The sequence below is a fragment of the Cygnus atratus genome, chromosome 3 (assembly GCF_013377495.2).
Source record: "Cygnus atratus isolate AKBS03 ecotype Queensland, Australia chromosome 3, CAtr_DNAZoo_HiC_assembly, whole genome shotgun sequence".
NCBI classification, from domain to species: Eukaryota; Metazoa; Chordata; class Aves; order Anseriformes; family Anatidae; genus Cygnus; species Cygnus atratus.
Window position 1 is genome coordinate 51,906,997 of NC_066364.1, and position 262,524 is coordinate 52,169,520.

Sequence of the window (262,524 nt, forward strand, 5' to 3'; positions counted from 1 at the left end):
GGGACGTCCCATTGCATTGTACTGCTGCCCCCTTACGGACAAAAAAAAAAAAAAGAAATGTCGGAGTCTGCTCACAGGCCTAAAATTGTGTGAGGTGAGCTTTAATTTTAGGAATTTTGGCATGGTTCTCATGCCTTTATGTATGCCACTGGAGTCGGCCTGGTTCGTTTCACGCTCTGGAGCATGTTATTCCCCTGCCCTCTGAAACTACAAAATGGTGGGAGCCCCGTCTGCGCTGAAAGCAGGAAGAGGCACGATGAAAGCCAAAATGCCCTCTGCACGTTCAAAAGAACCAGGCACATCAGGTTACATCTCACACATGTCCCTGCCCGTCACCGCTGGTGAGGGCCAACCAGCCCCAGCCTGGGCTGCACTCAGCTGCAGGCCAACCAGCTACGTCTCCTTGGGTGGGACAGGATGGGATGTTCCACTGTTTGGCTTGGATCTGTGTCTTTTCCCAATGGATCATTACCACATATTTAGAATATAAAAGTAATTACTGTAATAAAATAAATTAACCATGGAGAAACCTAAAGTATGGGTTAGGACCTGGTAGCCCCAAAGCTCAGCCTTGCTTATATGGACATCCCATGGTACCATCAAACTTCAGAGATGAAAAAGTAACCTGAAAAGATACTGTTAACAGATAAAGATAGTTCAATTATTTGGGGGGATTTCAATTAAAGGCAACTACATTCTGGTTCTGAGAAAGGTGCTGGTGTGCTCTGTCAAGACATTTAATAGACTCATCTGAAAGGAAGAAATTGTGAGACAAAGCAAAGCTTTTCAGGAAACAGAAAAAGAAATAAACCTTGGGGGTTGTGAGCTAAAAGTAAACTGTGCTGGGAGATTCCTGTTATCAGGTTGGTGCTGTGAATGCTGAAGACGAAAGTGATATTTTTTCATTTGTCCTTTTCTTTTCCCAGAAATGAAAACCAATTCTCTTCACCAACATCTTCTATATTTTCTGTTGTCATCATTCTAATTTAATCTTCAGCTTCAAGTATCTGAAATTTAACATGCCGAATTGTTCCATTTGTGAGTTCTGTTCCTCACAGTAAGACACTTAAGACTAAATTTGATTAGTGCTTTTGTGTTGTAAATTACCATATACTTTCTCATTACTAATATAATTGTGCAGTACTCACAAAATCTGGATGTTTGTGATTGCTTTTAGTTGATAATGAGTACAGCGATCAATGAATATATGATTTTCATTACCTATCCAATTGTTTCAATACTACTGTGTGTTAAGAGTGTTTGGAGGTGAATTTTCGTATAAAACATTTTATAGGCTTGGCAAGCTACATTATAAATTTAGAAAGCTATGATCTAAACAAAATTTTGTAAGCTGCATGAGGCTTTTTTTTTTTTTTAATCCTTCTGGAATAGGAGAATTCCCATAGTGGATTGTATTGTTATAATTTTCAAGTCAGGCAAACTTTGAGTTAATGTGAGGGTAGTGTGACACGCTTGTGGATGAACACTTGAACATACTGAAGTCAATAGAAATTTATCACCATTGACTTCAGTGGAGCAGGAATTTGCTCTGTATTTCCTAAAGTGAGCAGCTTTTTGAAGAAAAATTACCTTGTACTCAGAGTTCTCAAGGTGCTGCTTCATCTTGATGGCTGTGATCACTGTTGTGTGCAAAATACTGGATGAACCTCTCTTTCCATATGCTCAGGTTTCACACCTTCATACCTGTTAATTTAGGGAATTAATACATACATGTAAATGCATATGCATGTATGTATTAGAGTATATATGTATATATATTTAACATAAATAAAATATGTATGTATCATTATGTATATATACTGAATTATATATATATAATATATGGAGTATTTGTAATATATGAAGTACATATATACACATACACGTCAGCATTAGAAAGTATATTAATGTTTATGAAAGACTCCGAGTTCCTTTGAAAGAGGCTGTTATACTGAGGTCTGAGGTAAAATTATGCAATCTTTGTCTTTCTTCTCTGACACTCAAAATGTTCATCTTGCCCTACTATTATCATTAGTGAATTTTATTTCTAATTTCCATTTTCCTGTCTAGTCTATTTCCTACCTGAGCATAGGAAACTGAATTTTGATATATAGATACATTGTATCTCACTCAACTATTTGAATGTATTTTCAAAAGCATTTTGCTTTGGAATAATAATAATAATAATAATAATAATAATAATAATAATAATAATAATATCATTGAGCTGTCCTGCCAAATATATACATGTATCATAATTTGATATAATCAAAACATAATATTGGACTTCTATTTTCAAATCTCTGCACTCTTGCTATGGTTATGCACCCCAGCCTACCCAACCTGCAAAGGAAATATTTCATTAAAATTTCTCTCACTTCAAATAGGTCTTAAATTCTATTTGTAGCCATACAGAAAATAAAAAATAAAAAAATAAAAATTGAGATTTTCTTGCAGTAGACTGAACTAGAATTTTTCCTCTTTTGTGACTCAAAACAGCATTTTGATGACATTGTTGGTCTAAACAGTGAAAAGAATTATAGACAGGAATGAGGATCTGTGAACAAAATTCAAGCCCAGCTATTTAAGCATCCGGAGCCTTGGCCTCATGTAGGCGGTATATCCAAGTTCAGCCACAGAGAACAGAATTAAGTTTATGCCACTTTCATCTGTTTATTTTCTCCAAACGTGGGATTTCCTTACAGAGAGAACCTTCTATACAAAATTGCAATAGTCATATTTGTTGGGAAGGTCATAACACCTTTTGACTATGTTACCTGGACTACATTGTTATAGTGTTTTTGTTTGTTTCTTTTTGACTGCCAAAGTTGCCAAGAAATACGATGGTCACAATTCACAAGTGTTTTTTTGTTGTTGTTGTTGTTGTTTTTCTCCTCAGAGCTGAGTGTTTACTGGCTAGTGTTGCTTATACCCTGCCGGGATGCCGGTGAAGAAGCAGTTTGCCCGTTTGCCTTCTAGCAGTGCCCTTAGGGCACGGCGCTGCCTGGCCGCAGACCAATGTGCCCTAACTCCTGCTGTAGCACCCTGCTGCTCATCAGCTCTCAGCCGAGCCCCCTCTAACAGACTTGTGCTGGCAGTCCTGACCAGCTGTAGCTACCACCGGCCCCAGCAAGAGCTCCTATGTTTATTTCCAACCCTCGGAGGATCGGCGGGAAACGCATTTTTAAAACCCGGCCGCCCAAACACGCCTCCGGCACAAGGGCCCCGCCTCCGCCTTTCCGCACCCGTCCCTGCTGCCGGGGGCTGCCAGGGGGGCGCGACCGCCCCGAGGCCAAGCCCCATCCAGGTGAAGGTGGCCGGGCCGAGCCGCACCGAGCCGGGCTGGGCTGAACCGAGCCGGGTTGGGGATGGGGCGGGGAAGGGGCGGGGTGCTGCGGCCGCACCGCCCCGCGCCGCAGGAAGCACCGCCCGTGCCCCTTCTTCTTCCTCCTCTTCCTCCTCCTCCTCCTCCTCCTGCTCCTCCACCCCCCCCCCCGCGGTGGTGGCGGCGGCTTGGCGATGCAGCAGCACTTCTCCCTGGCCGACTGCGAGGTGGTGGGCTTCGACCTGGACCACACGCTCTGCCGCTACCACCTCCCGCAGAGCGAGCGGGTGAGTGCGGCTCGGCTCGGTGCGGCTCGGCCCCGTCTGGGAGCCCGAGCAAAAGGGCGAGCGGCGGGGTGCGGGGCCGGGGCAGCCCCGCTGTGGGCAGGGGGAGCCCCGCAGTGCTGGTGGAGGTGTTCCCGGGGAGAGCTGGAGGGAGAACAGACAGGGAAGCGCCGGGCTGGCTGGCTGGCCGCCTCCTCCGCAGGCCTGTGCCCGAGCGAGGACACAGCCATGTCTTGTGCCATGGAAGCGGTGCCTCTTGAGAGCCTTCCTACCCGCCGCGGTGCTGACTTGAGGCTAGAGCCCCCCGGCTGAGTCCAGAGATGCTGCAGACAGAGTCAGCGGCGCTCGGCACTTCGGGCAGGCGACCTTGGCAAACTTTCTCCTACTTACAACAAAAGGGCGAGCCTGGGAACGCTCAGCATCCCTGCCTGAGCGCCGTTAACCCGCACAGAGCGGGCCCCATCTGGTCGTGGAGGGTTCCTCCACTGAGGCCTCCTCCTCCGTTGACGTCTTTGTTGACTTTGCCACCCAGCTGTCCCGGTTCATGGGTACTCGTGGGTGTCCTTCTGCTCAAGCCCCTTTCATTTGCCTCCCTTCACCTGCTGTACGGTTTGCCCCGCACAGGACTAAACTTGCACATTAGTGGCAAGATCCATCAGAGCATGATAGAGAAGCAAATGCTGATGAGGTGTCGCATTTTCTAAATAGCTGAGGTTTGGTGCATCTTGATTTGAAAAACCGCTTCGCTTCCTAAGGCGGTTTGACCTCCCATGGAGAGGCATCTTTCCTGACAAAAAGCACCCATTCATTTTAGTTCACTCTTCATCTTCTCACAACACAGAGACGCTGCCTGACGCATGCACGCTGCATGCTTCCTTATCGAAGAGAAACAAAAACTTAAAAATTCTGGCAGGCACAGCTGAAGATGCAGTTAGTTCTTAGTCTTTCTGTGCCAGTCTTTGTATCGGTCTTTCTCTGGCATTATTCATACTCATTCCAAGAGCAGCTTTTGTAATTGAGTTGTATTAAATGGCTGAATGTTGTGTTAGGCTTTAACAGTGTTCTTTCCAAACTTATGAATAATTTACTTTGTATTTACAGTTTCCTTCAAGATATGTTCCATCAGGCATGTTTAAAATGCCCACTCTCTGTAGTTGTTTATAGGTTCAGAAGCCACTTGTTGAGTCATGAATGGTGACATTTAAAAAATAAAAAAGGTTGGGGAGGGGGAAGTAGTGACTAGCCTTAGGTGCTTACTCTCTTGATTTCCCAACAGTCTTGAAGCACTGGGGAAGTAAGGTAGGAATACCTCACGCTTGGCTATGCTAAAAAAAAAAAAAAAATTGCACCAAAACTACTGCATGAGCATCTTGAGTTGTTTGCCTGCCAGCCAGAAATAACCTTGGGCACTGCTATGGCAGTGGGGCAGGGCCCCTAAGGCCCTGATTTGCCTTTGCTTAGGAGGCACTGAAACTCAGGTCTTTCTGCTTTCTAGGGAACAGTATCTTTGGTCTCAATAAAAATAATTAATGCCTTTTTTTTCATCTTTAGCTAATATATGATAGTTTTGCCCAGTATCTGGTAACGGAGAAGGGTTACGATAAAGGCTTGCTCACTCTAACTCCAGAAAGCTTAGACTTCTGGTAAGTATGTTGAACATAACAGAATCTGTGTTCGTAACTTCCTTTATGCTATAACTTTTACAAAGCTTGGAAACAGCTTCTCTTATTAGACAGTTGTTATAATTATCAAGCCCAATAGGTAATTCCAAAATTACAGTTTTAAATGCTTGTTGGAGCAACTGTTTCCCATGAGATACTTCTAACGTAGTTTGAAGAGACAACTGAGTATCTAAGCTTGCTTTGTTCTTCTAGCTGTCTCCACGCAAGCTTTGTGGTCAGACTGACTGATTTTGTATACCCCCTTTGTTTTCTACCTGCAATTCAACGGGTAAATCCAGTAACCATCAGAATTTATTCATATCTTCTTTTTCTCTTGATGGATGCTGTTTTTGTTTGTGTAAGGCAGAATAGTCCCAACAGTCTTTGAGAAAATGAGGGAAAGTGACATGCTGGGAAGAAACACTGTAGGAGTGGCACTGTAGGCCCGAAGCTGTAATGTTAAAGATTAAAATGGTTAATTATTATTATATTTTTAATTGTTATATAATATTATAATGGTTAATAATTAAAATTTCCTGGTCTGACTTCAGTGACCTCTGAGTAGGAACACTTGTCTCCAGTATTTCACCTCTTACAGGTTGTTATCCACAGCAAGGGTGTGGGGATTTGAAGGCCAGGTTATCTCGTGTTTTTTTGTTTGTTTATTTTTCCCCTTAGGAGAAGCACAGGTGTTTTTTAATTGTTCTTACATTTCAGTATGTTATTGGACAGTTTCCAAACAGGTCTGATTTCAACTTTCAAGTGATAAGGAGGGTATCTGTATTTCTCATATTTTGAGGGCTCTGAAGCATGAAGATATAGGTATCTCAGCCTTAATCCCTTATTGGAGCTGGGGATTTGTTAGTGTGGACCTGCAAGCCCATGGTGTTGGTAGCAGCATGTTGGTGCTACTCACACAGGTGTAATCTGTGAAAGGCTGCAGACTGCTTGCTCTGTTCATGGCATCTCTTTTGTGTGCCTTGTAACACAGAATGAAGACAGAATTACTTTTCCATTCTTTTTTCTCTTTTTTTTTTTATTCATTATTACACTAGGTAATGAACTCTGATCTCATCTTCCAAACAATCTAAGCTAACATAAATTCATTTTTTTCTGTAAGGTACTAGGAGAGTTAGGAATTCTTGTGGTACAGCTCTCCTACAGTGTGTACCCTTTACCCTGTAGTGAGTGCTGGCTAGCATGGCAATGCCTCTGCTTCACATGCTCCTTAGATATTCAGTTGCCTCATTGAGAATGATCTACCCCTCTCTCCCTTAATATTAGTGTTACCCACCTGGTAATAGTAAGCAGAGGAACTGCAACCAAAAAGAATGTGTGTGTATTATATATATGTATACACACACAGAGATATAGACATATATCTTCAATAGGAGAAGTGACTTAAATGTCACATTTCTTAGTTGTATATGTTTGGACTTTAACCATCCAGCTGTATCTATATGAATAGTCACGCTAAAGTCATGGAACAATGGAACTGGATTTTAGTAGGAATTTGCTATGTAAGTGAAATCCATCCCTCACTGTAATGATATGGGTTAGCATATATAGATCATTGTTTAAACATGTAAGTATTTGAAGGGTTGTGATTTTTGCTGCTTTTAAGTACCATTATTGTATAGCTTCTGTAATTGCATTTCACTATTCTGATATAGAGAGACATTCCTCTGAAAACATTAATTGCTTGTTTCTTCCTTAAAATACAATTATTTGTAGTTGTAAAGGCTTGGTTTTGGACCTTGAAGATGGAAACTTCCTGAAACTTGCAGAAGATGGAACGGTTTTGAGGTAGTACTGACTATACATTCTTACTGATAAACAAACACTAACATTTTATCCTCTTCTTGAAAGCCATCTCTCAGTTTTGTTAAACATTTAAAATACTGATTTCAGCATACATTCACTTGTGTAAAAATTTAAATACTCTCGGGTAATTTGATGCTCAGTTTCTCTTAATGTTATATACTTAGCATTTTCCTAATATATCCATGTTAGCTGCTAGGAATAATATGTCACTTTTAATAAACATCTAAGACTGAGTGCATTCTGATTTTTGAAACTAAATTCGCTTTTTCAGTGGCTACCAATATACTCTGTCCAATTCTGCTAAGATCCAGGGTAAGGTGTTTCTTGAATTCTGAGTAACCTGACTCAGTTGGTGGAAATGACTAATGTTAATGACAGCACTATTATCTTTGTACCATACACATTCAAAATTCTTGCAAGTTTGTAACATATGACTTAAATAGCCTTAGGTAAATTAAACACAAACTGACACATTCGCTTTCAAAATTGTCTTTTTTTTCCTCTAAAAGCTAATTTCTCCCTTCAGTCATCACTTCAGTACATCCTTAGTTCTTCTCTCCTTTTTTTTTTTTCTTTTTGAACATAAGACTGCTATTTTAAATCATAAATTTGAAAAGTAAATATATCTGGAGTATGTCAAACCCAGTCTTCTTTCTCCCTTATTTTTTTTCCAGACTATACTAGACTAGACTATACTTTTTTTGGTAGCATTTAGTAGAAGAAGCTTGAAGATGCTAGGGAAAACCAGACTTCACTGAAGTGGTTGAAGGTGTCCTTGCCCATAGCAGGGGGTGGGAATTAGGTGATCTTTAAAGGTCCTTTCTGACCCAAACCATTGTATGGTTCTATGAAATAGGAGAAAAAATAACCTTGAGTCTGTGCTTTGTATTCAAAAATTCATGTAGTAGAACCATGAATTTCAAGGGACTACATGTAGAATTCAAGAGCAGAGGATATATGGTAGTAAAGGGTGAAGTGGTACAAGATTACTTATCCTATCATTGTGAGCATTTCCTTTGAAACTGGGATCTGTACATTCTTTTGGGCCACAGTTTCATGATCAAGCTTGTTGATCTTTAATTCCTGAAAAGGCTCATGCGTACATCTGTATAACATAGCTGCTTTCAGGGCTCAAACTAGCATTTTTCATAGTCCTGCCCTGCATTCTGTGAATGTTACCAGGCTTCAGAATAGTGTATAGGCTTTCTGCTCTGTGTTTTATTGTGCAGTGTATATTGATAGTTCAAGAATAATGTCCTCACACAATTGAGAACATTCGAGCAACACAGAGTGATTGTGTTAGGAGGTGAGGCACAGCAGCCATGCCCTCAGCCAGCCAGACCTTTGTGAAGTAGGGCTTTTATTGAGGATTGTAATGTATATGATAAAAGCTTAGGTCCTAGGAAACTTCTAATTGGTAAATCAAGTTGTTTCTAAGTGAAGATCAAGTCACATGCACCTCAGTATTCAACTGTGATTCATTTCTATGCTCTAGAAGTACTCTGAATGTTTTTAACCTTTTCTTTTTTCTTTTTTTTCCACACTAATGCATCAAATAGGGCAAGCCATGGCACTAGGAGCATGACATCTGAGGAGATCCTGGAGATTTATGGAAGAAGGGAATGGAAGCATTTTAGTGCAGTCAGTGGAATGCTTTCCCGCTCAGGTAGCTAGCTATACCTTAGAATGTCCTGGTCTTTGAAATTGCTCTGGCCCTTTCAATGTTTCGTAGTGTTAGTTTGTACTACAAGTATTTAAAAATACTTGAGCTGAGAATTCCTGGAATAGGTGAGTGTTTTGCACAAGGGTTGTTTTTATATTTTTAACTTCTAATACTTAAATGTAGTTGAACTTAGATTTAGGTTGCCAGCGATAAGACAAATAACAAATGAGTTGACAATACGGGCATGTTTTGATTGCAGAGTTGGGCACATTGTTTCTTGATGAAGTAGTTAGGTTGGTAGTCTCAACCTTATTTAGGATATATTTGGTAAATCTTAAGTTTTTCTTGATTGTTGACTCATATCCAGTAATATGATGGCAATTACTGGAGGCCTAGGTGAAAGTGCAATGAACAGAGCAGATATGGAAGCACAACCACTCCTCCTGTGGTGAAGGTTTCTTGGTTTTAAGGTGGAGCCACATTGTGAAGGCATTGTGATTAGGCTTTCATTTTTGCTAGCCACGCTGTGCTTCCTCTCCAACTTACTTTGATCTTAGCAATTGCAAATAATGCACCTAAAGACAAAATGTTCAATTGATTTGCATTATCCTGTTTAATGGAGGCGCTTTGCTGTCATAAATTTGTTTGTCTTCCTTATTCTAAACTACAAGTAATCTTTTTGCAATGAGGTAGAAGAGAGGTACATCTGTTTTATGACCAAAGGAAGCCTTTCTTCTTCATTGAGAAGTGCATTTCATCTCTCTTGTGACTGTCAATCCGTGTTCTTGTGTATGTAAGAGACAGCCCAGACAAGGTCATGAATACAAAAATAAATAAATAAATACTGCCTGTTAAGTTATTTTACTCCAGGAAAGGAGTTGCTGAACATGACCTCAGTCTGGAAGGAACATTCGCACACACCTGACTTTTAGTTCTGTTTTGGGCTGTCACAGAATAATGTGGGCATGCTTCCCATTGGGTTAAGGTGCTGTCTTTAGCATGTGTGCACGAAGGACAAGACTGTAAGACCTGTCCAAATGATTCTGAAACAACATCTTAAATTTTGTGTTTCTAATGCTGGGGAAATTGGTATTTTGGAAGAGTTGAGTGTTACTGCCTTGACTTTTAAGACTCGTGGTTCTTCCCCATCTCTTCCACAATAACTTTTAGGACCTTAAAATTTATTTTAAAAAATCTCACTGCCTTGGTGTAAGTTAATACCTGTCAGCAGCCAATTGTGAGAATCAGAAGTAGAAATATGGTTCTTACTTCTGATCCTGTGAATAAAAGCTAACGTGTGCCCTTAAGTTGGGACATAGGTGATGCTTATTACTAGCGAAAGCCAAGTAAATGTTATTTAAATGTGTTTTTATTTGCAATTAAACTATACAATATGGATTTAAAAAGTACAGATGATTTTGTGTTTTTGTTTGTTTTTCAGGTAAATACTATTTGTATGATAATTACTTTGACCTACCAGGAGCCCTCCTGTGTGCAAGGGTTGTGGACAGTTTAGATCAGGTAAGAACTGGACTGTTTGAAATTAAGTATTCCATTATGTCTCTTTCTCTGCCTAACTTGTTGTGTGCATTCAATAATGCATGCAAGTAATATACTCAACAAATTTAAGGTCTTTAGCTTTTTCCTTATATGGAATTTTTCATGCCAGACTTGCACTGTATTAAAGTTGTTTCCCATTGTTTCCCAAGTTACTTGTGACCTCCTTGGTGTGGTCCTAATAAATGTACTTCCACCAGAGGGCACAAACAACTAGGATAAGAATAAATGAGTACTTTTCTCTTAAGTTTATTGTGATAATCAGAATATTGTTCTTAACATCTCATTTAGTTGTACTTGATGATACTTGAATGAAATCTAATGTATAATGTGGTTTGCTAACTTGCAAGAAATGCCAAAGTTGAAAGTTTAATTCTATCCTTCTTAAACTTGTTTTTGTATCCTAAATATATCGACCTGTGTACATAGATGTAAATAAACCTATGGAATACTATGTTGGTTTTTTTTAGTTTTTTAAATCATCCTCTAAGTGATAAGTTAAATTTGCAAGGTAGAAAGTGCAATTGCTTTGACCTTTTTCAGTGCTTTTCAGATATGCAGTACATCCTAAATCCTGTCTTTGATGTTTGATGTCAGTTAATTCAGATGTGTTAAAGAAAGATTGAAATTTTAACTTGGGGACAGCTGAGTGTAGGAGAAGGCTCTTCTTGTAGAGTAAATATCTTAGCATTGATGAAGTACTGACAAAATTTTCTGTCTGAACATACCAAAGTGTTGCAGCACTAAAAGTTGCAGACACTGAAAATTGTCTGCAGACTGGAAATCAGAGCTGCGAGATGGGTATTTGCAATCCCTTTAGGTATCACCTGACTTGATGTTTTAGGCTGCACTCCAAAATTACATGCTGAGCAGGTTGCTGCTTAAGTCCAAGTGCTGCATGAAGAGTTACTGAAAACTAACTTATTGGCAAACACCGAGGACAAGTGTGTCATAAGACTTTTAATTTTGTGCTTGATTGATCTCCTTCCCTTACTGTTCAGTTTTAGAATCCTCTCTCAGATGTGACATCTTGCATTATATTCCTTTACATTACAGTTAGTTTAGACTTGGCACAAGCTGTTTATTGAGAGAGGGAGGGTGGTGCTAAAGCATATCACAGCACGTGTAACTGGACATGCAAGCATCACTAGTTTAGAAGCTGGGACATTGACCCTGGATCACTGGCATCTTCAGCCCCAGAGAATTAAACCCATGCCCTGTTTCTTCACAGAGCTGCCAAAATTAAGTTAAGCATCCTCTTTTTCAGTTTCTTGAGTATTTCACTTTTTGGTTTCAATTCACCCAACTCACGTCTAAACCCATTTTGGTGTGCTGCGCTACGCTGTTCTGGTTGAATCTGCTTTTGATTGGTCCACAGCCAGAACTACTGTGCATTTTCAGGCAAACGAGAGAAGCTTCTTGGTGTTTTAGGTCTTTGCATGGAAGCTCTTCAGGAAGTACTACCTTGACTGATACTTCAGCTGATGAAATTACATATGATGATCACTTCCCAAGTATGGTGGACTGCATGGGGATGTTCATGCTTTTCTCTTTGCTTTCTGGGAATTGGTCTGTTTTCATGCATGTCTTATGTGCAGTAGCTGTGGATTTGCAAGGGGCTAGTTTGTCAGTCATTTCAGTCTTCTCTAATGCTAGCTGTTTTGAAGGAAGCATACCCGCTTTTAAACTGGTATCCGTTTGTCCTCAGAGCAACACTCTGAGGAACTGTTAGCTCGTTACATTGATTTTTAAAAGAAACAAATGCAGCAACAAAAACAACACAAAAAACAAGGCATAAGTCATCCATATGGAGTATGAGGGGTCCCGACAGTTGAATCTGTCTGAAGGCTGGTGCTAGTATGGGCTGGTGGATGGAGTACCAGAAGGGTACACAGCTTGGAGTAATGACCTTGGTTAGCAGCTAGCTGAAAGTTGACACACACAGAACCATTTCTCTATATCAGTCATTTTTACGTATTTCTCCAGTAGTTTACTAGAAGAATGATTTTTTTATAAAAAAGAAAAGCTAAAAGCAACAAAACTATCTTTCCTGTTCTTAACCCCTAAAGCTGAAGGATCACAAGCAGACTACTGTAGTGCTTGTCAGTCACATACAAAAGCCCTTGCTTGTGCAGCTTGTGAAATTAAGGGCAAGACTGTTCCTCTTGAAGCCTCCGTGGAAGATTAGGCCTGAAATAGCAGTTCACTACAAGCAGACTACATGTCTTTGGATGGAAATGTTTATTTTCAGTTTCTAAATGTTTCCATCTCTAGAAAATGCCTTCTGTGTTTGGGTCATTATTCAGGTATTGGTGCGGAGCTGGGCTGACAGGTTTAGGACACAGAGGGTGATGCCATAAAATCTGTCAACGGTTGCATCAAGACTTATGCTAAACTATGTGTGGAAAGCCTTTAACAACACTACAGAAATACTTTCCACGGTGTACAAACTCAAAGAAACTATGCCACCTCCTTTACTGCTGCCCTGTACCTTGTAACTGAGCACCTCTTACAGGCTCAGTAAGTAATCCTCTGCCCTGTAGTGTGCCTGACTGCGTAATTACACCTGTGTTTAACTCAGCACTCCTAAGGTGTGTAGTCTTCAAGTCCTAGAGCAGTCTGAGCTGGTTGAGAAGCTGTTTCTCTCCCTTGGTGAGGCACTGGAAGGGCAGCTGAGGTCAGCAGGAAGACTTCTGTGCCCAGGCAGCTTTCTAGGAATGACGAGAGACTGCTCACACTGCAAATCGCTTTTCGCTCTCCCTCTGCCAGAGCAAGGGTTTGGCACAATGTAGCTTAGTGCTGCTGAGCCTGGCTTCTGCGTAAGTATTTTATATGATGTTTGGGGTGGAGTTATTGGCAGAAGACCATTGCCACTAAGTTATAGTGAAGGCTGTTGCCAATTGTAATGGTGGAAGGTGATGTGAGTGCCAGACTGTAGATAATGTCAACCTGCTAAATAAGTACAGTACCTGCAGCTCTAGGCATTTATTTTCCCAACAAGTCAGCAGGAGATGGGTCATTCATTAAGTTACTGTTCTATCTAAGGTTTCTCTTTGCTGTAAGGTTTTAGACGTCCTTACAAATAAAAATCTTTTCACCTTTGACATCCCCACACACATGCATATCCTTTGGAAGTAGGGAGATGACCTGCCTGCCATTACCCAGAGTTAACAGTCAAGCTGAGTTCTGAGTCCTGAACCCTACTGTCTAGGACTGCTATACTTCATTTTCAAAATACTTTTATTTATTAGTGGCGTTCCTGTTATTTTTTTCAATATGAAAGCTTTAAATGGCTGATACTTGATATAGTGACTAGATTCCTTTGATACTTACAGCACAATGGTCAGAAAAAATATGACTTCTGGAAGGACATGGTTGCTGCTATCCAGCATAATTATAAAATAACAGCTTTTAAAGGTAAGTAGGTTCACTGAAAGCTTACAGTAATAGCTGAAAATATTATATGTGCTTGACAGAGCAAATAACGTTTGCAAGTACACTGTAGGTTATTCAACATAGTTTTTACTTTTCAGGCTTAAAAATGGTTGTATGCTTATCCTGCTATCATTGCTATTACTATTTAGTTTAGCTGGAGCTGATTCAATTTATTTTTTTTTAAATAACACTTGTGATGTACTACCTCACTGAATTTAGAGGAAAAGCAGCTGGTATAGCAATGTGGGCATCCTTGGACTGTATTTTGATTCTAGTTGTGGTGTTCTTGTATTTATGAATAAAATAAAAAATGCACTGGAGAAAAAAGTAACTACTATTTGATTAATTTTTTGATACATTTTCTTTAGGCCATTAGTTTTTATTAGAACTCCTTATGTAGTAAGTTGAGACAAAAGTGGGGAGATTGTCATCCTAGTTTTAAACCTTCTTGGAATTGTGTTATTCTGTTACAAATTTACTAGAAATTGCAGAGGATAATTTTTTAATAATAAAAATTACTTATTTAAGTAATAGCCTTCCTTCACCCAAAGCCAACCTTATTCCACTGTAATATAAATTAGAATTGGGAAACATCTTGGCTACCCTTCAACTAGAAATATTTTTCTTCCTTTCACAGACATAACTTAGGAGTAATTAATAATCTGAGACTAAAGGTTAAGCATCCTCTGTGTGCATACAACTAATGAAAATTATTTTTAACTTTTTTGTTTAAAAAAAAAAAAGCGCAGTTCAGAACTCTATAATTTTGCTGACAATATTACTGATAGAATTACCTCTGACACAACATCCATTAGGCACAGGTTTCGACATTCTTAAAATTTAGCTTTTGTTCACCAGTACTTTGTACTACTTGCTGAAGCAGTCAGTTTTATCACTTTCTTTCAAACATAGTTGAAAAAAATCTCCTCAGAGGTTCCAAACAAAAACAGAAGTGATGTCAGAATATATGTTGTAAAAGACAGCTAGGTAATCCTAAAATACTTTTGTGGTTTTTTTTTGCTACTGCTACGCTTTCTTTGAAGCTTAGTGGTTTTGGTAGTTAAAAATTCCTTTAAGATATCACTCATATGAAATAAATGTATTTTTGTGTTTTCTGCTGATATTAAACCAATTCTAATAAACTGTAACTAACTTGTGGCATTTTTATTTTTATTTTTTTCAAATCCTGAAAGTTGGTCATTTTAAAAGATGTGAACAATGCAGTTTGGTTTAAAAAGAAAAAAAATTACAAGTTCTTTGGGAATTAATTAGATAAAACAATTTAAAGCCTGATATTTAAAATCATATAAAGAATTGATATTTTTATGCAAGTGTCTGCTTGTGTGTACGTATGTACCTACCTAATGTACCTATTTGTATATGTAAGTATGAAATCTGCATCCAAGCAGATGTGACATGACTTGATGCTTTCTAACTCACATCAGAATAGGTACTTAATTTAATAAACCCAATTCACTGTTATAAAAGTCATGAGGCACGTGCACAACAGCGATAAAACAGAAGACAAGGTAGTAAATGATAAGCATAATTTTGGGGGTGACAGGGGAGCAGAATAGGGCTTTGTAAAGTCATAAGTAAAACAATGCAGATTGTACACTGTAGTTAAACATTTCAATATATGGTAGTGCTAAGGTCTGTCATGCATCATTTTGAAAGGCCTTATAGTGGTCTTATTTTCCATTTACTAACATGGTCCAGTGGATGAAGCACTGAACTGGGAATTAGAAGAATTAGATGTTATTTCTTCCTGCACAACTTAACTGTGATATTTCCATGGAGGATCTCTTTGCTTCAGGTCCCGCTTCTGTGAAATGGGAATAATAGTACTAATTTTCTGTCGCAAGTTCATGCCAAAGAGATTTTTTTTCCTTGAGTGCAAGCTTAACATAACTTCCTGAGGAAACTCTTAAAGCTGGCTCTAGCCCAGCTTCTGCATACCAGGAAGCCCCATGCTCTTTCTCAACCCAGGACCTGGCCCAAAAACCACAGTCTCTTGACTGAACTCCATGCCCTCGGTGCCTTGCAAAGGTTTTAACCCTTTAGAGAGAGAGTGCTCATTTACAGTTAGTCAAGGTAAATTTTCTAAAGCAAACTTAATAAGTGGTCAGCTGGGAGACGTAAAGTTCCCAAGCTGAAATGCCATCTTAGTAGTGCCATTGTCAGTGACGGAGCAGAACGACTGACCATTTTATTTTTTTGAAATTTGTGTTTGCAAGTCACTTTGCCTCTGGTTTGTTGTCACTATGCCCTTGTTTATCTATGTCCCTTCTCTTTATCACATGATTTCTTTGATCATTAGTCAGGTGTCCGGTGGATTTCGCTTTTCATTGTCTTAGCCATGGTAATTGCCTTAGATAATTGTCCGACTATATTTTGTTTTGATAGCTCTTCTGGATAGCCATGAATGTCCTGACTTATGAAAGGTGTTAACCCACTCTTTTACTTATTCATAAAGATTTGAAGAACTGAGGCAGAAGGAACCTAAGAGAGTTCCAAAATATCCGTGTATTATTTGGACCTTCCTTTATGAAGTAGAGCAATTTTAAAGGAAAATTAATGTGATGATATATTTTCCATTGTATAAATATGTAAAATTTCAGATTTTGTTATTTTGACAGAAAAAATGTTTTTTTGCGGAAGGAAACTGCCTGCTATAACTTCTTAAAGCAGAAATTTTTTAAATGTGTTCCAGTAAAGGCTTATTTCTTTCTTGCGTGATTGTCTTTCCCCATCATTTCCCTGACACTACTGGTAACTATAACATCTAAGGTAATCTAGTGAGAATGATACATTTGTGATGATTTCAATCAATTCATAAGACTATATTTCATTTTAGAAGTAAAAAATATGATGCCGAATATAGCATCCAAGCCCTCATAAATTGCCCGTAAAAAGGCTTGATGGGATATGCTCTCAGGTTTCAAGGGTGCAGCTGAGAAATTTGTCATTGCTTAAAAAATAAAAAAAATCAGAGAGAGTCCTACACTTAAAACCTGCTTTTTAACAATTTGCATTTTTCTTAATGTAAATGATCAGTATTCTGAAGTGGCATGCTTGTGTATGGGAAATGTAACTTTGAGGCGGGAAGCTCTGGATCTTTACAAAATACTGTCCTCTCCCCAAACACACAAACACACGCACACATGTACACATGGAGGTTTTTGATCACAAGTTTATGATATAACCCTTTTGTCTTTGTGGAAAATAATTGGTCTAGGTGTCTGTGATATCTGCATTATATCCTTCAGAAACAATGAACAAAAAAGATGCTTTTCTGAGAGGGAAAAAAAAAAAAAAAGGAAAGAGTCCTCCAAAATTCTGAAATGTTAGGATTCCTAATGGTGTTGTAGTCCAATAAAGAGAGATCATAATTAGTCACGATTGTGAAAATGGTAACAAAGATATAAGCAAATAAACTGGTTATGTGTTTGTGCTGGGCTTTGCAGGTAAATACAGAAAAGACATGGTTAGACACAAAATACTCACACGATAGGAGCTACTGAAACTTGTATCCAGAATATTTTTTGAGGCCTTTGGAAGACAGTTTTGTACTACTACAGGCTCTCCCATTTTCATTTTAACCTCATGTTACATTTTCTTTCCTCTAATGCACCTGCTCTGGAAAAAGATATATTTTAGAAAGAGCTTTACCTTTATTTTTTTTGTCTTTTTATCTTAGAAAGATATGTTTTTAGAAAGAGCTTTGGTAGGCAGCAAATGTTCATATGGAAAAGGTATTAAAGCAGTGCTACAAGACAAATGCAAAGAACTCTGTAGTAAAGAGCTACCTCTTTGCCCAGACTTCAGGGTGCTGTGATTTGACTGTTCTGTTCGAGCTGCATGGCCATCAACCACGTTTCTGTCTGATTGTTTCTACCTCTTCCAAAGCCCAATATTTACAGAAGATGTAATTATTTTGCAATAGACTTCCTTTCTCCCATAAAGTGCAATTAAACAGATTTAACTTATTTGAAACACGCATCTTATGATAAATACTAGTTACAATTAGTTTATCTTTCCTCATAATGATTAGGAATCTTAAATACTTTCTCAAAGTTCACTCTAAACTGTGAGTCCAGAGCTAAATCTATAAACTGTGATTGTATCACAATTTGATGAGTTATCTCCAACTCTTTGTTGCTGAGTTGTTTTGTTAATGGCTTAATGTCTGGACAATTGCAAAAAGCCTTCAAAAAACACGCCTGAAGTATGCAGTTGTAGACTTGCATGAAGTTCTTTGTGCTCATTTGAAACGAAGAGTTTAAAGCAAAAAAAAAACTGATTTAAAATGGATTGACGATAAAGTTTAGTGAACAATACTTTTAAGAATACTATTTAGGCCCAGTTTCTTGTGCAAAGTCTGGCTAATTGGAATCACAGGACAGTTGCTGAGCACCAAGCATCTTCAATTTTAAACATGTGCTTTGGCCAGAAACTGTCCAAAGTTCCAGTACCTAGTTCTTCTATTTGTTTCCAAAACAGAAGTTGCCCAGTTGGTTGAATGCAGAAAAAAAGAGGTATTTCTGAGGAGACCTGTAATTAGTAGTTGATCTAAAACAGGACGGTGGAAAGATAAGGATAGACAATTCACTCAACTGTATTGAGTTTTAGTTTGGTTTGAAAGAATCACAGAATTGTAGGGGTTGGAAGGGACCACAAGAAGTCATCGGGTCCAACCCCCCTGCCAAAGCAGGTTCCATAGAGCAGGTTGCCCAGGTAGGCAAGCTGTGGTACTCTCCACTGTATTATTCCTATACAGACAAGTGTATGTAATGTTTATAATAATAACACCCATTTACTTGCCTAAGTCTAGTTGGCTGCTAAAATAAGCAGATCTCAAGTTACTCCGCCCAACCCCCTTACATGCTTACTATTTTACCAAAGTGTAGCCTAAGCCAGTCTTCCTTATCCAGCAACACATAATAAAGGGAGCAAAAACAATTCTGCAAAGTTACTTTCTTAGAAGTTCTTTACAGTCTCCATTAGTTTTGCTAATGATGTATCAGCCAAAGGTGCCCTTGCTGCTTTTATTAATCCCAAGATATTTTCAAGTACTTAGAAATTGCTGTTTTCAAATGTATATAACAAGCATTGGTTTTGCTTTCATGAAGAAACAATATCACAAAACTTTAAAAATACGCCTATGTACTTTTAGCTCAAGTGATTAAAAACATGTTTAACAAAATGCTAAAAATAATAGTTCAAGAGTTGATAAGCTTTGGATGTATATGACACATAAAACATTCAAATGGGAACTGTTACTTGAAGAAATGTGTAATCAAACTATTATAACTTGATAATTTATAAGCACTGATGATATTGAGCTAGCTTACATTATGCCATTAAATTTTCATAGAGCCATAACAGAGTAATATAATAACTAACATTTGAGAGACGTGAGTGTATGTATGGTAAATATGATTATGTCCCTTGAAAAATTACAGGGATTATCTGATACATTTACCATGTAAGTAAAATAAATTTCCAAGACTATTGTGTTTTAAAAAAAAAAAATGCAAAGATTGTTTCCAGTTTAGGTGTGGTAAACTGTTCTGCTTTTGTTGGTCTGTGTGCATGTGAAGATATGCCCTTTATCTTCTGGATTTGGTGATAATTGTTTTACTGTACTCTTGATTGTTGTAGTTTTACAGAATGTTAATTAGGAGCTTAAAAAATATTGAACTAGTTGTTTGCTGCAAATCACAACATATATGTCAAAAAAACCTGAGTTCCCACCTGAAGGGAGGGAGCAAAGAATATGGAGCCAGGCTCTTTCTGGTGGTGCTCAGTGCCAGGACCAGAGGCAGTGGGCACAAACAGGATCACAAGAGGTTCTGTCTGAGCATCAGGAAGCACTTCTTTACTATGACACTGTGCAAATGACGCAGCACTGGAACAGATTGCCCATAGAGGTTGTGGATTCTCTTTCCTTGGGAGATCTTCAGAAGCCACCTGGACACGGTCCTGGGCAAGCAGCTCTAGGTGTCCCTGCTTGAGCGGGGGGCGGGTGGACCAGATGACCTCCAGAGGTCCCTTCCAACCTTAACAATTCTGTCATCCTGTTATTTCTAGATTTTAAATCTGGTCGCTTTTTCCTGTTATGAAAGACACTATATTTTCCATAACAGGTTATAATTTGTCAATCTATCTTTCTCCGAGGTAGGTTTCCTTAATTTAGTTCAGCTTTTCCTATTAAATTGTGACATATTATGCACTGTATTAGGGTTATGTTTTCTTTACTCCTTTTTGATAGCTTGAAGATGATAGATAGCAGACTAATGATGAAGTATATTATCTAGCTAAAATGATTATATTGTATCTGAGACTGTTTACTTTGAATAATACCTTCAGTTAATTAAAGTATAGCCAAGTGTGATCTAGTGTCCTGGAATGGCTACTTTACCTTTACGAGAAATGATAGTTAGAAATTCTGACCTCTTCCCTCTCCCCTTTCTCTCCCTGCCCTTCTTCCCCACCCCCTCCCCCCCCCCCCCCTTTTTTAAGGAGGAAGGACAGACAGGTCCATTATATTAATTCATAAAGTTTTAATGTTGCATTTGGTTGGACAAATAATCATTGTTTTGAAACAAATTTCCTATGACAATTCTCTAGAAACAAACAATATTATTCTACTAGGTTTGAACCAATCTTTTCCACCTTCTCACTCCCTCTTCAGTTTTTGTTGCAAAATTGAAGCTGCATGACCTGCTAAGGACATCAGATCAGTACCCGGTTAAAATGGACTGAAAGAGAGAGTGTCAGGACAGTGTAAGTGGGATGGTGTTAGATCTGAGCAAATAGGAAACCTGAGAAAGAAGAGTGAACATAGTCAGAGGAATAGAGGCCATTGGATTCTGAATTTGGCAGCTGGAGCCATACTTGATCATTCTCCATGAGATCGATGACAGCACTGCCAGAGGCCTGGTCAAGGTATCCTTTCTGGTATTCATCATAAGTGTACATGATGGGGGAACCATTTTTGTAGAGTGCAACCCAAACATTTGTTCCTTTTGCATGTACGTGGTAGGAGAAATAGTACAGTCCAGGGGTCCTGCAGGTGAAGATTCCTGTTCTGGGGTCATAGTGTTGCTGCCTATTGTACAAGATTTTGTCAAATTTGATAGGGACTGTTGCCCCAGGGTAAGCTTTTGAGAGAATGACACTGAAAGCAGACACTGGCATTCCTGTGAGAGCTTGGTTTACTCCTGCTTTCATGAAAGACATTCCTGATAGTTCTCGAGACTCTCCTGCTTTAACATAGCCTTCTGGCATCTGTGGGATTACGGCTTGGCCAGGGGGACCAGGAGGACCTGGGGGACCTGGCAAGCCAGGCTCTCCATTGTTGCCTTTAGGCCCAGGGGGTCCAGGTGGTCCCATGGGTCCACTTAAGCCTTTTGTAGCAATACCTGCTGGGCCTGGCAGTCCTGGTGCTCCTGGCTCACCTTTAGCACCAGGGGCTCCTGGCATGCCAGGGGGACCGATGGGGCCTCTGATCCCAGGAATTCCTGAAGGTCCTCTGGGTCCTGGTTCACCATTGATGCCTGGCAGTCCCTTAACTCCTTGTGGGCCCATTGGACCGGGCAGGCCAGGTAGCCCAGCATGGCCAGTGTCGCCTTTTGGACCTGGGAGACCCGGGTGTCCCTTAGGACCAGCGAGACCCGGCTCACCTGGGTATCCTGGTTTTCCATCTAATCCTGGTAAACCTTTTTCACCCTTGGCTCCTGGGAATCCTGCAGGGCCTGCAGGGCCCATGTCACCTTTGGGTCCGGGCAGGCCGTTCTCACCGGGCAAGCCTTTGAGTCCTTGGGGGCCCATGTTCCCTGGTGACCCAGCAGGACCTGGTTCTCCCGGCACACCAGCTGGGCCTTGATCTCCTTTAGGTCCTGGAAGGCCAGGAGGTCCTTCAGGCCCTCTGTGTCCCTTCATCCCTGGCAATCCTGGCTTTCCAAATCCTGGAAGACCTGGGGATCCAGGCAAGCCTGCAGGTCCAGGGTGTCCTTTGGCTCCAGGGATGCCTGCTGCTCCTGGTGGTCCCATTGGGCCAGGCTTGCCGATGCCAGCTTCTCCAGGTTCTCCTGGTGGACCCTGCGGACCTGGGATACCAGTTGCTCCACGTGCACCAGGCAGACCTCTGTCACCTTTCATACCTGGTTGACCTGGAAGACCATTTTCTCCAGGCTTCCCTATCCCAGCAGGACCTGGGAGGCCTTGAGGTCCCTGCGGGCCTGGAAGACCCCTGTTACCTGGGCGGCCTGGAACACCAAACCCACTTTCTCCCTTTTGTCCATTTATACCAGGAATACCTGGCTCTCCCTTCTCACCAGGGAGGCCCCGTGGACCTTGAGCTCCTGGAGGGCCTTGTGGTCCTGGCTTGCCAGGGACAGACAGTCCTGCAGGGCCAGGAATGCCAGGGGGTCCTTGTGGCCCTCTTGCTCCTGGGAGCCCAACAGGTCCAGCTTCTCCTTTTTCACCATTTAATCCTTTCTCTCCTGGCTTCCCTGGTAGACCTGGCATTCCTGGCTTTCCAACAGCAGAGAATCCAGGTGGTCCTGGGGGACCAGGGGGACCTTGGGGTCCAGGACTTCCAAACCCTGGTTTTCCTGCAGGACCTGGTTGTCCTCTTGGTCCAATAGGGCCTGGGGGACCGGGGGGTCCTTGTTCACCTCTTATCTGTACACCTGCATGAGAGGGGAAAACAGGTCAACTAGGGAACCTACAACATTTCATGGAATTACTTAGCATGGAAAAGACCTTACAAATTTGCAGACTTGGAGATGGTGATGAAATCTGTGAAAGATTAACTTTGTTTGGGCCTCACAGAAATCAAGTTTCTGACATCGCAGTTGGTCACTCAGAACTCCAGCCAACTTTCACAGTGAAAGTGACTCGAGGCTCTCATATGGCTATGTAACAAGTGCAAATGTGTTGGAGTAGTAATGTGAGCTATAAAGCCTCTAGAAATTTTTTCTTGAATACATTTAGGCTCAAATTGCTTAAAAGATGCTGCTCAAGTGGATGCAGAGTATTAAGGAATAAAGAAAGCAGGTAGCTGATTTAGCAAGTTAAGACTTGCATTTTGATGATGACTGAAAATGGAGGATGCTTCCTGTACAAGTGTAGTTTTTCTAAAACTAGCTGGTGCTACGTTTAAGTAGTCAGATTTCTGGCTGTTCCTCCTTATCTCTGAAAGTGAGCCATCACTGTTTGCCTTTTTTTTTTTTTTTGTAAACATATGAATGTTATGTTTTCAAATACTATCATTTTACAGAGTTTTGTTTGCAGTAGTAATTTCACACAGTGACAAGATAACAACTGATACTTTGTCTTACTGAAGTCAGAATTCCAGCATTGTTTGCTCTTTTTTTTAAATGATCTTTTTTTCTTAGTTATCATGACAGCAGGTGGAGCCACTTAACCAAATGTCACAAATAGAGGAATAAACAAGCTCAATACTCAGTTTTCTGTGTACTTCGGGGAAACTCCTAGCTTCCCATTGGAATTAGGATTCTGGTTTGTGGGATATTACTGAGAAGATTAACATGGATATTGTAAGACTACTTCGCTATTTTGCAGCAACTGGTAGCATTGCAGAACAAAATACCATAGTTATGATGAATGTTATATATATATAGATTTATATGTATGTATATATACATATAAAAATAAGTTTGAACACTTTAGGATAACCTGCAGTAAAGGCTTATTAATTTAGGCACTGCTGAATAGTCAGACTTAATTCTAAGATTATTCTCAACTGGAACTTCTCACAAAGATTTCAAAGGAATGATGTAATGGATTAAAGATAATAGTCCTAGTCCTAATACTAAGTCCTAGTATATTTAGAAAACGATAACATTAAACACACACACAAAAGGAAAGTATGTTCTGACTGGTAAGCTGTCAAGAAAGATTTCTAAAACTGTTGTACAATTTCATCAAATTTGGTAAAGCTTTTATAGGTTTTAACTGCCAACAGAATTGCTTTCTGGAATTTTATTCAATATTGCATTTTGTCTGCTAAGCTAAAATTAAAGAAAATGTTATTTGGCTTTTGGGGTCTGGTAGGTGCCTAGACAAAATGTCTTTTACAGATCTGGCATTTTTAATCACGTGACAGAAAATCTTCTTTTGGAATTTTTATTTATTAATTTGTTTAAAGTAAGAGTAGAGAGTATAGACTGAAAGTATCAGGTACTCATTCTGCATTGAAACTATGTTCTTTTAAACACTAAATTCTAATAAAGAAGTGGAATCATGTTGAATTAATATTAAATAATAATATTGAAGCAATATTAATATTAAAATAATTAATATTGACACAATTTCAAGTTCTGTAAATTACTCCCTCACACTACATGGTTTTATCTTGCTGTGCACGTAGTGGGCTTTCTCTGTAGCTACACTTGTTGCATAGCAGGCCCTCACTCACACTGAACCAGATTCTAGACTGAATTTGTATACTGAAGTTGCTTGTGCCCAGCAGGAAAACGCCTCTGAGAATTACAAACGCAGTGCTACTCTGATGTTGGGACAGAGTGGCTAGGATGTGGAACCTGCCACCTATGGAAATGAATGTAGGAATTCCATCCCATGTTTTCTGTTAGATGCTACTGCATGATAGCACCTAACAGGTGTTGTCATGGGTCACCTGTTTAGACCGAGACTGAAATTTTAGTTCCAGTGTGCTTTCTGGCAAAGCTATACAAAACAAATTTACTGGTATCTAAATCTCTTGCTATGTGCTACTTGCATAAGGAAAAACTCACTAGATAATACAGTCAGAGAGATCAATTTGGTTCTGTAGTCTCTCCTATTTAATTCTTCCATTTTCATCTCAGATTAGGAAACAATGATTCTGTAACACAGCCCTCTTAAATCTCTTCTAAAAATTCTCTGTGGGATGCTTGTTTTCCAGCCTGAAGAGTAGCAAGAGTTGTCCAGTCCTCCATTTTTATACTTGTTCCCAAAAAAATGAAGATATGTCAAACAACTGGAATCCCAAGTCTGTAAAATTGTAGGCTATTCCTGCTTTTGAGGTCTAGTATATAATATTTGCTTTCTTTCCTAAATAGACAGCATTTTACACTTTTCACAGGTCTATATAAACATTCTTGTTCTAAATAAGAAGTTTCACACACATTAGATTCTCTGTGAATAAGTACATAAAAGTGAAAAGTTTGTGCAGGACAATTCATTTTTCTCCTCCCTTTCATCACATTTTTTGTCTATGCTGCTCCTTCCTTTTTTTCCTTAATTTGCTCTTTTTTTTTTTTTCCCTGAAGTACTGTAGAAGATAACCAAGTAAATAGTGTACTTCATTTAAGAATAATATGATACTCAATAAAATCATGGAAAAACACTGAAGAATTACTGAGGGGAGAAGGAGGAAATGAAACTGTAACCTGGGAACGCCAGCTAGCAAGCCTTCAGTATCTGTTCATGTACCTAAGTTCAATCTAAGAGTACCAGTAGAATTCCAGAAGGTCCTTGTGGTGAAGGCAAGGGATGAAACTGTAATATTATTTTGGTACAGCCCAGAAGAACGTTTTGGAGGGTAAGTTTCCCAGTCATGCTGCTTTCACTCGGTTCTCACTGTAGAGCATTCTTGGAGCACATGAGCTGGAGCCAGTTTGGATGAGAGCAGGACTGCATCTTTGGACTTGCTGTGTGCTGCTCATGAGTGTCCAGTCCATAGGACAGGACTAGAGCTACTCTGAAGTGAATCTTGCTCATGAGGATAATGCAAATACTACGTCCTGAGCAACAATTTTTCTGTTCTCCAGGTCTGCTTCTGCTATGCTGTTTTCCAATTCCATAGCCTAAAATGTTCTTTTTCTGGTGAGGAGAAGCTTATTTGCAAATCTGTTTTTTTGAGTCCCTCATTCAGATTCCTCATTTCTGCCCAAGTGTGATTATTACAGCTAAAAGTAGGTGAAAGACAGCAAAAGTGAAAGCTGTTCTAAATAGCCTGTTGATGTCCAAAAGAAAAAAAGTATTGCTCTTCTGGGGAGAGAGGGATATTTACAGGGAGGGTTCAGTGCTCTCAAATTTAATGATAGTAACTTTGAATAGAGAGTACTGATTGTATTCTGGGTGGCTGTTCATCAAATATAACCAGCACCTAGAAAGTCAGAAGTTTTGGTATGTAGTTTTTTCAAGATTTAAAAAGGCTTTGGCATAAGGATGGAAAAAATAAAAACAGAACTCTGGTAGTTTTAAAACCTTAAATGTCACCACCCATTTGGTTTCAGTGGACAGAAAAGGTAACAAGAAATAAGTTATCACCAAGTATATGTATAACATTGCAATTATATATTGCATATTCAGTCTGCTCTAAGACTGGTTTATGAAGAGAACTTTTTATAGTAAAGCTAGAATTGTTTTGTTGTTAGAAGAGATAAGTCTGACCAAATACAAGCTTAAATCACATATGAAAAACAGAGAGGTTTATATTCTGTTTTTTTTTTTTTTTTTTTTTTTTTTTTTTTTACAAATATATAAACAGATTTATTTTGCCTTTCCAGGCCTTAAACAGGTCTGCATTTGGTAATATGCATCAAATGTATGTTTAAATTTTGCATTTTGCATAGAGGTACCATGACAGTAGTATAAAAGTTCTAAATATTGTAGATGTCAGATCATTGTTAGGAAGCTTGGCATTGAACCAAAAGACTTAAGGATTATTAGCTTGTATGCATAATTATGCAAACAGTTGTGTTACAACTGAAAATCAGATCTGTAGCTGCAGTTTTGTTTCTGCTTAGTATCCTTTCAGCAATTATTGTGTAACAAAAAAAAAAAAATCAGACAACTGTACATCTTTATCAGCAGGAGGCAGCTGCCAGTGCCACTGTCAGTTTTCTGCAGTGATGATCTTATTAAATTAAACCTAAACTGTTAGTGAAAGTTGAATACCAATAGTATAAACAGAGAACTTTTGTTCGTGTATTGACCCACTAGAAATAATTTTCTTTTAGTTGATCATCAAAAAATAGTAGGCTTACCTTGACTCTTTACATTGAATGGTAGAAAATGTGGCCCCTTGATGCTGGATTGTTTCTGATATCGCTCAGAAAAATATCCATCACTACCATGGACTATGTTTAGGCAAAACAGCAGCAGTAAGGATATTTGTAAATGCATGTTTCCAGGTCAGTTCTGTGTTAGAAAGGGGAGAAAGAGTTGTTTTAAATAGAAGTTGATCAGTGTCTTCTGAATTAAAAAAAAAAGGAATTTTCTTAAGCTGTTGGTGTTAAAAGTATCATTATTTTGTGATTACTTTCTCCTGCTTTCACTGTCTGTGAAAAGTTCTCTAAGGAAAAGGGAATCAGTATTGCTAACTAAAGATTTTGAGTTCTTTTGTGTCTGTATGAGATATACAAGAGAGAGCTTAGAGGCAGTGGTCTCACTTTTATGAAGAGAATAATTTTAAATAGGTGTCATCTTATTTAAAACCACTGTCTTCAGAAACAGTGATTATTTTCCTAATTACACCAGGACCCCAAAACTAAGTTCAGGAGTTGCATATATCACAACTCCTGGAATGAAGAAGAGTTTTCAGTGGCTATCACAGACATCACACCATAACCTTATTGCTTCTCTCTAATGCTACAGCAAATGAAATATGAAGTCCTGGCTCCTTTCAGCATCAATGGCTAAAATCTCATATTGCTTTGCTTGAAAGCAAGTTTTTATCTTTCACCTTTCAAATACCTCCAGTGGCAGTAAGGATGCTGTCACTGTCCCTTAAATATCCACCCGCTTCCCTCACCAGCCAGAAAGCAAGTATCCTGTAGAAGTTAGCATCAAAACCAAACAGAATGAAATGAAATGAAATGATAGCATACCAAAATGTTGTGGAGCTCCAACGCAGGGCAGTAGAGTTGCAAATCCTCCTCTAGTGAGGAGTTCTTCTGCCACTGGTGAGTGAGCAGAAGCTGATGATTTCAGGTGTCACCCTTGAGTATTTATACGATTTTCCCCCTAGTTGGGTGACTGCTGGACATAAGCTCCTCCCCCAAAATCAGTAAGCAGTAATTATCTGTGTGTATATGTGTGTTTTTTAGGGGTGGGGGAAGCTATTTTGGGTAGACATTTTAGATCCTGTTAAGCCTTTTTTTTTTTTTCCTTCACCTTCTCTTGGATTTCTTATTGTTAATGAAATTTTATTGCTTATAGTTTGTATTTTCTAAAATTTTGGGTCCCTTCTGTCTTTAGAAGTGAGAAAGGTAGCACTGGAAAAAATCATGAACTTGTAAGTAAGGTTGATGATTCTAGGTGCTTCATTTGTGTTTTTGTGTGAATGTTTTAAAGAAAGAATTATATATTTTGAACTTTGATGAGCTGTTACCTTCAGGAGTAACTCCACTGAAGCTTAGAGACTACTTATGTGAGTAGCTGTTCACTGACATACAAATGGAGAGCTTACAGTCAGTTAAAATGTTAAGTTGGGAGTTGTGTGTGAACCTTAAGATTACTTTTAACCAGTTATTGGTTTTGGAGATTATTATCTTCAGATCGTATATCTAGACTTACAGCTGTTTTGATGCTGGAGGTACAATATCACCTATTCAGTGTATGCTGCAAGTAATGTTTGTGTTATGGATTCTTGAAATGTAAGCCTACAATGAGAAGTTTGTCATATTCATTTGTGACAAACATATTGCAATCCATACTGCTAAAATATGCAAGTGTTATCAAGGCTGATGTTTGGGGCTGGTGGGACTTTTTTGATCTGTTCTGTACTCAGCAGTTTTTTTTTATTTTTTATTTATTTGTTCAATCAAATGTGTTTATTGCTTTATTTTTACTAGATGTATGTTGTTCCTATTAAATGATTACACCAGTAAATTTAAGTGATCACTGTTTTAGTGTTGGTGGCTCAAAATCGATTACAACTTTTTTTTTTTTTTCCCTTCAGGTTATAGATTAGTTCTAGCCTTTTAAGACATTTTGTTAAACTGATCTTGCTTAACAGACTGTATCCACACATTGTGATTTCTTTCTGAATAAATAATGGAATAGTACAGTGTTTCAGCATCACTTTTATTAGTGCTCAGTACTGGACAGTCAGTAATTTTTAGTTCTTGAATTGTTTGTGAAACATCATTTAAGAGCAGAAATGAGAGACAAGAAATAAACCTTTCTTGTTTGGCATGAAATTGTACAACTAAATATATAGTGCACTTTTTGCCTTTATCAAACATTCTCAGGAAAAATACCTACGTCTAAGTTACCTGTGTGTTAATATTTCTTTGCCAGTTGCAGACTTCACTTAACATTGTTACATTGAGTTCAGTCTTGTGGGAGTTAGATTTTTGGACATGTTTAAAATTCTTAGTTTCTCTTTCACTAAAGATTGGTGGAAAAAAAAAAAAAGATAAAGGCTATCTGTGCTTTTACTAAAGGAAGCTGGGCATGTGCTATAAATTACTGTCTTGATGAAGTGAGTATGTAAAGTTGTGTTTATTATTCAAGTTAATTTGTCATTTGTAGAAGCTGTCTGGAGAGCCCTCTGGTGAGGTACAAGTCATATCTGTACAGAAGAATGTATATGCACCCATGTCCTAATAGACACGGTAGAGATACTGTAACTAAGTAAGGGGATTCGCATACTGTACTACAGGAATACTAATAAATAATCTGTGTTACTGTGAGTTCTCATGCATGGTAGGTGCACCAGGGAGATCTGTTACCTTTCCAGCCAGTAGACTGAGCTAGTGGCCCTGAACTGTGCAGCTATCTTGTGGAATGACAGGTTAACATGGGCTGAATTCTACCTGCTTTGTGTCTTTGTTTAATTCCACATGCTACCAATGACAACTTTTTTGGCTTTTATGTATTGTGGCAAATATCCTAGAACACAAGTTACTGTACTGAAAGAGACCAATGGACCATCAAGTCTATTCTGCTTACGATTGTGCTAATACATTTGCTTACTAGAGGGCTGTATTAAAGTTGGGATTTAAAGACTACTGCAATAATTTATTTAATGTATTGTCTAACAGTTCTTTTCTTCTAGCCTTCTTCTTCCTAGCTATCCTTTAAATAACATCAAATTCAATTTCTGTAAATAAACGCTTTCCTCTGAAGAAGCCTTCAGACTGCTTTCCCCATTAAAATTGTGTGCCCAATCTGGTCAGTGGTTTTCTGAGAATATTTGCATGTCTGAGATGACATTTCTACTCCCTGTATGTGCATTCAGTTCCTTTTAATCTTTTCAAGAAGGAAGCTCTATCTTCAAGTTGTTTGTGTGACATCTCAAGCTGCTTCGTTTAAAGGTTTGTCTCTATACATTCAAATGAGAATCCAACCATCCACTTTTGATAGAAAGAGCAAATGTATGGGCGTAGAGTTTATTTCCTCTGTGAAGGAAAACAACTCCAAACCCCATTTTTTGGTTCACATAAATCCAAAAATAACTTCTGATTTTAAAGCATTTAAATATATAGCCCTTAGTGGGAAGTGTGGTTGTTGCTAATTTGACAATGTTTGGCTAAGTTAGGAACAGCAGGCAACAGTTCTGTGCACACACAATTTCATGCTAATTTCTAGCCTAATTCATAAATACCCCCAAAGCAGACACACTTATGGGACAAAAGCGCCAATAATGTCCACTCCTATTTGTCCAGCAGCCTCACTTCCTGCCTTGGCTCCTTAGGGGCAGGGAGGTGAATAATCTCTGTGTCTGTATGTACATAGGGATGGTTACGGGGTCAAAAGGTATATACAGGCAAAACTGTTGTCCTTATGTTTAGCCTGAGCTCCACCCTATTGTGCTATCTTATGCTGCTACTTTGGTTTGAGGTTTTGTTTTTTTGTGGTTGTGGGAAGTTGAGGTAGAATTGGAGTTTGCTCCTGTTGTATGTTTTCCCTGATGATAGGCTGTTGCCTATTAGCAGAGCGCTAACATGCCTTTAGCTCTCAGGCATGCGTGTGAAGGTTGGCTTTGGTGTATGTTTGCACGTGCAAAAATATGTGCAGTAGGCATACTTGTGTATACCTATTTACAGTAACAGCACATATTTTGGAAAGGTTATTTTCATACCTGTTTGTAAGGTATTAAAATTCAGTTGCTTTTGTTTTGTAGCTATGCACTTGGAAAGTTGCCTTTCCCACGTAGGCGTCTTCACTCCCTCTTCTTCCCCTTGTCCCACTGTCCTAACAGTCAGGAATAACAGTGGGACATGTTTATCCATCGCGCCATTCCAGGACTTGCTTTTAGTTTTGTACTGGCATCCTCAGTCCATGTAGAAGTAGCTATTGTAGTATTCCTTCAAGATTGGACTTCACCTATTTCATTACTAAACTTAACTGCAGTAAAAAGCCTCCAGATAGAATTACTGTGGACTACGTGAAGTAGATACTGGAATTGCAGTCCTTAATGCTGTTTGCAGCAGTCTGCTCTATTTCAGTGTGTTTCCTGGCTGAATGTTGTTTACTCATCAGTAAGTGCGTATGCTTTCCAAAAAGACCTGTTTCTTACTTCTACAGAGCCAATGGAAACACAGGCATAAGTGGTACAGAAGTGACACCCGGCTTTGGGAAATGGGAACTGACTTTTACCACTATCCTGCAAGTTACTCAAATGGTGACTTGAATGAGTCCACAGTAAGCAAGTGCTTACAGGGAAGGAGTGTGGAACATCTTAATTAAGCATAAACTGCAGTAAAACTACCAACCACTCCCTTTCACACACATCTATACACAGCCTTAAAAAAATAAAATTAAAAAAAAAATGGAGAGAGCAAAACTCAGAGAAAGGCTGGCTAGGTTTTTGCAATAAGTGGGAATTGGCTAAGTGTGTTCCTGATGCTGAGGATTTTCAGTGTGAATATGCTTAGATTTATTGTTTTGACTTCGACTATATGATCTTGATTTTGCATCATCTAAGTACAAAGCATGTGCTTACATAGTTTCAGTGAACTGTGACTTCTTGAAAGCAATAATTCACAGCTTTAACTCTGAATTTGTCTTATTTTTAATAATTCATTGTCAGCCTTAATCCTAATTATTTTGTAGTTTATAATTACTTTTTATGTTAAAATATGGTACCCAAGGAACCAGGGGTGCTTAACTCCTTTTGTTTGGCCAAATAATCTCTGCTCTGAAGAAAGAGGCAAGAATGTGTCAGTGGAAGATTTTACCTGTAGTTTAAAGACTAATCTGAAAACTTTGGAGTAACTTTTTATTGATGATGTAAAATCTTAACACTGTTAAGAGCATTATTTTGGTTCTTATGGCTCAGTATCTATAACTAATGCTCTCTGTTGTAAGTCAGTTCCAGTTTTGTTATCTGCCTGAAATAAACTTGGAAGAGTCTACCATAGTCTGTGGTAAATTTTCCTGTATAAAAGTGCACATTCCCAAAACTTGTGGAAGCTATGGTTTTGCACTGGCCTCTAGTAAGTTGTAACACCACCTCCGAGGAAGAAATTCTCCAATTGTAAGTTCTGTTACAACAGGCGGTCAGGGATTTCTAAGGGGAATTCGGAAGCCTGCCATGAAATTAAGAGTAATTGGGTTTCCCAGTTTGTGGTGCACTTTATGACGCTCTGGATACTACTAAATCATCTCAGCTCCATGCATTAAGACTGTCCAACTCTCTTTTTTTCTGTCACGCAGTGCAGAACAATCCACACGTTCCTGTGGTAACAGCCAGGTGAGCTGTAAATGGATGTGCAGAGGAACAAAATGTTCCGTTGCACCTTTTTTAATGGGGAAAACGAATACAGAAGTTTTTCAGCTCCTCACTGAGCACAGTCAAACACACCCAAAGAAGTAGGCAGCAGGATAATTTGTGAATTCGATAGCTGTGGGAAGGCTGTTTTTTACTTCTGTTTTTTCATGTGTGGCTTTTTGTTTTGTTTGTAATCATTGCTACTTTTTATGTGCATGGAGGCTACTTTCTGTTCCAACACTAGCCACTTGGACTGCATAGGATTAGACAACATCTTGGTGAAGAATTTGTTTACCTTGCTAGTTGCAAAGTAAGTTGGATTTCTTCTGAGTATCAAAATGTATGTCTTTTGTAGTTAATAGATGCTTGATTGAGGGAATCTGCAGGACTGGGTAGTCCTATCTGTATTCATACTTTGAGATATAATAAATAATTCTCGTCAAATCAAACAAAACAAACTGTGTTACCCCTACGGTTCAGTATTAATCTTTTTATATACATAAAGCTCTTATACTTTTAACACTTATAATTGTGGTTGAAAAAATGTCCTGCTTTTAAGTAGTAATGGAAAGATGGTCTGTAATTATTCTGGCACTGCAAGACTGTCTACTGACATTTATGTTCAGTCCAGGTAACTGTTGATCACAAGAGCCATATTTAGTATAGCGGTATATTTAAATAGATGACACCCAGTTAAATATTTGGAGTTGCATTCTGATGAGTTAACCTGCAGAGGCACTGAGTAGCCAAGCTGAAACATCAGGAAGTTCCACATAGTCTGACATGTATTGCGGTTTATATATTCCTGAAATTCAGATAATATTGATGAATGCTTTTTAACCACACTGTAATGTTTCTGTTGCATTGTGCTTCTACATAACTAAGAAAATCTCCACTATCTTTGAGAATTAATAATACAAGAGTAAAATGTACCAGCATTTTAAAAAAAAATAGCAGTACTGGTGTTAGGAAAGATATTTCCAGTACCTTGGCTATGCTGCTGGCCTGGCCTTTTTTTATTCTTTACTCCCCTTCCTTTGAAAGTAAAATCAAGAAGTATTGATCAAATTAATGCATTAATTTGAAACTCATACCAGAGGTCTTGCTTTAAATAAAAACTGATTAGTTTTCAAGATTAAAAAAAAAAAATGCTGTTTATCTATGTTAATACTAATATTTTCTTCCACGGTTGTATTTCTGATGAAATGCAGTAAATGTTTATACGGAGATTTTAAAATTTTGGATTTTCAGTAGATTTGTTTAAAAATGTAATCATTTTAAATTGGAAATACCAAGACTTGCATCTTCCTGACAAGAGGGGAAGAACAGATGAAAAATCCAGTTAACTTCGTGCACGTTTTTAGAAAAATGATGAGTCAGAGGGCCTGAGCACTAGATAATCTAAGCAAATGTGAGAATTTGGCTTTGAATTTTGAGGAGAGGATTCTACAAAACTATTTCTGAAGCTGTTTAAATATGGACAAGTGAAGAGGCTTCCAGCTGCTTTTACCTGCAGATGCTCATTTTCAGTATTCTCTGATGCTGACTCTCAGTTGTATTAATATGAAGTTTTTTTGCAAGCTGAATTAGTAGGAATTTGATTTGGGGTAAAATGTAGTCAAACTTTCCTAGGAGTGCTGGAAGGAGGGAGGCTTGTTTTCCATAAGTCCAAGTCATTTTACAGGATGTGTTAAATAATTTAAAACACCTAAAACGTGTACTTACTCTTGAAATATTACAGCGTATTCTTTTTTTTTGTAAGTTCTTAATGATTCTGTTGTTTTAGTTTAATTTTTCAGCCCACTGTTGCCAAATCTGATACACAACAGCAGAAACTGTATTCACATAAAAGCACAAAATTGCTAAATAGTCATGGTGTATTTTGTTTGTTTTCTTGTTGTTTTTTTTTTGGGGGGGGGGGGGGGAAGAAGCATTTGTTTTATTTAATTTATACTCGGTTTTTCTCTGATTTTTATTAGAGTGTTTAGTATCTTGTCCTACCTCTGTGTCTGCTGGACCTGAGGTTTCTTTCAGAGTCCCCTAGACCAAAGTGAATAAAGTAGAAACACTGGTAAAAAAAAAAAATAATAAAATAAAATAAAATAAAATAAAGGTAGGAACTACTCCTATTTTCCCAAAGGTGAACAAGTTCAAGCAGCTTCCTCAGGTATCCCATAATTAGTGGGAATCTTCCAAACAGTTGGTGAAAAATAGGTATAAGAACTACTTTTTCAAGCATACCCACGAGAGTAGGTAGTCAGCCTGCTGAATAATCCCATTCATTGACCTTACTACCTGCTGTGGTTTGGACAGTTGGCACAGAGTTGTTTTTAAACTTTCATGTTTAAAAACATGTGCCAAAGGTGGAAAAAAATGCAGACTTTTACAGCTAAGACAAATAAAAGTTGTTTGACTTCAATATAAAAATAAGAGATTTATTTATTTATTTATTTTTTTAACAATGTTAAGCATTTTAAATATTGCTGTTTCCTTTTCATTTATTTAAATGGAAACATAGGAAAGCTCTGTTTGTGGGTGCACACAAGCTTTAAAGAGTATATTGCTTATGCAAAATAAGCTCAGGTGCATGGACCTAATTGTTCTTTGTGATTAATAATAGGTCTGTGTGTAGTTTCAGTAAGCTTAGACTGGATTTTTACAAGCATTATGTTGCCATCAAGGAGAGTCATAATTATCTGCTTGTAATAAAGAGTTGATAAAGTGGTTGCTTTTAATGTTAGGGAAAATACATCAGGGCTGCAAAGTTTTATAGGTGACACTTACCACATTACCTGAGTAAAGTCTCCAGGCTTTAATGTCCCTTGCATTTTATAGGAGAAAGATGGAATTGAAAAGCTCAACTTTTTAAAGTACTTTAACCAGTAGGCTCTCACATTCAAAGGTTTGAGGACTGGATGATAGTGGTTCTTATGTGGAGATAAGGAGCAGGTAAGTGCTTCCCCAACTAGTGAAATCAGTCCAGATACCAGGGACAGACAGACAGGGACTCCTGAACTCAGGATAGGCAGCCTGACCAAAGCTGGTTTCCGAAGATGATAGTTTCTGATGCTGCTGTTGCTGCGGTAAGTGGTGGAAAAACAAAACCAAAAACTGAATTCTTGCTGGAGGTGAAGTTAGAAGACATTTCGGCTGAATATGAGCCAGCAGTGTGCTCAGGTGGCCAAGAACGCCAACAGCATCCTGGCCTGTATAAGAAGCAGTGTGGCCAGCAGGGCTAGGGAAGTGATTGTGCCCCTGTACTCGGCTCTGGTGAGGCCGCACCTCGAGTACTGTGTTCAGTTTTGGGCCCCTCGCTACAGGAAGGACATGGAGGTGCTCGAGCGAGTCCAGAGAAGGGCGACCAAGCTGGTGAGGGGTCTGGAGAACAAGTCTTATGAGGAGCGGCTGAGGGAGCTGGGCTTGTTCAGCCTGGAGAAGAGGAGGCTCAGGGGCGACCTTATCGCTCTCTACAGTTACCTTAAAGGAGGCTGTAGCGAGGTGGGGGTTGGTCTGTTCTCCCACGTGCCTGGTGACAGGACGAGGGGGAATGGGCGAAAGTTGCGACAGGGGAGTTTTAGGTTGGATGTTAGGAAGTACTTCTTTACCGAAAGGGTTATTAAGCATTGGAACGGGCTGCCCAGGGAGGTGGTGGAGTCACCATCCCTGGAGGTCTTTAAAAGACGTTTAGATGTAGAGCTTAGCGATATGGTTTAGTGGAGTAGTTAGTGTTAGGTCGGAGGTTGGACTCGATGATCTTGAGGTCTCTTCCAACCTAGAAATCTGTGTCTGTCTGTGTCTGTGTCTGACTTCTGTACCCACTGATGGTGAGATGTAAGCAAGTAATGAGTGCTTGAATTATATGTTGTTAAAGTGTTCTAATGTGAATATGTTTAAGCATTAATGGATTTACCGAAGATTGGTGAAGTTGCAAAGCAAGGAACTGAATCCACAAATCCCAGGTCACCATCTGATTTGTTAACCAATGAACCATTTTATTCTGTGTTGTCTGTGACAGTTTTTGTTCTTGAAACAGCTTCTCTGGCAGTAGCTTGGCTAGGGATGTAGGTGAAGGTAAAGTTTTTGGGACTGTCTTTGTTGAGCAGCTCATGGTCCATAAGCAAGGAGGAGGCTGCTCTGCTGTCAGCAGCTGCTGCCAGTGTCATGTGCCACTGCAGAAGACTTCTGAGCATTTCACCATACTAGGTGAATACGTAGATGAACCTATGTAGTATATACGATCGGGAGATACAAATGGTGTTTGCATACAATTGATTTGGAGATTAAACTACATTAAGTGTAGGTGCCTTAATCTGGGCCTGAATCCCATCCTTTCTGGCTATTTGCAGGCTGTTGGGCCTTAGTGCTGAAAAGCTGTAGTAGTTTTACTCTGTTTAGCAGTCTGGCCACAACCTGTGTTGAGCTGCTACAAAATCGGGGGGAAAGGCGTGGCAAATGCTTTATGGTCAGCTTGTGCTCTGCTCCAAGCTGGTGTGGGAATGGGCAATCTCTGGCTACAGAGATTACAAACAATAGTTTGAGATTGTATCCTGTGCAATTTGCGGTTAGGAATACTCCTTTTGCTATATATTATACTGTTGTGACTGATATCTCAAACTCACTATATTTTGAGTGTGAAACTCATATAGTTTGATTTCATTTTATTCTTGTTGCTGAATGGATTTAGTAGGTCTTTGCAGCTCTTGAAAGTAAACTTCGGAAGTATGTTGTGCAAATTGCAGGAGTTCTACGTTTCTGGTTAGAACTTAAAAAAAAACCAACTATCATAGCTATAGCACTGAAACGTAGGAGAGTGAGAATTGATCAAGATTATCCTGAAGATTATGTAAATATCTGAGGATGCTCCGGGAATCCCTCTTATTGTAGCCAACTCCAAATTTCATGGCATTTTTTACAGATTGACCTCAGCCAGAAATGAAGAGGGGTGTGACTTAAACAAGTGGCTGTCTTCCCTAGCACATATTCTAAACTATCCAAATGGTGCAAAGATATGGCCACCCACAAGCTGTCGATTCCAGTTGGAAGGCTAGTATTGCTGCCTGTCTGCAGAGGAAGAAATGTCATGATGATCAGGAAAGATTTTTAAGCTGTATAGAAAACGAGGGAGGATGTATATAAACCCTGAGAGCTCTGTGACATCTTGCTGTGTTACTCTATGTTATTTTTCAGCAGAAATAATAGCAGCGAAGAAAAAACAAGGAAAATGTGGGATCTGCGAAGCTAGGGCTAAAATGAATGCTGTTACATGAGGTGTTATGTATATCTTGCTTGATACATTTTATTCATGCTAGGTTCATCATGTCATTTATCATTAAATCTGGTAGCTTCAATTCAGCATTGCCTTCTTGCCATTATGTGGCCTATTAGGTTATGCAGTTCTGCACTAGCAGCAAAGCAAAGCTTTGTCTTTATATTTGCAATCTCATTGTGCATGTTAACTTCTTTTAAAGGTACTTCACATTTTTTGCATAATTGAGAAATAGAGTTAAGTTACAGGAATGAGATTTCAAATTTGCTTTTTGGATTGAAACCCTTTCATTTACCAGGTCGAAATACTTATATACAAAGCTAAGTACCTTTAAACTCTCTCCGTTTTTTCATAACCTAAAATAACACTGTTTGTCAGTTGAAATATTAGGTCACCAAGAACGCACGTTAGGTCATTGAGAGAACTTATTGTTTCAGAAAATAAACCTCCTGTGTAACCTATGGTGGGATGTATTTGCTTACCTAAGTATTAGTAAATAAAAGTAAAATTAAAATTAGTAGCATTTTTTTTCCTGGTTCCTTTTTATACACGTCTAAATCTAGAGCATTTCTGGTATGTCCTGTGTGCATAAATTGTAGTGGGTTTCAGAGCTGGATTCTACCTTGGGCTGCTGATGACCGCAGGATGTTTATGTGAACTGTACTGCTTCTGGCAGACTTCTTTCTTACAGGCCTTCAGGCAGTACTTTATTCCTGAGACACTCATGTAATTTAGAACTGGTTTTTGTTTGTTTGTGCACCAAGAGTTTACAGGTACTTTAAGGGAAAATGTATTTAAGGTAGTCATGCAGTGAGTTCCAACACTACTGAAAAACTGGGAGCTAGCAGGCTGGCAGGAGCACGGGCAGAATTTCTTTGACATGCGAAATAATCTCTGAACAACATTAAAAACTATTTACTAATAGTATACAATAGCTTTAATACCTTTTCCAGTTGCTGGGAATCAAAAGTGCTAAATAAAGATCAGACAAACTTTTGCATTTGCAAATGAATGTCAATTTCACAAATGTAGTGGACGTGGTTCTGTCATGTTCTTTCTAGAACTGCTTTGGAATATTTAAGCTTATTCTGGATCATCTTTTAGGTGCAGAGAGAAAGATCTCCTTGTAAAGACTCATTTTGTCTAAGAAAACAATCCTTGGTTTCTACAGAATTTGATTAGAAGCTGTTGCAATGATGTTACCTATGAGTCAGCCACTGAGGAATAAATGATCTGGCCCATCCAGACTTTACCAGCTCCTTGTACCCCTTTAGCACAGCACTTTCCTCTGCTAATGCATTTATGTCATGTGGCAGTCCTCTTCTGTTGTGCATGGAAGGCACGTAAAAAGCATCTCTTAAGTTTCTGTTCTTGTGCTTGGAGAACAAAGCAAACAAGTTTATACTCTGCTACTGCCTCTTCCAAAAGAAACAGTCTCTCTCTCTTTTGGGGAGTGATCCATTAAATGTCTGAGTAGCTGTGAGGTCTCAGGGTCTGCCTTACAAGACATGTGGCTGCCAAACTCTAGTTAGTCTGTACTATGCCTATACAATCTGAAATTTGTAATAGTTGTATAGAATTTCATCACAATGGCAGAAGTGATATTTTGCACATTAGAGCAACGTGTAACAAATTCCAAATCAAAGCAAAAAAAAGGGGGGACTTGGAGCTGCTTTGCAAAATGGGTGTACAGAACTAGGGCAGAAATTTTACTCCTAATATTTTCATTAAGGAATGGACAAACCATTTTAAATGAACCTTTCTGAAAAAAAGTATAAGCTTGTGGTTGGAATGGTGAAAATTTGCCAATGTTCTAATTGTCTGTAAACAAAATCTTGAGGAAACTTCACACTTCCCATTAGAAATGAAGCAAATGGTGTTATAACATCTGGTAGCTATTTTAATGGTTATGCTACTTTCCCTTATACTTCTACAATTAAGGGCACCTGTTTTTTGTTGTTTCTTGTTTGTTTTTGAAGCAAGCTACCTTTATCTACTTTTTATTAAAGACATAATATTTAATATTATTATAAAGATCTGTTTAATCTAAAAAAAAAGTGTTTTTGAAAGTGCTTTGTATAAAGATTATAAATTGCTATGAATTAAATCTTCACAAGAGAAAGAATGCAAATGTTTTGTATGTACCCTCTTTAATTCCATAAGTCAAAGCTTGATCATTTGTCATTTCTGCTTTCTCTCTCTTTACTGATATTTATTTTCCTCTGAGAATCTAAACTAGTGCTCTGGAAAAGTTTTTCACAAGTACATCAGCTTCAGGCTTCCTGTGAGGCTTTCTTCTCTTTTTCATCCCAATCATTTATGAATTTTGCATCTGGAGAACTTTTTGAAGATGAGTATTTGAATGTTCCCGGCACTTTTGGAAAAAAAAAAGTTTTTCACCTTTGAAGTACAAAAACAATGACAAAGTTGTTCAGAACTTCAGAACTCAGAACTGTGGTGTGGTTGTGGGTTTTTTTTGTTTGTTTGTTTGTTGTTGTTTTTTTTAATTGTGTTTTCCCAAGATCTGGCATTTATTTTCTTTAGTCTGGTACAAAATGTCTGCTCTGGATTTTAGTTGTTGTCTTTCAATGTTAGGATTTAAGATGCTTTCTATATTCTATATATTCTATATTTCTTTCTGTATTGTCTGTATTCTTGGAGCTGATTGGACTATTAATTCTGTGTACTATATATATTTCAGAACAATCTGTAGAGGACTGTAAATATGGTTAGAGTTATCAATATCTCTTGGGGAGCATCCCTGCGAGGGGGAAATATGGTCTTGCCACAATGTGTAAGACCATATTTCAGAAGTGTTCTGTTATACAAAGTAATTTAAATGACATTTAACAGGTATATAAATGTGTGCCATCATTCTGTGATCCATGTTAATTCTTCACCTATTTTCTTTGGAAGCATGAAGGGACACACTGCAATGATAGAAGATTCTGATATACCCTACAGCAACAAAGGGATTTGTTCATTTGTTTTGCTTTGTGGGTTTTTTAAGTAGAATATAATTAGTATAAACAATGTGTATAAGCATTTTAAGAATACCCTTCTTTGCTGTTCCTCTACTTTACTGCTGATTTTTTGAAAGCCTGTCACTTACTGAATGGTGCTCTCCAAAGCTGACAAAAAGCAAAATGGCAAACTGTAAAGAAACAGCTTTCAGTCTATCCTCTTTCCAGCAGTATGTCAGAATGTGGTTTTACTCCCTTTAGCGCTGCAGGATTTCTTCCCTGAAGATTCTTTGGGCTGGTATATGTACATGTAGATGGACTAGACTCTTATATTTTAGCTAGAAATGTGAATGCTACACATTTCACATAAAACATGTACTCAATAGTTTTTATAAGTGAAGTATTTTACAAATACTTTTTTACAAATGAAGGCTTGTCTCTGTATTTCAGTAAATCTTTCTTGTCTCTGCATTTTAGTAACTCTTTCTAATTTTTTTCTGTCTGCTTCTCTATGCTTCATCATACTATTTACTGTGTTCTATCTATGCCATTTAACATAGCATGAGTGAAAAAAAATTGCTCCTTATATCTGCTCTTCAAACTCCTGCGTTATCAGGAGTTCCTTTAAGCCAAACAGCATGAGTAGGGTGAGTGTCTTTTTCTGAAAAACAAGGCCCAGACAGAGAAGGAAATAAGTTTTTTTAAGCTGTCTGAAATAGAGACTTCAGATAACAAGAAACTGCAATATAATATACTATATTCTTGCTGTAAATTGTCTGACTCTGTTGACATGGAATTGCTACTTTTAAATAGAAAAAATTAACAAGCATCTGATTTTGGTCTTATTTCAGTCTACTTAAACATCCATTCAAAAATACTATATCCAAAAGTCAATATTTAGCATTAGACCACAGAAGATGCTGGTTTGCCTGTTGACTTACTTTAGAATGTGTTCCTATAAAAATACAACCGGAGACAAAAGCCAACAAATATAAAACTTCAGAAGGAATCACTACCTACTTCTGGTGAAAGCTTTGTATTTTCTAGTTTTATTACTATAATTTCCCCTCGTGCTCACTGAGACCAGAATTTTCAGTCTGTTTGGTCTTAAATAGCACCTTTCCATTCAGCAGAGCAGAAGGTCATTTCAGTTTGAGTGCTAGGCTGGATGTATTGGATAGAAGTCAAGTTTTATGTTTCTCACTCTTTTTACTTGTAGGCATACAAAAAAAAAAAAAAAAAAAAAAAAAAAAAGCCTTCTTCTTGGCTCTGAGCTCTGAGAACCTGCAGAGTGACTCAGGCTTGTGATGAAATGTTTCTGTTGTGATGGCAGCCCAAGAATGCTATCTGCTCAATCAGGTCAGCTTTGGAATTGAGGGCATTTTTCTTTTGTTTATGTCCATGAACTTGACAAGAGCTTCTTCCAGCGGGGGGGGGGGGGGGGGGGGGAGAAAAAAAAAGGATGTTTTTGTTGTATGCCACTCGTTTCAGGTTTCTTCTTGCTGGTGCTCTGTCACTTGTTTTCTTCAACCAGGTTTAAACTTGGCGAGAGTGAAGAGCCTTCTTGCTGTCTGAGAAATCACTACCAGGTTTCACAGTAATTCTCTAGAGTCTTGGCATGTGTCTCCAGCTTAATCTCTGTTGTGCAAAACATAATTTTAAATATCTTCAGCGGATAAAGAGAGACTGGGAAATTGTAATAATCCATTCCGACTGTCATAACACAAGCCAAAAAGCTTGTCCAGTGGCTTCTTTTTCTGCCTGAAGCTTGTGTTTTTGTATTTTAAATTAGAGCATATCTTTAAAGACATAACATCCCAGCTCTAATTGAGCTATGCATTGCTCTGGTTGCTTCACATACTTCTGTTGATTCTCAGGAGGAGAATTCCTACTTATCACTTCAGGGAGCTCTCTTTAGATTAGTTGTCATCATATCTTTCAGATGCTTGGCAGGAGTTTTCTTTTTTTGCTTTTAATGTGAATTTGATATTAGAGTATTGTGCAATGCCATTGTAGTATGCATGTAAAAATGAACTTTGCAAAACTATACCGCCTTGTTTTGATTTGGGAGACTCAGGAACTGTTGTGGCTGACTACCTCAGAGCTTAGTTTAGAAGGTTACACCATCTTCAGAGAAGGCAGCGAGGTTGGAGCTCTTCTTCCCCATACTACCCTGGGTGGACATGCTGGGCCCTGCACTTGGGGCACAACAATCCCATGAAATCGTACAGGCTGAGGGAAGAGTGGCTGGAAAGCTGCCCAGCATAAAGTGACTTGGGGGTGGATATTGGTCTATAGCTGGCTGAATACAAGCCAGCAGTGTACTCAGGTGGCCAAGAAGGCCAACAGCATCCTGGCTTGTATCAGAAAAAACAGAACTAGGGAAGTGATTGAAGTGTACTTCACTCTGGTGAGGCTGCACTTCGAATACTGTGTTCGGTTTTGGGGCCCTCACGACCAGAAGGACATTGAGATGCTGGAGCATGTCCAGAGAAGAGTTGTGAAGCCGGTGAGGGGTCTATAAAACAAGACTTCTGAGGAAGCTGGGGTTGTTTAGCTTAGAGGAGGCTCAGTGGAGACACTTATCACACTCTATAATTGCCTTAGAGGAGGCTATAGTGAGGTGGAGTTTAGGCTCTCCTCCCAAACACAAAGTGATGAGGGGGAGTGGCCTCAAATTGTGCCAGGGGAGGTTTAGGTTGGATATTAAAAGAAATTTCTTCACTGAAAGGGTTGTGCAGCATTGGAATAGGCTGCCCAGGGAAATGGTTGAGGCACCATCCATGTAGATTTTCAAGAAACGTGTGGATGTAGAACTTAGTAGCGTGGTTTAGTGGTGTGCTTTAGTACTAGGTTAAAGGTTGGACTAGATGATCTTAGAGGTCTTCTCCAACCTGAATGATTCAATGATTCTATGCCAGTCTGCTCCTCGCAGTGTACATACTACAAGAACTGCAGCTTCTTCATTCTTTAGCAGCCGTGCTGCCAAGACCCCCACCTACCTGTAGCCTTTGTAATGCTTTTACCTGAGTTTGCTGTTCCACTGTGGGCCGGTACGAGGTCAGCTGTACACCCCTGTCCCACAATAGTATGGCACACCACAACCTCAATTGGAAAGGAGAATTTGCCTCTCCACAGTTAACAAACCGCTTTCCTCCGTATGCGTATTCCAGGAATTGGTTTCTGTAAGGAAGGTGCAATCTTCTACCTCAGATCTGCTTCTAGAACTTCCTCAGGATTTAACTTCCATGTGTGGTTTCTTTCTGGTGGCCCCAGGCCATAGGAGGATTTAGGTCCATGGCTGTTTGTGTCAGGAGAATTGGCCACTCATGGTCTAGATGTGAACATTTGAATTGTACACCAAATGGTGCAAAAGATTGCAATGCTCTGTGTTTTACTAGTTAGATTACATCAAAAAATGCATAAACCAGAAAAAATGGTATGAGTTAATTAAAAGAATTTACATAGCCAACTTTTACATAACTCTTAGGATACTTTCTTCACAGGAAATTACTATTCCAAGTATTTCCTTCTTCCTTTTTTTTTTTAAATCTTGACAAGGAGCCATATGGCAAAATACCAAGTCACAGAAAAGTGTTCCTTCTCTTTAATGAGATTTAACAGATCATACTTCAGGTTTTACATATTAAAGTATGTAAATTTTTACTATATAATTTGTTTAGGAATTCATGTCTTATAACGCATGATTTTCTAAAGCTATGTTCGGGGATTTATAAAGCACTTTTATTTCTCTATTGCTTAATAAAAAAATGAACAACAACAACAAAAATTATTATGAAAGCTTTTATTTTTCATCTGCTGTATTCCATGTGTATCTCTCTTAGCTGCTTGGGGTCAAACTCAAAACACTAAGGCCTTCATAGAAGTAAGAAGGCTTTGATATAACCTAAAAGCATGCGAGTAGCTGTCTGGTGCTTTTCCTTGACATTTCTGCTTTTCCTATATTTATTGAACTATAGTAGGTTGTCAGGTTTCCAGTTCATCTAGTTAACGGATGACTTCATGGTCTATACATTTTTAGATAATTGCTTTTTTGTCAGATGGCTTCATCTTTTTTGCTTAGTTTCTTGTCATTTAGAATGTTATCCTATGGTCAATAATCTCTAGCTGTTTTTATGAACAAATGTGCAGAATGGTTAAGTGGATTATTATATACCATGTTGTTAAAGGTAGAGGCCTGCATTTGTAAGGACTGCAACTTAGAATTGATTTCAGCAGGCTGGCAGTGCCTGAATACCTTTAAGGATGTTTTTCTTCATTCGTAGGCTGCTTGAAGATATGTTTTAGCCTGAGGCAGATTTCACAAACACCTGCCCAGAATTTTATCTCATTTCATTAGGAGCTGTGTTATTAATTTTGGGCAGCAGAAATTTTATAATGTCTTCTAGCACATGCTTGGATTGTAGGCTTGTTGATATATGTTACACGTAAAATCATTTTTATCCTTTGTTAATTATGATACAATTCAGTTAGGCATGAACATCAGTTCTGTACTTGCCAGTCAGAATGAGCAATTGTCAGGTTTCAGAAGAATCTTACAAAAACAGCTATCGTGTGCTCTCCCTGAAAAGGTACTATGCTGGTAAAATTGGAGCTTTTATCTCCCTTTCTGTGGACAGGGGAGTATTTTAAATACGTACACAATTTGGTTATATAGACTTCAATGCGATTAAATATTGTTTCAGTCCCAGTTTCTTTAATTCCCTACCTCCATTGTTGAGTTTTCTAAATGCTGATGAGTCAGTTTGAACTTTACCCGATGATGTTTTTTGGTCCTTGTCTGTTGGTTGATGATGTTTGTTGGATGATTTTCCTGTCCTTTTGCAAGTAACTTGTATTTTGCACGACTGACTTACTGAAGCATCCGAGTCAGTAAAAACAGAAGAAATGCCCAGTGGGGCTGAGCTGTGCTCCTCTTAGCCCACTGTCCTGTCTCCGACATCAAGACCAGATATATTTCAGGAAAGCACACAAACCTGGAAATGTTATGTGCAGACTGAAGCAAGCTGTTGAGGTAAAATATAAAACTTCATTTAACCCTTCTGTTGATTACTGATGGACACAGATAAGGTTGACCTTACTGAACCAGACTTGAAGGTTTGCGTTTACACAATCATTTCATCTCACTTCTCCCACCACGTTCAGTTAGGAGAAGACAGAAACTAATCAGTTAAGTAAGTATTGTAAGCTGTGTTGTTGCATAGTGTCGTTTATGGTTTCATTTCTATATTTTCACTTTTAACTTCAGAAATGCTTGCATTTCACTGCTGGATTGAAGGCCTTTTTAAAGTCTGAGGCCTAAACTCTTAAATTTTGTGTTAATTCCCAAGTGAAGCATCAGATGGTTCATTCATTATGTGAGGTGGAGTAACGAATATATACTTTTCTAGTCTGACTGTCCTTTGATGTCTTTTCTCATGCCCATCTTTTCTTACCTTGTTCCTTTCCTTCCCTTCCCTTTGCTACTGCTACATTCTTCCCTCCTGTTTCTCATCTGAAGCCTGCTTCTTTCTTAGTCTCAGATCCTTTTTTTTTTTCCAGCAAATTGTGCCTCTTGATTTCTCCTATTTAGAAGTCCTTCCTCTCTCTTGTGCTGCTGTTCAATTGAAAATTCCCACATTTTCTTTTTTATAAGCCAAATAAGAACTTGCTTATGCATGACATATCTTTCATTATATATCTCATAAAGCTTCTAAATAAACGTTCTATAAATACTTAGTTTTGGTCATCATGTGTCCCAATGTCTGCATGTCCCACACAGGATGAAAGTAGCTGTCTGATTGACCACCTTGTGTCACTGGCAGGATCAGGAGAGACCCCCTGCTATTGGGAAGAGCCTTCCTCTCGCAGTCTGCTATTTGACCTATTTCACACAATCTGTTTTACCTTTCTGAAGGAACCTGATTTTTCTTAGTTTATTAGTTTCAATATGTTTTTTTCTCTCTCTCATATACTGCTTTAAAAATTAGTTGAGTGGTTCCATTTTCATACCTTTCTGTTGATCAGTTTTTTAATTCTTCCTGCTTGTTTGGACATGATCTGGATATTCTGTCTTTTAGATACAACATATGTTGTGCTACTAATATTTACATGTATATATCTGCATATACTTTATATAAGTGTACAAATTGGATAATAGAATTGCACAAATAAACTTAAAAAATAATCTTAGTTATGAAAGGTGTCTTTTGTGTATATGGAGATAGAAAATTTTCTAGCATCATCTTCTCTTCAGCGTTTGTTCCCAGCACCATTTTCAGACCACATATGAAAATCATAAATGAAGTTTTTATTACAAAAAATCCATAAGTTTTGAAGGAGTGATGTAAAAAAATGAATCCAGACAAACTTATAAAATTATATAGAAAGTATATAACCACGTATTTCTAATATTTGATTTCAACTAGCTCCTTACAAAGACATTCATCTTCTCTATTAAGTGACATCTAAGAGAGGTCTGCCAATGCCAGGCAAGCTATAGCAAAATATAGTAAATATGCTATTTAGAATATTCATCTGCAAACTGAAAAGAAAGAGAAGCATCATTCTTTTATTATCGAAGGAGTAATATTCTTTGAACTGTTCTTGAGACTTTACTCTTAGTTGTGTTAAAGTCTTTGCTTTTTCAAGTGTTTTTTTTTTTTTCTTTTTCACCAAACAAAAAAGGCAAATAATCTCCCATGGATAACCACAGCTGCAGAAGAAGCCAAAACTGTTCTCAAAAATATTTTTTTCCCTTGCAGGACATCTTGCTTAATTATATATTTGGTCCAATATTAGAAAACAGAGTAAAACAGTTTTAAGCAATGTAATCATCTTTTGAGAAATCTCAATTAATGCTTTTAAGTATAAATCTTAATTTAACTTATTTCTTATGCCTCTAAAGAGAGTTGTTCCCAAAAGCAAAATTAGAAGTAGTTTCAAAATTATTTCAGGCTCTATACACTAAAACTTGTCTCATGTACAAATGATAGGAAGCAAAATGACAGACTTTACTGTTCACCAGCGAAGATGTCTAGACTGACCCCATGCATTTGTAAGTAGAGTTTGTTGGATCTTGACTTTGTCCGTGTTGACAAAAGTCCTGCCCTAGTCAAAGGTTTTCTATTAGAATAGTCTGCTAAAATAGTCTGAAGTGTGTCATTCAAGGTGGAAAATGGATTTAAACAGGAAAGGCTAAGGTAGAAATAAAGCTGTGGTAGCAAATATGAGTCAACAAAGGAATGCTGTCAAGACTGGCAGGCCCAAAGCCTGCATGACCCACCTGAGGTATTTCAGTATTTTCAAGACAGATGCTTGACTGAACTCGCATCTGGCAAGTTCTGAGTCACCAAAACAGCTTTTATTTATTTATCTATTTATTTATTCATGTATTTCTTGCTAGAGGAGTGAGTATAAAACCCTTTCTGTGACTTGCCAAACACACACAAATAAATTTGGGACACTGATTTCTGTTTGAGACTGTGGTAGCAGGTTGTACTTTTCCTTTGACGTTATTAACTCTTCATGAGTGCTATATCAGATTATCTGGTGCTAATTTTCAGTTGACCCCAGTAGGTTTGTTGGGCTTCCATTTGAGTTACTGGGAGGTTGCCTCTTCTCCGGCAGTTGCAGCTTTATGATAGGATGCTCCTCAGCACATATCGTGCCTCTGGCCAGCTGCACGAAGCATATCCTGCCTTTTGATACTTGGGCCTCAGAGCACATGGGGACATATTTATACAGCTGGCACCTGACAAACTTCTGCAGAAGTTAAACAGGTCTTGACTAGAAGCTACGTGAGTGGTGCAATGCCTGGGCATGGAGAGATGCCTTAGCCAGGGGACATCCATGCTAGTGCAGCTAAACTGCTTGCAGATTGTCACTGCTGTGTATGCAGCCAGCTCAGGCTGTACACAGAGTCTGCTTGCACCTGCCTGTGTAGATATTTCTGCTGTGTTCAAGAGCTCGTATAGAACTGCCAGTTCTGGTCGTGTAAAAATAAATTATCAAATTACAGCAAAAAGAAATAGCGGTACTGTTACATAATCTGTGAAGAGTGGAAAAAGAATGCTGCTGGAGAGGGGAAAGAACTTTTGCACCAAAATATTTCCATCTGCATGCCAGAGCATACAAAACTGAAAATTGGCAGGAACCTCCTCCACGCTGCAGTTCTCAGTTGGATGCTTAGTGGAAAGCAGCTTTGGATCTGGATGAGTGAGGAGGCTGGAAATACTATTGTGTGTACTTAGGATTTTGGACTGAAGACCTTCTTAATACTGAGCTGAGAAATATGGTAGTTTGTATATGACAGATGCTAATGTTTGCAGTAAATATGAGTTATCTATTAAGTAGTAGGAAGCGGCAGAAACTATTAAGTACAAAGTATTGAATCTGGAGAGAATAAGCCTTGGTATCTGTTACACTGCGTTCCTAGAACTTCACTTGGTGATTGAGTGATTTTAAAGAAAGTAGAAGATAAATATTTCCACACCCATTGGAAAAGCAGATATTTTCCTTTTAGCAAAGAACATCTGTTGTAGTTAAACTTATATGTGAAATACTGTTTCTGAGAAATTGAAGTTACTACAGTTTTTACAAACAGGGCTGAAAAGTCTGAGAGTCCTTATGAATAAAAGCTCCTCATCTATATGGAAAATGAACACTTTCTTTGTATCAGCAGTGATTTTACCATAACCTCCATAGAATTAAAAATAAATAAATAAATAAATAACACAGCTTCACCCCAAGAAAAATGCGAGAGCTTTTGTCTTTCCTCATTTTAAATAGATGTTGTTTTTGTTCTGGAAATGTAGGTATATCAAAAGCCCTGCTCTACACACTAGACAATGTGAATAGCTAAATATTTGTGTAAGTGACATTAGGTAGCATTAGTCTTTGTCTCCCAAAAAGGCTAGTTCAGATAATAGTATAAGAGCTACTTTCTTTAGCTCAAAAGTTGACTCATGCTTTTATTTACTGAGTCAGCTGAATGAGTTCTGTTTACAGCACACGAGCAGCCCCATATACATACACAGACCACTCACGTGATTCAGAGAACAATTATCTTTTTGGTTAGTATGATCATGTTTTTTTTTCCCTCCGTGAAGCAGGTTGAGTTACAGAAGACAGCTTAATTTCTTTTAAAAACATTTGATGCTGTGCTGATAGAAGCAACATTATGGGGCTGATTTAAGGCAGGAGGAGCCTCCCAACGTGCTAGGAGGAGTAGTATCTACTGCTACATCAGTCAACATTATTATAAAGTACAAATTTTGGTACTCAAATAAGAATTTGATGAGGAAAAAAAATCAAGCCAATCAGTCCTGAAGGTTTTATTTTTACTTCTTCTAACTGTTTCAGTAAGATAAATAGGTATAGATACACATTTAAAAAATGATTGAACAGAAAAATATGCCTTCTTTGAGGATGAACCACAGCTTTCATACTTGCAATGTTGGCTAAATAGGATTTTTATACTAGCCAGACTTAATTCAGTGGAGTATGGATTTGCCCAAAGTAGGCATTAATTTGTTTTTAAAAAAAGGAGGTGTCCAAGTTGTTCAGTGCTAATACCTAGTTCAGTCACTGTGCTATTTTTTTTTCTGAAAATAATTTCCAGTTCAGCTATGCATAATTTTCACCTTCTCATGTATTCCAGAAGAGCATAATTTACATTGCTAGTAATACAAAGTTAGTAATTAAGTTTTATGCCTTGAAAGAGCAGCGGAAGCAGTTATATGCACAATATGATAGTTCAAGGAAGATAAAAAAGCCTGATGAAGTGAGCTCTTAGAAAATGGCATTAAATTCCTCAGTAACTACATTTCTTATGTCCTCCACAAATGGAAAGAAATCTTAACATTCTAAAATCTGTTTGTTTTTTTAAAAAAGCATTTTTTATTCAAAAAAATGTTTTGTTGGGAAAGCTTTTTGAGGTCTTTGTCTCTGAAACCCTGTTTCATCAAAATATTCATCAAAATATTATTGTGAAATGCCAGGAAGTTTGTGGCTCAGTTTCATTATGTTTCGTATGTTATTTGCTCTTATTGAAAGAAAATTGAATATATGCATGTGCGTGTATGTGACATAAAGGTATTTTGAGAAAAGAGGGCAACCTTCAACCTGGAAAAGATGACAGAAGATTAACAAATATTTTCCCATCACTAGTTTAGCCATTCCAACTTTGTTATATATGGTCAACTTGTAAATCTGTCTTTCCAAACTGGCCTTTTCCCATGAAACCCAGCATGTTTACTTTGGCTACAGAAGCTTTGCAGAGACATGGTAGGAGAGGTGGACAGTGCCAAGTTAGTTGAAAAGTACATTAAAATATTTTAAAGTGAGTGAGTAAAAACAGTGCTACTTATTTATTTCAACTCAAAGTATTAAAATATGTAACTGCTTTCTGTGGTAGTATAGAAAGAGTGTTTTTCCTCGGTGAGAATGTAAGATGCCACTGGGAGATGGCTGTTGATTATTTGTAGCCTTACAAGAAATATATTATTTTCTGTTATAAGTAGAACTATTTGAACTTGCCCTCATCTACAAACCTATTTTGTTTACTTAGCAGTTGCTGGGGAAAAAAAAAAAACAGGAAAAATCATATTAACAGTGAGGATGGAGACAATTGTTTGCCTAATTTGGTTCCAAATGTAATTTTTCGTTATTCACAACATATTTTATTATAGCTATTTTTTTAAATATGCGTTTATTTTCCTGTATGCAATAATATTTCTATATGGTAGAACATAATTACATATGTAGTTGTTACATTGTCTGTACAGTTCATTGTACATTTGTGTTTAAGGATAAAATGGAAATGAGCTCTCATAATCTGGTTGACTACCTAGAAGTAAATGAAAATAGCACCTTGCTGCAGTTGTTTGTTGAGTCCTTTTATTTTATTATTATAAATTTGAGAAGTCTACTATCTTGCATTCATTTAATTGTCTAATATTTGTATGTAATGGACAAGAGACGTAATATTTTATTGAAAACAGAAGGATTAACCCAGTCTTGGATGGTTTTCCAGAACAGCAAGAGCAATGTGGTTGTGAGAGATGATAACCCGTGTGAAATTTTGCATTAAGCTGTGTGATTGTAACAATAACATTTCTCTGTGTAACTTTCTGAACAATTTTATATTCAATTCCTTATTTCGGTAGGACAGCGGAGCTGTACAAAGGCACTTGATGGAGTGAGAACTCCATCACTGAAAATAGCTCTTTTGCTCATCACAGCACATAACAGGCATTCTGTTGGAGCAGCTTCAGCACCCTCCAGTAGCATTTGTATGTTTATATTTCACATAAAACTGATTCATTCTGTTCCTTTGTATTATGCTTTATCATAGTAGTAAGAGAAATGAATAGAGAAGACCTGGTCTTACTAAGTGACAAACAGGTGACTGTTTTCTTCCTGCATTCAGACTAGAAATCGCTCAGAAGGAAAAAGTGTTTTTAAATAACAAAAAAGGATACATAACAGAGTGCTAGAAATGCTCTTACATTTCTATTTAAAACTAAAGGTGTCTCTGAGTAATTCCCACAGATGTAAACATTATGGTTACCTTTTAAGCTTTAAAAACTTGGCCTACAATTTCACATGTGTTTTACTACAAGAATTTAAGTGTGTAGTTTAGCACAGAAAATGTCATCTGCATGGGACAGGAGAGACCAGTTGGAGAATTTAGCCCTTGTTTGTTGGAGTACCAGAGTCTTGCTCTTTTATTTCCCAATAGTGCCTACTTTTATGAGTAATTCTAGTTCAATTTAGATGTTATTTTTCTTATTCTTATTTTTCTTTGTAATATAATGCTACTTCCTAGTTTAGTTACTTTCAAGATAGTCTTTGGCCTAACAAGTTATTGGAATAAACCTAAGAAAATTGTAACAGTACGAGACATTTTTACAGAAGTTAACATCTAAAATGCCAAGAGAAGAACTTTATTCCAAATTTAACATCTGTCTCTTATTTTTAAGCTATGACTTTAAATGATTTCACACGTGTTACACAACATCTTTATCAACTGCATGTTTTTGTACCTCCTAAATTGGATCCCCAACATTTCTGCAAGACAGGTGCTTATTCGTTAATCTTTTTTCCCCAAAAATGTCATAGCCATCGACATTGTTTATGTATATTCCCAGGGAAAACTACTTAATTTTGTAAGTAATGTGTGCTATTATGATCTGCTAATTCACAGCAACCCAGGGACAGAAGGATAAGCCACTAGCATGGGTATAGCATCCAAAGCACAATTGTATTCTCATGTAGCTGTTTCTGTGCTTTAATTTTGTGACACACGAGATAATGAATTACTTTGCAGCAAAACAGTAGTGTGTGAATATGTGCTTAGTAGCCTGTGGCAAATGTGAAATTATATGAGTAACTATAGCGTTTATCTTTATGGTCTAAGTCAGTGTTTCACAGCTGAGCCCATCAGATGTGCTGCTGCCACCAAAAGGTCTTCTTTGCCCTGGCTCTGTCCTCTTCTCCCCATCCTGTGCTCTTCTCCTTCCCCTGTGCCTTGTGTGGTAACTGTCAGGTTCTTCTTAGATAGTTAAAATTGAGATAGCTTTAACTGAGATAGCTAAAACTGACCAAATTTGTTCGCTGGTTTAGTTTTCTTCCATTTTAGACAATTAAAGAATGTCACAGAGGGTTTCATCAGCATTGGATGGAAGGAGCGAGAACAGATCCAGGAATCATTTGTCATGTTTATATCTTACATAATTCAAGTATGAAAGTGCCTGAAGTTAAAATAATTCTGAATCCCCTCACTTTTCATGAAGTATTTTAATTAATTTTTAATTTCTGCCTGTAAACCCATTATATGTGTTTTATTGCAAACTTGTTACCATTTTCCTGTCCTCAACAAAAATGCTGTTTCAAGGGAAATGGAATGAGACCACCATACAGAAATGTTTGTCATATAATAAACATCATAGGAAGAAGTGAAAAATGGAGCATAAAGGTGACAGAAAGAAAATTGTCACGTATTGGCAACAGCTAAGTGAAGTAGAAAGAAGCATGAGGGAGCAGGAAAGTGTGCAAGAAGAAAAAGAGAGAGCAATACAAAAGGAGGCAGAGTGGAATGTTGGAAGTGTGTTCCCATTGTTCAAAAAAACAGCACAACTTTGCATATGCCAAACAGAAGATCAATATCTGTGTATTCACTGAAACACAGGCAACGTGATCAAATCTATTTAAAACTTCTGGCTGTAGATGATTCCATAAAGAAACTGTCATAAGAATGTCATGACGTACTTTGTCGAACAGATGTCCCAGCAGACTTACAATAGTCCTAAGCAAATGCTTGAGGAAGAGGAGGAACAGCAAGGCATAGAGAATAGTTCTAAAAGATGAAAAGATCAAAAGCCTTTTCAATTTAGTTTTAATTTCATGTTTCTTGGGATTTCAGTCACAGCATTTGAATATTTGGAGTTGACGATACTTGTGTGCTAAGTGCACCTATCATGCTGTCTTCTTTTTAGATCCTGATAAAAACTCGTTTTCCTGCTAACTCTTGGTTACCAGATTGGTTATAAGATAGATAAGATAATCATTAGGTAATGGATATTTAAATATAGATGCTTTATCTCAATGCGATTTAGATACTGTTAGATTCTAAATATCTAAATGAGTGCCTAATAGTATAAAGGTGTTATTAAATGTCCCAGTTAAAATGTGAATGAAATTGATTTAATTGAATGTGAACAAAAGAAGAAAAAAAAAAAAAGGAAAGGAAAGGTGCTGCTCAAGATAATGCCCCAAACACAGACTACAACCACTGCATGTGATGCTTCCTTGGAAACACTAAGCCATCGTCTAACGTACAGATGAGTCACATTATTCTCATTTTGATTCTGTCTGCTTTAGAGTTGATCATTGCATGCAATTTTGCTCTCCATGGCCAATTCTGATTTTTAAGGCATCCAGTGTGTACAGCCTATCTTTCTTCATTTATTACCTTCACATTTACATCATTACTGGGAAAGACAACCTCTGTTATTCAAAGAATCCATGCATTATTTGTTGCTGGGTAGGGAGCTGTGAGGAGTGGCACTTCTGAAACATTACTCCCCAAAATTACTTCCTGAGACTTAAACAGATTCTGTCTTAACAGATCACTGGTACAGGCCCAAGGTTTGTCTTTCTGCAAAAGGCAGACATTCTTAGTTAAATTTAGTTAAATATCAAGACATTTCTCCCAACATTATTTTATGTTATTTCTTTGTGTAAATTGCTGAATAGATATTTTTTTCACTACTATTTCCTCCGAACCAGTAGGCACTGGTGTTTTATTTATTCTGTGTTTTCCACTTGTAAAGCATTAAGTCTTACAGACAGATAAACACTGAGCTAAAAGATAACCTTCGAATGATTTAGCCAAATTTTTGTTCCTCTATTTCATGTTCAGAAACTATTTTCAACTGATTTAGCTTTTATTCAAGTTGTGTTATTTGTCTTTTCCCATGTTTCACAAACAATATTCAGTGAGTATCTTAGAATTGTTGCTGAAGTTGAGTTGTTTTACACCAAAAGCACAATCTACATAGCCGATATTTTTAATGAAAGAACTTAAATGTGTGATTTCCTGATTATTCTTGATGAAACTGATCACTTCTTTCTTCAATGTGAAAGCTGACGGTCTCAGAGTAGCTGGCTACATGTGTGCAGTACCCGCGGTACTTCTGCCCAGAGGCATCATTTCTGAAAGTGCTTCCTCTCTCCAGTGTGAGTGGAGGACTGTATCATAGCTGATGCGGGCCAGCCATGCAACACAGACGGCATAACTGAGAGGTACTACTGCAGTATTTTCAAGTTTAATTATTTTTGCTTTCAATAAAAATTTTCCAGTTTTTCAGTAGCATAATTTCTCATACCCCTATTGTCAAGGCACTCAAAAAGTACTCTAGTAGAAGGAATGTTTAAAGTGATTCTTTGTCTTTCAAGACGGCTGGTACTTATAAAAGGTTCATAAGTAACCTTTCCCTGAATTGTGTAGTGAATGAATATGAGAGTGGGCTTTCCAAATTACAATAAAATTTTGGAGATGAATAATTAAACTGTTGCTAGCGATGGCGAGGATAATGGAATGAGTCCTTTCAGAGCATAAAATGTTGAAGAAAAATCACCATTAAGTCAGTGATGACAGCAGTGAATCTGAACGAATTTTCTGAATTGGTTTGGTAAACATCCCTTTTCTCATCCCCCAAATAATTAACAACCATTTCCATCCTTAATCTTAATTAAATTTGGGGAAGTCAAATGTATCAAATCTTTAATTATGAAATATATTTATGCTTTGAACTTGACTCAGAAAATGACTTAATGCAAAAATAAATAGCTCTAATGCTATTTCTTGAAAAGCATTCAAAATGAAAATTAAGCACTTGGAGCCACTGATGTGATTGGTAACTAATAACGTACTGCCCTGTGAAAATTGCACATGAGGCATTGATAACTGATTCATAACTGAAAGATCAGGCTGAGTCCACTGGAAAATAGTCATAAAGAGGAAGAGGCTGGTGATCTGTAATCTCCCATATGTTTGCAGAAAACCACTGAGCTTGAAAAGAAGCTGAAAAGCAATTCTGGTGCTGGAGGAGCCAAGAATAAGGTTCTTTGCTGTCAGAGTTAAACTCAGTGAAAGTTCAGGCTGTCTCCAGTGCAAGATTTGCTTACCACATTAGACAATCCAGAGCAGATCACATACATGAGATATAAAGGTAATTCGGTAAAGCAGCTATGGTAGTTTGATATTGCTAATTCCTTTATGCTGTAAGTGATCTGCAAATTACTTGACAGGCTTTTGAAGTGTCACCAATATGGTAATTGTAGGCTATGCCTGTATTAGTAAATTGACCTGTGCCAGACACCTGGAAGTCTGTTGTCTACACTGGTAAGTTGTTAAACTCTCCTTGTCATCCTTTGGGCCTAAACAAGTTGTCATGCTCCCAGGTAATCCGTAAGCACACTTTTAGAGTTACAGAATTTGGCAGGATAGCAAATTTCCCAGCAGGCGTTTGAATAGAGGCTTTTAACCTTTTTTCTTTTTTAGTACTGACTACTGTGGCTATGACCAGACTGTGCCAATTGGCCTCAAGGTCAGAAGGCAATGGTGCTCTGCAGTTTACTAACCATAGAAATAGAGGGGGAAGTACCAAAACACAACAGGATGTTCTGGAAGCTGTGAAAAATACATGGACACCAAACAGCAAGTGCTTTAACAAAAAATGTTTTCTAAAAAAAGGTGTTCATAGCAAAACAATATTTGATACAATTAAGTTAATTTGCTGATTCTTAAATGAAGATCCATATAAGGTACATTTATTATGTCAATCCACCCCATAAATGTCTTAAACAACATTGTTAATTATATCTGTAAATAATAGCTTTAACTAAACTGAGGTAACAGCTTGAAGTAAGTAGTAGTGCATAGCAAATAAGCCCTGGTGGAATAGAAAGATAAATAAAAATCTTAAGATTTAACTTACATGTGCACTTAAACACTTTGGAGATCTTTAAGGCTGTGAATGGAAGATATGCTGAATCTTTAAAAATTGCATTCAGTAACTGATTATTAGGGGAAATTAAAACCAAATCAGCAACAGCTGTGTATAGGGAAAACAATATTGTTTGGTACATTTCTCTCTCCCTCCATCTTACATTATTAAAGATATTCTCCTTTGATGTATACCACAAAATAATTTAGCCCAAGATTATTAAATTGCATACTTTTCTTTCTGCAAGCTGCTTTTAAAAGGCAAAATTATCAATTTGCATGGCAAGCCATGCTGAACTTCTACCAACCACAAAGTCTTAAGTCTTTAATTTTAGGAAGGCTACATGATCTATCAGAGAAAATTTTCTGGCACATCCATTTTAAAATGAAGGAAGGGGCTTCTGCACTTTCTAACAGGCTGCTTGGATCTTCTGCACAAATACAAATTTTGCTGTTACATTTGAAAGTATTATTGGCTTCCTTACATGAAAAAAAATGTGTTTAAAAGTAAGAGGTTTTTAATTCTTAATAATTTGGGGAGACAATACAATTTAGGCATAAAGGAAGGATATTTTCTTTGTTGTGCTTTCCAGCTCTCCCTGATTTTAATACTGCTTCTGTTGGTAAGGGGTGTGTGGCTAAGCTCTCTCACAAATCCCCCTGGACTGGTGGATGGGACCACTTGAGTTATGGCAAAAATTGTGATGGGGTGGCGTTTATGTGTTTCTAGGAAGGGACTTTAGGGTATCATTGCCTGTCTCTCATACAATAGCAGTGCATCTCTGAGTTCTTGATAACAGCAACCAAGCACAGCTGGCCAAGGGGCCATACATCATGCTGAAAAGCTTCAAAGGAAGAGCAGAGCAATTCTGCTGCCAACTGCCGGTGTGTGACACAAGTGGGAGAGCAAGGGGTAGTCTCATGGTCAGTATGCAGATCTCTGCAGGTGACAACTAGTTGCAGCAGACCGCCTGGACCATCCGTGTCATAGATGGTCCCTAAGACCATGTTGGGGTACAGGATGAACCATTTGAATAGACCCTCCCTAGAGAGGTGGTGAGCCATTTCAGAGTTTGTAGTATCAATCCAACTGCATGTGGTCCCAAACATTAAGATTCAGTCTTGAGCCCTGAATCAGGTTAGATGCATGTGTCTAACTTTAGAAGTGCTGATCATTTTCTCCAAGTGTCTTCACTGGTTTTATTTTGTTACATAGGAGTGGAAACACCAAAAAAAATATTGAGCACAGTAAGTCCAGTTTTAGGAGCTACAAGGCTGGACTGAGAGAAGGTGAATTTTGATATGAGCAGATTTTAGGTGCAGCAGGGGATCAGAAGGAGTGGATCAGGGAAAGAATAATTATGGGGGAGTACTTGGGTGACAGAAGCTTAAGTAGGAGAATTTGATGGTAAAAGGATTGGAAAGAAATTAGAAGTAGAGGGGAAAAACAAGATGTTTTGGGGGAGCATTGTGGATGAGGGAAAGCTTTAAGAATCTCATTTTCCTTAAGCAAAGGTAACAAATGAAAGTAGCACTCTTGTTCTCTCCTGGATTCTCTACTTCCACGCTCTTCTTGTGTAGAAAGGCTGTGGAAAATCAGCAAAAGCTGCAGTTGTGACAGCCTTTATGCTTTTGTTTTACGCACTCATTTTGGAGCACATTCACGTGCAAGTGTCCTGGTGTTTCCATGCAAGACCAAGGGTACATATTAGAAAACCTTATGGCCAAAGTGGTAGTAGAACTGGTTCAAACGCTTTTAAGTAAATATGCTAGAGATATAACATGGTATAAAAGATCATAATGTAAAATAATATAATAAATATAACAGTATTATAGTCCACAAGTTGAGTAGGTGTGAAGTACTTTTGAAAATATTGAGCAAACTGTAGTTCTTTGAAGTCATCACCATGTATTATTTAATTTTGGGTATGCAGGAAGTGAGTGGGAAAGATAAACCCATACCTGCACTTCACAATATGAGCTGTAACATAAGGCATGAAGATAAGGTGACAGAAAAAGTTGTGTTGGTAGCTTCCTAAGCCAAATTTGGGCCCTCCTGTAGAAATGTATAACATGGAAACTCTCTAATAAAGATTTTTTATTATTATTTTTTTAGATTGACTTTGAAAATGTTAAAAATTTGTCCATGTCTGTAGAGTGGAGCTATAGCAGTTGGCATGGTGAGGGTCATCTGGAATCTGCATTGAAAGTTTATTTTTGTCTGTTCAAATATTCGGCCAGTATTCAAATATTAAACTCCACAAGTTTTTAGGTTAGATAAAGTCCATAAGACAGTTTGTTGATGAGGAACACAAAGTTCAAAGTAGGATTTTCAGGTGCAATTTATTCATTAAAAGTTACTGGGTTTTCATAGACTGTAAAAAAAATAATAATAAAAAGAAAATCTGAAGCACAAAACCTTTTCTCCCCTTTTTGGCCAAAACCCAGCCAAATCAATTTAGAGGAAATCCTGGAATGTAACAAAAAGGGAAAAACAACAACAACAACAAAAAGAACTGGTATGCCAGTTATCAGTTCAAATCATGTTTAAAGTAAAAAATAAAGACAGTTTTCAATGCAGCCTCAATTTTAATGCTGTGATAAGCGGCTTCCAAAAAAAGTCATTTTTGTAAGCTATTCCACTTTTTTCATGTAGCAGCATTTCCAAAGCATTTAAACAATAAAAGCAACCACCAAAACAGACAAAAGAAATAAATATAAAAAGGTATTTGTTTTAAGCCTAATTTTTCATTACATTTGTGCAATACACTTTTTTGTTAAGCTCAAGCAGTTTTGCAAGCTGCTACTGTAAGTGTTACAAGGCTGCTCTGGATTATTTTAAACAGGACTTTTAAACACATAGTAAATATTCATTGTTAGTAATCTGTTAAATGATCAGGCTAGTAAAAATATAACATGATTTATCTGGAAGACAAGTAGTAGTACTTTTTTGAATTGGCTTAACAAGTAGAACAAAATCTCCCGTTTAAAATGCATCCCTTTGGAAACGAGCTAATTAACAGCAGAAGTAGTTTTCTGATTTGTACATTATGTGAAAGAATATGAAAAACATTTGAAGAAATGAAAAAACATTGAACATCACTAAATCGTTCTGCAATTCCAGCACTGAATGTAGCACGAGTGGAATACTTATTGCTATTTTAACGTTTGTATCATTTCCCGAGACTTGAATGGAATGTCTTTTTCCAACTTGCAGTAATGTGTATTACTCAATTTTTCAATGCATACTAGCATAATCATAAAATCTAAGCAAAAACCAACATATTTTATGAAGCATCTTGTTTGATGTAATAAACTTAGTTATTTTTCTCTTTAGAAAAGACTGTGTTGGATTTCCTTCTTTAAAAATAATATTGCTGGGGGAGGGTTGTCACTGCTATGTATTTTAATTATGGATCTAGTACCTTTACAGTGTCCAGCTACAGGAATTCATGTTTGTCCTACCTTTCAGTTGAATAAAGGCTGTCCCTCGATAGAGGGAGTGTCTGCTTGCCCGCTGTCACCGACAGTCACTGCTTTCTTAACTCAGAGGTGCTCCTCTTGCAGCAGGCATGATTCACAGGAGTGCTCAGCAAGCATTTCAGAAGAGTTAAAACGAGGCAGCCCTCTAATTCAAAAACCCTTTTTTGGTGGCTTTTGGACTTTATAACTTATTGAAAAGCTGAGCTGAATCATATGTTGGCTACTGAATGACGGGTCTGCCTTCTGATTCAGTTCCAGGAGAAAGTAATTTTTTGTTTTCCAGCAGAAAATGGCTCTGTATGAGAGGTGGAAGGGGACTGGGGATTCTTACTCATTTAACCTCCGGGTTATTGTTTATCTCTACTAAAGAGGAGCGTGAAATTTATTTGACACGTCCCTTTAATGTCACAGGCTTCTTAGAGAATAGAAAAACAAATTCTTTTATGTTCTGTAATTAATAAAAAATGGACAAAAAGTTATGGCATTTTCCTATGTGTGTTATTCTATTCATATCCTTGAAGCAAAACTCAGATTTCAGAAAGGGGCAATAAGCCTCCTAGAGGAGCTTACAAATTCTTTCATTTTTCTACTTCTGTGAATGTCCTACACGTACACCAGTCAGTTATAACATCTATTTTTTTTTCTTTTTATTTTTTCCTGTTAAGGAATGATAGGTAAATCCAAACTATTAGTGTCTTGGCTGGAATCCAGAGGTACAATCTCAAATCAAATATTTTCTTCTTTCCACCTTTCCATTTCCACTCCTGAATCTATTCAAATATTTGATTTGGGTGATTTGAGTATTCCATCTTTTAAACACTTCTTGCATGCCTATTGTAGTCCTATACCACACTTTCAAAGATGACTATGTTGTGCTTCATTGAATCCCTATTTTAGCTTGTTTTCTTGTTTTATCTTGTTGGATTTATCTTGTTGATATCTCATATGCTGATACTTATATTCAGCATAAACAGTTCTGTTACAGAAGGAAGGAAAATTTGCTCTTGGATTATTTTCAGTCTCTGCCATCACCCTGGAAGAAAGAAACAAAGATTAGAAAATTAAGTATAAATCTTGAAGATGAGAGTGATGGGTGTGTATCCCTTGGTTGGCATGTAAGTCTTTTTTACAGTCACTTTTTCGTTATGACATTTCTCTGAGGTCAGACTTGTATCTACACTCTAGAGTGGTTCTTACACACCATTATAGTTACAGTATCATGTTATTTCAAAATGATATATCAGAAGTTATATGCTTCTGTCAGTTTATACAGATAACCCTAATTATCATGTTCCCTGCACCTTACTTTGAAAGACATTTTAAAACATTTTCAAAATCTAGTGCAAAATACCTCAGAATTTATATATCAACATTATAACCTGCTCCATGGCCTTGACTTTTACGTAAAATGATGTGGGAAATACTTTTTATTCTCATTCTTCTCTGCATGCAGCCAAAATCTTGCAAGACTAAATTGTCTAGATGTTTTTGATCCTGCTACAAGGAATATATTCTTTGAGAGCTGCTTGTCTGCCTGATTTCTATTTAATGTAAGTCCATCCACAGTCAGGAGGAGCAGGTTTCCAAGGTGACAATAATTTCATTCGAATTGCAAGTCAGTTGCTAAACCTGAAGTGAAAATCGCTTGGTTGAAAATGTGGTTTAATGCGATAAAGAGGACTAAGTGGGAATGCCAGCTCTGCAGAATTGCTGCTCTGGAGGCAGCGACTGCATTCATTTCTGTGGCATTTTTGGCAATGACTTTGGGAGAGACTGAATTGCAGAACTTCTCCCAATTTCAAGGCTGTCACCATCTCTGCCAGGTAGAAAACAATCTGCCTATCAGGACAGAAATGTAAATAAATGTGCAGTGTAGAAGAAAAAAAAATGTTAAAAATGCTAAGGTTTCAAATGTGACACATGGAAGTGAGGAATGCTAGACTTCTGCTCCTGCACAACCTTTTTCACTTCCACCATGCATAGACATGATGGAAATACATGCTTATTTGCCAGAAGTCCCTACAGGATCTAGGCATGCATTGGCTGATGGTTGTTGCTACATAAGTACTGCAGATGTGGAATATGTGGGATAAAGCAGGGAAGTGAAGGAGGGAAAGAGCACTCATGAACCTGGTCAAGCAATACGGGAGTGCTGGTGTTGGTTTCAGACACATAGTTCATATGAAAATGGTAGAAAAGCTTACAACATCACTGAAGTCAATGGCAAAGCTCCTAAAGGCTTTCCTGTGCAGGATCAGATTCCAGACTTCCTCCACCCATCTCTTCACAGGTGATCGTTCATTTTGTGCTGTACTTTTTACCACCCTTCAGGCACAAAGGGCTTGAAATGCAAAAGGTCAGAACAGAGTGATGTAATATAAGTCAATAGGTTTTCTGTTTGTACATAAATTTAGAAGAAACACAAAGGCTCCAAGAAAAGGTGCATCCAGAATCAGTGGATATATCTGCCACAGCATCTCCCTACTTCAGGGAACTGGGGATCCTTGTAGTAGGTGGATAATAAAATACCAGTATTTCATAGGAATCTGATAAATGTTCATAAATATTTGTAAAACTCTCAGATGGTGAGAAGGTGGGTGGTAATACTGGCAGTCATAAGAAAGCCAACATTAATAGAGTTGTGTGTAAAGTATTTATGCAAGTATATAAAAGACATATAGAAATAGGGTGTTGAGCCTGGCATCTGAAAAGGTGAAAATGAAGCTGCGTGGTTATAAAGTAGAAGGAATACAACGCTGTATTTTTGGCACTTCAGTCTTAGTTGTTTGTTTCACTTAATGGATGCATGACTCTCTTGTTATGATAGATCTGACAATGAATATAACATTTCCTAACCAGTACTTACTGGCTTGGCCCTTTAACATGAATCTCCTTTAAATATCCCTTTAAATTCACAGTTTAGGACCACAGTATCTGCAGTCAAGAGTGTTAAGTGCTGCAGGACTGTTGAGAAAGACAGGAATTGACTGTCTGTCAGCTGTCAATGTCCTTAGAAGACTTGCTGCATCTGTGAGCTGGAATTCAAGTCTTAGTCAGTTCTGACTTTTTTTTTTTTTAGTTAAATGAAATTCCCTTTGCCTTTCACATGTCACTGCTGGGTAGTTAACTTGGCTGGCATGAGGACGAGATGAACCATAGTTCTTCTGCAACAGATCATTCCTTCTTTCCCTCACCCGTCTTATTTCCCCCGTCCTACTTTCCCATGTCTGTTTCCTTGCAGATTTCCACCCCAGTTCTCTTCAGGATTTGGTCATTTCTGGTGTTTTCTTCCTCTCCAGATTACCAAGGTAACTGAGCAGCTCACTGCTCTCAGCTATGCTTGTGGCATGATGCTGCTTCTCTGCTGCAGGAAGGAATGACAGGCGAGGTTCTGCTCATGCTGAGGAGGCTTAGACCAGGATGTGCTGAGTTTCTACACAGGAATAATGAATTAATCCAGCTGGCACAGAACTGCCGTGTGGGAATGGAAAAGGCACAGGAAAGATGGAATCTTTGGAGAATTTAGCTGCATAAATCCATAATGCAGTTTTCAGAAGTGTGTGTTTCAGATTGTCACTGAAACAAAGACGGAGCACTTCAACACCAGGAGACAACCTGTTCTGTTACATAATTTTAAGGACCTATACTAAAAAAGAAAAAGTAAGAGTTTCTTATTAATATGATTTTTAGGTTAATTCTTCTGACTGTTTGTGTGAGATTAGAACATTGTTATGTTCTTTGCATTCATGGCAGTGATTACACCATTTTGCTGAAATACTTAAAAATGTTTTAAAAAGGTAAAGAAATTGATCATGACATGACCATCTGGCCTGGAAAGTCCTGATTACCTGGTAAGTTTAGGATTCTGGAGTGGAAATGCCAACCCACCCTACCTGTAGGTATGATGCGTTAGCTAAATATTCATCCTTTTCATGCCTTTTTCACAGCAAATAAAGCCCCTGAAGGGCAGATTTTTTAAAAAAAAATCTTGTTTTAAAATCTTGTAATCTTGTTCTGATTGTAAGCCAACATTTGGATTGTTGACTTGAATTACTCATCATTGTAATACCTGTAATACTAGATAAAAGCTCCAAAATCAAAACATTGATACAAACTGACTTTGTTGCAGTAAATCCAATATACGACAAGTGTATTTTAGCAATCACAATTATATTACTTTTCTAATTTAGAATAAATTAAAGATAATTAAATCATGTTGATGTGTAGTCACATTTCTTGTTTTTCCTCAAGAATGCATAATACAAATTTCTGCAAATAAATTACAGGGCAGTATAAAATATTGCAATTGACTTCTGAGGTACTTTGTTACTAGATACCTTGCTTTTCTCTTTGTTAATGACATTAAATCATAAAACTGTATTCAGCTTTCAATTACATGAACATATTTAGTGCAGCTTGTGTTTTTTTTTCCCCAAATGAAATGTGAGTGCACATTATCCAGTTCTGCTCTAGTGAAACAAACAAAAACAATGTGTAGGATTTTAGTTGCTAAGGAAGAAGAACCTGAGGCCAAATGCTTAACTGAAATTGAGGTGTTGTAGAGGTGTCGTAGAGGTGTCGCTTCCTTTAGCTATTGAGTATGTAATTGTTACAGGAAACAGAGTTTTCTGTAAGCATTACGCAAGCAAAGGATTAAAGTGATATACCATAATCTGGGTCAAACTGGATGATTTAGGAGACAGATTATGAACAAAAATCTTATGATTGTTGTTCCTAATTTGAATTCATCTTTTAGGTAGCCACTGAAAACACTTACGATCTAGTAAGAGTAACTAGCTGTTAATACATGTGACATGAGTCTTATTTCAGGTTCTTATTAGAAGCTTTAGCCTTACAATAGGTACAGCCTAACAGACAGAATCATTTTTCTTTCGCTATGGGAAAAAAAGTCCTTTTCCCTAAAAGCATCTTAATGGGAAAGTTTCCATTTCTCCGTGGTTGTATTGCTGGTAGTACAGAGCTAATACCAGAAGCAAATTACACAGTGAAGAAGAAAGTAAGTTGACAAATATTTAGCCTATCCTACAAAAATCAAGTGCATACCTTAAGCAAGAAGCTAAGCAAGTTAAAATAAAAGTAAGGTCTCACAGTTTCTTCATGGTTGGTTGGTTGGTTAGGCAGGCAGGCAGGCAGGCAGGCAACCACTCTCTCACCTCCCTCCCTTTAAAAAATAAAATAAAATAAAATAAAATAAATACCTAAAGGGTGGCCTACTTTTCTGCTCCTCTAATCTACAGATGATGGGGAACAGCTGGGAAAGTTCACAGCTGGGACAACTGCAATTCTTCAGTCACTTTATAAGGGTCCTGGGTTATCTTCTATTATCAGTTGTAGTAGTTTTGCTTCCTTGAGGGATAAGGATTTAGGGTTCTTTGCATCAGTCATTCCTTAACTGGTTTGATATCAGAGTTGTCTTTTTCTGCTCCAGGGATATATCTGTAAAGGTTTTAGTCTTTCTAAGACAGATTTCCTTGACCTTCAGGCTTTGATGCAGTCTTCAGTTTGGATTATAAAATAGGCAAGAATACAAATAATTGCTAACGAAACATAGAGGTGAAAATGTGTCTAACCTGCTAGTATCTTTTCTGGTTATTGTTTTTTGTTTTGTTTATTTGTTTTTGGTTTTTTTTGCCCCTTAATAACTGCCTGAAAGTAAAGAACTCCAAAATGAAAATACTAATTTATTCTGAAAGCGATTTTTCTTTATTTGCTAAGGAAAATGTGACTTTCTGAACTTTCTGAATCCAGATAATTAAAATAACACATGTAATGTGTATATTTAATCCTGACGTGTGTTGTGCCTTATGTTAGCAAATAGTGTTTTCACTGTTGCATGCTTTTTCTACGGTTTTGTTTCAAGGTGGTTTAAAATTAAGAAAAAAACTTATCTGGTATGTAGGTGACTTTAAGGGTTTTTCTCATGGTGGCATTGAATGTGATAAGAAATTTAAACACCGTGTATTTTTAATTTAAAATAGTTCAATTATTTTTAGTGGTGAATTAGATTTATTTCTGGTTGTGTATGAGGTGATGTTCTAAAATCCAGGTCCTTGGCAGCACTAGATTGCAAGTGAGTGGAATAAATTTCCAGTAGTTAGTTTTTATAACTTTCAATACTGGTTGGTGTTTTTTGTTTGTTTTTTAACAAATTACTCTTCTTCCATTTAATACAAAAACTGATACTTGGATTTTCTTTTCAACAGACAGTTGTGCAAGTATCTAACATTTCCATATGAAGTAATAGTTTTAGAATGACATGGGTGTGTGGTGATTTGGGATTGTAGATTGCAAGAATTTCTTTTCACTGAACAAAAAAAACCTTAGGGACAATCAGTAGAATCAAGGGGGAGGAGGGATTGTTTAATTTTGAACTTGCGTTTTGCTGCTGGAACTCAGTGCAGTTAGTGAAGTCAGCAGTTGCTCTGTGGAATTGCGTAACTGTATAGGAATCCATATGGGATTATTGTAACAGTCCTAGCAGACCTGATGACTATGTAAGTTGCTGTAGGTTAGGACAAACTACATATATAGTTAGGCAATAGTGCACTTAATAACCTTGTTCTTATTAGAATGGGAAAACATCTTCCAGAAAATCTTGTTCACATAGCAGCTTAGTTTTAAAATGTAAGGATATAACTTTAACACAAAAGTACAATGATGCTCAGAATTAAATTTGAAATAGTATCTGTTCTCACTTGTCTTCCCTGAAATTGCTGCAAAGGAATATTGCACACACCACATATCTTGTACATTGTGCTTCATTTGGGGATTGATTTTTCAAGATCAAATTTGGAATTTCCTTCTTGTGGATTATACTGGATCCTGCATTGCCTAGCGTTAGGTATTTTCTAAGTTGCAGGTTAAAAATAAAAAAAAAAAACTTAAGTTTCTGATTTTTATGTTTTTTAAAAGGTCACTGAGTTTTACTAGGTGTTGATATTACAAAACTTAAGAGTTGTCTGTCTTATAATTCTAGAAAAATATTTTTTCTTGTAAACAGTAAATATACATATATGCAGAAATCATCATTGTTTTGAGATCCAAATCATGTTACATCACTCTCCTTGAGAGTCATCTAAATAATGCAAGTGGTGGAGTTTTGGTCCTATAGAAGTTTTCATTTAGGTTTGTTTGTTTTACTTTTTATATTGTGCAAAATCTTGAATTTTCCCACTGACAATGCATATTTAGAGTTTCTGATATGAAAGTCAGCAACAATGCTTTGAGTCTGTAAATAGCACAATAAGGACATATTTCCATGTTAACTGCAGTTTAAGGGTTTCATTTGGTCACAGCTACTTATGAGACAATTTATGAATTAATTGCCATCCTATGTACAGCGTAGTGCTGTAAGAATTCTTCCTGACATCCAAGTGGGTAGAAAGCCTTTCTGTAATTCATAAACCCACATTTTAAATATCTCATTGCTTTCTCAGTTGATGCTTGTAGTTTTGATGTTGGTTAACCCTTTGTTTATAGGTTCTTCCTCATATCTTGTTTTACAGACCCATATCTACCTTAAAACTAGCCATATTTCTATAATGGCTGCTGCCTAGAGTGTAAGTGATTCCCAAGGAAACTAGAACGAAGCAAAACAGTCCAACTGGTCATGTGTTCTGCGGATGCCAGAATCCTTCATTCTTCTCCTTTCTCCGAGACACTGCTCTTGCTTGAGTTCCCCCTCATCCCCCCGGCAGAAGGCAGGTAGAATCCAGATGGGGCACAGAAGCCCCGTGATATCAATCATATAAATGTGGGCTACTTGGGTATCTATTCCACTCAACAAAGATATCACAGAGTTATAGAATGGTTTGGGTTGGAAGGGGCCTTAAAGCCCAACCAGTTCCAACCCCCCTGCCATGGGCAGGGCCACCTCCCACCAGACCAGGTTGCCCAAAGTCCCGTCCAACCTGGTCTTGAACACCTCCAGGGATGGGGCATCCACAGCTTCTCTGGGCGGCCTGTGCCAGGGCCTCACCACACTCTCAGTAAAGAATTTCTTCCTTACATCTAATCTAAATCTACACTTTTGTAGTTTACAACTGTTACTCTTTGTCCTATCTCCACGTTCCCTGACAAAGAGTACCTCCCCAGCTTTTCTGTAGGCCCCATTTAGGCATTGGAAGGCCTAAAAATAAGGTCTTCCCAGAGCCTTCTCTTCTCCAGGCTGAAAAGCCCAATCTTCTCAATAGGAACACTGGTGTTGATCCTATGGTATATCAGTTTTGATTAGTAACTTTGAATACTACTAATATATAAATTGTATTTATTCTTTGTGCGCATATATGCAGCTTTCTATGTGTTGCCTCTGCTAGTACTTAACCATGCATAATTCATACCCCATTAGTTGTAAATGGTCTGTCCTAAGTCGGTATGCAAGTCGGTGCAAGACATGCCTTGCACAACAGCAGAAAAATAGATAGGGTTGTATCTTCAGCCTTGACTTGTACAGTCAAGATTCTCTAAGTAACAATTCAGAGACTTGCTGAGGATTCCCACTTCCTTGGCTTTCTCTTCACCTAAGCGGAACTGGTAACCATTGTACAAAGCCTTACTAGATTTTCACAGGAGGTCCATATGGTGGTTCTTCTGTAACTCACTGTTACTGTTTCACTCATTTAATTATGATACTGGTAAAAACACAACATGGGACAAAAATCTCTTTTTAATACAAAAGGAATGATCATTTTTCTATTTCCAAACAGGTTATTGGAATAAAATCTTAGGTCCACAATCTTTATTCAACTTTAGGTAACTAGTTCGACTAGATGATATTTCATTCTGATACTTGAATGTTTTCCAACGGACTAGCATCAACAGAGAATTTAGGTATTACACTGCATGTAATTTTGAGACTGTCTTTTTCTGAAGGTTCTTCTAGAAAACAGAGGAAAAATAATGCTTTATGGAAAATTATTAAAATAGGGATGTCTTTGTCCTATGCTTTATTCAGTAATTCATTTCAGGCAAGCTTTTATGGTTTGCAAAAATTAATAACATTTATAGCTGCTTTTTTTTTTCCTGAAGAAAAATATTACTTCTTGATGTTTTACAGTAACTTTATCCCAAGTTGACATTTATTTCTAACATCTTGGAAAGCCATGAAACAATTACCATATTGTTTTGTTAAACTTTTGAATTGTGATATATATTTTTGGTTTTGCATTCTCTTTGTTTCAGTGGAGAGAGAATCTTTTCTTTTACATGAAATTTAAAATGTCTTTTAAAAAAAAAAAAAAGATGCTTTAATGTGCTGTTCTGTGGAAAAGAGAAACGGGTGTTTTTCAACGGTGGAAGAATTTGTGGCCTCTTAGAAGATCTGGCTGCAATTTTGTCTTCATCTTCACTTTCTTACATATAACTGAGACTTGTTTCATCCATACACTTGAAGACTACAATCCCATTCACCATTCACCCATCAGATATAGTTCTCCATTATCTGTGTTCTGATTTCCTTCACAGTCATCTGTCTTCAGACAAGAACCAAGGTATAAATGCCAAGATCAATTATAACTTAGAAAAATATTTGATGTCCTTAGAGACTCCTAGATCTTCTTAAAACGATTAAACCAGGCTAAAGCCTGGGAGCAGGCTAAAGGTGCTTATTAAAGCTTTCTACTATCTAAACATGCAGACTAATTCTGAAAAGGTAAATAGAGCTGTGGGAGGACAGTGTTGCATTTAGGAATGAAAGAATGTACAGTGAGATAATGGATATCCAAAATGAGCAAAATAAAAGAAATGCACTCAGCTTTGCGTCAGCATTGAATTACATTTCAGCATTTTCAGCAATGAAATGATGGAAGTTAAAAGTTTGAGAGAGTGATAAGGCAAAATGTTTCCTACTGTCATATTTGCTTAAATAAAAAATCCTTCTTAAAAAGTTTAATACTTAGTGGAAATCTTTCCAGTCATTAAAAAATACCTGCCAAATGTACTTTGGGAACTTGCACTGATATTTATGTTGTTGTTTCATTATTACAGCTGCTGATGACGCTCTTGGGGGGTGCGGGAGTAAAAGCATATATTTAAAGCTCATTAGGAAAATCTTTGTAACGAATACTACTCTTAACATTCTGGACCTTAGTCCCATGGATATAGAGTGGCTCCTACTGCAGCCTATTAACTATTGATTAATGAAAATACTGAGCTGGCACTTGTAAGTATGATAAACCTTTAACAGGCAGATGGACAAAAGCTAGAAGAGCAAGCTTGTCATCTCAGGAGAAAGATCTGGGCATCTGTTGAGTCTGCTGAGCATCTACTAACTATGGCAACAAATACTTCCAGCCTGAGTGGCCCAGTGCCTGTTACCAGGCAGGCTTCCACAGAATACTTGGCACATTCAGAAAGTAACTCCATTAACATTCATAAGAAAACTAGGAATTTCAGTGAAAAAGCTCACAGAAATACACCGAGGTTAACAGGAAGAAAGAGAAGTGCTTGGAGCTTTGAAAATGAATTTGTCGAAGGTAAAGAGATTTAGAGTTAAGACTTCTTTCTTGTTCCCTTAGTTAAGTTCTCACATGGTATCAAAGTATTGTAAAACTAATTAGAAAAGACAGATGGAAGGTAGTAATGACATATGGTTCATATATGGTCAAACTGCTGCATATTTTTCTATATATTTGTGTTAAAAATATTGAAGCTATCTTGTTCTGAATGTATAGAAAAAATGAAGACATCAACACTTGGAGTGATTTTTCTGCTCTCCTAATCTCTAGCTTTGCTTCAAGTTAACCTTAAAACCATGTTCACTTAGCACGTTACAATTAGTCTTCAATGTATACCATTAGTTCTGATGCAGTTTCTTTATGCAATATATATTTCCTCACAGGTAATTAACAAAGAGAGACCAGACTGTCTAAATAGCTTTATATATCACTGTTGGATAAGATGGCCCCTAATGCAAGACCCTTGTGTTTTGTACACAAGAGAATGACACTAAAACTTCATGTAAAGGAACAAATCAAATTTTCACTGAATTCAGTCATTACCACATTTCACATTTGATATCTTTAACCATTTTTTCAAATTAGTCTGTGGAAATTCAGTCTTCCTGTATACTGATTTTATTTCATTTTTTGAGATGATCTTATGCCCTACTTCGCAGTGCTTTTAGTTGTATGCAGATGCCATGTTTCTATACAATTTTGGCATTTGATCACAATTCTACTATTATACTTGTCCTTGTCTTGACATATTTTCAGGTTGGCAAAGCAATCCTGTATGACGTTATTTAATTCTCCTATCTTTAAATATTCATCTTGACTTTCTAACAAAACACATTCTGAGTTTATGTAAACACAAAAAGAAAGCTTGTGTGTGTCACAAGATAAATTGAAGACTTTTGGGAAATTGCAAAGGAGTTTTACAAGCTCAGATATAATTAAATTCCTAAAAAGCTTCATTAGAATCAGTAACTGGATGAAAGTAAGAGATCTGTTTTACTACCTTTTATGTAGGCGTTTATGTTTAACAAATTCTAGAAAGAATTCTGAGAGAGACCATTTGAGCTTCAGCTAAAATTCAGTCAGCCTGTCCAATACATGAATCATTAGGGTAATCAAACGCCTTTATTTTGATTATACGAGCAAAATTCTACCATATGTATGGAGCAGGGTGGGAAAGAGAACATAAGGGGTACGTAATGACAATTGCCTGAGTATGGAGAAAAAAAAGGTTTCTTGCATGAAACTGATACTTCAGGCCATAGTTAGAGCTGATAGGCCATGTGCCTATAGCTGCAATATAGCTCTGACTATACAGAATTAGTGCATCTCAGCACAATGCCAGCCATATGTCTGATAAAGGGAGAAATTAAATTTATGGACCTAATTTTTTAATGACCAAATGGAAATTGTGCAATAGTACAGCTAAAATAATTTTAAGATGTATATATACATGATCTTTGAAATCATATATATATATATATATATATATATATGATCTTTGAAACAAACTTCCAGTTTGTTGGTAATCTATCAGAAATTAATCATATCTTGAAAACTATATGTGTCTTAAGGCTGAAGTTTGTAGAGCTGTTTAAGGGACTGGAAACCCATTTCGTGCTTATTTTTGTGAAAATTAGGTAACAAACTCTACTTGCTGACCTTGGAAAATTTAATATCTTCTAATTGCATCTAGTAATTGTTACATCAGTAGGCTTAACTCAATGATTTCTCATTTAAGAAGACTATCTGTAAACAGTGTAATTGGTATCTCTGAATTGACTGGACTGTTTTAAGACAGCACAGAAAAATCAAAGGGTATAGCTGTATTTTTAGTTTTGCAGAAAGCTTGTTCTGTGACTTCGAAATAACCACCTTTCATTTTTTCATTTCCCCTACAAAATTTAGATAATGTGTGTTTGTTTCAGAGGACTTTTCAAAGATGAATGAAAGAAAAGGCGATTTATCAAGTGTGAAATATTCATTTTTTCTTTTTAGTTGACTGCCTCCTGTTTCTTGGGTGAGGTAACGTAAGGTTGAGAATGAAGAGTTTTCATTTAACAATTTTAATTTGTCATGTCCATTTATTTTACGGTTCTAATATGTTTGTCATTAAATGCTTGTTTCAATGTATGATACCCATACGATACTACAAGAAGATGCATTTATAAATGTAGAGTCAGTCCATAGCTACCTAGTATCACTATAATTATGATTGGCATATGGAAAAACAGCAAAGTGAGATTTTGAAGTCCTAGGGGAGGAAATAACATCTGATTATTCACAGTTGTTGCATCATAGTGAGCTGATTTAAACTGGACATACTATATAACCATCTGGTGGCTATGTGCTGGGGTTTATAAATTTGATTTTTGGATGAAATTTTCCAGGTTTCCAAGTTCAGATTTAGATAAAGGCATCATTAATGAAGTAGATTTATTGAATGATAAATTTAAAATATTGTATTTGATATGAAATTTTAAAAATGTAACTACTCTAACAAATTCAAGTTCCAATATTTATTTTAATTATATGTTAATTTACTAATTATTAAATTTGTTTAGTAGCATGTATATGCAAAAAGCTCAAAGAAAAAACAAAGGGTCTTCAGTAAAAGTCAATGTGCTTAATTTCTCCAAATAAAAAAAAAATAAAAAAATGCATTTGATCAGATTTCAAGAGGAGGCTCATCTGTATTAAACCAGACCATTGCTCAAATCACTCTTTTTTGATTCTTTCTTGAAAAAATAAAAAATAAAAAAGCATAAATGTTTTATATGATTAGATTAACATGCTCCATAAAGAAAAGCATTAGCTTTTGATTCAGACACTTCTGTTACTGTCATCAGAATTGACAAATGTGTTATTTCCGTCTGAAAACCTGTGTAAATATACTAAGATACACTGGAAAAATATATGAAGAGCTTAGGAGATTTTTTTTATTTTTATTTTTTTCCCCAAGGCATTTCAGCCCAACTACAGTTAGGAATTTAGCTTTTTAAGTCTTTCGGGCAAACAGAAAACTAGCACAATGAGTATAGCCTCTTCTTTTTAGGCCCTGCATCATAAAATCTATTTCATAAAACTGTCTAGATTGCTTTTAAAACTAGCCAGGTTTCTAGCCTCCATTAACTCTTCTAGAAGGTACTTCCATCACCTCACTATTCTGATGGTTAAGAAAATTTCCAGCCTAAATCTGTTCATGGCAATCTTATAGCCTGTTGTTCTTACATGTTTTTAAGATTAAACAGGCCTTCTCCCTTGCAGGGGAGCCTAGTGACATGATGTATTTAACTATTCACATGATTCTTGCTCTTACAGTGTTTGGGGGTTTGTTTTCTGTTGCAAAGCTATCTGTTTTCATAGAATCATAGAATGTTTGGGGTTGGAAGGGATCTTTAAAAATCATCTAGTTCCAAACACCCTGGCATGGGCAGGGACACCTCCCACTAGATCAGGTCACTCAAATCCCCATCCAGCCAGACTTTGAACACTTCCAAAGACGAGACATCCACAACTTCTATGGGCATCCTGTGTTCCACTGTCTCACCACTCTCATCATAAAAACTTTTATCTTTATGTACAATCTAAATCTACCTTCTTTCAGTTTAAAACTGTCACTGTAGGCCGTGGTAAAATATCTTTCTCCATCTTTTTTCTAATTACCTTCTGTATATTGGAAGGCCTCTATAAGGTGTCCCCAGGGCCTTCTCTTCTTTGGGCTAAACAACCTTAACTCTCCTAACCTTTCTTCGTAGGAGAGGTGTTCAAGCCCTCTGATGATTCTCACAACCCTCCTCTGGACCTACTCTAACAGATCCATATCTCTTGTGTTGGGCATCCCAGACCGGGATGCAGTATCCCAGATGGGGTCTCTCTAAAGCAGAGTAGATGGGGAGAATCACCTGCTGGCTAGGTGATCCTTTGACCTGCTGTCCATGCTTCTTTTTATTCAGCCCAGGATGCAATTGGCTTTCAGTGCTGCAAGTGCACATTGCCAGTCCATACCCAATTATTAATCCACCAGTATCCCCAAGTCCTCCTCTGCAGGGCTGCTCTCGATCAATCCTTATCAACCCCTACCTTAGGGGTGAAATCACAAAGTTAAATAATCAACAAGATGAATGCCAAGACCTATCCATGAGGAAAACTATTGGAGTAACCTGTGTTCAGCCCAGAGTTTCCCCTTTTAACACAGTTCATTGGCATTTCATCTGAAACAGTAACTTTAGTCAGCACCTTTGGGCTCTTTTTCTAATCTTCCTTCTCTCTAGTTTACCTAATAATCTCCATCGTGACACCTTATCAAATGTTCTGCTGAAGTTCAGATAAAATCTAATCTCCCTGTGCAGTTCTTTTGTCTGGAAAATCAGCTATCCTATCAAAGGAGAAAAATCAGGCTAGTCTGACATGACCTACCTTTACTAAAGCCATGTTCCATTTTATTCTATTGTCTGTTTACCTCCAAGCTGTTACTTACTCTTTCCCTCAAATTTTATCTTAAGCTTAGCACAAAGCCTTAGGTGTGAGAAAAGGAAGAGTTTGAAGTCATTTTTTATTCTCTGGTGTGGGTACAAATCCTGTTATGATTTGAGCTTATTTTGTAGCCTTACCAAAGTAACATCTTCATTGAAAATCCTTTTTATTGGATCTGTTATTAGATGGCTGTTTTTCAGAGTTCTGAGATGAAAATAGACGTGTAAGTAGAATCAAGCTGTTTAAGCTTTGCTTGTGCATTGACTATGATTATAGGTATGTTCTTATCTCAGCAACTCTGACTTCCCTGAAGGTGTTCATTTAATTTGGGGATCACGATGATTTCTACTATGGTATTACTACTTCTTCCCTAGAGCATTTTTTTCCACTAGATGAAAAAGTTGTTGGTGTTTGCCTGAGTTACCATTTTTTCAAGGAGTGATTTGTTTTTTCATCTTGACAATTATTCCTTTTCCGAATTATTTTAGGCCCTCAGCTTTTCAGATGTAGTTATTTGTCTGCTTGGATGTGGAGACATTATGAAATAGGATTTCTCTTTCCTTGAGATTCAAGTTCCAATTAATATGTGAGCATTGGATATAGAGAAATTCAGGTGTCCCCTGTGGACATGTTGGTCTTCTTAGCAATTTTTTGCTGGAGAGGACTGTTATTTTGACATGCATCTCAAGGGAGCTCTTGAAAAGGTGTTTGAAAGTCTTCCCTCTCTGCTGAGTAGCTCATTTTAGAGGTAAAATAAATAGCTATGCACGTTAAATCAAAGCTTATTTTCAGTAACTGCATTATTACTTAAGTAAAAAGAAAAAGGCTGTGATATTAGTGACCGAACAACTTCCTCAAAACATTTTAACTAATATATGAACATACCGTTTTGAGTCATTAAAAGGTAATACTAAGAGACATTTTACAAATGAAATGTAAGAAAATATTGCAGTGGCATTACATCACTCAGTGAAAATTACAGAATTATTGTTATATAAGTTTTCCAGAAGGATGTGGAAAGGAAAAAAGATCAATTATCTGTAGACATATGCCTCATACAGTGGTTGTTGCTGTCCCATGACTGTATGGGCCTTTTTGCTGTCTAGATTTAGAAGTGCTTTTTGGAGTCCAACATGTTGACCCTCTTGCTTTAGAGGAAAGGAGAAATACAACTAATTATTGTCATTTTGGACCACGGTTGCTTTGTTTGCTCCTTCATTTTTTTTCCTCTGAATTATTTGGACCATGGTCCTAGCAACCTAGTTCAATAAACAAGGCAGTACAGTTACAAAGAATACCACAATTGAATATTTTCATTTGAAATCAAAACACCTCTCCATCAATCACACCTGGATGCATATATATATATTTTTGAAAAGGGTCTCCCAGTGACCTCCTATGTATATATTTCTTGTATAAAGTGGGAAGAAAGAGAATTATTTAGCTAGTTTATTCAAATGTTTAGCCAATGAGGTTTTGGAAAGTTGCTAATAAAGTAAAGGCCAATATTCTTTGCAAATATGAAAGGATGGTGTTATGTGTCCCATCAGGAATACTCTGCACTATTTGCTGAATGCAAAAGGGTTTGAGTGACAATCTGAGGTCACTGGGAGACCCTTTTCAAAAATAACCCTGTTGGCAGCTTCTTAAACCTGATCATGGAATGAAGGAGAAACTCGTGTTGTTACCCCTTGGATATTGATGCAATACCCTGATATTTAGGATTAGAATCAGCTAGGGATTAGAATCAGCTAGTGACCCTGTTTGTTTGTTTGTTTTTCAATTCAGCTTAGTTACAGAGTTTTTTGAGAAAAGTGAATGCAACTAAAAGGAATAAAACTACGTATCATTGTTTAGCTTAAGGCTTTATTTTGTCTCTGTGTCCTCTAGTACAGCTTGTATTCATAATAAGGCCTCTCATTTTCCCAAATTCTTGGTATTTCCAGAAGACAGTTGAGGTTTGAGGGTGTCTTTTCTACCTACATAGTCAAAATACACCTTTAACGAAAGAGAGGAAAAAGAGAATGGAAGGGAGAGATCATATTCAGACAGTCTTACGCCCTTAGTCATTTGGTGTTCATTAATCCAGTTCATTCTTGCCTGACCATTGTTTACTGTCTCCTGTTTTAGAGATGTTCGTGTTTAATTGGCATAGCTTAACAAATCTCATCTGTCCAGACTGACTGAATTTCATGTGGATGAACACTGGACATCAACAATTAGGCATCTGTTGTCTAGATTCCTTTTGTAAGCAAAGGAAAGACACAGATATTTGTAGCGTGTGACTCACATGATCTATTTTAGACATCTGTGTACACTGGGATGGGAGGAACGGTGAACTAGAAACACCCATTGGTCTCCACCAACTATAAAAGGAGCCTTGCCATCCTGCACAGATTTAGGGACTGTCAGCCTCTGAAGTTAGGTGGCGTGACTGCTATCCTTAATGACCGTTCTTGTACTAGGCTAGGTTTTTGCCAAAAAAAGTAGTATTCTCCCCTTCTCATGGAGAAGGGAAATTTCCATGCCCCAGAGAGAAACTTCTCATTCTCACTGCTCGCCACGTAATTGCAGTGTCACCTAGCTGGGATTGTGTGTGCTTCTCATGGGAGAGCTCTTGTGTAGGACCCATCACGTTGTAGGACTCATCAGTGTTGGCACTAACTGCTTTGAGAGCTTCTTACTCTTTATACAACACTGTAATGAATGCAATGAAAGCTGCCGTGGAAGAACTGTTGGGCAGACAAGCTCCCAGTGCTGCTTACCTCTGCAATCTCATATGTTTTAAGGACTTTGCCAGAATTTTTCTTGCACACACAGGTATTCCTGTAGCAGAGGAAAACAGACTATGTTAATCAATATGGAAGTCCAAAGAAAGCAGAGCTTTCGTGGAGTCAGTGTTTTCAGCAAGTAGAAACTATTGTAGCTGTTATAAAATTGGTGTAATTGTATACAATGGTAAAAGGGTACATTTAGAAACATGCTTAGTGTCTGAGCATCTTCAATCACGTTCATTTGAATATTGAACTTGAGTACGTGTGCTTTTGGATTCAGTGGTGAACTGAAGCCAGCTTAGTGCTCCTAATGCCTCATCCAGAGCACCACATGACATAAAGCACTTGTGTAGTGTAAATCACTTGCTGATAAGATTTCTTTCCTGAAATATCATCAGATTAACTTCGTCCTGGCAGGCTTTCTTTGAGGTCTCTGCCATTCAAACTTTAGAAAGGATCAGGTATTCAATCTGCATTTAGCATAAAAACAGCACAAAGTCATAACATTGGCATAAAGAGCTTACTGTGGTGTGCATTGGGAAATGGGAAGATGATATGGTCATTCCCACACCTGACCTGGTGCAAAAATGTGTGATCTGCTAGACCACATACCTGATACAAATGTCTGTGGAGCATAGGTTTTATCCTGTTACTCTATTGTGACTTTACCAGCCTGTTCTAAGGAGGATGAAGAAAAAGGATTGGTACAGGAAAAAAGAAAAACACCTGGTGAAGTTAAGAAGATAGATGTGCTTGTACTGCAACTGCAGTAGTTCTTCTGACTGGAGGGAAAAGTGAATATTGTTCTAGTTCCTGGGAAGAGTGACATCAAGGGAACATTTTTATAGCAATCAAAAACATAATATATATATATATATATTTTAGGAAGACAGCACTGTTGGTGTTCGATTTATTCATTTCTAGTTCTAGATTTCCTAGCAGCAAAGAAAAATAAAGAAGTAGGGGTATTGAGCCATTAGTTGTGCCTGTATTTGTTGTTCAAACAATATTCCAAATTTTTGTTTCTATAGATTTATTAATTAAAACCAGCAATATTTCTCAATATCCTAGCTGTTCCTCTGCATTACAAAGCACACTAGGGCTTTGGTTCTGAAAACTAAAATATAGCAAGCTGCTAATGGAGATTTATATTTGTGCTCCCAAGATATTTAAATGAAGTCTTGAGGGAAACCACAATCCCTGGCTAGAATCATCCTTGCTATTAAAGCTGACCTGGACAGGACTTGCTTTCATGCCACACTTAAATTGTCCAGAGAAAAGAATCTCTGTGGGAGACATCGCACATTCTTCTTGCCTCTGACCAGCGTAGCAGAGTCACTGTGCCTTAGTCATTAGTAGGGAGAGAAGGAAACCAATACTTCCCAGTTCTGGAAAAGAAAACCGTTCAAGAAAAAATTCTTACTAGATCACACAGACTAATAATGAAAGGTCTGTTTGATTGCCAACAACATTTTCCTGACCTCATGAACTGGAAAAAGAAATTGTGTTCTCCTTGGGTAAGTCTTGTAAGTGAATTGTTTCAGGATTTCTTGGGATGAATGAAAACTTAAAAGGTGATTTGTTTGCTGTTTTTAAATATCCTTATTATTCATTCATTCAGAACTCTTCAGTTTGCTAATTATTTAACCTGAGCAGAAGCAATTAGTTGCCAGTGAAACGTTAGCAGTTAACTTTCTGTGATGTTCCCTCTGCAGAGTTAGCACTTGTGTTAAGCTATTGTTCCCAATCACCACCTGGACCTGCCTCAGTCTCTCTATAAATAAATCAGAGAAGCTGGTTTGGAAAAGTTGAATAGTATAAATGCTCCCCTTCCTAAAATAATAAATGTTATTTACAAACATTTTTATATTAAATAGGTACTTTAAGGTACTTCTCCTTGGATTTACGTAGTTTGAAGTTAGCAAAGCAGCTTTACAAGCCCAAAGCAGAGATTTGCTAAATATAAACTTGCTTGCTAAATATAAACTTGTTTCCTGATATAAACCTGGACTGAATGTTTATGGTCAAATGTATAAAGTTCTTCAAAACTGGGTGTATAGTGGTGGTGTTATACAAACTTTTAACAAGGTTAAAAATGAAAGAATATTGATGAGATCTGGGATCTAATTCTGATATGGGATCTGAATCTAAGGATATTTATATCCCTCTCTGTGCTGTGCCAGCTATGTTGTAACTGTAATTAAATTTTAAGGTAAAGAGATTAACTTCTTAATAAATAAATAAGTAGATCAGAAGAGTTAGAAAAGGACAAGAGAAGGAGCCAAAACCTGTGTGCAGTTTAAGTAGGCTGAAATAAGCAATTTTTACATCTTTTTTCCATTAACAACAGATAAGTAGCTGCTAAAATATAGATACAGGTGATAATTAATTTTCTGACAAGACTAAAAGCAAAAAATGATACATGATCATGTGCTATTTGGGGGGAATTATAGGAGTCAAAGAAAAGTCTGTCGGGAAGCTAGATAACTCCTTTAACGCAGAAATATCACTCTGGTAGCTTACATCAGTCTTTAGAAGGAGGCTCGAACTGTCTCGCTGGTAAATTTGGAAACAGTGTGAAGTTTTGCCACAGTCACTGGGGATACAGCATGCATCCTCTTTCCAGCATGAAAGCCAGTATATGACATTAATGTGTATTTCAGAGGAAACTAACTCCCAAATGGCTGGAGGATAATGGCCAGCTGACTGCGTAGAAAGCAAGAGAAACAAAAACCCAGGTGGTGAACACCGCTGGTGAAATCCTTTAAGTCTCCTATGTTTTTGCACTAACTATTCGTCTTATAGAGCAAAACCAAACAGGAAAGATCTCAGACCTGTTGGACTGCCAACTATTTAGTGGTCTCTGGGAGGCTGACAGTTGAACTGCGAGACCTATGTGGTATGCGAGACTGCTGGAAAGGGTTGTCTCAAGAAGGGAGCCGGTGACGGCACTGCTGGAGCTCAGTCGCATGTGTAGGTGCCAGGCAGTCTCTTCTGTAGGGCTTAAAAAGGGCAAGTGAAGTGATCCGACATCTAATAAGTTTATCCACTGAGGTCAGGTGAAGTACAAACTCCCTAATTACAGTGACCTCTCTACCCCTCACCAGGAGGGAATAACGCTGTGTAGAGTTTATGAAATTAGTTATGTTTCTTTCGTTCAAACCCTCTCCAGTCTTTAAAAGCTCCACAGACCCTGCAAACCAATTTTGTGGCAGAGTCGTGCTATTTATAAACTATAATCACAAAATCATTTATCTGAGAAAAAGGTGCATTAGAAAAAGCTTCATTGCCAGACTGTCCACTCAGAGGAAGTTGTTGTGGCATTCATGGCCTCTCCTTGGGTTTGGGTTGCTGAAAGGAAGCTGGCTGTGAGCCTTCTCACCCCAAAGTGCCACTGGATCAAATCTGTGAGTAAACATAAGGTCCAGTTGGATAAGGTAAATATCAATGATCCAAAGAAAAAGAAAACGTAAGTGGCTTCCCATAGAAACTGCTGAACTCTCATAACCTCCCTAAATACCTGGGAACTCCAGATCTTGGTACTTCAGGTGAAAAGATGCAGCCAGGATGAAAGACGCAGCCAGGATGAAGGAGTACCGTGCTAGTCATGGTAGCTGAAACATCGCAGTCATGGGACGACAAGAGTCATGTTTTATGTGCTGCAAAGTAAAGTTCAGCATTTCAAAATAGTTATAAGAGCAGCTCTGTAAGAAAAAAGATCAGTGCAGCGTTTCACAGCACAGTATGACCTCAACAACAGACCTTCAAGTCACAAAATAATGTGAAGGAGACAGAGTGTTGTCGTTTGTGGACAGAATCAAAGAAACCATGACTTGTGTTCACTCTGGATTACTTAAAATCTCATTTCAGAACCTCCCTAATTTCTAAGCAGCTGCAAGGACAGTGTAGCAACTGAGCAGTTATGAGCAGAGAAACAATGCAGCCATGAGGTGTGTATGCATGATTTTGAAGAACAGATTATAAGTCATGCTACACACCTGGGGATGAGCACCTGAAGGTTTCTATCATACAGGCAAGTTGCTTGGCAAGTGTGACCTTTCCCATGCATGTGTTTGTCTCCTGTACTACTCCTGTCGTGAGGGGTGCTTGCACTCCAGCAACCCTCACATTGCCAGATACCAGGACAGTTTTCCTTTTTCAGCCTATACTTCGGAAACAGGAAGATACCATGGTTTCAGATGTTAGAAATCTTCCTAATGCTACATGAGATAGTTAGAGACAATAAGGGATTTCCTAATTATTTTTTTGGTATTATTATTATTTGATAGACTTCTAACTGACAGATACAGCTGCAGGGTATCTTGCAAAGTACTGTCTTTTAGTCATTCTTTTTGTGTGGTCCATGTACCCAGTTCTTTGCTTCTTGCCATGAATATGATGATCTGGGATGATTAGTGCCTTTCTCCCATGTGATCATAAAGTACTTGAAGACAATGTAATATGAGTCACTTTACTACAATACTGATTTGATAGGCTCTAAGAAATATTTCATCAATTCTGCTTTCTGCTCATTTTGGTGCTCCGTCACCAGAAACCATACTCAAGAGGTAGCTCTTTGTCCCTTCTTCCTCTCTTTCCCAGTCTTGGCCCTATAGCTTCTTCTTCTCTTCCTCATTTCTGACACAGGGTGTTCTTGCATTGAAAACAGATTCCAAAAGCACCACAGACTTTTTTCCCTGTTTGAAACAGCCCTTCCTGTATGTACTGCGTATAATGAGTTGCTAACAGGTTGGACCTGGCACCACTCACCCTATAGAGCACAGAGGAATAAGATGATGTGCACATCAGACCCTTGGTCCTACAAGACTGTAAGCACACCAGAGTAAATTTTCTTCAAGTACTTTTGGTTTGTTTAAAAAAAGGTCAAATTAGATAAAAGCTTTACTTCTAAATTGACAGAACTCAGATAATCATTATTTAAGAATTTGGATGTAACAGGGGTCAACAGCAGAATGATTAGTTTAACAGAACTACATTGTTTTTCCTTAAAGTCTCCAGGTTATTAAGGGTTGTTTTTGACACTTAGCCACTAAATATGTTGCTCATATAGTTTTATCTGTTGAGTATGAAACATTAGAATTATTCACTATTTTCATTCTAATTCTTCTGTAGTTTTATCAGGTCAGCCCAACAGCAAAACATGAAGATTCATAATACAAATATAGGGATTTTAACATATTTGTGATCATTAAAGATGTCCCAGTCTGCTACACTTTGTGAAACATTTGGTTTCATGTAATAGATTATTTAGATTCTGAATCATATAGTTGCAGTACTCCACGTTATTAGATGCCATTTGATTGCTTGAAAGTATGTATTACTTCGAGTCTATCCTTGGTTAAAAATTTGCCATGTATTGGATTTGGTACGTGTTGATGATGAAGCATCTATAAAAATATATTCATTTTTCTAAAAAGACACTTTTGGCCTGTATCCTATAAACATGTTAGTTTAGACAGATAGTTACAATTGATTACTTGGTGCAACTGTAGTGAAACGTTTCACAAGTGCAGGGCTATGTCTTCGGGGGTCTGTACTGCATGTTCCTAGATGATGACAAGTACAAAATAGAAGGTTTGGGGGAGCACTGGGGGAGCTGTCCTGTTTTTATTCTCACGAGCAAATTGGAGTCCTCAAAGTAGAAATTGTCATGTGTGGCATCTTAAATTAATCAACTGTAGATAAATTGGTGGGAAATGAGTACATGATATTTCTTCAACATAGAAACAACAAAATTTATAATGTACTCTTCAGGCTCTCAAAGGCCTCTCTCTCTGAGGCCTCTAAGCCCTAATTAATCCCGATGTGATTTGGTATTTAAAAACTGTGTGTTTTAAGTTTAACCTTATTTAGTTAGGTGGAGTGATTCTTATCTCAAGTACCTAATTAAACATGCTTGGGCTGTAAAGAAAATAAATGGTATTTGATGATGATGATGTAAGTACATTTTACTTGAAATCCTTGTGAGTACAGTACCAAATGGAGGCAGAAGTTTGGTATTATACTAGTAGTGGATCACCCTCAAAGATGGAGGTTGTTTTCTAAAGAGCAAAGTGTTTCCTGATGAATATCATTCATCTTTCACTGTAACTGCAGTATCAGTACTGTGATGGATGTGCAATGTTTCCCTGTGATCTGCTGCCACAGGAATATTTCTCTATGTGAACTATGAGGACACCTCTAAAAGATTTTCATCATATGTCAGGAGAAACTCTAAGGGAAATGCCAGCAGGAGACAGTGAGAGGCTATATAAAATATTAGCAAGCTTTATTTTTTAGGCATATATATGACATAGTCAATTAAGCAGATGAATAGTCTTTTCTATATAGCAACAATTACATCTGTCTTCTGTGGATACTAGAGACTCCAGGAAAGAGCTTTTGACCATCTAATTCCAGCAAACAAAGATTACTTTTTGTGTTATATATAAACCTGTTTCTTTGTGCCTATAAATTAATTTTGATGAAAATTGAACATACCCTGATATATCATTTTTTTTTGTAAATGTGGAAGGGAATTTAATTATTGTTTGGGAAAGAGAACTGTGGTTTAGAATCTGTCATAAATTTTAGGAGGGAAAATGAAATAAAATGAAAATGCTGCATTGTAAATAAAAACTGACGACCACAAGTAGTCTGAAAAGTTCAGAAAGCTGAAAAATTTTCCATGAGGAGAAATTGTACTAATGATAATGGAAAGACTACACATGACTTTAGAGGTCTGTGGGTCACTCAGGAGCAGAGCACCACCAGCAACAGGACAACAGTCATGATGGTTGTCCCTTGGGATAGGACCTGAGCGTGTACTGGGTGGCAATGTCTTATGGACGAATCTGGGCCCAATGTAGTGACATATAGAGATTTTTATCACTGCTAAATCTTAAATGGCATTAAAGATACAGTCATACATAGTCTCTTGGTCAATCCTTAAAGATAGCTGAACAGTTTTGGTTCCTGGTTCCTCAGCAGCAAGGTCATTTCTGTTTCTGATCCAGGTTCTGTAGACATGAATCATCAGAGAGACAACTGATTTGAAGAGCTGCTTCTTTTGGGCCTTTTCTAAGATTAGTCCTTAATGGAAGACTAAAGTATGTGGTATAGTTGTGGGGTTTTTGTTTGTTTGTTTGTTTTCTGAAGTAACTCAGACCATTGCATAGCTGGGTTTGACTTTGATCATTTCTCCAGCTTTTTTTAACCATCTTCTAAGGACGGAGGTGTGACTTACAAATGAATCTAGGACTTTGTGCTGTGAAGGAGGAGTGTGAGTTGATTTTTAAAAACTGTAGTATTGAAGTAGTCTATTCTAGATGAAGATTACAAGGCTGTTAATTTTTTATCCTATGGTCAGTAAGATTTTTTGTGTGTAAAAATCTGCAGCTGTCCAGTTGCAGTACATGTTAACTTTTTGTGTTGTTTCATGTCTTCTTTTACGTATTTCCTCTCAAGCTGAAGGGCTTTGCTTTACTGGAGTATCCTTAGCTGTTGCAGGTAGTCTGACTATTTCTTCTGCATCCTACTCAATTCTGAAATACTGTTAGTGTCGGGGAGAGTCTGTCATTCTCTCCTCTGAGAAACTTGCTCCCTCTGGTGGTTCATCAGAGACAGTGCTTGGTGAAAAACAACTCACGGAGAAAAAAATGAATACAGGCTTATAATCATAGTAATAAGGCTTTTTCATCACTCTTTACAAGATTTGTAAAATGATTATAAAATCTTATTATATAATATAATTTTGTTCCATCAATATTTTCGCAGAAACACTCATTATGTCATTGCAGTAAATACAAAGAGCAATGCTTATACCTTCCTATATGGTTCTGAATCCTCCTAGAAGTCAATCCCATCTTCGCTATGAGTAATCCTTCCATACCAATATTATTGTATTGTATTTCCATCTCTTCTGCTTACAGAATTAAAAGAAAAAAGAAGGTGTCATTCTCATTTTGGAAACTTTGTGTTAGAAACATAGCTTGTGGGGAGGTGGTCATTCATTTTTTATTTGTTTGTTTTTTATAGGTAATAGAAAGTTACTTGTGTCTGTCAAGCTAAAAAAAAAAAAAAAAAGAAAAAAAAGGCATGTAAACATGTTCTCCTAACTGAAATTATTCCCAGAATATTTCTAGAGTACCTATTTTGGGAATATGTTATCCTTGGTTCTGGACTGGACTTATGTTTTAGTATACCAGATTGTGAAGAGGGGTGAGCTTTCTGCATACATCTGACTTGGGGTATTTCAAGGGTTTATTCCTACTCTCACTGAAACTGATATTACAAATCCCTTTTAGAAGGATCAGGAACAGGCCATCATGAACAGGTAGTGTGGATAGCAATGCAGGTGATACAGAATACTTGAGAAAGCAGGAGCTTCACAGATGCCTGGGAAAGTCAGACTGAATATAATGACAGAGATTAGCATAGAAGAGATATTACAATCCATGTTACAAGCTTTCTCACAACAAAAGAACTGTCTGAAATTAGCAGTTTTAGTAGATTATAACATACTTTAAATGCAGTCTCATGGAGATCAGAAAGGTATCCTTACTGAAAACATTATTGTTGAATAATGAAGTTGAAATTTCTCTTTAGCTTTGTATTATTGCCGTAATTCATAACATGATTGCCAGAATACTAACAATTTCTGTAAAAACAAATTCCTGCTTCATTTATCAGTATAAGACATGTTATGGTCCTTCAGTTCTCACCTGCTACACAAGAACTTGATATTTCATACTACAACATTATTGGGGGATAAAAAAGTCTCTGTCATGGCAGAAGGCTTTGAATAAGCCAGTTTTCATTTCTGGTTATGAGCTGTAGTGATGAAGTTTTGCAGTATTAAAATTGAGATATGAGCTTACAACTCAAATAAGGTTGACTACGGAACAAATGAGACACATTGTGTAGACAAACTTTGTATGTACCAATTGAAATGTTTCTTGTGTGCCTAAGATTGTAAGTCACTCAGACAAGCTGCTTATTGTGCTGTGGGGAAATACTGTAAACTCTTTGGTTTAGTTCTCTTCATAAGCTAGAGTGCTTTTCCCAGTCTGGGAGACCCACAATCGAATCTGTATCCATTTTGTTTGGCTTAACTGAAGGGCACTTAAAGAAGCTGGAAATAAGAGTTTAAACTTCCCAGATGAGCACTGTGAAAGGTGTTTTTAGATCAGCATTTTACACGGGGCATGTTCCTGGCCTTGCAAATGGCTTTAAAAGTCACTGCCAGTCAGGTGAGATGGAGTGACTGATTGCATATGTGCTTGGTTAACCTGTCCCCACTGTGAAATAAAATGTTAGCCTAAATGAGGGAGGAAAGAAAGCAGGTGTGCAGGTACAAGTTTTCAGCTGCCAGATGGCGACTGCTTAAATTTACTCATTTGATCACTTGCAATCATCTGCAATACACCCTTAGAAATTAAAATGAAGGCAGGAGTAAGAACAAAATCAGGTTGTGTCTTTGGAGTGTATAAAACTTCAGTAACTGATGCTCAGGATCTCCTTTATCATATCTAAGAGGATAAAATCATTGAAGACCTTTATCCCATTAAAGTCAGTATTAATTTTGCCATGGAAATATGAACAAATCCTTAAGAGGCATGCTTCTACCAATCTATAAAATATCTTTTAATAGTACACAGGTATGTTCAAGCACCAGTGGATACACAGATTTCAAAGTGTATAGAAAGAACCAGAAGTTACTCAGACAGCCTGCTGCATACTGATTTTGTTTCTACATAGCACTTAGAATGATAGAATCACAGAATGGCTCAAGTTGGAAGGAACCTTAAAGACCATTTAGTTCCAACCCCCCTGCCATAGGCAGGGATGCCCCACTAGATCAGGTTGCTCAGGGCCTAATCTAACCTGGACTTGAACACCTCCAGGGATGGGGCATGCAGAGCCTCTCTGGGCAACCCATGCCAGTGCCTCGCTACACTCTGAGTGAAGAATTTCCTCCTAACCTCTAATCTAAATCTCCCCTCTTTTAGGTTAAAACCATTCCCTCTTGTCCTGTCACTATCTACCCAAACACAGAGTCCCTCTCCATCCTTTTTATAAGCCCCCTTTAAGTACTGAAAGGCCGCAGTGAGGTCCCCTTGGAGCCTTCTCCAGGCTGAACATCTCCAGCTCTCTCAGCCTTTCTTCATGGGAGAGGTACTCCAGCCCTCTGATCAACTTTGTGGTCCTCCTCTGGACCTGCTCTAACGTTTCCACATCTTTCTTGTGCTGGGGACCCCAGAACTGGATTCGGTACTCCAAGAGGGGCCTCACAAGGGCAGAACAGAGGGACATAATCCCCTCCCTCGACCTGCTGGCCACCCCTCTGTTGATGCAGCCCAGGATGCAGTTGGCCTTCTGGGCTGCAAGTGCGCACTGCTGGCTCATGTTGAGCTTTTTGTCCACTAGAACTCGTGGGTCTTTCTCTGTAGAGCTGCTCTCAATGAGTAAAAATTCCAAGAAATTTTTTATTATATCCTTTCTGTATGTTTCCATTCATAACAGTGTCTGATGCTCTGCTCATATTTTTAACAATGCATTTCTGTAAATAAATGATTATATTCTATAAATGCAGTCACATTACTGATTTAATGAACAGCACTATAGTCACTGAGGATGCAACTTTGGCATCCAAATAACTACTGACATCAAGGCAACTCAAAGGTGATTAATTTTTCCAGTCATATTGCAATTAACCTAAATATTGACTGTTGTGCCAGTCCTGCCTGTATCAAATCTGTCCAAAGCAGTCTGTTCTTGAATTGATATCATTTGTTCTCACTTATAAGTATACATTTTTTTTCCTCTAGACTATCATGTATTTTTCTACTTGATTATCTTGTCGTTGCTACCGGTCTTACATGTTGCTCTGTTTTACTTCCTAGCACAGTTTTTATTGTCTGCTTAGTCAGTCACATGATATCCTTGTCTATAATTGGAGAGACATGGATTTGACAGGTGGACCACTTGGTGGGCAAGGAATTGGCTGGATAGTTGCACTCAAAGAGTTGCAGTCAACGGCTCAATGTCCAAGTGGAGATCAATAATGAGTGGTGTTCCTCAGGAGTCAGTACTGCAGTACTGGGACCAGTGCTGTTTAAGATCTTTGTTGGTATGTTAGATGTACGCCCATATTTTTAAAAAAAAAAAAAAAAAAAAAAAAAAAAGGGGTAAAAGCACAGATTACAGGCTAACGAGCAAACTGTACAATCACAATTTACACACCCAGCTTTGGCAATTGAGTACTTCATGCAACTGAAGAACCACACAACTTACTCTCTATGATTTTTACAGAACCACAGAATCACAGAATGGTTGAGGTTGGAAGGGAGCTCTGGGGGTCATCTAAGCCTACCCCCCTGCTCAAGCAGGGACACCTACAGCTGTTTGCCCGGGACCATGCCAGGCAGCTTTGGAAGATCCCTAATGAGGAAGATCTCTAACTTATTTGTGACTTTCCAAAATGCTTATCCTATCTACTAGTCTGACTCTGTCTCTGCTGAGCTGTCCATCTCATGGCAGGGTGTTCTTGAATGACTTTCATATGTTCTTATACAGGTATACTTAAATACCTTCTATTACAGTAACTCTTTGCTGCCTATAGGGACTTGGAATTCCCTGCAGCAAGACTCATGTATGAAAATTATCTCTATTTACAACTAAACGTATTTTTGTCTTTTTTCTGTATTCCTTTTTCTGTTACTGGCAACAATACTTTTTAAATAATTTTTACATATGAAAAGGCCATAATTTGATACCAATGTATAGAAACTATATGAGCACATAAGATATGATAGTCATTTCTCTGAAGATTCTTAAAGATGTTATGTATACACAAACCTGACATTTTCCAGTTTCATTAAGTTACTGATTCATTCTATCCACTAGCCCATAAACTTGTAGTTATAATGATATAATGACATTTTCCCTAGAAAATGTGCAACTACATCTTATACTCACATATGTAATATGTGCACATATGGATTTTGTTATATAGCAGCCTTTACCAGTGAATACACATAGGGGCAATTTCCTGAAAGATCTTCATGTAAGGATAGCTGGCGTAGTATTATTAGACAGAGTTATGTCTTTGATGCTCTAAGGGTTTCTGATTTCTGACAATTTCCACATTCATAAAGGCAAAAGAAAAATCTTATTTCTACTTCTATTTCTTTTTGCTTGTCCTGAGTCTTTATGCAGCAGGAAAAATCCTTTTAAAAAGCATTTGCAACATAGCCACTATTGCTGATATAATTTAAGATTTGTCCTGATAGGAGCTTTATAATGATAAAAATAGAGGGCTCTTTGTTTCTTGTGTCACTATAACATAGATTTTTTTTCCATGCTTAGTTCATATCTTCTGGTAGAAAGTGGGTAATAAAGAAAGACCATATACCACATGATATTAACACAGGAATGTGACAGTAATGTTCAGATGTCAGTCTAAAAAATAAGGGAACAAGGATTAAAATGTTAAGTCTAATTATTGCAGAATGTATTTTTGCAGAGCTGTTTGCAAACTGTGCTGTGTGTCTTCACACTGTCACTTCACACTGACACACGTGTCACTTCACCTTCAGCGTGAATGGTAATTTAAAGCCGGAAGCTGAAACAGTACTCTTCACATGTCTGTTTTCCTGGGACTTAATAATCAGTCCTGCCCTTTGGAAAATAAAAGAGCTGCTTGTGTTGGATCTGGTTTCTTTCACAAATATTCAGGAAAGAGTTTTTTTATTGTATGGAAGCTGCATCTACAAACAGTTTGAACATACTGTACGTATAAATGCAAATTGTTCCTACAGTCTTTCCCTTCCATAAATTCTTGGTATTGTTGGCTAAGCCCCACGTACATGGCATGTGAGCAGCAGAACTTTCTTCCTTGCAGCCTAGTGAGGATAGGATTGATAACTAGACTTCTGCCTTCTGTTTTTTTTTTCTCATCAAGGAAGTGTTTTGCTGAGGGTGTAGCAGGAGGAGAAGCAAAGTGGAGCAGGGCTGTTGGTGGAAGCCCACTGACTGGGGGGGGGGGGGGGGGGGGGTCCTGCTCTGCACCCCACTACCCAGGAGCACAGCAGGAGGTTGCCCAGGAGGGGCCACTGCTGTAACAACTGGTATGGGTTCCCAGCCACCCTCTCTACGATGCGACAGGGTATGAGCCACATCCTCTGGCCTCTTCTGTTACCCCTGCTGCATGGGGCACTGAGGTATCAGCGTTATTCCTGGCTGCTGCCCGAGGATGTGAGCAAGGAAAAGGCTCCTTCTCGTCAACATGAGGAAATGCAGAAAGGAGCCCTGAGCTATAGAGCATTGTCCCTGTGCAAATAAGACCATCCTGAGATCAGCAAGCTGTTGTTTGCTGCTCAGGGGGCACCGTGCATTTCTCAGCACTACTATAGCTCTGATATTAATATAAGTATTTTCAAAACAAGTACGTTAGTCCTCATCTTTTGTGACTGGGGTTTTCAAATGTAAGCAGTCTGGGATCGTTGGCTTGCAAAAAAAGAATCATGTCCAACAATAAAACAGATGTACAGTATGCTGTCATAGTGGATGAACCACAAGCAGATTAGTTACCAAAATGAGTAAAGACATGTTTTTTCACGTATTATGTTCCATAAAAAAGATGTATGTATGACTTCAAGAGACCTGAAAGATTGATCCCTGTGAAGTCTGCATTAACAGAAACATCGACAGCATTTAAACAGTACTGTAAGAGATATTCTGTAGCAACTTAAATATTTTTATCAAGAATATAAATTGCTTTAAATTTCCAGAATTTCCTGCTACTGGCTGCAAACATCCATACAAAAACAGCCTCAGAAATCCAAGAGTTCTCACTTGGCAGAGCCTGTAGACCTCAAATGACATGAAATGGCAAAGAGGTCTGTCCAGATATGTACAATCTAACCAGTGTATATTACCATCCACTGGTGCAAGAGATCACTTTTAAAACCAGAGCACCCTTGGACATATATCCAAATGTGTCTTCCAAAAAGTTTGCATTTCACTGCCTAATTGCAAATGTAGCTGCATTAATTTGTGAGTTTCTTCATGCTTGCATGCTGGATTGCTATCAAGATGAATTACCCATGCTAGCATCCCTACAACTCTTTCATAAAAACAAAATTTGAATAAAAGTTGAGGTATTTCTTACAAGAAAATGGCAGTGTAACTGGCTGTGAGAGTGCACAATTTTGCATTAACAATTTCCGATCAGAATAAGAAAAAAGAAGAGGTTAAACGTAGCAGGTGTCTTTATTCATACACTGATGTGGCACATGAGAGTAATGACATGTTCATGTCATTACTTTTTCTGCCAGATTTAGGTTGTAATTTTGGACTGAGTTTTCCAATGGGTGAGCTTGAAATACAGAGCCAGACACTAATTTTAGGTTTGATAATTAGGACACCCATAAGCAGAGAGGTATTGTAAAGTTTGTGTCCCTGTTGCTATATGAAGTGGAGAGGGTCAGATAACTGAGATTAAAGCACAAAAACAAAATCATGTCAGCACCAGGATTCAGCGGACTGGAACCATGTTCCAGCAAGGCAGAGACAGTGCTTCTGCCTGGCTTGCAAAACGGGCTTGTGCGCAGTAAGTGACTGCTAGTCTGCGTGCAAATGTGTTTCCACCTTACTTCTTTTTCTTTTTTTAAGGGCTTCTGTATCATCCTGATGTGGAATGGGGAAAAATCTGGAATGCTAGAGAAACTCAGGAGCTAAAAACAATAGTTTCTTGAACAATTCTGTTTACAGAAACTCTTCTCTTCCTCATGCTCACTCCTGGAATTAATTTGGGCTAGCCACCATTCACTTGGGATCTATTTTACATTAAGTGATATTTACAAGTTTACTTTTCATCTGTTGGCCCTTGTTTGGATAATGTTAATACAGATGAAGATTCAAGCCAGGAGAGAAAAGAATACAGGATCACAAATAGAGCATGTGGAAGATTTTTCTTCATAATTTTTAAATACAGATTTCCCTGGGCTCTAACATCCAAAATGTTTGTAGACGGGCTGACCAGCAAGGACCTTTTCAACAGTGCTTTAGGTATAATTTTAAAAATTTCTTCTTTTCCATCATCTTTAAGATGGACTCAACACAAATTTATGGGATGAACTTTGCATCCCAATTAGTTAATTTGGTTTTGCAATTTTTTTAACGTATTTTATGAGACTGTACCTCTTGTTGAATTTCTAGAAAGCAAGTTTTTTTTTTCTTCTCTCTCTTCTCTCAGTCAGATAACACTACAAGAATAAACAGGATTTGTGCTCAAAAGAAGGGCATTTGAACTTCACTGTTCTTCTCTCCTCCTGTGGCAGGATAGCTGGTACAAATGGGAGAGGGATGGTCTGCAATGGAAGTAGCCTGAAGTTGGCAGTTTGTGTCTCTCTTTTGTTTTGATAAATTCACCAGTGTGGACCCCTAGCTTGTATATTGTTTGTTCGGTGAAAACTGTGGTATTAATAGCAAGAAGTCAAAAGCTGTATTGCTGCTCCTTGTTAAGTTCATTCTCCTTACAGCATACAAACAAATTTTGTTTCTCACATAATCATAGGCATCATTATCTGTAGGTGAGGTGGATAAATATGAACACTCACACCGTTCATTAAAGCAATGGGTGGACATGGGGGTGCAGATTCACGTGTAATATGTAAGAATTTTTTTAAGAAATATTGAAGAAACTACAGAAGATAGCTTATGTTTGCCTCACCGCTACCAATGGGATGGGTTCAGAATTCACCTTCTAACAGGTAAATTGTCCAGCCTCTTTATAAAGACCTGCACTTAATGAAGATCATAAAACCCCCTAGGCAGTTTTCCCAGTGCGTCAATACCCTTAAAATTAGAAACTTTCTTATCATTTCTAATCTAATCTTGCTTGCAGAGACATAAGCTTACTGCTTCCTGACTCATTGACTTTAGTCTCAGGGGACAGATTATTCCCTTTTCTTTTCTTTTTTCTTTCCCCAGGCAGCTTTTTACATGCTTGAAGACTGGTATTATTTCTCACTCAGCTTTATCTTTAAGCTGTCAAATCATCCTGTCTTTTCCACTGAGCCTCCCGCACCCACAGCTGGATGGATGCACCCACAGCTCTGATGGATGCTCTTTGCGGATCATTGCTATTTGGCAATTTTGTCCTCCCGACATCCATGTTTTGATCATTCTTGATAGCAGAGGGACTGCAGTAGCTCCCGGTGAGGGTACTGCTCCCTGCCTAGCAAAAGTAACCCCTACAGCAGCACTCCTTCACCGCTGTCCCTCGGCCCTGCAGGGCTCGGGGCCTGGTGGGGCCATCGGCTCGTCCTCGGGCTTCGCTGGTGGACGTGGGCCCCTGTCGCTAGATGGCACCAGCTGCACGCTGGACCGGAGAAATAACACCAACAGGACGAGTTTCCACTCGGGGAAGTTGGTCTCTCTTGCCAGAAACATATGGATGAACTATTTGTATGATAAACATGTATGTATGTAGGTAGGTTTTGTTTCCAGAAGCTGTGCAGGCTTCTTAGAGACAAATAAATATCTTTTTACCACTTCTCACTACGGTGTCTATGTATAACATGACTGTTCTCATAGTTTAAGTTCTCTGGGTCTCCTCCTAGTAGCCTTTCTTGGTACAGCTTCTTGTTAACATTCCTTTAATATGCGAGTCCTGGAAATAATGTTTTGATGTCCCACCTAGGGACTGGTTTTATGAAGCACTGTAGGCATAATCCATGAACCATACTTGGTATATTCGTGATTTGAGGGGAGATCTGTATTAATAGTATAGCTAGTGAAAGAACCCAGGCAATAAGAGTTTCATTATATGGAACAAAATGTCATAGTAGGCTTAATGGAAGAGGGTGGTACATCACCTACAGTAGAAGGTGTTATCAAACTGTGCAAGTTGGAGAAACCATGAGATCACAGCACCCAAGATATGTAACAATTTTTTTTTTGGTATATAGGCTAATCTTATAGATGAGAGGTGAGTGACCTGTTGCAGTCTTTCTTATTGTCAGACTCTTCTGTATTGTCTTTTATTTTCTGATATGGTTTAAAATGCCTCCTTTTAAGATTACTTCTTCCCCATACCCCACTCTTTTGGTACTTGTTGCTTACAGGTTCTTGTTGTCCATCTGGTTGTTGCTGAAGTGTAGATGTGGCATCTGTACAGGAATGTTAGGTAACCAGCAAAACTTGAGTCTACGTACAGCTCTTGGTCTGTCTGGACCCGTTTGAAGAGTTTGCAATTATAGACTACGAGGTTGAAATTAATACCATTTCTTATTGTTAGCGTGAAGTTTCACGGGAGACAAGAAAATATTGCCAATTTTCAGAAAAATATGGTTTTTTTTTCAACATGTAAACATATATGTGTGTGTGTGTGTAGGGTGTATACAGTGTGTATGTATGTAGATGTACATATATATGAGCTATGTGGTACTGCTGCTTCCAGTAAAAGTATTTATGAGAAATTCAACTCCGTTCTTACTATGATAAATGCCTGTCGCATTCAAAGCTTCAAAAAGTATTTGAGTTTCTCCCCGGAGCCGTTTTCATTTGAGAGCTACAAAAAAGGTGATACGATAACCTGTAACGTCTTCTTGGTGTAGTGGACAGTTGAGTAGGACTTTCAGTTTGTTTGTCAGTGACCTGTACTTTCATTATAAAATATATGTAGTCTGTACTTTATTTCATCATTATGCACTTCATTTCAACATCAATTGTAACAGCATGTTTCAGTCAAGCAAATGGACTCAAGTAAGCCCCACCAGCTTTATAAATAAAAATATATTCTGATATTTGACTTCCTGTCAAATTAGGTGCCAGCATTTCTTTTTGACCACAGCAACATCCTAAACAGATCCCATTTCCCACCTTCTTATCTGTATCTTGCACTATTCAGTTGAATAAAACCATTTCCTCGTACTGTCCTAAAATGTTTTGCATATTTTCAAGATGTGTTTACCAGGGAATGTATTTTAAAGGTGTGTGAGTTGACCCTAGGTATAGTCTAACAGACATAAAGTCTGTCCTAACTGAAACCAGGACATATGCAAAGTTTGTTGGAAAAAAATGTATTTGGTGCAAATAGTTATTGTGTATTTTGTATAGATCTACAAAAATAATCTTAAACATATTGCAATGGGAAAGAGCAATTTTATATGACAAATGCATAAGGATCAGTAGATTCTGACTAAGCAGCATAGGCTAAGATGGGGATTTCTGGAATATTTAAGATAATTTCCCACTGGTAGGTTGTCTCCCAGGAAATATTAACACTATGGCAATATTTCTATAGCAAATGACCCATATAAAGCTTTAACAGGAAGAGAAAAAGGTGGATTTTGTGGCTTTGCGTAATCACTGTATGACCTGTCTTTTAATTCCGAGAATAGGTAAGCATGAAACCAATAAGAAGGCATTCTGAACCATGGAACAAAATCAGATTTTTCTACCTGTAGAATACTCACTTTTGAAGACATTCACACATTGCTGTAGGGATTATGGTATCATGGAGAATCAGAGAGATTTTACTGAATATGCTTCTCCAACAAAGGGTAGTTGCCTTTGCGTGGATTTAGTACTCACCCAGTGGGCTGCAAGAGTATTATTAAACAAGAATTGTTATCAAATGCATTTATCTCATACAGGTTGATAAATCTGATCTGTTACATTGCAAACTAGTGTGGCAATGTAAAGTAAGGAAGTGAATTATTTTGAGAAAGAGATAATTTCCTCTCACATTTAACAGGGGATCCTGTTCTGTCTCCAAGGTATATCCTTCCTGCTTTGTATTGTACTGTGGAAACATTGCTGTGTTGGTGTAAATATTAACATATAACCAGAAGGAAAAGAAAAAACAACAAAAGAAATGCATACAAAACCATGGAAGGCCATTCAAACTATATACGTAGTCACCTTTCAAACAAATAACATGCATTAGCGTTCCTCATGAAGTCAGGCTACAAATTCTGCCACATACCAAGTAATTCTGATGACTTTTTTTATTTGTACTGTTAGTACAAAAAAAAAAAAAAAAAGTGAAGTGTTGTTATCTGTTACTAAAGGAAGGGATCTGCGAGCATGGGATGAGACAGGAAATCTACAGGAAATCTACTCTGCAAGCAAGACAAGGACTGCAGGGTGTGGCTAAGCCTGGCAATAGGAGAGCAAAGTAAAAGTGGTCTGGGCTGGTCTCAGCCATTTGAAAACTCTAATAAGAACTGATAACATAGGAAAATAGTCTGGCTTTCTCTTCCAGTGTCTATGGACCTCAACAAGAGACAAGAATAACTAGATTAAAAAAAAAAAAATCATTTGACTGTGGTATTGCACTCCTAGGAGGCTTGGCCATTCTGTAGCAAGGTCACTGAATCCTGCTAACTGGGGTAGCTACAGTGGCAATGGAGCCTGCCCACTGCCATCAGCTCACAACAGCCCTTTCTTCTCGTGTGGCCCATTGCCAGCAAGTCATGCAGCTTAGCTGGGTCATGGACGGTACTCGGGAGATGAGGAGGCAGGACTAGAAAGCAAGAGGGTGAAGATTAGGGGCAGGTTGAGTGGGGTTGCTATCTTCTTTGAGACAGGAAATGGTAGTTTTTAAGCATGCTTAAGAGGCTTCAGGAAAAACATAGCGTATTTTCAAGAAAAGATCCAGTCTCACCTTGAAGCTGACTTTGGCTATGGCAAGCCCTGAAAGCTGCAGCTTTGCTGTTTGGTGCTGGCTGTCGTAGGTCATCGGTCTGTGGTGAACCGCAGATAGTGGGCTGGGGGGGAGGGATGGTGTTCAGCTAAGAGATGACAGAGAAACAACAACATCTAATCTTGAAACTCTGTCTTCTATTTAAATATAGCTAAGGGTCATGTGCTGTTTCTGGCAGCCTTTGACACGGGAATCTCACCTCAGAAACATGAGGATGGGAAGGAACATAGTGGTGCCTCCTCGATATATCAGCCAAGAAGTAACAACAGCTGCTCTTGGCTTCCTTAGGAGAATTTCTAGTCATTCAGCCTCCTTTTAGTTTGAAACCTATCTTTAGCTCCCAAAGCATTTTAATTTTTGCAGTAAGTTTCTCATAGGCCACAGGAGTAGAAAATGAGTAGAAGAGGAAGTGACCCATGAAATGTTTGAAGAGATGGTGTTTTGTGTGAGCTCTACTGAAGTGTTTTGCTCAGTATATTAAATATTTATATAGCCCTGCAGTCACTATTAATCCAAGTAGTCATGTTTTCCCTAGCCCACCATGGATTCTTACCTTATAGTCACCCCCTTGAAATTAATCAAGGTGAACATATGGAGTTGTCACCACTGGAAAATAGTTTATTATTTTAGCAAACAAAATATTTTAGCAATTCTATTTCTGTCTGACCAGAGCTGGATGTTGCTAAAAATATTGGGAAGGTTGATATTAGATGACCTGTAAACATTTGCTTTTGCAACTACACAGGTAAAAGAAGCAAATCAAGAATCAGACTGTATTTCCATTGGTAATATGTGATTTCTAAAAAACTGAAGTGTTAAATGCAAAGAGTTTATTTTGTGATCATAAAAATCCTTACTTTTCTGAGAACATCAGAGGAAGAGTTTTCTGTTTAATTTGATATGGCATACTGATGCATGTTCTTTGGGAATGCATTATTAATAGGCTACAACTTGTCCTTTTAGTACTAGTCTATTTTTCATTTCCTAGCTCCTCTCTTCTGTCTGATTTGTCATTTTTTCCCTTCTCTTTCCCTTTCTGTACCACTTGTACATCCAAGAGTGGTTTGAAAGATACTCTCTGTTGTAAGTAGCCATTCATATGTCCAGGCATACAAGTTAATTCTTAGCTTTGACAAGCACGGGTTCACCATACTCCAAGTTCAGTCTTGTGATGGGCAGCAACCCACCTCTGTATGATTCCGAATTCCTGGTCTCTGATGGCCAACCCAGACATATTCCTTTTTTTCCCCTCCGTCTTCATTGAAACACTACTTTTCTCTTTTTCTCACTTGAGTTTGGTATCATAATACTAGTATCTCCATTGACTCCAAATTCAGTACCGTCTTTTCACCTCTGCTCCTAGTTAACTAAGAGGTGTAAATAGCTAGTATTCTTCCTACCTGAACTGGACCAGGTTGCTTTAACTCTTTGACTCTTAAGGAAATGCACAGTGTCAGGTAAGGAATTGAGACAATTGCACAGCACAATAAAATACAGATTATTTTACATCTGTCACATTTCTTTTTTTGCTCTTATGATACTTCCCTCCTATCTTCCAGGACTTGCATCCTTTTATTCTGTTTTTAAACATCGCTGTCTTCTGGGGGAAAGAGAGGGATGATTGATCTCTTCCTGTTGCTCCCTGTTCTTGCAATCTGCCTGAGCCCAGGCCTCCAGAATATAACCACATCTTACCCCATTATCCCAGCTTTACACTTTACTCTGCTTTCTTATCTTGCTTTATGCTAACATTTCCTTCCCTCTGTCTCTCGTTTCATTTCTGCTGCTCCTCCTACTTCATCTTAAGTGAAAGGAAGTGAAGAGGACTTGTCTAATGGTATTTTAACCATCATCTCTTTTCTCCTCTATTTGCTTACATTAGTTGAAATGTAAATTCTCTTGCAAATTATTCTGTAATGAGGGTTGTTTTCTTGTGTATCTGTTGAACCTCATGTTAGTTTTTGAGAATGTTTATTTAGACAAAAAAAGAAGCCAACAGCAATAGTCAAAGAAGTGTATTTCTGCTCACTCTAAAAAACACTGGAAAAACAATATAAAACATAGTGGAAAGCAGTATATAGTGAATATAGTTGTCTGCATCATCATTTATAGAAGGTTTTATTTCAACTCCACTCTGTTTATCAAATAAACAACTGTTACGTACAAGGCTGCATTCAGACTATAGTTAGGAAAGAGGTGTAAGTTGTTACTCACTTCAGAGTTGCAGAGAACCTGACTATGGATATTGATAGCTAAGCTATCAAATTGCCCTTGAATTTAAAAGAGAGAAAAGTCACATTCCCAAATACTACTTCCATTGTAAGAGAAGGTTAGTTATAAAAGCCACTAAATACAAGCTACAAATTGGCAGCTGAAAGTTTATTTTTCTTGGCTGATTCTAGGGATTTTTTTCAGCTTCATACCTCTCTGCTTAGCTAAATCATATAAATAGTGGTTAAATTCTTTTATATTCAATCAAGTAGCTGCCCATTAGAAGCAGTGACAATCCCCCAAAACACACTGTGCTTCTGTGTTTTAGTTCTGGAATGAAACCTTGCCAGAAACGTACTTCTTAAACGTTTGTCTCTTTTATAATCCAAATAACAGTTAAGAGATGAAAACTGCATTGTCCCAGACATGGAGCCCAAAGGAGTCAAGAGCCAGTGGGGTGTAAACTGACCCTGCCAAAGAGAAGCGCTGTAATAAAGAGCACAAGAGAAATCAAAAACTGTGCTTCCCCAAATAGATGTATTGTATTGGAACATCAAACTGTAGGCTTCAATAATGTAATTTTGTGACTGTATTAGAGGAGGGCAGTTGGAGTGCATTAATTGTCTGTGCTGTGCTGGAGGACTTCTGCCAGTCCCTGCAACCACTGTGCAAGCTCTTTCTGAGTTTGGTCTGGGGGTTTACATTTCCAGCTGTATACAATTCCCATCACGCTTATTATCACAGCTGTATTACAAGCAGTTAAGCTATATGGCAAGAAGGTGCAAAGAACATCTTGATCAATCAACAGTGGCAGATTAGACAAGAAAAAACATACCTCAAACTAGACACTAAAAGAACTTATGGTAATATGCATAGAGGAAATTATATTACTTTGAAAACATGACATGAAGTAGATCTGATAAGAAGCTCTGAAGCAATTTCTGGTCGTGTTTTAATAAGTGGCAGTTTAGACAACTTTTTAATTGTTTATATTTCTGTCTTCTGCTTAAAAATGAAATATATTTTCTGAAAGGATATTTAATGGACTGCAAAGACAATTACTATTTTTGGAAGCATATTTGGAAGATGGTTATAAATCCCTGCAGAGGCTAATTGCTAATTTGTTATCCTAGGCTGTATTTCAGAGAATTCACATAGACTCAAAGTTGTTTAACAAGAATGGAAATTGAAAAACTGCATTTGTTCCATGGCAACATAGGGCAGACATCAATAAATTACAAAGTAGTACATAAAATGCATAGGCATTTTCTTCCTGCTCCACATCATTAGATTAAGTTTTCTTTAAAAAGCCCAATCGGATGAATATATTGATTGTGATGTTGATTATTACGGTCCTCTTGATTCCATTTTTGTTATGGTGGGTTTTTTTGTTTTATTTTGTTTTCTACATTTTGAGAAAGTGTTTACACAGCCAAAGAGCCAGAGATTACTAGTATAGACTTTGGTATACATCCATATCTGAAAATTATGTAGAGACGCTTGAGGTAAAAACTGGGACATTTGTTTTGTTATTGTTGTTTTGCTTTCACTGATTTGTGAGCATGCATTAATACATGCCAATATCCATATAACTACATATTAAGTGGTATTCATAAAATAGATAAAAATTGAGAGATTTTATTTTAGACACTTTGCAGATAGCGAGTGGTCAGTTGTAGTTCTGATGGTCACCGTAAGTCCCCTATTTTGATACAGCGAACTTGAGGGCCACCAAAGCTTCTCTAAAGGGTGCTCATAGTTCCACTTTTAAAGAGTATTTTGAAACTTGGATGGTCTACAAGAATTACTGAAGGCTAGAGACATTACTTATTTCTCAAGAATGGTGCTTGTCTGAAGAATTACTTTTCTGCTTTTAAGAACGAGAGTTGTATGAGAGTAGCACAAAACCACACTCATTAGCACTAACTTACTTTCTCCTCTCGTGTGTTGGCTCCAGTAAAATTACTTCTTTTTTGATTGCTTACTAACTTTTTGTTCAGTAGAGTTTTCTTATTAATTTTATGGTTTGATGATGCCTTATAAAAATAAAGTACAACATATGGCATAGTGGTAGCATTTCCTTAGAAAAGGATGCTTCATTTCTCACTGTCAAATCATTCCATTTGATTGTGAGGGCCTAACATGATGCTCTTTCTCTATCATGCTTAGATGTTCACAACTCTTTTTGGCAACAGGGTTGCTCTGGCTCTGTTGTCCTCCTCAACAAATGCTCTTGGCTTCAGATAATAAGCAAGATTTGCAGCTTTTTTTCCATCTGGATTTCAATAAAATCTTGCAAGCTTTGGTGCAAGATTATGTCTATACTCAACCAAACTGTATTCACCAGACTCAATAGTATGTTAGGAATTAAGTTAAACTCTACTTTCCTGACCCAAGTCGACCTAATTACAGTACAGTGTGCTTTAATGAGGGTTCTTTCAAAGTATCCGTGCCTCATACAGCAAAGAGCTGGAGGCAAACTTCAGATCCCCGTGTCAAGAACTGATTCATTGCCTGCCTGCAATTAACAATTGGGCTTAAGGATCTGGATAGAAAACTAGAATAAGACTCTCTTTCACCTCATATATTGAATCCAGAGTTGTTGACCTTTTACACTTCAGATGCAACTAAAAAAAACAAATATCACAGATTTATCAGGCAGCAGATACTTCACAGAGTATGGAGAAAGAACACAGTGTTGTTTAAATTTACTCAAAGTCTGTAAATTAGATATACATCAAAGAAGAGTCCACTCAGAGTGGGAGGCGTTTGATAAGGAAAAAACAACAAAGCGTGTCCAGCAGTAAAGTTTATATCTTTTTACCTTAGGGTAAAAAGAATGATAGATAACTATATATATAAATGAATGTTAACATCTTTCTTTAAATGTTTGAGCCTGTGATAGCCAATGCCAAGCCTACTTTGTGTGTGTCCCCATTCATTCTTGTGTAATGTGCATTTTAAACAAAAAAGGAGAGAAAGAAGAAAAATTGTTATAGTATACCACATGAAATACAATTATTAATGATATTTCTGGGGAAAAAAATGCATTTTCTGTAATTAAAAACTATATTGCTCACCCCAAACAATATTCACATTCCAGGAAAGAGGGACAAAAAACACCACAGGAAACTTTCCTTGGTAAATCTGCTTTGTTTAATAAATAAATAAATAAATAATAATTTAAAAAAAAAAACATTGCTCTTGGCTAGCTCTCAAGATAAATGTCATGACATCCCGTAATGCTATCTGCAAGGACATGCTTATATCCCCCTGGTAAGGGCTGTTACACGTCCTGACCTAAATACTATGAAGAACTGAAAACGTGACCTGGTTAGAAGCTGATAGATTTTGGTTGAGGGATTTTTCTCCAATTTAGCAGTCTACTCTGCAGCTTTTGGAAGGGAATCTGTCAAGTCACAGTACAGAGTAAGACATTTTTGCCTCCTGTCTAGCTGTAGTGATAACAGCCAATTTAAAACTTCTTCTGGGAGACTTTTTTCCTGCTATCTTTAGATGTTTGAATGTGTAACTCATGAAATAGTATTACGTTTAACACTTGGTATATTTCTTTCAGTCTCTCTTTGATACTACTGTTTCAACCATACATGTTCTCTCTTTCATTAAATAGTTGAAGTTCAAGTGGTTTAAATCTTATTTTTTCAAACTTGAGAATAGCATTACTCACATACCAGAAGGCTAAGTAATGTCTGGGATTTATTAAATCGTTCAGCAAAGTTGACCACAGACAGTTGCATATAGAACAAATGCTGGAAAAAAATAATCTTGTGTTGGTGATGTTCATTACACTATAGCACATGCAGACTGCGAGCCACACACTTGGTATCATTTCTATCTATATAATTACTATATTTCTTTTTAGACCTTTGACTAGCTTGACACTTTGGTTACAAAGGGTTTGAGCACAGAGGAAATACATAGTCTAAGGTCGTAGGAATGATGCAAAAAAAAGGTAACTTTAATGTTAATTTGACAACTTGGTAGAGCAGCTATGGGTTATACCAAGGTAAATCTTTATTTGACGTGATATTAATGAACAGGCACCTTTTACTGCCAACTTAGTCTTATTACATACTTTTTAAAATCTTACATTCCCGGTGTATTTGCAAAATTCTGTTTCTGCTATGTTTAGCAAAAGAAGCATTACTGATGTTGGAAAATGTACCGTTTTTTTTTTCTTCGCATTTGTTCCTAGTATTCCACATACCCGTGAGTTTTGCCAGCTTGTTTTATCAGCCTTTCACAGATAAAATACTAGTTGTGAAAACTGCAAGAATGGTAACATGAATATTATTCATCAGACAATGCTAAAATAAAGCATAAGAAGTAACTGAACAGATGTTCTTGGGGATTTTGTATCCTTACAATTTTCTGAACAAACATTAAACTAATTTTAAAATCACAAACTTGCTATCCAAAATTTGAGCAAAGGCAACAGAAAGTCATTATTTTTTATGTAAGATATCACCTGTAACTTAGGCATTATTTACTCTTGTAAGTAAAAGAACATCAAATAAAATAACTGTGAAAATTCCATAATAGAAAAGCCATTACCAACTTATTTCTGCTACAACATATCCTTTTGGTTTCATTGTTTTTTGTTTATATTGAGCTACAACCCAGGGAAATTTTTAAACTTTGCTTTGCCTTTTTAAATCCTATTGTTTGCACATAAAAGGATATTTGTTGTGTGGATTAAGTGGTTTATGAGCAGGATTGGTTAATACATAATTTTGTTCTATTTTTTAGAAGAATGTGGGATGTATTTCCCAGAAGTGAAAAATCATCCAGACAAATACTTACAAAGATGTCCCGAGTCTGTAAAAAAGTGGCTAAAACAACTGAAGAGTGCTGGGAAGATTCTGCTATTAATTACCAGTTCTCACAGTGACTATTGCAGGCTCCTGTGTGAATATATTCTTGGGTAAGTGAAATGTCCTTTTCAATTTATATTAGACAGACATCAACTGGAGATAAGGCTGAGATATAGGGAAGTTAATTTGACTTTGTTTATGTGCTGTAAATCACTTGGATATGAGGTTTCTGTGGGGTCTGTCTCTAGACAGAGTGTAACAGCTACTCAATACAAACCAGTTCATTTCTGAGCCTGTGAGCTGTATCTGACCCACAACGCACTTACAATCCTACATCTTTTCTGGGCATCATAATGGGTTTAAAGATGTCGGGGAATATCTTTCAGGCCAACACATAATTGAGGACATCATCTGAATCCCAGTTTTATCATACATTTTTGCTACATTGTCTGTGCCTCTCCAGTCATGAGCTTAAGTAGTAGCAATATTCCAGTTCCTTGCATTCAATGTGCACAGAAAACCTTACAAATATTTCTTCCTAACAATGTTTTCCACATGATGTTTGTGCATGAGGAATGTGTATTTGCAGATCACAGCAGAAGAGATAAAACTTTGCAATTGGTTGAGACTTGCAGTTGCTGATGACAATTACTTTTCATCTGTAATTTTAAGAACGTGACTGGTCAAGCAGAATTCAGTGAAATGCAACCAGAACTACCACTTACACCCCTAGAAAGGAATTAATCAGTGATGCTAATAGCTAGGTGGGTGACATGGTGAGACTATTCAATAAGTGAATCAAAGGAACAAAGTACTGCAATGTGAGCCAAACTTGGCTCTCCGGATATGCAGGAGAACAGCAAAGTGAATACAGCAGCACAGTAAGAAGACCACAGGTAAGGTGAAAATCAGAGCAACCTCCCAGAACCAGTCCCACCAGTATCATCTCTCTTTTGTACTGTCTGGGCTAAATGATAAATGGAGCATCAGCTGTGTGAGTTCTCACTGCCTTGCACATGAATTTTACATGCTCATTTGAGTGTGAAATCTACCTCCTTTCTAAAAGCAATTCTCCTTTAAGTAAGATGTTTGTGAATCAGCTTTTTAAGGTAGATGTAGTGGGTTTTTGAATGAAAATTTGATATAAAACTAAAATCATTGGCCACATGTAATGATTTTTGATTTCTTTTCTTTGGTGAATTATGTTTCAGCAGTTTTAAGGCATCTGTAGTGATCCTGCTAGTAGGCAGTAAGAAAGGTAGTAGAGAGGGCTGGTTGCCATTCAAAAGACAGAAGAGATGTTCTGCTAAAAACATATCAGATCACTTTGTCTCTTTCCTCATGAGTGTAGAATATTCTACAGTGTTTACTACCATCATGTTTTTCAATGACTCATGCAAAATAGTTTCCAAAACACATCTTCTGGAGGACTGAGTACTCCGCTGTCCATTAGACTTTACTGAAGTGTTGTTTTTTTCTTTCTGAAAATAATTCTGAACTTTTTATTATTCTTGTTTATTCAACGCCTCTTGTATCAAATGATGAGAATCTACCGTCCCTTGCTGCTTTTTCTGACACTGGAATATAGCCTAGATTCATGTCTGTTATCTATTCCGTCAACCTTAATTTTGCCAGAGTAACTGCATTTTATTTTTTACGGCAACCCTTAGGAATTTCTTCCATGTCCTCCTTTATTGCATTTCTTTCCCTACTTCTTTTCAATTAATCAATATTATAATATTACCTCCAAAAAATAAAGATAAACATGAAAAGTGGAGATGCATGTGAATTTTCAACCTCTTCCCATATCTTCCATATCTTGGAACTGTTTACTTTTTTGCAGTTTCTTGAAAAAGTTCCCCTTTGGCTAAGAAATTGCTGTCCACATAAAATCAGCAGTGGGAAATACTTGCTTAAGTGTGTCACTTACTGTTTAAAGAGCAAAGTATCCCAGTTGCTTTCATCTGACCAAGTTGTCCTTAAACTGAAAGCCATTTTGGTAAGGAACAGGAAGTGTAGGTGAAAATCTGGTTTTGAGATAAAATAAGAACTGTTTCCCAGCCAGATCATACATATACTGCTGGGATCTGTGTGTAAGGTATACAAGCCTAGTGAAGCAAGTGCAAGTTCATTCATGCAAGTAGCAATATCGTGCTGTGACTTTTACGGCTTACCTACAATAAAAATGTTTGTCAACTTAGTTGAATGTTAAAGTGTTATCAGGGGCACACCTAAAGGTAAGTCTATTTATAGGCACTGAAGCAAAGTGTCATTTCACCTTTTCGTCAATGTTAGCCTTTAAAAAGCTATGAATTTTTAAAGCTGGGGATTTTGATTCCCTCTGTGGTTAGCGGAGAGAAAACATTGGGCATCATCCTTAACAATTCATTCTGTATCATAAAATAATGTCTGAAATAAGTAGGATGAATTGCCTTCTAAGAGAGTGGATTGTTCCCCATTGGTTCTGTCTGTGGTATTGACCATTAGCAGTGAATTCAGCATGCTACTTTTAGATACCTTTATGTGAGTTATATGAGATACATCCTACTCTTTGACTATTACTGTAACCACAGGCCACCATTCCAATCACAAACAGTAACTGGAACAAATTTTGTCATGAATAATGTTACATAGTAATGTAAAAACAGGTGTAGGTACTCATAAAATCAGTAGTTTTGCACATGAAATTTAGTAGGATTCAAAAACGGCCACAGATAACATCTCTCCCCACAAAACATTTTTTTCTTCAACAAATCAAGAAAAAGTTAACCAAATCTTGTGAAAGACTGTAATTTCTGTTTCAATTTTTTTACAAAAAGAACTACTTATTGTTCACACAAGTCTTCATCATACTTCTGAAATGTTGGCTTTATTTTTAAAGTTCAGGCTTAATTTACCTGTAGAAACATTGTTTGTGCCATATGTTAATGAAAAGCTTACTTCTGTTGATGCTTCTCACTTAAGCACAAAAGCTATGTCTGTTTGTTCAGCTTCTGGAATCCTCCAAATAATTTGGTACTCTTTATCTTAAAAAGAAAGAAAATTAAGCAACACTAAAATTCCACTGGAGGAAGGAAATATAAAGACATTTTAGGGCTGAAATGTAATTTAGAGAATAAAATAAAAATTCGTAGGTAACCTCATAGGGAGACCATTCTTGATTTTAGTTATCTCAGTCTCATGGAAAATTGTAGATTATTTGAAAATGGCACAGTTAGCTAGTTTTTTTCCAATAAACTTTTTCTACTGTTGATAGTATTTTAGTGCTTCTATTTATCCAGGACTTGCCATCTGTGAATTCTGTGTTCCTTTCAAGAGTATTCATCATTTTTTATATGTTATAGGTAATACAGTCACCCAAGCAAAGAAACATTTCTACTAAAGTAAAAGACATGTCACAAACTGAAAACATTTACATTTTCCAATATTAAAAAAATAATCATGCTTTAGGCAACATTTGCCTGATTTTATATTTTAGTAACTTCAAAACCTGTTGGTAGGCATTATTTTTATTATTTCTTGCTATAGCTCCCAGATGGATGATGTAATAAATAAGGTCAAAGAGAATAAGTCTTAGAATAAAGAAGACCTTTCCTAGAATAGGAATAACTGGCACCTCAAGAAATAGTTCATCTCATGGTAGGATAGATGGCATGAAATTGAGTATAGAACACAAAGCTATAGAAAATCAGACTTCATTGCTTGACATATGAAGATATGCAGACATATCTTCTCAGAACAATATGATTGCTATTAAAGGCGGTTAGGTAGAAAGCTCATGAGTACTGAATGAGCCATGAAGCTTTATGGGTTTATACAACAGATACAGATAGCAGATTAAATATTCTTCTGTATGTGGTATCTTTAGTTGTTCTGACCTCTCTATATCCAGGCTAAAGCTTTTATATGAGCACTGAACTTTTCTGTGAGGGGCCAAAAGGAGTTTTAACTTCCCACAGGCTCCCCAGAGCGAGGGAAGGAGAAGAAAGAAGGCAGAAAAAAAATGTCCCCTTTTCCCAGAAGGACAGAAGCAATGCTCTTTGATCCCTGGTGGCCTTGGTGTTTCTCAGGGTTGAGATGTGGAGCCTTTAAGAGCGTTCTGCTCAAACTGGGAGGGAGTAAGGATTAGCCTCCAGAAACTTCAATTCTTCACAGTTTCAACTGGGGGAATATTTCAATAGGCAAATCAACAAGAAGGCCTGTATTGCTCCACGGACAGAAGATGGAAGCCGTATCAGAGAAAATACTCCATTAAACAAAGTTCTTAGATGGAGGGGTGAGGCCAAAATCACCTAGGGCCCAACACACTGCTCCAACTAGGTCCTGCAAGAATTAGCTCTGGTTGTTACAGTCTCAAAAGTTCAGAGTTCAACAGAAGAGGGATGAGAAATTTTCAGTCTAGGCGCCCTTTCCATTACAGATAACTCCTTTCAATTCAAAAAACTGTTTCCCTCTCACAATCAGAAATCAGTGGTTAAAAAAACTGTAGGACACTGCTGGAAATGGAAAGAGAGGGCAGAAATGGTGTAATTAGGATTTTTAGTAGTGTATGGAACCCCTAAATCCAGATTTAGAAGAATACATTTCTAAGAAATTCCCTTTGTAAGTAAATCACTTGACTTCATGTATTCATACTTTATAAAGAAAACCCCTTATTTACACCCTTCTGTGTATCTATACTTATGCTGCCACCTGAGACCAAACTATGTCATCTGTTACATTTTGTCCTGATATTTCAAAACTCCCTGGTCCAAGAAACTTGTTTTTACAAATAATTAATGATCCTGAAGGTACAGTATTGTGGGTTCTCAGTCCAGCTGTCCTTTCAGTTTAAACTACATCAGTACAGAAGAGCAGTAGTGACACTGAAGAAGAAAAAAAAAAAAAAAAGTGTCAGAAGAAGATTCCTTACTGATTTTTTTTTTTAGTTATTTTCTTAAGTCTTAAGGTATATTTAGTGGCATCTTAGCTAATTTAATTTCCTTTGATTTCTAGGAACGATTTTGAAGAATATTTTGACATTGTGATCACAAATGCTTTGAAACCTGGTTTCTTCTCCCATACCCCAAACCAAAGACCTTTCCGAACTCTTGGTAAGTAGCAGTCATGATTCCCTTCTCATCTGCTTACATCTATTAAAAAAAAAAAAAGTGAGAGGACAGAACCAGACTAATCACCTGGACAACATAATTTGAAAACACGTGTCTCAGTAATCCAGCTAGCAACTTTTGAACCTGTTGGCTTGTTTCAGTAAATTTAATGGACAGGCAAGAAATTTTCTGTGCAAACAAGGTCAGAAGAGAGGAAAAAGCAGTGAAAATTCAAACGGATTATACACAAGACTCTTCTAGAGATAGGAGTAAAAAAAATTCTTAAGACTGAGGAGCACTGAGAAATTAAGAATTACAATGAAAAGGCAGAGCTGTGACTAATTTAAAATGGTATTGAGGCTCAGATATTGCATTATTAATGAAAAATTAAGAATCATTTTCTTTATTGTGCTGACAAGATCATACTCAGAAAATCAAGTTTAGTTCTGGTAAAAAACGTACCAAAAACATTTCAAGAATTTAAAGGAAGTTCAAAGAGCAGTACAAATAAAATTGCAAGGTTAGAGGAAATGATTTATGATGGAAACCTGACAGTATTAAATGTGTATTTTGGCTAAATCACAACCGAGTACGCAAAAAGGAAGTGCCCCTGTACTCAATTTAATTAAAACATTCTGAAGCATTTGGCATGTTTGAGAACCTAATGCTGTCCATTAGGTAATTAAGGTTGTAACAAAAGACATTTACAAGAACAGAATGTGTTGAACTACAAATAACAATAGAAACATGGCTGAAAACATTTTTTTCCACATTTTAGTAAATGTCCCGATGATTAAAAGGTACCTGAAAATGAATCTTATATCCAAAATAGCATAAGTCAGCATATATTGAACTGTGTTTTAGCATTTTATGACAGGAAAATCAGCTATTCCAGCCCAAAATAAATTTTGCCTGTGGAACCTTTATAGTAAAAGTAAAACAAGCGGTAGAAATATATATTGAAACTGCATTTTAATGTTTCATCTATTTATATAGGAAAGTAAGTAAGATAAATGTTAAATGTAATTTTTAAAGTCTTAGTACAACTAGGAAATTGCAAGTTGACGATTTCAGAATAAATAAACTCAAGAGGGAAATTGAAAATATTCCTATGAAATTAGAATAGAAAGTAAAAACATAAAGTGTGAAAAACGGTCGGTTCTGTAAACATTTTATTTAATTTCATAGAATGCAAACTGAAAATAAGACATAACCCACTTTGGATATTTTTAAACAATCTTATTAGCCTCATTTCCTAAGGAGATCCTGCTGTGTCTCTCTGTCAGTAATCCAGCTAGCAACTTTTGAACCTGTTGGCCAGTTTCAGTAAATTTAATAGACAGGCAAAAAGTTTTCTACGCAAACGAAGTTAGAAGAGAGGAAAAAGTCTCCATTAAGAAATATTGTATAGAATTAGCTTCATCACGTTATTAGATTATAAGTACCAATTTTCATGAAGCTGTTTCTTTCTTATGCATTCAAACAGGAACAGCATTCCCTAGAGACCTCTTACTAACTTGCTTGTTTTCATTCACTTTGTATTTTAACATTGCAAAGAGGCTCAAGTGAGGGTTGGTCACTCAGTGTGTATTTTGCAAAATTACTGCAAAATAAAGTGCAGCTTCAGTTCTGGAGACCTGACTATATAAAAAGATAAGTGATAGATATCTAAACATATCCAAGGCAACTATCATATAAATAATTACTATTAATTTGGTAGTGGGCATCTTTTTAATAAACTTGTACCCGATGGATGGTTTCTTCTGAAAGACCAACCTGAACGTTCAAAGCAAAGAATTAGGCATATAGGTCAGGCTTTTGGAGACACAGTTTGAAATAGTGAAGAGCTTATTTAAGAGTATGTGAAGTTTTAACCACCAAAATAGGAATAACCATATGAGAAAATGACCAAAATAATATGTTTTTATGCTCTCCCTCTGTGTTCCTTGCAACAAACCTACAGCTTCAGGACAAGCATTGATAACTTCACACGGTTGCAACAGATGCCAAGAAACACAATTCATTTCTAAAATAGTGCATGGGGGAGTTTCTGATATATATATTTTTTTTTTGAGCTGGATTTCCAGTTTCCAGAATTTCTGATGTGTTGCTTCATATCAGAACTACTGAAAATTCCAAATTTCAGCTAGCTTCTTTCTTTTGCCACTGTGGCTTAAGGAAAATAGCCATTGTGCTTTGGACCCTCTCTTTTCTTAGATCATTTGACGTAATTTACAAGGGAAACAAAACTACCCCATTTTTTCTTTGAAACAGAAAAAAATAATATAGGTGGACATATTTTCTTAAACCACAAAGGGTAAAACATCTTTAGGAAATTAGGACAAAAAAAACCTTCAGTAAGTGAAATAAAGTTTGTTCTGTGGATAAGTTTGTTGTGGAAAATCAAGTGAAATAACTTCAGTGGCTGAACTGCTTATCAATCCTATTCATTTCTCTAGGGCTAAGTTTTAGCTGTGTTCTTCCATCCATCAGTGCATCTAAGTTAGAAAAAATTTCTAACAACACACCTAGCTAGGTTTGCCCTTATATTCCAAGGGAAATGTGTTTAAAATGTATTTAAGGCAAAAAATATGGAACGTGTTCTTAATTTCAAACACCTCAAGTGTTGTATTGTGAGCTGGAGCTGAATTTTATTAATACATAAAAGGATTTTTGCTACAGATTTACTAAGAGAAAGTCTTTGAAGTTTACTGAAGAGAAGGATAAATTCTTTTCAGTGCATAATTTCAAAAAGGTGACTGTGTTCAGTAAACATTTGAAACAGGACAACGTGACAAAGAAGTCATTGTCTAAAAGTGTAAGATCAGATAACTGTTGTGCAGAAATGTTTTTTTTCAGTTGACAAGTAGTTTTAAAACTAACCCACTTAGAACAACGAAAAATTATTTTAATTGTACAATTAAAAATGCATCACTAATTTATTTGAGTTTCAAAGCATGCATCATTTAAAGAAACCAAAACACAGTTTGAATTCTTAAAAGAATCTTGTGACTGCTTTTTATTAAACTGAGACATCGAAAAGCACAATATTTAATTATTTATTTTACACAGTTATCTTTCAAAGTGCCATACTGTTAAATGGAGGAACAGTGTATACATATCTTTCTAGCTTGTAGAATAGCTATATTTATTTTTACCTGGTAAAACCGTTTTTATAGTTAGGTGTAGCTTATGTAGCAAAGCACATATTTTATGAGAACAGTGCTAAACAAAAATCTCTACTGCCATAATACAAATACTCCATAATTTATCTCAGGCACTTGTTATTCATAAGGTTACATTTTCTTTTACAGAGGGAAATTCTTTAAATGAATCTTGAAAATGCTAATAACATTCCAAGCTATTAGATTTAAGGATCTGGTTGACAATGTTTGTGTAAATCCCATGTTGAGAGTACTAGTTCTGATCATTGCCAAATATATTTTTTGGAATGCAGAGTTAAAACAGAAATGCTAAAGATAGCCCTAATTTCCTTGAAAGCCTTCTTTCAGTCTGTAGGTACAGTGTATTCTCTCTTGGTACTAAATAAAACTTTTACATCTTTCATTTCCAGCTCAGGAACAATCGCTGTCTACTTTGATCTGTTTTTCTGATAAATTAAAATTGCATTGCAGATTGTTATGTGCTCAGTGTCTAAATTTACAATGCATATTTAAGAGTTTATGTGCTGATATATGTTCATATATGTGTGCACATATATGCATCTTCTTTGCTTGAGCCAAAGATCCTATGTGTGGAGTAGCAGTGGATGCAATTTTTCTATGAGGCTCTGTGACTTTGTCCAATGCCCAGAGAAGCAAACCCACTTTCCTCCTCCTGCAAAGGGCCTCATGTTTTCAAAGCCCACTTTCAGTTACACTTCTAGGCTGGCTGCATTATTCCTGCACTCAAATTCCTGTCCTGCTTGTGGTGCCTCTCCTATACGATGTAGTCTCAAATTCAGGAAAGTCTTTCAGTCCTACAGTTTTTTCCAATTCTCTTGTAACTGCCATTTTAACAACTCACTACTTAAGCTTTTTTCCTCCCTCAGTGATTCTTTTCAATCCTTTTAAAGTCTACTACAGTGGTATGCTATGACCTGAAAAGATCAATTAGAAAAGAAAATGAGGGGACAGGATATAAAATGACATACTTGTAGTGTGAAGACAGTCTTTGATTATTAGGGTCTGAAAGACTTCATAAGAAAGAGGTGATCCCATGTCTGCATTTTAAGTTTTCTTCTGTGACATCTGGGCTTGATTACTGCCAAAGATGGGATACAGAAGTGGGTGGAGAATTGAGGCTGTGCTTATATAGCTATTTTTATGCATTTATATTCTAAGGCCTTTTACGCCCAAGGAGTGGGATCTGGAAGGGAGTGGCTTCATTCCCTGGACATTAAATGTGTAAGACATATAACTTCTTTCTGGGTTGTTCTTTTTATTTGAAACTTCTGTCTTCACAGGCAGAAGAATACCAAAGTACTTCCCAGTAAATATTTTTAAATACCCTTAGCAAAACTTTAAAATATACATAAAAAAAAGTGGAAATTTTGAAATAGATGCATTCCACTGTTAAAAGAGAATATACCTTTTAGTCTTGCATCATTCACTTATTTAAAGAACATATATGCCATCTCCAGAAAATTATGACATTTTCAATGAAATCACTTTGAATTGAGTATACAGTATAGCTCAGTTGTTATAATTCCTATGTAATAAGTGTCTCAGTTGCTACCTCTACAACAAAGGCTTCTTTGAAAACAAAAATATATATCTATTTTTAATTTCCTTTTACCTTTAGCCTTAGAGGTTAAAACGCCATAAAGCTTACCTATTCTTTCTGGCCATATTAGTTGTTCTAATCATCTCTCTTCACCAATCTTAGAAGCACAGAATCAGCCACACCAGGAGATGTGGTTGCTTCCAACCCAAAGGCCCTGAAGGCTTGGGAAGCCTTCTGCAGGGAAGTCCACAAAGGGCCACTTTTCCTGCTTCTCGGAAGATACAAACAAAATAACACCACCATCAGCAGAGGAGACTTGTGTAAACCACTCCCTTGTTGACTTCTGGTGTTCCTTTATTTAATGCAGCTGTGCTTGCTGCCTTTTTTTTTTTTTTTTTTTTTTTGGACATGTTGCCTCTTCGTATCAGCCTGCCTGGAAATACTGTATAACGTGAGGCTACATAATAATGCGCATTTGCTGAGAGCTTGTGACAGAATGGTGTATGAAGGTTGTACTGGCTGTGGGCTGCATTAATCAGAAGGAATAAAGTCCATAAATGTTTTCCATATGACTTCTAAAATGAGTGCCTTCATATTGTTAAAACATCCCCCAGTGCCATATAGTCTGTGAAAGTAATGCAATGCTTTTCATGGAGATCTTGTTTAGCAGTTCTATGTAGCGTATTGCCACTGTTTGTCATGTATTTTCTGGCTATTTAGAAAAGGAGAAGGAAATTTATAACTAATAAATGACATGTTTATACTCTAGTTTTCAAAACTAGATCTTTTTTTACCTCATGATATCAGGAAGTTGAGATCAAGGCTGTCCTTATTCTGTAATACCAGTAACAGCTTCTGTATCTCACTGGTGGTTGGGGATCCACTGTTTAAGAGATAAAGTATCTGGTTCTATACCCAAGTCACCAATGAAAAATTATTTCCTATTCATGACTAGAGATTATCCATAATTTCTGGAGGAAGTGAAATTTCTTTGTAACCATCTAAGTGGTATAGCTGATGAAAGGCTTTAAATAGAAAATTTTTCATATTCAGTAATAGATCCTGATCATTTTTATTTTTTTATTTTGAAAACCATAAGGATTATCAAGGATTATAAGGATTATTAAGGACTATAAGGATTATTATGTTACAGACAAACATTGAAAAGGACATTGTTTGTTACCTAATGATTTATCAATTAATCTTCATAAAGTTTGCTAGGTAGTACCTATATATAGTTTGAAATCAACAGTTTGGGAATAATTTGAGAATAGAGAGCTGATCATTTCCTATTGTATCATCAACATGTTTGTATTTAAGCCATATGATTGGTAAAACAGGAGGCTGCAGGAAAGGACTTCTTCTCTAACAGTTAAATTTTATTTCATGTTTGCTAAACATAGTCTTAGCTGACAATAACAGTCTGGATTTTACTTCGTACATATTCAGTACAGTGGTCTCTGTGAAAGTATCAAAAACAGATGCAAAAAAAAGCAAAATAAAGTTGGGCAAGTGCACACATGCATCCTTTTGGGAAGTAGAGTCATGATAAAATCATGGACAGACACAATTCATTTTTAACAGCTGGTAGCAAAACCAGCTTTCTTCCTTGACATAAAGCTTTGTTCTGATAGCTTTCAAAGTCCTTGTCTACCCCATTTGATGGTCATTGCCTCATAAAAACACGTGTTCAGAACACTTTGGTTCCATTGCAGAGATATCGAATTAGAAATTGAGGAAGCATATTTTTATTACTAACTGGAAGTTTATCATATAACCATAGAATATCCTGTATTGGAAGGGACCCACAAGGATCACTGAGTCCAACTCCTAATGAATCCTGTCATTATAGCCCTGTTATTAAATGATGTGAGGGGCAAGTCTGCAGTTAGTATTTGTATATGTATCTACTTTTACAATGATGTTGTTAAACCGGTGTAATTTCTGTAAGTTGCCACCCTGTAGTAGTCAGATTGCATGGTAGCCAAAGAACAAGCAAGCCAAATTCTCAATGACCATACCTCCTTTTTGGTAATCTGAACAGAGAGGTCATTTCTTTCTGCTAAGGGGAAGGAGGGGTTTTGTTTTGTTTGTTTCTTGGAATGGGCATTTCTGGTATTTGCTTCAGAAGTGGTGGGAGAACAGATTCTCATTGTGCCATTTTTATATACTCACCGATCATAAGCTGGAGGTTTTGTGGCCAAGTTCAATTTCTGTTTCTACAAGGACAGCACAGTTTACTGTAAACTGGGAGTATGGACCAAGTGCTGGGATTTCAGGGGCTGGCCCCCTAACTGACATGGGAGGTACATGGCTATCATCTGAGCCAGCTGTTGGAAAGTGGGCTGGATGCTGTCTCTTGAGCTCCTTTGGTCGATGCCTCAACTATATTAGCCAGAAGATCTACGAAGCTGTTTCTTCAACATTAGTCTGTTTTCCAAAAATATTGAGGCTTATGCAATCACATGACATGTATCCATAGGAATTTCTTCCCGTCCCCAACTGCAGGCCTCTATCAGCAACAGTTTCAGCCACATTTGAGTATGGATTAGTATTCTCAGAAATATTACAGATTCTACAGGCTAGAGAGGGTGTATGGTCTGTCTGTCCCAGATCAAGGAAAGGGTACAGTGTAAACTGATTCCTCATCAGATAGCTAAGTATCAGCACAGGAGAGTCTGGCTACAGATGACCTAGCTACTGGAAGAGCATCCATGAGACACTGAACCCTATTGACATTCAGCAAATCCAACTGCAAGACACAACTTCAGATGAAACTAGGCCCCATTATATCCACTATTGTTCACAAACAACTCCTTTTTTATTTAAAAATAAAAAATTAAATAGTCTTTGAAATAGGGCATCTGTTTGTTTTTGAAGATGAATGCTGAACTGTAGATACATTCTCCAATGCCTATCCTTATTTAAAAGAAAAAAATTGAAGTAAATGTCTCAAGCCAAGTTCTTTATATGTTTGCATAGTGTTCAAAGTACCACAGAGGATAAAAGAAATAAGAAGTTATTCATCCAAAAATCAAAGCACTGAAAACTGCAAAATGCTTCTGTGTAAAGACAGCAGGGGTTGCTTCAGCTGATTACCTTTGATATCAAATACTGTGTTTCGCACTAGACTGATAAAAATATTATGGAAGGCTATTTCAAAGAAAGCTAAAGCTTTCAAAAGCTGCATATAAACAATATTCCTTTTGTTAAAACTGGAAAACATGTTTAGCATAATTGCCAAGTAGTCCAAAACAGAATTCTTTGTCTATGGAACGAGCATTTCATTTTCAAAAGGAGCTGCAGTAACTAACTAACACTATTGCAAAATCCTAGTTATTGATTGTATTACATTATATTTAAGGCTTGGATAAAACTCAAAACCCTGTTGTTTAAGGTATTGTGCAAGCACATGATAAGAGTCACTCTCTGTCTTCAAGAAGTTCATGGGCAAAAGAGATAAACAATTGTCAGAAAACCAAAAATACTAGCTTTTCTATTAGAGCCAAGAAACTGAAACAAAAAGATTGAATGACTTACCCATAATCTTATCTCTGGCAGATCTGCATATTTAACTAAGATCTCTAATGTCCTAATCCAGAAGCAGTGAAGAATTGTAAACTATGTTTGCATAAGGACTCAATGAGAGTCTTGACTGTGAAAATCCTTTTAGCTCTTTCCAAAGATTCATAACGGGGAAGTTAAGATAACAGAATTGCAATTAATTCTTCTGGATTTACTTTTTGTGGTTCAGTGATATATCCTTTATAAGTTTAAGGAGTTGGACCTACTAACTTGATGTGGTGTATACTGACATTTTTCAAATAATACAATAATTATTCAGTAATTATTTCAAGTTATCAAAAGCAGTAGGCTAGAACAGGTCTTTGTGTTAGAAGACAGTTCTATACCAATGATTTCTTAAAACTGGTTATTGGTTATCAGAACATGCTTATGTTTAATTTTAATGGAAGAAACTTTCTTCATAGACAAGTATGTCAAACGTTGCTGATCTGGTGAATTTTGAGTTTATTTTAAGTTTTCCAAGCCTGTATACTTAGAAAAAGTTTACTAAAGAACCTATTTCTGGGAAATATATTGCAAAATCTGTAAGTCATGATGATGCTTTAAATGTGGTTGCTATACATCACCATTTAAAAATAACAGTTGTTTTAACAACATACAGTAGTTATATAAACTACAAATACAGTTAATAATAGTAGTTATATTGAAATATTTCAACACATATACCATGTGGTAAGGAGGTCATTAGAAGTCAGGATTGATAGAAAATTCTTAGTCATAATTTTGAAGTCACTTTCTGTTTTTGTTTATTTCAGGATATTAGCAGAGAATGGAACTAGAGTTTGATCTGGATTGCACCAGCAGTATTGGGGAGATAAGGCGTGAAAGTTGCCATGCTTAGGAAACCCAATTCATCCAAAATTTCATTATTTTTTTTTTTACAGCAGTAAGACAGCCTAAGGCCTATCAGCCCTATCTTCTCTATGTAGTGAATTCCCACAGAACTTGAATTGTCATATCCTAGCCTGTATTTTTAAAACCAAAGGCAAAATACCTAAACGACCAGTTCATATTTCAAACAAAACTGTGTTCAGCATACAGACTTCTGTGGTTTAAGGGAATTCTCCTCCAACACATGAAAATATTATTAAGGGGAGATGATCTTTTCTTCCATAGTCTCTGAGAAAACATAGCCAAAAGCAAGATATAGAAGCAGAGTAGTCAGCACTCAATATAGATCACATTTATAGTGTGATAATACTCTAACATAAAGCGTGATGCTGAAAAAGATTTGGCATTTATTGAAGTTTTCTTAAGGAATGTGAAGACCCAATACTATTTGGAAGAAAAAAAAAAGCAAATGAATATCTTCCATACATGAGCAGGGCTTGCAGAAGGAACTCTTTTTGCAGAATTAGTAGGATCATTTCTGAAATGATAACTTCAGTTCTCATTGTTACACTTGCATAAAAATACTGAAAGTTTGAAAGGGCTGACTAAGTGATTACATCTGAGGGAGATGTAAACTTGCTTAATTTGATTCACTGAAGAGAGTATTAAGATGTAGTATTAATGATTCATTGGCTTGTGGCGCATTTACATAAGACCCATGGGAGCTCAGGCAAGGATAATATAATACCTGAAGAATGTATAACAATTATTTATGTACATATTTCAATACTCAGAATAGAAACTCTAGAATATAACTTTTCTTTTCTTTTTTTTTTCTTTTCTTTTCTTTTCTTTTCTTTTCTTTTCTTTTCTTTTCTTTTCTTTTCTTTTCTTTTTTCAAATATTCCTTCTGGTTATACAAAATATTTATTTTCATCTTCATTCTATTTCTAAGCACACATAAAAGCATCTGTCCAGGACTGGGGAGTGAAGTTAGAACTAAATTGGAGATCTGATAGGACTGAAAAGAACATTAGGGAAACAAAACATGTGCAAATCAACTGCTATTTTGGGATTAAGAGAACGTATATTTCCTTTTGATCTATTTCCTGCATTTTTAGTATAAGATGGTTAAACAAATACATTTTATTTCGTCCATGAAATGGAAAAGGTCCCAGTGGAAAGCTTATTAACTCATACAGATGATTATCAGACTCAACTTCTGTTTACAAATAGGATGTTACTCCATCGTTGTCTTAGTAGGCTTCTCTTCTTGCCAGATAGTATTCAGAAACAAATTCTTGCCATTTAGTTGCAAGCCTCTCCCTTAAGCAAAAAATTGACGGACAACTGTGTTGTAAGGGTGATTTCTTAGGTCAAAAATCGCAGAGGTCTATTTTGGGTTAAAAAAAAAAAAAAAAAAAGAGAGAGCAGTAAATAAGTACCAGGAATGGTTATAGAAACCATTGTATATGGAAAATACCCTAGCTAGCTATCATTTTTTGATATTACTCAGCTTACTATCATTATAGGCAATGAAGAGCTAGCCAACAGAGTCGGTGGAGAGCTGTACAATGGCCCAAAAGGAAGTGCCTATGCTCTACTCTATAGGATACATGGACCCCATTGGCTTCATAGTGCAATCTGGAGTGGCTCTGCTTCCTATCATAGGCCCATTGATGTTTCTGTGTCTGGAGCTGAATGACAGCCATGGTGCACTTGTTGCCTGAGCATAAGCCCTCAGGGCTAATTAAGAGCCCCAGGGAACACAAACGCAGGTCTTGCACAGGAGATATGGAAGACCCATGGCCTCTCGGCTTGCAACAGGACTAGGGTGCTGGGACACCATAAGGCATCTCAAATGTCACCAGGCATCAGTATTTTAGCAGCTGAATTGAACCAGGCTACCTCCTGAGTAGGAAGCTGTGATTTGTGCTGGTCTACTTCCATGCCTACAGCTAAGGTCTGGCTGCTTGCAGGATGGATCAGTACAAGTTTGTAAAAATTACTAATGTACTAAGACTCAGTGCAAAGCTGTGTGAATTTGGTTGGTGCACATTTAGCTTGAACTTCACATAATAGTCCTTAAACCACTGTCAAATTCCACAAGGAATTTTTTGGAAGAAAAAAAAAATCTACATCATTGGTAGATTTACCAATACAACTTTGCAGGGAAAAAACATCCTTTGCCATAGACTATATATGTGTAAACAATAAGTGAGGAAAGTTGTTTTTTTTCTTTATTTTTGTTCTCTGTGTAATTATTTTCATCTTAGACAAAGCGCCTGGTAAAGAGTTACATTGTGATTTGATTTTTCATTAATTTGGAAATGAGGATTGAGGCAGTTTGTAGTAGAGCAAAAATGGAGGGTTGTGTATGGTACATTCCTGTCAGACTGGGAGCTGGCAACCACTGCAGAAAGCTTCCCTTCAGCATAGTTTCCACGAATCTGTATGTGCTGGTTTTCATTAAGAAGCTTTAGAGTTCTCTTGTGTGTTCTCCCAAAATGTCAAGCTTTTATTAAGGTTAGTTTGTAGAATTGTTTTTCACAGAAAGCACATGTTGCTTTTTGTACTGCAGGCATCAGATCTGCTATTGGAAGCAAATAGTGAAAGGAGCTGGTTAGGAAGACCTGGAAAAGAGCTGAGAACACTAAGGGGAATCGTGAGGAAAGCCTGCACTGAGATGTGGTGTGCTTTGACACTGAACCCCTGCCTTGGTTTCCCAGTTTCTAAATCCTGAGGCTTACTTAATGTTTATGGAGCACTTGGGAGAGTTGCAAAGTGGTAAGTGGCATAGGAGAGCTGCAATAAATAACAGGTGTGGACTTACTGTGCACCGGGGACATCTTAGGTGGGTAGAGAACTAACTAGCTCTGCAGCAGCTCTGCCTCTCCCACCCAGTACAGGGCAAATAAAACATCAGAGAACACAAAGCCTGGACATTTCTTGGCTGACAGTCAATCACGGGACATTGCATTGGTCAGTAGCAAGCCCTCTGCAGCTGATGTTCAAAAGGGAATTATTTCATACAAACTGAAAGCTCAGGAAAAGGTAAAAGTGATGTACCATATTCTTCTTTGCTCTCTTTGTTCTTCAGTCTTCTTTATTCTTCACGTAGGACTCCAGATGTTTTGAACTTAAATATGTATGTTGCATGTTTTTCTAGGTAGAGTTAGCAACCGCAGGACTTTTTCTCTTCATCAGTAAACACATTCATTCTGAACTGATTCTTATCTGCTGCAAAATGAATTTATATATTGTTGCTGTCCACAGATCCCAGGTGTCTGAGATACTGCCAGACTAATGCTGAGCATTCCAAGATGATTATTTTTTCTGGAATAATAGTAGCAAGAGATTTTATCTGTGAAATTCCTACATATGGAGATCTGGCTTAATGCTCTTGATTCTGAGAAACAAGGTAAATTGCATGTTCACTTAGACACTGAGTGGTTTTGCAAACCACACAAAGTGCATAGATAAGGAACTGCAGAATTATAGGAAACATCTTGGGGATCATTTTCTATCACTTCTTCAAAAAACCAATACTACAAATCTTTCATGTCAATCTTCCCATCAAAGCTTAAGTTTTCTTTTCCATAAAGTAATAGTTTCCTTTCTTCCTCACCATCTCCAGCCCAGTTATGTTGTTCTGAGATTTACAGTGACTGTTTGACACATAAAAATTTTACCACTTTCTTAGAACATTAATTTCCTAATGTTTTTCAATTAGTTTATTAAATAAAAAGTTACACTATAACTCAACAGATTTAATAGTTTTTAGGAACAGAGTTTCTTGTTGTTCACTGTGATGTTCCCTGACACCTCAGATACACATCTAGCCCTGGAGCAGGCCTGAATAAGCATCTGAAATCTCTGCCAGTTGTTCTAATCTTGCCAACTTCTTTGCCCATCCTGTGAATCCATACAATGACTTGTGTCCACAGGGCCATGAAATTGTCCCCAAACCTTAAGACTGACCTTGCCATCACCTCTCCATGTCTTTCATGTGCACATATACCTGGTCCTTCCCTTCTGCTCAGCTTCTATCAGAGGTTATAAGTCTCAACAGAGATACCAGCATGCATGCCTCATATAGACAGGTGGAAGGATATATTTTTTAATTTCTCTGGCCCCCAGAAGAAGTTTTCCCACTGTCCCTCATCTCAGCACTCATGATCTGAGCAATATCATATTCCAGTTACTTGTTCTTTTATCCTGAGTCTGTATAACTCCAGTTCCACGTCTCTCATCTTCATCTCACTCTCCCCTCCTAAACTACTTGGATGGCTATTGTTACCATTTCATGGACCTTAATATATTTACGTTCATAGTGCTTCTGATGTGTGGGAGCTTTAAAGCTCCTATTTACATACAAAGCACTCAGGGTCCTGTATGAAATCTGTGGCAGAACTGGTGACCCTCTGTCCCAAGAGCCAGAGTCACCCAGACCAAAGCATTGCTGCAGCATCCTTTCCTCATGCAGCCAACGCTGATCCCCCCAAAATGTTTTTCTCCCAGCAGCTCCCTCCCTGCCAAGGTCCCAAGGGTGAGCACCCTTCCAGAGGACATCCTCAGGGCACAGCTTCCCCACGCCTCTCTGAAAGGCAAGTGCTTGAGGAGCTGTGCTTGCTCGCCTTGCTCTGCTGCTGGCCTTCACACCAGCACACCAGTGGTCTAGAGGGGTTTCCTACTTTACTTTCTCCTTTTTCTCCTGTGTATCTGGAGTTTGGCATAGTGCCACCTAATTGCTCACCAGTGCAATTCACATAACTTCCAAATACTTTTCTTCGATGCTTTCATATAAGGAAATAAAGACTGCTGAAGGCTTTCTGTGATGGACCCTAATGTGTGTATTTCTCACGACAAGAGTGCACTGCACAAAACCAAATTTTTAAAGGGGCTTTTTTTTTTTTTCTCCAGAAGGAATAATAATAATGTCAAATACAGTATAGAATATATTAAAAGGATCTAAGGGTCCTCCTTACTGCAGTAAGATCGCAAAATCACCATTGGGATTCACTGATGATGAATCAAAGGTATGTCTCCACAGCAAGACTCTCTGAAGCTAAAATCAATGTTAGGTCCTGAACAATCTTTTAATACTCCTTGAACTTTTTCCTAAGCAAAGAGAACCAAACTGTAGGGCAAAAAATGTATCAGGAAAAAAAAAAAAAACCTCTATTTACTATTGAACAAGACCACCCACTGTGATTGTTTTGATGATTTGTTCTTTTCTGGTATGTTTGGCATCCTGTCATATTTATAATTTTAAACTATCAGTGGCAGTTTCCATATATTTACTAAAATAAACCTTGACTATTTAGTGCCATTATATTCCAAATTATATATATTTTTAATTATTACTTTAAGTGCTAAGTATTGTTAGTAACAAAAATGTTCACAATTTAGTATCTATATGTAAATCAAATGCCAGTGTAATCGTGTCACTGACACAGCCATATTCAAATGGTTTTAATATTGGTGTGGTTTTGAAGTGTAATCTAATGTAATGTACTGCTTCTCTTGTACAATGTACTAAGTCAAGGATCAACAGGAGCCAGAACACCACTCTCAGCAGCCACAGATGGTAGGGTTTGCTTCAATTAAAAAAAAAAAAAAATCTAAGACATCCAGTTTTGTTTAGAAATATTGGGAATGTGTGTAGTTCATAAATTCTAAATAGGAGGATGCCTGTGAAGCCCTGAGACAGCAAGTCAAGCAATTTTTATGTTGTTTTTTCTTTTCTTTTCTTTTCTTTTCTTTTCTTTTCTTTTCTTTTCTTTTCTTTTCTTTTCTTTTCTTTTCTTTTCTTTTTTCTTTTCTTTTCTTTTCTTTTCTTTTCTTTTCTTTTCTTTTCTTTTCTTTTTTCTTCTCTTCTCTTCTCTTCTCGAGGAAAAAAAGCTTTAATAAGAGGGATGGAACCAGTTCCACATCTTCCTGTCACCGCCAGTGAAGCAGGCAAAGCACAGCTGTGCCCTCAGCCCCTGCCCAGCATTAGGAGGTGCCCAGCCCAGGCTCGCAGCCCTGCACTGCAGGAAGGCACTCACCACCCGCCCTGACCTCTCCAGCAGCGCTGGGCGAAGGCAGCTGTCCTGGGCTTGGGTGGGGTTGTTCTCTTCTAACAGTTGAGTCAGGGGATGGGCTGAGCCAGGTTTTAATAACCACTATCTGCAGCTATTGTATGCTTGTACGGACACTAACAGCCAGAAGGCTGTGTGGATACTTTTTATTCCCCAAATTACATGGAAGGTTTTGCTGTTTCTTTTCTAGTACAAAATGCATGTGGTAGTTGAAATAAATTTTAGGAAATATTTTAATAAAATGTATATTCAAAGATACATCATTTTGCTTTTTCCATAGTTTATGACTTCTAGATAAGCAGTTCAACAGAAAAAGATAAGTTGATTTAAGTAATACAATTGTCACAAAAACATGTATTAGAACATGATGCTAAGTCAAATTTGAAGTGTTAGAGAAGAGCATAATAATCTTCATTCTCAGGCGTTATACTGTATCTCCTAATGGAGAAGACAGAGACTTACCCTTTCTGCTGAGATACATGTTGCAGAACTTGTGCAATGCATAGCACTCTGTTATTTCCCTCTCCAAAGCTGCCTCCTATTCACTTCTGTGTTCATCTCCATTCTTTTCACTGCTTTAAATGTAGGCAATTATTTGTTCCCTCTCATTCCTTCTCCCCTAGAGGGGAGAGGTACATGTTACTTTAGACATCAAAATGACGCAACCTCTAAAATCTTATAAATTTAGTAAGCAACAAATGTAAGTATGGAGAGCAAAACAAGTGCAGCTAAGACACTTTCTAGGTGAAAAAGCAGCGGGCTCCGTAGGACAGGGAAATAGCAAATTCCTGCATTGAGAACTTATGCAATGAGGAATTTGTCTTCACTTTCTATGTCTCAGTTATATACCTCCTTCTATGTTTCCCAGCTTACATAGATGATTTATATTCTGTGCTGGAATAAACTATACAGACCCAGGACTGACACTGCTGCTCTTCCTTACAACTTTTCATGCTAAGGAGGGTGGTAGCATGCAACCCATATGCTCCACTTTTATACATGTATTTATGTATAAACATATATGGATATATATGGATATATATGTATAAATGGGTATATATATATATAGCTTCACATCTTCAACATCAAATCATCTAGACAGTGGATAAGAATTGAAAAAGTGCGTTGTCTAGTTAATCCTTTCTACGAGGTAACTTATATGAACAAGCCCTGCAGATGTCTTCTAGCATTTCTGAACAGATTAAGAAAATGGTTTTGCCTTCTCAAAGATTAGGAAGAAGGGAGGGTTTTGTTTGTTTGTTTTTTATTATAAAAATAAAAATAAAAATAAAAAATTATAAAATTATTATTTTATTTCAAATTTTACTTATGAAATTTTGAATTTTGAGTTAGTCTTTAAAGGTTGATGTAAAACTGGAATTTTTTCCCCATCAGAGGTAGCTGATATTTGAAAACCTGGAACTTGAAAAAGAATTAATTAATAAAAATAAAGTAAGGATTTTAGGTAATAGGAAAAAAAAATGGAGCTCTCATATAAACTATAACTCAACTTTGCCATATTAGTTTTTAATAATATATCATAAATGACTAATACATGTGCTATACATTTTTTAAAAGTGAGTTAATGAAAATGTCTATTCTGAATTCTGAGCAAATGTGTATGTGCAACAACTATGCATGCTCTTGTCCACTTCACAATCATTGTGTTATTTGAATTTAGGGAAATTAAGAAATTAAAATCAAAGGCTCCTTGCAGCAGCTGTATGGATATATGCTTGTTCAGAATCAAATTGTCTATTCACTTTACATAATAAGGTTTATACCTGAAATACTAAGATATATATATATTAAAAACAAAATTAAAAAATAGTAATAATAAAAAATAACTTGCCACAACTGAGGATTAAAGAACTTTCTTTCCCTCTTTCTTTCTTTCTTGCTTGCTTTCTTACTTACTTTCAGTGTCAGAGCTTGAGGTAAATGATGGCAGGAAGTTTTTCCCCACCACACTGCAGTGCTGATTTTCAGTGTAGAAGAGCAAATTCCAGTGAGTCTTATTTCAGTAGGTGTTGCTAGAGAGACTTAGAAGGTTACAGTCAGCTGCATGATGGCAGTCTGCTCGATGCAAGGAAGTTGTGTGCATTCACAGTTGTGTGCATTCACATGTTAGGTCAGAGCATCTGGCTGGTGGCCCTCATCTCATCTATGCTTCCCTCCAGTGCTTCCCTTTTCCTGAAAACTTCAAGGAATGTTTGTTTGGCCATCTTACCCGAAAAGCTGAGCTTCTTCCATAGTACTTAGCCATTATTACAACCTAATGCTGTCAACCACAACATCTTCCTGAGAGGAACGGTGCTCTCTGCCCAGCAAGCCACACAGCTCTGCATTTACAGATGCAGTCCAAAATAGGCCAAAACAGCCTCCTGTCACTGCTCAGGTTAAACCACTCTGGTTTAGATTAGCACGATTTCAAAAGTAAAGAACTTTTCTGGAAGATAACCCAAGAAGAGCCTCTTAGCAGCTGAACAGGGCCAAAGGGATCCTTTGTCTTTCTGGCAGAGCTGCGAGCTCTGTGTGACTCCGCAATGTCCCTGGGGCAGCCCTTCCTCGGACAGCAGCCTCTCAGTCTGCAAATTCTCCACGGCTGGAGCTGCCTCTTTCTGAACACAAGCATGGTAGAAAAAGAGCTTGATTAGTTAAAACTCCTATTTCCTAAGAATTAGTTCAGTTCATACTGATTGTACGATGGACAGCCAATACTTCAGTAAAAGAAAGGGGATTTTACAAATGTCAAATTTTTGTACAGCAGCGAAGCAGAACCTGGTAAGAAAAGTTATAGACAGTTGCTTGAAGTGAACTAACTGTATGTTCTTGAAATGATAATGTGTTTTGTTTTGATTTCTCAATTACCGTTCCTCTCCTGGCTTATTTGAATTTGAAATGGTTTCTGGAAAGGTTTCTCTCTCTCCATAATTATATGCCCTCTAGGAGGACTAGAATATTAATATTGATAGAGACATCTGGGGACATTTGTCTGGATATTGGGAGCTCCTCGTTTATGAGGCTCTGGAGTCTGCTTACAAAACTAATGAGGTCCAGAATGCAACAGTTCTGGGGAGGGAATTCATTTCTTATCTTTTCATTTGCCCAACCCCCCCCCCAAGATCCCAGTTAAAAACAAACAAACAAACAAACAAAAGCTTACAAAATATATGCAAGGAAGAAATGAAATTCAGTATTTTTGTCCCTCTTACCCTTCCAAAATAGAAGTTCCTTGAGTTATAAATACATTTAATAAAATTATAGAAAAGGCTTCACCAAATCCATGCATGAACTATATCTAGAAATGAACTTGCAGATGAATCATTTACCAAAAATAATGAAAAGAAGGCCTTGCTTATATTTCATCATTTCAATGTTTTAAATAGAAATGCTTTGTTCATTAGCCAGACTATTCCTGGGAAGATATAAACTTAATGCTTTGACAGATTTGAAAACAAATTGCTAAGTCTGTAGTGATATGTTATTTTCAGTTCCTGTAGGACAGTAATAAAAACTTCCTAAAGAAACTTACTTGCTAACTGCTATAAAGGAAATAGTGATTTTCTTGCAAACAAGTAAAACTTCAGTCTACATATCCTAATGCTTGGCACAATTAATCTTTAGCAGCAGTGCTGATTTCAATCAAAATAAAGAGGTTTAGTGGAGCTAAAACTGTAAAACATTTTTAAAATTCATTTCTCTAGGAAGTGTGTGGCTCTTATATGCCCAGGACACTTTCAAAGTTCACTGTATCTTTCACTTTGGTCTTATTAGGCCTTATAAATGAGCACAAACACACAAGTCCATCATGAGAAAATGAAGCATTAGTAATTAGATAAGTAGTACTTATGCATTATTATGAAATAGGTATGGGGTTTTTGTTTGTGTGTGTGTGTGTTTTCCACAGGATGGTATCCATACTTTCCTCTGCTTTGTTCATGGTGTTCCTTTGGCATATTGCCAGCTTTAACTAATACTGTTATTTAGTTCTCCGCAAGAATGAGTACCTATATTTTGGGGTTACTGAGCAAAAGAAAGTTGTATCACTGACTACATAAAATTAAAAAAAAATAATCCAGTTTTCAAAAGTGAATTTTAATTTTGATTAGTTCATTTTTTGTCTCATTAACTACAATCCACTGCGAAGAAGGCAGAATGGTGCAAGGGCAGGAAGGGGAACTGATCTTCAGGCTCAGCACTTTCTGAAAAATAAGGTATAACAGCCAAAAATGGATACAGGCAAAATCACTAGTCACTTTGGAAGCCTTAACCTTTTATTTCATCACCTCATCATGAGAATAATATGTTCCTTATCACTTTCCTGCAGCCATCCAGTCAGATAGGAGACTAGCAAGCACTGGTGTGTGTGCAGGACAGATGGATCTCAAGCTGCTTCCAGGGCACAGAATTATTTCAAGGACGGCAAAACACACAATGATACCTGCATGAATCCTGACTAGCAGCTAATCCTCTCCTCTGGGGCATTTCCAAGGGAAGGACAGACCATTCCAGAGTCTCAGTAGCTGCTGGATCTCCCCGTGAAAAGGGAAAAGAGCAGTGAAATTTCAGCAATTCATTAAAATTTTTTTTCAGTATAGTGGATGTCTGGGCATTATTTTTTGCCTCCATCTCATCTCAGTTCTTACAGTAGAGAGAAAATGGGTTTTAAGCAATATACTCCAGCTTGTCAGAGGCATACTCCAAGAAGGAAGAGCTGCATAACTGCTGTGCCTTACCAGTGGAGGAGCATCAATGTGTTCACCTGCTGCTCCCATGCCCCACCTGTGCCCCTGGACCGCCACAGTTATGTCAAATAGCACAAAGCAGTGTGGGCACTGCTTCCCCTGGCACATCCCAGCACCCTGACAGCAGGCATGCATGCAGGAGCGAGGTTGCCTCCATCCAAGCAGAGGGAAGGGGTTAGCCCCACTGAGGCATCAGCAGTGCTGCTTTGGTGAGGGCTGCTCCAGTGCTATTGCACACTATCCATCACCTGTTAGGCTCATTCGGGATATAGTCTTGCCTCCATCAAGATCATGAATACTTACTTTCTTCATGGGGGACATGGTCTGTAGGGGAACTTATCTCATCCTGTCTCATTACCCTTACCACTGGAAGAAGCCCCAGAGGGATTTTACTTAGGCAGGTCCATTCTGTCTCGCCTGTAAAACGATGTGGTTTCCTGCCCCAAGTCACTTGCTGAAAAAGAGGCCTTGTATTTCTGAAGTGAACTCGAAATGCCATCTAGGATCAGACTGTGCTTGCAAGCCAGGCTGGAACAAAAACAAGCTTTTATATTAATGTCCTCGGGGCCTAAAATGACATTATTTTAAATTACAGAGAGGCATATGACAGTTGTGGGTCATAATATCTATTTGTTTTACAATAGCCCCTTGAGGTTGTAACCAGGGCTTTGGTAAACACATACACACATCTGTGCTAAGTGCCTACACATAGTGATAGGCCCATCATTAGGAGGAGGCAAGAACAGGTATATACACAAGTGGCAACATTTTTATTCTACTGCACAGCTCAAAGGATCAAAAAATACCAGTAACCCTAATAAGCCTAACTGGGTTTGTACAAGAATTGGCAGTAACAAGACTATCAGGAGAAAGATAGGAAGGAAGAGAAACAGACTACCGGGGAGCTGCACACAGACTGCAGTTGAGCCATAGCACATCTGAGGCTGGCATCACCCACAGGCACTTGGAATTTGTGTCCTACGGCAGCGTCTGCCCAGCCACGTCAGTGCGAGGTCTCCTCGGGCTCTCTGGCGAATCACCAGCAGGTTCTCGCCCCAGCATGTGACTAACACGCATTGTGTGGCCACACAACTTAAACAACAGTGCAGGGTGGTGGTCCTGCGGGTGCTGAGCTGGTGAAAATGAACCTCAGTGCAGGCTCTGACCCTGGCCTAACTCTCTGTCTGGACATAACCTCAAGAGCTCACATGTTCAGGCCTCCATCTGGGCAGGTGTGACCAGTAAACAGATAGCAAAGCACGCCACAGTAAGCAAGCATGTGCAGTCTTTCCGAATAAACCATTCTGCTCCAAAGTAAATTACCATCAGTCGTCATCTGAATGGGAATAAGCATCACTGATTACTTTTTGCATATTTGTTTAGAATGGAACCAGATGTTCCTCGGCCCATGTTATAAACCTGCAACTCACGGTTAAGAAAATTATGAAAAGAAGGATACTGAGTTGTGTTAGTGAGTTAGTTTATCTGAAAAACTGTATCTGCTTATGAATTACATTTCTGAATTGGAGTACATTTCCTAAGCTGTTAGACACAGCAATATGCAAATGGCCATTCCAGCAATACTAATACTGCCCCAGCGTGAGTCAAGGTTTTGTTGTTATTGTTACAAAGGAACAGTAATTGCCCCTCAGGAAAATTGCTCTGAATCACTGCTGAGGTTCAGGTGAGTGTGTTAATAGAATCCTTTTCTGGTTTTAATAATTTTAATTTTACTTGCTTGATGCTTTTGCATTTCTTGTTGTGGCATGCTTTTAGTCTGCAGCCAGGAATCCAGGCTGCAGTGATATATTAGACTTCAGAAGGAAGCAAGTTGCTCTATCTAAATCATCTGAGAAATTCTTTCTGGTTATCCAGTCTATTTGAAATTGTCAGGACATCTCTCTTCCTGCCCAAGTTGTAAGACCTGAAGCATTAGCATCCCCGCCTGTATATGTGTGGCTTCCTGTTGGAGTAATATTTATAGCATTTCTGACCTTTGAATGAACTTCCAAGAATCAATAACAGCAAGATAGAAGGAAGGTCAGCAGCAGTTTTCCTCTTGTGTGAGTGCACCCAAAATTATGCTCAGAATATCTAAGATACATTAGAAGGTCTCATAATCACATTTATGCAGCATTATTTCAGGACATAGTTGGATTTCTTTAGCACTGTCATGTAGCCACTATTGCAAGGAAATAATACAATGCCCGAGTCAATTGTGGCATTAATGGTTTTTAAGCTGTGATGTATTTTTCTTCACATGGCAGACCTACCACAAGAGGCCTTAACAGTCAGGGCTAAAGAATAATTTTCTTGACTATATTTTGCCACAGGGAAAGTGGAACTGGATTAGAAACCTTTCTTATTAGTGTCTTGCTGCAACTGAAACACCATTGAGGTGTACATTTTTTCCCACTTTAGATTATATAAATAAAACTGGCAGTCACCACACATTTGAGCTAGCTGTACGAATACGAGCAGCCATATGAGAGAGTTCAAGACACAAGGTTTGCCTGATCCATTATCTCAATAACCTTACATCTGAAATATAAAGGAGCTTTCCTAATTCATCAGCTATCTGAAGCTCCTTCCAAAATCAAGGTGTTCCTGTAATTAATTAAACATCTTGATGCTGTTTGCTGCCTCCATGTATAGAGGAAGAAACCAAGCCTTGAAATTTCCCATAATTTCACTGCCTGAAAATGAAGTTCTAGCTTAATTAAGTCTTTTATTTCTACAGAGCTGGCACCTCTAGAAAGTATTTCTTGCACTTTTTTGCCTACCAAGGAAGCCTGGCCAGCTAGTTGAGATTATAGATATAAATTAGAAGCCTGACTTCAGGATGCATCGAGTTAAGTGAGATGAATCCCATTGCTAGGGGTGACAGTAATGGGTCTCACAGAGCGAGAGGTCTTTTACCTTGTAATTAGAGTGAATTTTTTCAGTCAGGGCTGCCCCTCATGCCTTTCCTTAGAAGCAGCAAAGCAGAATCTTGATCTTTGCTGGAGACACCTGGTGCTACTGTAACACATAGGGCTCATATTTGCAATTATAATATTGTTATTCTAAAAATCCTTTTATTAATACCTCCATTGTTCTCTACAATTTCCTGACTGAATGAATGAAGAGTTCATAGTCATAGACAGCGATAGCTTCAGAAATTTTGGCAAATTTCAAGAAAGTTTTTGTAGCAGCTCAAAAATGTTGTTTTGAAAAGTGCTCTTTTTCTATGTCCATGCTGTTTGAAAATTATGTCTACTTATTCAGTCAGCCTTAAAAATATGTCTAAAAGTGAAGAGAAAATAAAACAAACTTTCTGGACTTTGACGACTTCAGTTTGATCAAAAGTTGTTTGATCAAAAGTAATTTAAAGGCCAGGAAATGTTAAATGGAGGAGGTTTCTTTTCATGGATGTTATTATACTTACTGTCATTAGGTTTCTGAAGGAAAAATAAAGGAAAAGACGATTCCACACAAGGTTTATGTGAATTGCTAGTTTGAATTTCTTTTTTTTTTTCTAGTTTCTTTGTTTTTTCCGAGTTTATAAAACACCCTTAATATAGAATTGTTTTCTCTGAGAATAAATCCTGTGATTATTCCAATTCTTAGATGTATAATACTAAAGGATGGTAGACTGCCTGTATCTCTTCCCTTCTTTTTCCTTTTTTTTTTCTCCTTCAAAAGGAGCAATGTATCATGTTCATCTTAAGTGCACTTAAACATAAAGCCATGTTGTCATTTCACTGTTCTTCCAAAATCTACATTTCAGTTTTCAGAAATCTCTGAGTGAAGTTTGTTCTCTCTGTCTCAGTCTTCTCCCTAACATATCTGAAGTACTTTGAAAAATTCTGTAAAACAGGGGAAAGAGTAAAATCTTGATGTCCTGCCTAAACCAGAGCAAAGTACTGTATTGGTTTCTAACCAATAAAATAGATATATTTGATTGAGACTGAATAACAAAATCACCCTTTCATTTAACCACATCGACAGACAAAAGACATTAATATTAACATTTCTGATTAAATTTTTATCATTTATCATTTCGCTAAGGCTAGTATATGGGCTCCAGCAAGAAGCTGGTAAGAGTAGATCTGACAATAGCACATGGATCTGGATGAGTAATAACATTACGTGGGCACCAGGACAGATACAGCTGCTTTGGGGCACAGTTAGCGGACAGCCTGGGAGTTTCATACCCTAATGATTCTTCCTGTTTGCTGACAGTTGCCATTTTGGATATATGGAAAGTTTACATCACCAGCAGTAATACTGTTCACTTCCCCAAAACTGGATGATAACTGGAACTGCTCATTGCATGTGCTGACCTAAGGCTGATTAATTCCCAAACGAACTACCTCGTCCTGTTTCATTGAATTTATGTCAGTGTTTAAAAGTAGAAACTAATTTTCCTGTAGGGAAAAGTACATGCTGTTATTGTCCGTCCTATCTCATGTTTCTCCTTAGCTCTTCAGCAGCTCCTCCATCAGTTTGCTCTGTGTAATTTTCTACCTTCACTGCTGTAGTACTTGGGAAGCAAAGCCCATGGCTTTGATTCTTCAGCTCTTCTGTAGCACTTGCAGATGAGGCTCAGCTGCTTCTTTACTCAAACATGTCTGCCTACCCTTTTTATTTCGTACTTGCTGAACAGATAGCGTGCAAGGTCACATCTTAAGTGCCACTTTGTATACAAGCCATCCCCATCTACCAAACATCACAACTGAACCCACAGCCAGTACCAGAACTTGAACCTCTCACCAGATACTGGAGCTGTTTTCATGTCAAAATAGACTATGTTCTCCAAGCTGTGCACAGGCAGCTTCTTGCACATCTTACAAATTCAGAAGCATGTGCTGCTCTCACTAACAGCAGGCAATTTTGCTTGTTGGTTCCAGAAAATGATGAGGAGCAGGAGGCTCTGTTGTCACTGGACAAGCCGGGTTGGTATTCCCAAGGTAATGCTATCCATCTTTATGAACTACTGAAGAAGATGACTGGCAAACTGGATCCCAAGGTATGTTAAAAGTGAGATTAAATCTTTGTGAAAATACCCTGTTTCAGTATAAAAGTTACCAGATGATCTTGTTTTACTGTTAATGATGTGATAAGTCACAAATTTTTGTTCTGCATACACTGCTTTGGGGTGGAGCAATTCCATTATGCATCAAAACTGACTGTTCTGTTCTGCTTCATTACTAATGATTACAGCAATGGCCTATCAATGCACAGTGTGAGCTTACTCCACACATTCCCCGCTGCATATTTCCTGCCTTGTTCATGGTGAAAAGTTATGCATGCACTCCCTGTACTAAGAGAAGTACTCCCTTCTTTTAGTACTCCCTGTACTAAAAGAAGGGTATGCAGTTGCTACTTATTTAGATGCATGACAAAAGCTGCACAAGTTATATACTGCAGCTAAAGTGGCCTGTTTCTTCATCATCTTCCAGTTAACCAACTATTCCTCAATTATTTAGTAATGATGGGCCCTGTTCTAGAGTCCAAAATATCATACTATTTCTGATGAGTTAAAAGTTTTAAACATTGCAGTCCAAAACTGGAAGGAGTATGTAAGTCTTTTTATTGGTAAACATAAACTTTCTAGCTAAGATGTTTTATTCTGGGTGCATGGTCATGCATTTCTGCAGTTCTGTGTAGAATCAGATTATCATCACAAAATCAATCTCCTTGAGGAAATCGATCAAATAAATGAAAAGGTGGCCTCAGTGAAAAGTAGGATCATATTATTTTAATTACAGCTCTGGATGGGTGAAAAGGCCACTGAAGGTGGTGGGACCTCAGTTTCCATAGTGGTTAGACTACCAACTGGGTACAGAAAAGTTCTGAATCACCAAGAGGCTCTGTGTTCTCCCTTGTCTCCAAAGTCATCCAAAATGCATTCCGGTTGCTCTGTGCATTTTCTTTTTAGTCTTTTCCACTGCTTTCTGGCAGGCTACTTCTGTCAGTCAAAAATCTCAGTGCTGTCCTGTGTGCTAGTCCCAAATGGGCACCCCTGAAGGCTCAGAGCGAGGAGGGGATGCGGAGTCATTCTTTTCCTTACTGAACTGATTGAAGATAAAACTCCAAACTATGACATTAACAAGATCTGTGTTTGTCATGGCCAACTGTAAACACAGAGGAATTTTTATTAGGTTGTTTTAAAGCTCTTTTTCTCTCTCTGTGAGATACGGTTTGCTTGTGTTTTCCTCATATACAAAGACCTTTTAATTTGCTGCTTCCCTCACAGGTTGTTTATTTTGGTGACAGCATGCACTCAGATATTTTCCCAGCTCATCACTATAGCAACTGGGAAACTGTCTTCATCTTAGAGGAGCTTCTAGGGGACAAAGTTATGGTGCCTGCAGAGACCGAATCTGAGCCCTTGGAGAAAAAAGGAAAGTATGAGGTAAGGGTTCCTTGCAGATATTTCCTAGAACAGAAGAAAGCAAGTTACAGAAAAGCCTCCTGCCTCCTGTACTGAGCATGAGGCTGCTTATCTCACCAGGCTGCTGGCAGCATCCCTCATAGACATATGCTCCTGGCCACCATCCTGTACCAGCTCAGTATTGTATGGGTGCCACAGAGCCTTCATTACCCTGAGATAACTCGCACATCTTAGAAAAAGATCTGTACATATGGTCCCTTATTCATAAAACAGTCTTCTATCCAGTAACAAGAACCTGCCCTGTGTCCTACAGGGAGAAGTTTCACAGCAGCTTATCAGGTGCAGCACCTGAACTCCACTGAGTTCATGATATTTCCCTGCATGTCACTGCAGTAATTTTTACTAGGTTGTTTTAAAGCTCTTTGTCTGAAATACAGTTTACTTGTGTTTTCTGTATATACAAAGAACTTTTCATTTGCTGTTTTTTTTTCATTTTTTCATTTGCTGCATAGGCTATTTATTTTGATGACAGCTGCACTCAGATAAGAGGAACTGTTCCTAAGACTGGTCAAATGAGAACTACCGATAGTTACCTCAGATAAATAATAAAATTTCCAGGTGGCTCACAGCTGAGAAGCAGACTCTTAGCATTACTGCCAGTCTTTAATTGTCCCTCGGTGAAATGTTACTACAGTTTATCCTTCTGTCCACTGCTGAAGAACAAAGTAGGTAAGGAACGGCACTCAGATGGCAAAGTTGTACCTCCAGTGTGTCATGCTGAAGAACTATAATCTAGTTCCAGTTACAGCACAGTACCTCTACAAACCTGCCCCCAGATAACAAGAATAAGGAAATACATTTACTAAAATTATCTACTTCTTAGTTAGACATATCTAATATTTTCCCCCACTATCCTGATTTCTAAACAAAGGACATTTAACTTAGTAAAATAAGGAAATGTAGTCATTAATGTTCAGCCTTTTTCCTGAAGTGTTGGGAGGGAAGAAAAAATGAAGTCTCTTATCAAGAAAAATGTGTTCTTCAGTTAAAAAAAAAAGGGGGGGGGGAGGAACAATGAGTAGCAGTGCTACAGAGGTTAATATAATTCAATTTAATTAATTTATGTAGTAAAAATAACTCATTGTCCTCCTAAAATCTTTTTTTTTCTCTGACTGGAGGAGACTCAAGTATATTGCAGCTTTCAACACACATCTCTGTAAGCTTTAGCTTATTTTTTTTAAGTCAACCATTGGTTCTAAAGTGTGTTCAATATATGCTTTTGAAGCATATCTGTTTAAACAAGCAGACAGCACAGGTTTATTTTCCTGGAAAGCAAGAGTTATTGAGTGATGTGTTTCTAAGCCCTTGGTGATGATTTGTTTTTATCTTGTTGTGATACCTCTGGCTGACTCCTCACAAGATCCATCTTCTCTATCGCTGCAGTTACCAACCAGGAAATTGAGAATTTTAGACAGGTGTTTGACATTTCACTAAAGCTGTAGCAGTCATGATAACAGATGGCAGCATCTCAGGGACACACCACCTCTACCACATAAAACCCCTGGTCAGTTTACATCCGCTGCCAGTGACAGCGGGTAAGCAAGGGAGAAATGAATTGTGTTGATTAAAGGAATCTGAACCAAGGAGGCCGTGGTAGGTCAGTGGTGATATTTCATTACAATGCTGCTCACTGGAGTCTGAACAACAGGTCACATCCATATCTCTGCAGTTGACTGGACGCTACTAACTTAACTGGACTAGTTCAAAGAGACTCCCTTTACAAGCCCAGGAAAGTTTTATTTTCATTCCCCTAATCAACTTCTCCCATTAACCCTTTGGTTAGGAGGGGAGGAAAGCCAACTCAAAGGACTGGACAAAGTCAGGTATTGTTTGAAAATTAGACAGTAGCAAACTAGATTTAGTATTGTTCATTAGCCTTCTCATTCATTTCTCAAAAACACACACTACTGCAGATTTTGTGTGCCATGCTGTGTGTGCGGAGAGGGACTAAAAATTTAATTCAAGACACAATCCTCCCTTCTATCATTCTTCACAAAATATTATTAAATAAATGGAGTATTGCCTGTAATTTGCAATTGCGTTTTTCAGAAAGAAATAACAAAAAAACTGTTTTCAGTTGCATGATTGGTATTTCATCACTAACAGAGAGGGGGAAGAAAACAACCCCCTTGCACACAGACTGGGAGCCTAGTAATTTCCATTTTCATTAACAGTTTTTGTCTTTTCCACTTCAGTTAAATGCCTGATATAAGCCAGATACACACAACTGTGAAATTATGGAAACAACTACAGTTCTTTTGAGTGTATGAGTCATAACCAAATGAGCAAGAGAATTGCAGACTAAAAACTATTCATGCAATTATCGTCTCCTAAGTGAATTGCAGCATGCAAGGAAAAAACAAAACAAAACAAAACAAAAACAAAAAAACAAGCATTGTGTTGAAACTAGATTCCCCCCAGATTTGGGGGTTTGCTTGCTTGGCTGGAGGCTTTGTTTTTTCCTTCTGTTCGTTAAATGTGTGATCAATTTCATCAATGAAAACTCTAAGAAAAGCTGGATTTCGTCCCAGGATTTCGAGGGAAATCATTGCAGAGGAGATAGTGTGAAAAAAACTGGGGTTATAGGAATGAATGGAGTAAAACGAGAAGAAGACATTGGCAGATATAGACAATATTTCTGCAGTTAGAAGGCAAACCCAATTTGTACGGTATTGCCTAGCGGCTGTCAGGGAGGTCAGGTCCTTGAGTCCCCGTACTTCCAGGACTCCTCTGAGTGACCTCAGCCAAGGGCCGATTGCTCTGGGCCTCTTGGCTCTGTTCATCTCTTTACTCCTGTTTATCTTCAACACAAATCTAATGGTACTTTCAGGAACAACCCAGTGGGCTGCTGTGAAGCCCAGCCAGTTAAAGCAATGCCCTTAAAGCAATGTCCTTAATGCAGCATGGCTGTGTTGCTCAGGTACATCTGTTCGTTGTGGGCCTTACCAGCACAGCTGTGCTGGTGGAAACACATCAAATACTTGCCATTATACAGGCGAAACTTCATTTTGAACATTGTTTTTACTAGCACTAAGAGTCAATGGTGGTTTTATTACCTTGGCACAAAGCACACAGCCATCGGTGCCACCCATTATCGGGATACAGTTTATGGTAATGCAGTAAAGTAATCCTAGTGCACCCTGCTTGGTACAAAAACACTGGCATAGATAGCAAATCACCATTTAAATAATGCCTTAAAAAAATACTAAATATACACTGCTTTTCAGCTTGATTTTCACTCCTATCTCCCTTATATCTTTTTTTCTTTCCCCTCTTTACCAAACAGAGTAAAACTTCAGAGCTCAGCTCCCTGCCCACTTCAATTTTCTATAGGCCATTTGTAAGCTGGCAAATCAGTATTTCCCAAGGGTCCCATTAGCTGAAACTGTCTGGTCTGTTAACAGGCCCTATTTGTCTGCAGTTAATAAAGTAAAGGTGATAGTAAGTATCCCAGGTGCTTTAATTTAGTGGAAAGCTTTGGGTCTTGTGGAACAGTTGCACCATCATTATTCTCTGAAGTCTAGACATAGCCTTTGATGTTCTGTACCCTGATCTGATACAATCAACGTCTAAACTCCTCCTGCTGTCTGACCAGTATACTTAAGAGCAAAACCACATCTTTAGGGGGTTTTACATATGAAAGAAGGGGGTGCACAGCACTTCTCAGGACTTGCCACCCTACAAGGAAAGCAAACTCCATGTTGAGGGACTACAGGAGTGGCTGGGGGACCTTCCAAGAGCTCATCGGCCCTGCTGTTGAACGTGTATCTCCAGGTTTATGGGGAGTAGGGATATTACCAGGGAACTTATGCCTGATTTTGCAGATATATAGACGTTGTGGCACATTGTCTTGCCTTCAATGTGGGCGATGTGTGCTGCAGGTGAGATATGGACATCTTCTAGGCAGTAGTTAGTAATGACAAAGGGAGTGACAGCAAATGCTTCTTAAGTATATGGGAAAAGTTTTGACAACTTTTATCAGATTTGAGATGGAGATGTAGCCTTGCTACCAAACCATCTCATATGGAAATAAGCCAGCAGCAAAACATCAGGAGTTCTCTATCAGGGGACTTGATGACAGTGCTCATGTCTGTGCTTGGTTTTATTAAGGGCATGAGTTATAAATACTATATTTATCTTCCTCCTCCTTAAAAAGTAAGAAATTCCTACTCTAAGAATCACATCTCTGAAGGAAAAAAAAAAAAATAATTTCCTCTGACTGTGCTTGTAATTGCCTTTTGAACCAATCACTGATTTCAAAAAGCAGAAGCCTCAGATTTTTTTCTCTCGTCAATAAACAAGACCCTTTCTTTTGTACAAATGTTTGTGTGGGTCAGTATTGGGTTTTGGTGTTTGCTTTTTTTTAATTAATCACCTAAACAGCTGCATGTGTCATCCAGCTGGCAAATGACTTTAATTCAGCATAGCATCTACATTTGACTATAACTTATGTGAAGTCCTGGGATTTGCATGGCAAGGTAAGATTTCAAAAAAAAAAAAAAAAAAAAGTGTTATGTTGCTCCTAAGTGAGAAAGAAAAAGAACACAGTTCCTGAAGAGCAATCAGACTGATGTTTTTGAAATGAAAGATACGTTTTTTTTCCAAGCTTTTCCAAGCTTCTTTATTTACATCAGAAGACAGAAAACACTACCTATATTGGTCCAAATCACTTTTCCCCTCTTACCCCCAGCTACGCTTAGAGGAAAGACTATTACCCAAAATCACTGAAAAAATTGTTCTGTTTACTGACTTTTTTTTTTTTCCATCTGAATCAACAGTTTTGTTGTGATCAAAAGTCACGGATGCCTGTCATAAATACAAATTATTCCAGCACTTTCTCAAAGCTATTAAGAGAGGGGTTACATGGAAAATAAAGTACAAAAGTTCATGAATCTGGAGGCACACACTAGGATATCTGTTCTTTGCTTTGCTATCCTAAAAATGACTTTACACACAAATGACTTTAACAGATTTTCTGCAGTGTGGTTTGCAGTTTTGTTTTCCATTTTTTAATATCTCTGTAGAGGCCTCCTGGAGCTTTTTCTGGCTGCTCATGGCAATATATAGCGGGTTTCAAAATGAACTGCAAAAACAAAATTGATTTTCCCAATGCTGCTTTAACACTCTCTTTCAAACATAATGAGTCTGAAGTTGTTTACTGAAAACATACAGGAAAAAAATCCATTTTTCATAGTTTGTGAGGGAACTGAATGGCTCTCGATGGATCCTGTGACTCCATTCTCATTCACCAGCTCAGAAACATATAAAAGACCACAGGTAAAATACTACTACATTCTTCACAATTCTTCCATCTGCCATTCAGCATCCTGTAGAGTCACTCCTTTCTGTTGGGAAGAGTTCCCAACTGTACTGGGCTGCTCACGTGCTCCAGCAGAGAAAGGCGGCAAGCTAGTTATGCCATCTGAAACAGGAAAAAAAAAAAAAAAAGGAAAAAAAAATATTTCTAAGGGAAAAATATTCACCAAAAGATGACTTTCATGCCCTAGGGAATCCATAAATTATGTAAACCTGAGTTTGAGGCCTTATAGGAGTAGGATTGTTATTGTTCTGTTTTACAGTATTTTTAAGCCACATTGCTGCTGATACAGATTTCCCAGAAAATGAGTGAAATACTACAGACTTCTTAAAATAATGCTTGTGGTTGGATAGACAATGAAGATTTTTTTGTACATTTACATATTTACTTATTTTTATTTCAGGGACGTCAGCCTAAAGCTCCCTACCCTATATCTAAACAGTGGGGCTCTTTCTTCATGGACAGATTGCCAGGCCTGGAAAATGCAGAGGAAACCTTAGTTCGCACATGGTCCTGTAAATGCATTAGCACTTACAGCACTATCGCAATCCCTAGTCTTGAATCAATAGCAGGTAAGTTGAATCAACAGCAGGTAAAGAAGACTTTTTTTTTTCCCTAGTGAACATGTAGTATTCATAGTAACTTTGTCATATCATTGATTTATTTTTGAGATTACATGTATCCAAAGTAGATTCAAAAATACTCTGTTCCTGTCACACAACAGGTAACAGACATGTCTGTCAATTACTTTGATGTTTACGCTTTTAATAGTTTTCTGCTACAATATTTTTTTTGTTCTTTGTGTCTGCAAATATTAGTGTCTGCTTAATTAGAAACAGGATGCAATATTTAACAGATTGTAGAAGAGTTCTTGAATTTGGATTTCAGGAATTCAGGATTTCCCCCCAGTATTTTGTGCTTTCTCCTTTCAGTGGTGAGCTACATTTGGAAACAAATACAGGCAAAATTACTTGTGTTGTTTTAGACTTCAAAATGTGTTTCTCTTTGATCTGGCTCATCCTTATCAGCTCCCTTACCCCATTACAGTTGAAATGGAGATGAACAAACACAAGAATGTAATGAAGCCAAGAATGCCTAGGACTGTGCTTCTCTCTCTCTCTCTCTCTCTCTCTCTCTCTCTCTCTCTCATGTGTTGTGTTTGAAACTGCATCATAATGGACAGAGATTGAGTCTGAAATCTACTCCTTATCTGGAAAAAAAAGGCCATTACAAGCAATGCCTTGTTCCCCAAAAAATCAGCTAATTGAGAAATGAAATTAGTTCAGACTTTCTACCTTTTTCCATCAGGGTTGTGCCAAAGGTGCAGTTATGACTAATCTTCTGGGTTTTGCTACTGTTTATCCCTGAAGGGGCTATGCACTAGTTTGTACGGTTTGTAGCAATAGCTGTAGCAGTAATACTGCAATTAGCTTTGCAACTGCAATATGAATCAGTTGAGTACGAAGAGGTGGTTTTTCCTTACTGAACTTTGATGCACCATATCTAAAGGAATAAACAATAAAAATTATAAAATGAATGAGGTGCTTAGCTCTGTGAAGACGACAGCAACTGTTTAGTTTACTAACCCCTCTGCTCAGCATCTGTAGCCTACTGCATGCACAAGACCAGTGAATACAAAGTTCTTCTGAGAGAACATTTCAGACTTGCCAAGCAGTTATTTCTGTAAGAAAATATATGATAAACCTGTTCCTTGCAACCACATTCTACATATCTCAGTATATTATAAGGATATCTCAAAACAGAAAACTATGTCATACAGTGCCACAATTTATATATGCTTCTGATATTTACTGTGTTGCAGTCTGTATTTCAGCCTAGAGGTACAAAGCCCAAATATAACAAGGGAAATTGCCAAAAGAGAGGTAACTTCTGTAAAACTCCTTTCTAATATTATTTTTTTTCCAGAGCCCTTCTGTAGTTTGCTTTGAAAGTGTTGGCCTAGAGGAAATATGTGGGTTAGCTATGTTCTGTGAAAATCCTCCTTCCCACCAGCTAAACCATAGCTCATTCTGCACAGCTAGCAAATGCTGTAGACCACAAGAAGTTCGCAGCTACAAACAAAAGTGTGAGAACATTAGTCATATATGTGGAAATTATTGACTGAAGTTCAGGAACAGCATAGCTGTCTGTTCCTTCTCATTTTATCAGCTGTGGAGCCCCTGCAAAGCTTGTTCCTCCATCAGGAAGGATGCTGTGTGCCTTCTCACACTGCCTCTGACTGGCACTGGGGCAAAGACCAGTGTCTAAGAAACTTATACCCCAAAGCTAAAGGACAGCAAATGGAGAACTAACATTTTAACTTGCAGCTATGTGCCTGAAAACAACCTCAAAGCTGAATGTACGAGAACATCTATGGTATCTTACAGAGAGAGGTATTTCTTGTTTGTTTGTGCTAAACGCAGATGTTCATTATTATGGATGTTGAAGCATTCCTGACTCTTCTCAAATACCTTGTTTCACTCCTGTCACAGCAAGCAGTTAGAGCCCCCACTTTGCCAAGCCCTGAAGTTTTTGGCTGCAGTTTTAAGTCATAGCTTAGCTGCAGCTATTTTGGAATAACTAGCTAGAAGAGATTCAAACGGGTTATATGAGTTTGATGTGCCCCAGCTTTTCCTTTCCTATTCATGCACTTTAATCACCAGCAGAGGACTTCCCTCTGCCAAGCTGCACAAACACAGACCCTTCCTCAGTATCCTTTGAGCTCAAACGTGCAGCTGCACTGACCATATGGGTTGAACTTTTGGCTGCCAGGTGGGCAAGCAGCTGCTTTGTTCCTGGAGATGTTCAGCAACCTTGTTCGAGTTGTGGGCTCACTGCTGCTTCACTGTTAGCAATGTCCAGCCTGAGCTCTGGATGTCCATACAAGCAGTAGGCTGGGCTACATACAAATAAGTATCCTAACACAGTGGGATCTGCAGAAGTCTTTGGTGAAAGCCAAACAATTGCTGCTAGGATAACTTTAAAATACACTTGACTCTTGTTCGGACACAATATGTATCTGTACTTAAGGAACAGCCTGATTTACTTCTCCAGACAAACTTCATTGAAAAATATTATTCAAAAAAATAATCGACATTATTCAAAGGAAGTAAATACTAGTGGTGTTTTACAAAAATCACTGAGTTTTCATCAAAAAACATATGAGAATTCTTTTGAGTTAATAAATTCTTTTTGAGTTAATAAGGCTCTTTGAGCTTGTTTCAATTTTTTTTTTAGATACAGGAAGTATGTTAAAACTATATAAAAATAAGCTGTAGATCTGGACTGAGAAATTGCAATAGAAACAACTTTTAGAGTTCTCTTTTTTCACCAACCTCTTGTGAGTTTGGTGCAGATGCCTTCTAATGGTTTCACCTAAAGAATTTGCACATGTAACTAAAGGGAACAACTTGATACTTACCAAAGAGCATTGTAGGAAAGGGACTCCCCAGGGAATGCTGCTGTTGCAGTTTTTGGCCATTCAAAGTATAAAATAACAGAGCATATACACTAACTGTGTGTGTAATTAGCAAAGCGACAGCTTGGTGAAAAAAAATAATCCAGTTCATTCTTCATTAGCTTTCTGTGCTGAATGAATGTAGTTATTCTTCTACATGTTTGTCCTCATCTTTAATTGAAAATTCAGTATCTGACCCAAAAGGGGGTTGCATTCAAAGATGGATCAGAAATTCTGAAATCTGATCACATACCTACCAAGCAAAATATTAGTAGGATTGTAGATTACTGCATCACAGCTTGTCATCAAAGCAACCCTGACAGACATTGAAAAGGAATTGGCATTTTCCTTGGGCATGAAAAACAACATTTTCTTTATCATTAAAATTGCCTAAAGGACAGAAAGAGTCTTCTATAATAAGTTCTGTGTACTTTCCTCAGTTTGGAAAGGGAACCAGATAGAGGTAAAATAAAACTCTTCATTTAAATTGTTATCACCTTGACATTAAGATGATATTTAAAAAGTTTAACTGAACAGCAGCACTATCACTATATTGTTGTAATAGTAAGAGGAAATGAGCTAAGTTGAAAGTTTTCTGAATATTTCATAGTTCATTTATGACCTAATTCTCCTTCCCACTTTCAGTAAGCAGGAGGATTTTTCTCAAGAATTTGAAAGCTGAGGAACTCAGAAGCAGGAAGGTTTTTCTCAAGAATTTGAAAGCTGAGGAATTCATGATTATATTGGCAGAACATGGTTAATAAAATATTAGAAGCCAACGCTCCTACTCCTGTTCTCAATGCCTCATTCACAAGTCCATCTGTTTCTTCACTTTTCTGCTATTGAATCTCTCCTTGTTTACAGCTCCCTCACAGTTTCTGACCATTTTCAAGCACAATGATATTGTAAACCAGATTTTCCAAACCAAGATCCATTACCATGGGAATGTTACATTTTAGCTCACACATGGAAATTGAAAGGTGTAGAGGTATGTCTGAAAAAAAAAAAAAAAGTATTTAGTATAAACAACAGCATCTAATATACCATCCTCAATTACAGAAAGTTTGATTTGAGCCAGGTAGAGGCAGGTGCCCTTATCTGTCATACCTGCATAACCCGAATGGTACCTTCAAGGAGCAGGTGACTGCTACTCTGTGGCCTTTTCATCAAAAACGTCTGTGCGTATGTGCTTATGTGCTTCCAGATGTCTGTGTACATGATATGTCCTGTGTCGTGTAGATATTCCAACATTAACCGCAGGAGATCCTTCTGATTTATGAAGTATATCAAATACAAATCATATTTTAGCTACTGAGCAAGTTTTTGTAGAAAAAGTCAGTAAAATCACCAGCCAGTGCTATCATTTCAGACTGATATTTGATTAGTGATTGTGTGATCCCAAGAATTATATGCGTATTTCAAGCTTTTACTTTGAATTTTTTCATGGTTGGAAATTTTTTTTAAAAGTCCCACTTCACAAAATTCTACAATGAGTAACTGTTGAGTTTTAGAGTTTATGAGGGAATTCTGGTAAGTTTGTTTTGTTCTTTTTTGCAAAGAAAAGCTTGAGAAAGTGGGCCCCGAATCCTGGTAAGGAGAACTCAAGTAAAACTTTTTTTTTTTAATTTCATGATTGTTAACCTAAGTTCCTGAACTTGTCTCATAACCTCTGAATGGTGAGGTTTGTCATTAAAAAATTACTGCAAGCAAGAACTGAAGATTGAGCAATGTGGCAGTTCAAATCAGTTGCATTTCAAAGAATTAGTGCAAAAGTAAATTTCTTACGGACATAGTTCTTCACACTTTGGAGATGTGATAACCAAGCTTACGTTGCACATGAGGATAAATCATTTCTTTAAATTTTGTGAGCCATACGAAATCTTATCATATCTTGCCCATATGGGTACATAAGTTTTTCTTTATGCCTTATTGCTGTTTCAATTGGATAATGCAAGAGAAAAATCTCTGCTTTAATTTGCCAAAGCTGTCTCTTTAAAGAAGCCTATGGACCCATGCCCTGCCTCCTTGTGCAGGAGTTTGAGTCATCAGTCTGCTTGCCGTATAAATATAATGCTGAAATTGCCAGTGAACCATAGCAAAGGAGTTCATGTTTCTGCTTAGAGTTGCAAATTATCTGCACGATGGAAAGCAGAAGGCAGCTGTGGCTGGCACACTGGAGCTGGCAAAGTGTGTGTCGCAGATACATGGTTCTGCCCATCGCATGCTGGCTGCAAGTTGCATTCAGCTCATATTTTAATGGTCAATGTCCTTGAGTAATTTATTATTACTACAGAAGTCAGGAATTTAAGCATGCAACCATGTATAACTTGTATATCCTGAGCGTTACCATTTGTAATCATTACTGACACAAAACCAAAAATAAAAAATAAAAAAATAAAAATCACCCATATTATAATACATTAGCTGTATGTTTTGTCATTGAAATTATGTCATTTAATGTCAAACCTAGCTCCTATTAAAATTAAATTAGTATTTCCTGTAATCAGAGGGATAATTATATACTCTTACTTATTCAAATAATACAATAATGGCATAAAATTTACTTAAACATATGAATGTATCTATATTACAAATTACATGTTAATTATCAGTAACCTTTTATACCTAATGCCATAACTTACAACCATGCTTTTACTTATCAGTTTCAAGTAAGAATGTATCTATGCTGTATCTTAGAGACTTTAAGTTAACAAAATACTTTGAGGATTCAAACTTTCTTTGAGGCTTAGCTGCTCTAAGGAGCATTTGCTATTAAAAGACCCAAGAGATCATCTTTATAACAACACTTTTTATGAAAGAAGTGCATCTAAAAAAAAATGTTAGACATATAACAGCACAATTTCTGTTGTTTTTTTCTTCTGGTTCTGGTGTTTTGACACAAGTGAAAAAATTGGTAGCAAAGATAATTTACTAGAGAGAAGAGACGTATTAGCAGCATCTTGCTCTGAGTCTGTGTGTAAATTGAAAAACATCAGATAATTTAAATCTGATTCAGCTTTTCCAGGAAACTAGTTTCAGTGTTCTCAATTTAAGAGACAGAGAAATACACTCAACACAACAGACAAATATAATGCATTTATTTTTTCAGCTGCAAAATATAACCAAAACCAACAATAAACTGCATTTCAACCATAACAAATTATTACTCAGTAAATCAGAGATAGCTTTTAAAAAGTCTTCTGGACCCAGCATTCCCCAAAGGTTCTGAGAACAGCTTTTACAAAGGAATTAATCAAATTACTTGGTAGTAATTTTAAACATTGAAAGGACAATTTTCACCATATTACAGTTTGGTCAGCCCTTCCTTGCTCTTCCAGAAAGGTGTGTTGACTTGTGCCCTGAAGGCTGTGTCAAGTCATGCAGAACCCAAAAAATTACTTCCTAGCCAATAACTGACAGAAATGTTCCTGCAATCCCTATTCTGCTCTGTGAGATGTCAATGCACAGCCACCTCTAAAAGATTAAAGGGAAAACTCATGAGCAACTCATTAAAAAAGGGGGAACCACTCAGTCATTTCTACTTTAAAATTATCCTTCAACTCAAGCAGCATAATTTCATTTGCAGGCTGCAATTAAAGCTATAATTGGGTTTTGACTAGATCGCAGGCTTATGGGGTGGTTTTGGGTTGCTTCTTTAAAAACACTGATGGTAATACAAAGTGTTGCTAATTTTTGAGTGTGGAAAACAGTGCAAATAGCTACCAAGTATTTGAAAGACTGCTTTGACTAGAATGGAATTTTACACGACCTGCAATCTCACATATATATTAAAAAAAAAAAAAAAAAGAAAAATATTGCTGGAAACCTTTATGTACCCTGGATTGCTGCCTAACCTATTCCCTCAGGATTAAGATGGAAATACATTGAAAAGAATAATGTAGGCTTTGTCTTCACTGCTTAAAAAGCTTAATGTGTGTATTTGTTTGGCTTTTTACCTTTAGGAAAGCAATGTTTTTCACCCATCCTGAGGGAAAAAAAAATAGGGAAAGAAACCGTTTGTTTTACAGGAGGGGGAAACGTGAGAACATTAATCCAAATATAGACAGTGAGGTTGATCGCAGCATTTGCCTCAAAATGAAAGTACATTGGCTTATCATCACCACATTTTATCTTCATATAGCTCTCGTGCCTTTACAGTCTTAAAATGCAACTTAGTTATTTTCCTTCATCAGAAATGCCTGTACTGTCAAACAATTGCTTGTTTTCAGGCTACCTCCTTTGGCTTACCACAGAAGCCGTTACAACCTGCCGTATGTCCAGGATGAGTCATTCAAACAAATTACTTAAGTGAACTTTTTGGGAAAAGACTAACACCTGCTAGTGGGATCTTGGTGTTCTCTTAGGATTTTTTTAGATTGTCTCCATCTAGGTAGTTAAGAATATTATAGTCTAATATTTTGATCACTTCCAGATCAAACAAAGAACTACACAGGACTATTCTGTCAAAGGATCTCCAAAACTAACCATTTAAACTAAAACAAACAATGGCAAAGGAATTTCTAAGGTTTTTCTTCCCTGCAGACTTTATCAGGCTCAGATGCAAGTTCAGTGCATGCTGTGCGCACATCAGTTTTGCTCAAGCAGGGGTCAACGTCCCTCAGCCATAAGGTTGACCCAAAGTAACATAAATCATTACTCCTCAGAAAACTGCAGTCAAACTAAATGCCACAAGCAATCACAACAGTCAAGGTGGGAAGGTCTTTCCAGCACCATGTTGCTGATTTTTCCCCAACACTCTGCCAGTGAGGCTTCTGCTTCACATTTCCCAGCAACTGGCCACCAGTGATTTCTCCAGGTTCACTATCTTCCACATTAGATGAGACAAAACAGCAACCAGGAATAACCCTGGGTAGCAGCACAGCTCTTCTTTAGGCCAAGGGCGTGCTATAAATGTCCTCTGACAGAGCAGCAGGCATGGTCTTCAACCAATGCACCTGTGTTGGCAGAAGCTCTTAAATGGGGGCAAGTAAAGCAGCAAATCTGCACTTTCACTAATATCAGTATTAGTCTTTATTCATAGATGCTCAGGAATAAACTGCACTGGCTCACATAGCCCTTTGCAAGTGCCTGCTATTTCCAAACTCAGAAGTTTTATCACCTTCCTTCTCCAGAGCATGCCTCTGCTGCCAGCCCTCCCATTTCCCAAAGATGCGCAGAGATGCTCTCCCTCCTACTCTTCCTCTTCCTCCTCTCTAACTGTTCAGTCACAGAGTATGCAACCAGCAGCAGTGACTTTCATGTAACTGGTAGAAAGAATTCTGACTTCAGGATTGGGGGAGCGTTATGTTAATACAGCAAACATCTGATCTTCTGTTTAGGAAAATCAGCCTTGGAAATTTTGCTAAAAATAGCTGCTATCTGATAAATATAATTGTGACCTTGTTTTTTTTTTTCTTTTTGTTACTAGTACACTCCCTCCCTCACATAATCAGGTCTTGCTGCAAGTGCTGTTTTGATTATTATAAAATACAAATAGGTCAAGAGATAGAAATACTTAATATTTTTAAAAAGACTCTATACCTGTTACATTTTACCTATAGGGTGGCAAGTCACAGAGTAGTTCACTTGACAGCACAACCAAACTGTTCAGCTCACCTGCAGCAGTTGTGCTTATTCCTCTGTTAAGAAATTATTTTAGAAATTATTATCAATAAGAAAAAAGTATTTTCCTTTTTCTTCAACAGCAATTTTAAAATACAATAAAATTTTTATGGCAAAGCTTCTAAGCTAGTGCAAATTACTGGAATTCCTGTAAAAGCAAGAGAATTAATACTGGTTGATGATATGAGCCTATGGCTATACCATCTGCATGCTGAGCCATATCGTCAAGCTCTGTGTTCTCTTTTACATTTGCCACCATTAAGCAGTTTAAAGATTTTTAAAGTTAAAACTCGGGTATCACTGAAGAGGTTTTTGTTTTCCTTCCTGTGTCTTTTCCTTGGTAACAATCAGGAGAACATATCTGGACTCAGTTAAGAATACAATCCTCCTGTTTACTATGAGGTTTCTGCAGCATTTGGCTCCAGCCCTGCTGACTGACCTCCAAGAAGAGAGGGGAGTGGGGAGTTCTGCAGGGCATTGCACACGTCACGGGGACGCTGCTATGGTGTCACGATTAAAAAATGTTGCTCTCCTTTTGCTGGTCAATATTGCGAAATGCTTGATGACATTTCTTCTGTGTGTTTTGGGAGAAATCTGTTTCAGTCTTGGACTGTGCTTTTAATTGGAAAAAATATCTTCCACCGAAAGAGCTTAGTTGAGATTATATTTGTTTCATGTATTATTTGTTCAAGGAAATCTCAAAAAAAAAAAAAAGATTAGACGTGAGTACTGAGTTTATCAAGCAGGCCTATGTCTGGATTAGATTATAGTTGTCTTCCAGTCAGTTACTCAAATATTTTCCTGATCACTCATCTAGAATATTACATTTTCCCTTCTTCTTGTGGTTTCCTCTTCCTTCCTTGTGGCTACAACACTAGTTTTTCTTCCAATAAAAGCTTTTGGCTTTCAATCATTGGCTTACACTAACCAAATAGCACACAGACACTGAGACATTGTCAACTTAATAAGTATGAAATAAATCTATCCATATCACCTAAGTACATGTGTGAATATGGATATGCATAAGCATCAGAGCACAGTGTTGTTGTAATTGATGTCACTTAATAGCTGGATCTTAATAATTGGAATACAGCATCTTAGTAACTGGAATTGGCCTGGCAGTGGTTACTGTTCAAACGTCATCATTGACATTTTATTTACACCAGGGCTGCTGGAGTCCTGCAAGCAAGGTAGGGCTGGGCAGGAGTCCTTTGGTGACCTTCTGTGGTCAGGCTAGGCATGCAACCTATGAACGCTGCCCAAGCCATTGGAAAACACTAGGAGCTCTGCCTGAAGGTTGCAAAGGCAACCAACCAGTGTTCATCACTCACTTGCACTCAGGCTCTGGAGTGGAAGCAAAGTAATTCAGGAGGCTACATCTAGTAACTAAAATTGCTGTAGATATAGAAAGAAACATAGAACTTGAGAACCTCCATGTGTGGCTTTTGGGAAGCTTGGCTCCAAAAGTGAGTATCCTATTTGTCTTAGGAACAAAATGTGGCTTGTGGAATTACCAACATATGACAGAAAATTTCCAGGATTTAGGTCCCCACCCAGTCTCTTTGGGTAAAGTCAGTTAGTTCTTTCTTCCAACCTCAATCTGTTTAGTTTGTTTGGGTTTGATTTTTGTTTTCCTAGGTGAGCAGCAATAGTAGATGAATTCTGTGCTGATTCCATTATCAATGTAGGTTAGCACTGATCAGAGCCCCACTGTATGTAAGAGAGGACTGGGTATGTGGCCCCTTCCTAATGTACAACTCTCCCTCAGGGCTGGATAAGAAGGGGGTGCCAAAGTGTAACGGTCTGCCAAGACAGCAGCAGTTGTGAGTATGTATGGTAGCAGAACCTGAAGAAATTTACTGGCAAAACCGCTAGGAAATCAGTCATTTTGGAAATAAGCACCTGTTTGTTTGGGGTTTTGTTTGTTTGTTTGTTTTTGTTGTTGTTTTGTTGTTGTTGTTGTTTTAGCTGAGATTTGTTTTATTATCAAATGCTGTTTTGTTTTGTTTTTTGTATTAAGCTGTGGCCTATGCATGCCTTTCAGTTTAGCAAAACTGAAATGCTCAATTCTTCTCAGTGTCATCAGTGATAATATAAAATAAAACTCGATACAAAATGAATTGCAAAATACAAATGTCCAGGAGGCAAACTCAAGACCTTTACTGTAGTTCCTTGTTGATGAGCCAGTACTGCTGGAACTAGTGTTATGATTGCCACTTACATCCAGAGAAGTTGGACTGAGCTTTCATGTATAATTCACGTGAGACCTTTGCCTTCCAAGGCAACAGCAATTTATTTGCAGTTGCAGAGTTTTCAAAGAACTTACTTTAAAAGAGCTTACAGCACTCTTTACCAATGACATTTTCTGGATTTCCCTTTTTTCATAAATTTTACATATCCCCAGTAAAATTCCTCTTTTTTCTTTCCCTGTCTACTTATCTTTCTTCCTCACTGTGTTTTATTTATAGCCACTAGGACTCCAAGTAGATATTTCTGGATCAGTCTATGGCTTTTTCATAAATATATCACACTGAAATAAAGCAATAGTATGAAGTGTTCCATACTCAGGGGCAAAACAGGTGCAGCAGATGCAGCAAATGAAATAACTGACAAAAACAAACCTGGAAATACAGGAAGATTTCCCTATGTTTGTGACATAAAATCTGCTTAATGGGTGAAGAATAGTATCAGTTTTATGCTTCACATAACTTTCAGTGATGCCTTAGACAACGTTGTTGAATATGGATACCTTCTGTTCATTTTCCAAAATCTTCCTCAGACAAAAACAATATTTAAATGGACAGACTGGGTTTTGAATATGTAAAAATGTGATTATTCTCTGTTGGGGTCTTGTGCATTGTATTTATAATTTATTCAGTGTTTAAGCTGATTGTTTAAAGCTAGTTTACCATGACATATCAACAAAATTACCATTTTGATCCAACTTGTTCCTTTCTTAGATTTAGATTAGATATAAGGAAGAAATCCTTTACTCAGAGAGTGGTGAGGCACTGGCACAGGTTGCTCAGAGAGGTTGTGGATGCCTCATTCCTGGAGGTGTTCAAAGCCAGGTTGGACGAGGCCCTGGGCAGCCTGATCTAGTGGGTGGCATCCATGCCCATGGCAGGGGGGTTGGAACTAAATGGTCTTTAAGGTCTCTTCCAACCCAAACCATTCTGTGATTCTGTGATTCTTCAACATAAGCAAACCTGCAGCTCATCTCGCCATTTATGGTGCTCTGCTTAAACTACTCTTGAGAGACTCCAGACTGCTAGTATAAAAAGATAGTGAAAGCTTTTTTAAGAGAATAATTGTATGGCATTTAATTTTTATACAGACTCAGCAGTTGGTAACATCACTGGGCCCCCAGTAGGCTAAAAAACATCTGCCTGTTCTGTTGTGCTCATAAAGGGCTCTAGAGAATCCCTTGACTAAGACAAATGAGATAATGTACTTCTTTGACAAGTTGAAGTAACCCACTTAATAAAGCGTAATTCACTTAGAATCAACTCTCCTCCCATTCCTACTTTATTCCAGACAGAATCTGATATATCAGCTGAATCTAAATACTGATTTATTTGCTTTAGCTGTGTTTAACATGGTCTTAAAGTTGCAGATCTGGATGCTGACCTGGTGTCTGCATTGAGTTGCTGGTGAAACAGAGCTAAACTTCCTGTTGTTTCTGCCGAAACTGCTAAGATCGTATTTTTCTGTTTCACAAAAGCAGCTTAGTGCAAAAAAACTTATAGCATGTAGTAACTGGATACCATCAGCCCAAATGTATTCCAAATAACAAATAGCAAAAAACAAAAACCAACCAAACAAACAAACAAGAAATGATCAGTCTTAGCAAGGAGCTATGCTTTTTTTTTTTTTTTTTCATTTACTAGGAGGGTAACTGTTGAATATAGTTGAATAAAGTTTTATTTGTGTATGTATGTGTGTCTTTTAATTTGGTTTCTTGAGCTTTGAATAAGAGGTAAGTATGAAAAGTATCAGTTTCCTGGCTATAAAGAGAAGAGGGGGAGGTCACTGCTGGCAGTAAAGACTTTAAAAAAAAAAAAAAAAGCTACAGAAAAGAAAGCTTTGACTGTTCAGAACTGTTTAAATATATTCAGTGTTTTTTTTATGGACTGGAAGTGATGAGTATGCCGAGTTACAAGTGCACATTTCTAGGAACATTTGACACAAAATGATGGTGTTAACAGTGGACGGCAAGAAAGTCCAAGAGTGGGTGCCTTTTGGGAATCTTGCTACAATAGTCAAACACATATACACACAAAATAAAAATAAAAAATAAAAAAAAAGGTTTAAAAGTAGCCCTCATGAGTAGACTGCTGAGATAAAAGAGAAGGTAACTTGAAGAACTTGAAACTGTTTTAGTGGGAAAATTCCATCTAGGCTAATGAAGAATTTTGTTTAATTTTTAAGCATTGGTCTAATCATTTTAATCATTTTCTATGACTAACATTATTTCAGCAATGAAGGAGATGAATATCCTTTACTGCAGTTGAGTAAACTCTGAAAGTCTTTGGACAGCTGAAGATGTCAAATAAATATGTAATCATGCAATCTGATTGAGTTCTAATACCAGTAAGCAAAGAGCTCAAGGGCTTAAGAAACACTGCTGTTCACTCTAGGCTTATTTTTTATGTGATACGGACTGTGCTGCTAATCAGATGTGGTATATTTCTATCTTTCAGATTTACCACTGGATTATAGATTTACACGATTTTCCTCAAATAGCTCAGCAACTGCTGGGTACTATCCAAGCCCTCCAAGAGCCCTGCTGACAAGTGAGGAGTCAGTGACTATGAAATAGGTTGTTGGCTTTTCTTAAATAACCCTGTGGTCCTTTCTTAACTGCTATCAAGTGCTCATTCGTGAAAATGGTGTTTGATGCTTCATAAAATGGAATGATGGATTAAAGCAGACTGCTGTGTAGACTTGTGTTTCCCTTCTTTCTCTAATCCAGCTGGGACAGGTGAGCGATGCCTACTTCACTGTAAATCCCCTTACCACCACTACCTTTCAACACAGTTATTGGCTTTCTCCATGCACTGCCCAAATGCTTTAAGAGAAATATTCTGTTAATAACTTATCCCAAGTTACATTCTAAATTTTCAAGGATATTTTCTGTGCTGTGGCTATTCAAGGTGGTGTCGTTGCTGCTGTAAGTCCCAGGAAAGACATAAAATTAGACCCTCAACCATATCCCATTAAGAGTTACACTGGAGAGCCCAGGTTATCACAGTAGATCAATGTTTTGCAAGCTCTGATGAATTTATTTTCTCGCTATCTGAATAAAGAAGAAAAGTACTGTGACTGTTCTTGGAGGTGTGGAAATACCGAGGCCCAAAGAGAAAGATACATCATAGCCGAAAAGAGACTTGAATGGAATTTTGGCAGCTAAATACAGAATTACAGTCCTGAAAACCTTGGGCTCATGCTTTGTATTCCTGAAAGTGCCTAACCACTATTTCAGCAGTAAGATTCTCTACATGACTCCTCCTTGTCTAGCCTCCAGTACCTCAATGTCAGAGCTGTTCTGCAGAATAAGGGAAACCCACGTACAGTACCCTTTTCAGCTGGAGTGGCCTCAAACCCACATTTTCCACCTTTCTGGAAAATTCTTCCAGGAGTAGGAAGGATAGAGCACCAAGCTGCCTCCATCTGCCTTTGCTAAGCGCAGCCTAAGCCCAGAAGAGAAGAGAGTTTCAAGGCGTAGGCTGAATATGTGTTTTCTTATCAGCTCATTTAGACAAGCAGGCATCCTGTTCTCTGTGGATTCACTCCAAAGACATGGTTCTCCAACGTCTTGATCAGGGAACCTTTGGCACGTAGCAGAGGGTGACTGGTGCAAAAACATGTCCAACACATTTGCTTAGTCAGCAGTTTGGTCCAGGAGAACTAAGGTGCAAAAATTTTGAATGCATTTCCCTCCAAGTTTAAAGAACAACGCACAGAAACCTTTTTCTTTGCTTCAAGAAAAGCCCACAATAAGATGTTACTTTCTTAGGCCCATAAAATTCTCAGAATGGATTTGACTTGTAGTAACTCCTAACTTGTGTCATCAAAGGTCACTATTTTTGCAGCTTCACCAGTTAAAGTATTTTGTATCAGGAGCAGACACAAACACCATTCTGCCTCATTTCAGAGATACCAGTCTTTGTTTCCATATTTTTTCCTACCTTTGTTTCACTTATATAGGGATGTTGTTTTAAAATTCCTGCATACTTACAAGTGATATGCAACTTTTCCAGTCTAATAGTTAGCATTGTTTTTCAAAAGGGAAAAATAAAACAGATGGGAAAGAAAAATAGAGCAAAATTTTCTTTAAACAAGGTGGGTGAGGAAGGAAAATGAAAGTGTCATTCCTCCTCATAAACAATAGGCTGAAAATGTTTGACTTAAGAAAGTAACAATAAGTAAAATGCTTGTGTTTATTTTGAAATATTTAAATTAGCATCAACATCTTGGGCCACAAATCTGTCTCAACATAAGGGTATGATTTGCACAGAGCAGAGAAAGACTCAGATTAAAATCTCAGATCCCTGATTATAGCATCATTTGAAGTTCTGACCTGAATCAAGTAATCCTTTGCAAATAATTTCTAACCAGGTTGCAGTCCAAACCAATATTGTGTACCCTTATGTTTTTGTTGTTCTGAATTTGAAATTGATTTTTAGAGGTTGTTTTTTTTCCTTTTTTTTTTTTTAAAGAAAATTAATTAAAATTTAATGCCTAACAAAAATGAAAACCAGCTAAGTCCCTGATTCCTGGTATCTCACTTTTTTTTTTTTCTTTTTTTAATAGAAAGGTGACAGATTCTAAGTCTGAACACAAACCTTACTAGCAAAAATAAATATTCAGACTTAGCTGTGCAGTGGCAGAACCCGCTTCTGTCCAATGCTGTCACTTGCCATTTATATTTCCTGCCAGAAGGATCACTCACTAACAGAGAAAGAAGTTAACAACAAATGGCTACTGTAAGCATAACTCCATGTGTCTGAGATTGCAGAAAAAGTTAGGAAAAATTGTTGAAGTGTTTGCCAAAAAAAAAAAATCAGAGTTCCTATGAAATCAGTACTTAAGGACTCTTATTAAAGACTCTTATTAAAGAATCTCAAAAGATATTACAGGTCTTATTATAAAGCCCTCCAAAATGAATCAGAACATTTTTGTTTAGGTTGAATGAAAAGGTTTCATAAAGCCAGACAATTTTTCTGGTCTTTGCAAAAATATTTGTCGTCCCAGTATTTTTGACTCAGCCACCAGCTTGAAAAGTTGCCACGTGCTCAGCAGTGCTGATGGAGAGAGGCCTGGCTGCCTGAGCAACTGCAGGAGTGGAGGCCGGCAACGGAGGACCTCCAGGAGGGCCACTGGTGCTGCAGCGACTGGGCAGCTCTTGGGAATGGATCTGGCATGGAGACCAGCGAGAAGAAATGCTGACGGCAGAAAATCGGTAGAGCTGGCCACATTGATCAAGACACTGCAAAGACATGACCTTTGCTTCTTTCTCTCTTTTTTTTTTTTCTTTTTCAATTTGAAGACTTGGAAATCTCATACATATTATCTTGTATTCTGCTGAGAGAGGCCATTGACAGAAAGATGGCTGAAGCGCCTGCAAAAGTATCTTAATTCCTGGCAGGGAGCTATAAAGTTGAAAAGATTCATTAAACTCAGCATGTCTGTTTATATAGCCCTGAAAGACAGTTTGGCTTAAAACCTGAAATGACTAACAATTCTCTTTTGGCATCTGCTTTTGGTACATGTTGTAACTTCAAAATAAAGAGAATTTATTTCTGAAAAAAAATATATATATATATGTGTGTGTGTGTGTGTTTTCTGAATTTACTTTATAGCTGAACAGCAGAAAGAAAAAAGGGCGACTAGGTCATTCTAAATCAGTGCAAGGAGAGGTCAGTGCTGCAGCCTCCAACAAAGCCAAACTTTACCTACTCAAAATAACAGATAAATAAATCAAAAAAAAAAAAAAACTGGTATAAATTAATACCTTTAATAAGGTAATACCTTTAGTACCTATAGGAAACTTTTGCTTTGATAGAGAGCAGAGTCCACTGTAAGCATTTCCTGAACAGGACTTCATCCTGGAAACTAAAGGCTTCTTAATCCCCAGCAAGTAAAAGTTAAACAAACAAATGCAGATAGCTTATCTGTGTGGTAGACCCAGGGCACTGCTAGACACGGGCCTCGCCGAGGCTGCTGGAGGCTCTTTACCTTGGCTGAGTCCCACAGCTGCCCGAAGCCCAAGGCAGCAGTGCTGGAGCAATTCCTCTGGGAATTCCCAGGAAAATCTGTTTGCTTGGGTAAATCGTGCTTGAGATAACCACGCTGATGGTAGGCACCAGAAAGCAGCAATCCTAAAACTGATTTAAACCTGCAAGTAGCAACTAGATGTTGCCCCGGCGGGCATGACAGCTAGAGAACTAACCTACCTGGGGAAATACCATTAAATGGGGACATGATAACACAAAAAGAGGGGTTCTGATGCAGGTATGCACTGGGGTGAGGAAGGACTCTGTTTGACTTTGTCAGATCTGGTCACAACCAGGTTGCAGACCATGCTACCTACCCTCAGTAAAGGCTGAGTTGCCACATACCACAACTGAGACTGCTGTAATTCAAAACCGTTCACTTCTGTTTTCCTGTGAAACGTCATTCTCCTGCAGAAGACTCGATTTTCTTCCCAGGAGTCCTAATCTAACCTGAGGGAGGCGTGGGGTAGGGCCAACACCTATTGCCCTATCAAAACAAACTGTTTCCAGCCTGGCATTGGAGGGGTTCTTTTTCCTATAGTTGCACAGTCACATTTTCTAACTGTGTGGAATAATATAAATTAGTAATCATCCTTTCTTACCATCAGTGTGATTCTACATTCCTCACAGTGGCGTTGTTTGAAAAGTGCTTGGCTGTGACTTGTCCAATCACATACCAAGTAAATATTGTAGCTTCAGCTTTTAAGTCTTTCCTCCTGGGACCAAACATACATTAAATCATATCAAGTCAGATGGCAGCAGAGTGTAAGAACATATAGATTTCTACGGAGGTGCCAATAGTCATAACATAATGGATGACCTTCAATGTCAATGTTCTTTTGCCACCACAGAGAACAAAAATACAGTAAACGTAAAACGTGCTTTTGTACACAATATTGATGTTTTATAGCAGAGAAAGTTCCTCAGAAAGTAAGGTTTAGAAATAAGGACAGTACTGTGCAAAAATGGTGATAATGGTGCAGCCACAGACATATATTGTTAGCAACCACCCAAGAACCACCCCTTCCAGCAGCCACGCAGGCCCCCAGGAAAGGCTCAATCCCATTACCAGTCCTGTTTCCTGGAACTCTGTTTTCTGCAGTTCATAGTAAGTGCAACATCAAACCTCCTCAGTGACTCACAGGAGAGAAAAAAATGTACAAAAAAAAAAAAAAAGGAGGTTGTCTTCAGAAAGATTTCAGTGAAAAGAACAAATCCTGCTTTTCCGTAACTGTTATAAATAGAAATGCTTACTTGAAAACTGAGCATGGATGAGAGCCAAAATAAGATGGAATCCAGGAAGTTAAACAGACTTGGAGATGTCCAGCTTGAAAAGCTTGCCAACATCTTTACAGGGCAAAAACTGTGGATTCCTGTGTGCAGGTCAATGGACTAGTGTTGTGGCCAGCGTGACTAGTCATTTTCTTGAATGTAGGATGAAGGTCTAAGGGAAATCTTTTCAGGATGAGCTGGGTACCCACAGCAGTTCTCTGACAAGCATGGCAAGACCACAGAGGTTTTGAAGCTGACCAGATGTCACAGTTCACAGAAGGGCAAACATCTGAATCACCGCGTCTAACTTCTGCCCCCCCGTAGCTAAACCAATTTAATCAAAACTGTGCTAAAAGTCCCTCGTGCTTCCCACTCACACTGCCAGAGCTCACACGTCGTTCTCTCACACATGGTTATAACAGCTTTTAAATACTTGCACTGAGGTGAGAAACCGTCTGAGCCACTTCAAAACCATGTTATGCCTTCTATCCTTTTGCAAATTAGAGGGTGCAAGGCACAAAATGGCAGTGGCACAAGTAGAATAGCAGGCTGTGCACCCACCACAGATAGATGGCCCAGACAGAGACAGTTCCCTCAGACGGGAAGGCATTTCAGTTGACTACTAAATGTTGAGTGGTTGTATAAAACACTCAATTTGATCTCCTCTTAAAAGGTTGAAGAACTTATGGTCCTTTTCAGAGTGAAGAAAACAATCACAAAATATCTTACACTCTGTATACAGGATGGAAAAAAAAAAGGAAAAAAAAAAAAAAGATATTCTTGTCCAAAGTTTATGAGTGGTATCCTGAGGGTATCTTTTGGGAAAACAAACAAGTCCATTAACTTTCAGTAGGGCTTGTTAAGTCACAACACAAATGCAACTCTGAAAACTGTGACTCCATGTGCTTAATAAATTTATATTTAAAAGATCAACTTCTAAAGGCTCCACCAGCACTGAGGAATAAAAGTATCTAGGTGAATATAGTAACTCTGTTCTTGCCATATCTCAAAATAGTTCCTGAGAATTGCAGTTTTCTTGCAACACAGTTCCCTGGGGCCTCAGGCCCACATTAAGAATTTAAGTGGGTGCTGAGCAATCTATAAATTATATTAGTCCAGAGAAAGAAGATGACACCATAAATTTTGTGAAAATGATGTTATGAAATGAAGAGAAAACAACAGTTTGTCCTATACTGCACAACGCTTTAGAAACATCTACTGGAGGGCTGCTATTGAAGCAGCTGCAGCAGTGTTGCAAACCAAGAGCAGCAGAAAACTTTTATGCCCATTTTCTCCCTCAAAGCTGTCCAGAGAAAGGGTATGAATGCCCACTCATATATACATATAAACTGACAGCAATTAAGGGCAAGGACTCCATGACCAGAGAACCCAGAACCCAAGGAATTGAGGGAATTATCTGCATTTCATAGGAGGGGGGGAGGGGTTGTTTCTACTTTTTGTTGTTGTTGTTTTTTATGTCAGTTAAATAAACTCATCACTTTTAGGCAGCAAGCAGGAAAATCTCTAGATCAGTAGTAACAAAAAAAAAAAAGTAAACAAAACAATTGTGTGAATTTCAGAAAACAGATTTGATAACAACCATTAATATGACTGTAATTAAGTAGATACTAAAATTACTGTAAAAAGCATGTGTATGTATATATAAATATATATATAGTTACTGGGCTCCATTATTATGTTTTTTGTTATTATTAGTAGTATTATCTGTAAATAGAGTTCCTGAAATGAGTTTCTAGTGCCTGTGTTTGTGTTTGATCCAATATCCTACCTTGGAGTCTTGGCGGTAACTGGCTCGCAGCAAACCAAAGTGAGATGATTATGAAGAGAAATGGAGATTCAGCAACAGTTCAAATGCAATCTCTAAGCCACACCTTTTTCGTTGACACATCTCTAGCGTCAGGAGGAAGAGAGAGACATGGGAGAATGAAATGCAAGTTCTGGGGCTCAGAGGGAAAGTAGGCAACTTTTAAGCATTTTTATGAATTCCAGCAGTTGTTTAGTTGTCTGCTTGGCTTTCCACATATCGGGTGACTCCATAAAATAGGTGGATTCAAGCTTTAAAAATTCCATTCATTGAAAACAGTGTGTTACAAATGGAAAACATTATTGCAACATATCTGGCATCCAGAGAGGGAGAATGTGGCTGTCGGCTCTAAGGGAGGACTGATGAAGCTTGTCTGTTGAAGGTTTCTCTAGGTATGAGCATTAATGGTTTGTTCTCCAGTGGGGATACTACTCAGTTTATAACACCGCAGAAATTTGGAAGGAAAGATGTTGACATGTTGAGAGAGATCACATATTTGAGAACATAAAGTAACAACAAGTTCGGCTGAATGAAAAGCCATACGGTGCTGGGTCCCCCCACTCCAGCCTGTTCTGATTGTCATAAGAGAAAAGGAAGGGCAAGTGCTAAAGGAGCAGGACAGTGAGGGAACGTGGCAGCTGCTAGGCGGAGATAAACCTAAATACAGTTGATGTCTACAGCAATGCAAAAGTGGTAAAACTGATATTGCCCTACAGTCACCATAATAGACTCTGCTGCTGTAAGACAGACACCAGATGATACATCTTATTTTTATTGCAAAGAGGTCTTCTCTGGTGTTTCACAATAAGCATCTGCGTACCTGCTTTATGGTTGCTATCTGCCAGAGATGTCTGAGGACCATGGGTCTGTCTCCACTCACCAGTGTGTTACCTCTCCTTGCTGAGGTAACAGGTGTTGCATCTCCCCATTCACTAAGAAATCTGCAGGAATTTTTTCTGATCTGACTGTCTGCTGGCCTCAGGCTAAACCCGTCTGAACACATGGTGAGAGCTAGAAAGAGGGAAAGAAAGGAAATGTAAAGCAGAGAAAGATGTTCCATTTACATACAAAGAAGAGCTGTTTAGGAAACACAGCTGGTGCCTTCCCCTTCCAGCTACAGCACTGGTACTTTGGACATGTAAAGGAGTAAAAGATATCTGTGGGACAGAGAGAAGCATTTCCAGTGTGTAGATGTAGCAGAAGATGGAGGAAGGAGAAGCATTTATTGGTATTCTTCCAATCCCATGACTGTACCTGGCACCTGATAGACCCTAAGAAGCACCTGGCTAGATGTTCCTGTGAAAGAAATTGCTTTGCACCACACTACGTGCGCCGTAACCAGAAAGGTATCTTAGCAAGCTTAGAAAAGATTTCCAGATTTCCAATTCTTTCTGATTCTCAGGGCTGATTTCAGGCCACTCCTTTCAATTACTTAGTTTTGGACCTGTGTCTATTTCTGCCCATTGCCTGCACAGCGAGCCAGAGCCCCAAATCCCTGAGTAGTAAATGGTATGAATCATGCAATACTCTCATAAACTTGAAGGACATAGTAGTAACAACTAAAACTGTCTGGTCCACACCCTGCCTGGAAAAGAGGACATAGCCAACATTCCCCCACATGAGTCTGCAATTAGGATAAGTTTTGAAAATTAGAGCTCCCTTCATGTGGCACTAATACAGTCCAGGGGGAACCACTGGGCCGAGCAGCCCAGACCAAGGAGGGCAGGGTGAGCATTGTGCAAGGATGCAGATTTGCAGTTCTGCAGTTCAGCGACAAGAGGCTGGCCTAATGCTCTTGTACTAAAGATTTCAGCTCACAAAGCTGAGATCAGAGATCATCACATCTGGACATGAGAGCTGAAGGGAACACAAGGGTTACAGTTATAAGAAATCAATTGTTTTGGGGAATTAGTGAAAGAATCTGGAGAATTTTGTATTTTTCTCTCTTTTCATTTGAAGAGTTTTGTCACTTAATAAGAAAAGTAGAAGTGTCTCTTACATGGAAATTAGGGACTGAACACTTCACACAGAATAGGACTTCATAGAGAGGGAGGTACTTGAAAAACAAACAAACAAAAAAAAAAAGAAGAAAAATAAAAGGAGAAGAATTGCTGTTGCATAGGCTTGGAAGGAAGAAAGATAAAAATGGCCAAGACTGTATGTGAAACAGACAGAAAGACATACAGCTTCCCTCTGTAAGCTAGCATCTTCAGTCCTAAAGAAAAGCAACATCCCCACATTTTCACAACTAAGTAAGAACCAAAGGCTTTAAAATGTACAAATCAACAGCAGGCATTTCATGTCTCCTCCAGGAAGGGTGGGCCCTCCATCACTGGCTTCATGTCACCCTGCTGTCTCCCTTTCTCACGGCCATAGCACAGCACTGAGGGTTGCTGCCCCTTCATGTCCTCCTGGTCCAGCTGGGCAGTGCAGCAGTGAAATAAAGTGCTCCTTCCTTGTCTGCACCTAGCACCCTTCTCTCTGGTCTCTAAGCCAGCTGTCCACACGGCCATCTTGGAAACTGCCACTTCTCAAACATTATTTATTCTGAGGGGAAAAAAGGATAGATGTCAAGATCACTGCTGAACTTTTGGAAGATATACATTTCAGGCTTACTTGTCTAAGACAGTGACTTCTCTGTGTGTTCACTAAAAAAACTGTCATTCCTGGAATGAGGCTACCTCTCCCATGTACATTTGGCTCATTCTCTAAGGCACCAGGCATTTCCTGTTCCTAGTAACATTGCTTGTCATAAAGGCCAAGGAAAAATAAATAAAGAGCATGTGACGTATGAGCAGAACAGTCTCTGACCTGAAGGGTTTTCAAACAATTTCCATGGAACATGCACTGCAGAACTAGCCAAGTCAATGGTCTTCAACTCCAAAAGGTAAACATAACTCCTCTCCTAAATCCTTTCTGGAGCAATGCCACCTGAAATGTCAATTTGCTATATGTTTCACTGTTGCATGATGTAACTTAAGGAAATGATAGCTACAAAATTTATTAATCTCAGTGGGATTTTTCTGAGAAGAAAAAGAGAAGGAGAAGGAGAAGGAGAAGGAGAAGGAGAAGGAGAAGGAGAAGGAGAAGGAGAAAGGAATAAATAATAAAGGTTTCTGATATTTGAGAGCAGAGACGGAATGAGAGACTTCAGGGACAGAAGTACCATGAGAGTGAAAATCGTATGATGATATGTTACTGAGTCAGTCATTTAAACCAACTTTAGTGTTGGTGGTAAGAATAAGCAGCTCGGGGGCATGATTCATCATGTCCTAAAGAAGACGTCCTAAACAGGTCAGACAAATTCTGTTCTGAAAGTACTTACTTTTCTCTGAAGTTATAAGGGAGTCTAATGAGACTACATCAGAGGTGGTTTATTGGCCAACCATAGAACAAAAGCGCACGACACATTTAATGTTTAAGGAAGGGTTAGGTATATACCAGCCAGAATTTCTGCTCCAGAAGCTTTATTTTTTAATTGTTTTACAATCATTTAATTGCCATTGCTCCACAGATATATCATTTAATCATTTTCTCCTTTCTGCCCTCAGCAACAAATTCACTGGTATGTGGCAAGGCTGGCACACGAAACAGAGAAGCTCAGCCTTAGCATAGCTGGTTATAGCCATTGCTATAGAAGTGAAGGGCATAGAAAGATCAGAGAGGAGACACAAACGTGCCTATGCAAGTTGCACTTTGAACATAATCATACAGAGCGGGACTGGAAAGGACCTTGCAGCTCATGTGGTCATGACCTTGCTCTTAAAGGCAAGCTCCATCAGACTTTCTAGACCTGAACTATTCCTGTTAAGTAAATGTTTAACTGTTCTTAAAAAGCCTTCGGCAACAGCGACGCCATTTATTCCTGTTAGTTTAACTTTTATTTACACTTAGAGATACTTTTTTTGTTGTTTTTCCCATTTAACTTAAATTTCTCTTATAGCAACATACACGCTGCTCCCAGAGGGTGTGGATAAGAGATTATTCTCTTCAGCAGCTTTTATGTAGCTGAAGGCTGTTGTCGTATCTTCTTCCAGTCAGATTCTCATCCTTAGGCTATTTTTTTCAGTCTTCCCATGTACATAATGCTTGTTAGACCTGGGATCTTTCTCATTTCTCTCCTCTCTCCACATGGTCCATATCTTAAATAAAGTGTGGTGGCTGAAACAGGATACAGTTGTCCAGCTAAGACTTTATTTCCTTAGGGTAGAAGGATTTTTTTCCTGAGTCATATAAATAATTCTTCTGTTTATACACAAATGAATGGAAAATTCACGAATTCTTAAGAAATGCTGCAATAAACCTTTCCTGATTGTAGGGGTGATGGTGAAGTAAACAGCATCTGCAGGATGTAAAAAGAAAATTATTAGTGGCAATGCTGAAATTAAACTAGAATGGAAATATCTTGCTCTCTTTTTACACAAGTCCCATTTTACACAAGGAGACATAAGGCAGAGAGGCTCCGCATCAGAGCAGGTCCCAAGCACATCCCAACACATCCTCTATGAGAAAGAAACCTGACTGCACAGCCTGTGTGGGACCCACAGTGTGCTTTGCCCAGGTACTCAGTCGTGACAAAGCAGCACAGTGCAGTTTCTTTGAAATGCAAATAGGCACAACCACAGACCAAATTATGCTGTTCAGAAGTGCAAGGTCTAATTCTGTATTACTCAGCATCAGATACTCAGTGCATTTAAATACCTTATGATGCAGTTGTACAACCAGCACGTAGACGCCTCCCTCCTCATCATTTTAGACATCCGGATGATTTTGGAAATTCCAGTAGAATTTCCCTCTGAGCCACATCTGGTGGTGTTTGCAGCTCTCCTCATGCTCATGCATGTCAAAACATCGATATTTTACAACCGCAGTATCAATGCAATATAGCACAATACTATTCAAATAGGTGTTTAGAAACATATCTTCTAATGATTAATCTAGTGTTTGCATGACTGAAACCGAATCACTTTGTGCTTTTAGGCATGTCATTACTGGTAAAACATAAGGCTTCATTCCAGGCTCTGGCACTGCTCTCAGTTTGCAGAGACTGCTGGTGGATCCCTATTCCTTACGCTATGACCATCAATAGATACTGCTGGGAAATACAACAGAAGAATTAAAAATAAATGTATGTTTTTTTGTTTTGCCTAGTTTCTACACGTTTACTAATCTTTATAGAACAGCAGGAAATCGCACTGCTGTAAACCATGAAGATCCTGTTTAAAATCCCCCTCAGAAAATGCAGTTTAACGCTGTCAGAGCAGGGGAACTGAGCACTTATAGGCCACCGAGTGACTCAGTAGCACCAGTAAACTGACTTAAAATAAAGAATAAGCTTTGGGAAATCTAAACCTCAGGTACCTGGACTGCATCCCGACCTGTATCACATGTAAATATTTTTATTTGGATCCCAGTCCAATAGTCTGAAGATGACAAAGCGTGCTCAGTTTTCTGAAGCCAACGAACATTTGAAATCCTTTGTTTCATACTTTTTCCTGGTTACAGTGACCAAGAAAGCAAAGACAACTGTTCCAAAGGATCATTTGTTTTGTTGTCTTTTGCATTACTTTCCTAGGTATCTTCAAAAAAAAAAAAAAAAGAAAGAAAAGAAAAAGAAAAAGAAAAAGTCAGGATGATTGGCTTGAACGGTCCCGGCGTTTCGCATTTCTGCTTTACACGGGAAACATTTATATAAATAGCCCCACCATACTTAGGGGAGCAGATTAGCAAATTGCCTTTTTGTTTCTTCGCTGCCTTGTGGGAACTTTCCCATGGGAGGTCCCAGCGCACAGCACGGTAGGAGACGGGTATCGGCTGGATCATCCCGGATGGTTTCATCAATCTCTGCGCAAAACCACAACGCCGACACTCGGTGTCGGGGGGCGGGCGCATATTTCCTTTTTATTTATTTATTTATTTATTTATATATATTTTTTGCTTTTCGCTGACGGCTCTCCCCACCTCGGTCCCGCTGGGGGGGGGGGGGGAGAGCAGGAGGAGGCCGGGGGCTCCCCGAGCCCGGCGGGGGCACAGCGGGGCTGCGGCGCTGCCACGACGTGAGGGGCCGCCGGGGGGACGAGGAGGAGGAGGAAGAGGAGGAGGAGGAGGAGGAGGACGGGGAGAGGTAAGGAAGGCGGGCGGAGGGCGGGGAGGAGGGGGTGGAGCGGGAGGGGGGAGCCACTTTCTTCCTGAGTTGAAAAACGCACCCCCCTCCCGTTCCTCCCCCCCCTCCTTGTGCCCCGGGGGAAAAACCGTGGCTGAGGAGGCTGAGCAGAGCTGAGCCGAGCCGGGCCGGGCCGGGCCGGGGTGAGTGCGTCCAGGTCCCCGTCCCGGTGCCGTCCTGGGGAGCAGCGGCTTCACCTGCCCGTGCCCCCCCGGAGCACCGCTGATGAGTTGAGCCCCCAGCCGCGCTCCCGTGGAAGGTAGGCGGTGGCACCCGTGTCTAGCGCCTGGGGAAGCCGAGGGGCAGGAAAAGGGGGATTTGCCCCGTGCGACTTCCTGCCGCTTTCCTCCTCCTTCTTCTTCTTTATTTATGTTTTATTTATTTAATTTTTATTTTGCTGGGGAAGTCGCTGCTGTAACTCGCGGTGCCCAGCCGGCCTTGTGCAGAGGGGCGCCCGCACTCGGTGCCCTTCCGCCGGCTCTCAGGTTGACATCGGTGCATGCAGCCGCTTCGCTAACCTCCAAAAAATGTAAAGCTGCGAGGTTTTCCTGCTTTTTTTTTTTTTTTTCCAAGCTGGAGCTGCTGCCTTGTTGGACGTGAGCAGTGACAGCGTAAGAAGTGGCTACAGCTGTGAATGAAATAGGGGAAATGTTGCTCAAGGAGCTGGGGGGTTTTGGTCACCCTTAGAAAAGCAATTGGAGTTTAACGCTAAAGTTTTAATGTAGCCTAAACAAAGGCAACGCAAATCTCCGCTAAAAATTGCCACATCACGTTTATCTTGCCAGCAATTATTGTAACTCAGCGCAGTATTTCAAGAAGGGAACAATGCAGCTGAAGGGCAGCAGTGGGAATCAATAATTCAGATTGTGCTTATTGCTCTGAAAGACTCTTGCTGGGTAGCCTTGGGCAAGTCGCCCCACCTCTCCACGTCTCTGCTTCCTCCCTCGTAAAACAGATAAATGCACTCGCCCGCTTCACGGAGGTGTTGAGAGGCTTAATGAATTTCTTTCAGAACCACTTGGAGATCCTTGGGTGCATTTTTTTTCTACAGAAGCGCTAAATATTATTCCAACTAGGAATTCTTTTATTGTGTGTCGCTGCTTATATGTGTTTCTTTTGTGACCTACATTAGTTAAAGATTTTAAAGGAAGTCAGCAAAGACAAGTTCTGCATTGGGATTTTCCCAACTGTAAACTTCACTAGCAAGCAAAACTAAAATACACTGATCGTAGGCAGTTTCATTGGGAAAGAACTGTTAGTGATTTAACAAAATACTATTTTATTTTCTTATTCAATATAAGAGTTTGGTTTTGTTGCTTAAAGTATTGGACTACTTATCATAACCTTGCATTGCCATGAAAAAAAAAAAATAAGTGCTGTTATTTGATACAAGAGCAAGATAGGAGGATAGTTTATAAATATATCTGTGTCCTGTGCCATGGATGCAGGCCTCAGAAGACACTGGGTGCTGGTTTGTCATTCCATAGCCATGTACAATCTCTTCCAAAACCAGTACTTCGGTCACAGAATATACAGAAGAAATATGTGAATTGGCTTCTTATGGTAAAAGCTGAGAGATTTTAGTTGCCCAAGAGAGCTCAACTGTTATCACAGTTTATTTTACATGCTCTAACTAGGTATTTAGTGCATTTCTGTATCATAGCAGAGAGGAAAATGTGTTTAATTACCAGGCTGAATGTTAGGTTTGATTTTCATAGGTTGCATGCAGTTACAATAAAGTAAAAAGGAGTAGCCGAAAGCTGGTTTAGAGTGGTGATTCTGTTTTGGTACTTCTTAAAGGCTCATCTCAAACACTGTGTGCTCCATTTCTCATTTTCAAGTACTCAAACAGCAAGCACATACACTTTTTCAAAAAAGTTGTTCCGTTTTTTTCTCCAAATAAAAAAAGCCTGGATCGGTGGTGGTAGAAAGTCATTTCCATCAACAGGTAGCTGTTGAGCTGTGGATGAACATAGCCATCTGATTTGCTGGTGGAGAAGTCCATCATGTCCATCAGTACCTGGCAGTCTGAGCAGTGAGAGCGGAGGTCAGATGAGGATGTCAATGAGTCTGTACAACTGAAGTGTCCCTTCTCATGGAAGTGATTGCATTTAGTTAAAATTGAGTCACATTCCTAGGACTGGGTTTGGAAACTTGCACATCTGGCACCCACAACATACTCTAGCACCAAGCAGAAAAGTTTAGTTACTACTGCTATTGTTCCTGGACATTTTGAAACAAATAAAGCCTTTTTTTTTTTCCCCTCTGCACAGATTAAAAATGTAAACAAGGAAACAACTTTCTGTAACCATCGTTTCCTGGTTTAGACTTGATAATCCGAGTCAGGAGAGTAGAAGAGAATGTCTTTTTACTTAGCAAGTTGTATTGGCAAATATATTTCAGCCACAAGTTTGTCCTGGCTGTTTGCACTTTCCTTGCTGTTTCCATTCAGCTGATCTAGATAAGAGCTGAACTTCAGTCCCCTGAAGTTACTACAACATGGTGCCAATTTGTGTTCACAACTGCAGCAATGTATTTATTATAAATAGGCTTAATATTTGATTGAAAGCCTTTCCTTTGAGCTGCTTCTCTGTTTGGGTGGATAAGCCTTGTACCAAAGCATGGAGGAACATGGTCCAGGGATGATGTCCCAGGTGTGCTCAGGGCGCGACTTCTTCACTATAATCAGGAGGTCAAGTTTCTGCTCACCTATACAAGGATTCATTCACTCCACAGGTTCAAAACTTCCTCTTGCAAAACCCATGGTATGTGTCTGTCAGCACAGCTAAGCACAGTGGGGATATGGTGAGGTGTGAAGTTGCTTCATTAGCAAAAACCCCAAACCCTTGTACACTGCACTTTTTCCAGACTCAGTTATTTGCTCAGGATGGGAACAGAGCAGAGCCTGCATTAAAACCTGCCAGGAAAAATTAAATTTTGCTGATGTGACATGGGTCCTTTCTCACTAGTGCTTGGTCATCAGAAGTTTAGCGGAAGCAAGGTGTTGTTAACATAGTCCTGACCTATGAGATCTGGTCATTTTTGGGATCACATGAAGGACAGAGCACCGGAAATAGCTTCTCCCGTCAGATGCTGACATCACCCTTTCATCTGTTGTTGGGACACAGTCAGGTGTTAAAGCCCAGGCACAGTAAGGCCATTATTTATTAAGCCTGAAATTACCTTTGCTTGGTCTTTTTCTTTCCCCCTCCCTTGCTTAGACTCATAGAATGTATAACAGAGATTGGCAACAGCCTTATTCAGAACAGACAATGAATCGCAGGGACTCTGGTTGTTTTACTCAGGTAGGTATTGTATTTCAGTAGCAGGTAGACTTAATTTTAACATTAGAGTTCTTCTACTACAGTTGTCCTGGTTTATGTTCTTGCTTTTTTTTGTTGTTGTTGCCTTTTCTCAGAAATAGTAAATATGCTGAATGTTTGGTGGAAACTGTGTGCCATCATAAGTGTTCTAATGAAGTAGCTGTTTAGAGCTATTAAAGTATTCCTAAAAGTTGTTTGAAAAAAAAATCTGTGGCTGTCTATCATTTTAAAGCTTTTTAATCAGATCCTTGTAACTGTGGTGCATTACATTTTTCTACTGAAGCAGTCTATAAGGTCTCAGTTGCGCTGCGAGAGCCCTGCCTGCACAGCTGAAGGTCAGAAATGAGACTACACAATTCTAAATTTCAAGATTAGCCTATTAATTTTATGGTTGTGTTGAAGCCTACTCAAGCAACTTGGTAATCCCAACTGAGTAGCTAAGTTTCGCAGGAGTAGCGTAGCCTTTATCTGTATCTGCATTTGAGGCTTCTTTCCATGAAAATGTACTTGGCACTTCATATCAGGGCTGTTCTTGGCTACAATAAGACAGTAATCACCCTGAAGGAGCCACATGACAATATATTTGATGGTCTCTCAGAGTTTGTACCTTGGAAAAAGTCAGGTGCATCTGATAATAAAGAACAGCATATTGATTTGTGTGAGATGTGGCTACCAGGTAGGGTGGTGCAGTTTAGGTCCACAAACACAGAGGCATTCATTTTGCAATCTTTTCATGTTCGTGAGTTGACTAACATAAATGTCTTTGGTCTTTGCTGGTGCTCCTATGTGCTGTCAGTATTCATTAACATAAATGAAAAGTAAAAATTATTATAGTTTTATATGCTAGACTGAGTCATTACCCGGGTATGGAAACAGTTAAAATGCTCTTTGATTCCATAGCAAGTGAAGGATGTGTTGCACGATACATTCCCATTTGTTTGTATGACATCCTGCAGAAATGCTTTACGGATATAAATACGTACTTGATATCTTCAACTGCTGAAGTGTGTAGATAGGTGTAGATATGCAGAGAGAAAGAACTGGTTTTATAAAACTGCATCTGGGACATTCATCTCCATTCATTCATGTCCAGCATCTTGGAGGCAATTGAATGAAGGTCCATTATCACAATAAGCAGGAAAGTTTAAAACTGTTCATTGTACACGGTGGAGGTGAACAATAAGCCAGGGGACTTAAAACTTTTACAGATATTTGGAGGAGTAAAGACCGAGGTTAATAAAGAAGTATTAGTTGGAAAAGAGGATAGAAACTAAGGTCAGAGCTGGAAACACCAGTGTTAGTATCAGAAGTCTCTGGTGCTGTAATCGGTCACCTGAAATGTGAGGAAGCTCCGTGGCGTGCAACAGTTTGAGTAGGCTGGATTAATCAAAAAGAGGAACTTCATTTTGACAGCAGTAAAGTTGCCTCTCCCCTTTTACATGTATGAATAACTTTTTTCTGTCCTTTATTTGCACCTCCTGCCTATTGGCAGTCATGCTCCGAATGTTTTGCAGCTTTTCCTGTGCGCTGTAATTCTGCTTGATCCATGCGTAGATCACAGTAACCTCAAATAATCTCTTCCTTTGCTTACTTCCCGCTGTGAGACACTGTTTCACTTTTAGCTGGTGGACTGCCTTCATTGGAATCCTTCTGCATGGTTTCTGATACCCTGAACCCAAGTGTTTACACGCTTCCAGACAGCTGAATGGGTCTGCTTGCATGGGCCAGAAATAGCTTTACTTCTTAGCAGCTGCCAGATTAATTGTCTTTCACAACCCAAATTGTTACAGGAACTTTTGTTCTGTTTTTCTGCACTGTCTATTACAACAATAGTCCTAGTCCCTAAAAGCGTCCTACATTCTATAACAGTTTAGCAGAGGGACGAGTGGTTTGCAGATTGACCTCTGGGACATCAGTGGGTGGGATAGTGGAGTTAATATTTTCTTTTGGCCTATAGGAAGATTCTCAAACTTTCTTTCTTTAGCGCTAGCTTCTGTGAAAGCTATTTTTAATTATCTAAATGGCGTTTTACAAATTATTTCATCTTGGGATAAGATAAAAAAAAAATGCTGTTGCTCTAAAGGAGATCTTTCAGTGGTAATTCAAAGTTTTATGTCTTTGATGGTAAAAGTGACTGAGCTTTCATTTCATCCACTGAGTGTGGATGCCTTAACAGGCATGTCTGTACTAGTTGGGAATGAGTGCCTTTATGGTTCTGTATATCAAAATTACTTATTCATTCTGCATGGTGAAGTGTATGGAATAAAAGGTCCCAGTAAGAGTTAAGAATAGTAATATTAGTGCAACCAAAACATTATTGAGAAAGCATTTGTGTGGTGGAATAAACTATAAAATAGCAGACAATTCCAAATTCCCAGGCTATGGTTTGGGCATGCAGACAATTTAAATCTTGTCTTCACTTGAGGCAGAGAAAAGGTTATGCATTCAGTGTATGTTAATTTATATATGCGGTAGTAAAATAGACAAGAAAGATTGTAAATGAAGGGAATAAGCAGATGAAGTTTCCACAGCAGATAACTTACATATCCTACTGTAAACTTATAAAAATATTTTGTAGTTACTGTTCTGTCTGTAGCACAGTGTAGAATGAGTGTAAGCCATTGTTCTCAAAGAATGATACTCACACAGCTCTTTACTGTGCTAAATAGATCCATTGAATTTTGCACTTAGATCAAAGGACAGGCACAAGTTTAAATCTTGACTGCTGACATGATGTCATATATTGATAATTAGTTTAGGAACTGGTTCTTTCTGGTTGTCTTTATGATTTTCACAGTACAGCTGTTATTCAGATATGAGCTGATGTGAAGCTTATTTTAAGGTATTTCAGATCATTTTAGAACAAGTGTAAAACAAATGCATGGGTACCTGAGCTATACATTCTTTATTGTAGATTTGATTCAGAATCATATTTGAGACTTCAGTATATAAGCTTTTAAATACTTTTGACATTATGTAATCGCAATGTAGCGTATTTCTCATAGTGGAAAAAATCAGAGGAAGAAGTGAAGTAATGTCCCCTGGTGGTTAAGGTCATAATAGGTATTTTCAAGTTGAAAGCAGTGATTCTACACATTCCCGGCATTTTCACTGGAGAGACAGATAGAAACTGGTTTTATCCAACTGCTCAGAAGTAGGCTGGAGGAAGGACTCCCAACTGCTCTTGTCCTGGAACGTGAGGTTCTCCTGCACCGGTCTCCAGCCCAGCTGCTTTGAAAGGGACTTGGAGTACTTGCTGATGTGGGAACTGCATAGCTTGGGAGTTTGGACACCAGATTTGTTGTGATTGCTGCAGCACAAAGTTTATACTTTTCTTGGTCCCGCTGTGCTGCCTAATTTTGCGCTCGGATTCTTCTATGAGTCAGTAGGAACTGAATGGCAACATACAGGAATTGGTTTCTATTGATGCTTTCACTCTGTGTTTTCATGGAGTTAGTCTGCATTGTTTTGTCCTTAAATGTTATCGGATTCAGTAGGTGACTTGGTTGCTCTCTTGTTTTTAAATACGTTTGCAAAATATTCCGATCAGTGGTAAAACTGACAAAATAACTCAATTGCTATAAGCACTGTGGTTTTAAAACATCACTACTTATAACTGATAAACTCAGTTTTATAGATGCTGGTCCTCCACCATGAGGTAGAGGAGGGCCCATGGCCTCCGTGGGTGTAGGTGAGGCAAGAGCTCTGTGCTGTGACAGGCGTTCCCGGTGGGACTGAGTGGACAGGTGTGGTTTGTATGTGTCCCAGCCGTGGCTCTGGGGAAGTGCTCTCATACAGAAACCTGAATAATCCATGGTGTTGCAATGCCTTCTGTTCATGGAAATTTTAATCACCAGCAATCCCAAACACTACCTTTTCTGGTGTTGGATGTACAAGTTGATGAGACCACCATTTGAGAGGTGACGCATGGACTGGTCTCAGAGATGGTACCAGAGACACCTGTGACTTCTTTCTTTTAGGAAGTGATAAGTGTTGCCCCAGCAAAAATCATGCACAAAGTATAGTGCTCTTCAGAACTGATACCACAGAAAACCAAGGTTCTCCAAATGGCTTATTTTTTTTTAGTGTTCCACAAGAAGAGCAGATTGCTTCGAGGATGGCTGTGCTGGCTGGTGGTCCCAACCACACTGTTCTTTCTCCACTCCCCCTTCTCCTGCTCCAACCTTCTCGCTGCTGGAGCTGTCTTTCATTGCACAAGTAGCTGGAGTAAACAGGGCCTAGGTTTTCCTTTAAACAGTGTTTATTTGGTGAACCTACTGTGTATATACCAATGTCCAGTTCAATTAGTAGCATTAGTTTAACAATTCCTTTTTTTTTCTCCAGTTGAACATCCACTCTTTAATGCAGTTTGGGAGAATTGAAATAGTTAAGATTTACTCTGTTTTTTCTAGAATAAATGGTGTTCTTTACTGTTAGTTTCTGCTCGCAATGGAGTGGAAATCATGCCAAATGCTCTTTCAGTCTAGGACTGAGTGACAACCTTTCAAAGCACATGGTATATTAACATTTTCTTCTGTGGGCAAGCATCCTTCACTCTCCTTATTTTTAATACTTTATCAGGTTGCGGTTTCCAAACTGAATAAAAGAACAGTTTCAGAAAAGGTTGAGTTGCTTGGTAAAGTTTTTCTTGGAAGATGCAGTTGGTAATGATGTAGTGTAATATGAGAACAAGAAATTCTTTTAACTTAAAAAAAAAAAAAAATAGTATTGTGAGTGAGATTTAAGCGATCAGAAAGCCCAAGCTCCTTTACTTTTGTGCCCCGTGTATTGAACAAACTTGTTGCAGTTTCGCTCACAACTGGTAAATTGGAGTTTATGTGGCAGTTATCTATCCATGTTTGGGTTCACCTAAGCTATGGAGATAATTGGATTTCATATGTATGTTTCGAAACAGTGCTGTATTTTTCTTCAGGTTTTAGTATGCAAGTTAGTTAACTATGGAAACATCAAAATATGGAGTTCAACACACAAAGTATGCATTCTGCTTTGGTGGTTTGGGGTTATTCTACCCTCCAGGTACATTTATACCATCATAATGAATTTTAGATAGTCCCTAAATGTTACTGGTTTTGGTCAGATCCTCCTGTTGAAGGTGCTTTGGTTCTTTTGTAGTCTGTAGCCTCTCCCACCTGCTAATTTTTGAAGTGGTTTTGGAGATGTCTTATAAACCAGTTTAGCTTCTAAACAACTACAGAAGTGAGGAAGAACGAACATACCCCTTAGCCCTGTGGAGTTGCTGGGACCAGTCAGTAAATCAGTGCAGTGTGTGGTCAGGTCTGGTTCTAGTCAGGGAAGTCCTAAATCGAGTGTGTGGTTCAAGGCAGTTTAGTTTCTTCTAATCCCTTTGGGGCTGGTTTGTCTGGGCTGCCTGTAAACACGTAGTCTGTATTTCCTTACTATCTGGCTGATAGTGGGCATCCACACTTCTATTATGTTTGTAGCTTTGTGATTCTTATTATTAATTTTCCTGGTCCTGCTCTTAAGGACATGACAGCTGAGAAAACGTAGAAATCTGTCTCTCCTCACCCTCTGTAGCATCACTGTGGCCATACTCATGCCATCCTGGGTCCTCACCTCGGTCATTGCCTCCATGTGGTTGTAGCTGGTGCCTCCACAGAGGTTTGCATGGGAAGGAAGGTGGACTCCTTATTAGCTACCTTCTCCAGCCACCAGTCTTGTGGTGCTGAACCCTGCAAAGTTGTGTATCAGGGCTCGCTGGCCTTACCAAATTGCTGCCGCCATGGGCTGTTGTAGGAAGGACACTGGTATGATTTGACCATGAATAAGTAAGAATGACGTTGTAGTCTTGCTTTTGTCACTGTCTATTGACTTTTCCATACCGTCATTCTGTATATGCTGGTTATGAATATATGATATACCCATTTTCCAGTTATCCTATTTTTAGGCCAAACACTGTGGTTTGGTGGTTGCCTCTAATATACAAGGTAAAAAAAAAAAAATAAGGTATTGTGTTTTAAACATGATGTGCTGGTCTGGCAGCTTTTTAGCTCCTTCATTTCAAAATATACTGTTGTATGATTTCATTATTTACAGATGAGGATACCAATGGGCTAGAGTCTGTTTGGATAAACTACAGTGCATGTTTCTTTGTGTGTGCATATGTGGTGAGAGGATATGTAGACATAGTAAAAGTATTACCAACTAAACCACTCTTTGATCTGTGTAATGTGTCCTGTAATGGTTGGTTTATATCCAAAAAAGGGCAAAACTTACCTGCAAAATGCATTAGCATGCTGTGAAAATGTCATCTTCCATTACTCTCTGTTAAAGCAATTATGCTATGCACTGTAATGCAAAAAAGTAGGCAGTTATAGAGTACAATATTATTTTTACCCTAAGAAGGAATGCACGAGAAAAGATGTACTTCTTGGCTAAAATTACTTTCTCCCAAATTAATTTTAGGAGCTGAACATGGACGACTAGAGGGTCTGTGTACCCAGTGGTTGTTGAGGGACCCAGTCCAACAAGGTTATCTTGTTGTTTGTGCATGTATTAATGACATTGTAGAATCAGGATGTGGGTCTCTAAATAAGGTTTCAGCAGCCTACATTTCTGTTAGGAAATTTTGGCATCTATATGTTCAGAGCGATGAGGAGAAATAAAAGGTTGTTTTGTACTTCAGCTTCTTAAGAGTTTTATTACTGAATCCTATGAAACAAGTTTTCCATGGAAAAATGATTTCGTTATTGTTTTTAGGTTTTCTTTCTATTTCTCTTTTTAATAATTGAAAACTACTGTTCATTATTTACATAAAACTGTCTCTCTTGGGTCTGCTTTCTGTAACCTTTCCCCTGTGAAGAATTTGAGGAATTTGCTGGCTTTCCTCAGGGGGATCCTGGCCATGTTTTATCTGAGACTTCAGGCTAGATAGTTGGTATTTCTTTCGAAGTAGCTTACTATGTTTAAATACTTGCATTTAACCTCAGTATAGATTTGTCATTTGAGCACATTTTGAGAAGCTGTGTATGTAGGAAAAAATGTACTTTAACCTTCAGCCTTCTTGGTAGCTGGCCGTAAATCTCCAAATGCAAAATGGTGAGCCCCTTAGGAAAAAAAATAATACAAAATACCTAAATGCCCTAGAGGCTAGGTATTTCAGCTGTTTTTCTAAGGTTCGGCCTGTTTCTTTTTCTCTTTTCTTTTTGTCATGTTGGATATTATTATTATTATTGAGGTGATAGTGGTTTTGGTTTTTTTGAGACTGTGGTTTTTTTGTTTTTTTTTTAAGTAAGGACGTGTCAGAACTGGAGGCCCTGAGCACAGTATAAAATGACCCCTGCGCAAACTCCAGCATTCCACATCCTTCGTTCTCCAGCTGTTAACATCAGCCAGTGCAGCACGCAGGCTTGGCTGCTGCTAGCACCATCTCAGTGGCTGTCTCCACGCCTCCTTCCTTCCCTCCCTGCCTTCTCTGCTTGCCAGTACAGTCAGCAGTGCTTTGAATTAGGCACTGCTGCAATTACTTGAAATCTTGGTGAGTTCAGAGCACCAGAGATGTCAGTGTGTTCATTTGCCTTGTATCAGCTACTGGAGGGAAAGACGTGGGAGGGATAGGCTTTCTGCAAAGCATACAGGCTTTCCTTTAGGATAAATTGCTCAGTAGGTGTTTTGTCTGGATGATTCATATAGAAATGATTTGAAAGCCAGTTGGACAATCCATTATTATTATTTTTTAAGTCTAGATGGAATCATATTTCCTAGAAAGCATCCTTAATTATATTGCCTCACAGATTATTTTTCTAACTCCTTCACATCTGTCTTCCATAGGATATTTCAAAGATGGTTTGGCTCCCACTGGGGCTTGGAGATCTGATGCCACAATGAGGACTCACACACGAGGAGCCCCAAGTGTGTTTTTCATACACACAATTTGCTTTGCCTTTGCCTTCGGAGCCAGGGAGAACCCGGATGCAATGGTTCCTTTTGTCAACGCCAACTACGACAGCTACCCCATGCTCTACTTTTCCAAGGGGGATGTGGAGGGTCTGCGTCTCCAGGCAGCCACCACGCACCGGCACATTGCGGCTCGGCTGATTGAGGCAGTGCAAACAATGCTCTCCAATCCCCTGGAGTACCTGCCTCCCTGGGACCCGAAGGAGTTCAGCGCTCGGTGGAATGAAATTTACGGCAACAATCTTGGGGCCCTGGCAATGTTCTGCGTGCTCTACCCTGACAACATTGAGGCCATCGGCATGGCCAAGGATTACATGGAGAGGATGGCAGCTCAGCCTAGTTGGTAGATTTTTGTCTTTTCTTTTTTTTTTAAGTTGCTGTTCTTACTGTATATACTGCTTGCAGCTGAAAGAGTGAGTTGGATGTGTGAATGACTTGAATTATTTCAGTTGACATTCACTTTGACAGTAACTAACTTGCTGAATGCATTTACCCTCGTCTGGACCAGTGGTGCCACACAGCTTTTGACCCTCACTGTAACTGTCCTGTTGTAAATTGATGCTAAGAGAAGGGGCAGGGCCCTTTGTGTGCCATCCCAACTGCTATAAAGTTTAAAAAATAAAAATAAAAAGTCACAAACCACCACAGATCAGAAGCCAGAGTTTCACATCTGATTTGTAGTGAGAAATGCTGAAAGTGCTTTTCTTTTCTTTTCTTTTTTTCCAGACTTGTACATTTCCTTTGGGTAATATTTCCTTAGAAAGAATTCAGGAAAGGTATCATTAAGTGTAGGTACAAGTGACTGAGTTTCCTCAGTCAAGTGTTTTATGAATGCTCTAATATCTGTCTGAGCTTCAAAATGTGCAGCATACAGCTAGATAAAAACATAACACAATGGGTGAACAATTGGCTGGCAGGTAGGGCTTAAAGGGTTATGGTAAATGGGGCTGCATCAGGCTGGTGGCCAGTCACCAGTGGGATCCTCCAGGGCTCCATTTAAGGGCCAGTTCTTTTCAATGTTTTCATAAACGACTTGGATGTAGGACTAGAAGGTGTTTTTTGAGTAAGTTTGCTGATGATACTAAACTGGGAGGAGTTGTTGACTCTGAGGGTGGAAAGGCCTTGCAGAGAGATCTGGACAGATTGAAGAGCTGGGCAATCACCAACTACATGAAGTTTAACAAGAGCAAGTGCCAGGTCCTGCACTTGGGACAGGGCAACCCTGGCTATACGTACAGACTGGGCGACGAGACGCTGGAGAGCAGCCCCGCAGAGAGGGATCTGGGGGTTGTGGTTGATAGCAAGTTGAATATGAGCCAGCAGTGTGCCCTGGCAGCCAGGAGGGCCAACCGTATCCTGGGGTGCATCAAGCACGGCATTGCTAGTTGGTCGAGGGAAGTGATTGTCCTGCTCTACTCTGATCTGTGTGGCCTCACCTCAAGTACCGTGTGCAGTTCTGGGCACCATAGTATGAAAAGGACGTAAAACTGTTGGAGAGTGTCCAGAGAAGGGCTACAAAGATGGTGAAGGGCCTAGAGGGGAAGACGTATGAGGAGCGGCTGAGGTCACTTGGTCTGTTTAGCCTGGAAAATAGGAGGCTGAGGGGAGGCCTCATGGCGGCCTGCAGCTTCCTCATGAGGGGAGCAGAGGGGCAGGTGCTGAGCTCTGCTCTCTGGTGACCAGCAACAGGACCCGAGGGAATGGAGTCAAGCTGCGACAGGGGAGGCTCAAGCTAGATATCAGGAAAAGGTTCTTCACCCAGAGAGTAGTTGGGTACTGGAACAGGCTCCCTGGGGACGTAGTCATGGTACCAAGCCTGTCAGTTTAAGAAGCATTTGGACTATGCTCTTAGTCATATGATCTGAATTCTGATTTTTGTGTAGACCTGTGTGGAGCCAGGAGTTGGACTTGATGATCCTTGTGGGTCCCTTCCAACTCAGGATATTCTATGATTCAGGCTTGCATCTCTGCTTTGCCACACAGTTCTTCTCCTTAAGACTTACTAGGATATGATAAAAATAGTTGTCTATGTAAATACTTTAATACAACTGCTTGAGTATCTGGCATTTTGATGGCCTGGATAAACTTCACTTGGATGTGAGTTGTTATACATGAGTTACTCTGTCCTTGCCCACACTCTCTCTACAGCAGCAGAAGTTAACATTCTCTCTGTATGAGTGAGTCTAACAATTGAAACCACAAAGTTTCTCTCCTTCTCCTCACCTCTCTTTTTCATACCTACCAGCAATTTGTCTCCTTCCCCCCTCCCCTCAGGCAGCTGCATTTCTCCTACCCACTAGCAGCAGCTGCTACTTCATGCACCTTGCTGACTGTGCCCCAGGTTTGCTGCCACTGTGAGGAGGTCAGAGGATGGAAATAGGGATTTTGTCGGAACAGGGGCTTCTGCCCATGACAGTTAGCTCTAGCTAGAAAGGGACACCATATCCCTCCAGCAGTGGCAACTGCTGTCCTACAGCTCTGTGGTGGCAGCAGCTCACCAGAAGTCTGAGTCAGATTTCAAGTCAGCACAGGAGGAAGCGTTAGCTGTTCAAGCAGTATTCGTTGCTCAGACCACTACTCCCTACCATCTCTGGGGAAAGATCAACTAGGAATGTCCTCTAAATGGCTTCCAGCCAAGGCCCTTCATGGGAAATATGCTGGATTGATCTAGCATGACTTGGGATCTGTATCATCCTGATAGGCATTATTTAAAAGGTGTCATAGTGTTGTGGTTCCCCTGTACCACGTATTAAGCTGTTGAATGCTACAGAAATTCATGGACTAGAAGAAGAGTGGTGGGAGGGAGAAGGGTTGCAGTAGGTTTAAATTGCTTTTATGTTAAGGAAGAGAGGACACATGAGAGTTAGGAAGAAAAGTAGTGGCACAAAAGGATGTTGTTTGGTTCCAAAATTTTCCAAAATTGAAAATTGCCATCCAAAATTGATGCATAGCAATACAAACCCTCAGTCTTACCTTCATTTCACCAGATAGCCTGGGAAGCAACCTGTAGAACTGCCTTTCCCCTGGCACGCCGGCAGACTGACAGCTGTCCACAGGTGAATCCCAGAATGTGTGACCATCTCCAGTAGGACCTACAGACAGCTCCAAACTCATCACCTTCCTCCCTAGTTTCATTGCTCACGCTCACTGTGGGTAGTGGAAATATGTAGCTACACAGCCATCTGTCACTGTTTTAGTTGAACAAGATGCAGACACGTTGTTCAGCAAGCAATAAAGGTCTAATCAAGGTTCTGTGTGTAGACAATAGGGCTGGGGTGAACTGTCCTTTGTATAACCTCCAAACATGTCTAGCAGTCAGCTTTTCAAATGTTGTAACAGAAACAGGGACCTGTTTTCCAATCATGTTTCTCCCCATTGAACTTATGGCTGAAAATGCTGTCAACATGGAGTTCACACTATCTCCATCATTGATGGTAGTCATATATCACAGAATTACAGAATGGGTGAGGTTGGAAGGGACTTCTGAAGATGCTCTAGTCCAACCCCCTTGCTGAGCAGGCTCACCCAGAGCACATTGCGCAGGATGGCATCCAGGCGGGTTTTGAATATCTCCAGAGAAGGAGACTCCACAACCTCTCTGGGCAACCTGTGCCAGTGCTCTGTCACCCTCTCGGTAAAGAAGTGTTTTCTCATATTCAGCTGGAACCTCCTGTGTTTCAGTTTGTGCCCGTTGCCTCTCATCCTGTTGCTAGGCATAACTGAAAAGAGACTGGCTCCATCCTCTTGACACCCTCCCCTCAGATATTTATACACATTAATGAGATCTCCCCTCAATCTTCTCTTTTCCAGGCTAAACAGGTCCAGTTTTCTCAGCCCGTCCTCATACGACAGGTGCTCCAGTCCTCTAATCATCTTTGTAGCCCTCCTCTGAACTCGCTTTGGTAGTTCTATGTCCCTCTTGTACTGAGGAGCCCAGAACTGTACATTCCTGTCCCTTGTCCAATGGTGGTTTTCAGGAAAATTGTAGGTGTGTAACATCCCTGAGGCATGTGTTGCTATGTCTGGCTTTGCTCAAATAGGTCAACAGGTTCAGAAGCTGAAGGAGTGGACAGACAGATTTCATAAATCTGTTCTTCCCAAGCAATGCAATTTAAAAAGTACCAGAGAAACACTTTACTACACACACTTCTCCACTTAAGATAAAACTAGGAGAACAAACACTGCACTTATGAGCTTTTGCATGATCGCTACTAGCAGGCAATTAGAAGTTCTGGAGATAAGTCCTGAATAAGACTGGCTGTGAACATTTCTTGCAGTGTTGCAGAAATGGAACTATTAAAAAAATTTGTTCAGTCTATTTTAGTCATGCTTAGTTCCTCTCAGACTTTGAGGAAAAAATTATTCTGGCTGATAAACTAAGACTATTGTCCTTATTAAATGATTTGAGGTAAACATGCTCTTAACAGGAGGGTGGAAGGAAGGACGTGTTTTCATGATGCTCAGGTTTACAGCCTTGAATGTTGTGAGACTCATCTGCCAAAACCACTTATGCCAGCAGTAAAGAGGGTTTGTCTGGAGATGTATCAGTAAAATAAGTAAGTCTGGAGAAACCTTTTTCTTCTGATACTTCTATAATGTAGGTGCCTAGAGTGCCATGTAAATTGCTCTAAAAATTACTTTTTATCTCTGAGGAATAATCAACATGTGTTAGCAAGTTAGATCTGGCTCTCATATACATTACTTCTTGGCAACTTGATCCTTTCAAGAATATAATCTGGATTTGTTTTTGACTTTTGCTGAAATGGCATTGACTTTAAAATAACTCTGGAATTAAAAAAAAATGTTGATTGAGTTTCCTCTAATTTTCATAACAGTCATAAATAAAATTTAAACCTTGCTAGAAAAGAAGAGTATATTTTGGTAGCATGTGCAGTAGTTGGATAGATCACTGGTTATTTGTCCAAGAATGTCAAGAGATCAAGGAGACTGACATTCTTAAATCTCATCTTTATGTTAGTGAGTATAGTCCAAATATAGTTCAATATTATCACGACACAGATAATATAAAGTTTACTGATAATTGATGCATGCTTCGAATGGGCATGTAATTAAGCACTTAGGTCTTTTCTCTACTACTGTGATAGTCAGCATATATCACATAATAAAAGACACCCTTAATTGAATTCCCATCCGTGTAGGCTAACAGAGCTTGAGCTGTTTGTCATAACAACCGCTGTTGATAGTCATGCTGCTCATAACAGAGCATCCATAATTGCTACATCCTGGAGTAGGTTTACATTTTAAAATAAACAAAGGGTCAATGGCTAATAGCTAACTATAATAATCATCTAAATAATATGGGAACAGACTATGTTTTGAAGGTTAGCAAGAGCAGGGAAATGTAGTGCATTAACGTTTCAATGAAAATAGATGAATTTTTACTGTTAAAAATTAAAACCTAGTGTTAAATAACTTGCTTGGTCTTCCTGTGATTCAATAACTAAATGCTGTCTAAAAACTTGTCTTTATTTAAGCCATATTATCTTATTTTACAGAGAGCAGAGGATATAGGTCAGTTTTCTGGCATTTTATCTCCAACTTGCCTCTTGAACACTCCCTACCAGACACGCATTATTGGCCGAGGGGATCTGCACTAGTGATTTTTTCCATATGCCGTCTTGGCCTCTTCCAGCACTGAGTAAAGGGATGTAATTAGAGTCACACATCATGCAGAAATAAGAGTCCAGTCAGATTTTGTATTTTGGACAAAGCAGTGAAAAAGTTTCTTCTTTACTAAGCGTGTTGTACAAACAAATACCTCAGAAGCTCACAAATTCTGCACCCTTTTCACAGAGGTATTTCCCTCTTTAGAGTTTCTAGACAAGGAATTTCTGTGTTTTGTTTTTGGGGGGGGCACATATTTCACACACCCATTTTTTGAACACAAGTATGTTACCAATGTACAGTAAGGTGTAGGATTTGACAGCAAGCCTGACTTCATGGGGTTTCACATTGGAGATAATTGCGGTCAAGCACATGCAAACATTCCAAGGAAATAGCAGTGAGGAAATAAAAACTAATAGGAGGCTTCGGCATAACAACTTTTTGGCCCTCCCAGTGTTTCTTGTTAACCAGCAATCCTGTAGCCTTCTGTTAGTCCTTGTTTATTGAAAGTATCGGAGTATGCCGTAGGACTGTTGCTGATAGTGTCCAGATAGTGCTCAGTGTAGAACAACATGAATTGTAAAGTAAAAGATACACAAATACAAATACTTAAATGTGTAGATAAATGTACAAATAAAATCCATTCACATGTGCTAAGTTGAAATCGAGTGAGGCTCTATGCTGACAACACAAATTTAGCACATCTGTTTGAGTCCTAATAATAACCATCAGGCACATTCAAAGAATTTTGAGAAGGGTTTTATAAGACTGTAGAATAGAAATTAGTATATAAGAAGCCTGGAGGAGGATGCTGAGATAGTCTCGTACAGGGAGGAAGAAAATGTAGGGTAGGAGGATTAATTTGATATCTGGAATATTTATTATTTTAGTAAGTGAAATATCAAACCCTTATGTTGTTTTTTTTTTATCTTTTTCATGTGTAGCATTTAAAAACAGAAATTGTACATGTCTGTGAAATTGACTTGTGAATTGTGGATGTCTGGCTAGCTGAAGTTTGAAGAGTTTCTCCTACATTTTCTATTTTAACGTATGGTTCCAGCTAGGTTTTCTAGGAGATAAATTGTTACTGAAGTTCTGTGGTGACTACAGGGAGCTCACATGCCTGATATAAAAATCCTCTGCAATGAGAGCTAGAGGTAATCTAGAAATAATAACATAACTAAATTTCTGTGTTTGCTTTATGTGGTACTGAGAACTACCAAAACAGATTTGGTTCTTGTTTATTAATTTGTCAGCGTAGAAGGATCATGGTTGACACTAAGAAAGAGCCAAGTTTGAAAGGGACTGTCTTATGATCAAAGACAAAACTGATCGAAAATGATTTGAAAGCAGCTTTAGAAGCTGTAGAATGATGGTTATAAGCCCATAGGGAAACATGGAGAAAGAGAGGATAGACAGTAGCTGAAAGTTTCTAAAGGAGTAAAATTGTAGTTGCCTCCTCAGCACCTAAGTTGTATAACCCTACTTTTATAATAAGCTCTTAGACAACATTTTTCAGAAGTATTATATGTTGTCATTTTTTTTTCTGGTATAAATTTAAACTTTTATATCTAAGCACCACTTGTCTGCTTATGAACTGAGCTGAAATAAGCATGAGTGGGTCTCAGTGACTGCTGTTGAAACACGGCTGATAAAGGGATAGGAGCAAACTTGTTATGTTTTACCTTAGACACAGGAAATATAAATCATCAGTTTTTCAAGGACTTAAAAAAAAAAAAAAAAAAGCTCTTAGTATTTTTATGGTTGCAAATGGCTGAGCACTTGAGTTGTGCAGATAATATGGCTTTTGCTCTGGTGGCAACCAGAAAAATGTTGGAACAGTGAAAGCTGAGATATTGTTTTGGATGGAAGAGAATTTTTCAAGGATTTTCTTTCAAAAAAAAAATTGGACAACATTGTTCCGATAGTGAACAAAGTATTCAATTTAAGCACAAGAAAATATTTTGTTTTAGAGACTTTCTAAGAAAAATACTGGACATTGAGTCTAGTTTATAAAATAAATGCTGGTGGTCTCATTTCCCTTGGTGGTTATGCTTCCTCTTGGTATGTATGCTTCCTCTGTTCAAGAAAGAATATTTCCTTTGCCTGATTGAAGGTTTAAAGCTGTATCACCTACTCCCAGAAGTGGGTCAGAACAATAGCAAGGTTATCTGGAGTTCCAGGGTGTTGATGTTGACGTTGGCATTGGCAAGTCTGTACAGTTATGCAGTTGGCCTCAGGACTGAGAGCTCAGTTGGCACTATTACATGCCACATTTGCATCCACGCTTGACATTTAGCATGCATTAAGCTCAACCATGCTGTTACCTAGCTACTATGTCTAAGATGGGTTACATCTAAATGTACTAAAGGGATGTCCTTGGACTAATTTTCAGCTGTAAGCCTTCTGAATAGAGCCCTTATTCATTTGCCTTTGCATCTACCTAATGCGAGTGAGAGTTCCAGTACTGTGGTTTCTGCCATGCTTCCTCCAATCATTAGCTTAATCTGCCCTCAACCTCCAAGTTATTCTGCAGTAAGTAATTTGTCATGGGGAAGTTTGGAGCATTAAACTTCAGGATGTGGATTACTTGCGTAATATATGTGTCAGGATGTGCTTAGTGCTTCATTTTGCAGTCAGCTATGCCATGTTATTTATTGATACGGAGGCTGGAGATCAGATATCACAATACCCAGAAGGGTATTGTATTTCTCAAGTTAGAGCATGTTATATTCCTATTTACTTCAATTTGTTTTTAAGAATTGGATACAAAGTGAAGGAAAGCTGATTCTAAATATCCCATAGGCCATGATCAAGGACCTCACTTTAAGTGGGAGAATTGCTTGTCTTAAATCCGGCCTTGAACTGGACAGACAGTATATTTTTTTTCCTCTTGGCTTACATTTCTTAGAGAAATTATAATACTTATGGTTTTGATCATGCAGTAGTTATTAGTAGAGAGAAATGAGGGAATAATACAAAAAACAATTTCTACTGAAAGAAAAGACATTAGCAACTTTAGTGGTATTGTCAAGAAGTGGTGAGGTTGTGGTAATCTTACCATGATTTTTCTTGGTGGTGTTTTTGTTTCAAGGAGACAGGATATTGATTTTTAATTTCTATGCAAAAAGGTGGTATATATGCCATTAATCTTGGACAGTGCAGTGAACTCATGGTGGTTCTTGACAGCATAAACTGATGACTGAAGAACTGAACCATAATCATCTTCAGGTTTGTTGTTCATTATAGAAGGTGGCAAATCTAACACACACACCACCTTACGCTATGCTAAAGTATTCAAAACATGTAGGAAAACCCCATTACTTACATAAAACCTTATCTGTGATCCCTTCGTTTCTCTACAGTTTCCTCGTGGAGGATCTACCTCAAAGTCAATGTTTAAAATAAAGTAACAAAAATATTTTAAACAAAAAAAGTTAAAGTTGTGGGTTGGTATTAGATGATCTTTAAGGTCCCTTCCAACTTGAGCCATTCTATGATTCTATGAAAGAGAACTAAACAGAGCAACCCAGGCATTTGTTTGCAACTAAGTAGTTGTTCTGCACTAAAGAATCCATTGTAGACTTTTTTATTTAGTCTGGATCTCTGGATTTTTTTTTACTTTTTTTTATTTTTAACATCTGATACCTTTAAAAGACAGGAGAGGCTGGCAACAGCACTAAAATAAAGGTTGCCTGCTGCCCTCAGACACAATTAATTGCTAAGCTGAGGTTCGTACTGGCTGATGTTTTTTTAGTCTAGATAGGATTAGAAAAGAGCTGTTTTCAGCATGTTTTCACCCATCTTTACTTGTATTAATACAAACAACTTTAATATTTCAGAACAGAGTAGTTCATAATAGCCTTGAAAACTTTTGTCACAGACCATGCTCATTGCAGGCCTGTGGTACCATGCTTTCCCACGGCTTATCAGCCAGGCAGTTTACCACATCTGACACTGGCGATCTATTTGAAATATGAGAGCACAATTTAGATACAAAAAGCGTTTAATGCTTACTACTTGACCATTCTTGAGAATCATTTTACACAATGTTTAGTGTACATTGCTTGATTCCATTGAAATGAAGTTAATGGAGGCACACTGATTTATATCAGCTAAATCGCTGTTACTTACAAGGGAAGTTCATTTTAAGAACAGATGTTGGCTGTAAGCTTTGTATGTTTAGAAATAAGTGTATTTAAATCATCATGTTTGGTTTTCCCTGTTACTTGCATGCATCTCCTCTGTTAAATTTTATTTACTTACTATACAGAATTGCAATTTGATGGAAGTAATTACAAAATTATTTCGTCTAAACCTGAGGGGGTTAACTATAACAATGTGTAGGCTTAGGAAGCCCAGCAGGAGGTGATTTTTTTTGTTTTTTTCCCACTGAAAGATTTGATTTTTCTTGTTGCTGAAGAAGTCAACTTAAATGCAGTCATCAGCTTATCCTTTCCTGTGTAGAGCATTTTCTATTTTATCAGAAATGTTGCCACAGACATTAACGCACAATCTTATGCTATAGAATTTGATGCTGGGTTGTGCTCAAAACCAAATACAAAGTTAGCAAATATCAAGCCAAATAACAAGGAAATTTACAATAAATCAGTTCTATTGTCAAATCCCATTTCAGATGAAGTCGATAAAGACCATTAAATGGCTTTTAACACATTCTAATTAGCAGTTTATATGTTGTTACAAGGATACTGAAATCTGAATTTAATGTTTTAAATCAAATTATTTCGTTATTCTTTCCTTCCCCTAATGTATAGCTTAGCCTCAAGCACATGCTAATTGTTCTATTCTAAGGTCTTTAAAGTCATATTTCCTGTTCCCATTTGAACTCTGATCTATGAATGTGCAAAGGTTTGGTGAAAAGCAAAATTAAAAGTACTTTGCAAATTTGGGTTCATGATATAGCTGGTCAGAGATAAGGGTGTTATGTATATCCAGCATAGAATAGAATTTCATTTTTACATATATGTCTAATTACATTTTAAGAGTTTTTCCAATTATATCCAAAGATGAAAAAGCAGAAATCATAGAATCATAGAATCAATTGAGATTGACAAATGACCTGTTAACTGAGATTTTCAATTTTTGTGCCTCCATGGCACAGTATAAATATACCTGGCGACTGGGAAGACTTGCTTGCCTAGTTCAGTTATGTTTTCTTCTAGTTCATCTGGAAGTATGGAAATAATGAGCACCTCGGTAAAGCATGTAAGTGTTTTGGCCTACAGGTCTGTAATTTTTTTCCCACAACAACTAACCCAAAACATAAATATGAAATTTTACTATACCTGGCTGGAAGCCTTTGTTGATGAGTTCAGAGTTTGAACCAGAAGCAAAATGATAGATAAATTTTCCCAACAGCAGACACCAAGAATGTAATGTGGTTATGGAGAAGATGAAAAGTAAATTTTGAGAACTTTTTTCCTGATGCTTTGGCTGATGTTACCACAGCTTTAGCTGTCTTAATATTGTTCACAACCTTGTTCACAATAAAATCATCTAGCCTAGTAAAAATCCTGGTTCAAAAAAACGCCACATTTTGCTGTTCAAGTAATACCGAATGAGTTCCTGTATTTAATTTAAAATCCTTGAGATAATGATTTCATTTAAGAAAAGAAAAAATGAATGTATAACTTCACCCAGCAGAAGATGGGATTGAAACTGAGAGAAGGTTTCCTGTGCAATGTGCGCCAGGTGACCCTGCTTGGCAGGGGAATTGGCCTAGATGATCTCAAGAGGTGCCTTCCAACCTCAACCGTTCTGTGATTCTGTGAAGGTGAACACTTAAATTGTTGGAAACTCAGCTAATCAAAAAGCCTGTGGAGGTTTTTCTTACATACAGTTATGAAACTGCCAAGGTCATTTGAGTTCTTCCAATGGAGTTAGATGTATTGAAATAAAAGTTAAGGGTTATTTTCCTCACTTGTAGACCATGTGTTTTACCATAGTTGCACTGCACTAGGCTGATATTCATAATTTCTGGTTCATTTATGTATTTTGAATGCAAATAAGTGCTCCTAAAGTTGAATGAGGAGTTTTTTGTTTGTTTGTTTGTTTGGGGGGAGGGGGGTTGTTTGTTTAAGATCTTGTTAATTTGGTATTTATCTGTTCACACTTCTGCTTATACAAATCTGGGAAGAAACTGTATTTATAGAATCACAGAACAGCTGCAAGGTACACATCTTCATGGGTACAACACAGTTTCCACTGATTACTGTAGGACACTATCTTATCTCAACAATTTAAAATAATTTAAAATTAATTTCCGTAGTAGAAAATTTTTGCAAAGTGTGTGAATGAAGAGAACAACCATGAAAGTAACTGGTAATTGTTAAGCTTATCAAGTTTTTTCTTTTTTTTTTTTTTTCCACTGTGTATTCCTTCACATTTCCCTTTTATGTAGGACTATAACCTGAAAGTATTCTTTGTACTGAAAAGCTAAAGTCTTTATTAGCCTATATATGCTTGACTTAAGAGAAATATTTGTTCTGTGCTGCCTCTGCCTTTGTTATAAATTTTCTTGGTAAAAATTTACTGTTTTGCTAAGTTCATTGTAATTATTTCATACAAGCAGGTAGTTCCTAGAAAACATCTTTGAGTTATGGCATCATTTTACTTATTTTTATGTTAAATGCTGGTTTTTTAATGATATGAAGTATGCTAATTTGAGCTGTAGTCATGAAAGTAATTTTCATCATCTCTACTTCTATCCTTTCATGTGTTTGTGAAATTAAGAAATAGCATTGTGAGTTATTGTATTGTTGCTTTAAAGACAGCTTCAGTCCCATCGTCATCATTTAGTAATTTGTTAACATTCAACTGCTTTGGAAAAGAAAAAAGATTCTTACAGATTTTTGGAAGAGTATAAACTATGGGATATTACTTTCTCACAAAAATGCTGTGAATCTTTTTTCAGATAAATAGATTCCGTTTCTGTGCAATAAATATTCTGCATACCTATTTCTCTTAGCAAAACCCAGAATATTGCAAGCCCTGCTTTAGTATTTAAAGATATAATCTTTCTAATATAATTAAGGAGGTTTGAAGCTTACTATTGTCCATACTTAGGAGAGACTAAAATGGTCTCAGAGACATGGTAAGTAGCTTACTACTGTGTCAGCATGAGTTGCCTAACTTCAGAGATGTTAAGTCATACACACCTCACAGTATGGTAATGTAGAAAAATAAATAGGTGAAACTTAATTAATTGGCATCTTTCTTTATTGACAGGCTAGTGAAGGATGCCCCATGGGATGAGGTCCCTCTTGCTCACTCCTTAGTTGGCTTTGCCACTGCTTATGACTTCTTGTACAGCTATCTTAGCAAGACTCAACAGGAGAGATTTCTTGAGGTAATTGCCAATGCCTCGGGATATATGTACGAAACATCATACAGACGTGGATGGGGTTTCCAGTACCTTCATAACCACCAGCCTACCAACTGTGTGGCCCTGCTGGCTGGAAGCCTGGTTCTGATGAATCAAGGTATGTGCTAAATCGGGAATGCTTTTCTACAATGCATCAACTCACTGCACTTTCTGCATTAAGCGCTCAGCATCTATGGCAGCCAACTGCGAAGGTTTACTGCTTTGTGTGCTTTGAGAGCTCAGCTGTATTGGGTTTGCTTGTGTGCTGCTTAGAAAAATGCGATTTACAGAATAGAACAAAAGTCTGTGGGCAGATGTACAAGGTATAATATATATGTGTTATAGCTGGATATATAAATGTAGCTATCCAACTGTTTTTGGATTTCTTACCTCACTGTTGGTAATAATTAACACTTCACTCGTGTAGTGTTGCCAGTCCAGTTTTTTAGGGCTGATTATCAGCTCAGAGCTTGTTCTAATGCCTGTGGGCAGTCTGCCATTGCTCCCTCAGAGCTATGCACTTGGTCTCCTTGCATAATGCATTGAGAAGGTCAGTACTCAGAAACACCCTACGCTCTGAGCTGGGAGCCAGGCAATAGGATCAGCTGGCATTTTGACCAGGACTTCTGTCCTGTCTCCCCTGAGATGGTTGCAAAGCTGTACCTTGATCCACTCACAGACCACAGCTCCAGACCTTTCTTTTCAGCATCCTTTGCTAAGCAGAGGAGCAGGACTTTACCTTTTTTCCCTTTAAGCGATGCTCTTGCAAGCCACAGCGTTCCTCTGAGATTTCTGTGCCAGGTACCATCTCCCCCTTTGATTTGGGAACTTAAACCCATCCTACGCAGTCTCCAGATGAATACTCTCACCAGTTGTTTTTGCCTGCTCTACATGCTCTTTTGCCTCTCCTGCTGTTTAAGTGATGCAGAGTGTAAAGGACAATGCAAGTCATGGAGTCAGAGGGAAAGAGCAGGTGAGAAATCCTGGCTTTAAAACCCAATGGTACTTTGGCTGAGAAGTAGAAATCATGGAGCCAGCTCCTGCTTATAAGAATGTGTCAGTATTTTATCAAGTTTTTATTTATGTGCTAGACGTATTTTGAAGACATGACACCTGATGGAAGTACTTGATGCAAATCAAGGAAAATCTAGTTTCTGGATGCTGATGGTATTGCCAAGCTGTTCAGCCCTGCTAAGTAAGCAAGGGCACATCTGCACACTGTTGGGCTTTCAGACACCCAAAGAATGTGTTTCAAAAAAAATGTGGCACCTACTGTGTTTGAGGGGGCTCATCTTTTTGTTAAGAACTTGTCATAACAAATGCATTCACTAATGTGTGTATGCTAAAAAGCAGGAAGGGTATACATAGAAATTATTCCCTTTCCTCCTATCTCACTTTCCACAAATTGAAGACTAAGATTACCATGTTTATTCAGTGGGTTTTGCTAAATTCTTCATAATTCCATTCTTCCCTGATCCTCCGTTATTGCAAAAAGCTGGCAGTTTACAAGATGACTCTGCTTTTCATTAGAGTATAGACAGAAGTATGCTTCGTGCCAAACAATGATAACATCAGTTAGGTAATATTTGTTTAACCAAACTTCATATTTTGGGGAAAAAAAATAAAATGCAAATTCAGTAACACTTGAGCAATTTAGAAATAGTGCAGATATTTCAAACGAAAACAGTTCAAAACATCCAGACTGTATATTTCTAAATGAAACATCAATTGCAGCTTTTTTTTTTAATGGAAATTTAAATGAAGTTTCTTTTTTTGGTCTAAAATGATTTTTTTGAAATGTTTTCTTAAAAATTCTTATTCTGAGATGAAAGACTTTCTTAAGGAGAAAAAAAAAGGGTGGGGGTGGAAGGAGATAGGGAGTAAATAAGTTCTTCCTGTATCAGATTCAAAGCAATTGTAAATAGCGTATCACAGTGTAGACCTTTTTCCCAAAAGGTTTGAATGCCACCTAATAATTTTAAGCACTGTACTCAGCTAATCAAGTAGGCAGAGGCTAAATAGCGAGCTTAAAGACATGTAAACATTGATATAGGACTGAAAAATGAAACTAATTGAATTAAATTCTAGGCACCCACGTATATTAAAGCTTTTGCAGTTAAAATAAACACTCAAATATTCTGAAAAGAGTCTTGTGTAAGGCCTAAATTGATATACATCCTGCTAACTATAGGTGAGGTTCATTCTGTTTTATTGTGTAGCCTGACATAGTGTTGAGTCTCTTCCATTTTTCGTTCTTATGTGTTATTTCATTAAGGTACTAGAACTGTAGTATATAGTTCTATATAGGTAGTATATAGGTAACTAGAACTATAAGGTCATAACATCAAGTAAGTAAACAGAAGGAGTGAAGTACGCAGAAGTAAGTAGTGCTGCCTGCCCTCCTGCTCAGGCCTTCCCAATCATATTTCTCCTTTCAGCCAGTGGATAAAATACCACGTTAGAATCAGGTTGTCTGTTTAACTTAGCCATTGCAATTTTTTCCTCTCCGTTAACTAAGCAGGATTTGGCAGTCTTGACTGCTAGGAAGTCTGAATTGCTCATCACTCTGCTGAGCATAAATACAGTAATTGTGGCAATAAAGTGAAATATTCGTGGTAGTGGGTTTGAATGTAGCTCATACTCCCTCAGCCTGGCATGTGTGCTTCATTCATCAGGCACCGCTACACCAAGTAATGGGATATAACATGTGCCAGCTGTCCTAAAATTGAGCTCTGCTGTATGGTGGAAATAAGTGTGGTTAAATCTGTGTCCAGACACTTAGAGTTGCGTAGACATGCAAGGCAATTGTTCTCTGATTAGTCCTACCTCTCCAGCCAGTGAATCTGAAAGAGAGTAAGACAAGGCATGGAGCCTTTCGGCTGCTGGGATCCACATGCTGCCTTCCAAACACGCATCCTTCTGCAATATGTAGATGCAGCTGAGGCTCTTGTGCCTATGCTTGCCCCTTGGTGAAGGCAGACAAGTCATGAGAAGGGCTTCAGGCAACCTCTTTCCAGCTCTTGATTTTCATAGAGCAGACCAAAATAATAAGATCTCTGGAATTCTCTTCCTTAGAAGAATAAGAACTGATGAAGACTTGTATTTGTGGAGGCTGGACCTTAGCTTAGTTGGAAGATTAACTTCATTCTGGAATTGAGGAATCTGCATTTGGAATTAAACATGCAAATCTTTCCCAAAAGAATTTCTATTTTAGATAATCCTTTAGATTGTGCAACACATTGAAAATGTAAGTAGAATCACAGAATGTCTTAAAATAGAGCATGTCTTAATAGAATATCAGTTAAGTGCAGTTCAAGTGTCAACTTTTTTGTAAACTCTGAGAATCTTTTATCACACTGGTGATCATTCCAGTGAAAAATGACTGAACAGAATATTTACTTTATGGAGCCCTCTAGTGGGGATTTGTTGTGTAAATTTGTTTTGCTACCACTTTAATTTGAAATGCAATAAATAGTCTTGATGTGACTCTTCCCTTTTTGCATGTTCTGAATGCATTAAGGAAATTTTCACTTTAAGGTGGAAAGCATAATCCCACATTATTAGCAAAAAGCTGTTTTATAGGTGTTTTTTTTTATTTCTTTTTTTTTTTTCCACTCCTGTAACTTTGCTTTATTGTGTTTAAGTATAGTGTTTTATTTTTCACCCTGGAAATACAGGAGTTCTGCAGTAATAGGTCATCTTTTAGAGCTCTGGCAGTTTTCCTTGTGGATTCATGGCTGTGAAGGATCCCACTGTGGAATACAGGTGACATCATCTGTGATCTCTAGTGTTGTAACCAGATTTGCTAACATCTTTTTCTTTCAGGCTACCTTCAGGAAGCTTACCTGTGGACCAAGCAAGTGTTGGCAATCATGGAGAAGTCAGTGGTCCTGCTGCAGGAGGTCACAGATGGCTCGCTCTATGAAGGGGTGGCTTATGGCAGCTACACAACCAGATCGTTGTTTCAGTACATGTTTCTTGTCCAAAGGCACTTTGATATCAATCACTTCAGCCACCCCTGGCTCAAGCAGCACTTTGCATTTATGTACAGGACTGTCCTGCCAGGTAGGTCATTTGGACCAATGAAGATGGATCTTCTAATTCTCAAAGAAATTTCATACATCAAGTAGACCATTTTTAATTAGCATTGTACTTGGATATTTAAAATAACCTTTTCCCTGGATTTTACCTTCATCATGCACGGAAACAGTGATATCATTTTTTATCACTGCTCATTGAACACCGTTGTTTATTAAACTTTGGCTTTTAGAATCAGTCCAAAGAAAAGAACATTATTTGGGAGAAAAAAAAAAAAACAAAAATAGTACTTCAGAATTTGATTTCTGGTTTTCAGAGTTTGAAGTTCAGCTGTTTTGGGAGTTTTCTGTTTGAAAAATAACATTCTTTGAGATTCTTACTGATTTTTTTTTCCTTTCCCAAAAAGAAAAATGATCACACGAAAATATTGGGTGAAAGGAGTAGCAAATCATAAAGCCAGAGTAAAAGTATCAAGGAAGTCTGGGGAAGTTTTACTTGATCCCCAGTTTTCCATCAAACATTGAAATCCATTCATAAAACCATTTTTTCAAAATATTTTTCATATGGAAAATGTAAATGACTTAACTAATAGGTTTTTCAGTACAGTCCAAGGGTACATGAATCATTTTCTTTTGTCAATGTGAGAATTAAAGAGAAATATCAGACATCACTGATGGGTCTGTTTTGCAGACTTTTTAGTATTTCTGTTTTCATGCTGAATCTCTCCAGTGTTTCAGTGTGTTTCAGCATCTCTGGTATGAAATCCTAGTTGTGGCTAAAAGATGGAGATCTACAAATATGAAAACAGTTATAACCTAATAAATACTGCCAACTACTTGTAGGTTTCAGAAGAGATTTAGTTTTGGGTAGCCTTGCAAGTTTTCAGTGATGGTTTTGTGTTGCTTCTTTGTAGGACAGTTCATTAGGAACTTACATTGTTCGAAGTCCTCTTAAAAAAGATAGTGGAATAACTTTACTGGGTATTAGAAAGCCCAGATCTAGCTTTGTGTGTAAGAGGGGATGAGTGCAGCTTTGGCATGCCAGCACAGATGTGTAAGGGATTGCATTAAATCCATGTGATACCTTAGGCATTTGCTGGGGAGAGGTTCAAAAAAAGCAAAGTGAACTCATTTTAGCTGTTTCAGGGTGAAACTGTTTTTTGTTTGTTTGTTTTTCCTTGAGGGAGTCTCTCTTTTGTTTTTTGGAGAGTTTGGGTTGACATAGGAAAAGCAAAAGTTGTAAACAGAAAGTTATCTTTGCAAGATTTGAATGAGGAAAAGTGGATGGGATATTGCTTTAAAAAGCAATTTAAAATTTAAATGCTTTACATTTTTGTAGTACTTTGTCTGTAGCTCATAGCCAAAGAAGAAAGGTGACTATTTAAGTTATCTCCAGCAGAAGGAAACAGCTCCTGTGTAACGTGTCTATGGCTCATTTATAAGTAGGTGTATGAACATCTGAAAAGGCTGCTTCTGTTTATGTTTTTACCGCTTGGTTTCATCATCATTTATTCTTTCTTACATTCCTTTTAATTTTTTCCCAAGGGTTTCAGAGAACTGTGGCCATTGCAGACTCCAACTACAACTGGTTCTATGGGCCAGAGAGCCAGCTGGTGTTTCTTGACAAATTTGTCATGCGCAACGGCAGCGGGAACTGGTTGGCAGAGCAGATCAGAAGGAACCGGGTGGTGGAGGGCCCGGGGACTCCATCCAAAGGGCAGAGGTGGTGCACGCTCCACACTGAATTTCTCTGGTATGAAAGGGAATGAGTGGGCTTGGAAGGGACCAGACAGCTGCTTGCCATTTGTGATAAGCTGTTATCTTTAGATTTGCATTGTAGAAGCAGAGATTGTGCTGGCCGTGTGCAGCCCTGAGTTTTTAGGCTCACAAGAACTTCACTTGGCGAAGATACTCAGAATGTGTTGCTACAGGCAACACTTTTGTCTCATCCTATGTGTGCTTCCACGTTTTCCTTCCATTGTCTGTTGTTTTATAGAATACATGCATTTCCAAAAGGACTGAAAATTTCTCTGAGTATATTTTTTGGCTTATTTGATCTATTCTGGTGATTAATCCTGTTTTTGTTTTTTTGTTTTTTTTTTTTAATAATTAGGCAAATATTTAAAGCATAGATTTCTTTAAAAAACTATAGGCAATGTAAAATGAATGCTATTAGTTGTATGTGCATATTAATTTGCAAATTATATTTAGAAAAAATATCATGATAGATGACTACACCTATATCCCGTGTAATTTACACCTCTGCTAACTTATATGTCAGTCTACAAAAGCTAAGAAATGAGAAGATCCAACATATACATATAAATTTTATATAAATTCCCTCAGTCTATAGAGAGAAGAAATACATTTGAGGAGTCAGTATAGCTGTATTTCTCTCTCTTACAAGAAAAGTATTATTAAATATATTGCTTTGCATTTATGATACACACATTAAAATGCATGTTTACTAGGCTCCAAGCACCCTTTAGCTTGTTATTTGCAAAATGCAGAATCTTTCCTCTACAACCACATTCACACATTTTCTTCTCCTGTTTCTCCGTGGAAAACTTGGTAATTTATAATTAATATACTTAAAATTTCTTTTTGATGCTGAAGGGAGGCATGTTTTTAAGAGCAGGTGAGTCAAAACAACACCAACAAAAAGCTCTGAATATCCCAATATCTGCTTTTTCCTTGTGCTGCTGTTTTGCTCCTTTGATGAGCGCATCCACTTGCATTAGAGTCTCCAGAAAGAGGTCTGCTTTTAGGGGGATCTCCATCAAGGACCTCTAGCTATAGAGCAAACTCCTGAGCTCTGCAGCTTGGGGGATGATCAGAACTACGTGAAGCCATACGCAACACATGAGCTGGGGTTGTCTAGGGCCTGACTGAGACTCCTGATTATTTGTAAAGAATAGTTCGGATGAGGAACCATCTAACAGAAGTATTACTATACTTAATGATGGTTTCTTTTATTTTGGTTAAACAATACCAGAAGGTTGGGTTTTGTTTTCCTGCCTGTTGTTGTTCTTGTTTTTCTTGCCTTTTTTGTTGTTGTTTTAACTCATGTAAATCAAATTAAACAAAAATTATAAATACTGTAATCTTTTCAGGAATTAAAACCTCTTTTTTAAATCAGACTTCTTATATCTTGGAATTTATACAAGAAAGCTGTAAAATTTTTCTTCAACGTAGTGGGAGAAAGAAAATAGCATATACTAAGTGATATAAATCATAAAAAAAAAAAATTAAAAAGATTTTTTATTAATTTTTAGTTTATTACTAATTCTTTTTGTTCCTATAGTCATCAGTTTTGAGGAAACAGGTTCTCTGTTTTTCTTGGTTAAGTAGTCAGCAGGTAGGTGCAACTGTTGCTGTCACATGCAAATAGTGCCTACAGCCTGTCTAATGTGATTTTTAAAATATTTGTATTGCAGTCAGTAGCTTTATGATATAAAATGTAACATGGCTTGTTTGAGGAAAGTTCATGGTGCTCTTATATTTGGACTGCAGAAGGATTGTTTGCTCTAAATGTAGAGCAGGTGCTTTCAGTTATTATTCTATAAAAATAATACAACATTAATTTGACTCCTACAAATTTGCATGGAGATTAGTATGATAAATAGCATTACAACTATATGCTTATTTTGTTCAGGAAGGATACCTGTGGACTGTATTTCATTCGGTTACTCCTTGATATAAGTATTGAATTGCGTTTTGAGTTTTGTATGGGTACTGATGAAATCAGTCAAGTGATTTTTAAACCCATTTTTCTCATCTTTTTGGCAGGTATGATGCAAGTTTGCGCTCTGTACCTCCACCAGACTTCGGGGTTCCAAAGCTGCATTACTTTGAGGACTGGGGAGTGGTAACCTATGGAAGTGCTTTGCCAGCTGAAATCAACAGGCCTTTCCTTTCCTTCAAGTCAGGAAAGCTGGGAGGACGTGCAATATATGATATTGTTCATAAGAACAAGTACAAAGAGTGGATCAAGGGATGGAGGAACTTTAATGCTGGTCATGAACACCCGGACCAGAACTCCTTTACTTTTGCTCCCAATGGTGTACCTTTCATAACGGAAGCTCTGTATGGGCCAAAATATACTTTTTTTAATAATGTGTTGATGTTTTCCCCTGCTGTGTCCAAGAGCTGCTTCTCCCCATGGGAAGGGCAGATTACAGAGGATTGTTCTTCAAAGTGGCTTAAATATAAACATGACTTGGCTGGTGACTGTCAGGGACGAGTGGTTGCTGCCATGGAGAGAAGCGGGGTGGTTTTTATCAGGGGAGAAGGAGTGGGTGCATACAATCCTAAACTGAAGCTGAGAAAATTGCAAAGAAACCTCATACTTCTCCATCCTCAGCTTCTGTTGGTGGTGGACCAAATCCACTTAGAAGATGACAGCCCCTTGGAGGCAGCAACCAGTTTCTTCCACAATGTGGATGTGCCTTTTGAAGAAACAGTTGTTGATGAGGTCCATGGGGCATTTATTAGACACCGTGATGGGATATATAAAATGTACTGGATGGATGATACTGGCCACAGTGAGAAAGCTACCATTGCCTCAAGGATGTATCCCCGGGGCTACCCTTACAACGGAACGAACTACGTGAATGTAACAACCCTCTTGCGGCACCCCGTCACGAGAGCCATTTACCTGTTCATTGGACCCTCCATCGATGTGCAGAGCTTCACGGTCCGTGGAGACTCTCGGCAACTGGATGTTTTCGTTACCACCAGTGAGCACGCCTATGCAATTTACCTGTGGACTGTTGAGGAAGGGCCCCGCTCTGCCTTTGCACAGGTTATTGCAGACCGCCAGAAAATTGTCTTTGACCGAGCCTCTGCCATTAGGAGCTCTGCAGTGCCAGAAGTGAAGGACTACGTAGGGATTGTGGAGAAGAACCTGCAGCATTTTAAGCCAGTTTTCCAGCAGCTGGAGAAGCAGATACTGTCTCGTGTACGAAACACAGCTAGCTTTAGGAAGACTGCTGAGCGCCTGTTGAGGTTTTCAGATAAAAGACAGACAGAGGAGGCCATTGACAGAATATTTGCAATCTCACAGAGGCAGCAACAGCAGCGTGGCAGAGCAAAGAAAAATAGAAAGGTAGCCAAAGGCTACAAATTTGTTGATGCTGTTCCTGACATTTTTGCACAAATTGAGGTAAATGAAAGAAAAGTGCGTCAAAAGGCACAGACTCAAGCACAAAAAGAGTTGCCTGTAGATGAAGATGAGGAAATGAAAGATCTTTTGGATTTTGCAGATATCACTTATGTGAAGCACAAAACTGGAGTGTCAATCAAAGGCCGATCAGGGCTGGCACAGATGGTGACAACTGCTCGAAGTAGCGCCCCATCAATATCAGCCTCTTATACCCGCCTCTTTCTCATTCTCAACATTGCTATTTTTTTTGTCATGTTAGCAATGCAGCTCACGTATTTTCAGAAGGCCAAAAGACTGCATGGCCAAAGATGTCTGTATGCAATACTTTTAGTAGACAGCTGTATATTATTGTGGCTGTATTCTTCCTGTTCTCAGTCACAATGTTAGCAGAAGATCTCTATTAGTCGACCAGTTTATGGTCATATATGTCTATGCAAAAGCATTAACCCTAATAGGGCCAAAGTTTATGTTCTTTTTTTTTCTGAAACATTCCAAAAACAGCTGGGGAAAGATTGGTTTCAGACCAGAAAGGATTGACAAATAAGGCAGGCAATGAATTTCTCAGAAAATTAAGTACTTAATAAGTACTCCTCCTTTGAGTTTTGAGTTGGGCCTCACATCTGAGGGAATATTATGCTTTGTTCATCAGAGTTCAGTAATGTAAAGTTGTAATTAATTTTTGGTGAGAAGAGCCCTCTTAAGAGATTTGTTTCTAAGGGCTTCCTTTTTATACGAAATTGGATTTGCATTTAGTGACTTTTCATTCCAAGCTGCTATGGATGTCTGTGGACATGCTCTTAAGAAAAGGACATTTGAACACAAGTATGCAGGGCAGATCTTAGCAGTAGATTTCAGTTCCCTCTGCCAGACCAAAGAATACTTCAATGTGGGACACTCCTGTATAATTATTTCAGACCCTTTTATCATGTCATCTCTTCCATGCTTTACAATCTGGCACGGTAGGAGATGGGAATCCTGTCAGTACTTACCAAGTGAGCGGCACAATGCTTAGTAGGCAGTAGCAGAAGGCTGTTTCAAAGTATAAAGGAACACAATTCTCAGGAAAAAAAAAAAAGGCATTTTTTTCTTTCAGTCAAGTTTAGACTGCAGAAAGATGAATGCTGTAGCGTCTGTCCTCAGTTTTACAAGGCAGGGTTTCACAAAAGTTTTCCATAGTTTGAAGTGCATCTTAGCAGGGAAATAATGCCCTATATCAGTGCTCTTCTATATGCAATTGTAAAAATGCAAAAAAATAATAAAAATAAAAAACACAAAGCAATCCTGTGGTAACCTCAGCAATTGCCAGTATGGGAAAAAAAAAAGGTATTAAGGAAGTATTTAATGTTTTTTTTCTGTTCACATGGCTAGAAACAGAGGACAGTTAAAATTGTGTACACTCCGCAATAAAGCACCGTCAAGAGTTCTGCAAGCTCTTGGTGGCCCCTGGGTCAATTATTTGGGGATTAGTGGTAAATGGAATCATGTGGTTTATGACAAAAATAAGTTTGACATCTCCACATATGTCCCCTTCTGTTAATTAAACTGATTTCAAAAAATCATAGCCCTTTGAGAGAAAGGCAACTCTATGGAATTGGGGCATATCTGTACATCTTTACAGAAAAACAATTTTTCCAGTACATTTGCTAAATAAAAACATTATAATTGTCTCTGTGGAAAATATGTTTTTCTTTGATTAAAATACTTTTACTGGTAATTGCAGTAAAGACTTTGTTCGACCATGAAACTTTATTTCATTTTCCTTATGCCCATTTAAGTATCTATTATCTACATTTCTATTTTTAAACCTTCTGTGATTATATGTATTGAAATGTGTTGAACTTTTCTTGTCTAACAACTTCAGTGAATAGATCAGAATATTTTCACTAGGTTCCAGATACTGAGCCAGTTCTAAGCACTGTATTCACATACAGAATCCCTGCTACAGTCTCCAATGCCTTGATTTAGCCAACAAAATTTGATATTTAGTCTGGACAAAGATGTAGGACTCCAGTTAATTTCTGCTCTGTCTGTAGTCAGTGGAGAGAGCCTTCAGATTGTTAGTCTACCTAAGACCTGAAACACCTTCAAGACACCTTTCCCTACTAATTGAAAAATGCATGTAAAGTGGTTAATCACGTATTTCAAATCACCCAGTCAATTGCTTAAGGTGAAGGAAGTTGAATATGGGGAATGTCACTCCGTATAGTTCCATGTTGGACAGGTTGGAAATTAGGAAAAATTTCTTCTCAGAAAGAGCGGTCAGGCATTGAAACGGGTTGCCTGGGGAGGTGGTGGAGTCACCAGCCCTGGGGGTGTTTAAGGAAAGGTTGGCCTGCTTAGGGACGTGGTTTAGTGGGTGATATTGGTGGTAGGAGGACGGTTGAACTAAGTATCTTAGAGATCTTTTCCAAACATTATGGTTCTATGTTTGTGGTAGTGCTATTTATAGGCAATGACAGAATGAAGGGAAATGAAATGTACTAGTCCATCCTCGTGAGTGGAAGACCAGGTCTATTTCAGCATAAGTGGGAATCTAAGGGTTGTTCCAGCTTGTGCTTGGTTTGCACCTGATACCTCTTTCTGAAAGATTTATGAGTTACCTGTGTATGAGTGTTGTTACTGGCCACTCTGATTCAACTTACACAGATATGATTTTTAGTCAGATAGGGCAGGTAAGCTTTGCTTCAACCAGTGATGAAGCCCATAATTGTTGTGTATATATTTCAGACATGAAAACAATCTCTTAGCTATTCCTTTCCAGGCCAAAGCCCCTTAAAAGTGCCTCTCCAATGGCCATGTAAGTTTTGTTTCCATTCTTCACTTCCATTCTTCTCCCGTCTTATTTCTCTCATTCTGTAACAAAGATCATCATTTGTTGTAATGGAATTTGAAGCAAATGAAAGAACAGATGTTTCTATGATGTCAGAAACCAGGAACTTGGGCTGCGGGCTAGAAGTGTCTTGTGTCATGAGCCAGGAAGAAACAACTCACACCTTCAGAGGGCGACATGCACTGAAAAATCTGCCTGTGCATTACCGGGAAGTGTAATGGGGAGGAGCCAGGCACATGGGATCAGCCCAGCTAGCCCTATTGTCTGGTGGGAGTGTGGAAGAGGTGTCCTTAACAGGACTGTAAGGTTGTCCTTAAGGTTGGTGCCCTTAACACTTGATGACATAAGAGAGGTTGCTGTCCTTGCCTTTGGGTCCTTGGTCTGAAATATAAGACAGAAGCAATCACAGTGACCTCTATGTCCCTGGCAGAGGCACTTAGCACAAGTTTCACTTGGACTGGTTATAATGAACAACAAAATGTCATTGAATGGTATCCAGTACCAAAGTTATCTTTCACTTTCTATTTTAAATGGAGTCACACTACTGAAGTGTTTCCTGCACATGCCTCTGCTCCCATTGCTGGACTCCCTCTTTTTGATTTCTGAAAATGTTAATTTCTATGTCTCTGATCACAGGAAAAATGGGTATTCTATAACTGGGTGTATGTAGAGGGATTCCTGTATTCTTAAGAGACCTTTCTGACTTCTCTCAATTTTTGTTCAATACTTGCTGGTCTGTCACGTGCATTTGTTTTAAGGTCGTAATCTAAATTATTCTGAAGTTAGTTCTATGGGAATTCAGCTCACCAGTAGCTGTGTATATGTTTGAGGGCAGAATATGGTTCTTAGATTTTTAAGTGATTTTTTGAGATCAACAAAAAACCAAGTGTGTATGTTATATGCATCATTGTGACCAAAGGAAACAAAGGGAATGGAGCACATTACCTCATTTCTTAAAACTTGTAAGATCAAAGTTGATGCTGAAGTATTATAGTCTGAAATGTATCAGATTCTTCTGTTGGCCTATGTATTTTCCACTAATGAACAGTTTTTTCTTAGTGTTTGAAAGCAGGTAATATTTGGAAAATAGCTGTATTTCTGCACCAGGAGGCCATTACAATCACATTTATTGGGTCTGTAAAAATCTTAGTTGGAATCAAACTTACTTTTGTCTAACTTTAATCTGTTTCCTCTGTCTGCTCCATTAAGATTCAGCAGGATAACTTTAAGCCAGTTAAGTCAGACTTGGCTAATGAATACAAGATTTTATTTTCTGTTCTTCCATGGTGGATGACTCCAGGAGTACCCTGCAGCAGGAGGCCCATGTAATCCACTGCAGGATATGTCCATACTGTCCTCAGTACACAGCCTGTTTTCTAAATGAGTTAAACCTTGAAACGAATAATGTCAAAGCACTTCAAAGAAAATAAAAAAAAACAGCATCAGTTTTTCTCCTGATAATAACTAATACAGATGAGTGATTAATTTAACTTTTTGCTTGCCTTGGTTACTACTGTAGTCAACAGAAAAACTAGTAACTTCATAAGAATTCACATTTTATCTTCACTTTTCAATGAATCTGAACATGACTGCAGTAGCCATGAGATACTAAGCAGTACATGAATTCATATATACAGGGCCGTATCCTCTCTGCTTTAGTTCACTTTAACAAAAATAGCAAGAAAACAACAGAAATTATTCAGGCTTTGTGGCAGTGATGTTATTGTGGTAACGGAATTAAGCAGCTAATTTCCACAGATTTGTTCTTACTCAAATGTCCAAAAGGCAGGAAAAAAAAAAAAAAGCAGGAGAGATGCTGTTGTCATGCATATAACAGTGCTCTCCCCAAGAATGCCTGCAATGCTACCAAAGTTATTGTGGTAATCCTCATTATACTAAAAGACAAATGGTGGGATCCTAATAGTTCACCTGGGTCTTGGTGGTGCTGTGAAAGCTGTGTTTTTTCTCATCTGTTCTCAGGTAAGCTTTAACTTTTTTATGATAAATTATTTAAAATTCCATGTAAAATGAGTCAATGGGTTATATCTTTGGAAAAATATAAGAATATATACTCTAGATCTTTTAGCAGAAATAGTCTTTAGGGTAACTTTACTCTTGGAACTGGCTTGAATTCATAATTCTAAGAGAGCGTTTCTTGCTTTGAAAGATACTGTTTGAATGAAGGACAAGTGATTAAGCAATGCCTGTTGGATAGCTAGATAGATATAAAACTGCCAGCTTTTTAGAATTTGAGTTACTGACAGTTAGGATATCCAGAACAAGAAAGATGTACATGCTCAATAGGAAATTTTTATCATCACCCTATACCGTGGCTATTTGGTGCTAAGAATATTCTGTTTATTTGTCCTAATTCCTTGTGTCGCTTGACCTGCAAGCCACTGTGTTGCCTTCGGTTCTTACCAAAACAAACACAAAGAGGATCTGTGAATTTAAAGAGAACAGCTTCAGCTCTTCCTTGGCAGTTAGTAGGAGCATAGTCTTGTGCTCAACAGCTGATCTGCAAAAAGGCACCCTGGATTTTACCCTCTGCTCTAACTGTGACTCACGTAACTCATTTACCAGGCCAGCAAATTGGTTAATACTACAGCATTTAAAAGGATACTGCAGTCTTCGAAGTTTTAAATACAGAATGTCTGATGTTTGAAAAGGGATGAGTGGATAACCATTTTAGGATTGCTTACTTTGGCTTAAAAACCATCAGAAAGCAAGCAGTCTTACTCTTCTAGCAACCTGAGCTGAAGAATTTAACTAGCACAAATCAAATTCATTGCTTGCATTCGACAGCATGCTGTGGATAATATAACTGTTATGGATTTAATCTTTTAATCCTGTTGCTTCCATTCTACACAGTGCTGATCCTCATGATTAGTCTTAATCCATGGCAAAAAGAAACACAAATTCATGGTGTTTCTCCAACATTAACATACATTTGTTTGCTAGTTGAAAGGCGTTCTGCAAGCAAAGTTAGGAGGTGGAGTGATTCTAAAATCATGAATGTAAAATGGCTGGTTTTCTACTTTGTCTTCAGAGAGGTTGCAACACAGCAAGCTGGGAATGCTGCTCTTACTCAGCAGCTTACTCTCATGCTGCTGTAACAGTAAGTTAAATGAAATCAGCCTGTTGCAAAGGAGAGTAGGTGCTCAGCATATGCATATCTTTTTCTCCCTAAAGAACAGGATCATTGGGAGTAGCTGAACTCTTCAGGACATGCTAAGGAAGGCTAGGTCATTTTATGACTTAGCCAAGATGCTAAAGTAGTTACAGTAGGCCTTAACTGATAATTATGGTTTAGAACTAGTTCACTTCTCTCGTGCTCGTCTTCTGTTACGTGGCCTAACCCTTTTCTTGGCCAAATAATGTAACTGTATTCCTGTGTTTACTAACTTTGTTGGGTAGTGAAGGCGACTATGACTGACCTATTGGCAATGATTGGACACCTCTTCCCCAGTCAGTAGTGAATAGTATGCAATAGTTTAGCCTTAAAATGTCATATATCTTACTCTGCCTCAAGGGGCCAGGGCTCTGTAGGATACTCCTCCAACCCAGCTGCATGAGAATCTGACTATGAAAGCAGAAGTAGTAAGTGGTGAAAAACAGTCTTGTAAATCTCATGAAGTTTCCTCTGGTGGACCTAACTGCAGGCTGCTAGCAATGGGAAAATGGACAGAGGACCAGAGTCCTTGAGAGGGCAATTAAATAATGGTGGCTTTATGTAAGGTACAGAAATATAGAAGACATTCAGTAATGCTATAAAATACTCACAGCTGCAAACACCTTGCACATAAAATGACAGTGGTGATGATGAAGTATTTCAGCATTACAGAATAAATGAGGGCAGACTCAGAGACTTGCAAAGTTACTGCCAACATAAAATCTAGGCAGCTGGGAAGGTTCTCCCCTTATGTCTCATCTACCATTCTTTCATTTTTAATCATATTTTCCTATTAATGAATAAATCTCTGCTAGCTACAATATTTTAGATTCTCTGAAGCGGCAGGACAGCCTGACAGAAGGACTAGCTGCTTATAACAGGGAAGTACTGAAAGTGCCCCCAAGCGCTGCTGAGTGCAATGGAGTTCACCCTTTAATGCATGCCAGATATAGCCACCATACAGTCTGACTGAGCTGGTACATTTCTGGCAAGTGAAATTGAGTATTTTGAAGGTAAGGGATGAGATCAGTTAGAAAAACTATAGTCTTCTAAACTTACGAAGAAGAAATAACAGCATCCTTTAACAGGAAGATCAAGTCTTCTCTTTAAGGGTCTGGAGGTGATGGCATTTCTCTGCATATTGTGAAGACCATCTGAGTCTGTCAAACACCTGTTTTCTGCCTTGTGAAAGATATGTGATGATTTCACAACCCCCCAAACAAGGTAAAATGTGTCTTGTATTTCAGATGAATGTGAACCTACTGCGTCAGCCAAAAATAGCTATTTGACACTATTCTAATAATATCTGGTCTTAGATCTGTCAGAGAGACAGAATTTTTGTCATTTTCAGTTTTTTAGTTCTGTGTTGAATCCTCACATTTAAAATAATTGAAAAATAAATTGTCTTCTAGACCAAGGGGAATTCAGTAGGTTTTTTGTTTGTTTGTTTGTTTTTTCATTTATGTCTTTCTCACTTGATTGCCCCCAGAGAAGCCTCTGAACCTACTGGCATAACTACAATAGGTAGCTATGTGTGGGAAACTTTGAAAGGGATAGGGTCTCATCTCTTGCACTGCCTTTCTGTTAGAAAAAATCTCTTTACGTAATACAATTTGGGCAGCAAAGGAGCCCAAAATGGGAAACTGAAGGCAAGGGAAACGGACATACTACCATGAACTGAAGAACCATTAATTAAATTGGATAAAATAGTTAATTAGTTCAAGTGTACAAAGAGGGGGAAGGATTAATTGAGTGAAAAATTACGGATTTTTGTAACACTTTTTTTGTAGCATATAAAATATATTTTATAGCATATAATCAGACAGCATTAGGCCACACACATTGGAAGAGTGGAACAGGATGAAATCTCAGCTGTTCAGCAGTACCAAGATAGCACGATGCGATGGCATAATGTGAAGACAGCAAAGACATGAGGAATAAAGGACATACATATGAGACTATAAAAATGTTTAGGTTTTAATGTGCTCATAATTGCAAAAGTAGTTTTATGGCATATCATTTTACATAGTAAGGGAAAAAGACTGAGCTTTGTTTTTTTGGAATTGACTAGTTGGCTGCTCAGGGTGAATTACCTGACTACAAATGAGCTAACTCTATAATCTGCACACTAGGGCCTCTTGATTTCTCCATAAAATCTGACAACTTCTACCTTTCTAATCCTATGAAAATATCATATATTTTCTTACAAGCTCAGCAAATATTCCACAGATCACAGCCAGTACTTATAGTACTGCACAGACTGACTTACAGCATATATAGACTGTAGGTTAATGTAGGCTGAACAATAAAGCCCTCAGGCAGCTGGTTGCTCTAGGCCACGTGATTTGGTTACAGGAAGTTCACTGTCCAGAAATGAGACTCTGTGAACCTGTGGTGTTAAAAGAGCAGCAGGAAATAACAGCAAGAGAAAGCTGGTGCAATGGCTTGTGTGACAGCACCACAGCTCACCCCCTAGGGCCTCCTTCAGAGCTGTGCTTGGTTTTGCCATCCTGGTTCCTGCCTACCCACTAAAATTCTTTTTCAGCCAAAAACTGCTAATAAATGTAATGTCTTAAAATACCAGAATGTCTTAAAATACCAGAATAATGTACACAAATGCTTGTAAGCTGTACATGCACAGACACAGTGCTACCTCTCAGGCTGCTGCTCAACTAAGTATTAGTATTATTAATGATTTATGTGGTGCCACTGAGCTGCATGACAGTTCACAAACAAGTAAGGCTGGTTCAGTCATAAAGCCAGAGTAACTTCCTCAGTTTCACAAACCGAGGTAATGGGCCTCCAGGGGAGGTCAGTCCACCTGGAGGGTAGGTGCAGAGCTGTGTGCGGACAAGACTCCCACTAGTTAAGCGTTAATTTCACCTGGAAAGAGACAAAAAGTATTACAAGAATTTTCCTAGAATCAAAAGACTTTTCCATCTGTCTTTCTTAACTTGGAAGTGAGAAATACAATGCTTTCTTTTGAAGGAACAAGTCGTTATAAAAATAAAACCTATTGGCAGTGCTGTGGTGTTCAAGCTCTATTGTGTCCATGGCCTTTAGGGTTAATAAAGAACAATCTTTTAGGTTAATAAAGTGAAGAGGAAGTTGAGCTTGATAAGACTAATAACAGAAATCTGGGACAGGATGGACCTTCACAGGAGCAGCTAGGAAAGAATGATTTGCAAAAACAAAAGCAGTCTTTTGCTAGACCAAACAAATAGTAAATGTCCTGCAAAAATAAATAAATAAATGACCTATTGCAAGGATTTACTAAGATGAATATAACAAAATGAACTATTGGCAAAACCCCTCAGCATGCATGAACACACACACTTGCTGTATTCAAGACCAATACTATACATTTGATACAACTGCAGAACTAGTTGGACTATAGCTTTTTCCACACAGAAAATGTCTGAGGAAAGGACAGAATTTAAAACGTTAAGGTGAAACTTGATAAAACGTTCTTTTCATCTGACTTCTTCATTTTAATAAAGCATATATCAAAATGGAAATGTTTCAAATTACAATAATTACCAGTTTGTTCTGAAAATATCTGGTTTCTTTTTCATTCAGCATTGTTTCTATCCCCCTTGGAAGGCATGAAATTTAACGTGAATCAATGCAAAAACAACCATTAAATTAGAATCCTGCATTCTTTAGCGGAAAACTTTCTGACCGCTTTCCAGCTAATGTTTTACAGCTGTTTGTGGAGAGACAAGTGTTAATTTAGAGAGCAAGAAATAGCTGCCCTGGGAGAACAATGCACTGACAGAACCGGATGCTAACAACAGCCTGATCAGGGGGCTCCGTGCTCTCTCTGTCTCTCCAGCTTCTCCACCGTGGGTCTTCTCCAGCCCCCCAGATTCCCGAGGCTGCCCATACCACCTGGGCAGCCATCGCCACCTCAGCCTCACGACTTGACTCATAGCACAGGCATTCCCTTCCTTCCAGTCCGGGTGGTCTCTCCTCTCCCACCTCTTTCTGCAGTGTTTACTGGAAACATTTTGCTCAGAGGGGAGGGTTAATCCTTTTTCACATGGAGCTCCCTTCCCTTTTCCCAGGAAGCTTGCTTCTGAACTCATATTTTATTACAGAGAAACAAAAGAGCTAAAATTAGACATAGAAAGTGAAGTTGCAGGGTTCCTTGGCTGTTGTCTTTACCATGCATGAACTTTATCTGCTTCTGATTTCAGGCTTCCTTGTTCAATTGGTGGTTCTCAGATGCAGCTGTGTGCCTGCCACCACGAGGAGGACAGTACCTCCACAGCGATTTCACCTCAATGCTCCAACCCAATGCACAAATCTCTCAGAATGTGCAAAACCCCACCTGGGAGGGTGGTGAACGCAAAGCTGATAAGCTCCGTTCACTGCCATTAGCTCCTGTCTCCACCATAAAGCCAAACACAGCCTGACTGCCAATTGCAGAAGACACAGACAAGCGTCCCATGTAATATAGGGCTGTCTGAATGGGGGTAGGAGAAGCAGCCACAGTGAACACCTGGCAGCAGAAGTGGAGAAACATCACCAAAGCACTGATTTATTAGGAGCAAGGAAAATATTTTCACTGTTGTCTCCTCTACATTGTTGCTGAAAGATATGGAAAGGGTCTGGGTTCATTTGTGAGGGTGTTATCCTGTGAATCAACTTTACTTTAAGAAATTGTCTATAGGAGGTGATAAGAGGTACCTTTTTGCTGGTTGTGTGGTTCAAATGGCCATCTGTCTGACTTTTTTGATTTTCTTTATGTTTTTGTTTTGCAGTGCTTAGGGCATTAAAGTGGCTGTGGCAGCAGCCCAGGCACTGCAAAAGTGTCACCTTCAGTGTGGGTGGGAGGAAATCCAGAGCTTCCATTATTTTCTCTCGTCCCAACACATCCAACACTGGTCCAGACACAGTGAATTCTGGTTTTGAGGTACACTATCCATTGTCTCCAACTGGAGGTAGCTACTAATAAACCCATCCAGGGTTTTACCCATGCAGGGGCAGACATTAGTTCTTACAATTTATGTAGAGGATCTTCATGTTGAGTTTGAGACATGGGAAAGTCAATCAAAAAAAAAAAAAAAGAGGAAAGAGAACTTCTTCTCAGACATCTTTTCTGAAACTTTGAAACTTCCTTATCTTGTTCCTCATCTGGTAAGATGTTTAAAAAAATTATAATCAGCAGGGGTTTTTTACATTTGTTTTTCCAGAAACTTGAATTTGAGTATTTTTCACAGCAGTATTTTTTGTGTAAAGAAAATGCAGTTGTCCTAAATGCATTTTTTTCAGAGCAAAGGTTTTTATTGGTAATAATGAAAGTTGCAAAATGAAATGAAAAAAAGTACTTCTGGTATTTGTATGGGGCAACTAAGTAGAAACTATAGCGAAGAATGAAATTAGTGTATACATACATTAACATGATGTGAAATGGTGAACAGGAAGGTGGATAAAGGAGATCTGATTTGGTTCTACTTGGATTTCAAAAACATATTTGACAAAGTGCCCTGCAGAATTTAAGAAAAAATAAAAGACCAGGCAGTTCTGGAGTGAGAAGAGAGGTCTTCAGGGGTTTTAAGTTTTCTAAAAATTGCAAAAAGTAGTGCATCGGTACTGTGAGAATAACGCTTAACAATCTTTTATGTGACCTAAAAGGGTAAAAATCAAGGCAACAATATTTGGTAATAATATGAAGTTGTTCTGCAGAGTTAAAAAGAAACTTCTGGTTTAAAGAACTGCAGATGTAATTTACTAGATTGTCTGACCAGAAAGCAAAATGGAAGGTGCAGATTAAGTGGTGATGAAAGAGAAACCCATTCCTACCTTAATATATAAACTGATGGACTCTGGGCTGACTGAAATTACTCCTCAAGACTGAGAATTTTTTAATATAATACAGATCTCAATAAAATATCAGCTCACTGCTTCAAAGATGATCAAAAAGCAGTCAATATTCTAGAAACTGTTACAAGGAAATAGAAAAATAAATAACATCAGTATGCGGGTGTGGAAAACTGTCATCCACCTTTAGTGCACTGCAAATCTTGTATGCCCCTCCATGTCCCTTCATGTCAAAAAGGTTACCCAAATCCTAGAGAATGGTTGAGGTGGCAATATGGATAAAAAATAGTAGGTATACAGCCCATCAGACAAAGAACAACTATTTTACTACAGGCTCCTCAGCCTGAAAAAGAGGGGGATATGATGAAAGTGTACAGTATGAATGACATAGAGAGACCAGGTAAGGATCAACTATTTTCTCTCTTCCCCTGCTGGGACCTGGGGGGCGTCTAATGGGGTGGTGTCAGGTTTGAATGAACATCATTCATCCCAATTAAACACGCTTGCTACACAATGTTTTGGATGTCAAGATGTGTGCTTGGTTTAAAAAAGCAACTAGACAAAGAGGAGAAATATCTCAACAGCTGCTGGGTGCGAGGGAAACCCCTGAAATGCAAATTTTTAGGGTGTAAATGCATTCTGGAAAAGTACTGCAGCTTGCTTTCTCTGTCATTGTGCTCCTCCCCAGATATTTACTGTAGCCATTCTCAGCAAGAGGTTAGCAGACTAACTCAGCCTTCACTCTGTTTCAGTCCAGCCAGTTTAGCTGGTCTACATGATTATTTTTTTCCTTTTTCCCTCAAAGTTCAAACAATTTTTATGTCTGCAGATAATAACGAAATAAAATCTTCTCCAGACTGAGGCAAGTACTTCAGGTGGTGGCGCATTTTCCTCCTCCATAGCAGCAGCAGCAGGAGCTTGGTGCTGAGCATGACACAGCTGGCACAGCCCAGTGGCTGCCAATGCCTCTGGTGCCTGCTCTGGTGCCTCTGTGCCATCTACTCAGCTGCCCAAATTGCTGCTCACCTGCAATACCTAGGTCATATCTTTAAATGAAGGAATGAATGATATCTTTTGTTTACATCTGCAGGTTATCATGTTATACATCCACAAACCTTTTTTACCCTGCATAAAATGTAGGGAGCTGTACACTGTGTGGACATTCACAGTCACTTGGTAGCCACACTCTAGCCAATTGTGTTTAGAAAACATGTTTTTCCTTATCTTGCCTATTTTATGTGTTCTGAGTATGTATAAAAATATAGGACAACTCTTTTATCCAGTAGCAGAAAGGCAAAGATTCAGCTGTGTCCCACAAGCATCCTCTGCATCACCATCTTTCCTGCAGTTCTGCTGTACTCACAGGTCACATCAAACCTAAGACTGTTCGTCATTAGCCTTAGACTTGTGGTCTTCCTTTTATTTAGCATCACCTCTCTAAATCCAGAGCTTTGTTCAATGCCTTCAGGCTTACTGAAGCCACAAGGATGAGGGCTGATTGACATCCAGGTCCCCTCATGTATCACTGTAAATAAACATGAGCAGAAACACAATCAAAATTTCTCTCTCTGTCTGTTCCTGTTGCTTTTTTGGCTATTTACTCTGGGTGTTGCTATAGCAGAGACTGTCCATGCAGACACTGAAATACTATTGATGACTATCCATATATTGGAGGCAACTCAGCTCACAATCTCATATTACTTGTCACTCACAGAAGTCTTTTGAATCTTCAGGAAATATGCATGGTGATCTTTGACACAAATGTGTGTTACCACTTAAGTCTATTCCTGGAGGATAACAGAGAATATATATCATAGAATCACAGAAAATCCTGAGTTGGAAGGGACCCACGAGGGTCATTGGGTCCAGCTCCTGGCTCCACACAGGTCTACACAAAAATCACACTATGTATCTGAGTGTTGTCCAAACTTTTCTTGAACTCTGTCAGGTTCAGTGCCATGACCACTGCCATGGGGAGCTTGTTGCAGTGCCCGACAACCCTCTGGGTGCAGAACCTTTCCCTAACACCCAGCCTGACCCTCCCCTGTCCCAGCTCTATGCCGTTCCCTCGGGTCCTGTCGCTGTCCCCAGACAGCAGAGCTCAGTGCCTGTGTCTCCGCTCCCCTTGTGAGGGGCATACATATGCACATATATAATCATAGAGTCATAGAATCATTAGGGTTGGAAAAGACCTCCGAGATCATCTGGTCCAATCATCACCCTACTACCAATGTCACCCACTAAACCATGTCCCTACACACCAGGTCCAACCTTTCCTTGGCTACGAAGATGGCGAAGGGCCTAGAGGGGAAGACGCGTGAGGAGTGTCTGAGGTCACTTGGACTGTTCAGCCTGGAAAAGAGGAGGTTGAGTGGAGACCTCATTGTGGTCTACAGCTTCCTCATGAGGGGGAGTGGAGGGGCAGGCACCGACCTATTCTCTTTAGTGACCAACGATAGGACCTGAGGGAATGGTGTCAAGCTGCGACGGGGGAGGTTCAGGCTGGATATCAAGAAGAGGTTCTTCACCGAGAGAGTTGTCACGCACTGGAACAGGCTCCCCAGGGACATAGTCACAGAATCACAGAATCACGGCACCAAGCCTTTCAGAATTCAAGAAGCATTTGGACTGTGCACTTAGTCACATGGTGTGAAATTTTGGGTAGACCTGTGTGGAGCCAGGAGTTGGACTCGATGATCCTCATGGGTCCCTTCCAACTCGGGATATTCTCTGATTCTGTGATTTCCTTGAACAACCCCAGGGGCGGTGACTTGGCCGCTTCCCTGGGCAACCTGTTCCAATGCCTGACCACTCTTTCTGAGAAGAAATGTCTCCTGATTGTTTTAATTGTTAAAGAGTAGGGGCATGACGTTTCCCTTTTTTCCACTCACCAGGGACATCACCCGACTTCCAGGACTTTTCAACTATGATGGAGAGATGGCAGCTACATCAGCCATTTCCCTCAGGACCCTGGGATTCATGTCATCGGGTCCCATAGACTTGTACCTGTTTAGATTCATCAGGTGGTCTTGAACCTGCTCTTCACTTACAGTGGGTGGGACTTTGATCCCCCAGCCTCCATCTACGGGTTCAGAGAAATTAAAGACTTGGTAAGCCCATCTACCAGTGCAGACGGAGGCAAAGAAGTTGTTGAGTACCTCAGCCTTCTCCATGTCTGTCGTTGGCAATTACTCAGATATAGAAACTCCTAATATAAGAAATTAGCCACCTATAATCACTTCCACACTACTATTTTCACCCCTCAGTCTATTTTCACAAATGTTAAAGGCGCGTGGTGGCCCTCGGGGACTCCTCCTGTCACCCCAGTGCAGCAGCCTGAAGGAAGCTGGGTCCTCTCTTGCGCTATTCCTCGAGGCTCTGTGCAGAAAGGATGCCACCTCTCGCACAAGGGCTGGGGGATGGGAAGGAAGCATTCACACAACCCCTGAGAATCGGCAACAGAGTTCTTTATTGCCGGGACATCTTGCAGAGAAGCCCGTGGGATGTCCATGGTGTTTGGTGGCTCCAAACTAATGCTTGGGATGGAGCCTGAGCGATGAGTAGGGGGCTTGCCCAGCACTCCTGCGATGCTGTTGGTGGGCCCGGATGGCAGAGAGCGAAGACATGCTGGGGTAGTCACAGGTCTGATCTGGCCGAGGTGGATCCACTTCCATTGGATCCTCCACATCAGCTGGTGGATCCACCTGCATGGGCTTCACAGTGTTTGGCAGAAGGATAAGCCACTCCTTGCCCGGGACTGCCCAAATGGGATGCCTTCCGTCAGGAATGTTTTCAGGCCAGGGTGCCAAACCAGGGGCTCGTCCACTTCCACCCCTAGGTCCCATTCCACTGTCCGGCTCATTCCCATTTGTGGGTTTGATGCTGCCGTCTGGTTTACAGCCACGGCTGGGTCCTACATTGTGTTCCAGACTATGGGCACGCCTCTGCTCCACCTGGCTGTCCGGCTGACACTCCCGCCTTCGCCCCACACCACCACTGTGCCACTGGGAAGGCCCAGGCCCCCTGTCGCTGTATGGCTGAGGGGGCGGCCTGTTCCCCGCTCCCAGTGGTACCACCTGTAAGTGTCTGTGGGCTGCGCGCCAGAGGTCCCTTGGGCACCGGTGTCAGTTGTGCCGCAGGCGCTATCCCTCTGCCCATGACACTTCTTCTCATTAGGTGCATTCCTTCTCGGTGTTTCCTTGGACTGCATCGCTGTCCTCTCACACCGAGGAGGCCTGCCTCTCGCCTTCCTGCTTCTGGACTTCTTTCTGCTGCACAAGCTGGCTGTCAGAGTGCCTAGAAGCTCAGCGAATGCTGGGCCAGCTGCAGGGGTCCTGTTTTATAGGGCCCGGAGCAAGGGCAGGGCAGTGGTGGCCACTGTGACCTCAGCAAGCCTCTGTGATGGAGTGGCCCACGCGTGGCCAAAGGCGGCTGTGTTGGGAGCGGCCTGGAAGATGCCCTCACGTGGAAGAAGGAGGAGGGTTGGGAGGGCTGAGGGTCCCTTTTCTGGGGCTGGCTCCCCCGGGCCATTTGACTTGCCAGAGAGAAAGGCTGCCCCTCGGCCACAGGGACTGCCCTCCACCTCCCATCCTGTTTCCTGGGTTTATTTTTAACACTGTTTTTTAGGTAATTTCATTCTATTCTTTATGGAAAAGAACAGAAGCAAGGTGCATCTTCAGCGCTAATTCCCACGTGCGCTTTGTGCTCTGAGTAAAGAATCTCTTCCTCACATCACATCTAATCTAAACCTCCCCTCCATTTGTTCAAAGCCATTATTCCTTGTTCCGTCGCTACACTCCCTGACAGAGTCCCTTTCCAGCTTTCTTTTAGGCCACTTTTATGGGTTAGGTTAGGTGGCAAAACTGCAGGACCTTGCAAATTGCAGCCTTATCTACCTTGTTCCACATGTTCCATATGACTTTTTCCAGCTCAGGCTCTAGCCTCTGATCAGTGTAACATAGAATCATAGAAACATTAGGGTTGGAAAAGACCTCCAAGATCATCTGGTCCAATCATCACCCTACTATCAATGTCACCCACTAAACCATGTCCCTAAGCACAACATCCAACCTTTCCTTGAACACTCCCAGGAATGGTGATGCCACCACTTCCCTGGGGAACCTGTTCCAATCATGGAATCATAGAAACACAAGGTTGGAAAGGATCTACAAGATCTTCTCATCCAACTGTCCTCCTATCACCAATACTACCCACTAAGCCATTAAATCGTATCAATGCGTGACTACTCTTTCTGAGAAGAAATTTCTCCTGATTTCTAACCTAAACCTCCCCTGGTGCAACTTGAGGCCATTCCCTCTAGTCCTATCACAACCCACAGCTCCCCACAACTTCCTTTCAGGTAGCTCTAGAGAGCAATAAGGTCTCCCCTGAGCCTCCCCTTCTCCAGATTAAACAACCCCAGTTCCCTCAACCGCTCCTCACATGACTTGTGTTCCAGGCCCTTCACCAGCTTCATAGCCCTTCTCTGGACAAGCTCCAGGGCCTCGATGTCCTTGTAGTGTGGGGCCCAGAGCTGAACACAGCACTCAAGGTGTGGCGTCACCAGAGCTGAGTACAGGGGAAAATATATATGGATACACACACACACACTCTTTATATGCATTATACACATGTAGTATATATATGTACGTATAATTTTTATGTGTGCATATATATATATATAAAACTCTTCATGTTAAAGTCTTGTGTTGGATAGGCTTGTAACATGGCAGTCTCACAGACCCTGTCCAGTACAGGGATGACAGGTTGATAACACATATTTTTGCACTCCATGGTGTTCAAAATCTTTTGATTTTGACAAGGAAGATATTGTTTGTCAAGTTCTTTGTTCAAATCTCTTTTATGCCAACTTTTGGAAACTTTCATTCAAGCTGGGGGAGCTCAAGTGTTAGCAAGAGAGTGCTCTAGCAAATTGCTAAGTTGCATTATCCTGTCTCATGACTGTACAAATTTGTTTGTCTCACTACCTGAATAGTCCTGATTGACAGCTACCTTAGCTCTTGACATACTGCTGAACAAGTAAATGATACGGAACTGGAAAAAACAAACAAACAAACAAACAAGCAAACAACTTTCTTAGCAAATCCAACTCCACAATCATAAAGGTTAGTTAGCCCTTAATTCTAGGATGTCTTTCATGGAGCTGACCCTGAAGGGACCTTTAGTAACCAGATGAAAAGGAGCAGCATTTTGTAGCAAGAAAATCTGACCAGAAAAATAAATAAATAAATAAATAAAAGTGATTTCAGGAAAATTAGACTCTGTCTCCTTTTGAAACAAAGTATGTCTTTGCCCAGAGAAGCGCTGGATGCCCCATCTCTGATGGTGTTCAATACCAGGCTGGATGGGGTTGTGAGCAACCTGTTCTAGTGGGTGGCATCCCTGCCATGGCAGGGGAGTTGCAACCAGATGATCTTTAAAGATCCGTTCTAACCCAAGCCATTCGATGATTGTATGTTTCTATGAATATATGTGATACCTTACTTGGATGACTGTGTATGGGTCACTAATCTATGAAGAACATCATACTAGCACCTCCACATAAGTCCTAAAGAAGTTACCCACACTACACAGGGTTCACCAGTATCCATCATGATTTTATACATTTCAATTGATATTGTTATTATTCTTTTCCTTCTTTTAAACATAACCTGGGTGCAGATGCTCTCTATTTTCAGTCATAAAAATGTAGCAAGAGTGACAACCCAAACAGCCTGGTGCTACCTCATCACTTTATTTGTGAGGACCATCCTTCAAACTGTACACTAGAAGACTTCAGAAGGTTTAAATGACTCTCAAAGTTCATCGGCAATAATTCTCACCGGAGCCATTTTATTTGCTCTGTGCTTGTTTCCTGTAGCATGAGCAATACAGCCAGCACCACATCACACTTGCTGACTTGCTTGAAATAGTCTCTACAAATGTCCAGCTGACAATTCAGATGAGAAAAATCTTTATTAGGGGTCTGGTCAAAGCCCTTTCAGGGTGTCAATGAAACCTATGTAGTCTATGTAACAAATGTTTTCACAGGAAGCTCAGTCTGCCAATCACTTCCAGATATTTTTCTTCGGTATGCAAGCCTTTTGCATCATTTTTCCACTTTATGCCATTGGCTTAGCTGCTTAATTTTTGCTTTTTTAGGAGCGGGTGGTTTTTTTTGGGGGTAGGAAGCTATAGAGATGCCACTAGCTGCTATGGTGGTGGGAGTGCACAGTCTGATTCCTGGCAAAAGGCGGCAAAAGGCACTCTGGTAGCCAGAGCTTCACTCAGTAATCCTGGATCAATGCTTGTTGTGCATGGGCTAACCTTCTCTGATTACTTTAAAATGATTAATTGGTTAGCTTTAAAAATTGACATGATTATAGATAATTTTTCTTCTGTAAAGAACAAGCCATATTGTATTGCTAATAATAAGATTGGATTTAAAAATGTACACAATTGTGGGTGGTTTCCTTACATTTTGTTCACACTTTTGATCTGATGCCTCACTCAAAAGCTTCCCTGAGAAGACTGTGAGGTTTAAGCCATTGCTAGTTGCAATGCAGGCATGTCTGGACAAATATAAAACTATTTTCATGGAAACAAAGACAGACTTTGCTGTTTTGATGCTGATTATTGGGATGGGTTTCCACTGGGGTATCCACTTGACTGTCACACTGTGCAGCAAGTTCATGCTCTTCTGTTTCCCCTAAAGGGCTGCTTCAATGATTTTGATTTGCTGCTACAGCTTTAGCAACAGAAAGTGAAAGCACTTTGGGCTTTTATAAGCTGTGGGATGTCAAAAACACCTCTTTTTCTTTCCTGACTGAGATTTCACTATCCTTGAAACACAGGGAGACCACTGGAGCCTGCAGCAGAAAATGGAAAAGTTACGCACTGCGATGGATTTTTGTATCCGCCACCAGAAGATTCTGGGTTACAGCATTGTGTCCCTGCTGACAGCTGCCAGCGAGTATATCTTCTCCTCCGTGGTCTTCAAGTGTCCTTGCAATTCCTGGAACACCTTGTATGGCTTTGTCTTCCTCTTAGTGCCGGCCTTCGTCCTCTTCTTGCTCGGCTACATGATAAACGCCAGGGTCTGGCTTTTGGTGACGGGCAGATGCTCTCCAGAGAACCGGTGTAGCTGTGACTCCTGTGGAAACTTTTGCAAAGTGCTGATGCCAGTGACAGCCAGCACCTTGGTGGCTCCCTTCACCTGGATCGCGGTGGCCCTGCTCAGTGCCAGCTTCTATGAGTGTGCAGTAAGCAGGAGCAGCTTAATCAGAAAGCTGGTGTGCAGGGACATCAAAGAGTACTGCAATGCATCGCTGGAGAAAATACCCTGTGACAAGGAGTTGTCCAAGGAGATAGGTGAATTTCACAGCCTTCAAGCCCAGTCCCAGGTAAAGCTTCTCTACTATGCTCTTCCCTGATGGACCCCAGCCCCACCATCTTCACACACACTGGTGCCTGCAGGGGACTGCAAGAGTCCTTATCTCTCACACTGTGTGACTAGCAAAAGTACACAATTAGCTAAAATTCATTGGTCAAAAAATACTAACAGAAAGGTAACAAGTGGCTGTTTGTGTTAGCTTCTGTTTTTTCATGTTTGCATAGCAATTGCTTGGCAGAGGCACTTGCAAAACCTTTTCCAGAGCTGGGCAGGGAACTTTCCACTGCTGTTTTTTTTTTCTCATTTAGATTACATCTGGCACAATCTCATCTCTTTTTCCACTTTTACCTCTCTAAATATCTCAAACTGTTGTAAGTATGCATTAGCTGAGAGAAAGCTGAGGTCATGAATAGGGAGGAAGCCAATGTCTCATTGCAACAGAGAACTGGCGAGTGAAGCAATAGATGGCTGGTTTCACTACAAACCTCAAAGTTTGAACCTATTATTAAATTCACACTTGTAGTCTAGATGAATGGCTTAAAAATGTATCTACCTTATTACAGTTTAATTGTAGTTCTGAAAGCAAACTGCATGATCAAAAAAACAATAGCACTCGTGAGTGGATTTTTTTCATTTGCGGTGAAATGAAACTCAAGCATTTTGGCAGCACTACACTTTTGTTTCTGTTTGTTTGGTCTTCTCCTTAACTCCAGGAGAAAAACATTTTTCATCACTTTTTCTCAGGAAAACATTAAGGCTGGCTAATGAAGTTAGATTTATGAGATAATTATGCGCACACACAAAGTATTTAAATTTGTTAAATATTTAGCTTGTGGATCCTCCAGGAAAAAGGCTGAAAAGGGGCAAATTCTATACTGTTGAATTCTGATAGTGTAAGAAAGGAGTAAAATCAGGGAAGACTGACTGTTACTGATACTTCAATGAAATTAAAAGGAACAAACCAGTCAAACAAAGATGGAAGACATGAGATCATTGTAATTAATGTACATGATTTTTATATCTGACCTACTTTCAGCACACTTAAGAAGCAAATATGTTAGGGATGACAAAGTCCTGTACAAACCAGGAATGATTCCTGTATTTCATGGTCAAATCCATGTCCGGCCTACAAAAATACAGTTTCCATGTCTGATTCAATGTTATGTTCTATACTCTTACATAGGACTATGTAAAAACACTGTTAACCCACCTGTTTCTTTTCCAAGATTGTAGGATGGTTGCTGATTGCCATCATCATGACTCTGGCACTCATTGCAACGTGTTCCATCCACTGTCGCTCCCCGGTTAGCTACTTTCAGCTGAAGTTCTGGAAAATTTACTTGAAAAAGGAACGAGAGGTCTTTGCGATCAAGGCTAAAGACCATGCAGCCAAGCTGGCAGAAAGAAACGTTCACTTCTTTTTGAACCTGCTGACCCAGCACCATTTTGGACTCCCAGAAATGAAGACTGGCAGAAGATTTCATTCCCGTATAGCTTCAATACAAAAGAGCAGCATTACAGCATGATACACAAGTACGTGAACACAAACAGGGGCAAGGCATCCAGTGAAGGAGATCAGATTCATGATGTTTTAGGATTTGTGGATGAAGCACATGCAAGTGAATCAGGATTTTGATGAAACATACCGTTTGTAACACTGGCAATCTTTTAAACCTACTAATATGAAAAGAGTCTTATTCTGAGCTCTTACTGAAATCAGTATGTAAATATTGCATTTAAACCTCAGGAGATTTTTTTTTTTAATAAACTATACTTTTGTTTAGGTGCATTTAAATAAATACATGGTTCACAATGGGAGTTTTCATATCTTGATGTTCATTAAGAAAGAGTCATGTAAAATAACAAGGATCCACAGCAAAGATGTCAGCATGTACTATGTCAAATTATTTTCCAAATGCCTTAAGAGAATTTGGCAGCTGGAGTGACAAAACCAAACTTTCATACCTGTCAGTAACACAGGGACAAAAAGGAATTGAAATTTTGACCATAAGTTTAGCTTAGTTTATTAGCTATCACTTGACTTAAAAATAAATATTTCAGTAGAGCTTAAAACAAGCTCTAGACTAAAATATTTGCTTTCAATCAATTAGTTTCTCAAGGCAAATATTATGTCTTTTAAAATCTGGGAAGCAATTAACATTTTGGAGCCACATGTGCACAAAGTCCATTGGAAATGCTAAGCATGACTTCAGCTGGTCATCAGTTGGAATAACCAATAAATAAATAAATAAATAAATAAATTCCAGCCATTTTACTCCTGTGTGTCTAGCTGTTTTAGATAACAGTGAAACTAAAAGCTTTCACTGTGGTGAATTTTCTTTACCACTGTCTGATCTTGAGCACCTTTTACAGCAGGCCTTCTTCTACTCTTCATTTCCTGTTATTCTAAAAGTTTTCTGTGGAAAAAAGGTATGCATAACTTCCAATTGATATTCCATTTATATTGATTTCTATTTTATCTGACCAAAAAACAAAAAATATTATGTATTTTTAATGTATGATACTACACATAGATTTCTGGCCCTGTCATCAGTACCTAAGCTACCCCTGGATGTATCCACCAAATAATCTGTTTAACTTGATCCAGATTGGAGGCCAAGTGCAAATTTACATGGCTTGAGGAGTTAGGTTTGTTAATAATATGACAGTGTAGGTGAAGCTTATATTAACAGCTACACATTTAAGGATGTTATAAATCTGCAATTCTGCATACTGTTAGCAAACACTGATGTTCTTATCAAAGAACTCCTAATGATAAGAAGCAAATACACCAGTTTTGAGTGAAGATTGATAAAGTTATTTTTTTCTCTGAAAGTATTTTCAAGAGATGAGTCGGGCTGTTTGGTCCAGGCTGTCCTTTCACTCCTCCCAGAAACCTTCTCTTTGTAGACAGAAAACTCTAACTTGGAAACTATTCAGACAGATAGAGAAATCCCATAATGTTGCTTGTTACAGCCATTTTCAAATGAGGAAGCAAGAAAGTACCCATTTTAATTAGATGAACAAAACTAGTTTGGTGACTTCATTCTTACTCTAAGTAGAATATATGACATATAAAAGGAAAAGAGGATCTAATCCTGTGTTTACTGCACTTTAATCAGTGGCTCTTATTCTTCCAAGAAACCCGATGTTAATAGTGTAACAGGTGTCCAGTTTATTATTTGTGCCTCCAGGAAGCACAGTTCAGCTTAAAATGTCCCACTTTACCTCTCCTATTGAAGAGTTCATTTGTTTGCTGACATCTAGAAAACAATAAATCTGCTCTGGAATGTCATAAGTTGGAAGGAAACAATGTCCTGGCCCCACTGAAATCAGCACCAAAACGTTCCTTGACTCAGTGGGGCCAGGCTTTACCATAGAGACACATGAAATAATTCAGGATAGACTGAAAGCATCTGGTTTAAAAATAAACAATGCACACACATACATATATATATAAAGCATCCAGTTTAAAAATAAAGCCATGTTTGTTTCACTTTCCGAGGAGAAACTGCAGTGAAAACACCAACAGAGTTTGTGTTAATCCTCTCAGCTGTATCTGAGCGGGCTTTTGCCATTTCCCACTCACAAGCAGAACTGCCAGGGTCCCATTACCAAAGCTGCTTTGACTTTCCAGGAAAGACGCAGAGCCAGGACTTCTCGTTAAAATGAAAGAGCAAAGGCTTCAGAAGGTCTTCTTCACATCTTCAAGTTTGCCTGTGCAGTCTATATTTCATACATAAAATTACTTTTAGGGCAAGGAGAAAAATTCTATATGTTTATAAGGATATGAGCAGATATTTATGTAATGCTTTCGTATGCAGTCATATTTGAATTTTTGATTTTTCCTCATATTTATTTAACACTCATACCTTCTCTGTGTAATTATGAAAGAAATGAAAAGAAATTTCAAATAGAAGTCTTAGTGCACTTCTGAGGGCTCCATCAGCCAGCTCCAAAAGAAATGTCTACACTATCAAGAAACACTGAGAAACAGACTTCTGGAAATATGTTACTAAATAAGACAAGTAAAATCTGTACGTCTACAGGTTACCTAATGTCAGCAACTAATGATAATGTAATTTGTGTCACTGTTTTTCCTATTGTTACTGTTTTTCTAAGAATGTTTCCTCTCTAATTTCCTGTTTTCATAGACATCTGTAGCATGATACCGCTCTGCTCTGCCATGGACAGAAGTGCATCACTTTGCTGATCACTTTCCTCCTCTCCAGCAGTGAACTTTAGACCTTCTCCACGTGTCTGGAGAGATGTCTAAAAGCTGAAATGGTGAGCTTGTGCTTGTCTGACATTGATGGAAAAATTACCACTGACATCTCGGAGCTCACGTATAGGAAGATGATGCTTGGCTTTATGGCTACTGTGTATAATGAATATATATTTGTAGTGTTTTTTATTATTACCTGTGAAATATGATCTGAAATGTGTGAGAGAGTCTCTGTCTCTTGAAAAGTGCCAGTGTAAACAAAAAAAGTGGAGGGGCTTTGTGGTCACTCTCTACACAGAGGTGAATGCTCTCTCTGAAATGTGGGCTGTAATGGATGGGTGTTGTTTCACCACTACTTTCTGTTGACATATTGCTTAGCATTTGCTTGCTCCTTCTTATGCTCCTTAGATGATACGGGGCCTGGAGCATCTTCCCTATGAGGAAACGCTGAGAGACCTGGGTCTGTTCAGCCTGGAGAAAAGAAGACTGAGAGGGGATCTTATTAATGTTTACAAATACCTGAAGTGTGGGAGACAGAGGGATTTGGCCAACCTCTTTTCAGGGGTTTGTGGGGACAGGACAAGGGGCAATGTCCACAGAATGGATCACAGGAAGTTCCACACCAATATGCAAAAGAATTTCCTCACGGTGAGGGTGACTGAGCACTGGAACAGGCTGCCCAGGGAGGTTGTGGAGTCTCCTTCTCTGGAGATATTCAAGGCCTGTCTGGACGCCTACCTGGGCAACCTGCTCTAAGGAACCTGCTTTGGCAGGGGCGTTGGACCCGATGATCACTTGAGGTCCCTTCCAACCCCTACAATTCTGTGATTCTGTGATTCTTTGGAATACAATAGACAAGGTGATTCAGTGTGGGACGAAAATGCAAAAAACAAAGCAGAACAATGTGTTTACATCAAGCATGCCTACCCAGTACAAGGGAAGGCAGTGGGAAGCCAAGAGGAGGAAATGCTGCAGGACCAGATGCCTGATTTCACCAGAATGAGGTGAAATGAGTATGAACTGGCACCCAGTCCAGTCTGGCAGTATCATGTTATCTCCAGGCTCAATCTCAGATCTGCGCTGGCTTGACTGGCTCAGGCATTTCTGCTATATGTTCATTTGCACTGTGGAAATGTATCTTCCAAATCTTATCAAGTCTAAATAACAGAAAAGGTTTTATTGGGCTGTTTATTCTGAAATATAGAAAGCAGCAGCTTTGGAGTCCTACACCAAGTAGCACCACAAATGTTTGGCACGGAAGGAAGGGGTGTGCACCTGTGTGAAAGTCTAATGCAACAGACGTTTTAAGAGAATAGTATCCCACAAAAGAAGGATGGCACAGGCTATTCACTCTGCAGATAATGACAAACGGAGAATATTCTGTTGGCAGGATGTTGCTAGAGAGAGGAAAAATGGCCATTGCCTTGGAAAGCACCTCTTTGTGGGCAGACAGAGTTGCCAAGTGTCCATCACAAAGAGCTTGGGCACAACCAGCAAAAACCTGCTGAGAGCTCCTGTACAGGCAGTGAAATCAGGCAAACTCCATGCTAACTTTAAGATCCATTTTTACAAAAAGCAATTGGAGAACTTGTTGAGCATTTTAATGTGTTGTTACATGCTGTAACTTGTTATTTGTAGCAATTACCGCACACTGGGCTGAGCCCAAGGCTGAGTAATGAAAAGCTTAATTTTTACTCTGAGTAAAATTGATCTCTTAAAGGTCTACAGTGAGCTGGCTCTGTGGGTAGGGCACTGCATGAGGATTTGGGACCTGGGCTTTTCTCCCACCTATACCCAGATTTCTTTCCTAACACCAGACAGCATTAAACCTTTCCTGTAACCCAAGTGCCTGTGAGACTGGTGTTTCTCTAATTCTGTCATGTTGTGATAACAGAAGTCCACTGCCAAGAGGAAGATTTTGACAAAGGTCGTGTAAGAACGCACACACTGACCAGCAAGTTGGTTGTATGGCAATCACTGACATTTTATTGAAGTTTCCTTAGCTGAAGTACAGATCCACAGTGGTTATATATTAAATATGCTATGCTTTTTTCCAGCGTGGTCAGAGGATCAGTGCTCCTGTAGAGCTGGCCAGTGTGGGAATGGCACAAAAGCTAAAGTTTGGAGCAACACCAGCACTGCCATGATTGCCTGATGAACACACAAGGCACCCCAGCCCAGAGGAAAGAGCCCTAACACACCACATCCCACACCAGACAAATTGCATGTCTGTTGGGTATCAGAGGCAGAAGGATTCCTCGTGTAAAGAACCGTGAGTGGCAAATCATCACATACCTAAGCATACATTTCACAGTGAGAAACCGCATATGGTAGTCACAGCAAAAGGATTTATTATTCTGAACCCCAATCAGACAGGGAAATAAAGCATCTCTTACCAGCCATGCTTTTAATCACCAACAAACAAGATGGAAATAGATGGTCATGTTTAGCTGAAAACAGCAGGCTGTCCAATTGAATATTTTGTATCAGGCATGCACTAAATAGTGAGGTAAAACTTCCAGTGAGCTCAAGAGCATGGTTATGTGAGAAGAAAGGGCAAGGCCGCTTTGATCTTTAGCATCAATACCTGTGTCATGATAAGTAAGATTGCTCTCCCCCTGCTCTGCCCTTGTGTTTGCTTCCCAGCTCTCTTCACCCTTCCAACATCTGAGTGGTGCAGCTGACTCAAGGAAACATTTCTACCCTATACATTGTCTTCAGAAACAAAAGGTGCAAAACATCACTTAGCAAAGGTTTCTCCCAATATTCCTTTCATTTATTTCTTCTGTGCTTTCTGTCTTCAGCCTTCCTTAAAAATGTAATTCCTATTTCTGTCACGGCATCACCCTTCAGCCTGTCCTGCAGGAAGGTCACTTCTGCTGCTAAGTGAACCTAGAAAGAAGCAGGTTTGATCAGTTAAGCAAAGAAATACTCCTTTTTTTTTTTTCTTTTTTTTTTTTCCCTCCAGTGTAACGATCTTCTTATCTCTCACCACAAGAGGACCCTCTTTCACAGGCTTCATAAGAAACAGCTTTCTAGAATTTTAAAAATATCTTTCCAAACTAAGTTAATAAAAAGGAAGGTTATGTACACTGGAATTTGAATAATGTGTTAATCATCATGCCAGTGTTTTGCTTTGTTCTGAGAACTTACATTTTTGAGATATTAAATTTGGAATGCCATCTAATACACTTCTGATGTTTGGGTTTTAACATTACTTGGTTCTTTCTTTCATCTGATCTGCAGTTGTGTTGCTGTGACCTGAATATGCTTTGTTTTCATACATTTGGAAAGAAAGAGGGATGGCTATTACTGGTAACGCCTATGCAGGAAAATGATATAGGATCAAGGATCAAATGAGAAGTGCAGCATGACCCCTTGGCTCTTGCCACTTTGTGTTAGCTGACTCCCCAGCTCCGTCAGCCACCAAAGGAGCACAGCTGAGACAGAGCTCAGTGAGTCAAGCTGCGTGCTTCTTCGCATCCGGGATCAGCCTGGCCCTTTCTATGCCAATATAGACATTTAATCTGAGAGAGAGGCTGAACACTACTAAGGTTATTTCAGTTATCTGAACAAGTGGTGTTGCTTTCGTGGTGTTGTGTCCCTGCTCATTACCAAAGAAGAGAGAAAATAGATGTGCACTTCCTTACCATTTCCAAGGCACCTCGAATCACCCCACAGAGAAGGTTGCAATAGCAAAGTGATGCTCGCTCCGCTGGCAGCTCCTCCACAAAGTCCACCAATGGGTTTTTGTCAAGGATTAAGGAGAATTCATTACCTGCAGCGCTACTGCAGCTCACGCTGGGGGTGACCCCAAGGTACATCTTGAAAGCAACCTGCAAAAGGAGGAAACAAGCTGAGTGGTGCAGTCAATACACCAGGAGGAAGGGATGCCATCCTAAGGGACCTGGACAAGCTTGAGAAGTGGGACCATGTGAACCTAATGAGGTTCAATAAGTCTAGCTGCAAGGTGCTGCACCTGGGTCAGGGCAATCCCAGACAAGAGTACAGAATGGGAGAGGAACTCTTTGAGAGCAGCCCTGCAGAGAAGGACTTGGGGCTTCCGGTGGACGAAAAGCTTGACATGAATCAGCAGCGTGTGCTTGCAGCCCAGAAGGCCAACTACATCCTGGGCTGCATCAACACAGGAGTGGCCAGCAGGTCGAAGGAAGGGATTGTCCTCCTCTACTCTGCCCTTGTGAGGCCCCACTTGGAGTGCTGCATCCAGGTCTGGGGCCCCCAGCACAAGAAGGATGTGGGGCTGTTAAAGCAGGTGCAGAGGACGGCTATTAAGTTGATCAGAGGGCAGGAGCACCTCTCCTACAAAGACAGGCTGAGAGAGATGGCTATATTCAGGCTGGAGAAGAGAAGGCTTCAGGATCAAGTCATTGCAGCTTTTCAATACTTAAAGGCGACATAAAAAAGATGGAGAGCATCTTTTTGCTCAGGCAGACAATGATAGGAAAAGGGGGAATGGTTTTAAACTAAAAGAGGGGTGATTTAGATTAGAGGTTAGGAGGAAATTCTTTACTCAGAGGGTGGTGAGGCCCTGGCACAGGTTGCCCAGAGAAGTTGTGGATGCCCCATCCCTAGAAGTGTTCAAGGCCAGGCTGGATGGGGCTTTGGGCAACCTGGTCTGGTGGGAGGTGTCCCTGCCCATGGCAGGGTGTTGGAACGGGATGGTCTTTAAGGTCCCTTCCAACCCAAGCCGTCCTATGATTCTATGAAACTCTACAGTTTGAATCTACTGGGTGCAAACTAGAGAATAAACTATAGGATGCACCATCCTGCAGACTAGCTTTGTTTGAGGTACATAGGGCTAAGGGGCAGACAGGCTTGAGATTAAACTAGATTTGTCTCTTCTGCACTCCACTGGAACCAGAGACAGAAATCTGGAGCTGTGTGTTACTCCAGAGAAGTACAGTGTAAGGCTGCTTATTCTGTCCTTGATGTTCCTCTGCTTACAGCCCCATACAAACCAGTTTTATTGTTATAACTTGTGCTTTCAGTGGCGTCACGCTCCCCTGGGACCATTAGCTCCATATTAGGTCCTTCCCTACATTGCTGGCAGCTTTGATAATCACAGCTCAGGAACTCCTGGAACTGGTGAGTGTGTGCATTTACTCTGCTCTCTATTTACAGCCAAAAAAAAAAAAAAAGTAAAGAAAGAATAAGACTGCCGAGACTGCAAATGTATCTGATAACAGGGCATTGTGTGCTTTTCCTCTGCCCTGCTCATGGAGGGGTCCAATGTGAGTGCATTTGTACAGACGGTGACATCATTACAGGATCTAGACAGCGCTGAAGCAGCCAGGCTGGCAGCAGGCTGTGCTTCCCTTGAAGAGCCCTCCCGTAACACACAGCTACAGACTCCTACAGCTGAAGATACAAGTGTTTTGATTTTTACCTCTTCAGGGAGTATCATCGGACATGGATGGTTTCCAAACAATCCTGAAATTCTTTATAAACCGGAGAACTGCTATTGGTTACAGTTTTATGGCTCTGCTGACACTGGGAAGTGAACGTGTATTTTCTCTTGTTGCTTTCAGATGTCCCTGCAGCAATGAAAACTTCAGGTATGGTTTAGTATTTCTCTTCTCCCCAGCTTTTGTTTTGCTGGTCATTGGATATTTCTTGAACAGCAAGACCTGGAAGCTCTTCACAGGCTGCTGGGTGAACCCCAGAAAAATATTTCCCAAAGGGAATATCTGTCATTTCTTCTACATCTTTGGACAGATCACTTTAAATGCTCTGGTAGCCCCAGTGATGTGGCTTTCTGTGGCTTTGCTCAATGGGACTTTTTATGAATGTGCCATGAGTGGCTTGAGAAATCCTGCCTACTTAGATTCCATTTGCCGCAACAAATCTGTGAAGTGCTTTGAGGAGCTGCACAAGGTGGCCTGTGGCAAAAGCACCATGCCCTTTTCAGAGAGCGAGGAACTCAAGCTAACTCTTCAGGCACAGTCACAGGTAAGAAAAACAAATAAGAGGACCGCAGAGTTTGTACTTCTGTGATTCAGTTGTGGAAGGTGCTAAAATACAACTGTTGGTTCCACATAAACCACATTTTGGCATGATGCAGCCCTGCCAAATACAATTATCAACCTTCTTGTTCAGTTTGAGCCATAACATGTTTCCTGGGGGGTCCCACTGAAGTCAGGATCAATAAGGCCAGGTAACTTAAAGCTATCTTTCTGAAAGAAGAGAGCTCTGAAGAGAAAAACATTATTGGGTTGTTTAGGAAGCCAGATTAACAGATGTCACCCAGAGGGGTCTGTTCAACTAAAAATCCATACCACAGTTTCCTTTTTTTTTTTTTTTGATACAATTATGGACACTGTAAAGAAATGTTGCATCATTAGCAGTGGGAAAATACTGGAAAATCAGATTTATGATGCATTATTTCTTTAACTTGTTTCTATTTGCATTTCTCAAGTTTATGATGCCAGAAGAGAGCATGCTTTTGTCCTGCTTGGAAGAAGGAAGGAAGAAACACTAAAATAAAACCAAAATATGCAAGGCTAAGATAACATGATAACATTCTACTATATTTGTGTAACAGTTCTGTTCGTTGCATTGTAATGTAAGTAAATTTTAAGACAAAAAAAAATCAAATCAAAACATAGGAAAAAAAAAAAGAAAAAGTGCTACAGAAAATGATGGAGAGATGATTGTCAGCAAAGCACAGGAAGAAAAAACATTCTGTGGAGCCAGCAAGTTTTTGCCAGACAATTGTGTCCATCTGGAACTGTTTCCTACCCAAGACCTGGTTTTATTTTCAAGTCCTCAGGCAAATAGGACTGGAATGCAGACAAAGACTGCAGTGCAGGCAGGGCAATTTAATTGAGAGATTTAGAAAGAAGTAACAAATAGTTCTAAGACTTAAAGTTTTATGTATAGGAAATAGTGAAGAAGGAAATAATGAAGAAAGAAATAGAAAGAGCAAAGGCTCAGAGTGGGAATAGCATGGGAATACATAGGTTCATTCTCCAAGCTGCAAAAGAGTGAAAAGCTGCTAAAAAGAGCAATATCTCAAATACCCACAGATATCATCAGTTAGTACAAAGTGACCAGAAAATGAAAGTACATGAAGCCATTCTTCCATAACAGTCCCTAAAAACAATTGTTTGTTAGGCTTCCTGGTTTCACATATTTCCCTGGGGAAACTTTCTATAATTCCATCAGCTAAACACAGACTTTTACTGGCCATTATTTTTCCAACATCACTGCAAGTGTTCACATGAGGCAGGCTGCCACTCCCCATAGAGACAGTGCATAGGAAATCAGTTCTAATTCATATGGGTTTCTGAAACCTAAAAGATCCATTCCACACTGGAATTCGTTCCTCCATTTGAAAAAAAAAAAAAATTATTTCATTTCATTTTTTTATGTCCACATTGCAGTGGAGTAGGTGAGTAAAGCTGTTGGCTAGACCAGCGGTACTCGGCGTACATTCATACCTCTGCTCTCCTTAAAGAAGAACATCCTACAAAAACAATTGCTAGCACATTTTTTCTACTCTCAGCCCTTGCTCTAATCCTGGAAGTAACTCTTTCTTTTAAAATATTCCTACCAGAATTTGCTCAAACAAAAACTTGGGAGATGCTGAAAAAACCTTGAGGGATCTCCGAAAACAGAGGAACTATTTCTAATCAGTGTGAAGACGAGTTGGGCTCTGTTTCAGTGCCAAGACAGATCTGTTGATGTGCACACTATTTCTTTTTCCTCTTACCCTCTCCTCCCAGCATTCTCACAGGACTGGGCAAGAGGAAGATTTTAAAAGAGTTTTGGCATAAAAAAAGATTTTCCTCTACAAAGGGCTGATTTATTAATGTCAAAAAATGTTCAGAGGAATAGGTTAGATTTCAGTGAATCTCCTAGTTAAATAATTGGGGGGGGGGGGGGGGGAGGGGGAGAGGGGGAAGAGGGGGGGAGAAGCTTTTTAAATTTAAGACTTTTATATTCCCATTAGCTTATTTATGTTAAAACAGGGTTTTGTTTTGTTTTAATGAAAAGGAAGTCTGAAAACAAAACACATCTAAAATGGTCACAGTATAAAAGGTTGATTAATCTGAGATAAAAATTACTTACCCATGTAATTAATCACAATTCAGAACTGTGTCTTAATGCTAATTCTTACTGCGTAATTCTATGTGATGCTTTCAGGAGATAGAAACCCTTATACCAACTAGTGATCATGACATCTTATTCGACTTGTGCACTTTTCCCTCTATGTGACAGAATCCAGTGAGCAATTCCAATATACTACGTGCCAGACCATTAGATTTTTTCAATAAATTCTCATCAAATCATCTTTAAATTGTCAAGACACTACTTCTGCTCTCAGGTCCAATCTGTTTACAGTTACACTATACAGCCATAACATTATTTGACTGATCAGTTAGACTTCTCTTGGATTTTTCTTTGTGCATGGTGGTGTTGTGGTTGAAGTCTGATTTGAGATCCTCTGTTCCTGAACCTGCCATTGCATTTGCTCTGGTCTCTTCAGCAGTTATTACTCAAGTTCCTTTCATTACAGAATCACAGAATGGTTTGGGCTGGAAGGGACCTTAAAGACTATCTAATTCCAACCCCCTGCCATGGGCAGGAACACCTCCCACTAGACCAGGTTGCTCAAAGCCCCATCCAGCCTGGCCTTGAACACCTCCAGGGATGGGGCATCCACAGCTTCTCTGGGCAGCCTGTGCCAGGGTCTCATCACCCTCTGAGTGAAAAATTTCTTCCTTATATCTAAATCTCCTCTCTTTTACTTTAAAGCCATTACTCCTTGTCCTATCACTACACTCCCTGATAAATAGGATCATTTAAAAACTGAGACAAAGCCTGTCTCTGTGGCTAGACAGTCTCTAGTATAAGCCAACTATCTGTGGAACCTGAAGAACAACTGTTTTTCACTTTCCTGAGAAAGAGACATCAAAATAGACAATATGGAGAAGTCTTGGCCCTGACTTCTTCTGCCTCCCTTTGGTCCAGATGTGGAAGGCCCATTAAGACTAATGGCAGGCACCAAATGAAAACTGGGAAGTGATGTCTGGGGTAGGTCCCCTAGAGGAGCAGCAGGCCCTCTGTACAAACAGCAGTCACTGTTGGACACTTGATTTAAATAGCATTTTCACTTGGGCCTCTTTAACCTGACACCTGTTCTTTTTTTTCCCCCAGATTTTAGGCTGGTGTGTGATAGTGACTATGGCCGTTCTCTCCCTGCTAACCACTTGCTGTTCCAGCTGCCAGTCAAAAGTCAGCCACCTCCAGCTGATGTTCTGGAGGGTGTATGCCGAGAAGGAGAAGGAGCAACTGGAGCAGACTTTCCAGCTGTATGCCACCAAGCTGAGTGAGCGAAACCTGAAGTGCTTTTTTGAGAACAAGAAACCAGAGGTTATTCCCCTGCCAGCTTTTCAGGCATGGGAAGATGCTTCCCAGATCTATTCTTTCAGCAGTAGCAAACAGCATTACAGCACAATTCACAGGCTAGTTGAAGAAGGCGAGAAAGAAATCAATGAGGAAAGAGAGACAACACTAGACTTTGTAGACAGAAGGGAAATACCATAGATCACATATATATTTTCAGCCTTTTTATATCTTGCTAATATAGCATACTTCCAGCTGATTTAATCTATATTTTTTCACAATGGTCTCTTTCTTCTTGATCACTTTCCCTCCCAGTTTTATATTTATGTCTTTTTAAATTACTTCTGCACAACAGTGAAAAGACTGTAGTCCTCACTGGCACTTAAGGCTCATGCTCTGCTAATGTTACCGGCTCCAGAACAAAAGCCAAGAGTAAAAAGGATTGAATAGTGACTTGTGGGAGGGTTTAATCAATATCCTATGTAAAAGGCCTTACAGCACACTTGTCCTATGTAAATCAAAAGACTGTCATAAAGTAATACAATTCAAAATGTGTGTATAAAATAATAGAAGATGTGTGGCTTTCTGACAGTCCCCAGAAAGTAAAGGTATTCCTTCCAGGGCACTTTCAGGTACAGCATTTTTTTTTTTTTTTTTTTTATGTGGCACCAAGGCACTTGGTCACTCAATGCATCCCAATGTCTTTGATCTCCTGTTGCACCTAAAATACCATGGATGGCCTCATTGTTCAGCTCTGGCCTTCTTGTCCCTGAGATACCTTTCTGAGACATGGAGGAGCAACCTCACTTGACAATGAGGTGCCAGGTAATTTCTTGGACAAATCTTACAGTCAAAGTGTTGGGTACCAAGAACTTGAGATTCCCAACTAGTTTGACATTTCTATGTCTTTGTTAATAATAATAATAATAATAATAATAATAATAATAATAATAATAATAATGGTATTTTCAAACAGAACTAGAGTAGCTGCCTAAGCTTCGTTACGATAATTAAAATGCACCAGTGATATTTTGTCTCTAGAGACTACTTGGCGTTATCTTCTCCCACAGAGAACCTGGGAGGCTTCCCATCGTACTGGTACAAAGCTCCTGCCTGGAGCATATTCCAGATGCTGGCCATAGAGCTGCCTGGCATTGCTTGTACCAGGCCTGCAGCCAGCGTACAACAGAGGCCCTGGAAGAAAACTCCACATTTTAAGACAAGAAAATATTTTTGCAGAGGGATGGTTTTCATTTTTTTAGTGTCTTAGGGAATGTAGAACATGTCTGGAGCGGAGGAGCTGGCAGCCCAGGCAGGTGGGGTGGCAGCACAACCCCTACTTCTGATAAAGGCCTCTCGCCTCGCAGTCCTGTGCTTCAGCTCTTGCACATGGGGTTCACCATGTGGCTCTCACACGGGCTGCCTGAGTCTTTGCAAACTCTGTGTAAAAGAGGCACAAAGTTTCTGCCAAGTTTCTTTCCCCAGGTTGACTGGGTAGGCTTTTAAGCAGCATTTTACTGCCAATCTCCCTGAGTCTGCAAAGAATCATATTTTTGCACAGGTTGAATCGAGCTCTTATCAACAAACCAACATACTTTGCCTGGCTCTTCTCATACTCTCTTAGCTCCTTCAGAAAAAAAAAAAAAATGCAGCTAACTAACAACACCACAACTATCTGCATTTACAGACCATTACTTTTTAAAAATACAAAATCCAAGAGCTGTTTTCACTATCTGCTTAGATTTTTTTTTGTGCGCTTAGATTTTGTGGTCTTTGAGCAAATGTTATATTTCTTTTTATCCCGGCTGCCCCACTTTGCAGCAGACTTGGACCGTGTTGTATGCCTAAATGTACCTGCTCTACCTGAAAGCAAAGAGGCAACACTGCCAACATAAAAGTCCCAACAGCAGGCACGTCTGACACCAGTAAGTCAGACCTGCGGGTGGTCACAGAACTGCAGCATTTCACTTTGCTAAGTTCATGGTAGCAAATGGCCAAAGCATGTGGGAAGCTCTGAGCATAATGGACTGTGTGATTACAACAGACTGGAAGGATGTTGTTCGTAAAAGCCCATGTCATGGATCTTCTGATCTCACTCAGAAAAATGTTTACAACCTAATCCTTGTTTGTGTAACAACTTCACATTTCCTTTGATTTATTCTCTTTACCTATTTTCTTCTGACATTCATATAATCAGTTTTCTACTTGCCAGAATGTTTATTAAAATAATAAAATGCAATTCCCAAATTAATCCCCACTAAAAGTGAGAGTGTTTTTCAGTGGTTTCCCAGAGGGAGCTACTACCTGCAGTGCTGGGTATATGGCACTGCCATCTCCACACTGCCTCATCCATTTAAACGTGCATCTCTACAACTCCATGACTCCCAGGCAGGAACAGAAGTGCTTTTGTCTGGTTTCCAGCACAGGTCTTGTACAGAGAATGTCGACAGTAAGTGTCCAGTCAATGAAGGAGAAGGCTCTAGGTTCTGCCCAAGCTCTAAGAGCTATAGTTGTGTTCTGTGGCAAATTGGCCAAAAGACAGAAAGAGGCTCCAGGTTGACCCCAGAGGCTCAGCCATTTGGATACATTTTATTAAGCATTGATGCAGAAGATGAGAATGTTTATCACATGCAGTTTAAAAGGAAAGACTAACCCCCTTCAATCCATGCAGGTTTCTACCCCACACCTACTGAAAGAAAAGCCAGGGCTACTGCTTCACTTCCCTTGCCTTATCTGTACACCTCCCTCCTCCCTAGTACCACAGAAAACCAAAGCAACTTGGGATGCAAAAGGGAGGACACTATATAGGTTAAAGAGATCATCAGTAGGTATGGGTTGATGTAAGTGGGCTGATGTAAGGATGAGGACTTCACTGTCCTATAACAGCTGGGACACAAAGGTGAAAGTGTATGTGGCAGAAGAAGAAAAGGTAGGAGGACTGAAGGGTCCCACCTCTGGCTTAGGCAACCTTTTCTTCTTCAGGAGAGTGCTCAAAGCTCTGCATCTGAGTAGTCAGAAACATATGAAGTGGGAGTGTTTCCCAGCCTGGCCTACTTATTTCCCATGGAATGGCAAAACTGAGGTCTACTCTCTTCTTCTCCCCCTTACCTTGCTGCATACTCACAGATGACTGGTGTTGAGAGCACCAGGAGGTGCTGGTTGAAACTACCAGTCCTCCAGCCTGGGCTGCTGGGGGACAGGCTGTACTTACCAGCCCCGTGGCATGAAACAAAGCTGGCATTTCTGGCCAGCCAGCTGCAGGGAGCTGTTTCTCCTGTACCCCCTTTTCCCTGTGCCTCACAGCCTGGTGTCTACCTCAAAGAGCAGCTGCTGAATGCTGACTGCTGCAGTATGTGCCTCATAGGCGCCTCAGCCCCTTGCTGATGCTTGTTCCCAGGGCTGTGTTATTCTAACTGTGTTGTCTTTCCAAAATATCTGTGATTTAATGCAATTGCCATGCGGTTCCTGGAATACTTCTATCAAAACAGACAAAAATAAAACCCAGCTTGACCCTATTTTTTCAGCTAGAATCTGATTTTGGCAAATTTAACTCTGTCCCTCAAGCAGCTATTATAAAAGCTGTTTTGTATCAACATTGTCTCTGAATTAAAGTTCAGTAGCTACCACAGCAGCTCATTTTCAACACGATCCAAAACAAAGTGATCAAAAAAAAAAAGAAAAAAAAAAAAAGCAGAATCAACATTTTATCTTAGGAAACTTAGATTTTGCATTAACTCTGATGCCGATCAAATATGAGTGAACAAATAAGCAGGAAATGTCTGTTCAGTTCTACTCCATGTTCTTTACCTCAGTTTACTTATTTCTTCCCCTCAGTGAGAAACCAGTTTTCTCCATTAAGTACTTTTAACTCTCCTACTACAGTACACATCTGCCCCTCTATCAAACTCCAGATCTTTGTTACGAGACAGTAACTGGTTAAATGTGCTAGGCCCTCATGTGCTTTTGATTTAATTTCAGCTGTGTTTTGCATTATGTTATGATGAATCTTTCAAAATCCTATTGTTAAAATTTCCGGTGTAAAAGAGAACTTGCAAGGAAACTATGCAAAGCCAGTAGCCGGCTTGCAGTGCAATAGAGCACCAAATTAAGGCAACATTGAAAAGCTATAAAGTGCAAATTGTTAAAAGGTCTCACTCTCATAAGTAATTTAAGTGCATATATAAATTATTCATTGAATAGATAAGAAATGAAATTGTTTTTTGGAAACCAGGCTATAACTGGAGAGAAATTCCTTTAAAACTACGATGTACAACTTCTCTGAGGGTAAAACAAAGGCCTTTCAATCTTTCTTTGGGACTCCAAAAAAAGGGGGAATTAAAACGAATGAACCATTTTGAAACTTGCATCCATAAATTTGCCTCATTGCTATTTTTATGAAATGGAATAAAAAAGAATATCTGTTTAGACACATACATAGCCAGCCATTAAAATGAACCCATAAAAAGCAAAAAAGCACAGCTGTCTTTTGAAAATGTGTCTTGCTATTCTATGAGATTATGTGTTGCTTAACGTCAAACAAGAAATCTCTGCACTCAACAAATAAAAATGTGAGATTGCCCTTTTTCAGATTCTCATCCAGCGGCCTGTGTTTCTCCAGCAGCAAGACTAAAATTCGGTGACATTTTGATAGTGATCAGATGCATTCTACAACTACTGAAACAGTTGGGAATCCACTAACTTATCAGTCCCCGTAGTGAAGAGTTCCCAGTAGTATATACAACTCTACAAAATGCTGTATATACAAGTAATGGTGCAAAGTAACTGACGCTGTTAAAAAAATAAAACTATAAAATCAGATGATATAACAAGAAGATTAATCAAGGAGGTTACTTCATCTACTTAGAAGTGGGTGGGCAGCCAAAATAACTTTTTTGCTGGCATACTTTTCATTCTTAGTACTTTTCTACAGTCAGTGTTTGGGAAGAATAAAATAATTCAAAGGCCTTGTCATGTATTCTTGATCCCATGTACTCACAAACTTTCCTTTACTCTTTACAGTGCAGCATTTCATGTTTCAGTTTACTGCTTACCACTTAGCACAGCAATCTGCATTTCCCTCTCACTGGTGAGATCTGTAAAACAACATTTACTAGCTTTGTGAACTCTGTCATCTTCTGTCAGACTTTCATGGGTATTATCCGGCTGCTGCGATCTGTATCACACACAAACCCCTCCTGGGGCATGGTAGCATTGTGCTGTGAAAGCTTCTAGGTCTAGGATCCTAGAAGATCTAAGATTAGATATAAACCTTGAGGTTTTTTTGTTTGTTTGTTTGTTTGTTTTTTGAATCAGATTGGTGATGCTTGGGATCTTTTGAGGAGGGACTGAAGTAAAACCTTGATTTTTGCAGGTTTATAGTGTAAAATTATCACCCTTGTTTCATATAATTCTCTGATTCTATGAAAAGTAGTCCTCAGTTATACCCCGACCCAAACTCTGAATCCAGTGTTGGATGATATTTCTTCAGCTGAGCTTTGTTCTCAGATGGTTTCCATTCTCTTACACCAATTTGCCAGTTAGCAGAAAGCCTGTTTTTACATGGCCTGTTTTGCCTTTTTTCATTCTGTCCCAGCTGCAACCATGCAAAGTCACAGCATCAACACACGGAGTCAGCGGGCACTATGGGAACTCAGTGTAGAAGGGCTCTGGCTCATCACCAAACAATGTTGGCCCTCCTTCAGTCCCATGTAAACTAGCAGTAAATCCCAGGCTCTGCAGTCTGAGTCACTGGATCACAGAAACTGACTGCCTTAGGTACAGCTTTCCTCCACTATTTATTTCTCAGTATAGCAAGCTGGCTTTATACTCCTCACTGTATGCTTTTTCCTTTGCTTCATCTCTTTCCATTTACACAGAAACATTCTCCAGCAAACACCCACAGCATGACCTTGCAGACTTCGTCTTTGCTTTCCAAAGGACTGCAGGATAACAGCTATGTGTACAAGATGGTTAGCTTTAACTACTTTAACTGCTTAACTGTCTTAATTATTTTAACCTTTTAACCGGTCTTACTCTACACAGTCACCTTCAAACAGATTTCTATTTAAGAGTTAGTGCAATGAAGTATTTAAACATTTTTTTTCCTTGTTGAGAACACAGCTACTGAAGAGTTAAAGAGGTCATGTAAAAAGTTGTGTAATTTTGAACCAGCAACTTCAACAGTGTATTTGCAGTTACTCCCTGGGTCATTTTGCTTATATTTCATAGGCATGTGCATCAGAAAAATGCGCTCGAAGACTACTTCACAAATGCTTGGCAAAGAAACGTGAAAATATTTTCCATATATTTTGTCTCAGAAAGAATATACTTCCACAGAACTCCATTTTTAGTTTGCTGAAAACAGAATTTTCAAGAGACTTTCTGTTTTAAATTTTGTTCCAATCATTCTGAGTAATATGATTTCTCTCATTAAGTGTATTTTGATGTACAACCTGTAGCAAAAGGGAAATGGTATCTTTTTCCTTACTTTGATGGTTAACTTCTCATTGTATTTTGTTGTTGAATTTCCTGTACTGGACAATGATGGTTCAGCTATACTACAGCAACTGTATATAAGGAAACCACAATGAAATGCAAGACTCAGCAAAACAGAAATCTGGCATATATATGAAAATGAGGAGAAAACAAAGAACATACACCACCCGAAGAAGAACATGAAATAGAACAACAAGGTGATTTTGCAGCCTGGTATCACTCTTCTAATGAGACAGCATGTTTTAATACAGTGATTGAAATGCTGCTTCCCTTATGTTTTTCATTCAGCTGACCTCAGTACCACCAGTGGATCCTCCACCCTGGACCAGCTCCTGCTATGGACAGGCTTTGTTATACGTTATTCTGATTTGAGACTCCAAAGCACACTTTGCTTCAGGACAAAATGTAGTTTCTACTCTTTTATGAGCTAGCTGAATATGGCAAGCTTTTTGTAATGTAACTTGCTTCTGCTTTAAACTTTGGCAGATTATGGTGTGTGTGTGTCTTTTGCATGTGTGCACGTGCAGTGAATTACTTTATAGCTATACTTGCAACAGGAAATGCAAAGAGGCCCTTTATTTCTATGACAGCCATCAGTTCCCCTACGACAAGTATTTTTGGAATGATACTACTACTTTCTGTCCTACCACTTCAGTCAGACGTAACTTAGGTATTTCTGAAATGGTGTGACGAATGTGAGCAGGATCACACCTTACCTGGTACCATCAAGAATCACTTAGACATACGATACTCCTGTGCTACTAGCACGCACTGCTGCTGCCTTAGTATTGACAGGCTGGTGTCTATACTGTATAGACTGTACAAACAGCCTGGTGTTTCCCAGCTCTGTAGTCAACATCATATTTAGCTGATGCTGCTGGTAATTCTTAAGTAATTCTCAAAAAGTATGCCAGACATACTTTTGTCTTCCAAAACAAGCCCCTGTAAACAAATCTCTGGTGTATTAACTGTTTCCCTGATCTCTCCACTTAAAGCAAATGACCGCTTAGCAAACAGTTCTTTGTTATAAAGTGTGGTTAATTTTTACCATTGGGAAAGCTCAGGCATATCTTCACTGACAACATTTCATAGATGAAAATCGTTAAGGACAAAATGAATCATTCACAATGATCTGAGTGGGTATCAGTCTGAGCCAACTTCATATCCACAAACTACCACCTCCTTTACAGTGTGTCTGCAGTCTAGAAGAGCTAGACTTCCTATGGATTTCTCTTCAAGTTTCCCATAGACTTGCCCCTGGGGTCAAAGCTATGTCTTTAGAAACTTCATTATTGCTACTAATTTTTCACCTAGATCTTTACTGACTGGCAGTATTGCGAAAGACTACTCAAAAGGAATTTATCCATCAAAAAGGGAGGAAGTACCCACAATTATTATTTTTTCTTTTATTGTTAGATTGGTGGAAAGTGAGAGAAATGTTTCTCATTTTCCTTTCTTAAGTTTCTTCTCTTCCATTGCTGAGTCTTACTTTTGCAGCTTCTTCCTAGTATCACCTTTCTATGCTTAAAAAATATCTGAGATAATATGGAAATTCTGAAGAGAGTTCTGATGGCAGGAATAAGAATATCAAATTTTAAGAATCTGTATGAGATACTTAAGCCATTTATGTTCCTAGAAAAGAAAAGAAAAAAAAAAAAGAGGGATAATAATCATCTGAAGTTATTTAATGAATAATTTGAAGTTATGACTTTAATTTGAAGTTAAATGACTTAAATTTGAAGTTAAATGACTTTAAGGTCAGTTTAGATCAGGGGTCAGCACCCTTTCACAGCTCTCACTTTGTTGTCTGTGTCCTCAACTCAGATATAAAACTATTACCCATGTGAACCAGTTCTGTGTTTCTGATGATTCTTTATGTTAAACTTGCCATTGTGGGTTTATCAAAACCACTGCAAGATTCTCATCTCATTAAGCATCACATTTTTATGCTATGTTTTGGTGTTTTAGGAACTGATATTTCCTCTCAAAGAGAACCTGTATGTGCTACTGGTTGATGTGAGATTGTAAATATGGAAAAGGCTGTATTTCACACAAGGGAACCATGGGTGTGGTTGTGGAGAACAGTCTTTTTTGATGTTGTTGTCAAGACAATCATGATATAGCAAGAAATGTAGATAACTGTTTTGGAACAAACTGATGGAGGAGGGAAGAGCTAAGACCATTGAAAGTGACAAAGCTCTAGAGAATGTAAATCTTATTTACCTGTGCGATCATGTCTGCGGTTTCAGAATAACTGCGACAACGTTTCACAGCTGAACGAGCTAAAAAATCATCAATCAGCCTTATGCCAATGGCGTATCCCCTAAGGGGAAAACAAAGAATGTTAACATTCAAAAAGAGGATTTTTTTTGCACCTACCATCTCCCAAACCTGTCTCTTGTGCTTTCTCAGCAAACCACCTGCATGTTTCTGAATGAATGGTTTTGAGGACATCAGATTTTTGTGGTCTAGATTCTTATTTCTACCACGTTTTGCAGCACAGTAGCAGTACATGTAGTTCATGTAGTCATATAATGAACCATACTCCTTTAAGCATGATATTCCCTGCAAGCATCATAAGAATGATGACTATATACACATGCATATATTTATATTTACATATATGAATAAATATGAGATAGCAGATATATGAGTATAATATATAAAACCATACAAATAATACACAAATGAATGCAAATTAATACTGTTTTGTCACTAAAAACAGGATAGGACTACACAGAACAGGATTTTCTCCTTTCTTATGTGATCCCCAGAGTTCATCTCACACCAAGGAGAGCAAGGCAACTGCTCCTTCAAATCACAGCACTCATCTCTGGGTTGGCATGGACTTCAGCAAATCCTGGGCACCCTCACTGCAGAGTTCTGGAGTCAGGCAAACTCACAAGAAAGGGATACACACCTTATCTCCTTCACTTTATCCTCTTATCCTTTCATCTCCTTCTTGCTTTTCCTCCACAATTCCTTCTTTACCTTTTCTCTAATGTTATCTCCCTCCATCTAACAGTTGCAGAACAAATCCAGAAGTTGCCAATTAACATACAGTTTCAGTGTACCACCACCTTTATTTGTATTTAAAACACTACAAATTCAGAGAAATGAAGTAAAAAAGAATGAAAGTTAATGAAAATTTTCATTAAACAAGTACTTATTTCTAGCTCTCACATAAAAACAAGGGTCAGTAACAACACAGTATGCACAATATCTATGCCTGTATTGCTCCAAGCATTTTATTTTTTATTTTTTGAAATAAAAGTGAAAGTTTATGAGATGGACAGAAACGTTATGAAAGAATGTGAACCAACTCTGAAATGTTTTTAAGGAATCCTTCATGTCCATATGCATGGATATTCTTAGTTTCTGCCTGTTTGGCAGAGGCCTCAAAACCTTTACAAGGAAGGCAGCAGTCAATGGAGTTTCTTAGTGATTTTGTACCACATTTTTGACAAGAAGCCAAAAAGTGATCTGATGTTCAATGTGATGACAAGACAGAAAGTGTTTTTGGCAGTATGAGGTTTGAAGCTGTAGAATCTCATGCATCAGAAAATGATGAAATATTTATTTATTGCCTAAGTATCAATATCAATAATGCTGGTAAATGTCATCAGCAGTTAGCAAGGTATGCATTAGTGATGCACAAGATCCTTTTCAATTTTTATGCCTTAGATTTGCAAAGTCAAAACAATGATAAATTGGCAAGCTGCTACTTGGCAACTATATAGTGAAAAACACCCATCTCACAACAGATTATGTATGTACATACATATCTAGAGAGATCAGAATACCTTTCCCATCTGTCACAGGTCTGCTAATCTGTTTCTTCCTCAAGATGGGCTGCTTTCATCATCACAGAAATAAGATGATCATATCGTTTCAATGAAAACTGTCAATATTTTATCGAGTCTTTTTCTTTATTGAGAAAAACAAAAAGATCTTATAGAAAGAGCTATAAGAACAAAACCACAAAGAGCAAAATATGTCTCCACATTTTCCAAAACTGCCCTTTCCTAATTGCTACCATAGCATCAGATATAAGCCTATTTTTGTTGTTCTTTTTTTTTTTTTCATTATTTTCATCAGAGCTGAAAGAGGTATTAATATCAAATAAAAATTTGAGGGATGTTGTCCCTTTTTAGTTGTGAATAAATTATTTTTCAAATCAATGATTTTTACTCGCTTCCATCAATAGTTATTGGACTATAACTTATTTGCAAGTTTTCAGATTAAGAGTAAAGTGTTTAGGTATTCTGTCTAGTACGATTGTTGTAAATCTTTGGCATGTCTGTTTTGCCTGAAAACATGAGCCCTTCTCTTCTGAGTAGCATCTTATTATACCTTCTTGTTAACTAGTTCAAAATTTCTTACTGATTTTCTGTGATACTATTTCTCCTGTGATAATGCCTAGGAATCTCAGTAAAGATGGCATGTTCCCACATAGGATCTTCATTTTCCAAAGTGGTTATCTGTATAAAAAAAACAGTTTCTCATTGACTATTTGTGCTATGTCACTCATTGCTGTATGGTCTTTTCAAAGGTAAGAGGCCCATTGGCCCTTAGTTGGGGAAAACAGATCCATGGTCAGAGGCCAATTGAAAGTGCCCAAGTGAAACACCTGAATTGCACCCTTAAGGAAGGTTGTTGACTACAGAAGGAGCCTGGTTGTGTGATTACTTCTTAGCATCCAAGTCACAAAACCACAGTGCTGCTAGATGAGTGGAAGCCCTGGGAAGGCCACATGGACAGTAGGCACACAAATGCATGTTATACCTAGGAAACACCTGTGAGAAGTAAAAAGCTTGAGGAGATTGAAATAACATAGATATGAAAGAATAGAAGAGGAGAGTTTACATGGAAGTTGAAAATGAGTGTATGAAAATAGGAGATGACATTTAGAAATCTATATTATTAACTAGCTCAACAAAGGATTAACAAGGAACAAGGGTAAACAATCAAAACAATCCTGACACCTTTCTTCTGAGAATTCAAAGGTTAATTGCTCATCATAATTCACAAATTAATGGTATTTCTGTTGACAGAATATCAAGTCTTACCCCCATGCTCTCTGTAATCCTTGACAGTGCTGGAAGTCATAAATTTAAGAGACAAATACAAAAGGTAATACACAGGTAGACAAATAGCATTATCAACGAAGCTGGATATTTAATGTAGTACTTACATTCTGTCTAAACAGGTGTTGACATCTTCATCTTTTCATAATCCTTACATAGCTGGGCTACCAAAGCCCCATACGTGAGCACAAAAAGTTCTCTGCTCTGCCAGAAAAAGATGGAAATTGAAATAAATTATAATTAAATGTTTTCATGGTGTTGAGTTGCTACTGTATTAAAAGTAAAAAAAAAAACAAAAAACATTTACATTAATAAAGAAGCTGCTATCCTTGACATGTAATCACTGAAATCTATGATTTAAGTGACAGAGCCTGACTTGATCATCACTTTAGTTTCTGTACAGGGATTTTTGCTTGTAAGAAATACCATTTGTTGGGATACAGCTACTTTCATTAGATACATTCTTGTGTATAACAGCACATAGGAATGCTGAATTGATAAATGCTGTAAAATGCCACCCAAAATTAATGATAAGCATTTAATTGCAAAAAGAATAAATGATGCAATGAGCTATTAGTCCCTTTATAATAGGAACAACAGTATATACAGTGAAATTCCAATTCTTTCACAAAGGTATGATTGATCTGATTCAGATCATCAGCTGCGCCCCCCCCCCCCCCCGCCCCAAACAAACAAATAAACAAAAAAAAGATTAAAAATTATTAGCACAGAATAATGAAAAAAATCTATAATTCAGCACAAGTGTAAAGAATAACAATGAGCAAAACAAAAAAGAATCAGTCCCATTGACATTTCCATTAGGCCTCCCCTCAGCCTGCTCTGCTCTGGGCTGAGCAAAACAACGGACCTCAACCACTTCTCATATGTCTTGTCCTCTATACCTTTTACCATATCTGTAGCCCTCCTTTGGACACTCTCTATTAGTTTTATGTCCTTATATTGGGAAACTTCTTTCCCTCCTTCCCCTAGGGAAGGATCCTGCCAGATCACCTCCATGGCACTGCAGAACTGATTGTATTTAGCAGGAGTAGCAGCTGGTCTTTAGGCCTAAGAGATTAGGTTGGCACTCATTAAATTCTTGGACAGGAATTAATTCAAGGAAGTGCTACAGGCCTGTGGCATGTGGGCAGGCTGGAGGTGCTTTTTGTTTATAGTCTGTGGAAAAATAATAGTAAATGCCAATGAAAACATAGAACAGGAAGAATGGCTTGGTGGAAAGACCTTTTCCTGCCCCCATTGCATCAACTGCTTGGTGTTTAATAAATTTTTCCATTTTAATGTCACTGTTCAAAATGTTAAGTAGCATGGAACGATATCTGAAACTCTCCAGGGTGATAACTCCTGTTTACAATAGCATTGCACACTTTGCCAATTTCTCATTAACAAGTTCTTAATGCAGCAAGTGGATGTTGTACAGGTTCTGCATTGTTCTAGTCTCAACAAAAATCTGTGTTGTAACAAGACAAATGCCTTAGAGAAACCTAAGCAAAATATAATAACATAGCTGCATTATTGACCACTCTTCAATGTGTTGGAGAAAGAAACTATTTATTTGACACAATATTTTTTTCCATAAATTAAGGTAAGTTAACTTTAATTATATTATATTCTTATATTTCTTTTTCAGTGGAGACCTTTGTCACCCACCAAATTTTCCATTTTCAGAAATAGGTACATTGTATTAGAGCCTTCTCGAAGTTCTCCATTGCCCCCAATTCATATCAAAACTCACTCTTTCTTTTACCCTACAGCTCTCTAAGCACTTAGACCTCTGCTTCTGAGCAGACTTCAGTCTTAGAAACTTCGTGTTCATGTGTCAGGGGTCATGGTGGACGACAGGTTGACCATGAGCCAGCAGTGTGCCCTTGTGGCCAAGAGGGCCAATGGGCTCCTGGCATGCATTAAAAGGAGCGTGGCCAGCAGGTCAAGGGAGGTGATCCTCCCTCTCTACTCTGCCCTGGTCAGGCCTCACCTGGAGTACTGTGTCCAGTTCTGGGCTCCCTGGTACAAAAAAGACAGGGATCTCCTAGAAAGAGTCCAGCGGAGGGCCACAAAGATGATACGGGGCCTGGAGCATCTTCCCTATGAAGAAAGGCTGAAAGACCTGGGTCTGTTCAGCCTGGAGAAAAGAAGACTGAGAGGGGATCTTATTAATGTTTACAAATACCTGAAGTGTGGGAGACAGAGGGATTTGGCCAACCTCTTTTCAGGGGTTTGTGGGGACAGGACAAGGGGCAATGTCCACGGAATGGATCACAGGAAGTTCCACACCAATATGCAAAAGAATTTCCTCACGGTGAGGGTGACTGAGCACTGGAACAGGCTGCCCAGGGAGGTTGTGGAGTCTCCTTCTCTGGAGATATTCAAGGCCTGTCTGGACGCCTACCTGGGCAGCCTGCTCTAAGGAAACTGCTTTGGCAGGGAGATTAGACCCGATGATCTTTCGAGGTCCCTTCCAACCCCTTCAATTCTGTGATTCTGTGATTCTGTGTTTCCTAAGCCTGTTTAGAGTTTCAGAACTAACGATAAAGTAAAAAATGCAGTTAAGTGCCCAGTTATACATTCACTTTGTTTTTGCTATCAGTTTTCTACAATTACTTACATTCTCTTTTCCTTACTGACAACTTAATATCTCTTCAGCTTGTTATATATATACAGGTGTGTCATAATTATACTTTTGGATGCAAACATTTTCTATTCTAACATAGTACTATTGCTTTTTTTAAACCACTGTGGCCTTACTTCTATATTGCTCTTTTGTATTTATGGTAAATTATTCCTATACTGTTAGAAATTTTCAACAAAAATAGAGATTCTGAATAAACTTAGTATTAGCCGTGTGTAATGACCGTGAACACTGATGTTCTCCATGAGAATAATTTTTTTCCACTACACACGCTCCTTTAGCACATAGGATTTCTTAAGTGATTGCCTCATATGTAGCAAAAGCAAGTGTACCTCACCTTATGCGATATGTTATAATAAATCCATAAGACATTTAGGTCAGCCATTTCCAGTGTGGGGATACATTGTGAATGCAATCGAAGGTGTAGAAATCCTGATCTGGAGAACTCACTGTACCAGCTCACCCTTGGCAAATATGATGGTTTCATGGTGGCAAGAACAGAAGGATGGCTGGCAGGGGGTCCCAGGACTCACCACCTCCAGTGGGGTACACCACCCTTCTTCCGATTCCAGCACTGAGCACAGCACAGTCCCTTGTGCAAGCCCTGTCTACTACCTGTGCTTCTGTCAACTGCCACTATCACTGTCCCATCTAACAGCAATCTCTGTCCGTCTTTGTTCACCCTCACGCTGCTTCCTGACCTGGAACATCAAGAATCTGAGCTTAGAGTCAGATCACTTAAGGACGTGAGGTTTACATGATCCCACTGTCCTTCTATCAGGCTTTTCCTAAAAGTTACTGACTTCACTATATAGTCTCAACCACGTTTCATGGAGGTATACACACATGAAGAATCATTACATACTATGGAAATTGGTGGCTCTGGAGATAACAGGATAGATGATGGTACAGTTGCCATCACTAAGATGGGGATGGAGAAGAGAACTGAAGGTATAATGGGGAAGAGAAAAGAGATAAGCATCATATGAATGTCATATGAGAAAAACAATGTGGGTAGGAGCATGTGACTGCAGAATGGTGTTGGTGACTGAAGACATCTCAGTGGGGGACCAGAACTGTGGAGGGTGCTGTGACCTTTGTTAAGAGAGTGTATATAGTCCTGAAGCTACATACAAAAGGAGTTTTCACTAATCCTGCTGACTTTTGAACTAATTGTTTATTTATTGCTATTAAAACTGACTTTGTTATCCAGACCTTTGCAAAACGTATTGGCTGAGACAAAACTGTGTTTGTTGATGAGAGAATCCTTACTTTTAGAAACACTGTGGCTAATGCCCTATGCCACTGTGATAACTAGTTCTCACTGAAAGGAATTTTGAAGCATAAAGAAATGGTATCATACAGGATGAGGTGACTCACTTCATGTTGCAGGTGATTTAAAACAGAGCAAAACATCCATTTTCCCGGAGAAGATGCTAAGTAGTAAGATTAAAACATAGGTTTCAGAACAAATGGTTAAAAGAAAAGGGTCCTCCAAACTGAATTTTGCTATCTGAATTTTTCATATTTTAAATACCACTTGCAGAGAACAAGAAGAACGATAATTGATATCTTTAATGGCACAAAATACTCCTTTTTATGACCATGCAGCTAAAGGAGTCCTCCTGGGAAAAAATTTTGCATGCTTAAAATAACTGCCTGAGCTTTAGGACAATATTAAGATGAAGAAAAAGAAAAAAAAAAAAAAAGGAAGTCTACATAACTTCTAATTGATGTAATTCTGTGCTAAATGATCAATGGTCAAAGCCAACATTTAAAGACAAGGGGTACAGTTTTGCCATTGTTTTTTCAAGATTCAGATTTCAGCCTTAAAGCCACATGTTGAGATCCTGTGACAGTGCACTCCTTGTGCATGAAAAACTGTCACATTAGGAGCATGAAGAAGGATCGCTGCTCATGCAACACAAACCCAAATGAAGACATGGTCTGCTATCTATGGGGCACACAGCAGGTGCCAGGTATGCTGCAGCCCCAGATGAACCAACTCTTCCTGTAATTGTTCATGTGCTAGAGACGAGGCTGGCATTGCTTCTTTTCTCCAAAATAAGAGTTTTGGCTTCAGGATTCATACTGAAGGACTGTCTGAAAATAATTTCATGTCATATCTCCAGGTAGCTGGAGAGATATGAATGTTTCTAAAGCAAATCTTAGCATTACTGCTCAAAATCAGACTCCAAGTCCTATGGGTTTGCCTTTTTTTTTTTTTAATGCCACATATTAATAGCTGGCAGCTTGTTGGCAGTCCACCAGAGAGTCCCACTGTAGATATAAATGCTGCCAGCACCTCTGTTCTAATACTGGCAGACTCATCCCTGTCCTTTCTGTACTTTCAAGCTATTCAGAAACACATCTGCACAAAACACATCAATACAATAATAACTTATTTTTACTCCATGCACAATTTCAGTTGCACATCACAAAAAAATCTTACTATTTTCTGGCTGTCCTGCTTTCTTCCTGGTGGCCGTGACATGTTGCTTGTGTTAACGCTTGAAATATGTGATTGTCAGCTTATAGCTTTTCTTCCTCAAGCAGCATGTTCTTCTCTCAGTTACCGCATTTTCTCGTTCCCTCCTCTAAAGTTCTCCCTTTTCTGCTCTTCTGACTTTTACATGAGATGTGCTCACTGCAATCTGTAATGCTGCTGATGCTCCTCCTATTCTCTACGTGTACTGAGCCCTTTGGGAATGTGACTGGCAGCAGATCTTCCCCTGTACACAACATAAACAACTGCTCCATCCGTAAAACTGGGCTGTAATTAAGTGCACAGTAAACATCTACAGAAAGTCAAAACAGGCAGCCTCAAGAGTTTGCAGGTCTTATTTTTTTTTAGGGACAACAAATTCATTTTGTTGTTTGTGTCAGGTTTTGGTGTCTGGAGAGTTAACAAATGCTCCCTCTCTGAAGAATAAAATCACAATTACACAATACTGATGTGCAAGGTAATTCAAATTTGATCATTTTCAACTTCAAGGAGCAATAGTCTTCTATTAGCTGTGACAGCTGTAGTCTGGTGAGTTAATATTTGCCTGGGCAGGAAGATCACAGGTTACAAGCACTACTGTCATCGTGGTACTGGGTGTGCAAAGCTGGTGGGATGGATCTAGAGCACCCAGATTCCCAAAGGAATAAACTGGGTACCCCCTACAGCTGCCAACTTTGGCAAATAGCACTTTCATTACCAATGTTTCTAGCAGATCTTACATTATTCTTAGCCCGCTATTACCCCTACTTGTAAACATTCCTGTTATGAACATCAAGGAAGGTTCACCTTACTTTTCCTATTTTCATATATGGTAATTTTGGTATTTTTAATTAGTTCAGATTTAGCACAAATTTAGGCTATGATCACTAGGAAATTTAAAAATGAATCTGATAGTTGTCTTTCCTTATAGCACTTTTCTCCACATACATTCCCACTGAGTTCTCTCAGGAGAGCAAGTAAAAGTTTGTGGCCTCATCTAAATGCCATGCAGTTATTAGATTCTAATTCATTAATAGATTTTGTGCTAGAGTAAAATTGCAGATATATATTTCTCCAGACACACAGAAAGCAGCAAATATGACTCATTTAGGATAAGGAAGTTTATTTAAGAAAAAAATGGTAGCTTAAAATTATAAGACAAATCAACAACAAAAATAAGGACAATTATAAGCATTTTTTAGCCTTTCTTGTGCAAAATATAATGATTCTAACATCTTTCATTGTACCCACAACGAGATGGTGTGGACAACTGTACATTAAAATAAACCTCTTCCATTTTTTTTCTAGGTACTTTTCTGGCCCTGTAAAAGCTGACTCTATTTCCTAAGTGAAAATATTTAATAGGTACTTTCCATATCTAAATGTAAGTAAATTATAAAAGCCAGACATTAAAATTCTCCAGATAATCACTTGCATTTCTAAATGGAGTCAGAGATGGATTTGTTTCTCAGATTGTCTCCAACTGGCCACAAGCACCAAATATGTCTCTCACTGCAAGAGACACTCCATATCCTGTAGGAAAATGTACTGCACTGCATTAATAAATAAATAAATAAATAAATAAATAATCTTTAGATTATCATTAGCATAAATTATCTGCAGTAAAACCATCACAAAGCACTTAAGGCAACCCATAAGTGAACATCATTTTATTTATCTAGTTCTGAGTATAAGAATGAATTATTTCAATCTGAATGATTAATACTGAAATCATGAAGGATCACTGCAGACCAGAAGGTGCAATGTTCAGTAAAGAACACATCAGCTTTGTTTGGAAGATACTCTATGTGCATACATGTATATACCTAACTTCACATATATAATATGATGCACTAGAGAGTATGTGCTATGTTTTGAAAGGTTTGCACACACTAGAGAAAATGTAGCAGCAATGCTCTGTCCAAACAAGCTGGGAATTAAATGGCTCCAGAGAGGGAATCAAGTCATTGGTAGCTTGAATCCACACCTTTAGGAACAGGACAAAGCCACCTTCATAATTTTAACTGCAGTCTGACTTGCAGCCCCACGTGAATGGTAGATGTTGGCACATACCTGGCAGCTGTTTAAACCATAACATAGACTTCTCAGAATATATCCAAGGCAATTTGAATAGTGAGGATGTTAACATCACCCTCCACCTCCCTTCCTGTTACGTTTTTCAGGAGAGGATATTAGTCTTCAGCCCCAAGAACTGCTGGTGTGGCACAAGGTTGGACTCAGTGATTTGGAGGTCTCTTCCAACCTAGATGATTCTGTGATTCTGTGACTGTTTGAGCATTACAGTTCTTCCCTTCCTTTACAATACACTGAAAACAAATATACATAAAACATCTCCTGAAGTTCAAAAGCATGCATAAACATGTGCACCAATATCCTGCCTCTTACAGTGGACTGGCTGTTATGGGAAAGCTGAAACCTCTAGGGCTAAGTACATAATCTCTTCAATAGTCCAGCATCTAAGGATTCTCCCAAACACGAATATTCCAGACCACAGTGCCATAGTGCATTTGGCGTTCAATATATTAAACAAACAAACAAAAAAATAAAAAAGCTCTTTGAGCCAAAATAAGAATACATTTCCCACAAAAGACAGGTATCCAAATAAGTACACTACAGGGCTGGGCTTTTGTTTGCTCTCTGTCTTCAGTTTGATAGATCTTGTGCTAAATATTTCACACAGAGAACTGAATTATTTCAAACTGTAAGAATGTAGTTGCTGTGGGTTTGGAGCTATATGAAAAAAAAAAAAAAAAGTACTTGAGCAATGGTTTCCCACATCACAAATGAGTGCTCTTTCTCAGAGCTCAGTGTGGCTGCTGCTTTGGCCATGTTTCAGAAGAAAGCAGTGCCATTGCTGCCACCTTTCCTATAGTGCCCTATCTGGGAGCATTTTCAGCATGACCTGCTGAAAATTCCTTGGTTTGGTTAGACAGACCAGGAACAGCTTTCCAAGGGAGTGCTCTCAGATTCAGGGACCTACGTTCTGCTGAAACTCACTACAGACACCTAACATCTCATATAAATTTTCCCTGTTAAGCACAGCTGAAGCAAAAGATGTAAGTTGATAAATAAATAAATAAATAATCATTAACTGGTTTCTAATTTTCCCTTAAAATGAAGCTTATTGATGGCTTTCTCACCAGTGCCTGTCCTGGTTAAGGGGAGAGGAATTTCTCCCTTAACCAGGCTAAATATTCCATGAAAATGGCTTGGCAGCCTGAAGCCAACCCAGGACCACGCAGAACGCAGAATATGGACCATGCGCCCCTAAACTGCCCCAGAAATCTGTTGTGCAGGTAACACCTGAAGTGCATAGGCAGGCTTGACATCCACTGAAAACCACAGAATCACAGAATTGTTTGGGTTGGAAGGGACCTTAAAGACTATCTAATTCCAACCCCCCTGCCATGGGCAGGGACACCTCCCACCAGACCAGGTTGGCCAAAGCCCCATCCAGCCTGGCCTCGAACACTTCCAGGGATGGGGCATCCACAGCTTCTCTGGGCAACCTGTGCCAGGGCCTCATCACCCTCTGAGTGAAGAATTTCTTCCTGACATCTAATCTAAACCTACCCTCTTTTAGTTTAAAGTCATTCCCCCTTGTCCTGTCACTCTACTCCCTCACAAAGCGTCTCTCCCCAGCTTTCCTGTAGGCCCCCTTTAGGTACTGGAAGACCTCTATAAGGTCTCCCCGGAAACTTCTCCAGGCTGAACAACCCCAGCTCCCTCAGCCTGTCTTTGTAGGAGAGGTGCTCCAGCCCTCTGATCACCTTCATGGCCCTTCTCTGGACTTGCTCCAACAGGTCTAAAATGCAGCTAGAGGAGGCACGGCACATCAGCCTTTTGACTGCTTGGTGATGAAAACACTTGTGCAGGATGGAAGAGACCAGGGTTCAGTCTCGTCCTCTGAAATCCACAGGAATAAAACCTTCAGATGAAAAATAGATTTTTCCCTCTACCCTTTCTTGGCCACCAGATAACAAAATCCAAACCTTTTTCTGATCCAATAAAATACAAGCTAAGCATGACTGGTAGAACTGAGTCAGGTGGAGTTTCTTCCCAACACCTCAACACCCACAATGACTGGAATGAGGAATGAGATGAGTGAGTGAGTTTTGACTAGATAAAGCAGCAGGAGGAACTGAAACCAACCTCTCTCTTCTGACACAGCAGCTTTATTTCAATAAAAAGCAAATGAGTACAAAAACCGTTTTATGCGTACGGAAGGATAGGAAGATGTAATATGTCTTCTAATCAACATGTTTTAAAAGAAAATGGCAAACCATGCTCAGTTCTTCAGAAAAAGCACTTATTCTCATAATGAGGTTTCTGGCAGACAATTCAAGCTGACGGAGCCCTGCAAAATGACAAGGAAAAACATGGCTAAGTCTTGCCCATGTATTGCTATTTGCCTCAGACATCAGCTACAATCATCTCTTTGCCTCAGAGGTGAGCTGGCTGTCACCCCAGGTTTAGTATCTTGGATTGCATTCAATCCTAACTCCTCCTGGGCATCAGATAAAGAGACTAGATGTCTACCTCAGGACTCTGGGTTCCTCTGCACAGGCGACTACTTAAAGGTTTGATGTGCCGCCCAAGCTCTTAATTGGATCCAGCCTGTAATTTGTTCCACAATAGGATGACCCAGCAGGGCTTTTTACAGCACAACATGAAAGCAAACGCAGAAAAAGTGACAATGCAGCACTACAAAGTTGTTTTATTGATTATATAAATTGCCTCATTCAACAGCCTTAGGCTGACTATGAATATTTCAGTGTTGTGCACCTCTTGAATTTCACATCTAATGTGCTTCTGGAGTAAACAAGTGACGCTTGGGAAAGCCGGCCTCCTTTATAAGCAAAAAGGGTGGCCAAAGAAAGTTCAGCAGCAATCAATTGGAGATTTTAAAAAGAACTGAGGCACAACGGAAGAATCTTATAAGGCACATTTTCAAAATAATTCTGTTATAGCCAGCTGGGTTTGTTGTACTGAATTTAAAGGAGGTAAATTTTGTCAAAATATAATACCACTAGTTAATTAATATATATATATATATATCAAAAAATCTGCGTTGTTGAAAGAAAATGAATCTTCAAAATTCAGACAGCACTGGAATTTTGTTATGGTACTACACTGCCCAAACAACCAAGAACTTAACAACAGATTCCAGAAAAGCAGTGGCAAAGTGCTGCTGGATGTTTCAACACATTTCTCTAACACTTTTAATTTTATTTAATGGTGTTACATGGATTTGTGAGCCAAATGCCAGCAAGGGCCTCATTCATAGATTGTGAATGAGGATGGAACAAGCAGATGTCCACACTAAAAATGCACTGGAAGAATAGAGTCTTGCCTTGTAAATAGGCAACTTTTTTTTTGTTTAAATTGGCTACTTTTTTCCTGTTCTTGGTAAAAATCTTTATATTACAGGCAGTTAGACTTCTCAGAACCAAAATGTTTACAAGTATTTGCACATTCGGCACCAAATCGGACAGGAGTGTGCAATGGACAGAACTACTGGATGGCATGACCTTAGACAAAGTGCAACCTGGACAAAATCATCAGGAATTAAATGTTTTAAACTAACCTCTGATTAAGGCTTGATTTATGGGAGGAGCTGAGAACCCAGGTCATGCATCCCAGTATTCAGAAACCAGCTCTGGAATGTGTAACTGAAGAATTTCTACCTACCTCTGCCCACACAGGGGTTGACGATAACTACACAAAATCTTAAAAATCTGAACTGTGAACATGCTATACAAATGCCAGCTGTTATCATGAGTACGTCTGAAGCTGGCTTGACATCGCATGAATAGCAGATTATACATTACCACAGAAAATCTTTCTGAAGGAGACAGCCTAAAGGACTGTTCAATGCTGTCACAAAATGAGACATGCCGGTTTCTTGCCAACCGCAAGTGAAACAATAAAATCCTCGTGGTCCAGCAGCTAACCGCATCTCAGACTCCAACACTGGGAAAGCAAATAGAACCAGAACTGACATTAAATGTGAACAGAATTGGGATTCCAAACTTTGTGCAGCGTATTGCACCGTTTCAGTTTTTATTTTAATGTTGAAGCATTTTAAAATTACCTTTTTTAATCATTGATCCACTCAACAAGGATTTCTTTGTTTTGTTTTGGCTTGTTTTTCTGTGTGTTTGTTTGCTTTGTTTTTAATGAAGAATAGGTGAAAGCAATCCCTTTTATTCTTTTTCCCCCCGTTTTTCTCCATTTTTTCCCCCTAGTCCCACACAATCCTTCTGCTAATTACCATTGATTAGAAAATTGCTGGCCAACTGCCCCTGGCAGGGTAGTGATCAGTTTACTAGCATTGCATGTCTTTCACAAGGTAGGGAGGACTGATTGGTGGTTTTAGACAATTAGCAAGGGGCTGGCAGAGCTCACAATTGCTTAAATGCTGAATGTTCCTGAACTGCTGAGGGAAATTACTGGATCAATTAAAGCATGTGACTGGATGTCTGCAAGTAGATATAAAGCTAGTAAATGAGGTTTTGGCTGTTAAGGAGCAGAGTTAGAAACTAGTTGAAGGGGAAAAACTAACAGTTGTTGTTATATTTGTTTTTTTTTTTTAGTGGTTGTTTTATTTTAAACTATTGGGATTGGTTTGTTTCCATTGTAGTCTGCTACTAGTGTTAGTTAACTACAATTAAAAGCTATTATTGACTTAAGGCAAAATCAAAAGCATCTGGTAAAGAGTAAGATCTAAAATGACTTTCCTTCCAAAGTGGCTAACTTTTCTAAAAGGCAAAGAGGTTGTTATTGCTAATGCTATAATTGCAATATTAACAATTGGTGGGCAGCAACTCTTCTCTTTCTTTACGTTCAGCTGTCCCTGTCACGTGGGGCAGAACCTCATCTATGGGCTGGCCTTCCTAGGTGTTCCTGCACTGATCCTTCTGGTTGTTGGCTATGCTCTGAACAACCAGACTTGGAGGCTGGTCACAGGCAAAAGGTCTCCGCTTCAGGCAGAGGGCACGCAGAACCAGCTGCTGCAATGCAAACTGACCTGCTTTGTCCTGTGCAGCATCACTGGCAGAGCACTGGTCGCTCCTGTAACGTGGCTAGCAGTCACCCTGATAAATGGGTCCTACTATGTGTGTGCCATGAGCGAGTATGTCTCTGTATATTATTATGGAGCTAATCCTAACGTTACTGCTAGTGAACGCAAAAAGATACTGGCTGCGTTCCCTTGCAGTCAGTTAGTTCCTCCAGAGCTGAGCCAGGCAAGAGATGAAGTGATTCTCCTACTCCGATACCAGTCACAAGTGAGTAACTCATGTTGTTTCTTCTGTGAGAGATGCTGCAGATCTAATGATAGCAGTGAGTTAATGCAGCAGTGTGAGGATAAAACAGGATCAATATCTTCCACCTTGAGTGCCAAATCTGTGTTTTGAAGCCTGCTTTGTTCTGGTAAGGGTAATTAAACTTTCAGTATGTAAGTTATTACTTCTGACTGTCCCATTTGCTACCTGCTACTGGAGGATGCATTCCTGTATGTTGAAAAGTACCTCCAAGCAAGATCAATGGAAGTCTGAGAGCCACTGAAGGGCAGGAAGGTTCTTGATCTGAGCATAAGCAACGTGACTAAGGGACTGAGAGAGCACCACGCAAGCCAAATTTAAGTTTTGTGTTTTTTCTTTTAGATCAGACTCGATTCTAGAAGCTTACATATGAGATAAATACTAGAGGGAATATTAAGTTGTTACTTCAAAGAAAATTGGTTTTAAATGGGGTATAAGATAATCTGGGCTAGGAATTAGAGGGTTTCTCTGTTACAGACTCACAATAACAGCTGCAGAGGTAACATCTTAACCTACAATGCAACAGAACTTCCTTAAATTTGATGGAAATAAATGTATTGCATGGCTGGTTGCAGTAGGCAGGGACTGGGTGTGATGGCAATAGTCACAGGTCTATACCCTGTTAACCTTCTTATTCAGGAAGAGAAAGTAAAGGTTGTCTTATGGGCTTCTTATATTATTTTTTTTAACACTCAGAAGTGACCGCTGTGGGTATTTCCAGCTGTAGCAGCTTTTGTTTGTTTGTTTTGTGGAAGGTGGCTGGCTGGCTTCTGATCGCTGTGGTAGTCATCACCGTCTTCCTGTCTTACTGCCTGGCAAGCTGCTTCTCCCCGCTCAGCTTCCTACACTTCAGATACTGGACCAGCTATGTCCATAATGAGCAGGAGCTCTTTGATGAAGCGACAGACCAGCACTCCAAGCTCTATGCCATCCAGCACATAAGGAAGTTTTTTGGCTTTGTCCCAGGGAGTGAAAACGTAGGAGAAATCCGTATCCCATCTCTCAGAGAGTGGCAAGCCATTTCTGGACTGGCTTTCCTAAAACTGGTGGATGAGGAGCATTATGACTACAGTCTCCTCCATGACTGGGCGCTCAAGGGTTCGGTAGACAGGAAATACCTGAAGCTTGATGAAGACCCTGTGACCACCACTTAGCTCTGAGGGTCTGAACCCCACCAACACCTTGTAGAAAAGCAGGAATGTGTCTAGCTCCGCTTCAGACCTGAGCTGCTGAGGAACTTTCTGAGACCTTATTACATAAAGCACATGAGCAAATACCTTGTTACTGTCATCCTTTAGGTGCTTATAGGTATCTCGTGATGGCATCTGACTCCCATGAGATGTGATGGTCTACATCCAGATTGCTTTCTAACACTTCTGCAAAAAGGATGAGTTTTACTGGGAAAGTAGGCTATCCCCAAATGCTTTTTATCCCCACCCATTAGCTATTAATTTTTAATTTTTTTTTAGACTCTGAACAATTAAATTGTATGAGCCTGATCCGTTCTGTGCAAAGTGAAAGTGTATACCCAGCTTTGTCTTACTGACCCCTAGCAGAAATGCCTTATTTTTCCCCTTCCACTTCTTTCTTATATTATGTGAATTAAATTTACTGAGCTAACTACAAATTAAGTCTGTGGATATAGCAGTATAGAAGAAACATAGGGAAACTTCAGCAACAGAAGCTAAGTCTAGATACAGTGATAAGAGAACTGTCAGTTTTGCTAAAAAAGATAAAATGCTCACTAAGATGCACTGGATGGAGGGGTTCAGCACATCACAGCTGTGTGTTTTTTAAAAACAAAAACAGAACACTACATGTGAAAACTTGAATTCAAGTGCTTTCTGGCTGAAAGCAATAGCAGAGCCAGTCTCCTGTTCCTTTTGCATGTACTACAAAAACTGGCAGCTTCCACCTGTGTGCTGGCCTACTACACAAATAGCAAATCAGGATGGGCAAATCTCGCTCTGGAGTAAGGTTTGTGGGGGGGGGAAAATACAGTTCAGTCATTCTACTGTGCCCATAAGTATTACTGTGGTTAAAAGCTATTGATTTTAATGAGAAAAAAGACTTAATGAAGTTTTTATGTTAATTCTGCATGTTATGATGTTATGTTACTACTTGATATTTCTTCTCTAGCTCCCTGTGTATGCGCTTCTAACCCTAAGCAGGGACAAATGGACAACATAGGTTTTTCCTAATGCTTCCTGTATTGCCTTGCTGCCAGCAGAGTGTGCTACAAAGCCACATGCCGGATCATAGGATGCTATCTGCTGTTGGGGGGGCGGGGGAAGTTTTCAGCTGGAGAAATACAGTTATTTAGGACTTCCTATTATGAAATGCAGGAGCGACGAGTACATTAAAAAGCAGGCCTTGGTAAGTGTGCATGGCCTTCCTTTGAGAAGAGTTAAAGCCCTAAATAAAAGCAAGGACTTCTGGGCGCGCAAGAGATGTATATACTGAATAACTGGAATAATGCATATTTTACACGACTAAACAAATTCTTATGAATTCACAAGTATGTATTTCACTTGAATCCTAAACTTTCTGCTAATAGAACTGCATGACTTGTATGACAAGTTTGGGA

The 262,524-nt window shown here is 38.7% G+C and overlaps 7 protein-coding genes and 1 long non-coding RNA gene across 11 annotated transcripts; 5 read left to right on the top strand and 3 right to left on the bottom strand.

Moving 5' to 3' along the window:
- The first annotated feature begins 3,434 nt into the window (after positions 1 to 3,434).
- NT5DC1 (5'-nucleotidase domain containing 1) lies at positions 3,435 to 155,990 on the top strand. Its single transcript, XM_035538900.2, has 12 exons — positions 3,435 to 3,612; positions 5,161 to 5,252; positions 7,005 to 7,076; positions 8,654 to 8,760; positions 10,199 to 10,278; positions 13,650 to 13,731; positions 105,095 to 105,269; positions 110,155 to 110,252; positions 135,114 to 135,232; positions 136,463 to 136,621; positions 142,381 to 142,549; positions 155,760 to 155,990. The coding sequence occupies exons 1-12, from the start codon at positions 3,520 to 3,522 to the stop codon at positions 155,876 to 155,878; spliced, it is 1,365 nt and encodes a 454-aa protein (XP_035394793.1). The 5' UTR covers positions 3,435 to 3,519; the 3' UTR covers positions 155,879 to 155,990.
- COL10A1 (collagen type X alpha 1 chain) lies at positions 20,471 to 27,852 on the bottom strand. The gene is made up of 2 exons (XM_035538898.2): positions 26,775 to 27,852; positions 20,471 to 22,448 (listed from the first exon to the last, which is right to left on the bottom strand). The coding sequence occupies exons 1-2, from the start codon at positions 26,911 to 26,913 to the stop codon at positions 20,554 to 20,556; spliced, it is 2,034 nt and encodes a 677-aa protein (XP_035394791.1). The 5' UTR covers positions 26,914 to 27,852; the 3' UTR covers positions 20,471 to 20,553.
- Positions 59,626 to 98,177, bottom strand: LOC118244122 (uncharacterized). The gene is made up of 5 exons (XR_004777462.2): positions 98,075 to 98,177; positions 81,917 to 82,055; positions 78,388 to 78,448; positions 62,879 to 65,856; positions 59,626 to 61,707 (listed from the first exon to the last, which is right to left on the bottom strand). It is a non-coding gene; the product is annotated as an uncharacterized LOC118244122 (long non-coding RNA).
- A 12,681-nt stretch (positions 155,991 to 168,671) lies between the features above and the next one.
- On the top strand, positions 168,672 to 203,777 carry DSE (dermatan sulfate epimerase). 3 transcript variants are annotated; one of them, XM_050710011.1, is made up of 6 exons: positions 168,672 to 168,738; positions 179,728 to 180,196; positions 192,727 to 192,980; positions 196,688 to 196,927; positions 198,445 to 198,652; positions 200,689 to 203,777. In XM_050710011.1, exons 2-6 carry the CDS (start codon positions 179,781 to 179,783, stop codon positions 202,448 to 202,450), a joined length of 2,880 nt encoding a protein of 959 aa, XP_050565968.1. In that variant the 5' UTR covers positions 168,672 to 168,738; positions 179,728 to 179,780; the 3' UTR covers positions 202,451 to 203,777. The 3 variants fall into 3 exon arrangements, with proteins under 3 accessions (XP_050565968.1, XP_050565969.1, XP_035394797.1); XM_050710012.1 differs by lacking the exon at positions 198,445 to 198,652 and having other exon boundaries at positions 168,673 to 168,738; XM_035538904.2 differs by lacking the exon at positions 168,672 to 168,738 and having other exon boundaries at positions 180,045 to 180,192.
- Positions 203,778 to 221,771: 17,994 nt separating this feature from the next.
- CALHM6 (calcium homeostasis modulator family member 6) lies at positions 221,772 to 224,319 on the top strand. The gene is given in 3 exon segments (XM_035538732.1): positions 221,772 to 222,293; positions 223,510 to 223,696; positions 223,699 to 224,319. Coding segments are annotated over 3 exon segments (930 nt in total). The 3' UTR covers positions 223,920 to 224,319.
- A 4,961-nt stretch (positions 224,320 to 229,280) lies between these two features.
- Positions 229,281 to 252,600, bottom strand: TRAPPC3L (trafficking protein particle complex subunit 3L). The gene is given in 6 exon segments (XM_035538555.1): positions 229,281 to 229,400; positions 230,159 to 230,344; positions 244,596 to 244,695; positions 247,567 to 247,603; positions 247,606 to 247,663; positions 252,559 to 252,600. Coding segments are annotated over 6 exon segments (543 nt in total).
- CALHM5 (calcium homeostasis modulator family member 5) lies at positions 231,467 to 236,749 on the top strand. Of its 2 annotated transcripts, none has more exons than XM_050709719.1 (3): positions 231,467 to 231,614; positions 231,797 to 232,478; positions 235,689 to 236,749. In XM_050709719.1, exons 2-3 carry the CDS (start codon positions 231,939 to 231,941, stop codon positions 236,076 to 236,078), a joined length of 930 nt encoding a protein of 309 aa, XP_050565676.1. In that variant the 5' UTR covers positions 231,467 to 231,614; positions 231,797 to 231,938; the 3' UTR covers positions 236,079 to 236,749. The 2 variants fall into 2 exon arrangements, with proteins under 2 accessions (XP_050565676.1, XP_035394447.1); XM_035538554.2 differs by having other exon boundaries at positions 231,924 to 232,478.
- A 6,743-nt stretch (positions 252,601 to 259,343) lies between the features above and the next one.
- CALHM4 (calcium homeostasis modulator family member 4) lies at positions 259,344 to 261,091 on the top strand. Its single transcript, XM_035538653.1, has 2 exons — positions 259,344 to 259,901; positions 260,693 to 261,091. The coding sequence occupies exons 1-2, from the start codon at positions 259,344 to 259,346 to the stop codon at positions 261,089 to 261,091; spliced, it is 957 nt and encodes a 318-aa protein (XP_035394546.1).
- The last annotated feature ends 1,433 nt before the right edge of the window (positions 261,092 to 262,524 follow it).

What these genes read in the sequence shown, in the direction of transcription:
- NT5DC1 (XM_035538900.2), top strand. Translation starts at nt 3,520, where the DNA reads ATGCAGCAGCACTTCTCCCTGGCCGACTGCGAGGTGGTGGGCTTCGAC. An exon ending in ACCTCCCGCAGAGCGAGCGG is followed by an intron (nt 3,613 to 5,160) that starts GTGAGTGCGGCT and finishes TTTCATCTTTAG; the next exon opens with CTAATATATGATAGTTTTGC. An exon ending in CCAGAAAGCTTAGACTTCTG is followed by an intron (nt 5,253 to 7,004) that starts GTAAGTATGTTG and finishes AATTATTTGTAG; the next exon opens with TTGTAAAGGCTTGGTTTTGG.
- COL10A1 (XM_035538898.2), bottom strand. Translation starts at nt 26,913, where the DNA reads ATGCATTTACAAATATCCTTACTGCTGCTGTTTTGCCTAAACATAGTC. An exon ending in ATTCAATGTAAAGAGTCAAG is followed by an intron (nt 22,449 to 26,774) that starts GTAAGCCTACTA and finishes CCTCTCATGCAG; the next exon opens with GTGTACAGATAAGAGGTGAA.
- DSE (XM_050710011.1), top strand. Translation starts at nt 179,781, where the DNA reads ATGAGGACTCACACACGAGGAGCCCCAAGTGTGTTTTTCATACACACA. An exon ending in ATGGCAGCTCAGCCTAGTTG is followed by an intron (nt 180,197 to 192,726) that starts GTAGATTTTTGT and finishes CTTTATTGACAG; the next exon opens with GCTAGTGAAGGATGCCCCAT. An exon ending in GTACAGGACTGTCCTGCCAG is followed by an intron (nt 196,928 to 198,444) that starts GTAGGTCATTTG and finishes TTTTTTCCCAAG; the next exon opens with GGTTTCAGAGAACTGTGGCC.
- CALHM5 (XM_050709719.1), top strand. Translation starts at nt 231,939, where the DNA reads ATGGATGGTTTCCAAACAATCCTGAAATTCTTTATAAACCGGAGAACT. An exon ending in CTCTTCAGGCACAGTCACAG is followed by an intron (nt 232,479 to 235,688) that starts GTAAGAAAAACA and finishes TTTTTCCCCCAG; the next exon opens with ATTTTAGGCTGGTGTGTGAT.
- CALHM4 (XM_035538653.1), top strand. Translation starts at nt 259,344, where the DNA reads ATGACTTTCCTTCCAAAGTGGCTAACTTTTCTAAAAGGCAAAGAGGTT. An exon ending in TACTCCGATACCAGTCACAA is followed by an intron (nt 259,902 to 260,692) that starts GTGAGTAACTCA and finishes GTTTTGTGGAAG; the next exon opens with GTGGCTGGCTGGCTTCTGAT.